General features: G+C 47.0%; 4 protein-coding genes and 1 long non-coding RNA gene across 14 annotated transcripts; 3 read left to right on the forward strand and 2 right to left on the reverse strand.

The window, feature by feature from the left end:
- Positions 1 to 11,755: 11,755 nt before the first annotated feature.
- On the forward strand, positions 11,756 to 16,135 carry LOC122749673. Its single transcript, XR_006355693.1, has 3 exons — positions 11,756 to 11,813; positions 14,970 to 15,021; positions 16,028 to 16,135. It is a non-coding gene; the product is annotated as an uncharacterized LOC122749673 (long non-coding RNA).
- A 4,213-nt stretch (positions 16,136 to 20,348) lies between these two features.
- ATP13A2 (ATPase cation transporting 13A2) lies at positions 20,349 to 71,865 on the forward strand. The gene is made up of 29 exons (XM_043997265.1): positions 20,349 to 20,530; positions 46,424 to 46,490; positions 46,725 to 46,892; positions 47,519 to 47,577; positions 47,829 to 47,955; positions 48,119 to 48,198; positions 48,719 to 48,796; positions 49,314 to 49,383; positions 52,316 to 52,450; positions 52,542 to 52,608; positions 52,977 to 53,108; positions 53,857 to 54,012; positions 54,213 to 54,323; positions 54,419 to 54,465; positions 54,860 to 55,048; positions 56,004 to 56,210; positions 57,154 to 57,237; positions 57,324 to 57,480; positions 58,053 to 58,173; positions 60,168 to 60,292; positions 60,544 to 60,704; positions 60,923 to 61,027; positions 61,563 to 61,642; positions 65,076 to 65,228; positions 66,987 to 67,083; positions 69,012 to 69,235; positions 69,762 to 69,913; positions 70,250 to 70,422; positions 70,706 to 71,865. Exons 1-29 carry the CDS (start codon positions 20,496 to 20,498, stop codon positions 70,874 to 70,876), a joined length of 3,531 nt encoding a protein of 1,176 aa, XP_043853200.1. The 5' UTR covers positions 20,349 to 20,495; the 3' UTR covers positions 70,877 to 71,865.
- Positions 71,866 to 77,001: 5,136 nt separating this feature from the next.
- On the forward strand, positions 77,002 to 89,204 carry MFAP2 (microfibril associated protein 2). Its single transcript, XM_043996810.1, has 9 exons — positions 77,002 to 77,077; positions 84,311 to 84,393; positions 85,743 to 85,817; positions 86,591 to 86,617; positions 86,731 to 86,817; positions 87,279 to 87,317; positions 87,467 to 87,554; positions 87,749 to 87,822; positions 88,136 to 89,204. The coding sequence occupies exons 2-9, from the start codon at positions 84,357 to 84,359 to the stop codon at positions 88,237 to 88,239; spliced, it is 531 nt and encodes a 176-aa protein (XP_043852745.1). The 5' UTR covers positions 77,002 to 77,077; positions 84,311 to 84,356; the 3' UTR covers positions 88,240 to 89,204.
- A 1,066-nt stretch (positions 89,205 to 90,270) lies between these two features.
- Positions 90,271 to 170,241, reverse strand: CROCC (ciliary rootlet coiled-coil, rootletin). Of its 10 annotated transcripts, none has more exons than XM_043996765.1 (37): positions 170,173 to 170,241; positions 159,004 to 159,151; positions 158,393 to 158,547; positions 136,676 to 136,861; positions 135,033 to 135,116; positions 134,513 to 134,577; positions 134,018 to 134,183; positions 131,096 to 131,202; positions 129,447 to 129,674; positions 128,773 to 128,869; positions 127,930 to 128,034; positions 127,237 to 127,467; positions 125,806 to 126,005; positions 124,566 to 124,748; positions 122,426 to 122,570; positions 119,961 to 120,107; positions 118,792 to 119,022; positions 118,166 to 118,359; positions 114,885 to 115,012; positions 113,288 to 113,457; positions 111,094 to 111,273; positions 109,483 to 109,617; positions 108,954 to 109,097; positions 108,302 to 108,540; positions 107,576 to 107,735; positions 106,123 to 106,290; positions 104,883 to 105,258; positions 101,441 to 101,628; positions 101,017 to 101,137; positions 100,672 to 100,835; positions 98,103 to 98,318; positions 95,396 to 95,620; positions 94,559 to 94,708; positions 94,204 to 94,362; positions 92,518 to 92,649; positions 91,870 to 92,043; positions 90,271 to 91,146 (listed from the first exon to the last, which is right to left on the reverse strand). In XM_043996765.1, exons 3-37 carry the CDS (start codon positions 158,525 to 158,527, stop codon positions 91,051 to 91,053), a joined length of 5,829 nt encoding a protein of 1,942 aa, XP_043852700.1. In that variant the 5' UTR covers positions 158,528 to 158,547; positions 159,004 to 159,151; positions 170,173 to 170,241; the 3' UTR covers positions 90,271 to 91,050. The 10 variants fall into 10 exon arrangements, with proteins under 10 accessions (XP_043852700.1, XP_043852695.1, XP_043852694.1 ...); XM_043996760.1 differs by lacking the exon at positions 170,173 to 170,241 and adding an exon at positions 163,060 to 163,340 and having other exon boundaries at positions 94,204 to 94,353; XM_043996759.1 differs by lacking the exon at positions 170,173 to 170,241 and adding an exon at positions 163,060 to 163,339 and having other exon boundaries at positions 134,513 to 134,574.
- A 7,100-nt stretch (positions 170,242 to 177,341) lies between these two features.
- On the reverse strand, positions 177,342 to 198,865 carry NECAP2 (NECAP endocytosis associated 2). The gene is made up of 8 exons (XM_043997397.1): positions 198,738 to 198,865; positions 192,950 to 193,050; positions 186,682 to 186,786; positions 186,522 to 186,603; positions 184,899 to 185,007; positions 181,975 to 182,152; positions 179,689 to 179,770; positions 177,342 to 178,855 (listed from the first exon to the last, which is right to left on the reverse strand). Exons 1-8 carry the CDS (start codon positions 198,827 to 198,829, stop codon positions 178,807 to 178,809), a joined length of 798 nt encoding a protein of 265 aa, XP_043853332.1. The 5' UTR covers positions 198,830 to 198,865; the 3' UTR covers positions 177,342 to 178,806.
- Positions 198,866 to 258,044: the final 59,179 nt, after the last annotated feature.

Here is a 258,044-nt window from a genome sequence, read left to right on the forward strand (position 1 = left end):
GGGTGGGCATAGTGGGAAAATGCTAGCCTTGGAGCTAAAGGGCTTGGGTTCGCATCCTGGCCTAGGCAGGAGTTATTATAACCTCTCTGAGCCTCAGATTGCTCATCTATGAAATGGGTGCATTTGCATTACACTTCTGAAAGCAGAGGCCTGTCTTTTTTTTAGTTACCTTTTTGTTTGTTTGTTTTTTAGTGAGGCAATTGGGGTTAAGTGACTTGCCCAGGGTCACACAGCTAGTAAGTGTTAAGTGTCTGAGGCTGGATTTGAACTCAGGTACTCCTGACTCCAGGGCCAGTGTTCTATCCACTGTGCCACCTAGCTGCCCCAGCCTGTCTTTTTAATGCCAGAATTCTGCAAGTTCTGCAACATTCTACATTCTGGATAGCAGCAGGGCCCAGACTATTGCTATGTCCAAAGAATTGAAACAGAATATCCCACAAGGCAGTGGAAAAGCTCTTAGTGGAGGTGAGCACATTGCAGCATTTGGCCATCGAGGACCATGAAGAGTAAAGGTGGTAAAAGGTGTGATCCAGGAATTGTAGGATAGGAAGGCAGTACAGGAGAAAGGTAAGGGAGATCAAATGGGTGATAGTCTAAGCCCATCTCACTCTCCCAACTCTTAACTCGTAGATGAGATCACAGAGACCCAAGCATATAGCACATGGCCAGTAAAGTGATGGTCCAGGATTTGAACCCTGGTCCACCAACCCCAAATCCAACTCTCTTCAACTCAGACGCTTACTGGTCATGAGACCTTGGACAAGTCACTTAACCCTCTATTTGCCTCAGTTTGCTCATCTGTAAAATGGGGGTGATAATAATAGCACCTACCTCCCAAGGTTGCTGTGAGGATCAAGGAGACCATTAAAAAGCACTCGGCCCATTGTCCAGCACATAGTAGGTACTCTAGAAATGTTAACTCTTGTTATTATTTCCAATAGTTTGTAGACTTCAGAGTGCTTAAATAAACGTGGCCTATAAGCCTACTCTTTTTAGTTCAACTAGAAATGTTGAGAAATCAACATCTCGGGGGCAGCTAGGTGGCGCATTGGATAGAGCACTGGCCCTGGAGTCAGGAGGACCTGAGTTCAAGTTTGACCTCAGACACTTGACACTTACTAGCTGTGTGACCCTGGGCAAGTCACTTACCCCCCAATTGCCACAACAAAAACAAACAAAAAAAGAAATCAACATCTCTCTAGTCTTAAAAACCCTAATTGCAGCTTTGCCCCTGGTTAGATCAAAGCACCCTTTGTCTGGTTGAGTCCCTAATAAAGGCTTGGGCTGTGACCTTCTTAGAGTCAGGGCCACCTTCTTTCAGAAAGGCTCTAAGATATTAATCTGGAAAAGTGGAGAAGTGCCTTTGATTACCCAGAGAAGGGGCAGGGTCAAGGAAGGAACCCAGTGTTCTGAAATGTTAACCCAAACTACGTTTTAACATACTGAAGACATTCTCCTGGTTCAAGATTTCTACAAATTTTATTTCTAATCATTTTGGGGAAAGCGACAGACAAGGAGAGGCAGAGGAGGAAAGAGGTGGAGGAACATTCTGCCAGTCCCAACATCTCTAAGCTAGAAAAATCTGGGATATTAGAATTAAGTTAAATAACACTGTTTTTGGAAGCTTGCCTAAAACGCAAAGGGGACTTTCTATATTTTTTTTCTTCTCCATGTTCCATGGCCTTGCAAAGCACAGACCTAGGACCTACAGGGGAAAGTTACAGGGTTGGGGGCTAACTGATTTTGTCCAGCTGTCCTGAAAGGTAGAGAGCTCTCTGTCAGTGGGACTGCCCCAACAGAAGTTTAAGAACAGACTACCTAGGGGCAGCTAGGTGGTGCAGTGGATAAAGCACCAGCCCTGGATTCAGGAGTACCTGAGTTCAAATCCGGCCTCTGACACTTGACACTTACTAGCTGTGTGACCCTGGGCAAGTCACTTAACCCTCATTGCCCTGCAAAAAAAAAGAAAGAAAGAAAGGTCATTGCCTCAAAGAACTGACTACCTGTCAAGGATGTGAATGAAGAGAGGCTTAACTTCTACGGTCCCTTTCACCTCTAAAATTCTATAATTCTGTGAGTTGAAGGTTTGGGTTACAGTAGATTACTATGGAGGCCAAAGCCATCCCACTTCTAGATAACCTAGAGAGCTTTGCTAAATCACTCTAAGAAGGTAATCACTTAATTCACTTGAATGAACAAAAAAGCATTTTTTTTTAGTGCTGGACCTGAAGTTAGGAAGATTCATCTCCTTGAGTTCAAATCCTGTCTCAGACATCTGTGTGACCCTGGACAAGTCACTTAACCCTGTTTGCCTCAGTTTCCTAAATGATCTGGAGCAAAAAAAATCGGCAAATCACTCCAGTATCTTTGCCAAGAAAACCCCAACCAAATGGGGTCATGGAGAGTCAAGTATGACTCAAAAACAACTTACTAAGGGTCAATCACCTTAAGGTAGAGCAGTGACGGGGCAGCTAGATGGCGCAGTGGTTAAAGCACCGGCCCTGGATTCAGGAGTACCTGAGTTCAAATCCAGTCTCAGACACTTAACACTTACTAGCTGTGTGACCTTGGGCAAGTCACTTAACCCCCATTGCCCCGCAAAAAAAAAAAAAAAAAGATAAAAAAAAAGGTAGAGCAGTGACTAGATCACCAGACTTGGAGTTAGGAAGACCTGAGTTCAAATTCAACCTCAGACAGTAGCCGTGGGACCCTGGGTAAATCACTGTCACTTCTGTCCGCCTTGGTTTCTTCACCTGTAAAATAGCATACATACACACACACACACACACACACACACACACACACACATACATACCCTTTATCAAATGAGATACTTGTCAAGGGCTTAGGATAGTGCTGGCACAAAGTTCTTTCCTTAGCATGGGCTGGGAATAAAAAGCAAAGATAGTCGGAATAAAAAGCAAAGATAGTCCCCACCCACAAGATGCTCGTGCTCTGAAGGTAAGACAGTTTAGAACAGGTGCTACTAATGGTGGAATTAGTTTGATGATAGCCCATGGTTCAAGGTTGAAGGGGCACACAGGGGAAGGGAAGAAAGGGGAAGAAAATAGCCAGACAGTTAGGAGGGCAGTGAAGTGTGTCTTGGGGCATTTCCTGAAAGTTCCTCTCTTCAGAAGCTCTTACCAGCAGACAGAAGGGGATTTCCCAGGGTGGAGGCTTCTCTAGGGTGTCAAAGGTTGTTGTTGGTGAGGCAGTGGAGTAGGAGGCCTACAGGAAGAAAGGGAAGGACCCAGGGGAGGGAAGCGTCACAAGAGCTTTTCCTAAAATCGCACCATAATTTGTGTTGATGAGACCTTTGTAATTCAGTCACGGCCTTTCAATTTCTGTACTTGCCATGGCTAAAAAAAGCCATCCCCTGCTGGTCAGGGATGGAGGGCGGGTGACTGCCTCTGTGCCTAGGATCCTAGAATCATAGACCAAGAGCCAGAGGGGGCCCAGTCCATGGCTACTCCAGCACTCAAAGCCTGGCTGGACTAGTGGGGAGAACCAGCTGGTACCCTGCTGGCTGGTAGGGGCTCCAAGAACCCAAAGTCAATTCCACTACCACACGGAGGCACCGGAGAAGGATGTTTGTGGCATCACCTGATCTCGCCACAGACAAGTGATTTCTAGAAGTGGGGCACCGTTTGAATTCTCAAATGGTTTACCACTTGGTCCCAGGAGAAGATTTGGTGAATGACTTCCTATCCTCATAAACTTGTAGAATATTTCACTTGTAAGAGATCTTAGAGCATAGATTGTCAGGTCAGGAGTGTCCTTAGAACCCAGAATGTCAGAGCTGGGAGGACCCTTAGAACACAGAATGTCAGAGCTGGGAGGGCCCTTAGAACACAGGATGTCAGAGTTGGGAGGGCCCTTAGAAGTTCCCTTGTATAAACCCCTTATTTTACCGAGAGAAAAGTGAGATTCAGAAAGATTGTCATAAGGTCACCTAGTTAGTCGGTAGCAAAGACAGGACTAAAGGCCAGCTCACCTGACTCCTGGCCACTCTACATCGGAGCTGCTTCCTCTTTCAGGGGGTCTTCTAAGTAAAGGCAAGGTTTACTCCTACCCCCACCCCCACTCTCAAGCTTAGTAAGGCAAGAAAAGTAGACCAGAGTTTCCCTGAAGGAACGGTAGTAGCCAGACCACACTTGAGGAGCCATTTCCCTAAAGAAGCAGTCCTTGGAGAGAGCAAACCAGACCCACATCCTCTTGTGGTTTGGAAAGACATTTCATCTGGAGCCTTGGCCCTTTAAGCTGCTCAGCTATCCACTCAATTGCTAGATGTAGAAGCAGCTAGGTGGTATCATAGTGCACAGAGTACCTGGCCTGGAGTCAGGAAGACCTGAGTTCAAATCCAGTCTCAGATACTTACTAGTTGTGTGACTCTGGATAAATCACTTAACTTCTATTTGCCTCAGTTTCCTCATCTATAAAATGGGTAATATGATAGCAATAAGATCTACCTCCCAAGGTTGTTGTGAGGATCAAATGAGATAATAATTATAAAAGAGCTCAGTGCCTGACACATAGTTAGTACTATATCAATCATAGCTATTATTTCTTTTTTCTTTTCTTTCTTTTTTTGAATTTTTATTTATTTATTTACGTTTTCAACCTTTGTTTAGATAAGATTTCCAATTTCAAATTTTTTCTCCCTCCCTCCCCTCCCTGCCCCCCTCCCCTAGACAGCAGGTAATCTGATATATAACATTAAACATATTTCTGCATTAGTCATGTTTTACAAGAAGAATCAGAGCAAGAAGGAAAAACCTCAAAAAAGGAAAACAGCACCAAAAACAAAAGAGATAGTATGGTCCAATCAGCATCCATATTCCACAGTTTCTTTTTTTTTTTTCTGGCTTTGGAGAGCCTTTTCCATCATGAGTCCTTTGGAACTTTCTTGTACCATTGGATTGGTGAGAAGAATCTAGTCTATCACAGTTGGTCAACACACAATGTTGATACTGTGCACAATGTTCTCCTGGTTCTGCTCATCTCAGTCATCATCAGCCCATGCAAGACCCTCCAGGTTTCTCTGAACTCCTCCTGCTCATCATTTCTTACAGCACAATAGTATTCCATTACATTCATATACCACAACTTGTCCAGCCATTCCCCAATTGATGGGCATCCCCTCAACTTCCAATTCCTTGCCACCACAAAAAGAGCATTAGCTATTATTTCCTATGTGACGATTACAAATTTGAGAGATAGTTTCTGGGTAATTTAATAATTTTATTAATAAGGCCAGCAGGTTATTAATAAAAGGATAAACAGGGGGCAGCTAAGTGGCGCAGTGGATAAAGCACCAGTCCTGGATTCAGGAAGGCCTGAGTTCAAATCCAGCCTCAGACACTTAACACTTACTAGATGTGTAACCCTGGGCAAGTCACTTAACCCCCATTGCCCACAAAAAAAAAAAATAAAGGATGAACAATGGCTGTCACTCAGACCAAAGATAATCATGGCGGTGTAGGGCTCACAGCTTATATGCCCTTGAAATAATAAGTGGTTCATCAAACAGTAATCAAATCTATTTTGGAAATAGGCTAAATTAAAGTGAAGGGCTATAGCAGACCACCACCACCCCCAGCCTTGGGCTATCAATTCAAAGAATTTATACCCTTTTCATGGGTGAGCTGAGTGAGCCTTCCCTGAACAGAGGGAGGCCTTCTTATCTAGAGAAAAAGATTAGTCTCCACCTAACCTTGAGAAGAACACAAGGAGTTTCCATCCTAGATTCCTTGGGAGGGGTCTGACCAAGATAAAGAGATTCAATGCAATCCTATTTCTTTTTTAGGGTTCAGTGACTTGCCCAGGGTCACAGAGCTAGTAAGTGTTAAGTGTCTGAGGCCAAATTTGAATTCAGGACCTCCTGACTCCAGGGCTGGTGCTCTATCCACTGCACCACCTAGCTGCCCCTTGATGCAATCTTATTTCAAGGAGAAACTGGATCTCTCAAAGTCAGGGATTTGAAAGGAGGGGGGAAGGTCTGAACCTCCCCAAGATAATGATTATTAATAATAATTTCTCACACTTACCAAGATAAGACAGTCATTCACTCACTGGTCAACTTGTAGCCTTTTCAAACTAAAGAACTCTTCTAGAGGAGAACCACAGAATGATCAACTAGAAAGAAAAGTGACCTTAAAGATCGTTGTTTTAACAAATGAGAAAACAAATCCCAGGGAGATTAAATGAAATTGCCCAACATCACTTGAATTCCCAACATTGAGGCCGAATTCAAAGCCAGATCTTCTAAGCCATTGCTCTGTCCACTACAGCAAAGCTTCTTAAACTGTGGATCATGATCCCATACAGGGTCCCGTAACTGAATGTGGAGGTTACAAAAAATTTGGCAGTAAATGTTTGACTTGTATACCTATGTTATATACTTATATACCTGGCATCGCATACAAATTTGGTGAAAAGGGGTCGCGAATGGAAAAAGTTTAAAAACCCCTGCACTACATTAGGTTGCCTCATAATAGGAAGGAAGGAAGGAAGGGAGGAAGGAAGGAAGGAAAAAGGGAGGGAGGGAATAAGCATATATATAGTACCTACGACATACCAGGCACTTTTACAAATATTATCTGATTTGATCCTCATAACTACCCAGGGAGGTAAATGTAATTATTATCACCATTTTACAGATAAGGAAACTGAGGCCAAGAGAGATTAAGTGACTTACCTAAGGTCACCCAACTAGTAAGTATCTAAGGCCAGATGTGAACTCAGGTGTTTCTGACTCCAGGTTCATCACTATATACACTAGGCCACTTAGGAGACACTTGGCTGCTATCAAAGGAAAAAAATATTAAAACTACTCAGTTTCAGGCATAAGTCTGCCAGAAAACAATTATTTTAATATTAATTTAATAACTATAGAGAGAGATCCAAACTGGCACAGTTCCCTTATGCTCTCCCACTTGTTTCTACCTGGAGATGATTTGGGGTAATATTTATAAGGAATATTATACAAGGAAAAGATTATAATGTTAAAATACAGTTGGAGATTAAAATTGAAGAACAGTCATTACTTCATCCATTCCTTGAGGAATTCCCCTCAGGGGCGGAATCTAGTCTATCAGTCCCTGAGATCAATATCTTCTCTTTGAATACCAAAGAAGATACTGCCCTTTGGTCTTCAGCCTTCCCATCATTTAAGGCTGGGGCAGGTAAGGCTTTGATCTAATCCAGACACCATCTAAATTTGTTTTATCATTCTTGATACCTTTTCCTAAGAAAGTTCCTCAACCTAACCAACCATGGTAAGGATGTCTTTTTTTTTTCTTTAAAATTTTTTAAACATTTTTAAAAATCAATTTTACTTTCAGTTCCATATTCTCAGCCTTCCTCGACCCCTTCTTTGCCTTGAGAAGGCAAAAATACAAAATCCATTACAAAACAATCATACAAGACAAATGTATACATTAGCCATGTTACAAGAAAAAAAAAGAAAGAAAGAAAATATGCTTCAATCTGTACTCTTGGGTTCATCATTTCTTTATTTGGCATATTTCCTCCAGAATCCTCTGGAATTATGGTTGATTATTCTGTTGATCAGTTACGAAGACTTTCAAAGTTGATATCATTACAATATTGTTGTTACTGTATAAATTGTTCTCCTGGTTCTGCTCATTTTACTTTGTTCATACAAGGCTTCCCAGGTTTTTCTAAAACCATCCCCTTCATCATTTTTACAGCACAATAATATTCCACCATATTCATTTACCATAATTTGTTCATCCAATCCCTAAATGATGTGTAGCCTTTTCATTTCCAATTCTTGGACACCATAAAAAGCTGCTATGAATATACATTATATACATACACACACACACAGAGGTCCTTCCCCTTCTTCTTTGATCTCTTCTCAGTATAAACCTAATAGTAGTATTGCTAGGATTCAATGTTTATACACAGTTTAATAACTTTTTTTTTTTTTAGTGAGGCAATTGGGGTTAAGTGACTTGCCCAGGGTCACACAGCTAGTAAGTGTTAAGTGTCTGAGGTTGGATTTAAACTCAGGTACTCCTGACTCCAGAGCCGGTGCTCTATCCACTGCTCCACCTAGCTGCCCCCACAGTTTAATAACTTTTGGGGAATAATTCTAAAATGTTTTTCAGAATGATTGGACCAGTTCAAATTCCACCAACAATGCACTAGTGCACCTATTTTCCCACATCCTCTCCAGCATTTGTAATTTTTCTTTTCTGCCATTTTAGCCAGTCTGATAGGTATTAGGTGGTTCCTCAGAACTGCTTTCCAGTTTTTCCAGCAATTTTTGTTAAATATTGAGTTCTTGCCCCAATATCTGGGGTCTTTGGGTTCATCAAACACTAAGTGAATATGTTCATTTGCTTCCATTTATTGTGTACTTAATCTGTTCCATTGATCAACCACTCTATTTGTTATCCAATATAAAATTGTTTTGATGATTACAACTTTGGTGTATAGCTTGATATCAGGTAGTATCCCTTTCTTACCATTTTTCCATTGTTTCCCTTGATACTTTTAACCTTTTCTTCCTCTAGATGAATTTTGTTATTATTTCTTTCTAGCTCTATAAAGTAATCCTTTGGTAGTTTGGATGGTATGAACTAAATAAGTCAATTGACTTACATGGTAGTATAATTTTTATTATATTGGCTCAGCTCACACATGAGCAATTAACATTTCTCCAGTTATTTAGATCTGTCTCTATTTGTGTAAAGAGTATCTTGTAATTGTGTTCATACAGTTTCTATATGTCTTGGCAAGTAGATTCCCAAGTACTTTATGCTTTCTTTCAGGGTATATGGGGTGTTCAAGGAGAATTAACACCTCTGGTATGAAGGCTTGCCAAGCCCTTTTCAAGGTTGCTCATCTGCTTTTGGTGCCTACCTGTCACTCAACTCTCACCTGTGCCTCCATGAAGCTGTAGTATGAGCAGTGGCCACACCACAGTAGACTGTCTCAGGAGATGGGCTAAATCAAGTTGAGGGTAACTGACACACTTCAAACCCATCAGTGAGTTAGAGGATAGCTACCCAAGCATGTGAAGACTTGCCCTGATGGAATGGGCAGAGAAGAACATGAAGGCAGCTGAAGTAGGCTCTGTGGAGCTTGGTCAGACAAGGACATCCATTGGATCCTGGGACCATTGCCTGTCATCCTGGCTTTTGTCTTACCACTGGATTTTGATAACTCTGGAATAGAGAATGAGATTGATGAGTTTGTGCAACTGCCTCACTTAAATCCAATTCACGCATGAGTCAAGACACTCCTGTGATGTCACTGATCTTTGAAAATGGACAAACAACATACTGTTCACAGTTATTTTAAATGTAATATCTTTCTCTCTCTCTCTCTCTCTCTCTCTCTCTCTCTCTCTCTCTCTCTCTCTGTGCTAGGTTTGGTTGGCAATATAGAGAAATACTGATATTTATGGGGATTCATTTTTATGTCCTGCAACTTTGCTGAAGTTCATTGTTTAGACTAGTTTTTTAATTGACTCTAGAGGGTTCTCTAAGTTAGCCATTATCTGCAAAAACTGATAGTTTTGTTTCCTTGTTACCTGTATCTATAACTTCAATTTCCTTTTCTTGTCTTATTGTTATAGCTAACAATTCTAGTACAATATTGAATAATAGTGGTGATAATGGACATCCTGCTTCACCCCTGATCTTATTGGGAAGACTTCTAGTTTATTCCCATTATAAATAATGCTTGCTCTTGGTTTTAGATAGATACTACTTATCATTTTAAGAGAGGCTCCACTTATTCTTATGCTTCTTAGTGTCTTAAATAAGAATGGGTGTTGTATTTGGTCAAAAGCTTTTCTTTTTTTTTTTGGAATCTAATGGAATAATATTATTGTTGTTGTTTTTGTCATTGATGTTGTCAATTATTAAGGGTGTCTTTCTAAGGAATCAGGGAAAGCTTCCTGGAAGAGATGGAAGGAAGGAGAAAAATAATATCAATGTATCTGTCTAGATGGGGGTTGAGGGGCAAGGTTTTTTTCTTTGCCTGGAAAAGCAATCAATGGTAGAATCTGCCTTTAATTTTCAATTGTTCACTCCCCTGACTCAGTGTCATTTGGGTTTGAGCAGGGTCCCTGATTCTTGGGGTAGGAAATAAGTGCTATTCATTCATTCATTCATTCATTCATTCATTCATTCATTCACTTACTCAATCAGTCAATATTCAATCACTGTTTCTTATACATTAACTAAACATTGGCCATGGATACATCACACACAGATAACAAAGTGCTACTTGTAAACATAGCCCACTTTCTAGACTAATTCAATTCAACAAGCTAGGCCCTGGGAATACAAAGTCAAAAGTAATACAGACCTTTCCCTCAAGGAAATCACCTTCTACTAAGGAGATACTACGGGTACAGAGTTAAGTAAATACAATGTAATTTTAGAAGGGAGAAAGCACTATCTGGTGTGTGTGTGTGAAAGAAAGGCATCATATAGGAGGTAGCAGCTAAACAGAGCTGCGGTGCAGGAGAGCTCAAAGGGAGCTCTGACAAAGAGAAGCAGTGATACACAGGGATAAAAGTTAGCAAAAACTTATTGCTTCTTACAAGGGGAGGAGAACAGATACCAACAGGGAACAGTCTCCAGGTTGGGCCTCCATTGCCTGCAATGACCAGGTAAGGGGTGGGGGCGGGGGGGGGGGGTGTGGCATCCAAACTCAGATTGAAGGCCCAGAGTCCCTCAGATCTCATATTTCTAGGGAGTTTGTTGTCCATAGGAGCATGACCAGGACCAGTAAAGTAAAGGTATTTTTTTTTGCAGGGCAATGAGGGTTAAGTGACTTGCCCAGGGTCACACAGCTAGTAAGTGTCAAGTGTCTGAGGCCAGATTTGAACTCAGGTACTCCTGAATCCAGGGCTGGTGCTCTATCCACTGCGCCACCTCGCTGCCCCCCCCCCAAGGTATTTTCTACATTGAGGTTGTATGATATGATTATGGATTTGAGTCAGATTAAACTCTGAGGATGGGGTCTGGAAGGTACCCAGCCCTGACCCAATATAGTTGTTTAGAAGTTTATTGCTTGTCAAATTCTCACTGTCTCCTTTAAGTTTAATTGCCAATTATTTCTTTGACTTCCCAACATAGCCGAAGATAAATTTTAACCCTGTCATCCTTATCTTTAGAGACAGGGGCCTGGAGAGGGGAGTCAGTGGGAACTGTGAGATTTGAAACATCTGACTCTCACTCCCCTGTTTCCTTTTCCTTTGGCTTGACCTTGTTCCCCCTCCCCTTTTCCCCCTTGCTCCTGGAACACGTATGCATGTCTCCATACATTGATCACGAGCTGAACACGCACCTTGGATGAGACAGGATTGGATGTTAGATTGTGAGCTCATCCACCCTAGGTGTACGTGGGGACAGTCCTTTTCAAGATTACTATAAAAACCTAGAGGATTGGGCATATCTTTGCAAGACTTCAATGTGTAATTGGGTTTTGCCCGTCCTCATGAGGATGTAATAAATCTGTCTCTGCTTGACTTGGTGGTCTCCTCGAGTTATTTGGGTAAACTGAGGCAGTTTGCTCCATACAGATGGGGGCTCGTCCGGGATCTCTTTGGGGATCTTTGGAGACTCCCAGGAGCCTGTCCTTCTGAACAAGGACGTCCCTGCTGAGTTCAGCAGGTTCAGGGGTCTGGCTCTTGGTGAGGCTTCTCAGCATCCATGCCCGGAAAGAGAGAGAGAGACTTAAAAGTCAACCAGACACAGGGATGCCGGCTAAAGTAATGAGGAGTATCCGGATTGGTTCGGTCACAACGTGTGCACAGACCCAGACTGGTGAGTAACTGGGTGACCATTCAGGGGGATTTCTAGGAAGAAATCGGGGAACCCCTGGTTATCATCCTAAGGTCTGTTGAAGTTTTGCAGGGTTGAACAGGTCACTAGGACTGAATAGACACCCTGATACGAGATACAGAATTAACCTTAGGGTGCCCTCTAGGTCCTATTGAGTTTGCAGGGTTGAAAAGGTCTGGGGACGCCCAACCAACAATAGACACCCCGAACAAAATATAGGAACGCCCCTAGGGGGGGTTTAGTACCTGTTGTTTGCGGGATTGAAAAACCGGCTAGATGGTAGAGACCTTTTAAAGGTGGAGGTCCATGCTGAGCCAGGGTTGAATAGACATCCCGAGCAAAAACAGGAGCCCGGTGAGTTCAGGGTTAAAAAGTCCAGACCAGGCTAGGATCTTGAACAAAACACGGGTAGAACATCTAGAGTAGGGCAAGTTTAAAGAGCCAGAGGAGGCTGGAAAAAAAATCCTGGGTTAGATAATTGGAAGGAGACCTTTTCAATTGAAATTAAAAGTAGAGGTCCAGGAGTAAAAATTCCATCAAAATAACTGTATTGACAAAAGAAGAAGAAAGGGAAATTGATCCCTGCAGTCTGGGTTAGAGAAGGGACTGAGAAGGGGATTGTAGAATTGTAAATTACTCAGAATTTGAATTGAGCCATTGGAATGTGATCCATCTGCAGCCTTAGGTAAAAGGTTGCTGACCACAAAGGAGAAAGAGTGAGTGTGAAGTTTGTTCTTAGGGAACACCTAAAGTTTGTAATAGGAGATTAAAGAAGAGAATCCCCTGGGTCTATCTTAAAATAGATAAATGGGGTTATTTGGTGAGATATTGGCTAAGCTGCCACTTTGCTAGTTTCAGATGGTTTAAGTATGTTGAGAAGGTACGAGGAAGTTTGATTAAGTGAGAAGGAGGAATGAATGGTTAGGAAGTTGTTTGCTAGTCTACATGGTCTGCCCTGTCTGCATTGACTGTGACCAGGGGTATGAGAGTGAATAGTTGGGATTTTTGAGAGAGAGAAAGAAGGAAAGTAGAAGGAAAGAGAGAGAGAGAAAGAAAGAAGAAAGAAAAGAAAGCCACCCCTTCCCCTTTTTCTGCTGTGGGGGAGGAGAGAGCATAAATCTGTGCTTGGAATCTAGAAGGAAAAGTTTTGTTTAATTGAAGAAGCTACCCTTAAAAAGAAAAAAACAACTGGCTAGGTTAAGGAAGTGGGGCAGGAGCAGGGGGAATCTTGCTGCTCTGGCATTGTCTTTCAGACTAATTTGGAGGACTAAATGTGGCATTAAAATATTCCTTTAAACTAGCAAAAGAAAAGTTTGTGTTATTAGGGAATCAAGAAGGGTAATTGAATTTGATTGGGCTATCTATTTAAGAAACTTTGGGAATCATACAAACTATATACTGCCACTTTAAAAATTTTCTTTTGTAATGGAACTGTTTAAGGAGAAACAAAAACAAGAAAATAGGAAGTGTTTAGATTAAGTGATTATGGGATGAATTAATACTAATATGAAATTATCAATGAGGTTCTATATGATACCGTTCAGAAAACAAATTGAGGTTTAATTGAATTAATTCTGATTTAATTCTAAGTGAAATATATACTGTTCTATTTGTGTAACTTTAAGCTGACTACATCAAGGTGATTCGTAATATGTAAAGGAAAAGTGCCCAATAGTTTAATAGTTTATTGTATTAGAGATATGGTCAGATTTGGATTCTCTAAATTACTTTGGGTTATGAATTTAATTGAATGTGATAATGGTTTTCTGTGAAGTGGGCATAGTAAGAATATTCTTAGCTGTATATTAAGGCTTTAAGATCCAACAGATCCTCAGTAAAGTATAGTGATTTGCTTTTTTTCTAAAAGTTAGAAGCTTGATGGGATCTCTTTGTGAAATATAATTTGGTATTAGAGGGGGATGGGACTTGAAATCCTTAGTGCAGTCTCTTACCTTGAAGGACAGGAAGAAACGAAATCTAGAGATTAAAAAAAAAAAAACTGGCAAAAGAAACTGCTGGATTACTTTAAGTTGTATTGTGATCTGGTATACTGTAGTTTGAAAGAACAACTACAACTACAACAAGAGATAATGAGAGGATTTAAAAAGGGGCCTAGTAAAATTTGTTATTATAATTGGAATGGGTTATTTGAATATTTCCTCTTTGATTTGGAAGAAGCTGAAATTCCTCCCCACTGCAAACACTTTAGATGAGAGAGAAGGGGAGCAGAGATAAAGTTAAGCTAATTTGTTGCAATGGCGATTTGATATTGATAACAATCATGTTCAAACTTACTGTGATTTGTGAAATTGTGTTAATTAATGGAAAAAGCTTTTCTGGAATCCTGAATATCTGAATATTTGAGTTTCATTCTTAAGGTTTGGTGTATATTTCTATTATGAGAATGGACAAAGTGGAAATTTGTTATTGTAACATTGAATGAATTGGTTATTGAATTAATACTAGAACATCTAAATAATTTGTAAACTATGAGAAAGATCTTGCTGTTTTGATCTGGATTTATTGGTGCTAAGCAATAGTTAAATTGGTGCCTGAACTTGTCTTGTATGACATGTTAGTGAACAATAAGTAACTTATGAGCTATCTTATATCATCTTAATAGGGAATCTGAAGTTTACTTGTGTTTTTAATTAATTGGAATTAGAACATGTGTAGAAACACATGCAAACTAGTTGTCACTTTAAAGATGTTCCCATTGTTTAGAGGAATTCTGAGGATAGTATCTTATGTTTAACATCTAAACCCATTTTACCATGTGCTACTGTGTGGGGCATTTTCTAGTTTGTTCCCAGTATGCAATTTGGGATTGCTTACACTTATTTCAACCATTGCTTGTTATTGAGCATCTCAAAGCAGATTCATTTGTGTAGTGCTAATCTGGGGATGAAAAACCTATTTAAGCACAAGAATAGTTAATACTTGCTGTCTAGGATATGTGATCCTTGAGAAGTGAATTCACTTTTAGTGCTGATTGTTGGGACTTGCTATTTAAGATGTTATGGGACTATTAATTATTATTGCTCTGAGTTTGACTCCAGTTATTACTATTAAGGAATGGTGAGCCATATGATCCATGATACCAGCAACCCTATAGGGTTTTACATGTGTGCACTGCAGGTGGAGTTCTCTTGGGAAAGGATGGGAGACCGACTGTTTGGCAAAGGCTGAGGTAGGTGTCTCCTGACTCGGTTTCCCCGAATATTACATATGGAATGTAAGCTCTCCCATCTGGCTGATGTTAAGTCTGGCATATTGCACTGGCTGTCTATAAAACTTCTACTGGGAGTTGGGAAAGTACCTTTCCCCCAGAGCTTTGTTCTTTTTCTTTTGTGGCAAGTTCCTATAATCATGTCACTTGATATGCATGAACACAATATTGTCTCTGCATCCCTAGATTAATACTGCAACATCTGGGTGAGATGCAGGTTTAAGATTCAAGCTATTTGGCTTAGAAATCCTAGTCCCTTTCAGAATCTGAACAACTAGAATGTATAAGCATTTAGCCTTGTCATCTGTCTGTTATTAGTTATGCCTGTTAGAAACCGAACCAGAGACATCTCAAGTCTGTTTCAAGAAAATAGAGAAGAGTAAAATATAGAATGTTTTGTTATATAAGTTTATTGTGTAATGTAGGAATAATATCTGTCTATAGAGCATGTCCTGTAATACAAACATGGTTTATTATGGACAACTTATTTGACATGCACTGTTTTGAAATTAATTGGTTAAATGTCATCCTAAGTCTTTTATTAGAATTGAAGTTAACTTGGTAACTCTTATGTAAGTTCATTTGTGGTCATCTTCTTACAATGGATATATATGTAATTTGGAAAGATTTAAGGGTTCTGCCTTCAGTGGCATTTTGAAACATTTAGATTGTATGGCCTGCATGTAGCAAGATAGTGGTAACCCTTTGATTTGTTGTTAATAATGTCTGTCAGATACAGAGCTAGGTAAAGCTTCGAATAGCATGGGGCATTCGTGACACCTCTCACTGGATGAAGGACATTTGTGAAGTTTTTCCGCTCCTGATGCAGGATCCTGGGGTTCCTGGATTCACTCTTTTGGTTTGCCCCTTTTTCCCTATTGTTGTCTTTTAAAATTTTTTGTCTTTGTCTCTTTAACCTCTTGATAGTTTGTTTTATCTAGGCTCAAGGCTTTCAATTTTATGTTAGCAATTCCAGACTATATACCCCCTTCATCATCTGGACCAGGCCTGCAAGGATTTCTGCACCTTCCACTGTCAGCTCTACACACATATTCAGCTGGAAGCAGTTACAGAAGAAGAGATCTTCACCCTCTTTTTCCCTAGCTATTGGAAGGAGGGGTGGGGAAATGTAGTGGTAGCCTGGTGGGCCTGAGTCTAGTTGGGGATACTCAGGCCTAGAAGGGGTCAATTAGAGATTACCCTTTCCTTGGATAAAGTTGGGAAACAGTTGTATTTGCTATTTAAATTTGCTTTGTAAAAGGTTCTAATAGGGGTACCTGAGGTCAAAGATGAAAATTGCTAAGTGAATGGACACTGGGAGCACATCACTGAAATTATAAAGAGGTTTTAAATCATGTTTGTTGTTATAATATTGGTAGTTATTGACATGTATATGGTATATTGGGATAATTAATTAGACCCCAATTTACCTCCTGAAAGATGCCTATGGGACAGGATTAGGTATTCATTTGTAATTTTGGAGTTCTCCTTATACTTGTCCCTGTTTAGTCCCTTGCTTTATAGGTTTGATACAATGTGCAGTTCAACAGATGCAGCTGATGGTGACTCAGCAGTTCACTGAGAAAAGATTAAAGACCCTGATTCTGAAACTTCACGAAGGAGAGACTGGTGATGAGTTGGACTTGGACTGATGGGCTGAAATCCTGCATGGCTGAAGGGCTCAATGACAGTGACTCAAATCCAGAATATGCTCTCTGAGCATAAAAGAAAAACGGAGGATTGTATGATATGATTATGGATTTGAGTCAGATTAAACTCTGAGGATGGGGTCTGGAAGGTACCCAGCCCTGCCTCAGTTTAGTTTGTTTAGAAGTTTATTGCTTGTCAAATTCTCACTGTCTCCTTTAAGTTTAATTGCCAATTATTTCTTTGACTTCCCAACATAGCCGAAGATAAATTTTAACCCTGTCATCCTTATCTTTAGAGACAGGGGCCTGGAGAGGGGAGTCAGTGGGAACTGTGAGATTTGAAACATCTGACTCTCACTCCCCTGTTTCCTTTTCCTTTGGCTTGACCTTGTTCCCCCTCCCCTTTTCCCCCTTGCTCCTGGAACACGTATGCATGTCTCCATACATTGATCACGAGCTGAACACGCACCTTGGATGAGACAGGATTGGATGTTAGATTGTGAGCTCATCCACCCTAGGTGTACGTGGGGACAGTCCTTTTCAAGATTACTATAAAAACCTAGAGGATTGGGCATATCTTTGCAAGACTTCAATGTATAATTGGGTTTTGCCCGTCCTCATGAGGATGTAATAAATCTGTCTCTGCTTGACTTTGTGGTCTCCTCGAGTTATTTGGGTAAACTGAGGCAGTTTGCTCCATACAAGGTGATGCAGTGGATAAAGTGCTGTCCCTGGAGTCAGGAGGACATGAGTTCAAATCTAGCCTCAGACACTTACTAGCTGTGGGACCCTGGGCAATTCACTTCACCCTATTTACCTCAGTTCCTGAGCTGGAGAAGAAAATGGCAAAGCACTCTAGTATATTTGCCAAGGAAACCCCCAAATGGGGTCATGGAGAGTTGGACGCCACTGAAAAATGTTCTACATTGCTTAATAAGGAGTGAGGAATTGGGGCGGGGTGTGGGGTGGGGGGGAATTCTAACTGTGCTATTGGCTTGAGGAGAAGAAGTTTGTTTTGGTTTGGTTTAGTTTGGTTTGGTTTGGTTTTTGGTGAGGCAATTGGGGTTAAGTGACTTGCCTAGGGTCACACAGCTAGTAAGTGTTAAGTGTCTGAGGCCATATTGGAACTCAGGTCCTCCTGACTCCAGGGCCAGTGCTCTATCCACTGTACCACCTAGCTGCCCCTGGGAAGAAGTATTTTAATGCCCAGGCTCTGGGTTATCCATACATCCTGGGGGCTAGACAGTTCAAACCGGTTTTCACTGGCCCAAATGTCTAGAAGGAAGCTAAGAATTCTGTTGTGACCTTTGGAAGCCTGGCCACTCTCGCCCCAGGGCATTAGCAGCAGCTGGATGCATGAAAAAGTCCTACAGCTGTTGTCCTGTCCTAGGCATAAATAAGATTGGTGAAGACAGCTTGGCCCAGACGCCCTGACCTTCCAGATTCCATTGCGTTAGGAATGTTTGTTTGTTGCCTGTCTATGTGATGTGACTTTGTGTTGTATATATTTGAGTCTGAGTGCTGCATTTGTTTGGTGTTTATACATATGTATACAAATCCATGTGATACATTTAGGTGTATCCTGCCTGTAGATTATGTGCCCTCTCTCTGCCCACTCTAGCTCTGATATTTTGTATCTCAGAGGGTTAACTCTGTTGTATCTCTTTGGGGGTGTATCTATGTGTGAAGCGATTCCAGATCCAGGAGTGAGATGTCCTCGGTGTTGTAGCCAACAAGCCAACAAGCATTTACTGAGCACCTATTGTATGTCAGGGACTACACTAAGCGCTAAGGAGACAAAGAAGACAAAGAAAGACAAAAGCCAGTCCCTGCCCTCAGGGAGCTCACAGTTTAATGGGGGAGGGAACACCCTGAAAAAAATTCTGTACTTACAAGAGATATACAGGCTGAATTGGAGCTAATAAAGAGAAGGAAAGCACAAAACTGAAGGGGTTTGGGGGAAAGAAAGCCTTGTGGTAGAAGGTGATATTTTAGCTGGGACTTAGCACTGTGCCTGCCTGGTGCATAGGGGAAGTTTAAGAAATGTTTATTGACTGACTGGAAGGAAGCCAGGAAAGCCAAGACTCAGAGATGAGGAAGAAGAGCATTCCAGGCATAGGGGACATCCAGAGAAAATGCTGAGAGATGGGGAAGGAGGGGTCTTTGTGTGAGGGACATGGAGGAGGCCAGGGCAGCCTTACTGGATCACGGAGTTTGTTGGCAGAAGTAAGGTATAAGAAGACTTGGAAAGATAGAAAGAGCCTGGGTTAAGAAAGGCTTTAGGCGGCAGCTAGGTGGCGCTGCAGTGGAGAAAACCCTGACTCTGGATTCAGGAGGACCTGAGTTCAAATCCAGCCTTAGACACTTGATACTTACTAGCTGTGGGACCCTGGGCAAGTCACCTAACCCTCATTGACCCGCAAAAACAAGAACAGGCAAGGTAGAAAGAGGCTGGGGAAGGAGTGTTGGGGTAGGGGATGTATAATGAGCTGTGTTAGACATATTGAATTTAATCCATCTACTGTACCTCCAGGTTGAGATGTCTGAAAGGCAGTTGGAAGTGCAAGACTAGAGGTTGGTAAAGAGCTTAGGGCTGGAGAAATAGATCTGAAATTCATCAGCATAGAGATGATATTTGAATCCATGGAAGCTAATGAGATCAACAAGCTAATAATATAGAGGGAAAAGAGAAGCTTGTATCTCTAGATGCTGTGGCTCTGCTATGTACAATGTTTTGCATGTCATCTCCCCCCAGTAGAACATGAGTTCTTTGAGAGTGAGGACTGTCTTTTGCCTTTCTTTTTATCTCTAGATCTCGGTCCCATGCTTGGCACACAGTAGGCACTTAAATACTTGTACACTGACTGATGTCTCAGGATCAGGAAATTATCTAGACCAACCCTTTCTTTTTTTTTTTTTGGTAAATGAACTGGGAATCAGGAAGTTCAAATCCTGCCCCCACACACTACCTGTGTGACCTTGGACAATCATTGAACCTCTGACAGTCTTAGTTTCCTCCTTGGTAAAATGGGGTGGGGTGGGAGGGGGTGTATTCCAGGGCCTTTAAACTTCCTTCCAGTTCTAAATCTAGAATCTTTTTTTTTTTTTTAGTGAGGCAATTGGGGTTAAGTGACTTGCCCAGGGTCACACAACTAGTAAGTGTTAAGTGTCTGAGGCCGGATTTGAACTCAGGTACTCCTGATTCCAGGGCCGGTGCTCTATCCACTGCGACACCTAGCTGCCCCTTAAATCTAGAATCTTAAATTCAGTGGCAGAAGCTGGATTGGAACCTAGGTTCTCTGACTGCGAATCCAGCACTCTTTCCCCTGGACCATGTGTGTTGTCTATGGTGTCACGAGTGGTGTGTTGCACCTTTGTGTGCTGCGCTTGTCTTTTGTATCCTTATGCTGTCTATTTCGCCACGTGTGTTGTGTTGAGCTCCTGTTCTTTGTTGTTTTTGCTTTGGGTGTGACCTTTGTTTCTCGGTGATAACCTCTCCGGGCCCTGTTCTGTGGCTGGAGCTGTGCCTGTGTATGTACCGTGCTTGCACCTCCCCGCCTGGCCGAGGCTCGGGGCAGAACTACAACTCCCAGTAGCTCCCGCGGCCGCCCGCCGGGGAAGACGTGGAGGATCCTTGGGACCAGACCGGACTATACATACCTCCGCCGGTAGAGCGCTGGGGCTGCAGATGCAGTGGCGGCCGCAGAAGCCGGGTTAGCCGCGGCCGCAGCCGCAGCATCGCCCCGGGCCTCTGCACGGCTTGGCGGCGGCTGGGGCTCAGGGGCGATGGGCAGTGGCTGGAGCCGCCGGGACGCGCGCAGGTGAGCAGGGGCGATCCGCTCCTCATCCCCCCCTTCCCCTTCTCCTTCCCCTTCCCCTTTCCCGGAGGAGGGGGGCTCAGTGCATCCTCCCTGACACCCTGGGGTGGGGTGGGGGGGACACCTCGGGGCGGGGCCTAATGAGGAGAGGAGGACCGTCCTAGAAAAGCCGAGGATTTCTAAGCGCGGGGCCGGGGACAGAGCCAGAGTCGTCCTGGGGAGCTCGTTCACGTTAAGTTGAAACGTCCACCTTTGGGAGCCAAGCTTTGAATTTGGAGGAGGGGGTGGGAGACTTGTGTCCCAAAGGAGGATCCCAAGGCACTCCGAGAAGGGAATGTCCTCTTGGCCCCTATTCTTAGGGTAAGGAAGTTGGCATGGGAAAGGGCTGTCACTCAATAAACACTTAATCCCTTGCTATATACTAGAGATACAAAGGAAAAAGACAGTCCCGTCCTCAAGGAATTCTGTTTAATAGGGGAGACGATATTCAAACAAATGCCCACGCAAACCTATGGATGATAATATTGGAGATAATAAAGATAAATCCCTTATCCAGACTAGAGGCTAGATCTCCTGGGTTCTGCCCACAAGGGACAGACCTGAAGAGGTTTGGGCAAGTCATCCTAAGCCTCAGTCTCTTCACCTTCCCCAGAGAGTCTCTGTGATATCCCAGGTCTGCCCCCTTTGGCCTGAAAGGGTGTCCAGAGGGGTCATGCACTGAAATCCAGGCACCCTCAGCACCAGAGGCTTGTCAGCTTTCTTCTCTCCCTCCCCACCCCCCACCCTCTCCGCCCAGTATCTCCCACAGGGATTTTTGTTTTTGTGTTTTGAGGGGGTTTTTTGTGGGGCAGTGAGGGTTAAGTGACTTGCTCAGGGTCACACAGCTAAAGTGTCTGAGGCCGGATTTGAACTCAGGTTCTCCTGAATACGGGGCTGGTGCTGTATCCACTAGCTGCCCCCCAAACACACATACAGGAATGTTTGGTCAGGCATTGGAGTTGACATCTGGAGGAGACTGCAGTTTAACCTCCTACATCTCTGTCCTACCAATGTAGGCAGCACCAGATATGAGAGCCCAATTGGGGGTGAGCTCCCCCAGTGACTCCCTTGGAAAATCAGAGCCATTTTCTTCTCCTCATCCTTTTCTTAGCTTTGCGGACTGGGAATGGGTGACCAGGTGATTCCCAGATGCTGGGCCCCTGGGGGCCAGAGAGAGAGAAAGACCACTGTGTATATCCCGGCAGGTCTCTTCTGTGAAGTCTCTTAGACACAGAAAAAAATGACCCAGAGTCAGAATCCACACCTCCCACCAGCTTCCTGTTCCAGAATTAAAGCCCCTTCCTGTCCATTGTACTTTCCTTGGGTCTAACTGAAATCCCACCTGTTGTGAAAGAGGTCCACTGCTGTTAATTACACAGCACTGGTTTGCCAGTCTCCATTCACTGACTTGGAGCAATTTGTCCTGAATTTCCCCAGCTGCTCTCATCTTCTCATCTCCCCTCCTGTGGACTGAGATGTGAGACTTCTCTTTGCAGCTAGGAGAACAGAGGGCTATGTCCCATTCCCCCAACCAGCTCCATCGCAGTATGTATGTAGAGACCTTTCCTGCCAAGGTCCCAGTGCTGTGTCCTGGAGGCTCAGTCTTATGCCCTATGGACAGATTCTCCAGGAGGCTGGACCATGAGGCCTTGTGTGAGGACCCAGGCTCCCCAGGCCAGGGTGTGCCCTCCCACCCCACCAGGTTCTCCCTGGCCATGGCCTCCACGGACCCCCAGGGTCCTGCCTGATGCTAGGCTTTGCAGGATCCTGGATGGAAGGTGAAAGGGGAAGAGTGAGTAGAGCCTGGGCCTGAGCCAGCTCAACCAGAAAAGGGGAGGGGGGGGGGAGGGAGGAGGAAATGGAAAGGTTCCTGAATGGCTTTGACTCTGACAGTCTACCCCTTGTTAGAGTCCCCATCTGTCAAATGGGGGTGAAAATAGCCCCTAAAAATGTATAAGATAAGATAGTGCATGTGAACTGTTTAAGGAAGTGTGAGTCATTATTTTTTTGGATGGGACCTGGGATTTCACTGGGGCAGGAAATTCCAGATCAGGAAACACCCTTTACCCAAAGCCTGCTCTGCAGCCTACCACCTTCCCAAGAAGCCTGGGTCATTCTCCTTAGCCTCCCTGAGAGTGTCCTCACTACAGCTCCTGTGGCAGCAGCAGCAGCAGCAGCAGCAGCAGCAGCAGCAGCAGCAGCAGCAGCAGCAGCAGGCAGGACCAATCCCCGCCTCTCAGGCCTTTTCCTTGTGAGCTGATGCCCTGGGCTGGGGCTCCTTGCTTCCAAAGCTCTTCATCTAAGGGATCTTGAAGATCATGAGTTATCTGCGATGGCAACATTGAATCAAAACATTGCTCCTGTGTTTTTCTGAATCAGTTGTGGGCGACAGTTCGATCTGTGGTGATGGGATATTTCCAGGATAGTTTGGTTGAGTTCTCAGAGAGCTTTCAAAGTCCATATTTGTAGTGTGGGGTCTCAATCAGTCCATGAAAGAACCGTGAGCTGCCCAGGTAGAATTCTGGTCAACAGGGAATGACTTGCCTAGGTATTCAGCTAAACTTTTATAACCTCAGTGATGTTGGGTGGGCTTCTTGGGATCAGGAACACTTGGTTTCAAATCCCACCTCAGACACAAGCTGCGGGACCCTGAACAAGTCACATGACCTCTGTTTGCTTCAGTGTTTTTATCTGTAAAAAGGAGATGATGATAATAAGAGGATTAAACGGGATTCCCTATATATACATACACACACACACACACACACACACACACATTAGGGTTTTTTGTTCTTTTTTTGCAGGGCAATGGGTTACATGACGCCCAGTGTCAAATATCTGAGATCAGATTTGAATTCCTGAATCCAGGGCCAGAGCTTTATCCACTGAGCCACCTAGCTGCCCCCAGGATACTATTTGTAATGTGCTTTTCAAATCTTAAAGTGCTAGCTATTGTTACCCATGTACTTCAGTCTCCACAATCTCTTTACATAATCTGGGTCCAGGCTTCCCATAAATCTTTTTTTGTTTTGTTTTGTTTTTGTTTTAGTTTTTTTGTGAGGCAATTGGGGTTAAGTGACTTGCCCAGGGTCACACAGCTAGTAAGTGTTAAGTGTCTGAGGCCGGATTTGAACTCGGGTACTCCTGACTCGAGGGGCTGTGCTCTATCCACTGTGACACATAGGCTTCCCATAAATCTAATCCCTTTTCCAAATGACTTCATCCATTTCAGCTGTCCTCTACCTCCAGACTTCTTAAACTTTTCCCACTCACAAGCCCTTTTCACCTGAGAATTTTTTGCATGGCCCTGGGCATATAGGTATACATAAGCTTTTGCTGTTGCCACAGGGGGACCCAGACTCAGTTAGGTTACCCTATATGGGGCTTCCTCTACCTGAGAGGCCATTTAATCCAATCCTCCCATTTTATTGTAGGGAAAACTGAAACTTTTTTTATTTTTAGTGAAGCAATTGGGGTTAAGTGACTTGCCCAGGGTCACACAGCTAGTAAGTGTCAAGTGTCTGAGGCCGGATTTGAACTCAGGTACTCCTGACTCCAGGGCCAGTGCTCTATCCACTGTGCCACCTAGCTGCCCCGAAAACTGAAACTCTTAAATACTATCTAATCTTTTTATTTTACAATTGAAAGCCTCATCCTTTGAGGCCATCTGATCTAATCTTCCCATTTTATTATAGGAGAAATTGAGCTCCTTTGAGGCCTCAAACTGAAAGGCCATCTGACGTAATCCTCTCATTTTATTGGGGTGGGGCACACTGAAGCCATTCGACTGAATCACTGAGAAATGGGAACTCCACTCCCTGAGGAGAGGGTCAGCCTCCTTCCTCATGCCTGCACTCCCTTATTTCCTTGTGAGGAAGAAGACTTTCCTGGCCACTCCCCACTGTCTTCTAGATGCCAGCCTCAGGGCAGCTAGGTAGCACTGTGGATAAAGCACTGGCCCTGGATTCAGGAGGACCTGAGTTCAAATCTGGCCACAGACACTTGACACTTACTAGCTGTGTGACCCTGGGCAAGTCACTTAACCCCAATTACCCCACAGGGGGAAAAAAAAGATGCCAGCCTCAGTGTCTTGTGCCTCAAGGAGCTTACATTCTATCAAGGAGAGATAACATGTATGCATAAAAGTATATATGCAAAAAATTTTAAAACATAGTTTGAGAGAGAGGCCCTTATCCGTAGAGAATCAGGAATTGGAGCAGAATTTTGAAAGAAGCTAAGGATTCTCAGTTACCTCGAGAAAGGAAGGCATTCCAGGCATAGAAACAGCCCATGTGAAGGTATGGAGGTGGTAGATGTGACATCATATAAGGAACATCGAGGACAGTTTGGCTGTACTGTTGAGTGTGTGAAGAGAAGTGATATATAATAGGCCCAGAAAAGTAGGCTGAAGCCATATTGGGAAAGACTATAAATACCAAAGAGTTTGTCTTTGATCTTGGAGGTGATGGGAGTTTATATATAAATGTCCTAATGTCTAGTTAGAGAATGCGTCCTGGGCAGCATCCAGATAACACTAAATAATTAATGGACAACTAGGTGGTGAAGTGGATAGAGCATTGGCCTTGGAATCAGAAGGACCTGAGTTCAAAGTCAGTCTCAGACATTTACTAGCAGTGTGACCCTGGGCAAGTCACTTAACCCCAATTGCCTCCAAAAAAAATTTAATGTCCATTTGTTAAGTGCTTACTCTGTGTCAGGAACCTGGAATCATCATATTCATATTTTTATTATTCAATCAAAAATCATTTTAAAAGCACTTATTATGTGCCATGCACTTTTATGTGATGGAGATACAAAGAATAAAATAATCCCTATTGGAAAGAAGCTAATGTGGAAGATCACAAATACCTATATAAATACATAGAGCATTTTTAAAAATTCAGTTTTATTTTCAGTTTTTGAATTCTCTCCCTCAACCCACTGAGAAAGCAAGAAAAACAAAACCTGTCACAAATATGTATGGTTGTGCAAAATAAATTGCCATGTTAGCCATGTCCAAAAATAAAGAAAAAAAAAGAGAAGAAAATATGCTTCAATCTACACTCTTGAGTTCATCACTTCTCTATCTTATATGTTTCCTCACGAGTCCTCTGGAATCATATTAACTAGTTACTAAGTCTTTCAACACTGATTATCGTTACAGTATTGTTGATATTGTGTAAATTGTTTTCTTGGTCTGCTCACTTTACTTTGCATCAGTTCATATGAGGCTTCCCAGGTTTTTTGGAAACCATCCCCTACATCCTACAGGATGATAATATTCCATCATATTTATATGCCATAACTTTTCAGTCATTCCCCAGTTGATGGGTACCCCTCAGTTTCCAATTCTTTGCTACCACAGAGCTGCTATAAATATTTTTGCTCATATGGTTCTTTTTCCTCTCTCTCTCTCTTTTTTTTTTTTCTTGCGGGGTGGGGGTGGGGGTCAGGGTCATCCAGCTAGTAAGTGTCAAGTGTCTGAGGCCTGATTTGAACTCAGGTACTCCTGAATCCAGGGCAGGTGCTTTATCTACTGGTCCACCTAGCTGCCCCAGTTCTTTTTCCTCTTTCTTTGATCTCTTTATAGCATAGATCTAGTAACACTAGTGCTAGGTCAAAGTGTATGCACAGTTTAATAGCTTTGGGGCATAGTTCCAAATTGATTTTCAGAATGATTGGATCTAGGGGCAGCTAGATGGCGCAGTGGATAGAGCACCGGCCCTGGAATCAGGAGTACCTGAGTTCAAATCCGGCCTCAGACACTTAACACTTGCTAGCTGTGTGACCCTAGGCAAGTCACTTAACCCCAATTGCCTCACTAAAAAACAAAACAAAACAAAACAAAACCCAGAATGATTGGATCTGTTTACTGCTCCACCAACAATGCATTAAATACCTGTTTTCCCATAGCCCCTCCAGCATTTGTAATTCGCTTTTTTGTCACCTTGAACAATCTGATGAGTGTGAGGTAGTATCTTGTTTTGATTTGCACTTTCCTAATTTTTAGTGATTCAGAGCATTTTTTTTATGTGACTATTGATAGCCTTTATTTCTTCCTCTGAAAACTGACTTCCTATATCCTTTGACCATTTATCAGTTGGGAAATGACTCTTTTTATAAATTTGCCTCTGTTCCCTATATAGTTGAGATATGAGGCTTTTATCAGAGACAATTACTGCAGTTTTCCCCCCTCTTTGTTGTCTACAATTTGTCTTCTAAAATTAAGTTGCATGGTTTTGTTTGTACAAAAAAACAATTGAATTTACTCCGATGAACCTCTCTATTCTTTAATTGGTCCTAAACTCTTCCCTTATCCAAAGATCTGACAGGAAATTTCTTCCAGGCTTCTTTAATTTGCTTATGATGTCACCTTTTGAATCTAAATCACGTTTCTCATTTTGAGCTTATATTCACTGTGAGATGTTGGTCTATACCTAGGTTCTGGAAGACTACTTTCTGGTTTTCCTTACCGCAGTAGCTGGGATCTTTGGGTTTACCAAATATTAGGCAGCTGTGCTCATTTGCTCCTTTATATCGTATATCCCATTTGTTCCACTGATCAGTCTCTCAATTTCTTACTTGGTATCAAATTGGTTTGTTGTTTATGGCTTTGTAGAGTAGTCTGAGTTCTGGTACTAGTACATCCCCTTCCTTTCCAATTTTTGTTTTTATTGATTCCTTTGTTATCCTTGATCTTTTGTTGTTCCAGATGGATTGTTATTATTTTGTTCAACCTCTATAAAGTAATCCTTTGGTAGTTCGGTTGGGATGCACCAAATTAGTAAATTAATTTAGGTAGTATTGTCTTTTTTAATTTTCAGAAGTGTAAAAGAGTCAAAATAAAAATTTCCAAAAAAAAAAAGAAACCATTCCTTATGTTTAAAAACAAAAATCAGAAAAAGAAATCTATCCACAGTATCAGTTTAGAATGAGGTCCAGTGTGGCAATATTTATAACTTCAACTTTAAAAGGGTTTTCTTTTTTTTTTTTAATAATAAAAGTATTGGGGCAGCTAGATGGTGCAGTGGATAGAGCACTGGCCCTGGATTCAGGAGGACCCGAGTTCAAATCTGGCCTCAGACACTTAACAATTACTAGCTGTGTGACCCTAGGCAAGTCACTTAACCCCAATTGCCTCTCACACACACAAAAAAAGAAAAAATAAATAAAAGTTTTATTATTTTCCAGTTATATGTAAAGATAGTTTTCAACATTTGTTTTCATAAGATTATTAGTTGCAAATTTTTCTCCTTCCCTCCCCCCCTCCCCAAGACAGAAAGCAATCTGATATAAGTTATATATGTGCAATCACATTAAACATATTTCTGCATTAGTCATGTTGTGAAAGAAGAATCAGAACAAAAGGGAAAAACTTCAAAAAACAAAAGCAAAAGTAGAAACAGTATGGTTCAATCTGCATTCAGAATCCACAGTTCTTTTTTCTGGATGTGGAGAACATTTTCCATCATGAGTTCTTTGGAACTGTCTTGGATATTGTATTGCTGAGAAGAGCTAAATCTATCACAGTTGACTCACACAATGTTGCTGTTACTGTGTATAATGTTCTCCTGGTTCTGCTCACTTCACTCAGCATCAGTCCATTTAAGTCTCCCCAGGTTTTTCTGAAATCTGCCTGCTCATCATTTCTTACAGCACAATAGTATTCCATTACATTCATATACCACAACTCGGTCAGCCATTCCCCAGTTGATGGGCATTCCCTTGATTTCCAATTCTTTGCCACCACAAAGAGAGCTGCTATTTTTGTACTGTGGGTCCTTTTCCCTTTTTAATGATCTCTTTGGGATACAGTGGTATTATTGGGTCAAAGGGTATGCACAATCCCATAGTCCTTTGGGCATAGTTCCAAATTGCTCTCTACAATGGCTGAATCAGTTCACAACTCTACCAACAATGCATTAGTGTTCCAATTTTTCCACAGCTTCTTCCAACATTTATTATTTTCCTTTCTTGACATAATTGCCAATCTGATAGGTATGAGGTGGTACCTCAGAGTTGTTTTGATTTGCATTTCTCTAATCAATAGTGATTTAGAGCATTTTTTCATATGGTAGTAGATAGCTTTGATTTCTTCATCTGAAAACTGCCTGTTCATATCCTTTGACCATTTCTCAATTGAAGAATGACTTGCATTCTCATAAATTTAATTTAGTTCCCTATATATTTTAGAAATGAAGCTTTTGGGGTGGCTAGGTGGCTCAATGGATAAAGCACCAGCCCTGGATTCAGGAGTACCCGAGTTCAAACCCGGCTTCAGACACTTAACACTTACTAGCTGTGTGACCCTGGGCAAGTCACTTAACTCCAATTTCCTCACTAAAAAAAAAAAAAAAAAAGAAATGAAGCTTTTATCAGAAAGACTGGCTATAAAAATACTTTCCCAGCTTTCTGTTTTCCTTCTCATTTTGGCTACATTGCTTCTGTTTGTACAAAACCTTTTTAATTTAATGTAATCAAAATCATCCGTTTTGCATTTCATAATAGTCTCTGTCTTTTGTTTGGTCATAAATACTTCTATTCTTCATAGATCTGAGATATAAACTATTTCTTCCTCTCCTAATTTACCTATAGTATCACCCTTTATATATAAATCATGTACCCATTTTTACCTTATTTTGGTATATGGTATAAAATGTTGGTCTATGCCTAGTCTCTGCCATACTGTCTTCTAGTTTTCCCAGCATTTTTTGTCAAATAGCAAGTTTTTATCCCAGAACCTGGAGTCTTCAGGTTTATCAAACAGTAGATTACTATAGTCATTTACTACTGTGTCTCCTGTGCCTAACCTATTCCATTGATCCACCACTCTATTTTTTAGCCAATACCAAATAGTTGTTTTTGTGGGGCAATGGGGGTTAAGTGACTTGCCCAGGGTCACACAGCTAGTAAGTGTCAAGTGTTTGAGGCCAAATTTGAACTCAGGTCCTCCTGAATCCAGGGCCGGTGCTTTATCCACTGTGCCACTTAGCTGCCCCCAATACCAAATAGTTTTGATGACTGCCACTTAACTTCAGATTTGGTAGGGCTGGCCCACCTTCCTGTGCATCTTTTTTTCATTAGTTCTCTTGATATTCAAAAAGGGTATTCTTTAAATCTATGCATCCTTATAGATTAAACTTTTAAGGAAAAATCTGTAAATAATATAGGGAAAATGGACATAGTCCTCTACTAAAATTAATTTTGAGATTTTAAAAATGTAGCCAAGTTTGCAACATTTCTGTTAGGCACAACGTGATTTATACATTTCTGTTGGTGCAGTGTACTTACTAGCTGTGTGACCCTGGCCAAATCACTTAACCCTGTTTGCCTCAGTTTCCTCATCTACAGAATAAGCTGGAGAAGTAAAATGGCAAACCACTCTAGTCTCTTTGCCAAGTGTAGAAATATTTTTAAATTGACTAGCCTAATTTGGGGGGCTAATCTGACTGGAGAACTAATCTGGGGACTTTTGACTGTTTGGCTATCTGACTTCATTAATTTAACATGGGCCGTTTATAAAGTTCTACCACACTGCTCCCAAACTGATAGACTAAAGATTAAGAAGCCTCTTAACCAAATAATCAAAGCAGAGTTTATTTATGAGATACTATTGAAAATTAAGAATACAGGGAAATAAAATGTACAACCTGACTGCTTTCCTGAGGTCTCTTTCCACTGCATCTCTTTCCCACCTTCTTGAATACAATAAGGGCCTTAGCCGCCTCAGGGCACGTTACACTTTCCCTGGTTCGTTTTAAGGCCTGTAACCTCGTGTCTGTCTGCTGTCAGTTTGCCCTTCGGCCTCTCTTTTGCCTGCTCCTAGTCCTTCTCGTCTTCTCCTGTGTCCGTCCTCGAAGCCCTGTCTCTAGTCTCCAATCTTTGCCGTCTCCTCAGCCGCCTCTTGACCTCTTCTTGTCCGTCCGAACCCCTGAGTCTTGTCTATCTATCCATCCTCAGCCCGTCCTCTAGTCTGTCCTTGCTCCTTCCTTAGTCCGTCTCCTCCCTCCTGTCTCCCTCCCAGCTCTATATATACCTTTTCTTCTCTCCACTCAAATCTTGGGGCTTCCTTTACCCCCACAGACCAAGCTAATCCGCCAGCCAGAGCTGCAGCTGGGGGGGGGGGTGCTCTCAAGCCTTATGCCTCAGCACAGGCCTTCAGGGATCCTTCAGATAGCTCTGCTCTGGTTGAGGGGCTTCCACCACCCCCCCCCCCCAGCTGTCTGTCCTGGTGTCTTGTATAGCCCACGGGGCTTTTTCCGCTCAGCTGAAGTTGAGGAGGAGGGGGAGAGACCCTGAGGGCCTAAGGCTTTCTAATCTCAGCCTAAAGGTAGGGTCCCCAAATCAAAATAAATTTCCACACAAGAAAACACCAAATGGGGTCATGAAGAATCAGACATGACTGAAACAACTCAACCACAACCACCACAACAAAGTTCCTAGGTGTGTGTCTTAGCAGGCAGATTCCTGAGTATGTTATACTGTCTGTAGTTATTTTCTTTTTTTTTCCTTTTTCCTTTTTTTATTTTTAGTGAAGCAATTGGGGTTAAGTGACTTGCCCAGGGTCACACAGCTAGTGAGTGTTAAGTGTCTGAGGCCGGATTTGAACTCAGGTACTCCTGACTCCAGGGCCAGTGCTCTATCCACTGTGCCACCTAGCTGCCCCTCTGTAGTTATTTTCAATGAACTTTTTCTTTCTATTTCTTCCTGCTGGGTTTTGTGGGTGATATACAGAAGTACAGATGATTTACGTGGGTTTATTTTACATCCTGCTACTTTGCTGAAATTATTATTTCAGTTAATTTTTCAGTTGACTCTCTAGGGTTCTCTAAGTTTAACCATCATATTATCTGCACAAAGTGGTAGTTTTGTTTCCTATTTGCCTATGATTATTCCTTTATAGATCAAACATTTAGTAAGCACTTACTGTGTGCTGGGTACTCTAAGTGCTGGGGATAGAAATAAGCAAGACAGTCCCTGCCCTCGAGCAGGTTACATTGGAACAAGAGAAGGCAGCACAGAAATCAGGAAGTGTAGGAGGAACATAGACAGACCAGAGTATGGGGCTAAGATCTCTGGGGAAGTGGCCTGAACTCTTGGTTCCAAGCAAACTAAGGTAAAAGATTTCACTTATCAGAACCTAGTGTCCCAGGAGTGGGCACTGGGACTGGGTAGAGGAGAGATGGGGCTGCATGTTGGTAGGCCTGGGAGTGAAGATAAAGAGAATAAATAGTTTCTGCCATACTATCTTCCAGTTGTCCCAGCAGTTTTTGTCAGAAACTGAGTTCCTATCCGAGAAGCTGGAGTCTCTGAGTTTATCAAACAGTAGATTACTAGTCATTTACTACTCTGTCTCCTGTGCCTAACCTATTTCACTGATCCACCATTTCTTAGCCAGTACCAAATAGTTTTGATGACTGTCACTTTTTAGTATAGCTTCAGATTTGGTACAGCTAGCCCACCTTCCTGTGCATTTTTTTTCATTAGCTCCCTTGATATTCTTCATCTTTTTCTTCTTCCAGGTGAATTTTATTATTTTTTCTAGCTCTATAAAATAATTTTTAGGTAGTCTATCTGATTGGTATGGCACTGAATAACTTAATTTAGGTAGAATTGTCATTTTTATTATATCAACTCGGCCTAGCCAGCAATTGCTATTTTTCCAATTATTTAGATCTGATCTGATTTGATTTGTATGAAGAGTGTTTTGTAATTGTGTTAATAGAGTTCCTTGGTTAGTCTTGGCAGGTAGACTCCCAAGTATTTTATATTGTCTACAGTTACTTTAAATGGAATTTCTCTTTCTATCTCTTGCTGCTGAACTTTGTTGGTCATATAAAGGAAATGCTGATGATTTATGTGAATTTATATTATATCCTGCAATTTTGCTAAAGTTGTTAATTGTTTCAAGTAGTTTTTTAGTTGATTCTCTTAAGTATACTATCCTATCATCTGCAAAAGAGTGATAGTTTTGTTTCCTCCTTGCCTATTTTAATTTTAATTCCTTTTTCTTCTCTTACTGCTAAAGCTAACATTTCCTTTTTTTTTTTTTTTTTGGTGAGGCAATTGGGATTAAGTGACTTGCCCAGGGTCACACAGCTAGTAAGTGTTAAGTGTCTGAGGCCGGATTTGAACTCAGGTACTCCTGACTCCAGGGCCGGTGCTCTATCCACTGCGCCACCTAGCTGCCCCTAAAGCTAACATTTCTAATACAATATTATACTAAAATAAGGTCAAAATGGGTACGGTTTGTACATAAAGGGTGATACCATAGGTAAATTAGGAGAGGAAGGAATAGTTTACATTTCAGATCTTTGGAGAGTAGAAGAATTTATGACCAAACAAGAGATAGAGAATATTATGAAATGCAAAATGGATGATTTTGATTACATTAAATTAAAAAATTTTTGTACAAACAAGCAATGCAGTCAAAAATTAGAAGGGAAACAGAAAGCTGGAAAAAAAAATTTACAGCTAGTGTTTCTGATAATGGCCTAAATTTTTTTTTTTAAGTGAGGCAATTGGGGTTAAGTGACTTGCCCAGGGTCACACAGCTAGTAAGTGTCAAGTGTCTGAGGACAGATTTGAACTCAGGTACTCCTGACTCCAGGGCCAGTGCTCTATCCACTGTGCCACCTAGCTGCCCCCCGCCCCTAATTTTTTTTAAAAGGCCTAATTTCTAAAATTTATAGGGAACTAAATCAAATTTATGGTGAGGCAATTGGGGTTAAGTGACTTGCCCAGGATCACACAGGTAGTAAGTGTCAGGTATCTGAGGCCAGATTTGAACTCAGGTCCTCCTGACTCCAGGGCCAGTGCTCTATCCATTGAGCCACCTAGCTCTACCTCTAAATCAAATTTTAGAAGGGTGCAAATCATTCCCTAATTGAGAAATGGTCAAAGGATATGAACAGGCATTTTCAGATGAAGAAATCAAAGCTATCTACTACCATATGAAAAAATGCTCTAAATCACTATTGATTAGAGAAATGCAAATCAAAACAACCCTGAGGTACCCCCTCATACCTATCAGATTGGCAATTATGTCAAGAAAGGAAAATAATAAATGTTGGAAGAAGCTGTGGAAAAATTGGAACACTAATGCATTGTTGGTGGAGTTGTGAACTGATTCAGCCATTGTAGAGAGCAATTTGGAACTATGCCCAAAGGACTATGGGATTGTGCATACCCTTTGACCCAATAATACCACTACTTAGTCTGTATCCCAAAGAGATCATTAAAAAGGGAAAAGGACCCACAGTACAAAAATAGCAGCTCTCTTTGTGGTGGCAAAGAATTGGAAATCAAGGGAATGCCCATCAACTGGGGAATGGCTGACCGAGTTGTGGTATATGAATGTAATGGAATACTATTGTGCTGTAAGAAATGATGAGCAGGCAGATTTCAGAAAAACCTGGGGAGACTTAAATGGACTGATGCTGAGTGAAGTGAGCAGAACCAGGAGAACATTATACACAGTAACAGCAACATTGTGTGACAGTCAACTGTAATAGACTTAGCTCTTCTCAGCAATACAATATCCAAGACAATTCCAAAGAACTCATGATGGAAAATGTTCTCCACATCCAGAAAAAAGAACTGTGGATTCTGAATGCAGATTGAACCATACTGTTTCTACTTTTGCTTTTGTTTTTGTTTTTTGAGGGTTTTCCCTTTTGTTCTGATTCTTCTTTCACAACATGACTAATGCAGAAATATGGTGGGGGTTTTTTGGTTTTTTTTCAGGGCAATGAGGGTTAAGTGACTTGCCCAGGGTCACACAGCTAGTAAGCAGAAATATGTTGAATACAATTGCACATTTATAACCTATATCAGATTGCTTTTGAGGAGGGGGGAGGGAAGAGAGGGAGAGAGAAAAATTTGGAACTAAAAATCTTTTTTTTTTTTTTTTTTTTTTGGTGAGGCGATTGGGGTTAAGTGACTTGCCCAGGGTCACACAGCTAGTAAGTGTTAAGTGTCTGAGGCTGGATTTGAACTCAGGTCCTCCTGACTCCAGGGTTGGTACTCTATCCACTGCGCCACCTAGCTGCCCCTGGAACTAAAAATCTTATGAAAACAAATGTTGAAAACTGTCTTTAGATGTAACTGGAAAATAACAAAATACTTTTATGATTTTAAAAAGAGAATAAATACAAAGCAGTTAAATAGAAGGTAATGAGGGGGATGGGGCAGGAAAGATTTCACTTGGAAGCATCTTGAAGGAAGGGAGGGATTCTGAGGCTGAAGTAAAGAGGGAGTGCATTCCAGGCAAGAGAAGAGAATGGAGAGAAAAAGAGAATATCTATACTTTGGCTAGGCTAGTATGGTATGAGAGGGAGAGTAATGTTCAGTGAAGCTGGAAAGGTAGGTTGAGGTTAGGTTGTAAAGGGCTTTAAAAGCTGAACAGAGGAGTTTCTATTTTATCCTTTGGGAACTTAGGAGCCATGGAAGTTTATTGAGTCGGGGAGTGATATGGTCATATTGGTACTTTTGGAAAATCTCTGACAACTGTGTGGAGGATGGATTGGAGAGGGGGAGAAGTGTGACTCAAGAGAGCACTTGGAAGGCTATTACAGTAGTCCTCGCAAGAGGTGGTAAGGGCCACAACCAAGGCAGTGTCTGTATGAGTCAAGAGAAGGGAGTCTGATACAAGAGATGTGAGTATAGGAACATCAGGGTTTGGCAATTGATTGTGTATCTGGGGTGATATGTGGTTACATGGCTGGGTGACTAGACAGATGGCTATGTCTGACTGAAATAGGGAAATTTGACAGAGTCTGGGGGAAATTGTTTATTTAATCACTTAATGTCCTTAATAAATGATAAATCATATCAAACCATCCAGTGAATAATAAGTTATTCAATAACTAAATCAATTTATGTAATCATTCACCAATTTTTAATCAGTATTTATTTATTGTATTTGATAATCGATAATAAATCCTCAAATCATGCAACAAATAATCAATTCATCTATAATTAAATTAAATCACTTTAATCATTAATCAATACTTTGTATTTAATCGGCAGAAACTGTAGTACACTTCAGTGGTACTTTTTGGTTTCCAAAGCTCCACCTTTTTCCTTTTCAGAATCCTTTGTCGACATTTATCACACCATGGATAATGAGAGCCGGAGTGTGTTCTAGGCACTCCACCTCCCCAACACACACAAGGGGCACACACATTCAGGGAAGGAAGAAGAGAGCTGGCAGTACTGGTGGGGATCACAGATGTGGGGGCCTTCATGGATCTTCCATGGCCTTGGAGTCCTGGGCCTCACCTTAGGTGCCAATAGAGACATTTCATCCACTCTATTTCAGTCAAACTGGCCACTTCTGTTCTTCCAAGTTGATGCTCAGTTTCCAGTTTGAGAGGCTAGGGATAAAAATACTAGCGAGTGAGACAGGAATGGTAAGGAGGCTGGATGAGCCATTTCTCCTTTCTGAGCTATATCTCCCTCACAAGCTGGTTGAAAGTACTTTTTATAAATTGTAAAGAGTTTCTCTAAGTGGGGCTTCTCTATTTTTCACAACTACTCGAAACTAGTTGAGTTCTGAATCCTGAGGTAGGTAGCTGACCTCAGGAGATCTGCCTGCAGGGTTGAGTCCATGAGTGTGCCCACAACTGTCCTAATAGTTATTTATTTGTGGGAGGGAGAGGAGGGAGGAGAAAGGGACCTTATCTCCTGAGGGAAATGCTCAGACTGATTGGGGGGGGGGGGGCGGGGAGGGAAGTTCCTGCCCTCAGGAGGATGGGGGAGATACAGCCTCTACCCTTTGAGATCCACAAATCTGATGGCCAGATTGGTGGGGGAGACACTGGCCATGTCATCAGCAAGCCTCCCAGACTGATGGATGAGGGAGATAGTCCCTGCCCTCAGGGAGCCCCCAATTTGATGGGCAAGATAGGATGTTTTCTCAAACAGCTGTTGCTTTATATGCACAGAGCGCAAGTGTCCACTGAATTTCTATAAAGGGGTGAACAGAACCAGGATGGGGATGGGAGGAAGGGGGAAAGTCCACCATGATAACTGACAACAGAAAGAAGGCAGAACTACTTAATTCCATTTTCTCTGTAAAAGAGAATGAATCAGGGCAGCTAGGTGGCACAATGGATAAAGCACCGGCCCTGGATTCAGGAGTACCTGAGTTCAAATCTGGCCTCAGACACTTGACACTTATCAGCTGTGTGACCCTGGGCAAGTCACTTAACCCCATTGCCCCGCAAAATAAAACAAAAGAGAATGAATGACCTTGGCACTGGAAATGACAGATCAGGAATGAGAATCAGGGAGTTGATGCTCCAGATGAGTAAACCCCCCTAGCTGCCTGTGGTGAATTGAAGTCACTGGGCCCAGGCACTACACCCTATGGACTGAATGAACTGGCAGATGAGATTACTGAGCCCATACAAGTGCTGTTTGAGAGCTTATGGAAAACAGGAAGAATAACCCAAAGATTAGAGAAGGGCAAATGTTGCCCCAATTTTTTAAAAAAAGGGGGGGGGGCAGCTAGATGGCACAGTAGATAGAGCACTGGCCCTGGATTCAGGAGGAACTGAGTTCAAATCCAGCCTCAGACACTTGACACTTACTAGCTGTGTGACCCTGGGCAAGTCACTTAACCCCAATAGCCTCACCAAAAAAAAAAAAAAAAGGAAGTGATCAAAAACTGTAAATTATACTTCACTGGGTTAGACTTTGATTCCTAGAAAAATTCTCAAAGCTATCATGAGAGGAGTAGATGGTAAACAGTTAAAAAGACCAGCAAGCAGTGACTCCTCCAAAGAGCCAGCGTGGCTTCACCAAGAAACAACAGGTTGGACCAGACTAACCTCTTTTTTTTTTTTTTTTTGGCCTGGCTTACTAACTTAGTAGTTGGAGAGGGGAATGATGTGGATATAGTTTACCTATATATTAATACATTTGGGGGGGGGGGCAGGGCAATGAGGGTTAAGTGACTTGCCCAGGGTCACACAGCTAGTAAGTGTCAAGTGTCTGAGGCCGGATTTGAACTCAGGTCCTCCTGAATCCAGGCCTGGTGCCTTATCCACTGCGCCACCTAGCTGCCCCCTATATTAATACATTTTTAAAAAAAATAAAGTGGCTCATATAGTTCTTATGGAGAGGATGGAGAGATGTAGATTAGACGGACTTGGAAAGCCTCTGGTGGTCAGATGCAAAAGAAGTTGTTCAACATCAAAGGTCAAAATGCGGCAGAAGGTCTCCATTGGGGTGTGCCAGGGATCTGTTCTTGGCCCCAAGCTGCTTAGCATTTTTTTTTAATCAAAGACTTGAATAAAGGCAAAAATTGCAGGCTCCTCAGATCTAAAGATTACATAGAGCTGGGAAGAATCCAAAAAGTTGACAGGCCTCGAGAGCATTTGACTGGATTTAATAAAGAAGAAAACCAGTAAGGATCAATGTCAAGTCTTCATTTGGGTGCAAATAAAAAGTCCATTAATAGGGAGGCCCAGCTTCCAGAAGCGGCGGTCCCGCTGGACTCTGCCCTCCTCGCGTCCTTTCTGTGGTCCCGTGTTCATTTCTGGGTGCCACAGTCTGTGAAGGGCATTGATAAGCCGACGGCCAGGATGGCGAAGGGCCTTGGGTCCGTGGCCTTTAGGAAGCAGTGGAAGGAACTAGAGGTGTTCAGCCTGGAGATAAGGAGGCAGTGATGGCTGAGTGTAAGGATTTAAAGGTCTTCCAAGTAGAAAGGGAGAAGATTTGTTTAGTCCCAGGTTAATGGGTAGAAGGTGCAAAGAGACAGATTGAGGCTGGATGTCAGAAAAATCTTCCTGATGATGAGAACTGGCCCAAAGTAGAATGGCATTTCTCAAGAGGTGGTGGGCTTGGGGCAGCTAGGTGGCACAGTGGATAAAGCACTGGCCCTGGATTCAGGAGGACCTGAGTTCAAATCCAGCCTCAGACACTTGACACTTACTAGCTGTGTGACCCTGGGTAAGTCAACCCCCATTGCCCCCCCCCCAAAAAAAATAGAGGTGGTGGGCTCCCCTTTCTTGGATGTCTTAAAGATGATCACTTGCTGGCTATGTTAGATCTGGGATTCCTTTCCTGTATGGGTTAGATTAGATGGCAGCTGAGATTCCTGCCAACTCTCAGTCTGGGGGTGGGGAGGAGGAAGCTGTTGGCTCTTTCTCCCCACAAATGCTGAAGGGGGCAGGGAGAGGATCTTAGGGAGTCAGGGCTGGCATCCTCTGCTTCTCCTAGGTGACGTGCCCATCTCCCTGGTTCCCCTGGCACTGTGTGAAAAGGGGCCCTGTTGCCTGGCTCAGTGGGAGAGGGTCCTTGCAGCTTAGCACTGTTGGAGCCCCAGGACTGGGAGGGGTCAAAGCCCAGAGAACCCCACTCAGAATCTTTGCCTATTCACAGGATTGGGTTGGGTTTTGGTTGTAGCCTGACAGTTTGGGAATTAGATCTCAATCAACAGCCATTTATCTTAGGCACCTACTATGTGCTAGAAACTGTGTGAGTTACAAAGAGATACAAAAACGAAGAAAGAAACAATCCCTACTCCCTAGGAGTTTACAATCCAATGGACAAATATAAGTGTGTATATAATAAATACCATTAAAAAGTAGTTAAATAAGGGTAGATCAGGAGGGCCTCAGACACTTGCTAGCTGTGTGATTCTGGGCAAGTCACTTAACCTCTGTTTGCCTCTGTTTCCCCTCCTCTGTAAAATAAAGATAATAATAGCACCTGATGTTTAGGGTTATTGTGAGGGTCCAAAGAGATACTGTTCGTAAATGCGTGTAGCACAGAGCCTGCCTCATAGGAGGTACTTAATAAATGCTTCCCTTCTACTTGGCAGGCCTCTCACCAGGTACTTGAAAGCAGTTTATTTTATTTTTATTCTTTTAAATTTTTTTTCAGGGTAATGGGGGTTAAGTGACTTGCCCAGGGTCACACAGCTGGTAAGTGTCTGAGACTGGGTTTGAACTCAGGTCTTCCTGAATCCAAGGCTGGTGCCTTATCCACTGCGCCACTTAGCTGCCCCTGGAAGCAGAAGTTTAGGGCCACTTGTCCTCCCTTTTGGGGAAGGAAAGCTTCATGCAAAGGCTGGGATTTGTACCGGGCTCAGAAGGATGAATCACCTTGGCCTGGCAGTCCCAGACAATTAAATTACCTGGGCCTGAAGTTTCCTCCTGGAGATGTGGTCTTGACTCTGGTCGGGCACTGATGTGATGAGGCTGGATTTGGAGGCCTGAGAATCCACCTGCCTCAGATGTCACCCCGGAGAAACTTTTTGGCCTCCTAGAGGCTCATGGACATCTGAAAAATGGGCAGCTTAAGACTGGCCAGGCCTATGGCGCTGTTATTGCAACACAATAGGGCTTCTTGCTCCAAAATAATTGCTGTTCACTTGAAAGGACTCCACAAAGAGTGCTAATTCTCAGGTATCAGTAGAAACATCTGGAATCGCCCTAAGGTCTCTGTTCAGCATAAGCTTGTGGCTCTAGCCACAGCAGGAGGGAGTCCTCTAAACAACTCTGGCCTAAGAATCTAGAGACCCTCAACCACCAATCCCCTCAAACAATTTATTCTTTCCTTCCAAGTATCAGTTTCTTCCTTTCACAGACTTTCTTTTTTGTTTGTTTGGGTTTTTTTTGGCGGGGCAATGGGGGTTAAGTGACTTGCCCAGAATCACACAGCTAGTAAGTGTCAAGTGTCTGAAACCGGATTTGAACTCGGGTCCTCCTGAATCCAGGGCCAGTGCTTTATCCACTGAGCCATCTAGCTGCCCCCTTTCACAGACTTTCAATGTTGGATGGGACCCCAGAGACAGTCTAGGCCAACTGATCAGCTTATAAAGAATCCCCCACAAATAGGCATCCAGCCTTTGCCTGAAGTCCTCCTAGGAAGGGGAACTTTGGCATAGTTCTCATCATTAGGAAGTCTTTCTAGGCATGGAGGCCAAATTTCCCTCTCTGCATCTTTCTCGCCTGCTATTTGCTCTGCCCTCTGGGGCGAAGGGAACAAATCTCATCCCTGTTCTTTGTTACAGCCCTGCGAATGCTTGAAGGCAGCTGTTATATCCCCTGGGTCTGCTCCAGATTAAATATTCCCATTTCCTTCCATTGATCCTGAAATACTGTGGATTTGCCCTTTTCTGGAGCTCGTCTGTAAAGTGAGGCGTTGGACCAGATGACCTCAGGAGTCCTTTCTGGCTCCGAATCCATGATCCTGCCCCTTCCTTGGCTCTGTCCCAGCCCTGGGGGAAATTTTCGGAGCCTGAAGCATTGATCTGTACTATGTCCCCTGAGTAAAGAATGCAGGGACTGTCATTAGGCTGGGAGGGGGGTAAGAGGACACCAGAAGCCAATTTGCTCTATATGAAAGCCCGCCTCTTTTGTGCCCTTTGAACTCTGCACCCCTCCCCCACTCCCTATCTCCTGGCTTTGTTTGAAGAAGGGGTGGGGCTGCCCAGGGCCCAGATCCCTCTCTTCCTCCTCCTCCTCCTCCTCCTCCTCTTTCTCCCTGCCAGACAGTGATGATGAGGAGAGGAGGCTGCTGCCCAGGGCGGTGAGTGAGATGCAGGATGAGAGGATGTGTCCACAATCTGTTATTTCATACTTGGAAGGACTCGTAGATATCACCTGGTCCAGGTGTTCTTAACCTGGGGTCCAAAGACTAGATTTCCAGATATCTGTGACCTGGGAGAAGAAAAAAGAGGATGGGGGGGGGGGTGACAGCACTTGTCTTCTCTCTAACCTCTCAGTGAAATTTCTCGTGTCCTTCAATTACAAGATCTAATGAGCTAATATTTGTAACATGCGCGGAACATAGTAGGCACTTTATAAACGTCTGTTCCCTCCCCTCCTTATGAATGGAAGCAACAAGATGTTACTCTGAGGGGGTCCCTAGGGATCTCTCGGGTTAGTCCCACCCTTCATTTTACGGAGGAGGACAGTAGGATTGAAGGAGGGGGAGAGACTTGAGCTTCTCAGGGTCAGAGCCACGTCTCTGGAAGGGTCGATGGCTGCAAATCAGAAGAGGTGATTCCTGGGGCCAGAGAAAGTTGTGAAAGTTTTGTCCTGGTATCCTTGCCCTCACCTTCCCTCTCCACTAAAATCAGTGTGAGAGAGCCTCAGGAGTCATCTACCCCAGCACCAACTTTGAAGACACTGCTGCCCAGAGAGGTTGGTTCATTTGCCCAAGGTCACACAGCCAAAAAGTGGCCGAGATGGGACTGGAACCCAGACCTTCTGACTCCCAGCATTCTTTTTTCACTACATACACTATAGGGCCTTCTGGCCTCAGGGTGGAGGGGGTGGGGTCAGGGCTCAGGTTGGCAGATGGAAAGAAGGTAGCTGGCAGAAAACCAGTGTGCTTACCTCCTGGCATTTGCTTTCAAGGTGGAGGTGTCTGCTGGTGGGAGGGACTTGCCCCAAGGGGCTTCTGGACACTGAGGCTCAGGCTCAGATTCCTAAGATAGGAACCCAGCTCTCCCCACTCACTACCCACACTGAGAGGGTCACTTCCTAACCTTTAATGCCTTGTGACCTTAGGGTAGTCACAGAACTTGAAGGGTCCTCAGGACCAACCAATCAATATTGGAGAAAGAATCCTCATTCAATATGGCACAACAGGCAGTCACCCAGGCTTTGCCTGAAAACCTCCAAAGAGAGGGCACCAGGTGTTCCTTCCTCCTGAGGCAGCCTTTTCCATTTTGTCCTGACATCGGTCTGAAAGTGACCCCTTGATGACTTCCCCACCTTGCTCCTGGCTCTGCCCCTTGGAGTCTTCAGAGAAGGGTCAACAGCTGTCATTGGCATCCTTCATGGTCCTCTTTTCTGGGCTGAACACCCCCAGGTCCTCCAGCTGATCCTCATATGGCTGGGGAAGGGGCGGGGGCAGGCCCTTCACCATACTGGTTGTCCCTCCTCTGAATGTTCTAGCTTCTTAACCCATGGTGCCTGGAACCAAGGGTAATACTGGGCCCTTGCTCCGACCAGGGCACTGAGGGGTGACATAGCGCCTGTGTTCTTACCAGGGCACCCTGAGGTGACAGCACTCATGCTCCTATGTTGAGAGAGACTGTCACCTCCCTGAAACTCAGTTTTCACTATATATATTTTTATAAATATAATTTCTATAAATAATATAACAAAAATATAAATAAATATATATATATATATATATATATATATATATATAAATACCCCCAGCCCAACCTGGATCTCATGTGAGAAGATCTCAACCAGTAAGGATTTATTAAATACCTGCTGTGTGCCAGGCCCCATTCCAGATACTGAGGATACAGAGACAAAAATAAAGCAGTCCCTGAGGTACCTTGGTGGCGCAATGAACAGAGCACTGGCCCTGGAGTCAGGAGGACCTGAGTTCAAATCCTGCCTCAGACACTTGACACTTACTAGCAGTGTGACCCTGGGCAAGTCACTTAACCCTCATTACCCTGCAAAAAGAAAGAAAGAAAGAAAGAAAATAATAAAGCAGTCCCTGTCCCCAAGGAGCTTATATTCTAGAGGGGGAGACAACACGTCTATACACATATAAGTATATACTACATGCTATCTATAAAATAGCTAACGTTTGCATAGCACCTACTGTGCGCCAGGCACTGTAATAACAGCTTCACATTCTTGTCCTCTTTGAGCTTCACAACAACCCTGAGAGGAAGGTGTTGCTATTCTGCCCGTTTCACAGATGAAGAAATGGAGGCAGGCAGAGGTGAGGTGATTTGCCCAAGGTCACACAGCTAGTAAGTGTCTGAGACCAGATTTGAAAACTCAGGTCTCCCTGACTCCTCCAGGCCCAGAGCTCTATTGACTTTGCCACGGTGCTGTATGTTTATTTTATTTTATTTCTTTTTTTATGGGGGCCAGCCCATACAAAGGTGTGGAGACAGGACATGAGAATTGGAGTGTCATGTGTGAGGAAAAGCAGGAAGGTTCATTTGGTTGGACTGTATAAATTGTGTGAAGGGGAGTAATATATGAAATAAAGTTGGAAAGATAAATTGGAGCCTGGTTGTGAGGGGAATTAAATGCCAAACAGTGGGGTTGGCATTTGATCATAAAGGTAGGTAGTTAGGGATCAAAGTAGATTTAGTTTTAGACTCAGAGTCTGGAAGACCTGAATTCAAATCCTGTCTTAGGCACCTCTTGGCTATGTGACCTTGGGTAATTCACTTATTTCAGCCTCAGTTTCCTCATCTGCAAAATGGGCATAATAGTAGCATCTCTCTTCCATGGTAGAGACTGGAGTCAGGGAGACCAGTTAAGAGGCTCTCAAAGTAGTCCTCTTGAGGGATGATGAGCATCTGAACCAAGACGTGAGTGGAGAGTAGGGAGCAGCAGTGAAGGATGTTGCAGAGGGAGAAATGACATGATTTGACAACTGATGGGCTATGTGGGGAGTATAAGGTAAGGAGTCCAGGATGACTCCTGGGCTGTGAAGCCTGGTAACCAGAATATGATGGTGCCCTCCACAGAAATAGGAACGTCCAATAGGAATGGAAGGAGGGGAGAAAGGGTTTGGAAGAGATGCGTCTGTAAACCATAAAGTATTTTACACACTAAGGGATCATTATGGGTGAGTGTAAAACCCAAGTGTGGGACGGGCAAAGGAAGGCATCCCTGAAGGACAGCAGATATTGTCTGAGTTGGTTTGCTGATAGTAGGGCTGGATTCTCTGGAGCCACCCCCCTTCTCTCACATGGCCTCCCTGTGACTAATAGCATAATTCCTGAGGCCTGTGGTACAGTCACCAAGTTCTGCACTTTGAGGAATTGAGACAGGCACACCTACCTCCGATCTAAGAACGAGGCTTATTAGCATTATACAATGCATTGGGGAGCACTCACCCACCAAGAAAATGAAAAAAGGATATAAGGATATCTGTGTCTCCCACATCATTACCACTGCTGGGTCCCAAAGGCATGGGCACAAAACTGCCCCCGGGGAAATCAATCACATCCATGACCACTGCCATCTGAGAGGAGGCAGCAGGACTGCCTGGGGTGGCATCGTAAGGAAGACAGAGGAGAAGCTAGAACCTTTTCCAAATGTGCCAGCCCAGGATCGCAGGCTCTAGACACTCTTGACTATTAAACCCTTGAAGGTTAAACACTGGGGAGGCAGAGTTTCTTTGGCAATGGTGGCTATATTTACAAATCCCTTTCTGTCCACCTTTCCATTCTCCACCTCCCGATGGGAGGGACCCAGTCTAAGCAGTCTGCATCCTGCGGGTGAGGTAGTCGGTATCTGGTCCCAGAACAGAGATGCCTCTTCTTCTTGGGCTCATCTCCTCTAGGTCAAGGGAGAAGCAGTGTCTTGTTTGAGATCTCCCTGCACTGGGAGGCAGAAGAAAGGGATTTTAGTGCTCGTTCTGCTATTTGCTAACAGGGGTGTCTCTGGGCCTCGGTTTTCCCATCTGTCAAATGAGGAAGTTAGATGAAAACTATCTCCCTTTCCTATTAAGCTCTGACCTTCTGGGTCCTAAAGGCCCTTGCCATCACCAACATCCTGTGCTCTGAGGTCTCTCCCAATTCTGACATTATATGTTTTAAGGTCTCTTCAAGTTCTAACACTCTGTGCTCCGAGGGCTCTCCCAGCTCTGACCCTCTGGGGAGGAAAGTGAAGTCCATATAGAATCATGGGGGAGGTCAGCAGCCTCTGAGTCCACGGTGCCATGCCGTGGGCTTGCTCTCAAGGGGCTGTGGAAATCTCTGGCTCCTGGATTCAGTGGTTTTGTGGGGAGGAAGGGATGCCTAAGAATGTGGAGGCAGAGCCCAGAGGAAGCACCTAATGGTGACCCTTCTTTCCCTTCTCCCCACTCTCAGAGGCCTGACTTGGGAACATGCTTTGTACAGAGGGCTGTGTGTGTACATGCACACATATATACATAGATATATGTGTATACATATATATGTATATATATGTGTGTGTGCACACACATATCTTGAAAAGACTTGAGGGGAACAGGAAGCCTTGACTCAGGAAAGCTAGGTCCACAAGCTGTAAGTGGAGGATGGGAGGAGCTGATCAGAGGGGTGGGGGGCATTCAGGAACTGGGCTTTGAGGTTCAAGGTGGCAACCTAGGATGACCCCCACCCCCATTCCTTTTTTTAAAAAAAGTTTCGGGGCAGCTAGGTGGCGCAGTGGATAGAGCACAGGCCCTGGAGTCAGGAGTACCTGAGTTCAAATCCGGCCTCAGACACTTAATACTTACTAGCTGTGTGACCCTGGGCAAGTCACTTAACCCCAATTGCCTCACTAAAAAAAAAAAAAAGTTCCCAGGTGAGGCCAGGGCAGTGTGGGTTAGTAAAAGAGCACTGGGTTTGGTATCGGAAGACCTGGGTTTGAGTCTAGCTCTCATGTCAGGCAGGTTTGTTGATTTCTTGATTCTCAGTTGCCTCTTGTAAAATGAAATGGTCTGAGCTCAATGTGTTCAGCTCCTAATCCTCTGGATTAAGGGAGGAATTTAAATTCCTGAAATATGGCAACTTTGAGGAACCTTTCCATGAGAAATAAGGGAGACAGTTAGCTAGGTGGCACAGTGGATAGAACACCAGCCCTGGAGTCGGGAAGGATTTGAGTTCAAATCCTGCCTCAGACACTTACTAGCTGTGTGACACCCTGCACAAGTCACTTAATCCTGATTGCCTCAAAGAAAAAGAAATAAAGGAGAGAGGCAGGGAAGAGTGCAGCACCCCTCCCTTGGCCACACCCACCAACACACTCATGGTGGGGAGCAGCCTCAGTGAGGGTTAGCAGGAAGAAAAGGGTGCTGTGGAGGAAGGATTGTGGGGATTTGGGGAAAGGAGGGGCCAAGGGTCAGAATGACCGGTGGGTTTCCCTCCTCCATCCACAGACACAGGCTGGAAAGTCTCCTGCCCCACTATGGAACTTTGCCTCGAGGTCCAGCCAAGGCATGTGTGGTAAGTGCTGGAGGGTCTGGGAGGACAAGAGCCTTGGTCGAGGAGAGCCCCCTTCTTAGCCTCCATCTCCTTTCCTGGGCCCCTTCAGGAAGGTTCCTGAGTCAAACTCCTCACCCCAATCCTGCCTTATACATAACCCTCCCCCCAGCTCAGAATAACCAGAGCACCCCCAAGGGATGGGAGCAGAGACACGATGGTTTAAGGGCTTCCTTTTCCCAACTCCCCATCTCCCAGGAGGTGAGCGGCTACCAGCAAAGCCTGTGGCGGACAGGCCTGTGCCACATTGGGGCCCTCCTGACGGCCGGCATCCTACTGTTGATCTTCCACTGGAAGCCCCAGCTCGAGGTGAAGGCCAAGTGCACCCCCTGCCCCTTACAGCAGGCTGACTGGCTGATCATCAAGGTAGGCCTCCTCCTGCTTTACCAGAAGCTGGTGTGGTGGAAAGTGTGAAATCGGGGAGTGGGAGGACAGAGACACGGACCTCGTCACTTCAGTTCTCCAGGTCTCAGTTTCCTCATCTGTAAAGTGAAAGGAGTTGGACTGGATCGATCTCTCAGAGTCCACGTTTCTAGCACTCAGGCTTCATGAACTAATTTTATTCCCCCCCCCCCCAAGCTTTCCCTCTCTAAGCGTCAGTGTCCTCATCCATAAAATGGGGATAATAAGTTTTCCTTTTAAAACCTCACAGAGTGGGTGTGAGAAAAGTGCTTTGTAAACTGTAAAGCTCTTTGAACCTGGGTGCAGGTTTTTTTAAAAAATGAATAATAACGATTAATTATAGAATTATTACACATCTCTGGTATTTTGAGATTTTGGAAAGAAAGCTCTTTTCTTTGTAAAACGAGTAAGCAAACAAACAAAAAGCCCCAGCCCCTTTGCGGTCAGTACAATTGGTATTGGCATTCTTATTAGTAAGTTATGCCCCCTTGGAGGAATCAAGTGGGCTCGGGAGGGGAGATCTGCTGGAGGGAGGGGGCTTTGGAGGGGAGGATATCCCAGTGCTCAACACCAAGGATTTTGTCTTTTAGGATCAGTTTGGGCAACTTTTCACCACCCAGGTGCAAACTGAGGTTGTGAGTGAGGGCAGGTGAGGAGAATGAATATCCCTCCCCCTTTCCCCCAGTGACTCCCCCTCAATGAATCCTCATCCCCCAATCGAGCCTTCTTTCCCTCCCTGCCCCCCCCCCATGGGGCTGTTTTCTTTGATTTGGAATGAGCCAGCAGGGCTCACCCACCTTGTGAAAACCCCAGCCCCTTTGGGCCTCAGCCTGCCTGGTGGTTCCCCACCCCGTCCCCCTCCCAAGGGAAGGAGGTCCCAAAACTTTTCACCCTCTGCAGCCTGGCCCAGTCCCAGGAAGGCCGTTGGGATTGGCGGCTGGAAGAAGATGGAAGGAACCACGTGGCCGTAGGGGTCTCACAGGAGGAAGCCTGGAGAGACACCATCCAACTCTACAGGAAAGAGGAGGTAAGTACTGGCCTCTCTCCTGCCCACGTACCCCTCCCCTCTTTGGCTTAGGCCCATTTGCCTCCTTCCTCCTTTGCCCAGGACCAGGTCCCTCCAGCCCCCTCCCCAGTCCTGTTCTCCTAGGGTCTCTAGAGGGTGGACCTTTTATCCCTCTCTCCTTCAGAAGAACCTCCTGCGGTATTATGTGTTTGAAGGGGTCCGATACATATGGATCGAGGCTCAGCAGGCCTTCCGCCGTGTCAGGTGAGTCCAGGGTTTGGGGCCTGAGCTGATGAAGGGTTAAGGGTATAACGGCTGGTGCAGAGGGGCCTGCAGTATAGTGGGAAAGAGTGTTGGAACAAGAAGACCTGAATTTTTTTTTTTTGGTGGGGCAATGGGGGTTAAGTGACTTGCCCAGGGTCACACAGCTAGTAAGTGTTAAGTGGCTGAGGCCGGATTTGAACTCAGGTACTCCTGAATCCAGGGCCGGTGCTTTATCCACTGCGCCACCTAGCTGCCCCCAAGAAGACCTGAATTTTAAACTCAGTTTCCTAGTTATGTGACCTTAGCTGGGTCTCAACTCCTCTGGGCCTGTTTTCTCATCTGAAAAATGGGCATAATAAACTTAACTCAGAGGTGAGGAAAGTACTTGGTGACCCATGAATGATCCCAGAAACAGGAACTTCTGTTTTTAGTGATGTGCCTGCAGACAGGGGTTGGGGGATCAGTGATGACCTTCAGAGTCTGGCCTTTCACTCTCCCTTCCTCCCACTTCTCCCCTCAGCGTGCTAGATGAGAACAGGACCTGTGAAGACCTTCATCATCTCAGCACTGGACTCAGCCCCCAGGACCAAGACATGAAGTAGGCATCTCTACTCTGACCCACACTGAGCCTTGCTTTCTGTCTTGGTAATATAGGGACTTTTTTTTTTTGGTGAGGCAATTGGGGTTAAGTGACTTGCCCAGGGTCACACAACTAGTAAGTGTCTGAGGCCGGATTTGAACTCAGGTCCTCCTGAATCCAGGGCCGGTGTTCTATCCATTGCGCCACTTAGCTGCCCCGGTAATATAGGGACTTTGTGCCACTGAGATGGTGGCACGGTATGATGGAAAAGACATTGGATTAGGAGTGTGAGAACCTGGATTCAAATCCTACCTTTATAATTTACTAGCTCTCTGACATTAGAGAAAGGCACTTGCCTTCTGTGGGCCTCAGTTTCCTCATCTGTAAAATGATGGGGCTGGAGCAGATGGTCCCTGAGGTCCCTTCCAACTCTAGAGTTATAATCTTATGATCACTTCAAGGTTATTATTATCAAGGGGCCCGGGCAGCATGGAGATGGTCACTTCCTCTTTGACTTTCCTCTTCTTTCCTACAGAAAGACCATATATGGCCTTAATCGGATTGATGTGCCAGTCAAATCATACGGTCGGCTTCTGGTGGATGAGGTAGGAGCCAGCCCTACCCAGTGAGACGCACTACCCTGGTAGGAAGAGCACGGGTTAGGAGCAGGCTAGCTGAGTAATGTGGGGAGAGGTGTTTGTCCTCCATGGGCCTCAGGTTACCACCAGAACATGAGTTTGGTAATAAGCTGAGATGTCCCTGAGAATTCCAAGCAGCCTGAGACTGGATGAGTTTGGGAAAACAGTGACCCATAAAGGCCTAGGAAGTCAAGAATCAGTTCCAGGCTTTGACCTTGAAGATCCCTTCCTGCCAGCATCATTTTCCTCTTCTTCTTTTTTTTTTTTTTTTGCGGGGTAATGGGGGTTAAGTGACTTGCCCAGGGTCACACAGCTAGTAAGTGTCAAGTGTCTGAGGCTGGATTTGAACTCAGGTCCTTCTGAATCCAGGGCCAGTGCTCTATCCACTGTGCCACCTAGCTGCCCCCTATTTTCCTCTTCTAACATAAGGAAGTTGGACTAGCTACCAATCTGGGAGGCCTTTTGTAGTTCCCGTTCCTGTGGTCCTACTTACACTGTATTTATCCCTGTTGAATTTCTACTCCTTCTTTTTTGTTTGTTTGTTTGGGGTTTTTTTGGTGAGGCAATTGGGGGTTAAGTGACTTGCCCAGGGTCACACAGCTAGTAAGTGTTAAGTGTCTGAGGCCAGATTTGAACTCAGGTCCTCCTGAATCCAGGGCTGGTGCTCTATCCACTGCGCCACCTAGCTGCCCCTCTACTCATTCTTTAGAAACCCAAATGCCACTTCCTTCAGGAAGCCTTCCTTGATTACTCCCACTGGTAACAAACTTCCCCCTTAGACCTCACCATAGCCTTGGTTTTGCCCCTTTCTGACATCCTGATCTCATAATATCCTGAATTCGATTTCTCTTTGTCTCTATGTTATTACCCCCCTCCCTGCCCCCTCAACTGAGCTCCCTGAGGGGTAGAGGCCGTCATTCCTTTTTTTCCCTTTTGTTTTTTAACATTAACAAAGATTCTCATTAAATTTTATTTCAATTTCAAGGGTACAGACAAGAAGCAAGTTTCACAGTTAGACACAGTAATAGACAATAGGACAGTTACTGGGTTGGATGACTGTAGTTAGATTGTGGACACAAGGCAGAGTGCCAGGAGCCAGCTAGTTTGCCAGTCTTCTCCACTTTTATATTCCTCCTGCTTGGAACATCACTGCCGTGTCCCGTGTGTAAAAGATATTGAAACCTTCAAAGGCTAGAGAAATTGGGTGGGACAGCACAACGTTTTTCTGACATTTTAAGACGGCTAAGTAAGGATCAGTCAAAAAATGGCTGCCTTGCTGTTTTCCTGCCAAGGTTTATTTACCTGTAGGTAAATTTCACTTTTAAAGGAGATTTAGGGGGGCAGCTAGGTGGCGCAGTGGATAGAGCACCGGCCCTGGAGTCAGGAGTACCTGAGTTCAAATCCGGCCTCAGACACTTAACAGTTACTAGCTGTGTGACCCTGGGCAAGTCACTTAACCCCAATTGCCTCACTAAAAAAAAAAAAAAAAAGGAGATTTAGGGTCTGGCAGCTCCAAAAAAGAAGGGATACAAACTATTTTTGCAATTCACATAAACACCCGCATTGCTTGGCTCCTGGCTAGTTTGCTCAGACACTTGGAAACTGTCCTACTTAACAAGCAAACTGCTTGATTTTAGATAGTGCCCAACTACAGTTAGTCCATCAAGATCACCTTGCCGAGGCACAAACTCACTATATATGTATGTACATGGAGTTTGTGGTATAATCCCAGAATCTGCACTCTTAATCAGTTGTCTGTTAAATCCTTGGGAGGAAAGCCTCTGAGTTTTTTTAGCTGATTGTTCCCACTGGAACCTACACTTTAGTAATGATCTAGCCAGATTCCCAAACTGGAAAAATTGGTCCCAATGTAGTGTTTATTTATTTACTTACTTACTTACTTATCTATCTATCTATCTATCTATCATCTATTTATTTATTCATTCATTCATTCATTCATTCATTCATTTATTTGTTTGTTTGTTTGTTTATTTATTTATTTTTAGTGAGGCAGTTGGGGTTAAGTGACTTGCCCAGGATGACACAGTTAGTAAGTATTAAGTGTCTGAGGCCAGATTTGAACTCAGGTACTCCTGACTCTAGGGTCAATGCTCTATTCACTGCGCCACCTAGCTGCCCCTCAATGTAGTGTTTAAAGCACTACATTAACAGTGAATTCATTGGAAGAAAACCATCTGTACACATTTTGCCAAAAAGGGCTGACCCTTTGGTACAGATAGATAATCTAGGAAAATAGGACAATTAGAAGCATTTAATAAATTGGTGGGGGGTGGCTAGGTGGCGCTGTGGATAAAGCACTGGCCCTGGATTCAGGAAGACCTGAGTTCAAATCCAGCCTCAGACACTTGACACTTACTAGCTGTGTGACCCTGGGCAAGTCACTTAACCCCCATTGCCCTGCCAAAAAAACCAACAACAACAATAAATTGGTGGCTTACTTAGATATAAGTGGTAGGACAAGTGTGCTTTTTATTATTATTATTATTATTATTTGGTGAGGCAATTGGGGTTAAGTGACTTGCCCAGGGTCACACAGCTAGTAAGTGTCAAGTGTCTGAGGCTGGATTTGAACTCAGGTCCTCCTGAATCTAGGGCTGGTGTTTTATCCACTGCGCCATCTAGCTGCCCCTGAGCTATTTATTATTGCAGCTACAAAGTATAATATAAAATAATTAACAGAGGCCATCATTTCCTGTTTAATCTTTTGTATTTCCCCCATCTCCTAGCACAGTGTTTAAAAAATGCTTTTTGAATGATTATTAGAAGGGCGAGAAGCGCTCACATCCCATTGCTGCCCCCTGGTGGCCCAAGATGGAGCTTGTGGCTTGGCTGTTCTGTGGTATCTAACTCACTCTTGGCCACTTCTCTTCCCAACCAGGTACTGAATCCATTCTACGTATTCCAGGCTTTCAGCATCACTCTGTGGCTATGGGATGCCTACTACTACTATGCTGGCTGCATCTTCCTCATCTCCGTCATCTCCATCACCCTGGCCCTCTATGAGACCAGGAAGGTGGGTGTCAGGCCAAGCTTGGAGAGTTGGGAGAGGGGGAGGTGGGCGTTGGAGGGTCCCTGATGTTGACTCTCTCCCTTCTCACCTTCAGCAAAGCCAGACTCTGCAAAACATGGTGAAGATGAGTGTGAGTGTGACAGTGCGCCGAGCTGGCGGAGGTGAGGAGATGGTGGGGAGGGGCTGCTGGTAAGCCCTGGTCCCCAGGATTCAAGTCCACTCAGTGAGCTTTTAGGCAATGCCTAATGCAGGCTAAGCACTGTTCCAGGTGCTGGAGATACAGGCACAAAACAAAACCCTGCCTGCATGGTGTTTACACTCTGCTGGGGCGGGAGGGAGCCAGCCAAGGACGCCCCAGGGAAGAAGCATTCGGGGAGCTTCGAATCTCTCCCTCCATTTGTTTCCTCACCTCATCTCACAGTACTCTGAACACAGGGAATGAGTTTGTTGACTTGATGTCCCATGTGTGGTGGGATAAAAGGGAATGGAGTGGGAGGGGGAAGGCGAACTAAAGTGCCCACCCCTGCAGAAAAAGTGCTGGTCAATTCCATGGAGCTGGTGCCTGGAGACTGCCTGGTACTCCCTGCCAGTGGTATGCTGGTACCCTGTGATGCCGCCCTTCTGTCAGGAGAGTGCATGGTCAACGAGAGCATGCTGACAGGTGAGGAGGGCCCCAACATTGTCCTACCCAGGATGGAGGGGAGGACACCGTCCCCTAAGCTCCCTGCTCTTTCCCTGACAGCTGCTGGGGGAACTGGAAGAGTGTTAGGAGACAAGTTAGAGGATGTCAGAGCCGAGAGGGCCCTTAGAACGCAGGATGTCAGAGCCAGGAGGGCCCTTAGAACACAGAATGTCAGAGCCAGGAGGGCCCTTAGAACACAGAATGTCAGAGCCGGGAGGGCCCTTAGAACACAGGATGTCAGAGCTGAGAGGGCCCTTAGAACACAGCATGTCAGCAGAGAGAGGGGTCTTAGAGATCCTCTAGTCTAAGTCCTGCATTTTATGGACGAGGAGACAAAGACAGAGAAGGCAAGTGACTTAGTCATATAGATTAAATCATATTGGTTAACTTAGTCATATAAGTGGCAGAGCTGGGGCTTGGATCTAGGTCTTGGGATCTCAAATCCATTGTCTATCTTCTATGCCCAGTTCACTTTGGGGGGGAACCAAAGGGATATACTGGAGGGAGGGATGCAATGTGGGCTGAGTTTTCTTTTTCTCTGTCTTCTTTCTGTGTCTCTGTGTTCTTTCCTCTCCTATCTTTCTCTGTCTCTCCTTCCCTCCCTCCCCCTCTCCTGTCTCTCTCCCTCCCTCCCTCCCTCCTTCCCTCTCTTCCTCTCTCATCTCTCCCTCTCTGTCTCTCCCCCTTTTGCCTCCACACACAGTCATCATATGAGTCTCCCCCACAGGGGAGAGCGTCCCAGTGATGAAGACCCCACTGCCTAGTGGTCCCACTCTCTACTCCCCTGAGGAACATCGCCGACATACACTCTTTTGTGGGACACTAGTCTTGCAAGCCAAGGCCTACATGGGAGCTGACATCTTGGCGGTGGTGACCCGGACAGGTATGAGGGGAGAGGGAACCCTCCGTCTATAACACGGACAGTTGTCTGGGTGACCCACCAGCAGCAGAAGATCTTGGGAAAAGCAGTCTCTTCCCTCCTCCCTTGCCTCCCCTTACTCTCCTCTTTGGTCAAGGTGGGGGTGAGGAGGGCGCAGCAGTGTCTGGGCAGGATCAAGGTTGCCATCTCTTCCCCCTGCCCAGGATTTTGTACAGCGAAAGGGGACCTGGTTAGCTCCATCCTCCATCCCAAGCCAATCAACTTCAAATTCTACAGAGATGCCCTGAAGTTTGTGCTCTTCCTCTTTATCCTGGGTAAGTGGCCTGGCCTCTGAGCCTTTCTCTATTTAGCCGTGTCCCCTCCTCTGCTCAATCTCACCACCTCTCTTTGGTTTCTTCCTCTCCCCCAGCTGCCATGGGCACTGTCTATAGCATTGTGATCTTGATCCGCAACAAGGTGAGGTTTTTGGGGCGGAGTGGGACACCCTCCCTTGTTCTAGGGGCCCTATGAAACCCCAGTCATTTTCCCATAGGGAGAGTACTTTGGGGCCCCTATGGGCATGGGGACAGGGATTGGGAATACTGAATCTGGAGTCACAGAACTCCGGGGCTACTGATTACTGGATGTATGACCTTGGGCAAGTAATTTCCCCTCTCTGGGCCTCAATTTTCTCATCTTTAAAGTGAGAGGATTAGGTTAGTCAATATCTAAGGTCCTCTCTAGATCCTGTGTTATGAAGAACCCCAGACTTTGAGATCTGAACCCAGAAGGAAAGAAAGGCAAGGGTGAGGAAGGGGGTATGATCACCCTATGCCAGTGTGCATGCCTGAGCCGCCTACCCATCCTCCAGGTAGCCATACAGGAGATTGTAAAGCGGTCTCTAGATCTGGTGACAGTGGTGGTTCCGCCAGCACTCCCAGCCGCCATGACGGTCGGCATCATCTACGCCCAGAATCGTCTCAAAAAAGACAAAATCTTCTGTATTAGCCCGCCTCGCATCAACCTGGGGGCCAAGCTGCGGCTGGTCTGCTTTGACAAGGTGAGGCTGGAACCCGGGCCTGGGGAGGGGAAGACAGATGTGATCTATTAGACATCCATTAGGCACCTGCTGTGTGCAGAGCACTGGGCAGGGGTCGCATCAGTACTACACAACTGAGGCTGCTTGTACAAGGGCCGAGGGTGAGGGTGAAAGGGATGGGCCTCAGGGAAGTGGCAGATGTTGTAGTTGTCATTATTGTTGTTGTTATTACTGGTGCTGCTGCTACTGTAAGTTTAGATAAGATCCTGTCTCTGCCCTCATTGCTTATCACAGGTTCTACTGGGACTATGACAAAGACATTAACTATACACACAAGATGAACAGGCTGTACTCTGTCTCTGAGGGCCCTCCCAGCTCTGACATCCTATGTTCTAAGGGCCCTCCCAGCTCTGACATCCTATGTTCTAAGGGCCCTCCCAACTCTGAAATCCTGTGTTCTAAGGGCCCTCCCAGCTCTGACATCCTGTGTTCTAAGGGCCCTCCCAGCTCTGACATCCTGTGTTCTAAGGGCCCTCCCAACCCTAACACCCTGTGTTCTAAGGGCCCTCCTAGTTACTACATTCTGTGTTCTAAGGGTCCTGCTAGCTCTGACCTTCTGGGTTCTAAGGTATTCCCTTCCCTACCCAGCTCTGATAGGCTCTGGCCCACATATTCACTCTGAGCAAGGAAGACTCGTTTCTTAGCAGGGTAGTGGGGGCCAGGGCTGAGGGAGGGCTTTTTGGTGGCTGTGGTGTCAGAGCTGGGTCTTGAAGGCTGGTAGAAAGGCTTCAGTAGACCCAGCAGACTGAGAAGGGTCAGGGCATTCAGTCCAGGTAACAGCTGCTCCATCCTGGGCAAGTGACGTCTGTTCACTTTCTTCATCTGTGGAGTGGAGACCATCATTCTCCCACTTTCCACCTCATTCAGTCAGAGGCATGAATTTTTGATCTTGCCTAATCCCCCACCCCCTCTCCAGACAGGCACACTGACGGAGGAAGGCCTGGATGTTTGGGGTGTGCTCCCCGTGAAAGATCGAAATTTCCTGTCCCTGCTCCCAGACCCGCGGCAGCTCCATGGAGGTCCCCTGCTCACTGCTCTGGCCTCCTGCCATTCCATCTCCTTGCTAAATGACCAGCCCATTGGTGACCCCATCGACCTCAAAATGGTGGAGTCTACTGGCTGGGTAAGAGCAGTTTGTTCATCCTCTGTCATCTGTCTCTAAGTAGGCCCATCTCCATTCAGACCAATAAAAAGGAATTGGGTTGAAGGAGAGCCTGGGTCCCTCTTCATCCTAGGAAGCAAGATGTTGCTTTTTTATTTTTTTCCAAATGGAAAAAGCATTTGATTTGTAGTCAAGATGCCTGAATTTGAATCCCAGCTCTCTCCGCTGCTTCCTAGCTGAAGGAAGAGAATGCCCTCTTGAGCCTCAGTTTTCCTCATTTGTAAAATGGACTTGAACTGACTTAGGCTACACATAAAAGTTGTCATCAACCCTTAAACTTGGATCACTGTCAGGTGTACACAAGATAAAAGCACCCTGTCAATGGAGTAGAAGAGTTGAAATTTTGACCTTTTAAAGCAATAGTTGAACTTTTTGAAATTTTTAAAACTTACACTTGTCATTGGTGATGACACGGTTTTTCCAACCATTTTTCCAACTTCTTCTTAGGGTTATTTTCAGTTCTCTGAAGTATCTGAAAAAGAGATAAAAATTCATGAACCCCAAATTAATAACACAAAGACATTTAAAAAAAACAACAGAAACAACTTTTGAGTAGCCAGCTTTGCTAGGCCACTTGTAGGGGAGTTCTCTCTGGTAAACCACCCCCAAGTTATCCAGTTTAACTGCACAGGGACTTTGTCACCATCTCCCTCCAAAAGGATTGTTCTAATGCAGGCCTGGTAAACTTTAGACACCGCAGAAATGGGTGGTGTTATTGTTTGTCTTCATGGTTGGTCACCGACATCAGGGAAATCCCCGGGTCCCACCCCAAGCCTTCCTCACTCAGTTTCCATCGACCAGGGGCCTGGCTGCAGCCCTAGCTCAGTCTCCTGCCTGGCACATTGGCCGTGCCCACCCGGTGACCCCCGTCTGTGCCCTTCTCCCTTCTCTCCCTGTTTCCCAGTTCCTAGAAGAAGAGAGATTGGAGACCACCAAGGTCATGGCTGTGATGAAGCCCCCACCCCTGGAGGAGCAGCTTCAGGGGACAGTAAGCTGGGCAGGCTGGCTGGAGGCCGGAGGGGCAGGGGAGGGATGGAGGGCTACACTCACCTGCCTTTCTCTTGGCCTCTGCAGGAGCCCTTGGGGCCCATTGGCATCCTCTGCCGCTTTCCCTTTGCGTCAGGCTTACAGCGCATGAGCGTGGTGGCCGTGCGGCCTGGGGGAGCCCCTCCCGAGGCTTACATGAAGGGGGCCCCCGAGATGGTGGCTAGTCTCTGTACCCCAGACACAGGTGAAATGGAATGTCACTACCATCTTCCCTCCACCCCCGCTACCCTTCCTGAGCCCTTCCAGGCTCTACTTCCCAAACCCACAGGGTCTGTGGTCCAGAGCCCAGGCCCGGGGAGAGAGTATATGCTCTCGGTGAATTCCCAGGCTCTCCGGTCCCATAGGGAATGGTAGGAAACCAGGCCTTGAGGTTTGCCCAAGTATCCCTAGGGTCTAGGGTCTCAGGCTCTGCTGCTCCCCCAAATCCCTGCCCCCAACCAGAGGGCCTCAAATCCTATCCTTTTTAATCTACCATCACCACCCCCCAGTCTCCCCTTGAAAGAGCATCTAGGGGGGCGGCTAGGTGGCGCAGTGGATAAAGCACCGGCCCTGGATTCAGGAGTACCTGAGTTCAAATGTGGCCTCAGATACTTGACACTTACTAGCTGTGTGACCCTGGGCAAGTCATTTAACCCCCATTGCCCTGGAAAAAAAAAAAAACTTATGAAAAAAAAGAAAGAGCATCTAACTCCCATTTGCCCTGCCAGGCTGTGTAGTCTGTGACCCCTATGATACCCATCACCCCTGTTTCTCCAGTGCCTCCAGATTTCTCCCAAATACTCCAACACTACACGTCGGATGGATTCCGGGTTCTTGCCCTGGCTTTCAAGCCCCTGCACATTGCTCCTACTTTGGAGAAGGCTCAGCAGCTGGCCAGGTGGGGACCCCAAGAAACATTTCTTCCACACACTTTCTTCAAACCTTCCACTGGATTGGTGATCTCCTGAGGGGTGGGCAAGCTCTCCTTCAGTGCAGATCTCAGCCCCCTTTTCAGATTCGACTGTCACCCATGTCTAAATCTATCCATTACCCACGTCCATCTCTACTGGCCACAGCATGTCTCCATCAGCAGTAGCCATCCAACCTAGATATGCTTGAATCAATGCTTTTTCATTCATTCATTCATTCATTCATTCATTCTGTGGTAAAATATGAAAGTTTTTAACAGTCGGTTAGGATAACTGAAAGACGCCAGTTTTTCAAGGACCACCCTTTTGGGGAGGAGATGAACAGTCCGCCTGCTGCGCATGTCAGACTGCCTGCCGGGTACAGTCCGCCTGCTGCGCATGTCAGACTGCCTGCTGGGTACAGTCCGCCTGCTGCGCATGTCAGACTGCCTGCCGGGGTTTTTTTGACTTCCGGGGTGGAGAGAAGGGGAGTAGCCTTTTTTGCCGGCTTGGCGGGACTCCTGGCGGCGCGGGACAGACGGTCTGACTCACTCCAAAGGTGGCCTAAATCGGTTTGGTGAGTTTTTATAAGGAATATAGACTAAGCCTAGATTTAAGACGATTTGTACTGTATTTCTATTTTCCTATCCTTCTAATCAACAACACCTTATATACAATAAAGGCTCTATCTAGAAAACCAGAAGCTTCTTCCATTTACTAGTCTGGGAGATAAATTAAGGGAAGGGTTAAGTAGGGGAGATTTATGATCTAATATCCAATTTTAAATCTCACAATTCATTTCATTCATCCATTTCATTCATCCATCTGTCCATCCATTCATTCATAGAAGCAGATCTGTATAGAAGACAGAGTGAAAGTTTGTGTTCACATCTGGCTCTGTCACTGGCTACTTGTACAACTCTTGACAAGCTACTTCACTCCCCTTGCCTCAGTTTCCTCATCTTGTCAAAGAAGGCAGCTGGGCTAGATGACTCTAGAAGTCCCTTCTGGCTCTAAATCTACGGCCATGGGATCCTAAGCCACTCATCCTAGTCGGGCAGCCAGGTAGCACAGTGGATAGAGTTCTGGGCCCAGGGTCAGGAAAACCTGAGTTCAAATCCTGCCTCTGACTGGCTCTGTGACCCTGGGGAAGTCACATAACCTCTCTGCCTCCGTTTCCTAGACAGCACCTGCCAGGGTTGTTGTGAGGGTCAGATGAGATGATATTTGCTTGGCACATAGAAGTCAATCAATCTCCTCCTCTGCCAAATGAGCAAGTCGTACTAGATGACCTCAACGATCTCTTCCAGTTCTAGATCTGTGTCCCTTGTGCTCTAGCGACTGAGAGACAGTGTGATTGAGCGGAAGCAGCCTTGGAAGCTCCGGGTTCAAATCCTGACTCTGCTAGCTGTTTGACCTCTGCCGAGTCACTTCAATCAATTGGTCAACAAATATTTATTAATCACGTCCTGTGTGCCAAGCACTGTGCTCACCACAAAATTGAAAAGGCCCTTTGCCTCCAGGGACATTACCTGCTCTTGGGGGAGACGGTGGGTGCAGATTAGATTAAGCAGCTAGTTTGGGGAGCGGGGAAGGGGCCACAAAATGCCTCAAAGAAGGCTTGAGCCAAGGCTTCAGTCTCCCCTGTAAAGTCTGGGGTTTGGCCGAAAGCATCTCTGCACAACAACCCCAGGAAGGACTTAGTGTAAGTATTCTTATCCCCGTTTTCCAGATGGAGACTCAGACTCAGGGAGGTTGTATTTCCTTGTATTCTTAGTGCTTAGCGCAGTGCCTAGAACATAGTAGGTGATTAATAAATGCTTGTTTACTGGTTGAGATCCCACGGCTGGCAGGTGTCAGGACCAGGACTTAAGACGGGGGCTCCTGACTTCAGATCCCTCGGCTCCTTCCTCTATGCCACTGGGAGGCCCTGGACCTCCTCTGATCTTTGCCCTTGGGCTGACTGCCCTGTCTGTCCCCTCAGGACAGAAGTGGAGAGCGAGATGACTCTGCTTGGCCTCCTGGTGATGAAGAATGTGCTGAAACCAGAGACGGCGCCCACCATCCACACCCTACGAGGTGCCAACATCCGCACCGTCATGGTCACAGGTGTGTGAAGGCAGGGGCCCCTGAGGGCTGAAAGCCGGGGAAGAGCAGCCCCCATGGGAGGGGGTAGGGGGGCAGGAGGGAAGGGCTCCCACTCAGAGTCTGGGAAGCAGGGATTTTATCTAACTCATCAGTGGCGTGGGTGGGCATTGATGTCACGCTGCTTCTCACCTGGGAGCCAGCCTGAGAGCAGACAGTGGTCCAGTGGAACTTCGGCCGACTCTGGCCAAGCCTGCCCTCTTCCTGCCCTGCAGGTGACAACATGTTGACCGCAGTTAATGTGTCTCGGGCCTGTGGCATGGTGAGGCCCCAAGAGCCCGTGGTGTTCGTCCATGCCTCGGCCCCTGCCCAAGGCAAGCCGGCTTCAATCAAGTTTGTCCCCTGCGAGCACTCCTCAGCCAGGGAGCAAGCCGAAGTAAGCCTCATGGTGGCTCTGGCCTCCTTCCCTTCCCTAGGCTGTTGTGGGAAGAAGCGTGCTCGGAAGCAGGGGGGTGGACTTTATGACCTCCTGAGGCTCCCTAACCCCACCCCACCCCTCCACCATTCCCTGATGAGGCAGGGGCAGAGGGACCCTCAGATCAGGCCGGGAGCTTGGGACACTGAGCTTTGGGGTCTCACAGGGGCTCATTTCAGCCCAAAGGGTATGTCGTGGAGCCAACCAGGGAGCACTGCCACCTGGCTCTGAACGGGAAGGCGTTTGCTGTGGTTTTGGATCATTTCCCTGAACTTTTGCCCAAGGTACTGCCCTCCCCTTCTCCCCTCCCCCATGCAGACATACTCTCCCTCTTTGCTTCCTCTCCAAGCTGGGACCTTCCTCTCTTGGATTATGGACCTGGTCTCTCAGACTTAGAGTTTCCTGGGTTCACATCCCAACTGTCCCAGCTGTGGGACATCGGGCAAGGGACTTAACTTCCCTGAATCTCAGTTTTCTCTTTAAAATGAGAGGTTATGGGGCAGCTAGGTGGTGCAGTGGATAGAGCACCAGCCCTGGAGTCAGGAGGACCTGAGTTCAAGTCTGGCCTCAGACACTTGACACTTACTAGCTGTGTGACCCTGGGCAAGTCAATTAACCCCAATTGCCTCACCCAAAAAAACCCAAAAAAACCAAAAAAAAAAAAAATGAGAGGTTGGAGACCAGGTGATCCCAAAGGTCCCTTCCAGCTCTAAATGCCTTGAACCTTCTGGCCTGCAGCTGTTTCCCCCCCTCCCTACACACATACATACACACCTTTCCTAGCAGCTGCTGTAGCACCCACTCTTCCCCACCCCTTAGATCCTGCTCCAGGGCACCATCTTTGCCCGGATGACACCGGAACAGAAGACTCAGCTGGTGTGTGGCTTTCGAAACCTGAAGTAAGTGACCTCTGGGAAGCCAGTAAATGAAATGAGGGATTCCCTTATGATCCCCCACCCCGCATCCTCCTCCCAAACTGTGGGCAGGTTTCTTCCCATCTCCGGGCCTCTGTTTTCTCATCTGTAGCATGAAGGGGGAATGGAGTAAATATTTCAGGTGATCAGTGACTTTGTTAGGCTATTTTTCCTCCCTGGGACTCAGTTTCCCCTATTGTAAAATAAGCAGATCAGATTAGAGCCCTTCTGGCTCAAACGTTCTTTTGGTCTATCAGCATTCCCTTCCCACATCACTTCATCCATTCCTCATGTTCCCTGCCTGTTCCAATTTTTGCTCTACTTCCAGAAATCCGTAACCCTAAGGCAAATCCCTTTATCACTCTGGACCTCAGTTTTCTCCTTGGGGCAGAAAGAATGTTGGCCTGGGAAATGATAGACTTTGGTCAGAGTCTTGGTTTGACACTCTGACTGCCCATGGCAAGTCCAGAAAAGACCTTTGTAAATATATCTGTAAATGAGGTGTTAAAGGCTAAAATTCTAGCTAGTCTGCCTAAAATATCTAATGAGTGGTCACTAATAAATTATAAGCTTTAGCAAGAGTTAGGCTTTTAAGCATTTATTAAGGAGAATAAGAATTTGGTAAAGAGAGAGAGAAAGGCCTACATTCATCTATCTATTAAAGGGAGAGCACATTTCTAGCTCCACTCTCCACCAGAGTCCACAGGAAACAGCGCCCCGGTCAGAGCACCAGGCTCCCCCTTCTCCCTCCCACAAGCAAACTTCACTTCCTGACACCAAAGAAAAGACGCATGTTCTTGCCCTCAAAGACCTTCACTTCATGGTGGAGCTCTTCTACAGTAAGTCTCCAGCAGGTGGCATCATTCCAATCGTTACAGTCCCCACTTTGTTTCTTTAAGAAACGGGGCGTTTTCTTGATGAAACGGTCAAAAATAACAGAATATAATACCCTATGCTAACTAACAATATATTAATAACAATATAGAAAAGGGAGAGAGGAAAGTTTTGTCCAGAGGGGTGATTTTTTGGTCCTCATGAACTGGCGCTTTGACATTGGTCTTGCAAAGGGAGGGCCTCTGCAGAGAATACATGTTACAGATGGTGTATATAATAACAGAAGGAAAAACAAAAACAAAAACAAAAAAAACCTGTTCATTTAAAGCCTCTGAAAGTTTTTTCTCAGATGTTCTCTGGGTGTAATCATGGAATGGAAGTCTTTTCAGGGGTTGATGTGTGGATGCTGGTAATCAGCCAGGAAAATTTCCTACCAAATTGAGCTTAACACAACTTTAAAATAGCTTTGTCAATAATCAAATCAAACAATGAAAGTTCTCAAAAACATGTCTAAGGAAATTCAGAATCTTAGTTGTTGTTACACATGAAACATATAATAAAACAAAAATTGAAACATTCTCTAAAACTTAATATTACTATAGTCCCCCCTTGTGGAGGGTAAATTGAGAAGACAATTGCTGCAATATTAATTTTTTAAAATAATTTTTATCTTTGTTTTATCACTTTATATCATCTGCCTAATTGTCCTCATACTATTATGAGAAATTTAAAAATCTAATATAATTGGTAACAGGTGTCAAGGCCAAATCCAATGCTGCATTTATCATGACACCTGAGATAATTATGGGGGTTACCATAAAAGAACAGAGAAATGATGAGATATGAGCATTCCCACACTTGAGCAATATATACTGTCCATGCAGTATGCCAGGCTTAAAATAGGTGAATGAAATATATGTCTATGCCACTGAACATAATGGAGGAAACTGAGTCAGACTTAATCAGATGCATGGGATTGAGATGTCCATGGCATCAGGCATATAGGAGGGGGCATAGAAGCCAGGTGAAGAATGAGATGGGTGGGATCAAAACTTCCAGCCATCTGTACAGTATTGTGGGGAAAAAGAAAATAAAATATTAAACCAAGAGAATCCAACCTCAACATTTCTCAAAAGCCATTCCCTCGGCCATACCTTGACTTCATGCATGTCTCCCCTCATGTGACAGTTCAGTGTCTGCTCTTGCATGTATTCCTCTTGTGATTGGATGGCATCTTGGCCAGCTGGCATCTGATAACTCAGAATAAAGGCAATTAATGTCTTAAATGATAAGTTCCCATAATCCAAGTCTCATATGGATTTAAAAATTAAGGATAATAAATGATCGCAAAAAATGTGAATACATCTTAACTCAGAATATAATATATAATTATGCAACAATTTCAAATACCTTTTTTTTTACTAAGTATACAATTACTTTTGTGAAAAATCAGAACATATTTAAATACAAGTTAAAGCACAACACAATCTCAAAGAAAACTTGTTTTTTGAAAAAAGAAAACTTTTATAAATGTTCCTCTCTTTTTTTTTTAATATGCTTATCAAGAATAACACTTCTAGAATCAATTTACACTTGCCATGGCAACCAATTTGCCAGGGAAATGCTTTAAAGAGTTTGATCAAATAATCAGTTGAGAGAAAGAAAATAACAAAAACAACTCAGCACATGGGAGCACAATACTCCTAGAATTAACATTGTATTATGAAATCAAAACCATCTTGCAATGTTTCAAAATTGGATAGATGAATGATAGAAGAAAATACACGTGGAACAATAAAAGACAATGAAATTCAAACTAGGGAAATCTAAATGAATATGAACTTAATAAGACTATTATAAAATATAAACTTGATCACATGACTATAAAAAGCTTTTACAAATATTCTCCTTTTTTTAAAAAAATATTAATTCTAGGAGTATTGTGCTCCCATATTCTGAGTTGTTTGTTTTTGTTATTTTTTTTCTCTCAACTGATTATTTGATCAAACTCTTTAAAGCATTTCCCTGGCAAATTGGTTGCCATGGCAAGTGTAAATTGATTCTAGAAGTATTATTCTTGATAAGCATATTCAGAAAAAAAGAGGGGAACATTTGTAAAAGTTTTCTTTTTCAAAAAAAAAAAGTTTTCTTTGAGATTGTATTGGGCACACCTCCTGCAGTGGGGCAAGCCTTACTGTAACGATTGGAATAACGCCACCTGCTGGATACTTACTGTAGAGGAGTTCTGCCCATGAAGGGAAGGTCTTTGAGGGCAAGACCAGGAGTCAGGAAGTGACGCGGGCTAGTGGGAGGAGGAAGGAAGAGACTGGCGCTCAGTCTCGCGCTCTTTCCTTTGGACTCTGGTGGAGAGCGGAGCTAGAAATGTGCTCTCCCTTTAATAGATAGGAATCTAGGCCTTTTTCTCTCTCTTTACCAAATTCTTATTTTCCTTAATAAATGCTTAAAAGTCTAACTCTTGCTAAAGCTTATAATTTATTGGCGACCACTCATTAGATATTTTAGACAGACTAGCTAGAATTTTAACCCTTAACATTACTGAGAGTCCCCACCCTCTCCTTGGCAGCTACTGTGTGGGCATGTGTGGAGATGGGGCCAATGACTGTGGGGCCCTGAAGGCAGCTGATGTGGGCATCTCCCTGTCAGATGCTGAGGCTTCAGTGGCATCACCTTTCACCTCCCAAATCACCAACATCGAGTGCGTGCCCAAGGTGATCAGGTAAGTGGCACCATGGAGGAGAGACCTTTGGAAGCAGCAGGATAGTGGGGGGCAGGAGGCAAGGGATTGATTATATGAGGTACAAGGACGGGTGAGCCCCAGATGTGGGCACTACTGCCAACCCCCATCCTGTAAGGAAATCTACTCCAAGGAGCCGAGAGACCAGTAAGGTGTGCCCTTCTGTCCCTACTTTTATCCAACAGAGACCAAAAAAAGTTGAAAAGAGAAGCAACATTGGTGAAAGGGAGGAGAACTGAATTCTTGGTCAGGGGCCATATAGGATGAGAAAAAAGGGTCCAATGAGGCATAGTAGATAGAACTTGGGAGACTTGGGTTCAGATGCCATGTCTGACACTTGGTAGTAGCCATAAGATGGTAGACAACTCCCTTAACCAAGTCTAAATTAAGAATTTATTAATTAACTGACTAATTAATTAATCATTAATTAACTAATTAATGATTAATTAAATTAAGACTTTATTAAGTAACTTAACATCTCATAAGCAACTCTCTAAGAATCTCTAGTTATTGATCAGTGACAGTTAGCATCCAGAGAGGGAGTTCTTCCACGGGGACTTCCCATACCAATGAAATGGCAAGTCCTTGATTTATTGATAGCATTATTATCTCGTCTTTTCTTTTTTTTGTGTGTGGGGCAGTGAGGGTTAAGTGACTTGCCCAGGGTCACACAGCTAGTAAGTGTTAAGTGCCTGAGGCTGGATTTGAACTCAGGTCCTCCTGAATCCAGGGCTGGTGCTTTATCCACTGTGCCACCCAGCTGCTCTATCTTGTCTTTTCTTGAGGAGATTCAGATAGAAATGGTTAAGGAACACATCCTGCTATTTATTTTTTTGTATGCAATGCTCTAAGTTCAGCCTCCTTAAGGATGAGTCTTCTGTAATTTCTGGTGGCAGTGACCTGAAATTGTCATCATAAACCCCATCCCTGACCTCTAAGAACAATGAATGGACATTTGTGGCATTTCTTGCCTAGCCAGTTTGCTCAGTGTTTCTTTGGTAGTGTTCTGTCTTTAGTGTAGTTCAGGCAGGGGTTGCTCATGGAGGACCTTTGGATACCGTCCTTGGATTTTAGTCTTAAACTCCATCCAGAGGTAAACTACTAGTTACATTCAACAAATCCAGTGTCGATTTTTATCATTAACACCACCACCATCATCATTATATTATATATAATTAAATTAGATTATCATTCTGCAGTAATGGTAAAAATCATCACTGTTATCTCTTTCTTCTTGTGTTTCTGGATGAGGCTCATAGAAACCATTCAAGAACAAGTCACAGGGGCAGCTAGGTGGCGCAGTGGATAAAGCACCAGCCCTGGATTCAGGAGGATAACAGTTAGTCTGAGTTCAAATCCAGCCTCAGACACTTGACACTTACTAGCTGTGTGACTCTGGGCAAGTCACTTAACCCTCTTTGCCCTGCTCCCCCCCCCCCAAAAAAAAAAAGAACAAGTCTCTAGCCTGCTATTACTCTCTTATAGTTGAGATCCTTCAGACTATGGTGCAGGTGGAGATGATCAATGCTTTTTATACTAGAAGTGTATTGGGATGTGTTATGTGTTACTGCTAAATGCCAGCCCCACCAGGCCCCTGCAGGGGGGAGAGGGAGGTGCGATTTTCTACAGAGAGCCAGGATAGGCTTTCAGTTGCCCCTCGTTTGGCCCCAGTGGGGTCCTTCTCCTCCTCTCAGAGGTCTGATGCCCTTGGATGGTTGTGCTTCTCCCCCTACATCACAGGGAAGGACGTTGCTCCCTGGTCACCTCCTTCTGCATTTTCCAGTACATGGCCCTTTATAGCTTCATCCAGTTCATCTCTGTCCTCCTGCTCTACACTGTGAGTATGAAGGTGGGGCAGAGCTGAGGGGACAGGGGAGAAGGGCCCTCCCTTCCATTCCCTATTAGCCAATTCCCCTTGACTTGTCTTGTGCTGAGACACTCCTTTAGAAGCCTGCTTGACATTCACCTGTTCCAGGAAGCTTCCCAGGACTGTTGACTTTAATGGGCTCTATTCATTCCAGAATTTCCAGAATTGTGGGCTTACTTTCCCTCTTTAGACAGGGGGCTCCCTGAGGGCAGCCTTTGTCTCTCCCCTCCCCCCCCACCCCGACACCCATCAGAAGCTTCTTCATCCATTCAATCTAATTCACTTCAACAAAGATGTCTTAATGACCTACTGTGTGTGAGGCACTATTCAGTGCTGTGCACTGGGTGTTCAAAGACAAAAATGAAAGCCGTTCCTGGCCTAAAGGAGCTTAAATTCTAGTGGAGTACAAAATATAGATGAAGTAGATTGGTGGGGATGGGATTAGGGGAATCAGAGGAGCCTTAAATGAAGTTAGGGATCCTAGGAGGCTAAAAGAATGAATTCCAAGAATGAAAGATACAAGGCATGGAGGTGGGAGATGGATGTGAGATATATAAAACAGCAGGTAGGCCAGTTTGACTATAATTTGGATTACATTGGGGGAATAATATGAATCTGGTCCTGGGGTAGCTAAGTGGCACAGTGGATAATGCACTGGCTCTGGATTCAGGAAGACTTGAGTTCAAGTGTAGCCTCAGACACTTGACACTTACTAGCTGTGTGACCCTGGGCAAGTCACTTAACCATCATTGCCCCACAATAAATAAATAAATAACTGAATGAATAAATAAAATAATAATGAAAAAAATATTAATCTGGTCTGGAAAGGTAGCCTGGAGCCAGATTATGACAGACTTTAAATGTCCTCCCCAAAAAGGAGATTGTATTTTATTCTAGAGGCAAATGAAAGCTGATGGCACTTCTTATATAGTGGGGTCACCATATTGGTGACTGGGTCTCCTAGCTGAGGGAGGTAAGGAAAGGAAATGAACAGTGGCTAATGGCACTGTCCAGAGTTAGTGGGGTTTCTGGGCTCCATATCAATTAATCAGTCAACAAGCCTCTGATACACAGGGTGAGCCCCAAATCATAGTATTGTAATAATTTTTTTTTTTGGGTGGGGCAATTGGGGTTAAGTGACTTGACCAGGGTCACACAGCTAGTAAGTGTTAAGTGTCTGAGGCCGGATTTGAACTCAGGTACTCCTGAATCCAGGACCGATGCTTTATCCACTGCACTACCTAGCTGCCCCTTAATAACTTTTTGAAAACTATTTTTTCTTTATTTTTGCCACTTATGAGATTTCATTGTTCACACATATGTTCTTTTTCATTTCCTGTATACACTGTATATGATGCTATGACATCGTAAATTTTTTTTTTGTTTTGTTTTGTTTTTAGTGAGGCAATTGGGGTTAAGTGACTTGCCCAGGGTCACACAGCTAGTAAGTGTTAAGTGTCTGAGGCCGGATTTGAACTCGGGTCCTCCTGAATCCAGGGCCGGTGCTTTACCACTGCGCCATCTAGCTGCCCCGACATCGTAAATTAAAAACAAAAAATAAGGAAGTTATTAAATAGGGAAACCCCTTTCTGATTTTTGGCCCACCCTCTATATTAAGCCATGACAAATGAAAGCCCCGTGTTCATGCTCCAGATACAAAAACAAAAACAAAATAGCCCTCGCCCTCAGAGAACTTCCTCATTTCCCAGTGTGGGAACTCCCTCTCCCACCAACAGCAATCTACATGAAATGTACCTTAAGGATGGAGACTGTTCCATTTTTATGTGTAAAGATATGGCAGAGTACCTGGAACATAGTAGGAGCTTAATATATTCTCATTGATTGATTGATTGATTGATTGATTGATGGCGTTAACCTCCCACTTACCTCTCCCCCAGATCAATACTAATCTAGGCGACCTACAGTTCCTCTTCATTGACCTGGCCATCACAACGTCAGTGGCAGTGCTAATGAGCTTCACGGGGCCTGCCCTGGAATTGGGGGTCTCCCAACCACCGGGAGCCCTGCTCAGGGTGGCCGTCCTGGGCAGCCTTCTCCTACAGACTGCTCTGGTTGTAGCCATCCAGCTCAGTGGCTACTTCATCACTGTCTCCCAGCCCTGGTAAGGCCTCCCCCCCCACCCCTTCCAGTTCCAGGTTTCCAGGGGTGGGTACCCCTTTGGGGGCTACAGATGGATCCCTGCGTGGGGAATATGGTACCAGTACCTCCTGAATATGGAAGGACATTGACAAGTTGGGGGATGTCCAAAAGAAAGTAACTAGAATGTCAGAGGGCACTGGATCACATTTGCTTCTGACTTTTAGCATCACTGAAGGCACTGGAGGCATGTAGCCTGGGGAAGAGGAAGCTGAGGGGGAGGGGGCACAGAGGTGGGCCATGACGGCTCTCTTCAGGAATTTGGGAGAGGGATTAGGCTCTTTGTCTGGCCCCAGTGGGAAGAATTGGGAACAATGGGCAGAAGTGCATAAAAGCTGATTTAGATCTGCTGGCAGAGACAAGTTCCCAACCAGTCAAGCCAGTCCAAAGGGGCTCCTTTGGGAGGAGGGTGGCTTTGCCCATCCTTGGAGGTTGTCATCCCGAGGTATCTCCCCATCCTTACTTCCTTTTCCTCCTCTCTGCCTCTTCAGGTTTGTCCCTTTAAATAGGACCATATCAGGGGCCCAGAACCTGCCCAACTATGAGAACACAGTCATCTTCTGCCTCTCAGGCTTCCAGTACCTCACGCTGGCCGTGACCATGTCTAAAGGGCCCCCTTTTCGCCGCCCGCTCTACACAAACGGTGAGGCCTGGGCAGGGAAGGATGGGAGAAGGGAGAGATCTTGGGCCATCCCCCACCTGCAGGGAGGAGCAGGAGCCCTTTCCCATCCTCATCATGCTCCCCACCTTCCCCCACCACAGTCATCCCCAAAGTCCTCAGAGTCAGTCAACAGAACCATTCATTAAGCACCTACTGCGTGCTGGGCCCTGTGCCAAGCCCTGAGGATACAAAGAAAGGCCAAAGACAGTCCTTGCCCTCAAGGAGCTTATAGTCTGATGGGGAAGATGGCGGGCAGACAACTTTGTACAAATGGGAGGGTAACGGATCCCATCCTTCCCTTTCTTCCCACCTGTCCAGTGCTTTTCCTCTTGGCCTTGTTCATCCTGGCAGCCATCCTAGCCGTGCTCACCCTGGGCCCGCCGTACTTCCTGCTGAAGTGGCTGACCCTGAAGGATATCAAGGATATGCAGTTCAAGCTGCTACTGCTTGGTTTGGCTGCTGTCAACTTCATGGCTGCGTTCATGCTGGAGGTGCCTGGGGACTCCTTGGGGCATGCTCAGTGTGTTGGGGAGGTGTGGGGGCGAGTATCTTGAGGGGGGAGGCGATTGCCCCACTCGGAGAACCTCAAGAGACCTTAGAGACCATCCCAAAAGAGGATGATTCTGAGGTTCAGAGTGGGCTCAGATCTACTCAGGGTTTCCTAACTGCTGTATAAAAGGGTGGGGAAGGCAGGACCAGTGGCAAAGGGTTGATAGGGAAGGTGGTTTTTTGGTGGTGGGACTCAGAAATCCCTTTCTGCTTCTCTTCCTGCAGTGTATCTTTGACCAGTGGATCCCCAGGTGTCTCCGCCGCCTGCGCCCGAAGAAGGCATCCAAAAAATTCTTCAAGCGGCTTGAAAGGGAGCTGGCCCAGCAGCGAACTCCCTGGCCCCCTCTCCACCAGCCCATCCTGGCCACCCCCAAGACAGCCTCTGTCCTGAGGTAGCCCTGGATCCTGGGGACATTCCTGGGGTGGAGGTCTGAGCCCCCCCCTCCCCATCTCATCTATTTATGCATCTTGGTAGCAACACTGTCCATGGCCTGGGACTGCCAACATACTCCTCAAGCACCTGAGCCCAGAGAAGGATGCCTTCCCAATTTCACGCCCTTCATCCTTGGCTGAGATTTGGGTGGTGGAGCAGGTTGGCTCCACCAGAGCCACCCCCAAAGACATGGAATTCCTTCCTCCTCCCCTGTAATGAGGGACTGCACTCCATGCCCTTTCCCAGACCAGTTTAGTTCCCTTATCTCACCTAGGAAATGGTCTAATTTTTTATCCACGGACATGGGTACGTGGAGGTGTCAGGTAAAGCTGACACTCAATGCCCCTGTTAACAGACTGAATAAATTTGCCTTATTTTCCTGATGTGCTAATGTTATGTGAGACCCTGGCCCTGACCACTAGCCCCTTTCTCAGGATGCCTCCACCTCCACCTCCACCTCTCCTTTGTCCTGAGCATCGGCAGAGCAACAAGGGTGACACCCAGATGTGGTTCACTGAAGAGAACCTTAGACTGAGAGTGAGAACACCTGGGTTCTAGGTTTTGTTCTGCCTCTACTCAACTCTGCCAACCTCAGGCAACTCACTTCCCCTCTACGAGCCTCAGTTTCCTCTTCTGTAAACTATCGGACAATAATATTTGCAGTACGACCTACCTCACAGGGTTGTTGTGAGGAAAGTGCCTTGTGAACTTGAAAGGTCTATTGGAATGGTAGTCATCATCATGGGCCCTGTGTGAACAGGCCAGTGTGAACGGGGACCAATGTGAACAGATGGGTGGAAACAAAAGGGAGACACAGATGACCCCAGCACTAGGAGGGTAAAAGCTAATGCATTGCATGATGGAGGCAGGGTCAGAAAAATTGCTTAACAGAATAGAACATAGGGCCAAATGGAATAAGATGGAACTGAATAGCAATAAATGTCAAGTCTTACATATGGGTTCAAAAAGTCAATGCCTCAGGTACCAAGTAGGTGAGACAGTTAAGCCATAGTTTATCTGAAAAAAAAAAAATGTCTGGAGTTTTTCATGGCTTATGAGGCCTGTATAAATAAGTGGTGTAAAATACCCAGCAAGAAAGGTGAGGAGATCCTGGACTACTTTAAGAGAAGGACCAGAAAGGCCATGGCCCCATTGTGCTCTTTCCTTTCCAGGCCCCCTTACATAATATTATATTTAATTCTGATTCCTACCCTTTAGAAGGAATATTGATGGTCTCTAGCTTGTCCAGTGGCATAATGGAGAGCGCTGGGCTTGGAATCAGGAAGACTCATGAATTCAAATGTGACCTCAAGACACTTTCTAGCTGTGTGACCCTGGGCAAGTCATTTTACCCTGTTTGCCTCAGTTTCCTCATCTGTAAAATGAGCTGGAGAAGTAAATGGCAAATCACTCCAGTGTCTATACCAAGAAAACCCCAAATGGGGTCACCTAGAGTTGGACACAACTGAAATGACACAACAAGGCTTGTCCAGACTGGGTTGTGGAATCCATGTTATAGGACCTTGGGCAAATCCATTTAGCTTCTCTGGGCCCCAGTTGGGCAGGTGGGCTAGACAATTTCCAAGGTATCTGCCAGCCCTAAACTCTGTGATCCTGTGAACTGGAAATGTTTAGTCTGAAAAAGCATGGAATGGGCAGAGACACGTTAGCCATCTTCTGGTATTCAAAGGCCCTTCGGGTAGATGATCCCTTCTGAATGATAGGTGGGAGGGAGAAGGTGACAGTGGAGGCAACCTTCTCCAATTTAGGCTTCCCAGACCCCAGACAGGGACCAGATGAGGACCCTTCTCCCTCCACCCCACCCTGGTCTTCCTGCCAATAACCTCTCCCTCTCCCCCACTTGTGGCAGGACACTGAAATTCACCTCAAGGCCACACTGCTTCCCAGTTTTAGTGGGATTGGCCCCCTTCTGACTCCTGACCCTGAGCAGCAGACATGGCTATTCAAAGCACTTGAATAACCTGGAAGTTATTTTTTGGTTAAGATGGAGAACCACCAAGTCTTCCCATTTGACCTAGCAATATGATCTAGAGGCCTCTAGGCTTGGGTGTTTGCTCTGTGGCTATACCTTCCAGACCACATCCCAGGCACTGCCATCTGGCCTGCAGGTATACCTTGTAGACCTCTGGGTCTTACCTCCCTGTAACTGCGTCCTTAGGACTTCTGGGACCTTCATCTTCTTTGCAGCTAAACTCTTCTACATGTTGTCTTCCTCAATTAGAGTGTGAGCTCCCTGAGAGCAGGGACTGTCTCCTTTTTTTCTAATTGTACTCCACCCCCAGTGCTTGACACAGTAAGTGCTTAATAAATTCTCATTCATTCATTCAAGAGGGATCACGGCATAGTGCCTAGCACACTGGCAGGTGCTGAATGAATGCTTGTTGACCGATTGCCCAGCCAGGTTCAGGTTTAACATACACATACACATCCCTTATAAACCTTTAGAGCTGTCCACAAAATTTGAGAGTTGGGAGAGATCCCTGGGGCCCAGTAGTCCAACCCCTATGTGAGTTTCCTATGAGTTTCAATAAGTTGGACTACTTGCCAGGTCTGAGAAGGGGAGAGTTTCTGCTTAGGTGCTCTCTTGGTGATAAGACTGGCTTGTGGGAGTTGGGGTAAAGACAGGAGGAGGGGCAGCTAGGTGGCACAGTGGATAGAGCACTGGCCCCAGAGTCAGGAGGACTTGAGTGGGTTGCCAAGAAGCCAATTCAGGACAAACTTTCTAACAATGAGTGGAAGTTGTTAAGAGAAAAGAGTTGGGGCAGGGTTCTTTTTGGATATAGATTGGAATACATGGTCCCTGAGGTCCCTTCTTTGTTGTTGTTGGTTTTGGTTTTTTTTAGTGAGGCAATTGGGTTTAAGTGACTTGCCCGGGGTCACACAGCTAGTAAGTGTTAAGTGTCTGAGGCCGGATTTGAACTCAGGTACTCCTGACTCCAGGGCTGGTGCTCTATCCACTGCGCCACCTAGCTGCCCCCTTTGTTGATTTTTAAAAATTATTTGATTTAATAGTATTTTTCCAATTACATGTAAAGATGGGTGGGGGCGGGGCAATGAGGGTTAAGTGACTTGCCCAGGGTCACACAGCTAGTAAGTGTCAAGTGTCTGAGGCTAGATTTGAACTCAGGTCCTCCTGAATCCAAGGCCAGTGCTTTATCCACTGCGCCACCTAGCTGCCCCATAACATTCATTTTTTGAAAGATTTTTAGTTCTAATTTTTCTCCCTCCCTTCCCTCCCCAAGAAGGCGAACAATCTGATGTGTAGTCATGTAAAACATTTCCACATTAGTCATGTTGTGAAGGAAGAAACAACAAAAAGAAAAAAAAAATGAAAATAGTCTGCTTCAATCTGAATCCAGACTCCCATAGTTATTTTTCTGGATGTGGAGAGCATTTTCCATCATGAGCCTTTTGGAATTGTCTTGGATCATTGTATTGCTGAGAAGAGCTAAGTCTATCACAGTTGATCATCACACAATGTTGCTGTTACTGTGTACCATGTTCTCCTGGTTCTGCTCACTTCACTCAGTATCAGCCTTCTTAAGTCTTTCCAGGTTTTTCTGAACTCTTCCTGCTCATCATTTCTTATAGCACAATAGTATTCCATCACATTCATATACCACAACTTGTTCAGCCATTCCCCAATTGATGAGCATCTCCTTGATTTCCAGTTCTTTTCCATGAAGTCCCTTGTAACTCTCAAACTGAGTGGTTCCAGGTTCAATTTAACCCCCAAAGATTAGGAAATTTTAAAAAGGCTGCCTTTTCCCAATCCCACCTGCCATCCCACCAGTGACCACCAGATGGCCCCACCACTTCCGACCAAGCAGAAGTGAAGGCCCCTGCCTCTCATCCAGAGTTTGGCTGGAAACTCAAATCAAGGTTGAAAGAACAGCAGAAGAATAAACTACGGCTCAGAAGAAAACCCAAAGATTCCCTGATTCCCCCAGCCCCAGCCCCTTGGTAGACCCTGAGAATCTGCGCGCTGGGCTCAGCCTCACACTCCTCTTGGGTCCCATCAAAAGCTAGTTCTTCATTCTTTCCATTCTCAGAAGAGCCCAGGGCTAATCCCTCTGTCACTGTCCTTGGCTCTCTGTCTAGGAAGGAAAGGGGGGAGGGGCAGAGGTCAGGACATCTGGATCATGGGTCTGTGGCTGCCACTCTCTAAGGTGGGAAGGCATACTGACCATTTGGGAATTCTTCAGAAGGTATGAGGATCCCCTGTTAAGGAGAGGAAAGGAACACCCAGTGTGAATAGTGCTGGACCTAGGGTCAGGAAGACCTGAGTTCAAATCCAGATTCTGACACTGATAGGCTGTGTGGCCTTGAGCAAGTTACTTTCCACTCAGGGCCTCAGCTTCCTTTCCTGGAAAAGAAAGGGATTGGGGGCAGCTAGGTGGCGCAGTGGTTAAAGCACTGGCCCTGGATTCAGGAGTACCTGGGTTCAAATCCGGCCTCAGACATTTGACACTTACTAGCTGTGTGACCCTGGGCAAGTCACTTAACCCCCATTGCCTAAAAAAAAAAAGAAAGAAAGAAAGGGATTGGGCAGCTAGGTGGTGCAATGGATAGAGCACCGGCCCTGGAGTCAGAAGTACCTGAGTTCAAATCCGGCCTCAGACACTTAACGCTTACTAGCTGTGTGACCCTGGGCAAGTCACTTAACTCCAATTGCCTCACTTAAAAAAAAAAAGAAAAGAAAAGAAAGGAATTGAATTAAATGGCTGTCTAAAGTCCTTCCCAGCTCTAAATCCAGAGATGTATTCATGAACCACCAGGGATGGAGCTGACCCAAGGCATTTATCTGAACATCCAATCAGGGTTTATTACTTGTTGAGGAGGGTGTAATAATTCCCCCACTGAGCAGTGAGGCCTGAGTCATTGAAGACGCAGGGTTTACAGGGGGAGGAGATAACCATGGGTTGAGCTCCTAGACATTGTGAAGGAGCATTTACCTACCAACAGAGGTAATGATGCCCCCTGGGCATCATTTATTGAAGTTGGAAAAGACTGCACATTATCTACTCTAGTCCTGGGGTACTTAACCTGGGGTCCACAGATGCCTTGGGAGGTCTGGAGATAGATTTCAGGGAGTCTGTGAGTTTAGATGGGAAAAACGTCATCTTTCTTTTCACTTAAGCCCTATTTAAACTAGGGCTCTTTTCAATTATTTAAAAACTTCCCTCAGCAAGGACCCATGGTGGAAAATGCTCTCCACATCCTGAGAAAAACCCGAAGGAGTCTGGATACAGATAGAAGAAGACTATTTTCACTTTCTTTTTTATCTTGTTCTGTTTCTTCCTTCACAACATGACTAATATGGAAATAAGTTTTACATGATTGCACCTATATAACCTATGTCAAATTGCTTACCATCTTAGGGAGGGAACGATGAGAAAGGGAGGGGAAAAATTGGAGCTAAATTTTTGTTTTAAATTGTCTTCATACGTAATTGGAAAAATAAAATACTATTTAAACAAAATAAAACAAAAACCCCTCCCTCAGCCTCAGTTTTTTCATCTGGAAAATGGGATTAGCACCTATGTCTCCCAGGATCGGTGTAAGTATAAAATGAGATAATGTTTGTAAAGTGCTTTGTGAACCTTAAATTGCTATATAAATTTTTCATTATTATTATATATGTTAAATATGATTATGATACACCCCGATGCGGTCTACCCTCTCTTTTTATAGAGGGAGGAACTGAAACCTAGAGGAGAAAAGTGACTTGCTCAAGGTCACACAGCTAGTCAATGGCAGAGCCGGCTCCCGGACCCAGGTCTCCTGCCACCGAATCTCTGCCCTCTTCACCACCCATCGGACAGCTCAGAAGTGCTCGGACAACTCTATGCGTTGGGCACTTCGCCGCCAGATCCTTCCAGCACTACCCAACCTCTAGCATCTCAGTCCCTGAGGATCTTCCAGGGCTACCCCAGCCTGGCCCCAGGACCGGACTCCAGCCTGTCCATGCCCCGCCTATGCCCCGCCCCCGCTCCACATCTGGCCAGAGGCCGCCTGGCTCTAGCATTAGGACCCAGCGGAGGGTGAGGCTGGAGGTGGTGGCTTGTCCCGTTCGGGGGTTGGGGAGAAGGGGGAGGCTCTTGGCAGGCAGCTGAGTGGGCAGAGGAGAGAGACCCAGACAGGTAAGAGAGGAGCCGGCCGGCCGGGGCTGGCCTGGATAGGGGGCTGCCTGAAAGGAGGAGGGGAGAGACCTTCCCCCCCCAACCTAGCTGGAGGGGACAGTGCACGAGAGGGGAGGTGGGAAGTTGGGGGAGGGGCCAAGAAGGACCCCAGACCCCGGCCTTCCGTCTGGTGCTCTGAGGTCCCCCTCTCCCAGACTTGGGAAGGGTTAGGAAGGGGGTCGCTGGTCCCAAATATGGGAGTCCTGAAAGCTGGAGGGTGACCTTGCTTGACAAATCTAAATGAGATCTCAAAGCACTTTAAAACTTTTTTCTGTTTGGGAGGTGGAAGTGAGAAGTAGCGGAAAGGGAGTAGGGCTGTCTTGGGACTGCTGTGGATAGTGGATCCTTTAGGTGTTGGGAGACAGGCTGAAGGGGAAGGTACCTAGTGGTGGGGGGCGGTGGAGGGGGTACTTGGAGGCCAGGGTTAGTAGGGTCTGGGTGCTTTATATTATGGCTTTCCCAGGATCTCTGTGTGTGTGTGTGTATGTGTATGTGTGTGTGTGTGTGTGTGTGCGCGCGCGCGCGCGCGCGAGTGTGTCGGGGCGGGGGGGGGCGGTCCGCTTTTGTTCTCTCGGGGCAGTTGGAATGTGGGGGGAGGGGAGGAGAAGGTGGGGTCTGCTGAAGGGGAGAAGGAGAGAGAGTGTGTGTGTGTTTTCTCTCGTTGATTGTTCCCAGATGTGCCAGATGAAACATCTGTTTTTTTCTAGCCTAGACCCCTGCCCTGCTCTGGAAGCGGAGCAGACCGTCTGGTCCCGTCCCCCTTTCTCTCCCTGGGTCAGGCTGAGGTTGCTGGGAAAAAGAGTTGAGAATTAGGACTGGGCTGAGATGGAGGCACTGTTGGGAGTGGGGGAAGGCACTGAGCACTGTGGGGGTGCTCTGAGGAAGCTGGGGGGGGGGAGTGAGGGAATGAGCCAGAGGGACCCTTCGGTGCTGAGTTAGAGAGGAGACAACCCAGCCAGATGGAAAAACTTGGGATTTCTCTTTATCTTCCATGTTGGGAGTGGGGAGTCCCATAAGCTTTGGGGGGGGGGTCTACATGGGTGGGGAGAGAGGAGGAATCTTGAGGATGCTGAGCTCTGTTTTGCGGGCAGGATCCTCTGGGATCGACTACAATAGTGCTCTCAAGACAAAGGAAGCAATTAAGAAATGTTTGCCACATTGAATCAGGGCCAAACTGGAGCCAAATGAGCCCGACCCAACCCTTACCTGCCTTAGCCAAGTGAGTCACCCGCCTTAGCATCCATTATGCCTCTTCATGAGCTCTGAGTTTTGGTCACGCTGACCTTTTCACTATTCTTTACATGAGGAATATTTGTAAAACGTGTGCAAATCTGTTCCTCAAGACCAGAAGGTATTCCTTCATCCCCTCTCCTGCTTCAAATTCCAACTCAGGACACGTCTTTCTTGATGCTCTCCCTGTCCTCCTCCTCCCCCTCAGCCCTTAGTGACTCCCTCACTCCGCCCCCCCCCCTTCCAAATTACCTTGTATTTATTCTGAATGCTTATCTGTGGACATATTGGGTCTGCTGATAGAACGGGAACTCCTTGAGGGCAGGCATTGTTTCATTTCTGCTTTTGTATCCCCAGGACCTAGCACATAGTAGGAGTGACATAAATGTGTTGATTGATTGACAGCCCCCTCCCCGCAGCCCAGTCTGGACCATGTGACCTTAGCTTTGAAAAGGAGGAGGGCACGGGTGTCTCACTAAGGCTTCTCTGGCTAGCTAGGAACAGCAATATCAAAGGTCCCTCAAGGGGAGGAGCAGTGTTTTCTGTGGCGCTAGTGAATGGCTCCTCTTCTTCCTTCTCCTCGGACCTTTTTCTTGGTCCAGCATTAGAGACGGCATGGGGAGTGGATTCAGAGTCAGACATTGTTCGGGCATGTCTGACATCGTGGCCCCATTTGGGGTTTTCTAGGTAAGGATACTGGAGCGGTTTGCCATTTCCTTCCAGCTCCTTTTACAGATGAAGAAACTGAGGCAAACAGGGTTAAGTGACTTGCCCAGGGTCACACAGCTAGTAAGTGTCAGAGGCTGGATTTGAACTCTAGACCCAGTACCTTAGCCCAGCACTGCACCTCCTAGCTGCCCCATCAGTGTCAGAAAACCTGGGTTTGAATACTGGCTCCTGGGCAAGCTCCTTGCCCTTTCTGGGCCCCAGGTTTCTCTTCTGTCAAATGCAGGGACTGGACTAGGTCACCGATAAGGTCCCCTCCAGCTCTATGGCCTAATTCCATGAGCTAGTCCTCACAAAAGAGACCTCCTGGTATAGTGGAAAGATCCCTGGCCTAGGAGCTAGAAGACCTGAGTTCTAATCCATGGTGTGCCACTTAATTAGTGGTGTGACCATGTATAAATCCTTTTTCTTCTCTGGGCCTCAGTTTTCTCATCTATGAAATGGGGCTTAAAGCCCCTGTCCTGCTAACCATATAGTGTCTGAGACATGGGGTGGAGGCAGCTGTTGAGGGGTTCAGAAGGAATACAGGAACTAGGGGTGTGTCCTTCTCAGTCTTGCCCCCTTTCTCCTGCACCACTGTTTCTTTCCAGTGTGAGCCAACCCAGGAAGGATCAGATACTTTTATTTTTTTGTTTTGTTTTGTTTTGTTTGCTGGGCAATGAGGGTTAACTGACTTGCCCAGGGTCACACAGCTAGTAAGTGTCAAGTGCATGAGGTCAAATTTGAACTCAGGTCCTCCTGAATCCAGGGTCTGTGCTTTATCCACTGCGCCACCTAGCTGCCCCAGGATCAAACACTTTTTTTTTTTTAAACATTTTTTTTTTTTGGTGAGGCAATTGGGGTTAAGTGACTTGCCCAGGGTCACACAGCTAGTAAGTGTCAAGTGTCTGAGGCTGGATTTGAACTCAGGTCCTCCTGAATCCAGGGCTGGTACTCTATCCACTGCGCCACCTAGCTGCCCCAGGGTCAAATACTTTTAAACTGATCCCAACATGGGAAGAGAATCTAGGAGTCTGGTACCAGCCCTGCCACTAACTGGCTTGTGTGATCTTGATCCACTATAACCCCCACCCCATTCTCCCAACTCCATGGGGAAGGTGGGAGAATGCTTAGTGTTCTTCTCTGTAAAATGGGGGTGGCAGTGAGGAAGGAACTGGTTCAAGGTCTTTCATCCTTCTGGAATTCTGCATTCTGAAGTTCCTCCATCCCCATCATTCTGTGTTCTAAGGCCCGTTCCAGGTCAGATAGTCTGTACCATCAAGTTCCTTCCTGTCCCAACATTCTATGTTTTTGTTTTGTTTTGTTTTGTTTTGTTTTGTGGGGCAATGAGGGTTAAGTGACTTGCCCAGGGTCACACAGCTAATGTCAAGTGTCTGAGGCCAGATTTCAACTCAGGTCTTCCTGAATTCAGGGCCAGTGCTTTATCCACTGCAGTGCCACCTAGCTGTCCCTCAACATTCTGTTTTAAGGATACCTTTGGTCTCTGGATTCTCTGATCTAAGGTCCCTCCCAGCTCTGACATTCTACATTCTGAGGACCCTTTAATTCTGACATTCTATCAGTCCCGACAAGTTCCTCCTGAAGTCTAGGCTAAACCTCTCACTTCTTGACCATCAGAACCCATTCTCATATGTCTGGAGTAGGTACGGGCCATCTCTCTGATTTCTGTGGGGCCCAGTTTCCTTGGCAAGAGGGGAGGTCTCCTAGCTTCAGTGAGGGTAACCCCCCACCAGCACAGAGGGGGCCCCGTTCAGCCCAGGGTGGGGAGCATGTGGTGTCACTTCAGATGGATGCTTGGTGCCCAGATTCTAATTGGGAACAGGTGGCATTCTGGGCAGAGCTGTGGAGCTGGCACACGGACCTGCTGGGTCTGAGCAAGGCTAGACAGAGGCCGGAGGGGAGAGAATGAAGCACTGCATCCGGGGGTTCCCACTGAGAGATGGCCTGGGTTTGGTGAATGCAAAGTAGGAAAACTCTTCCCTCTTCTGCAAAATAGGTTTTAGATAAGACTCTGCAGAGCAGTTAGGTGGACTTTAGAGGTTCTCTAGTCTAGTCCCTTCATTCTTCAAAGTAGGAAACCAAGGCTCAGAAAGCCTCAGAAAGGTGGACACAGCTCACAGAGAAAGGTGCATTGGGTAAATAAGTGGACTTGGAGTCTGAAAATTCTTTGTTCCAATCCCTCCTTAGACACTTATTGCTTGTGTGACCCTGGGCAAGTCACTTTCACTCTGAGTCTCAGTTTTCCAATCTATATAGAATGGGAATAATGATATTTGTGACTTGAGATGAGTCACTTTTCCTCTCTGGGGCTCAGTGTTCTCCTCTCTAAAATGAAGAGATCAAGGGGCAGCTAGGTGGCGCAGTGGATAGAGCACCGACCCTGGAGTCAGGAGTACCTGAGTTCAAATCAGGCCTCAGACACTTAACACTTACTAGCTGTGTGACCCTGGGCAAGTCACTTAACCCCAATTGCCTCACTAAAAAAAAAAAAAAATGAAGGGATCAAGACATCTAGGTGGTGCTAAGGATAGAACACTGGCCCTAGAGTCAGGAGGACCTGAGTGCAAATCCAACCTCAGACACTTATTAGCTGTGTGACCCTGGGCAAGTCACTTGACCCCAACTGCCTAAAAAAAAAAATGAAGAGATTAGATTAGAAGAATTTCAAGATTCCTTTCAGCTCCCTTAGGTGCTGTGACAGCTGCGTAAGGGGGCATTGGGTCTGTATGATATTTGTCAGGGTTTTGTAGGGCTTAGCAGGGGTAGCTAGGTGTTGCAGTGGAGAAAGCACTGGGCTTGGAGTCAGGAAGACCTGTGGGTAAATCCTGCCTCTGACCCTGGGCACGTCACTTTACCTCTGTCTGCCTCCATTTCCCCATCTGTAAAAAAGGGATAATAATGGGGAGTGGGAATGGAGGGGGGAAGAGAGATTGGAACACAAAGTTTTTTAAAAATTGATGTTAAAATTTTGTTTTTACATATATTTTGGAAAATAAAATTCTATTCAGAAAAAAAAAGGGATAATAATAGGTCCTACCTCCCAAGGTTGTTGTGAGGATCAAATGAGATATTTGCAAAGCTCTTTGCAAACCTTAAAGCACCAGATTGATTTCTGTTGTTGTTGAGTTGTTTCATTTGTGTCAGATTCTCCATGACCCCATTTGGGGTTTTCTTTTTCTTTTTCTTTTTTTTTAGTGAGGCAATTGTGGTTAAGTGACTTGCTCAGGGTCACACAGGTAGTAAGTGTTAAGTGTTAAGTGTCTGAGGCCGGATTTGAACTCAGGTACTCCTGACTCCAGGGCCGGTGCTCTATCCACTGTGCCACCTAGCTGCCCCATCTTTTTCTTTTTCTTTTTTTTGGGCAGGGCAATGAGGGTTAAGTGACTTGCCCAGGGTCACACAGCTAGTAAGTGTCTGAGACTAAATTTGAACTCAGGTCCTTCTGAATCCAGGGCCAGTGCTTTATCCACTGCGCCACCTAGCTGCCCCCAATTTGAGGTTTTCTTGGCAGAGACACTGGCATGGTCTGCCATTTCCTTCTCCAGCTCATTTTACAGATGAGGAAACTGAGGCAAACAAAGTTAAGTGACTTGCCCAGGGACACACAGCTAGGAAGTATCTGAGGCCAGATTTGAACCTTGGTAAATACTAGTTGTTATTAAGTGACAACTATATGTATATGGGGGTGGGGGAGGAAGTCTTAGAGGGAGTCAGGAGCTCAGAGGTCAGCCTATATTGCTCACTACCATACACATACACACATACACATACTAGTCTCTGGGGCTCCCAGCCTTCAAGAGGCAGGGGGAGGGGCAGCTAGGTGGCACAGTGGATAGAGCAACGGCCCTGGAGTCAGGAGGACCTGAGTTCAAATCCATTCTTAGACACTTAACACTTACTAGCTTCGTGACCCTGGGCAAGTCACTTAACCCCAATTGACTCACCAAAAAAAAAAAAAAAAAGAGTCAGGGGGAGACAGGGAGGGAGGGAGGAAGAAGGAGGAGGAGAAGGAGAGAGAGTAAGCAGGGCTTTGAGATCCTTGGAAGAGGAGAGTCAATTCAACAAGCATTTATTAAGCATCCACTGTGTACAGGCACCCTTCTAGGCTCTAGTGAAGATGCAAAGACACAAAAGAAAGTCTCTCCCTTTCAGGGGCTCACATTTCCTGGAGGGAACAACATGCACACAGATGAGGAAAGACAGAAGAGAGGGATTGGGCCTAGACTTGTCCTTTTGTTGATATGAGGGGCTGTCAGATGAGGAAACTCCACCAGAACAAGTTGGCCCCTTTTCTGCTACTTAAGTCTCAGAGGGTTTCCCAGAGCAAAGCTTCTTAAACTCAGTGTGGGGGTTGTGAAAAATCTGGCACCAGTAAAGGGTTAAGCATAGCTATTTTATATACCTACATACCTGGGGGTGTGTAAAAACTCAGTGGGTGAAAAGGGGTAGGGGGTGGAAAAAGTTTAAGAAGCCCTGCTCTAGAACATTAAGAAAGTGAAGTGAGCTGCCCAGGGTCACACATCAAGAGACAGGACTCGAACCCAGGGCCTTCTGCCTCTGAGACTAGCTTTCTATGGTCAGGCCAGCACTGACGTTGTCTCTGAAATCCAAGAATCCACCAAGTGATTTCTAGGGGGGAATGATGGTCACTAAGAGTGGGGAGGTGTGTGTCAGAGGGAAGGAGATCATGGGAGGAAATCAGGAAAAGCATTAGGAGGTCGGTGGGCCTTGGGATGAGCCTTGAAGGCTGGTAAGAGCCAGAGATGGTGAATGGGTGAGTGCACGCCAGGCATGGGGGGCACAGCCCATGGAAAAGCATGGAGATGGGAGAGTTGAATGCGCTGCATAAGAAACATGGCAGTTTAGCTGGACCATCACGTGCATGAAAGAGAGGAATGTGAAAGTAGGAAGGGGCCAGACTGGGAAGGGCTTGAAATGCCCAACGGGGGAATTTGCATTGATCCTAGAGGCAATAGAGAGCCAATGCAGCAGAGCAGTGACTGGGTTGGATGTGTATTGTTGGAATATCCCCTGGTAGCCATGCTTTAGGGAGTGGGGAGAGACCAGTTAGGAAGCTATTGAGAAAGTCCAGGAGAGAGTGATGAGGGCCTGAACTAAGGTAATGACCATGAGGGTGGAGAGGAGAGGATAGATAGAAATGTTAGAGAAATAAGCAAATTAGGAAGATGGGCAGATTTTGGAAGAAAGATAATGAGTCACCTATACTCTTTTCACCAGCTCATCCCTTCAATTTTACCCCCTATTGGCTGCTGTATCTTTTGTCATGAGAGCTGCCTACCTCTTCCTATTGTGCCTGCCTGGTGAGTGTTGAGTGGGATCCACTGAGGCCTCGGGATCATTTTCCTTTATCGGGTTTTCAACCATAGGAAGGGGATGGTGGGTGGGCATTTGTCTTTCCCACATTGATGGCACTGCCCAGCATGGGTGAGATTCTCCTTGACATGACGTCCCAGGGCAGCCACAGACTCCAAAGGCCAGGTTGTTTTTCCAAGCCCAGATGTCAGCTCTGTTCCCCATCCATGGTATCCTATATCCCCATGGATACTGTTGAGGATAGGCACTCACCCTGACACTCAAGAACTTGCCACTTGACACTGAGACCCTCCCAGGAGGTGGTGTAGGGAATGGAAAGAACACTGAGTTAGGAGTCTGGGGTCCTGGGTTCTAGTTCCAGCTTCCCCACTGATTCCCTGGGACTTCCCATTCGGACTCTTAGTTTCCTCCTCTGTAAAAAGGATGGTGACGAAATGGAAACGGTGCTGGGTGTCAAGGGGGATGTAGACCCAAGCCTCCTCAGATTCTATTTTCTAAGTGTCCGATATTCATGGAATTAGGTCTACTCCCTATCCTTATATTGGGCATTTTCTTCTCTGAGCCAGACCCTTGACATCTAGGAACCTCAGTTTCCCCATATGTAAAATAGAGCGATGATAAGTGAGGTCAATCTAATAATGTGAAATGCTTTGCAGACACTCAAACATCGAAATGGCAGGAGTTCTGATGTCGTTATCTGAGATTCCTCCCATCAGAGCAAGCGCTATTTATATTTTTATAGCACTTACTATGCGCTTACTGTAGCTATATTTATATAGCACCTACTATGCACCAAGTGCTGTGCTAAAAGCTTTTCTCATCTGACCCTCACAACCACCCTGGGAGGTAGGTCTTATTATTATCTCCATTTTACAGATGAGGAAACTGAGGCAGATAGTGCTTAAGTGACTTGCCCAGGGTCACACAGCTAGGGAGTGTCTGAAGCTAGATTTGAGTTCAGGTCTTACTTACTCGGGGCCCAGCACTTGTAGCACCACTGAGCTGCCCCATCCCTACAATTCTATGATTCTCTCCAATGATGCCCCTGCCCATCCCTGGGAAATCATTACAGTTCCTGACCAGGGACCTCCTCCTTCCCTCCTCAACTGGAGGGGCCTTCAGGGGCCACCTTTGACAGAAAGAGAAACTGAGGCCCATGAAGGCTAGGGGACTCAGCCAACATCCCAGAGGCGGCAAGCATCAGAGTGAGACAGGGTCCCAATTCCAGCCCTTTGTCTCTAGCGCCCATGATTCCCCCTGTACCATCATTCCCCTTTCCAGGCTCCCCTCTGGACCCCACCTAACATGTCTCTGACCTTTGTCTTCTTCCTTTCAGCCGGGCTGCTGGCCCAGGGTCAATATGACATCGACCCTGACCACATCCAGTACACACATTATGGGGATCAGATTGGTGAGTGGCGGCCACGGGGTGAGGCTGGGGGGCCCCCAAGCCTGGCTGTGGCTCAGGGAACATGGAGGGGGGCATCTCGTCCAGCTCCAAGCTAGACAGAGATTCTCTCTGCAGCACCCCCAGGATGTAGGCATCGGGCCTCCCTCTGGGGCGACAGGCCACCCCTTCCCTCTCAGGGGGGCCCGTTTGGCACTACTTGTTAGGAAACAAAGCTACATCTTCCTCTGCAGCACCCACCACTGTCCATTCCTCTGTCTGGGACCAGGCAGGCTCTTCTTCCTTGGCTCATGTGCCTGGAGACTTGCTCTCCCATCTCCTCTTTTTTAAATGACTTGCCCAGGATCACACAACTAGTACGTGTCAAGTGTCTGAGGCTGGATTTGAATTCAGGTCCTCCTGAATCCAGGGCCGGTGCTCTATCCACTGCGCCACCTAGCTGCCCCACCCCCCACCTTCTCTTTCACTGCCCAAATACCACTAGCTCTCTCCTGGTTTTCTGCCTGCAGAAAGTCCAGCCCCTTCCCCAGCCTCGGCTAGCTCCATCCCAGCCTTCTCCGCTTCCAGCCAGGCACCTTCCTCTCTAGGGCCTCTGCACAAGTCAGACGCCTCAGCCTTCTGCCGCAAAGGGCCCAGAGGGTGGGCAACATTGTTCACTCTGGGTTTTGGCTGGGGGAACCAGAGTTCTGTTTCGGGGGCTTACCAGAGGGACATATCTGCCTCCCTGAGCCCCTCCCCCCCCAGCTCTCTAACCCCACTCCCTCTCTCCCCTCCAGATAATCCCGAGTACTACGATTACCAAGGTATGGAGCTGGCCAGAATGGGGAGACGGCAGGAGGGTGGGGGAGGGGCCCGAGCAGCAGGGGTGGGGGAGGGGAAGAAGCAGGGAGACCACCTGCCCCCTCTTCTTTGGCAGAGTCCACCCATCGCCCCCCAGAGGAACAGCTACAGTACCAGTCCCAGCAGCAGGTGCAGCAGGAGGTGATCCCGGCCCCTACCCATGGTAGGTCCCTGAACGCACCCTGTCCTGGCCCTGATCGGCAACTCGGCCTCCTCCAGGGTTGAGCACTTGGAATGAGGGGCCCTGGCACAAGCCTTCCTGCATGTTCTATGCCTTACCTCCTCCCCTGTCTTCCCTCATTGAGACAGAGTGTTTTGTTCTTTGGTACACAGTAGGTGTTTACTAAGTGCTCATTGATTGATAGGATGGTGCCATACATGTAACTCAATAAATGCTTGCTGAATGAATGAATGAATGCATGAATGAATCAATGAATGAATGAATGAATGAATGCATGCTCTGGCTGCCCATTTCTTGCCTTTGTCCCCTGTCGCCTTGACTCCCCCTTCTCCAGGACTCAAGTTCTGAATCTGGGGAGGGGTTGATCATTTCCCCTTGCTGGTTCAGATGAGTCTGTAAGCATTCTCTCCCTTCATTCCATTCTGTCGTCTCTCCCCTCACAGAAAACCCAGAGACTGAGCCCACGGAGCCTGGACCACTAGGTAAGAATGCAGGCAGTCTCCCTCCACCCACCTTTCCCAAGCTCAGCCTGGGACATCAGAAGGTGATGAGATCCCAAGGGGCCTGTTGGGAGGGGAAAGTGGGAGGCCCCTGAGGCCTGCCTCCCTCCCACTCCGTCTCCCTCCCCCAGACTGTAGGGAAGAGCAGTATCCTTGTACCCGCCTGTACTCGGTCCATAGGCCCTGCAAACAATGCCTCAATGAGGTCTGCTTCTATAGGTGAGTAGTGCGAGGAAGGCCCAGGCTGGGGGGTGGGACCTCAGAGGCCCCCCCCCCCCAAGGCTCGTCAGCTGGCCTCATCCACAAGGGGGTGTGGGTATTGGATGCTCGGCTTTGGGGGAGGGGGGAGTGGGGCTGCTGGGAGAATAGGAATAAGGCCTCCCCAACTCCCTCCCCCATTACTCAATTCCCAGCCTTCGTCGAATGTACATCATCAACAAAGAGATCTGCGTCCGGACTGTCTGTGCCCATGAGGAGCTGCTCCGAGGTAGGTGGGGGCCCGGCGGTCTCAGCCTGAGGCCCTCAAAGACTCCCTGCCCTCCCCTGCCCACCCAGCTCCTGCCAATTCCTTCTTCTTCCCTGTCCCGTCCTGCCCCACGACCCGTGCAGGAATTGGGGGTGGGCAGTGGCTGGGGAGACCCCAGCCAGGCTGGGCACCAGATCTAAGTCAGCTCCTGTTTCATAGTGTCCTCTGGCCTCTCCGTATTCCTGGTAGCAGGGTCAGGGGACTGGCAGCTCAGTGGGATCTCCGCCCCCCCCCCCCGGCCCCAATTTGACCCTCTCCCCTTCACCCTCTCTAGCCGACCTGTGCCGAGACAAGTTCTCCAAGTGCGGTGTGATGGCGACCAGTGGCCTGTGCCAATCTGTGGCTGCCTCCTGTGCCAGGAGCTGTGGGGGCTGCTAGTGGGAAGGGGGCACCGGGAAGGGAGCTTGGCCTAGCTTGTGGCCAGGGGACCTCCAGGTGCATGAATCTGGGCCAGCAGGCTTGAGGGGAGGGGGAGCTGGGTTTGATTCTGTCGTGTGGTTAAAAAAATAACTGGTTTCTAATTCTCTTTCCTTTCTGTGTGTAAGCAGACTAAAGTGTAGGGACTGGGAGAAGAGCCCACAGCTACCCCAGGGTGGGTGAGGCCACAGGGGGACAATGCCCCATCCTGCCCATCTTCCTGCTCCCTGCCTCATTGGCAAATGGAGTCCTCGATGCCAGTGGCATCAAGGGCTCGAAGGGGATGACAGAGGCCATAAAGTGGTTGGAGTGTTTGGCTTGGAGTCAGAAAGACCTGGGTTCTGATCCTGCCTCAGATACTTAGTAGCTGTGTAACCCTAGGCAAGTCACAACCTCTCTGTGCCTCCGTTTCCTTATCTGTGAAATGGGAGTTGGACTTGATATTCTGAGACCCCTTCCAGCTCTGAGACTATGAGACCCTCCCCCCAAGCCTAAACTTAAAATACCTGCTGCAAAGAACGCCATTACCCCCTGGTAGCCTGATCCACTTGTGGCCGGCTCTTGTGGGTAGGAAATTTCTTCTTCCATCAAACTAAAATCTGCCCCTCTTCGACTTGTCATCTCCAGCCTAGTTTTGCCCTCTGAGGCCAAGCAGAGAGAGGCTAATTGCTCGCCCACTTGGCACCCCTCAGATACTTGAAAATAATTGCCCTACCAAGCCTTGTCTCCTGGTGCAACTTCTCCCAGTTCCCTTCACCTGACCCTGGTCTGGCTCGGGTTGCCGTCCCCTTGGTATCCTGGGTACCCTCCCTTAGCACCGCCTGCAGGAGGCATCTCAGCTGGAGCAGAGGAGGGGCCTGGGGTACAATGCCAGCTGCTCCCCCTGGTCAATCCCTATGCCTGGTGCTCACTGGCACCCCACCCGTTTCCACCAAAGTAGACCCTTGGGCAGGTGCCCTCTGCTCTGGGTTGGATGTACTGTAGTGGGGTGTCAGGCCATATATATTTGTTTTGTACAAAATAAAGAATTTTTCAAGAAAAAAAAAATTACCCAAGTTTGGGATTGGTATGTTGCGGGGAGAAGGGTCAGGCTGAGTCTGCCCTTTTCTCCTTCTGGGGGCCGAAAGAAGGGGGAGCGAGGGGAGGGCTGTGCAGGGAACCCGAGGATAATAAAAAATAACGATTCTCCAGGCAGTGGAGTGGAGAGTACTGGCCTGGAGATTGGCAGGGATCAGGTGCCAATCCATCCTGGGGGGCAGAGCTGGGAGGGGAGCTGGGGGGTGGGCCAGTTAATCTATCTGAACCTCAAGCAGCTTAAAGTCATATGAAATGATCTGGACTCACATGTGTATGCACACACACACACACACACACACACACACACACACACACACACACATCAGAGTTCAAGGACTGGCCCAGGCCTGGAAGTAAGCGGTGCTACGTCTGGATCCTGATCCCTCGGGCTCTGGCTTTGGGACCCGAGCTCTTTGCCCTCTGTCCAGTGAGGGCTTCCTGTAGGGATCTGGGAAATGGGTACATTGGCAGCTCTCTCCTTCCAAACATGTTTCTGGCTGTTTCTCATTCTGTCCTCCCGACATCCCGCTAGGAGGCTGGGTAGGCCAGGGATTGTGGCTCCCATTTCATAGACGAGGAAGCAGGCTGAGAGGGCGGGAGTCACCCAAAGTCACACAGGAAGTCAGTGGCCAAGCCAGGGCTAGAACCCAGGGTTCTGGAACCCACAGAGACTTTCTACCACAGGTATCTCCTCCCCACCATTTTCTCCTCTTACTCAGAACTATGCCCATTTCTAAGTCTCACTTAAGCACCACTGAGGAGCCGTATTACATCTTGGGAGCCCAGGTAGCCAGGGAGGGGATCACACCCCCTCCTCTCCCCTTCATTTGGCCCAAGCCCAAAGCAGGGTGAAGGGTGTCAGTGATAGCAGACAAGCCCCACCTCCCCCCAAAACCACACACAATAGAAAACAGGCTTTTTCTCCTCATGTGATGTTTTTTTTTCCCCTCAAAGAAACACAGATGATTTTTTCTTAAAAGGCCTAAGAGCCGCAGAGCTGTGGGACTATGCTTCGATGTTCTCTGAGAGGAAGCCAATGGAAATGACCAACTGAGATTTGGGGAAGAGGCCAGAGTCACTTGGTAAGGGGTGGGGGTAGGGAGCAGGGAGGGGAGTACTGAACCGGTGGGGTCCTCCCCGATCCCAACCAAACAAAGTGATTCGTTGCGCCTGACTCTGGGATGAATGGGCTTGACCCACAGGCAGGGGAAGCTGACCTTGGTACCTTGGCAGGGCTGGAATGCAGCCTTTGCCAACAGCCCAGCTGTGGAGGGTGAACGGTCACAGAATCACATGATCTCAAAGGACCCCAGGGGCCGTCCGGGCCAACCCAGAGCCAAATAAGTCCCTGGTACAATGCCCCCCATGTGTGTCATCTGCTGGGGTACCTCCAGTGATGGGGAGCATCTCTGAAGGCGGCCCAGGCCACTTGGAGTGCATCTGCCTCTCCAATCCCGCTCCCTGTTCTGCCCTCTACAGTTAAGCAGAGCACCGCTAATCCCTCTCCTACCAGGACCATTGCTTCCTGCCCGCCCCCCCCCCCCTGCTCTCCAGTGCTCAGGCCCTGACCCGTGCTCCACTCTGGCCCCTGGAAAGCTCTGGGGCAGCTGGGCCAGGGGCAGGCCTGGCACCGTGACCACGTCCAGGTTGGGGGTGAGGATGGGGGCTCGGCGGCTGCTTGGGCAGGCACGGAGCTCAGTTTCCAGAGGGGGCGGAGGATGAAGAGGATGGAGAGAAGCCCTGGGGGGTCCTGCGAAGCTCCTGCTGCAGCCGTTCCTTCAGGGTGGAGATCTATTCGGGGAGGGGTTGGGAAGTGTTAGGGAATCGGGAACACCAGCTCCCACTTCCAGGGCGCATGCGGGGGTCTTCTTACCCAGTAACATGCCCGCTGCTCCTTGGCCCCCTCCTCCCATTGGTGAATGCCTCTGTTCTGGGGAAGGGCCCAGGATGATCACCCTTCATTCCCCTCCTGGATTGGCTGCTGACTCTCCAGTCTTCCCTCCCCATCCCTTTTCCAGCCTCTTTTCACTTGCTATCTTCTCCCGAGGGTGCCTGGTACACAGCCTCAAAGCACTATTCAAATGTCAACTCCTGTGATCCTCACAAGAGCCCTGGACAATGGCTGCTATGACTATCTCCCTTTTACAGATGAGGAAACTGAGGCAGAGAGCAATTAAAGCATCTTGCCTCAAAGTCACACAGCTAGTTAAGTGTCTGAGACAGAATTCGAACTCAGGTCCTTCCAACTACAAATTCCTCATACTCTGTGCCACCCAGACTGCCTGTGAGTGCTTGATAAATGCTTGTTGTCTGCCTACCCCCAAAAAGCACTTTCCTTATAACCACCCTATAAAGGAAGCAGTGTAGGGATTATTACCCCCACTTTGCAGATGGGGAAACCGAGGCTCTGAATGGTCAAGACCTCAGAGAACCAGGATTTGAAGCTGGGTCTCCTGACTCCGAGTTCAGGGGTATCCTAGGACACGCCACGGCCTCTGGCCCCGCCGCACTCACGTGCTCCTCCAGCCCCCGGATGCGCTGGCGGTGAATGCGCTCCCGGGCCTCCATGGTCCTCTCGGCCTGGGCCTGGGCCCCTCGCAGCCTCTCTAACTCCTGCTGCAGCTCCAGCTGGGTCTGTCCCCCCGTCTCCAGCAGGCACTGACCCTGTTCCATCTCTAGCAGCTGTGCCTAGGGAAAAGGAAGGGAGGGAAGTCAAGGCAGTTCCACAGATAGAAAAGAGACACGGAGGGAGCCAAGCTCAGGGAAAACACAGTGGGAGGAGAGAACATCAACACTTCATGCTGGAGGACCCTAGAACCATGAAGAAGAGTTCCGCCCTTCCTACGGCCTCCTGGTCAGATCTGCTCGGCCGGCTCACCGCCACTTCTTAACTTTCTGTCTTCTGTCTTCTGTGGGCCGGGTTGGCCCACAGCCAAGGGTCCGACAGGCCTAGAGGTTCTGGCCGGGCATGCCCCCGGGACCCCTCCGTGGCCCAGGCCTGGCCTACGTCTTCTCTAGTGGCCTCTGAAGGCACCGGCCACCCCAGCTCAGACCGTGCTCCCTACCAGGAAGAAGAGACTTGGCCTTTGCAGTGGGGAGTACCCGCCCCTGCCTCCCAGGGAAAGGCACGAGTGATGTGGGAAGGCAGGGAGGGCCACCCACCTCCAGCTGATGGATCTGTTTCTGGGCCTCGGTGAGCTCCTGTTCGGCCCCGGTGAGCGAGCGGTCCAGGAGGCCCTTCTCGTGATTCAGCCGGATGGAGTCCTCGTGGCTGCGAAGCTTCTCGCGCTCCACCTGCCGGGAAATCCAGACCTCAGGGCTGGAAAGGCCCCCAGAGGCCCATCCTCCGGCCCCCGGCTGACGCGGGGGAGCCTCTGCTACGGCTCCCTTGGGCTCGGGCACAACCCGGTAAAGAGCCCTGCATCCAAGCCCTGGTGTCCTTTGTCACCGGCTACCCACTGGACATCCAAGCTGGACATCCCAGAGACCTCCAACTCAACAGTTCCAAAACCCAGCTCGCTATCTTTGCTCCCAGATCCTCCCATTTCAGTTGGAGGCAGCCCCGCCATCCTGTCATCCAGTGGTGGCTTGTCACCTCGTCATTGCCCTAAACTCCTCAGCGTCCCTCACCCCACAGTCCGATCAGCAGCCAAACTTTGCCAGTTCTATCTCTCTAACATCTCCCCACTCACACAGCCGCCATCGTAAGCCCAGGCTCTCATTAGCGCCCTGCTAGATTATGGCAACCACCTCCTCCCTAGTCTCCCTGCCTCAGGTGTGTCACTGTTCTAGTCCATCCTGCATGTTGTAGCCAAAGGAATTGTCCTTCACCACTGGCCTGACCATACGACCCCCGACCCAACCAATGTCAATGGCTTCCTATTGCCTCTAGGTTAAAATATAAACTCCTCTGTTTAGCTTTGAACTCAGGTACTCCTGACTCCAGGGCCAGTGCTCTCTCCACTGTGCCACCTAGCTGCCCCCAAATTGTTTCTTTTGTTTGTTTGTTTGTTTGCTTTTTAGTGGGGCAACTGGGGTCAAGTGACTTGACCAGGGTCACACAGCTAATAAGTGTTAAGTGTCTGAGGCTGGATTTGAACTCAGGTACTCCTGACTCCAGGGCTGGTGCTCTATCCACTGCGCCCTTCTGTTTAGCTTTTAAAACCCTAAATGTATTGGCCCCAACTTACCTTTTCAGCCTTAATGGACATTACCCTTCTCTCTGCACTCTGAAATCCAGCCAAACTAGCCTCTCTGTTCCTCATACATAACCCTCCATCTCTCACCTTCAAGCCTTTGCACTGGCCATGGCCCCCTGCCTGGGATGCACTCCTTCCTCCCCATGGCCTCACAGGATCTCTCTTTTAAACACCATCCTGCGCCAGAACCTTTTCAGATTCCCACAAATCCCTCAAAAATAACCCAGTATTTCACCGCTAGATATAACCTGTATGTCCTTGCTGTCTTTTATATTAGAATACAATCTTGGGCAGCTAAGTGGCATAGTCGATAGAGCACTAGCCCTGGAGTCAGGAGGACCTGAGTTCAAATCTAGCTTCAGACACTTGACACTTACTAGCTGTGTGACCCTGGGCAAGTCACTTAACCCCAACTGCCTCACCAAAAAAAAAAAAAAAAAAGAATACAATCTCACTGCAAACAGGGATTGTTCCATTCTTTATGTGCCCAGAGCAGTGCCTGGTACACAGGAGGCCGTTAATAAAGACTTTGGGGCTATTTGTTCCATCACCGATTTCTTTAAGATGTCCAGGGACGGGGAGCTCCCTACCCCCGGAGGCAGAAGAGGGCAGGGGCTCTTTGGTTTGATGGGAGGAGGCAGGGGATCACCTTGTCCAGGGTCCTCTTGAGGGCTGCCCGGTCCTTCTCAAGCCGCAGGGCCGAGCGCTCGGCCTCTCGCTTCTCCCCCTCCAGCTGGCTCAGGGACTTCTGCAGGCTGGCCAGCCGCTCCTGGAGCTGCTGCTTCTCCTCCTTCACCTTCTGCAGCCCCTACAGAGCATTGTGCTTACTCTCCTGCCACTGGGAGAGCATCTAGGACACAGATTGGGGGAAAGAACTGGGCAGAGTTGGGGCCTCGGTCCCCCAGGAGGACCAAGGGAGTGCGGGTGGAAAAGCCCACAAGGCAGGAACTGGGAGAGGGATGGGAGCCCTGGGAAGGCACCTGGAGAGGGAGATGCCGCCTTACCTCCTGCAGCTGCTGCACCTGGCTCTCCAGGTCGGCCTTCTGCAGCTCCATGTCTGCACGCTCGCTGCGCAGGGTCTGCACCTGCTCCCCCAGGGAGCTGCTCTGCTTCTTGGCCTCGGCTGTGGCCTGGCGGGCGGCATCCAGACGCTCCTGGGAGACGATGAGGGATCGATGGGGACCGGACCACAGGGATCCCCCAGATTGGGAGGACCTCCTCCCCCTCAAATCCCCCTTTCACCTCCCAACCAGGCCTTCGATGTCTACCCAACTATCCCTCATTGCACCATCACTTAAGCTACTATTCCCATTTCCAGCTGGAATCCATGGCCAGTTCTCACTGGTCTAGAACCCCTCTCATCCTATTCCCATATTTCATCTCTTACAGAACCCCCCATGCCTATTCCCATGGACTGACTTTCTCACCTAGAACTTCATCACCTCTTCTCATTGGCCATCACTTACTTAGAACCCCCAATTTGTTCCCATTGACTGTCTTATTTAGAACTACATGATCTGTTCCCATTGGTTGTCTCTTTCATCTAGAACCCTATGGCCTACTGTAAGCCACTGGTCAGCTTCCCTACCTTGAACGCCCTAGCTTGTTCCCATCAACTAGATCTCTAGCCTAGAACCCACCTGGTCCCCTGCCCTAGAACTTGTATGTCCTTGTCGTCTTTTCCACTCAACAACATTAGTCTGATGTAAGCCATTGACTGGATTCCTGACCTGGTGGGCCCTTGCCTGTTCCCACCGGCTGGCTCTCTCCCTTCGAGTCTCATGGTCTATTCCCCTTGTCTGGCTCATGAACCCGGAACACCCCAGCCTGGTCCGGCTCACCTGGAGGACCCGGCGGTCATGCTCACTGGCCGTCAGTGACTTCTGTAGATGCAGGTTCTTGTCCTGGGCCGAGGTCACAGTGCGGCTGCTCTCCGCCAGGGATGCCGTCAGGCCCTGCACCTTCTCCTTCAGGGCCACCTCACTCTCCTCTGCCTTGGACAGTGCTATGTTCAGCCTATCCACAGTCAACTGGAGGGCCCCGGCCTTCAGTTCACTATCTGCCAGCTGCAGGGAGGAAGACAGAGACAACAATCTATTTATACAGGCAGCTCTAGGCTTGGAGCCAAGAGAGTTGGGTTCAGGTCCTGCCTCAGACACTGTGAGATCTTGGTCAAGCACTCTGCCACTTGGAGCCTTAGGTTCTTCTCTGTAAAAAGTGGTTAAAAAAAGCTTGTACCACTGACCTCGGAGGCATCATGGCCCACTGGATCAAACTGGCCTTGTGTCTGAAACCCGGTTCTGCCACTAACCACCTGTATGAATTGGGGCAAATCACATAACCTCTTTGGGCCTCAGTTTCCTCATTTGTAAAAATAAGTGAGGCAGCTAGTTGGCACAGTGGATAGAACACCAGTCCTAGAGTCAGGAGTACCTGAGTTCAAATCTGGCCTCAGACGATTGATACTTACTAGCTGTGTGACCCTGGGCAAGTCACTTAACCCCAATTGCCTCACCAAAGGAAAAAAAAAAGTGAACTGGGCTAGATCAGAGGTGTCATACTAGGCCTGTACTTGGGAACCAGATTAAAATGTAATTGGAAAGGGGCGGCTAGGGGGTGCAATGGATAAAGCACTAGCCCTGAATTCAGGAGTACCTGAATTCAAATCTGGCCTCAGACACTTGACACTTACTAGCTTTGCGACCCTGGGCAAGTCACTTAACCCCTCATTGCCTTGCAAAAAAAAAAAAAAATAGCAATTGGAAAATATTTAACATAATGAATTAAAATACAATAAAACACAGACAATGTTCATTTGGGGTTTTCTAAGTCAACATGAAGTCCATAGGCATCCCTTTCTATTTGAGTTTTATCCATCACTGGACTTCATGACCTTTAAGGTCCATTCTAGCTTTAGGATTCTAAGTCACTTAACCTCTCTAGGCCTCAGTTTCCTTATCTGTAAAGTGAAGGGATTGAAAGAGATAGGCTCTGGGGTTCCTTCCAGCTGTAGATTCACAACCACAACTTAAGAGATGAGTTGTTGTTCTGCATTATTGGTTGGAGCTTTCCACACTGGGAGTTCTTTATACCGATAAAACTACAGGTCTGGCCAAAGGGAAACAAAACCCAATCTCATAGGTTGTTGTGTGGAAAGTACTTTGCAAACCCTAAAGTACATGAGAAGAAAATGAATTGGTGTGATTATTCCTACTTTTAAATCTCTGCTTATTCGCTTATTTTTTTAAAGTGGGAATGCTTTCTCAGATCCATACGTACATTCTGCTTATCCTTCTAGGCCCAGCTCCCCCAGAAAGGTCTCCTGGATCTCTCCTTTCTGAGGTTCTCTCTGGTCCTTCACACAGTGAAGCCCTTAACTCTTCTCTGTTTCGTGTGTGTGTGTGTGTGTGTGTGTGTGTGTGTGTGTGTGAGAGAGAGAGACAGACAGAGACAGAGAGAAAGAGAGAAAGAGAGACAGAGAGAAAAAGACAGAGACAGCCAGAGAGCCAGAGACAGAGAAAGAAAGCACATGCCTGCATGCCCCTGATTCCCCAGCCAGACTGAGCTCTCTTGGAGAGCAGGGAGTGTACTCGCATATTACGCCTTTCCTCATTTTCCTTCTAGAGACAGAGCACAAGATGCACAGCACAGTGGGTGTCTGGTCAATACCGGGCAGAGAAGGGCCAGGGATGAGGATGAGGGGGAAGGGACACGGACTGGAGGAGTTTATACTTCATGGATCTTACAGCAATTCCCCCTGGAGGTTTTAGAACGAGAAGAGCCCTTCAAGACTATCAGCTCCAACTTGCTCATTGTGCAAAGGGGAAAACTGTGGCCCAGAGATGAGAACAGACTTGTCTGGCCAAGGTCACACTGGGAAAATGGGATTCTGACCCAGTTAATTCTTCTGATTCCAAATTCCATACTAAGGGAAAGGGAGGGAGTGGGGTGGGGACCAGGACAGTGAGAAGGAGGAGGAGGGAGAGGGGCAGATCTGGAATCCTGGGAAGCCGGGTTCATTCTGGAAATCCCAGAGGAGCCCATTCCTGAAAGAGCCAGGGTTCCCACACTGTCCAAAGTCTCCAGTTCTAGCCCCCTCTTAGGGACCTCAGTCCTGCCTCAGTTGGCTATCAGTCCCCGAATGGGCCCAAACAGGAAGGTAGAGAGTTATGAGAGGAAGGGGAGAGAACAGTTCTAACAGTCTCTGTTCTAAAGACCATTTAGTCTCATTTAGTCTTGGTTACTTAACCTGTTTGCCTCAGTTTCCTCAATTGGAAAAAATAAGGAGAATAGCTCCTATTTGTTGAAGTGAAAATCAAATGAGATCATATTTGTGAACAGCTGAGCACAATGCCCGGCACATAGTAGGTGCAATAGAAATGTTTATTCCCTATGTCCCCTCTTCCCTTTAAGTTCTGACATTCTGTGTTCTAAGGGCCCTCCCAGCTCTGACATCCTGGGTTCTAAGGAGAGGGGGTACTAGAAGGGAGGGAACAATGCTTGGAGGGGCAGGCAGAGGGCAAATGAGAGGAAAGACCAGAGCCTCACCTGTCTCTGCAAGTTCTCTGCCCGATCTCGGAGAGCCTGGGCCTGGGCCTCACGGTCCCCCATGCCCAGCCGGCTCCGCTGAAGTTCGCCCTCCAGTGAATGCCGAAGTAGCTCCAGTTTGGTGGCTCGGCTCTCTGAGGCATCCAGGATCTCCTTTAGCCTCCGCTTGTCGCTCTCCAGTTTGGCCTCGTTAGCCTTCATCTTACTGATCTTCTCCTGCAAGGGGTGTGAGCATCAGGCTCTGGCCACCCTCCCCTTCCCCCCCCCCCCCCCCCCCCCCGCCCCAGCCTGATCATATCCCCACCCAAGGTACAGTGGATAGAATGTTGGGACTGGAGTCAGAAAGACCTGAATTCAAATCCTGACTCATGTTGTGTGACCCTGGGCAAGTCACTTCACCTGTTTGCCTCAGGTTCCTCATCTGTAAAATGGGGATAATAATAGCACAGGATTGTTTGGAGGATTAAATCAAATAATGTTTATAAAGCACTCAGCACAGAGCCTGGTCCACAGTGCACATTTAATGAATTTTTGTTCCTTTTACCATACGAGGTCCCTCTCCAGATCATTCCTGGATTCCCTTTTTGGTAATCACCCTTCAGAAGAGCAACATATGATTTAGGCAAGTCACTTCCTCTCTGTTGGCCTCATTTATAAAGTGAAACAAAGGTGACTAAATGATTTCAGGGATCCCTCCCAGCTCTGACCTCCTGTGTTCTAAGGAACCTCCCAGCTCTGACATCCTGTGTTCTAAGGGCTCTCCCAGCTCTGACCTCCTGTGTTCTAAGGAACCTCCCAGCTCTGACATCCTGTGTTCTAAGGACCCTCCCAGCTCTGACCTCCTGTGTTCTAAGTGTCCTCCCAGCTCTGACATCCTGTGTTCTAAGGGCCCTCCCAGCTCTGACATCCTGTGTTCTAAGGACCTTTCCAGTTCTGAGATCCTGTGGTGTTTCTGCAATGAACGTGGCAGCCACAGAAATTATGGCAAAAAGTCAGCCCAGGGTGGGTGGGGGATGTTAGTTTCCAAGAACGAGGGGTAAGAAGATGGGGTGGGGAGGCCAGCTGCCTTCCTTGGCTTCAGGCATCCAGGCTGAGACAGGAAAACTGGAGCTGGGTTGGGGGCTGGTGGAGGTGCTGGGGGAGGGGAGTGTTGAGTAACTACAGCTCTCCTGGGGAGCCAGGCAGGCTCCTCTCAGACATCCCCCCCCGCCCCACGCCTCTGGAGTCCCTCTCCCTGCTGGGTCTGGGTCTGGGCCCAGAGGCCACCCCTGGCCTGGCCTATTCCCAGCTTTGTTCCTGGCCTTACCCCTCCTTGGCCCCCACACCTGGGCCCAGAGCCAGGCCCAGAGCTGCAGACACAACAGCCAGCCGAGGCCTTCGGCTCTGCCCAGTCAGGCCAGGCCCAGGGCCAGGGGAGGGTGGGGGGAAAGAGGGGAGGCAGGAAAGTACTAAAGGGAGAAGCTGGGGGGAAAGGTAGGGGCAGAGAAGGAGGGTGAGGCAGGAAAAAAGATGGGGGGAGTGAACATCCTTCTGCCCACCTCCCTCCCTCTCCCAACCAACCTGCCTCGTCTTTCTCGCCTACGGAACTCTGAAATACCCCCCTCTTCACCAGGACCCCTCCAGGATCACATGTGAGTATCTACGGACACAGAGAGACCCAAACACACCCACCAAACACCCCAGAAAAGGCACTCATAGAGACACGGACACACGGACGGAGCCTGTATAAGGCCCCAGACTCACAGAGACCAGCACACACACTGAATGCTTGTGTTACACAGATTCTGAGATTGCGTGAGATAATGTCTGCGGAATCCCTTGCTAGACCCCCAAGAGCTCAATGATTAGCCCTGAGCTGGAACCTCAGGCTTGGAAGGGACCTGGAGGCCCCCCGAGTCCAACCCCAACCTGAAGGAGAATCCTCTTCCAACGAGTGGCCCCTCGGCCTTTGCTTCAAGACTCCGGCCAAGGGCCCTCCCCACCTCCATCCCCACCAGAGAGGCCTGTCTACTTCCTGGACATCATGAGGAGGTTTCTCCTGACACCAAACCCAACTTCCACCAAGTTCCTCCTGGTTCTGGTCCTGCCCTCTGGCGTCAACTGGAACAAAGCTAATCCATCCAGAGAGTTGAAAAGCTTCACATATATACATATGCATGCATGTGCACACACATACATGCATGCATGCATACACATACACACACACATGCACGATTCCTCACAACAGCCTTGGGGAGCAGGTGCTGTCATTATCCCCATTTTTTACATTTAAGAAAACTGAGCCAGACAGAGGTGAAGTGACTTGCCCAGAGTCACACAGCTAGGAACTATTTGAAGCTGGATCTGAACTGACGTCTGCCTTAGGCACAGCACTCTACCCACTGTACCACCCAGCTGCTCCTTAAGAAAAGGGCCTATCTTACTTTTTGTCTTCCTATCCCTAGCACCCACTATGTGGCCTGTAGGAAATCACTGATTAATAAATGATTGCTGATTGACTGACACCTGGCAGAACAGGCCCAGAAATATCCCTATGGATACCCAGACCCAGAAGCACCCCTACACCCACCTGGCTGGCCCGACGCTCGCTCTCGGCCGCCTGCAGGCTTCTCTCCAGGGTGGCCACCTGGTCGAGGGCAGCTCGGCGCTCCCGCTCACTCCGCCGGACACTCTCCTCTCGAAGGACCAGGGCTGCCTGGGCCCCACTCAGCCGCCCGTCTGCCCCACGCCGCCCTGTGGGTGAGACCCCAGGCCCAGCTCAGGCCCCTCTCTCCTGGACTTCCCTCCTCAGACTCTTATGCCTAAGCCCATCCCTGGAGCCCTGCAGTTCCTGCTCCCATTAGCACTCCCAGCCCTTCCAGTGCAGAACTGAACGTAAGAGAGGGTCTGGGCTGCCCCTGTATCCCTCACTGACCTTCCTCACACTCAACCACCAGCTTCTGCAGTTGCTCCACATGGGTGTTGGCTGTGTCTCGTGCCCTTTCTGAGTCGGCCAGCTGTCGATTCAGGGTGCTCACTCGAACCCGCAACTCATCCTATACCCAGGCCGAGAAGAGGCTCAGCCTCTTATGGACCACAAAGGCTACCTCCCAGAGACTTCCCAGTCTGGGCCTGGGGATCTGGAGGGGCCCAGACTGGGGACAGGCTTGGGAGAGCCTGCCCAGTCTAGACAGGGCAGCCTCCTCTTCTAAGCACGGAAGCTCACGTCTTGGGCTCAGAGGTTGGGCATGGGGGCCCGTAAGAGCCAAGTCCCAGGTCTTCAGCCTCAAGGCTTGGCCTCGTGAGGACTCTGGGTTTCCCCTGCCACTGTATATACCCACCCACCCTGGGGCTGGTACCCGTTCCCGCTGGGCATCCTGAAGCTCCTTCAGGAATTGCCTCAGGGCAGCCCGCACTGTCTCAGCATCCAGGTCCATGTTGGGAGGTGGGGGGGAAGACATGGGTTCCGGAGAGGTCGCGCAGGAGTGACGGGTGCGTTCTGGGGAGCTAGAGCAACTGGATCCCTCTGGTGGTGACTCCCCATTCCCTGGGGGAGACAAGAGGAAGAGATCTGGGGTCCAAAACTGAGCTGGTGGTCGTCCCTGGGAAACCTGCTCCTTCCAATTCGCTGCTGCTGTCTGGGGCACCTCTATTCACCCAGGCCACCAAACCTTGGTTGGTGGGGGGGGACGCAATACAGTAAAAGGCGCTGGCTCACTTTTGAAGGTTACTCTAGGGGTGGCTAGGTGGTTCAGTGCATAGAACACCAGACCTGGAGTCAGGAGGACCCGAGTTCAAATTCAGCCTTATGCAATTTGCTAGCTATGTGACCCTGGGCAAGTCTGTCTCTATTCTCTCTCTCTCTCTTTTTTTGTTGTTTTTTTTTCTTTTTGCAGGGCAATGAGGGTTAAGTGACTTGCCCAGGGTCACACAGCTAGTTAAGTGTCAAGTGTCTGAGGCTGGATTTGAACTCAGGTCTTCCTGAATCCAAGGCCAGTGCTTTATCCACTGTGCCACCTAGCTGCCCCTATTCTCTCTCTCTTATAACCCATCCTTTACATTCCAGAATCATTTCTCTAACAGCCAGATCTGATCATGGACTGATCTTTTCCTCTGTTCAGAAGTCCTGCCTGGGGCAGCTAGGTGGCGCAGTGGTTAAAGCACCGGCCCTGAATTCAGGAGTACCTGAGTTCAAATCCGGCCTCAGACACTTGACACTTACTAGCTGTGTGACCCTGGGCAAGTCACTTAACCCCCATTGCCTGAAAAACAAACAAACAAACAGAAGTCCTGCCTGACTCCCTAGCATCAACCAAGTAAAGTTCTTGGCATTCAAATCCCTCTGCAATCTGACACCACCCTACCTTTCCATGCTCATCTCTCCACACACTCCAGCAAACCAGGCTTGTCCCACTGATCACCCCCATCCCATGTCTTTGCTCACTGTTGTTCCTCATCCCCCTTTTTCCCAAGTCTTGTTCTGAAATTCCCATGAAGCCGTCTCCTCTAGGAAGCCTCCCCAGTCCTATCTCATCAGGGACAACTGAGAGGTCCCGGGAGGACCCCAAGTGCTAGATGGACTCGGAGTGAGGAAGTCCTGAGCTCAGATCCCATTTCTGACCCTCGACATGTGATCGTGGACAAGTTTCTCCATCAGTAAAATGGGGTGAGATTACAATACCAGCAGCATCCACCTCATGGGCTTGTTCTGAGGCTCAGGGGAGATAACACACAGTGTTTTGCAAACCTTAAAGCACCATACAGATCTGCACTATTAACATTCATCTCTCTTAGGCCTCCCAGGGTACTCTCTTTTGGGCTTCTCTAGAGGAAACTTTTGGACCTGGAGTCAGGAAGACCTGGGCTCAAATCCTGCCTCAGATACTCCTAAACTGTGTGACCCTAGACCAGACATGCCGCTTCTCAGTTAAAAGAAAGTGGTTCCAGCTTCAGTTTGTCATCTGCAAAATGGGTCTAACAACTGCCCCTACCTCCCAGGAGTGCTGTGGGGAGCAAAGAGGTGACATGTATAAAGTGCTTTGTAGACTTCAAGGCTTATGCAAATGTGAGCCATTCTCTAACAAGCTTAGAATGTATCATCGTGCATTAATCTGTGTATTATAATGCATAATTAATGACCTACAGAGGGATGATAGTGCATTCTTTTATATGAATGATCTGTGCATGTGTTATCTCCCTTTTAGACTACAGGCTCTCTGCAGGGAGGGGCTGTCTCACTAACCTATGCATCTCCCCCAGGACAGTGGGTACTTAATAAAAGCTTCATATAAGAAAGAATGAGGGAGAAGGCAGAGGAGAGGGCGACACCTTGTGGTGCACAGCAGCACTGCAAGAGAGGGCTCAGGCTAGCCTCTCCGAGAGCCACAGGGAGAACTAGGATCCGACTCTGACACGGGCACACCTCTGGGCATGGACTCCACACACCCTCTACTGGTCACTTGTCTATTCAGCCAGGAGGTTCACATATGGAAGCAGCTTTGTAGTGGGCAGGGCTCTGGGCTGGGAGTCTAGAACTGAGGGTTCAGTTCGAGAACCTCCGTTATTACTTGGGTGACCGTGGTCAATTCACTCACTAGACCTCCAATTCCTCATCTAGAAAATGAGAGTAGTGAAATAATACCTAAGTGTTCTTCCTTCCAGATCTGACATTCCCTGTTCTAAGAGTCCTTCCAGTTCTGACATCCTGTGTCCTAAGGGCCCTCCCACCTCTCACATTCCATGTTCTCAGGGCCCTCCCAGCTCTCACATCCTGTGTCCTAAGAGCCCTCCCAGCTGACATCCTGTGTCCTAAGGGCCCTCCCAGCTGACATCCTGTGTCCTAAGGGCCCTCCCAGCTGACATCCTGTGTCCTAAGGGCCCTCCCAGCTCTCACATTCCATGTTCTCAGGGCCCTCCCAGTTCTCACATCCTGTGTTCTAAGGGCCCTCCCAGCTGACATCCTGTGTTCTAAGAGCCCTCCCAGCTGACATCCTGTGTCCTAAGGGCCCTCCCAGCTGACATCCTGTGTTCTCAGGACCCTCTCAGCTCTCACATTCCATGTTCTCAGGACCCTCTCAGCTCTCACATCCTGTGTTCTAAGAGCCCTCCCAGCTGACATCCTGTGTCCTAAGGGCCTTCCCAGCTCTCACATTCCATGTTCTCAGGACCCTCTCAGCTCTCACATCCTGTGTACTAAGGGACCTCCCAGCTGACATCCTGTGTCCTAAGGGCCCTCCCAGCTCTCACATTCCATGTTCTCAGGGCCCTCTCTGCTCTCACATCCTATGTTCTAAGGGCCCTCCCAGCTGACATCCTGTGTCCTAAGGGCCCTCCCAGCTCTCACATTCCATGTTCTCAGGGCCCTCCCAGCTCTCACATCCTGTGTCCTAAGGGCCCTCCCAGCTGACATCCTGTGTTCTAAGGGCCCTCCCAGCTGACATCCTGTGTCCTAAGGGCCCTCCCACCTCTCACATTCCATGTTCTCAGGGCCCTCCCAGCTCTCACATCCTGTGTTCTAAGGGCCCTCCCAGCTGACATCCTGTGTTCTAAGGGCCCTCCCAGCTCTGACACCTTGTGTTCTAAGGGCCCTCCCAGCTCTGACATCCTGTGTTCTAAGAGCCCTCCCAGCTGACATCCTGTGTTCTAAGGGCCCTCCCAGCTCTGACATCCTGTGTTCTCAGGGCCCTCCCAGATCTGACATCCTCTGTTCTAAGGCCCCTTCTGATTCTAGTTCAATGCCTCTTTGATTGGCTTGGCTCAGGCATCTCCAGACATGCATGACCTGGGGCCCAAGTCTGTCACCTCTTGCTGGGGAGGGGATCCTCTTAGGCGAATTGGCGTAGGCCCGGAATGCAGGACTAGGGACCCTTCCTATGCCCAGGGTTCGGCGCAGGGCCGAGCGCAGGCTGCTCAGCTGGAATTCAGCCTCTCGCCGCTGCCCTTCCACTCGGGACAGCTCCATCTCGAGGCCCTGGATCCGGCCCTCAGCAGCGCTCAGCCGGAGTCCCAGCTCCCCAGCTTCAGCCTGTGTCCTCTCCAGCTTCAGCTCCAGATTCCGAGCGTTGTCCAGAAGTTTCTTCTCGGAGCCCCGAGACTCCTCCAGGGAGCCCAGGAGGCCTCGCTCTCGGGCCTGGAATCCCTGCTCCACATCCAAGAGTCTCCTCTGAACCGCAAGGAGCTGGGGAGGGCATGGGAGTGGAAATGTGAAGGAGAGGGAGGAGGTGAGGACCTCAGAGGACAGAACTTTGTCCTTCCCCTGCATCTTGCATTCTGTGTTCTAAGGGCTCTCCCAGCCATGACATCCTCTGTTCTAAGGGCCCTCTCAGCTCTGATATTCTGTGTTCTATGTCCCTTTCAGCTTTGCCACCATGCATCCTAAGGGCCCTCCCAGCTCTGACATCCTCTGTTCTAAGGGCCTTCTCAGCTCTGATATTCTGTGTTCTATGTCCCTCTCAGCTTTGCCACCATGCATCCTAAGGGCCCTCCCAGCTCTGACATCCCGTGTTCTAAGGGCTCTCCCAGTTCTGCCATACTGTGTTCTAAGGGCTCTCCCAGTTCCATTAATCTATGCTTCAGAGTGCCTAAGCCCTAAAGTCTGATTCTGGTTAATGGTGGGAGGGAAGGGTAGAGGTGGTCAGTTGCTCAGGCTGCAGCATGCTGAGGGCAGGGGCAGTGCAGTGACGGCCCCATTGTCCCATTCCAAGCACTGCCTCCAGCTGAGTTCTCAAAGTCCCTTAGCTCTCTCCATGCAGCCCTACGGGCTTAGTAGCTAAGCATTCAAGAAGACAGTGAGGGCCAGGGTACATTGTTCAGTGCACAGCTGGGGACAGATGTGTGCTTCCTGTTGACCTCTCTATCCCAGGTGCTTGGTAAGGAAGGGGCAGCCCCGGGGGCCTGAGAGAAGGGAGGAGACATCAGGACCTGGCCTCCCAGGCCCCTAGTTAATGGTGGTGATGGAGGCCTATGAAGGGCAGAGTCACCATTCCTGACCTGGGGCAGGTGGCTTCCCTGGCTCGCCTATTCTGCTCTGGGGGCCACCTACCTCTTGCTTGGTCCCATCCAGGGCGACCTCTCCCTTTAGAACCTTCTGCTTGAGGCTGAAGGCCTCCTTCCGGGCCTCCTTCTCCAGCTGCTGGCTCAGGGCCACGCGGCCCTGCAGTTCCACCAGCTCCTGGGTCTTCTTGGCATTATCACTGTCCAGCAGCTTCATCTGGGGATGACAAAGGAGCACTCGGGCTGGAAAGGAGAGCTGGGACCTGGGCCCCTGCTCCATCCAGGGCCTGGCCCCCACCCTGCTCCATTCAGGGCTGCCCACTTTGTTGCAACTCTGGCTTGCCTCCTAAGCCAGGAAGGCTTCCTGGACTAACTCTACCTAGCTTAGACCCAGGGCCCTCACACAGCCCCTGGTAGCTTAGGGCTGCTCTTGTGTTTACAAAGCAGCTCACAGAGAGTATCTTGTTTGAGGTCTCACAGAAATGATGATTATTCAAACCTTATTCTGGGGGTTACAAAAGACAGGACACTGGGCCTGGAATCAGGAAGACCCGAGTTCAAATCTACCCTTAGGTACTTACTAGCTGTATGACCCTGGGAAAGTCATTAAAAAAAAAATCTGTTTGCCTCAAAAAAAAAAAAATCTGTTTGCCTCAGTGTCCCCATCTGTTAAATGAGGATGATCATAGTACCTATTTCCTTCCAGTTGTGAGGATCAACTGAGATAATAACTGTAAAGCACTTAGCACATAGTAGGTGTTACCCAATTGTTAGCTATCATCACCACTATTTCTACTTAACTACCCCCAAGCTCAGTTTCCTTATCTATATAATGGGAATAATTTGTTCTTGTGAGGATCAGACGAGAGATCCTGTCTGTAAAGCGGGCAGCAAAGCTGAACATGTTCTATAAACATCAGGTATGGTGATTCTTCTCTCCATATCACAGAGGGGAAAGGGGAGGTTCGGAGAGTTTGCCCGCCGAAGGCCTCACAGCTCGTAGGCGGTACGACCTGGACTCCTTCCCCCCAGATCCTCTGCCTCCCCTACCTGGCCTTTTCCCACCATGCCATGTGGTCTTACGAACTCAGTTTGTGGCAGCTAAGTGCCCTGCTTACTAAATGTGAGTCCCTAAACTGCTCCAAGCCTGTTTCATCATCTCTAGAGTGGGGACAATAACAGTGCCGACCTCACAGTGCTGCTGGGAGTCTCCAATGCAATAGTGGATAGCAATATTAAATCTGTGACAGGCTATGTCAACGTCCTGTATTAGCAGTAGCTGCTGCAGGGTGGATATGTGTCCCGCATCCCCCATCAGAGTGCAGACTCCCTGAGGGTATTCAGAGACAGGTTTCTCCCACCAGCTTGGAGCTTAGAAGATCCAACCACCTACATTTTACAGATGCTGAGACTGAGGCCCGGTGAGGGGAGGGAGTTTTGCCCGTGGTTATCCACCAAGCTGGCGGCAAGGCCCAGAGCCCCCCCCTCACAAGGCTCCGCACCTGGCGCCTGAGCTCCTGCAGCTCCCGCCGGGCCTCGAGTCTTGACCGCTCAACCTCCTGCAGCCCAGTCCGCAGCTCTCCAGCCTCCCGGCCCGAGGCCGCCCGGGCCTCCTCCAGCATGGCCAATTTCTGTTCTTTGTCCTCATTGGCGAGCTTCAAGCTGGTGGGTATGGAGAGGGGGAGGGGGCAGATGATTAGGGACCGCAGCCTCTCCCAGGCTCTACTAATGAGGACATGCCCAAAGGAGAGGCGGCGGCTGGTCGGTTCCCATGAGGCTGGGAGGCTAGAGTCCGAGGCACTGACCCCCCCACCAAAGTCTTCTTCATTCACTGAATCACAAGTCACCACCTGGTGCTCTCCTAAGACCTTGGGGGATGGAGCACAGTGCTGAGGGGGTGGTCAGCAGAATTGGGGCTCCAGTCCTTGGGAGGGCTCGGTCAAGGGGATGGAGATTCAGGAGGGGGTGGGGGCTCAGTCAGTCAGTTAACAAACATTAAGCACCCACAATGTTCTGTGTGCCAGGTCCCATGCTGAGCTCTGGAGGCTTGGGGAAAGTGGGGGAAGGAAGAGTGGTGACTCTGTAAAGGGAAGGGCTCTAAGTGACTGAAATGGGGGAGTGAGGGGACCTCAGGGAAGACAGGGAGGACCCCGTGGGAGCCGGAGGTCCCAGGTGAAGAAGGGGGGCCCAGGCAGGGGGAAGCTTTGGGGGGGCTGGCCCGCACGCACCTGATGCGCTCGCTCTCGGCCTTCTTGACCGCAGCTCGCAGCTCCTCATTGGAGCGCCGCAGGGCCTCCCGCTCTTTGGTGCTGTCGCCCAGGCTGCGTCGCAGCTCGAGGGTCTCCTGGCGCTGGGCCTCCCGCCCCTCCTGGCCCTCTCGGACTTTCCGCTGGGCCTCCAGCAGGTCCTTGCGCAGCCCGTCCCGGGAATCCTCCAACAACCGGAGCTGGGTTCTCAGCTCCTCAGCCTAGAGAAGGCCGGCCCGGGGGCAGAAGGGAGAGAAGCGCAGGGTGAGGGTCCTCTAGGTTCCCCTGGGCAGCTGCCGCAGGTGGGGCTGTCAGGGGGGTCCTTTCCGCACTGTTTGTCAAGGAGGCGGTAAGGGGGAGGGGGCTTAGGGAGGGGATTCAGGGAGGAGGGTTGGGGCTGGGTGAGGGGGATGGGGGCTCAATGAGGGAGATTGGGGCTCAGTGAAGGCGGTGGAGAGATGGAGATAAGGCAACAGCAAGCTCAGAGAGGACTGGAGGATTATGGACAGGAATGATGGGGTTAGTAGGGGCCTACAGAACCACACACACACACACACACACACACAGCCCCGGCCCAAGCCCCATCAGCTACCACAGGTGTCTTGTCCCCTCCCTCCCCTCAACGGTCTCTCACCTCTCTGAGGCAGGATTCCCGCTGTCTGCCCAGGTCCCGGGCCTGCTCCTGCAGGGCCTTCACCTCCCGCTCGTGGTTGTTGATGGTCTCCTCAAACTTGGCCCGGAGGTCCCGCAGCTCTGCCGTCAGGGCATTCACGGTGCTCTGTGTGTGCGTGTGTCGGGGGGTGCATATACGTGAGGCCAGCCCTTGTCCTCTGCCCACACCAAAGCTGGACAGTGGTGCCCATGCCTCCACCCCCCTTCTCTGGCTTACTGTGTGGGTGTGCGTGTGCTTTTGTGGGTGTGTGTGTCCCTCATCAAACGAGTGCTTCCCCACTCAAACTGAGAGCTCCCTGAGGACAGGACCTGTAACTTCCCTTCCCACCAGCCTGGGAGACCCGTGTGAGACTTGACCAAGGATATTAACAGGCGTCCCTCCCCAAAGCCTCCCCTGGGCTTATCTTGGGATCTGGAGATTGAGGCCTAACAGGGAGCTAGGAGCCGGGATGCCAAGATACTGGTCGGAGCCCCTGCTCTGTCCCACTTACCCGGTCCTGCTCTTGACGGGTCAGGGCATCTCGTTTCTGCCTCTCCAAGTCCATGGAGATGGTGGCTAGGCTCTGCTGGGTGCCCAAGAGCTTCTCGGACAGAGCTGTCTTCTCTGATTCCTTCAGAGACAGGGCCTGCAAGGACAGGGGAGAGAGGGGTTGGGGGACCGGGTCAGTCGGGGTCACCCCCACATGCAGGGACTGCCAGCAGGCAATCACAACATCATGGTATATATGCAGAGGGATCCTATACCCTCCTCCTGCTGCTGCAACTCAGACAGGAGGGACAGGGAAAGATGGGGTCACACATGGGGTCACAGAAGCACCTTAGAAGTCAACAAGTCCCCTAAGCATGGCGCAGTGGTTAGAGTTCTTGACTTAGATTCAGGAAGACCTGAGTTCAAATCCAATCTCTCATATTTACTAGCTGTGGGAGCCTCAGTTTTCTCCCCTTTAAAATGAAGGGGTTGGGGGGCAGCTAGGTGGCGCAGTGGATAGAGCACCAGCCCTGGATTCAGGAGGACCTGAGTTCAAATCCGGCCTCAGACACTTAACACTTACTAGCTGTGTGACCCTGGGCAAGTCACTTAATCCCAATTGCCTCACTAAAAAACAAAAAACAAAAAAACAAATAAAATGAAGGGGTTGGGGGGCAGCTATGTGGAGCAGTGGATAGAGCACCGGCCCTGGATTCAGGAGGACCTGAGTTCAAATCCGGCCTCAGACACTTAACACTTACTAGCTGTGTGACCCTGGGCAAGTCACTTAACCCTCACTGCCCTGCAAAAATGAAAAAAAAATGAAGGAGTTGGACTGGGTGACCTCTAAGTAATTCTAAAACAGTGCTCTCATGAACTCTAAGGTCCAGGTTCAATGACTTGCGCAAGGTCACCTAGGCAGTAAGTATATGGTAGTGCCAGGATTTGAATCTGAGTCCTCCTGTTCCCAACCTGGCACTCTCTTCAACATCCATAGGGCCTACTTCACTGACTGCCCTGCCTCCTCAGCCTCTTAAGCAGATCTACCCATGGGAGGAAATACTCCCTTTCCTCATAACTGGGTTTTAGGATCATTGATTTGGGGCTAGAAAGAACCTCATTTAGTCCACATCTTTGCACAGAAGAGGAAGCAGAGGTCCAGAGAGAGACTCACTCAGGGTGGAAACGGCAGTCAGGATTTGAACACAAGTCCTCACTCCAAATCAGCACCCATTTTCCTCACAGTTCAATATTAGCATGGCTGTCTATTAAAATCCTCCCTCTGGGGGCAGCTAGGTGGTGCAGTGGATAGAGCAATGGCCCTGGAGTCAGGAGGACCTGAGTTCAAATCCAGCCTCAGACACTTAACACTTACTGGCTATGTGACCCTAGGCAAGTCACTTAACCCCAATTGCCTCACACAAAAAAACCCCAAAAAAACAAAACAAAAAAATCCACCCTTTGCCTCACTGTGACATGGAGGTGACCCCAGATCGACCATGTCTATGCCTAGAGTCTGCGGATGGAGATGGACCAAGTATGGACTAAGTATCCAAGGACTAGCCTGGAGGGTCTTTGACAAATGCTTGCTCATTAAGGGAAGATCCTTGTCAGCTGGCTCCCCTTCTCCTACCTGTTGTTTCTCATTCTCCGCCAGCAAGAGGCTCTCATCCCGGTCCTGCTGCAGGGCCGTGATCTCCTCGCTCAGCTCCTCCTTCTCGGCCTCTAGCCGGGCCAAGAGTTCCTCTCGCTCCTGGCTCAGACGGTGCAGCAGCTCCGTCCGCTCTGCTTCTAGCTCTCGTCGGGCCACCTCCTGCAGAGGGAAAGGTGAGCGAGGTGAGGCACGGGCAGGCATGACCAGGACTAGTGGCTCCAACCACAGCCTGAAAATCAGAATAATGGGGATCCAGTCTTAACTCTGCTGCTAATTTGCTGTGGGACCTTGAGGGAGCCACTTCTTCTCCTTGGGACTTAGTTTCCCCATCTGTAAAATGAAGGAGTTGGAGTCAACTGGATTATTAAAGTCCCTCCCGACCCAGTTCCAATATCCCACATTCTATGTTTTAAAGTCTCTCCCAGCTCTGACACTCCATGTTCTAAGACCAGCTCTGACATTCTCTATTCCAAGGCCCCCTCCGCCTCTAATATTTTATATTCTAGGCTCCCTCACGGTTCTGACATTTTATTTCAAGATCTCTCAAAGCCTTACTATACCATGTCCCAAGTCCCTTTCAGAACTGATACTTTTCCCCCCCTATTTTAAAAGAATTATTATTTTTAAAGTAATAAACCTTTTTATTTATAGTTTTGGGTTTCAATTTTTGTCCTGTTTTCCCTCCCTCCCCATTTCCCTCCCTGAGGCAGTAAGCAACCAGATATAGGTTATACATGTAGGATTGTGTAAAACATTTCCATATTAGTCATTTTGTACAAGAAAACTTGAATAAAAGGAAAAAAATGAAAGAAAGTGAATAAACAGTCTGGGTTCCATTGATATCAGTTCTTTCTTTGGAGGTGGATGGTATGCTTCATCATTAGTCCTTTGAGATCATCTTGGATCATTGTTTGGTGAGAATAGTTAAGTCATTTCACAGCTCTTCATCAAACAGTACTGCTGTCTCTGTGTACAATGCTCTCCTGGTTCTGCTCTCTTCACTATACAAGAACTGATAGTTTTTATTCTAAGGGCCTTTCCAGCTCTGATAGTCTACATTAGAATCTCTCCCATGCTTTCATTTTATTTTCCCAGACCTGTTTCACTGAACTTGGTGACTTTTTCTCCTTGACTGATAGAGAAGAACCCTAGGGGGATATGGGGGGAGCCTAACCACCAGGCCCTGGGGCCTTGCACTCTGACTGAAAAGTGGAGGGCTCACCCCAGAACCTCCATTTAAGGAGGGGTCTCAGGCCAATCGCCTCTTCATATCACACCAGGCTGAACACCTCTAGTCACCCTCATCATCCTGCCCCCTCCTCCTGGTCTTCAGCTGCCTCTTATGTGTTGTCTTTCCCCATTAGAATGCAAGCTTCCTGAGGGCGGGAAATGGGTTGTTTTGTTTCGTTTTTTACTTTTATTTGTATTCTCAAGGCTTAGCATAGTACCTGGTATATAACAAGGGCTTAATAAATGCTTGTTGACTGACTGACTGAGTGACCAGATTGGCTTAGGACATGGACTGCCTAGCTCTGAGATCTAGATATTTGGAGTCAGGGAACCTGGGTCACAAAGGGAGCTCCCTAATACCTGTGGGATCTTGGATTAATTCTGCTCTATGGGGCTCAGTTTCTTCATAATGAAGTGATTGAAATGGACATATGTATGTACATGTGTATGTGTGTATATGTACACAGATCCCCTCTAGAAAAATATAATCTAAAAATTATATATATATATATATATATATACATGTGTGTGTATGGATGTGTATATCTCTCCATCTCTCTCTCTCTCTGAGTCTCTTTGTCTGTCTCTCTGTCTCTGTCTCTCCCTCTCCTCTCTCTCTCCTACAGGGAATGGAAGGTAACACAATCCAGAGGAAGATCACTGTCAGAGCACCGATGGAGTACCAAGTTTTAGAGAGAGACAGAGACCTCACTTTACACCCCAACTCTGCCTCGCACTGCCTTGGGAAAGCTTCCCCCCTGGGTCTCCGTTTCCTCCTCTGGGACATGAGTGGGCGTGAACAGACAATGCCAAAGGCTCGTTGCCGGTCCTAAAGCCTGTGATTCCTCCCTGGGCCCCGAGCTAGGAGGTGCCCCCGCTGCCCCACCCTGTCCACTCCCGCACTGATGCTCAGCCCAGCATCTCCCCTCCCATCCCTTCTGACCTTCTCCTGACGCAGCCGCTCCACATCCTCATCATGGGCCGCCTGTTCTCCTCGAAGGGTGGCCTGAGCCTCCTGCTCCACCTGGACCAGCTGCTGGGCCAGAAGCTCCTTGTCCCGCACGAGTTTCTGTACCTCCGTCTCCATCTGCCGCCGAAGACCCACCAGCTGCCCTGTGGGGCAGAACGAGGAGGGGGACATCGGCACATTTTGTGTTCTAAGGGCCCTCCCAGCCCTGACATTCTCTATTCTAAGGGCCCTCCCAGCTCTGACATTCCATGTTCTAGCTCTGACATACAACTTTATGACCACACTTAGAGCTGGAGGGAAGCCCCAGGGGCCAGCCTCCTGAGAGCCCCGTAGGGGGCATTGGCAGAGCGTATACTCCCAGGTGATTACTGAAAGGAATGATGCCATCCTGTTAAAGAATAAGAATCTGCAGCCATAGAACCCAGCAGTCTGGGTTCTAGTCCCGGGTCCCTCATGGTCATGTGACCAGGGTGTCCTATCACTGAGCTGACATCATTCCCTATTTTAATCACTAAGTCCAATGTCCTCTTCCCCGTGTTCCTTCTTCCTCCTAACTGTAGCTCTTGAAACTAGGCCCCTCTTGCCCTCCCTATTTTCTCCTCCCTGCGTTTTCCTGATCCGTCTCTTCCCCAGTTTTCTGTGTGACCCTGGGCAAGTCACTGAATGTCTCTGGGCCTAAATTTCCTAGGATAGAATCAGACTAAATAAGAACCGCAGCCAGGGGGTGTTCCTATAGTGCTTTAAGGTTTGCAAAGTCTTTAACAAATTTTATCTCATCTGATCCTCATGACAACCCTGAGAGGTAGGTGCTAGTGTTGTCCATATTGTACAGATGAGGAAACTGAGGCAGAGAGGGGTAAGTGACTTGCCCAGGGCTACAAAGCTGGTAAGTGTCTGACGCTGGGTTTGCACTATGGCTCCCCCTGGCTGCCTAGATGGCTTTGAAGGTCCCTTCTGTGTCTAAAGCATTAATCCCATTTCCCTCCTCCATGTCCTTTTTTTTTTTTTTTTATCGAGGCAATTGGGGTTAAGTGACTTGCCCAGAGTCACACAGCTAGTAAGTGTTAAGTGTCTGAGGCCGGATTTGAACTCAGGTCCTCCTGACTCCAGGGCCGGTGCTCTATCCACTGTGCCACCTAGCTGCCCCTCTTCCATGTCCTTTGATGAATGGTCACTGATACTGCTTCCCCTGAGTGTGATGGGTGAACCCAGTTCAGGAGCCCCCTCCCAAAGACGCTGCCAGTGACTGTCTTCGACCTCAGACCTTCCTCTGTGTGTAGCTGTGGGGTTTTCGCATGCACAGATGGGGTTTCTGCTCACAGCACAGAGGATCCCCGAGAGCTCAGTCCACAGTACAGTGCCTGACATTAGCAGGCAGTTCATAAATGCTGGCCAGATCAAGAGAGAAGAGGCAGGCCCAGCCTCAGAGTGGGCAGGCCCAGCCTCTCCAGGAGCCAAGAGGGAGGGCCCGGCATACGCTGGAGCTGTGCCCTCAGCCAGAAGCCAGGCCTTCCCGAGTCCTCCTGGAGGGCCCTCCCAGCCTTGTTCCCCTAAAGCACAGGGGCCGTACCGGTCAGGGTCTCCTTGGCCAGCAGCAGGCCCTGCACATCAGCCTCCAGCTGCTCCCTGCGCGCCTCCATCTGGCTGAGCTGTCGGTGGGCATCGAACAGGCTGGTCTCCAGGGTGTCCTTCTCTGAGCTGGGGAGAAATACAGGTCCAGTGAGAGAGGTGCTCAGGCCAGGCCTTGGAAGGCGTGGACTCAGTGCTCTCCCAGGTGCAGCCACCTCCCTAGGGGTCTTGGAACTTCAGAGTGCAGGATTTTAGTGGGGAAAGAGTGCTTGGAACACAGAATACTTAAGTGTACCTTAGGAGACAGAATGTCAGAGATGGGAGGGCCTTAGAAAAGAGGATGTCAGAGCTGGAGGTTATTAGCTGTGTGACTTTGGGCAAGTCACTTAACCTCTGTATGTCTCAGTTTCCTCATCTGTTAAATGAAGATATGAAAAGTGCCTACTTCCCAGGGTTCTTTTGAGAATAAAATGAGATAATATTTGGCAGCCACTTCGCAAATCTTCTCATTCTCTCTCTTTCTCCATACCAGTTGTTTATTATTATTATTATTATCCTTATTATTACCACCTTAGAAGATAGACTGTCAGAGCTGGGAGGGAGCTTAGAAATCATCCAGCTAATTCACTGTTGGTGGAGTTGTGAAAAGATCCAACCATTCCGGAGAGCAATTTGGAACTATGCCCAAAGGGCTATAGAACTGTGCATACCCTTTGATCCAGCAATACCACTGATGGGTTTATATCCCAAGGCATCCCCAAAAAGAGAAAAAGACCTATTTGTACAAAAATATTTATAGCAGCTCTTTTTGTGATGGCTAAGAACTGAAAATCAAAGGAATGCCCATCAATTAGGGAATGGCTAAAAGCTGTGGTATATGATGGGGATGGAATATTATTGAACTATAAGAAATGACAAGCAGGATGATTTCAGACAGGATTGGAAAGACTTGTATGAACTGCTGTATAGTGCAGTGAGCAGAACCAGGAGAACTGTGCACAGAGACAGCAATACTGTTTGATGAAGAACTGTGAATGCCTTGACTATTCTCAACAATACAATGATCCAAGACAATCCCAAAGGACCATCTATGAAACATACTATTCACCTTCAAAGAAAGAACAGTTACTGATGGAACATAGGCTGAAGCATGCTGTTTTTCACTTTCATTTTTTTCTTTTATTCAAGTTTTCTTATACAAAATGACTAATATGGTAATGTTTTACATAATCGTACATGTATAACCCATATCTGATTGCTTGTCACCTCAGGTAGGGCAGAGGGGAGGGAGGGAAGGAAGGATAAAAATTGGAACCCAAAACTATAAATAAAAATGTTTATTACTTTAAATAGAAAGAAAGAGGGCGGCTAGGTAGCACAGTGGATAGAGCACCGGCCTTGGATTCGGGAGTACCTGAGTTCAAATCCAGCCTCAGACACTTAACACTTACTAGCTGTGTGACCCTGGGCAAGTCACTTAACCCCAACTGCCTCACTACAAAAAGAAAAAAGAAAGAAAGAAAGAAATGATCCAGCCCAAGCATAACCTTTTTTGGGCCAGGACCCTTCTGGCAAGGTCTGACAGGGTCTATGGGCCCTATCTCAGAAGAATGTCTTTAAAGCATAAAATAAAATCCAGAGGATTCCAAAGGAAAGGAAAAAGTAGTGAAAATAATGAACAGTTTTTCTCCACTCAAGTTTTCAGACCTCTTGACATCTACCCATGGACTCTAGATTAAGAAACCCCAAGCTAGCTCAAACCTCTCATTTTACAGAGAAGAAACTGAGGCTTAAGGAAGAGAGTAGAGGGCGTGGCCCAGAGAGGGCAGGCACAGAAAGCTCAGGACAGGGGGTTCAGTCAGTGCCCAGGGGCACCTGCTCTATACTGACAGGGGCCAGCTGTTAGGAACAGTTTTGCCTGCCTATCACTCTGTTCCACACACCTGGGGAGGCACTCACCCCCAGAGGCTTCACACTTCTCAATCCTTCAGGAAAGCCAGGGCAGGTACCAGGCAGGCTCCACCTACACGGCTCTGTGTTGGCAAACAGCTCCTGGGTTACTGTGCCTACAGGCAAAAGCCTGCCTTGTGTCCTATGCCTTGGAAAGGACCTGTTCTATTCTGGGAGTCAGAGCTGGGCTTCAAATCTGTTTTTTCTCTATGAGTTGTCCCCTGAAACAGGTGCCTGTCCCCTCTAAATCTCAGCTCCTTCCCTTGTAAAATGGGAGTGCTAATTAAGAGAACCGTGAGGAAAGTGCTTTGTAATCTTCAATGCTACAGAAACAAGAGCTGTTACTATTAATTATCCACCCTTACTCTCCCCCCAGGATGAGTATCTGACCATATTACTCCCTTGCTCAAGAAACATCAATGGCTCCCTACTGCCTAGGATACGTAAACGCCTCAACCTGGCATTTAAAGACTGCCACGGTGTGGCTCTACCCTACTTTCACAGGGTTATTGATTCTCCCTTTTATATATTCCACCTTCAATCAATCAGTTAATCAAAAAGCATTTATTAAGTGCCTATTATGTGCTTGGCAATGGAAATATAAAAACAAAACCCTTCCTCTCAATAGCTTGGTTCAGTATCAGGGAAGACAAGATGTACATATGGTGTAAAAAATAAATACAAAATGACTACGGGATAGTTTAGGGAGGGAGGACACTAACAATTAGGATGAATAGGAAAGAATTCTTATAGAAGGAGGCACTTGAGGTGAATATTTTCTTTTTTTTTTTTTTTTGGTGAGGAAATTGGGGTTAAATGACTTGCCTAGGGTCACACAGCCAGTAAGTGTTAAGTGTCTGAGGCTGGATTTGAACTCAGGTCCTCCTGACTCCAGGGCTGGTGCTCTATCCACTGTGCCATCTAGCTACCCCCTTGAGCTGAATCTTAAGGGCAGGAAGGATTCTAGGAAGAGGGAGGATGGCCAGGGCAAAGGTTTGGCAGTGGTAGATTCCAGCCCAACTGAGCTTCCCGTTATTCCTCAAACTTGGCTCTCCAGCTCCCACCACCATGCCTCTTGACAGGCAGTATTTCCCACTCACTTTCACCTCCAACTCTTGGATCCCCAGCATCATTTCAGGCTCACTGCCTCCTATGGGAAGCCTTTCCTGATCTCTTAGATTGCCATGCCCTTCCTGATCTCTTAGATCGCCATGCCCTCAATGCCAGATTATCCCTCCAGTGTATGTGCATTCCTGGCCCACCCTCAGCCCCTCACCCCACTGAGGGTTTAGACAAGGTGCACGGAGAGGCCCCATCCCCATATCTCCTTACCGGAGGCCAGCGACCTCCTCGATCAGGGAGCGATTCTCTCGTTCGGAGGCGGTCAGCTGTACTAGCAGGCTGGCCCGCTCCTTGGTCAGTGACTCCATCTCGCGGAAAGCCCGCTCCAGCGCCTCAGAATGCCGCTCCCCATCTCTGTGAGCTCTCTGTAGTTCTTCCTGCTGCGCTCCCAGCTGTCTTGATATCTGCCCCGGAACAGGAGGAGGTAGGTGAGTTCCCAAGTCTTAGCCTGGCCTAAGTCCCTATTCTGAATTGTCTTGAGATGCCCTTCCTGGGCTCTGGCCCTTTTTCCCATGATCCTTCCTGATTCTCTTCCCCTCCCCAACCAGTCCCCACCTGAGTGGTCTCTGCCTACCCAGATGCCTCCTCAATTTTAAAATCCAGGATTTAAAGGCACTTCCTCCAGTAAGTCAGTCTGGATGACTAGCGACTAACTCTAAGCATTGCTTCCATGCCGGAGAAGCATTAAGATTAATCTTCGGGGTATAAAAGTTGGGGGGGGGGTTGTTTTAAAGAAAAAAAATAAATTCTTGCCCCAAGCCAGAGCCAAGGCCCCTCCCAGGCCCCGGTGCCCCTTGGGCGTCTGCCACTCCAGAGCCAGGGGCGCCTCTATCCACCTGTGACAGCTGATCTTGGAGCTGGCCGCGCTCCTTCTGAAAGGCGGGCAGCTGCTGCTCCAGGGCCTCACGGGCCAGCTCCGCGGCCTGCAGGGAGCGCTCCAGAGTCTGCCTCTCTGCCTCCTGCACCAGCTTTTCCTGTTCCAGCTGGGCTATTTGCTCCTGGGCAGCCGCCTTCTCCTGCTCAGCATCTCGCTTCTGCCCAAGGAGGGTTCCCCGTTCCTCTTCAAGCTAGGGGAAGGGAGAGGGGATCATGTCCCTGCCCATGCCCGCGGATCCCATTCCCTCTGGCCCTCCTAGGGAGCCCACCAAGTCAGGAAGCCGGGGGAGGGGAGAGGAAATTCCCAAGGAATGTGAAAGTGGGGAAGAAAAGGAGGTAAGTGGAACAAGGCAGAGAAAAAGAAAACAGGGGCAGCTAGGGGTAGCGCAGTGGATAGAGCACCGGCTCTGGATTCAGGAGGACCTGAGTTCAAATCTGGCCTCAGACACTTAACACTTACTAGCTGTGTGACCCTGGGCAAGTCACTTAACCCCAATTGCCTCACCAAAAAAGAAAAAAAGAAAGCAGAGGGAAAAGGGAGATGGGGGCGGGAAGAGAAGGGAGATAGAAACTGGAGAACCAGAGAAGCAAGAGAAAGGAAGAGAGAATGAGCGTGAGAGAGGAAGGAAGGAGGGAAGGGCAGGGAACGGTGGCCTCCAAGGCCATCTCGTCTACCCCTTCGTGTTCCAGATGAGGACACTGAGGCCCAGGGAAGGGGGTGGTGACTTGCCAGGACACCAACTCAGGTCCCGTGCACCCACGGAAGAAAAAGTATGGAAAGGAGAAGAGAGAGAAAAGATGGAGAGAAAGGACAGAGAGAAAAAAGGAAGGGAGGGAAGAGAAAGGGAAAAGAGAGAAGAAGGAAACAGGCAGAAGAGAGACAGAAAAAAGGAAGAAGCTGAGGAGAGAAAAAGAAAGGAAGAAAAGGGAGAAGGAAAAGGGGGAGAGGAGATGGGGAGAGGGAAGCCAGAGAGGGAGGCCCCCCAGCACCCCTGGCAGCTGGCTGGGTACAGGGTCATCCACCCGCAGGGACCAAGTAGTACCTGAGATAAGGCCCCAGGTGTGTCGGGGGTGGGGGTGGGGCTGTGCCACGGCCCGGCTCCCCCAGGAGGTGGGCAGGCAGGCCTACCTGGGAGACCAGTTGGTTCAGTTCCCTTTTGTCCTGGGCCAAACCCTCATTGAGGGCACTCAGTTTGGACAAGGAATCACGCAGAGATGCTTCCTCCCCCTTCAGCCTGTTCATGGACAGCTCTAGCTCAGCCCGGCTGGCTTCGACCTGCTCCAGGGACATCGGAGACACAAAGACATGGAGGAACATGAAGGAGCAGAGACACATGTGGATACAGAGAGAGGAAGATCAGGGGACAGAGAAGGTGTATAGAGACAGGAAGAGAAAAATAGAAAGACAGAGGGGAGAGATGGGAACACAGAGAGAAAGAGACACAGAGGCAGAGAAAGACACAGAAAGAGATGAGAATCCAGAGAGGGACACAGCAGAGAGAGGAGGAAGAGACCGAAAAGGAGAGAAAGAGGGGAGAGACAGGAACACAGCGAAAGAGAGACAGACACACCGAGGCAGAGACAGATAGGTGGAAGGGGTTATACACAGCCAGAAAGAAGGGACAGACAAGAACTCACACACAGACACACACACACACACACACACACACACAGAGGAGATGGAGAGAGGGAGGAGGGAGTGGATATACAGAAACAGAAAGACAAAGGCAGGCATATAGAGAGAGTCAGGGAGAGAGTGAGAGTGAGAAAGCAAGGGAGGGAAGGAAGGAGGGTGAGAAAGGGAGGGAGAGAGGGAGTATGAGAAAAGAGGAAAAAAAGGAAGAGAGAATGAGAGAAAGAGGAGAAAGAAGAAAGGAGAGGGAGAGGAGAGAGAGAGAGAGAGACCCAGAGCAAGACCAAAATAAAGCACATTCACAGAAAAAGAAATACAGAGACACAGAAAGAGATGTGAGAGACAGGAATACATGGGGAGACAAGAGAGATGAGGATATAGGTTAGACAAAAAGAGAAAAGGGAAAACAATCCCTGCAGACAACGACTTGTATAAAAAGCAAACAGAAGTAAATCAAATCAATATAACTTTGGACAGAACGGATCAGATGGGGCTTGTGTTACAGGGGAAGACAGTGGGCACTGAGGAAGCCCTTCCTAATGGCAGGAGCTGTCCTAATGGTAGCAGTCCAGGCTCAGTGGAGGGACAGCGCCCCTCTTGCCCAGCAGAGCAGCTCTGCCTGGTGACCCCAGGGAAGTCTCTTCCCCTCTGGGGCCCTGAGGCTGTCTAAGATTCTGAGTCATAGACCAAGTACCATTCTGGCCTTGTAGAGGGAGTTTCACCCACGGGAGTTCGCAGTAAAGGACAGGGTTCCTAGGCCAGAGTGCCTTTCTTCCCTGGAGGACTCTGGGAAGGGATAAGACACCCCCCCAGGCAGGGAAGGCTCAAAGAGCCATTGGAAGGCAGCGGGAGGGGCTCGCCAGCCCAAAGACTCAGCTGACCAGCTGTTTGCTGTTGTTTCTTTGAATTGTTCTTTCACTTGGTAGGATGGCTTGCCCTGAACCATCCCCACTGCCCCCCCCCCCCCCCCCCCCCCCCGCATGCACGTAGGAGGTACCTAAGGTTGGGGCCTAGGGCAGGGGTCTTTTTCCTAAACACTCCTACACAAGCCTCAGCTTTATACCTTGTTCTAACCAACCACCTCTGTCAGGTCTCCCTCACAGCTAAGACTACCTTACATTGAGAGCCCTGGGCACTATCAGACATTGAAACCGACACATTCTGACCCATCAGTAGCAGGGTTATGGTATGGGATCAGAGCACCCATTCCTGCCCTTGGACAAGCTGGCCTTGTCCCTTCTCATCTATAGGCAGATGGGATTTGGACTGTATTTTAAGCCTCTCCCAACTCTGACATGCTAGGTTCTAAGGCCCTCCCAGCTCTGACATTCCATGTTCTAAGGCCCTCCCAACTCTAACATTCCATTTTCTGAGGCCCCTCCTAAGCTCTGACATTCTCTGTTCTAAGGCCCCGTTAAGATCTAAGATTCCTTCATCTAAGATTCCTTCCAACTTACATATTCTAGGTTCTGAGGTTCCTTTTAGCTCTGATATACCATATTTTTTTGCTCCTTTCTCTAGCTGGTGTTTCCCTTCCAGGTCACTGCCTAGTTATGGCAGAGGGGCTCACATAGATCAGTGAAACTCTGAGCTATGCTGTGTAGGGTTACTCAAGAAGGGGAGGTCATGATTGGACAGTTCTGACACAAGGTGATCCATTGGAGAAGGAAACGGCCAACCTCTCTAGTATCTTTGTCAAGAAAACCTATGGATAGTACTGATGTGCTATGGTCCATGGAGTCATGAAGAGTCAGCCACAACTGAAGAACAACAATGAGTAATGTTCTAGGATCCTCTAACTCTATGAACAAAGTCACAAGAAATGAAGCCACCCAAGTCATCGGGGACCCTGCAGACCCTCAAGGTCCCTTCTAGTCCTAGGTGTTATGATCCTATAAGGACAGCAAGCTACGGAAGGGGGGGGGGTCTTTGTCAATTCAGGAGCCTAGGGAAGATCCCACCTTGGTCAGTGCCTCCGTCACCTCCGTCTTCTCGGCCTCCATCACTTCCTTTGCCAAAGTGGCCTTGCTTAGGGTCTCCTTAGCCAAAATCAGCTCCTTCATCAGCCCTGACTTCTTCACCTCCAGCTGCTCCAGCTGTTTATGACTATCAATCAACCAATCAATCAACAGACATTAAGCACCGATTATAAGCCTGGTACTCCGTACACAAAGACAAAGATGAAACAGTGCTTGCCCTTAAAGAGCTTACATTCTACTAGGGGACACAACATATACACAGATAGTAATATACAAAATAAGTATATACATAACAGATAGAGGTAACTTCCGGGGGCACTAGGAAGGATCTTGTGGAGAAGGTGGTCCTTGGGCTGACCTCTGATGGAAGTTAGGGATTCTAAGAGACAGCACGTTAGGTATGGGAGGCCAGACACTGCAAAGGCATGGGGACGGGAGATAGAAGACCAGGTGTGAGCAAAGGCAAGAAATCCGATTTGGTCGGAAGCCAGAGCACACGAAGGGAAGTCATGTATAAAATAAGGGTGGAAAAGCAGGCTGGGGCCAGGTTGTGCAGGTCTTTACATGTCAAATCGAGAAGTTTGTATTGGATCTGAAAGGCGATAGGAAGGTACTGGGGTTTATTTGGGGCCTGGGGGTGATAGAGTCAAGACCTGAGCTTTGGGAAAGTCACCTTGGCAGCTGTGTGGAGGATGGATTAGAGAGGGGAGAGATGAGGCAGGGAGACCAATCAGGAGGCGATTGTGATAAGCCAGACGAGAGGTGATGGTGTCCTGGGCTGGTGGCCGTGAGAGTAGAGAGAAGGGGGAGCACACGGGAGAGAGAGAGTGGAGGTGATATTGGCAAGATCTCGGAAGATGGCTAAACACATTGTGGTCCATGGGAGTGATGGAATAGGAGGACTGTGCTGTAAGAGATGATGAATGTGATGAATTCGGAGAAGCCCAGGAAGATCTACAACAACTGATGCAGACCGAAGTCAGCAGAGCCAAGAAAACGATACACGGGATGATTGCAACAATGTAAATGGAAAGATCCCTCACGTACAAATATCAGAAGGGAATGTTACAAAATAATAACGATGACGATAGCTAAGGCTTATGAAGTGCCTACTATGTGCCAGGCACTGCGCTAAACATTTAGTAAATATCATCTCATGTGATCCTGACAACCACCTTGGGAGATAGGCGCTATGGTTATATCCATTTTACAGGTGAGGAAACTGAGGCAGAGGTGAAATGACTTTCCCAGGATAATGCATCTAGTCATGATAATGGCTCAAAAGAAGAGATATGAGAAGAACCGTTTGTAAACGTGGAAGGTCCACAAGTGTTACACACTACATAGATTTCAGATTTATCATGATTTTTCCTCTTCTCTTTTTTTGGAGGGGGGCGATCTTAAAAAAAGATTATTAGGTATATGGGATGGCTCTCTGGGAAGGAAAGGAGGAGGGATACTGGGGGAAATTATGGTGATGCAAAAAACAAATGACATCAATAAAACCATTTATAAATTGACAAGACTTGGCAACTGACTGGCTTAGGGGACGGTAGTGAGGAGTGAGAGGAATCCAGGATGATACACATTGGTAACCTGGGTGACTAGGATGGTGGTGCCCAAAATAAGAACAGGGACTAAAAAAGGGTAACTTTCCTCCTTGCTTCTCCCTGTCCCCCACCCCTACCCCAAGGTCACAAAGGGACTCAGGGGGCTTCTTCCCCACACCTTCAAGGCCGGACTGCCAGATCTAAAGTCCTTGGGCTCCAGGATTTGCAGCACCTCCTGTGTGAGAGGGGATGGCCACTTACAAACCAGGTGGACATAAGTCAAGGACCCCCCCGCTACAGAAACAGAGGGGTGTGTCAGACTGGGTCTACACCTGGTAGAATGACTATGGGGGCCTCCTGTAGTGACCATGGGCTGACAGAAAATGACCTAAACCTAGATTTGACCCCCAGCTCTAGTGCTTCCCCAGAGCTTGGTGACCCTGAGCAAGTCACTTCCCTTCCCTGGGCCTCAGTTTCCTCCTCTGTAAAAAGAGAGGGTTCTAGGTATGGCCAGATATGGCCGGGGCTGGGTGGGGCTGGGGAGTGAGAGCAGGAGGAGTGCCCCCTCTTACCCCCGTTCTATTTCCTTGTGGAATCTCTCTCGGTCCTGGCTGATGTCCTCCTTCTCCTCCTCCAGCTGGTCCCTCTGTCTCTGCAGCTCATCCTGGGCCAGCTGGAGCTTCTCCTTCTCCTGCTGCAGCATCTCCACCTGCATCTGCATGGCTGCCAGGCTCCGTACTAGCCCATCCTTCTCGCTGCCAAGAGCCGGGGGTGAGGGGCAGTGGTTAGGGGAGGAAGGGATGGGAGCCACCTACCCTATGGCAGTCACTACTCGCTGGGGCCACTCAGCCATCCTCTCCCCCATCCATATCCAATCTGTGCTTCTAGGCCTAAAAAAGCCAACTTCCTCCAGGAAGTCTACCGTGCTCTGCCCAGTCCAGCCCACACATTGATCTTTCTCTTCTAGAGCCTCCTATAACACTGACAATCCAAACCTGCAGCCTAGCACTTGGTTAGATATTATTATACATTGTTCTCTATTACTTGTGTATAAGCTTTATGTCCCCAAAAAGACCAGAGAGTCTTTGAGGGCCAAGATCATGCGTGAGGGAGTGGGAGATGACATGCTCTCTAAGGTTCCTTCCACCTCACATTCATTGTTCTAAGGTTAATTCTTGCCCTGACATCCTATGTTCTAAGGCTCTTCCCTGCTGATGCTCTGTATTCTAAGGTTAATTCTTGTTCTGAAATTCTGTGTTCTAAGGGCCCTCCCAACTGACATTCTGGGTTCTAAGAGCCCTCCCAGCTCTGACATTCTGGGTTCTAAGGTTAATTCTTGCTCTGACATTCCAGGTTCTAAGGACTCTGCTAATTCTGACATTCTATGTTCTAAAGCTTCTCCCAGCCCTGACATTCTGTGTTCTGAGGGCCCTCCCAGCTCTCACATTCTTTGTCCTACATTTCTATATTCCAATATTGTTTCCAGCACAAACAGTTTATGAATGTTTTTTTCCCTCCCCCTCCTATGCCCAATGCCTAGCACAGGGCAGGGCACCCATCTGCTGCTCAAGAAACCCCTGCTATTACTAATGTCTTCCTCTCATGTTCTCCCCTCCCTCTTTCAGGTCTGATGGGCCAGAGAGCTGAGTTTTTGTGCTGGCTCCATCAATACCTCACTGTATGGGTCTGGCCAGGCTGGCCTGCCACGCTGGGCCTCTGCCCTGCTTGCCCTCCACACCCGAGGATGCTCCGCCAAGGGCAGGGGGAGGTTCCCGGGTCCCAGTCCTCTTTTCCCTTCCCTCACCCCAGTACCTGCTCAGTAGGTCATGGGCACTGCGCAGCCGCTGGATGTCTCGAAGGGCATCTTCCTTGGCCTGGACAGCACCATCAGCCACATCCCGGAGCTGCAACACCTGCTTGTCCAGGCTCCGGCGCTCAGCCTCTCCGTCTGCCAGCTGCTTCCTCAGGGAGGCCAGAAGGTCCTGGCTGGCCTCGTAGCGTCCTCGCATATCCTGCGGGCAGCCCCAGCCCCAAGGATCATCAGCACCCATCATGCTCTCCCTCAGTGGCTTCCAGTACATTCCCAGGTACCCAGGCCTTGGATCCCATTCACCATCCCGGGGATGGTGGGGACTCCTAAACTCAGGGCTAGAAATGGCATTCCTGACCCCAAGCTCCTACCTCTGACCTTGTACAAGTAACTATACCGGACCCTGAGCCCTCTTCCCTGACCCTGAGCCCTCTTCCCTGACCCTGAGCCCCCATCCCTGACCCTTAGTCCCCATCCCTGACCCTGAGCCCTCTTCCCTGACCCTGAGCCCCCTTCCCTGACCCGGAGCCCCCATCCCTAACCCTGAGCCCTCTTCCCTGACCCTGAGCCCCCTTCCCTGACCATGAGCCCCCATCCCTGACCCTGAGCCTTCTTCCCTGACCATGAGCCCCCTTCCCTGACCCTGAGCCTTCTTCCCTGACCATGAGCCCCCTTCCCTGACCCGGAGCCCCCATCCCTGACCATGAGCCCCCTTCCCTGACCCTGAGCCCCCTTCCCTGACCCGGAGCCCCTCTATCTCTGTCATAGAGTCCCTGTCACTTATATTTAGCCCTATACCCCATCCCTATTACTACACTGAGCTTTCATCCCTGTTGTCCTTTATGATGAATGTCCATGAAGAGCACTTAGCCCCTAGTCCATCCTTGGAGTCCTCATTCTTAGCATTAAACCCAACCCCCCTCTAGAACAGACACCCAGTCTCCATCTCAGACACTGGCCCTTCCTCCTTGGCACCAGACCTCCACCCTTAGCATTTAGCTCCACAAATCCTGGCCACTGAACATGCCCCATTCCTGACCCTGAGGCCAATCCCTTCTCTTTAGCCCCTCATTCCTGTCCCTGAGTGTTCCCCAAATTTCCAGTAATGAATCCTTTCCCCAGGGCTTAGAAATCCCTGTCCCAAGGAAAATGACTTCAAGTGAACACACGGAAGGAAATCTTGTTCATGTTTTTAGATGTCCCAGGCCCGATGGGTCCAACAAATCCCTCCAAGACCTCATCTTTTCCCTCCATGTCACCTTCCTAACTGTGCCCCCACTTCCCAGCGGCCTGCTGTCCATCCTGGTCTCCCAGCTCTGTCCACCATGGCCAGACCGAGCCCTGGAAGGGGAAGCCCCAAGGGAATCCCATCTCCTCCTTCTCCTTCCCCATGGAGACTGGGCAGGGGGACAAAGGAGGCCCAGGCTTCTCACCTGGACTTGCATTTGTCTCTTGTGCAGGGCAGAGTGGACCAGGGCGAGGGTAGAATCAGAGAAGGCTGGGGACAGGCTGGGGCGAGGGGAGCCACTGGGGCGGGGTGACGAGCGCCGGAGCGGGGAGGGGGTCCTCAGGCTAGACAGGCCGCGCAGACTGCCATCTGAGGCCTCAGGGGTACGCTCCATGCCGCCCATCTGTATACCGCTGTCGGTGTCAGACAGGACAGCCTGGTACAGAAGGAGGAAGGGATACGGGGTGAAAAAGGCTGCTTGTTGAGGGTTGTTCCTACCCCCAGACATTAGAACCCTAGGACAGTGTTTTCCTTACCCTGATACCAGTCTGTATACCTCCTTTTATATTCAATGCCTGCTTCCTCCAGGAAGATCTCCCAGATTAGGTCTAGCCAACCCACTTTCCTTATTCTACATACTTTGATGGATGCCCCACTGGGGTGGGGGTGAGGCAGCCTTCCCTAGGCTGGAGCACAGGGCACCAGGGACTGCTCACCCCCTGCCAATGCTGATCCCCAGCCCTGGAGTTTGGGGGGAATTTCAAAGGGACCTCCTATTCAGAGACCTTCTCTGGGTCCCTGTGGCTTGGCCAGAGCCAAACCAGCTGGGTTCCTCCTGTCACACACCACCACTCGGAGGCAGCTCACCAGCCCCACCCTGACCCAACAGCCCCTGCACCTGGGCCAGGTCCCGCAGGGTTTGTTGTAGCACTTCTGACTCATTCCTTAGGGCCTCCACCTCCTCAGCTTCCATGGCCGCCTGCTCTTGTAGTCGCACAGCCTCCTACAGGTGAGAGGGCAAGAAAGGGGGACTCGATTCCTTCTTTCTAGCTTGGCCCCCCTCCCATCTAAGAAGCCTGAACCCACCCCCATCTTCCTCCCCAGAGCCGAGCTCACAATGATGGGCTGGAATTAGTGGGGCTCCCACAGGGTCCTTGCAGAACCCAGAAGGTCAGGGTTACGAGGACCCTTAGAACCCAGACTGTTAGAGCTCAGAGGGTCCTTAGAACATAGAATGTCAGAGCTGGGAGGGCCCTTAGAACACAGGCTGTCAGAGTTGGGAGGGCCCTTAGAGCACAGAATGTCAGAGCTGGAGGGAGGGGCCTTAGAACATAAAATGTCAAGAGTTGGAAGAACCACAGAATAGATCAGGGGAACTGAGGTCCACAGAGGGAAAATTACTTCCCTATGATCACACACTGAATTAGGGGCTGATTTCTAGCCAATGTTCTCTCAGCTGCAAATACTTCTAGGTAATATCAGGGGCAGAGAAAGTAGGGGAGCTAGATGAGGTCGGCCGAGCCCTGCCACCAACCACACAGGCCCTGCTCTGGGGGAATGAGTTCATGCAGGGCTTCATCAGACATGTGGACAGTCTACCGCCCCCCAAATCTGGAGGGCATCACTCTCCAGCCCCTGTATCGCTCCCTCCTGACTTTTAGCCCTAGGGTCAGCCTGTCCCAGGGAGAGATATCCAGGCTTGGGAAGTATCCCCTTCCCCCAGGACCAACAGATTTCTCACCAGTGCTTCCACCTTCTGGGTCAGGGCCTCATTGGCTCGGTCCTTCTCTGAGTTTTGGCTCTGAAGCTGCTCCACCAGCAAGGTCAGCTCGTTCACTCTGATGGGCCAAGGGGAGGAGGTCACTCAGGCACCCCAGTCCTGCTCTTATCTAGCAGCACTATGCATTACAGGGTACCCTCCTCCCCCTTCTCTTTGAATACAAGCCCCGCTGTCTTCCCTTCCACAGTGGCATCAGTGCCTAGTAAATCTTTGCTGAAGTATTAATCATAACTAACGTTTATACAGCACATTGGGGTCGGCCGTGTTTTACACATAGCATGTCACTGGAGTGTGTACTGGGGAGGTAAGTATTGTAAAGGAAATCTACCCCACCCCACGCTTCTTCCCCAGTTCATCTTCATCCATCCTCATTCCCCGTGGTTTCCTAGGGGCCCGAAGCTATGGAGGTTGGATGCCCAGACTCTAGGGCGCTAGAAGCAACGAGCCATCCCTAAGATGCAGCCAGCCAGCCAGGGATGAAGTATGGCTAGAGGGGACCAGGAAGGAAGCCAGTATGTCCAAGCCACTCCACAGGGTTGTGGCCGTGGCTGGCAACTGCATCGCCGGGCCTTAGCCTCGTGTGAGGGACACAGTATGGGATAAATCTGTGCCTGTTGGCAGATGGAGTGACGGACCTGGAGTTGAGTTCAGCCTTCTCCAGGTCAGTCTTCACTTGAAGCTGGATCATATCGCGAACCTTGTCCCTCAGCTGTTCCTCCAGCTGGGCACGGAGTAGGGCTGCCTTCTCTATGGCGGCCTCGCTGCTGCTCTCGGCCAGCCGGAGGCTCCCGCTCAGCCCGAGGCTGGCCGAGTGGATGGTCCTTGAGGTCCGGGCCAGCTCTATGCCCAGCTGGGACAAGTCCCTGCCAAGGGACAGGAGCCAGAGTGGAGGTTCAGAAGGGACTTAGGGATTTCACAACATCTCTTACATTCACCCCCTGCTTCTCCCTCCAACAGCTGCCTCCTCACCTCAAGCCCTCATCTCTTGCCCAGATTATTACAGCAGCCTCCTAACTGGTCTCCCCATCTCTAGTCTCTGCCCACTTCAATCCATCCTACACAATGATTTTTCTAAGATCTAACCTTCAGCCTTCCCTACTCAACCACCTCCAGCGGTTCCCTATTGTTCCAGGATAAAACATAAGCTGCTCTCTTTACCTTTTTTCTTTCCTTTTTTTATGGGCAATCAAGGTTAAGTGACTTGCCCAGGGTGACACAGCTAGTAAGTGTTTGAAGCCAAATTTGAACTCAGGTCCTCCTGACTCCAGGGCCAGTACTCTATGCACTGCACCACCCAGCTGCTCAGCTAGGTGCTCCTGTAGTCTGAGATCCAGTCAAACTGGCCTTCTCTCTGCACCTCATTCACCACACTCCATTTCCCTTCTCCACACCTTTGCCTGGAAAGTACCCCCTCCTTGCTCTGCCTCCCAGAGTCCCTCTCTTCCTGGAAGGGATAGCTGAGGCACCACCTCCTGTCTGAAGGCGGTCCCTCCCTCCCAAAGGACCTTTCATTAATTATACTGTTTGGCGCATTTCTTAACATGACATTTACGCTGTGTAAATTTGTATACGTCCTCATCTCCTCCATCAGAGCATAAGCTCCCTGCAGGTAGGGATGGCTTCATTCTTTGTGGGTGTTTGTACCAGCACCTGGCACGATGTTTGGCACTTAGTAGGTGCTTGAAAGGTGGCTTGATGTGCTCCAACAGCATCTGACCCCCTTTAATGTCAGTTAAGTGCTCCTCCAGCCCGTCCTTGCACACTCCCAGTGAGAAGAAACTCACCAACTCCCAGACAGTCCATTTCACTTTGGGGAAGGTTCTGCTACCCTCAAGCTCTCTGCCCTTCCCTATTGATCCCCGTTCCACCCTCTGGGACCAAACAGAATGAGTCCAATCCCTGTCTCATGTGACTCTTCTTCAGGTACTCAAAAGCAGGGATCATGACCCCCAAGTCCCCAGAATAAGTAGCCCAAGTTCTTTCAGTCAGTCTTCCTATGTCTTGGTTTTCAGTTCCCTCACCATCCTGGCTGGTCTTGCTCCAATCTTTCCCAGTCTCTCCTAAAACAAGGTACCCGGAACTGGGCTGCAACATTCGAGATACGGCCTGGCCAGGTCAGAGGTCAGCAGGATTCCCACCTTCCTTGTCCTGAATACTTGTCTCTCCTTCCTAATCCAGCCTCAACTCAAATAAACATCTTTGGCTTCTACATCTCAAGGCTCAAGGTGGGCGTCAAAGTCAGAGCAGGCAAGACCACAGCCCAAGCCGCCCTCCGGGCCCTCACCTCTCCGTGGAAGTCTTCATCTCACTGACCAGCCTCCTGAAGCCCACTACCTGCCTCCAAAGAAGGAGTAGCCGGCTGTGTTCGTTGCTGAAGTAAGCATTGAAAGACTGGGAGAGAGGATTGAAGGAGTGACCGTGAGTCGTTGAGATAGCTATCACTCGCCCTCACCAGTGGGCACAGCTCACACTTCTCTCCCAGAGCAGTGAGAGGGGAGGGGAGAAGCATCTATGCATACCCCGCCTCTGGACAGACATCCCAGCCCAGAAGACTAAGGGAAAATCCCAGAGGGTTAAGACATCACTATGTCAGGCTCTCTGCCTAGATGCCCAGGAGGCCAGGGAGGGTAGCCTTATTTGTGAGTGTGTTTATTACAGGCATCTTTATGAGGAATAATGTGTCTGCACACAAAATACAGGAGCTGGAATCAAGAAATCGGCCCGGGGGGGCAGGTAAGTGGCACAGTGGATAGAGTGCCAACCCTGGATTCGGGAGTACCTGAGTTCAAATCTAGCCTCAGACACTTGACACTCACTAGCCGTGTGACCCTGGGCAAGTCACTTAACCCCATAGCCCCGCAAAAAAAAAAAAGAAAAAGAAAAAAAAGAAATCAGCCGCAGGGGCAGCTAGGTAGCGCAGTGGATAGAGCACTGGCCTTGGAGTCAGGAATACCTGGGTTCAAATCTGGCCTCAGACACTTAACACTTACTAGCTGTGTGACCCTGGGCAAGTCACTTAACCCCAATTGCCTCACTAAAAAAACAAAAAACAAAAAACAAACAAAAAAAAGAAATCAGCCTGCATCCTAGCCCCATCCCAGGTGCTTAGATTTAGTCAGAAGAGATCTAGTCCAATCACCCCATTATATAGAAGAGAAAACTGAGGTCTAAAGAGGTTGTGACCTGCCCAGAGTTCCAAAGGCAGGGAATGGTAAAGCTGGGACTTCTGACCCCCAAATTAGCCCTCTGTCCACTTCCCCTTCCTGGTCACTTGCTGACTGAGAGACCTGGAGCAGGACACTGAGCCGTAGGAATTAGCAGCAAAGAGGCAGGTTTGGGAGGAAAAACCTCCTAACAATTAAAGCCATCCAAGGATAGAGTGGGCGGCCCCTGGATGTAAAGGGTTCCCCCCTACCCAAAGGTCTTCAAGCTATGCTGAGATGACCACTGGTCCGTGATATTATATTGTGGCTGATTCTCCTTCTCCTAAAGGTTGGACCAGACGACCTCTGAGGACCCTTCCAACTCTTGAGATATGGTGATTCTGTGCATCTAATTCCTTAGATTGTAAACTCCTTGAGGGCAGGTCTTTTTTTTTTTATCTGGAGTGCTTAGCACAGGGCAGGCACTGAATAAATGTTTGTTTATTTTTTTTTTAATTTTTTTGGTGAGGCAATTGGGGTTAAGTGACTTGCCCAGGGTCACACAGCTAGTAAGTGTTAAGTTTCTGAGGTCGGATTTGAACTCGGGTCCTCCTGACTCCAGGGCCGGTGCTCTACCCACTGCACCATCTAGCTGCCCCTCCCATCATATTTTTAACTTTTTTTTTTTTTAGTGAGGCAATTGAGGTTAAGTGACTTGCCCAGGGTCACACAGCTAGTAAGTGTTAAGTGTCTGAGGCCAGATTTGAACCCAGGTAGTCCTGACTCAAGGGCCAGTGCTCTATCCACTGCGCCATCTAGCTGCCCCTCCCATCATATTTTTAAAAAGAGAATTATGTGGGGCAGCTAGGTGGCACAGTAGATAAAGCACTGGCCTTGGATTCGGGAGGACCTGAGTTCAAATCTAGTCTCAGACACTTGACACTTACTAGCTGTGTGACCCTGGGCAAGTCACTTAATCCTCACTGCCTCACAAAACAAACAAACAAAAAACCAAAAGAGAATCATGTGTGTAGGTTTGCTTCCTAAATAGAATGTAAACTCCTCGAAAGAAGAGACTCTGTGTGTATGTGTCTTCATCTCCCCAGAATTGAACACAGAGCCTAGTATACAGTTGGCACTTAATAAATACTTTCTGAATTCACAATCTGGTTTTCAGGCACAAGGTCCCCCTAGGGATCCCAGGATTTAGAAGCAAAAGAGACTTCAGCAGTCACCTCGCTCAAGCCTTGACTTGTACAGAAAAAGGAAACTGAGGCCTTGAGAGGGAAGGAAAGTTGACCATGGTTACACAGGATCCAGGATTTGAACTCAGATCCTTTGAATCCAAAGAGTACTCTGATGGTCTCTCCACCACCGAACAGAGAAAGCTCATCACCAGAGCACTGCCTGGGGCCAACTTAGCAGGAGATGCCAAAGCCTTTACTCAGCAGGCAGAATTTCTGCTGACCCAGAGGCACCATCACACTACACGAGGCATCTGAGGACAGCTGGTGATTATCATCATTCATAGGAATGGGATGGTAATTCACAGTGGGGTGGGCAGGGGTCTGGCTACCCTGGCTCTCTTGGGGCCACGGGACCCTGGGCAAAGTCCCCTGTTCTCGGTTGGAGAGAAGGCCCAGACGAGCACTGGTGGAGGGAGTTTCTCAGTTCCCTTCGCCAGGGCATCACAAGCCCAGTCCTCCTCCCCCATCTCTATGCTAATGGTTCCACCAGGTGGGCCTCTGTGTCCTGGAGGTTCCCAAAGACAAGGGGGAAGCACAGTTTTGAGATTTGCCCAGGAGGCTGGCAGGCCACCCAGGGCCGACTCTTCAGAGTCTGGGGGAGAACCTGAAGTGGATTCTGTGCTGGCTTCTTGGGGGAGGGGAAGCCCTTTGGAGTCCCTAGGTCCGGAGAGCCGGACAAAAGGCAGTCCTTCGGGAAGATGGCGGCCAGGATGAGGACCTGGCGCCCAAAGGGGCAGCGCGTGCACGGAGGATGGAGGTCTGACTCCAGGGAGTTCCTCTCACCCTGCAGGGCCCCGAGACCCTGGTCCCACCTACCTCCTCCTCCCGCCGCCACTCAGCCTCTCGCTGTTCCAGCTCCCCCCGACTCCGGGTCCAGTCATTGGTCACTTTGCGGATGTCATCGGTCAGGGCTTGGTTGGCTGCGCTGGCCTGGTCGAGCTGCTCCCGAAGCATGGCATTCACCTGCACCAGGCTGGCACTCCTGGGGGGGTGGTGAGGGGATGGGGATGGGGCTAGCTTAGGCTCCTGATGCAGGCACGGCCCCGGCCCTCACCCTGAATTCTGGGTGGGCAGTAAATACCCCTGTTCTACCAAGGGGCCACGTCCCAGGATGCCCAGGCAAAAAGCACAAGGATCAGCCAGCACCAGGTAGGCCACCAGGCACCAGCCCGTTAAGGAAATGGGAGGGATAGGAAGCGACAGCAGAGGATGAGTCCTGAGGAGGGCACACACTAAATCAGGGAGCCCTGGAGCACGGCGCACCCTCCCTAGGAAAGGGATACCCTGCTGCCAGCCCGGGTGCCCACCCACCTCTGCTGCTCCTCTTCCAGCCGGCTAAGAGCATTCTCCAGGTCCTGGCTGTGTTCTTCTTCCTGCTAGAGACACAGATATGTCCAGTTTGCTCCACAAGGATGGTACCAGAGTGAGGGATCAGTTGGCAGGGACCAGAGAGCCAGGAGATCATAGGAATCCTCGGGAATCATCTTACCAAGGACCCTCGTTTTACAGAGGGGAAGGGATTTACCCAAAGTTGTACAGCTAGTGAATGTCAGAACAAGGATTTGAACCCAGATGCTCTGGTTCCAAATCCAGGACTCTCACCACTGTACCGAGGTGCCTGCCCTGAGCTGGGCCACCTTCCTGGTTCAATCCCCTGGCCTGGCTTCCCCAGGCCTCTCTCCTGGCACTCATCAGCCTACCCTACCTATGTCCTACCTAGATATGGCAAGCACAGGGAATCCTAAGGAAAGGACAGGTCCAGGGTCAAGGGGGTGGGAGGGTGGTGGTGGGGGTGGTGATGGTAGACAGGGGCGGGAGAAGGGACAGCTACCGCTAACTTCTGACGCTCCAGATCTGCAGATTTTTCCAGAAGCTGCTGCTCCACTTCTCCACACTTCTTCTTGTACTGGAGAACCTGAGGGGATGCGAGGGTTGGGGGAGGGGGCAAGTCAGAGTAGTCCCCAACCTGATCTAACCCCCACCCCCTACTAGTACATAGGCTGGCAGAATTTAGAGCAACAAGGGTCCTTCAAACAGAGAGTGCCAGAGTTAGGAGGGGCCTTAGAACACAGAATGTCAGAGCTGGGAGGGACTTTAGAACATAGAATGTCAAAGCTGAGTGAGGCCTTAGAACACAGAATTCAGAATTGAGAGAGGGGCTTCAGAACAGAGAATGTCAGAGCTGGGAGGGGCTTAGAACAGAGAATGCCAGAGCTGGGAGAACCTTAGAAAAGAGAATGTCAGAGCTGGGAGAACCTTAGAAAAGAGAATGTCAGAGCTGGGAGGGGCATAGAACAGAGAATGCCAGAGCTGGGAGGAGTTAGAACAGAGAATGCCAGAGCTGGGAGGAGTTAGAACAGAGAATGTCAGAGCTGGGAGAACCTTAGAACAGAGAATGTCAGAGCTGGGAGAACCTTAGAACAGAGGATGTCAGAGCTAAGGAATGACCTTAGAACAGAGAGTGCCCGAACTTGGAGGGAGCTTAGAACAGAGAACATCAGAGCTGGGAGGGATCTCAAAGACCACACAGTCCAATCCTTTCATTTTACAGCTGAGGAAAATCAGGCCCAGAGGAAGGGAGTGACTTGCCCAGGAGCATAGAGGCAGTAAGAGACAGGGCTGGGATCTGAGTTCAGATATTCTGCCACCACATCCCAGACCCCTGCCCTCAGGATCTCTCCCGTTTACAAGCAGCTCCACAGTTTACAAAGTGCTTCATTCACAACAACCCTGCAAAGTGGACAGTCTGAGTATCCCGAGTCCCATTTTATAAATAAGGAAACTGAGGCTCAGAGAGGTTAGGCCACTTCACCAAGGTCACACAGGAAGCAACATCCGGTTCTGTTCACTCCCAGTCTAGGCTTCTTTCTACTCCTTCACCCTCACTCCCATCCCCAAATGCCTTTCTCACTTGAGACCTTGAAAAATACCAGTAACTTTCTGAAATAGCAGTCCGGGGTGGGGGGGGGGGAGGCGCCTCGTTTCTACAGAGGCCTCAAGTCACATACAGGTGGGCGTATCAAGCGGGGCCTGGGTACAGATCTTTGCACCAGGGAAACAGCCCTGGGTTTGAATCCTGGCTTTGCTACCGTGTGACTTTTATCCAATCATTTTGGTTGGCTGGGCCTCAGTTTCCTCATGTGTCAAATGAAGATATCGGATTAAATCCAATTAAATCATAAATTTTTTTCTGTCGTGGATCCCTTTGTAGGACCAGGGAAGTTTCTGGGACCCCCTTCTCAGAATCGTGTTCTTTAAATGCATAAAGTAAAATATATATTAGATTACAAAAGTACCAGTTGTATGGAAATGCAGTGACCACAACCATAACAAGACAAGCTCACGGACCCCAAGTGGAGCGCCCCTGGCCGAGCGGATGCGGGTGGTCTGGTGGCTCAGACCCGCCTCAGAAAAGGACTGGTTGTGGCCAGGGCAGCCCCGAGGGGTGGGGGGCACTCCCAGGCGCTCCCTCACCTTGGCCTGTAGTTTCTGCACCAGCTGGGCCTGGCGCTGCTGCCCGTCCTGGTAGGATTGGAGCTTGCGCTTGTAGTTGGCCTGTTCTTCCTCTAGCTGACGTCGCAGCTCCAAGGTCTGCTTGCCCAGCACCCCGTGCCCCAAGGGCTCCCGCTCCCCGGACTCCAGCCGAAGGCTCTGCTCCAGCTAGGGGAGGACAGAAGACCCTCTGAGCTCGGTCCTGGGGACTGGAGCCCTGCAGCACTCTCTCAGGGGCATGGAACACCTTGTGGATTCATTTACAAGGACCGGATGCCCTCTGGGTTCACTCATGGCTACCAGGCACTCTCTGAGTCCAGCCATGGGGATCAGACCCCTTCTAGGTCCTGTAATGGGGCCTGGACCCCCTCCAAGCTCAGCCGGGGACCGGTCGCCCTCTGGGGTCAGTTTAAAGGGACTGCACACCCTCCTGACACAGGCCCAGGGGCAAAACCCTTTCCAGGCTCATCCTTGGGGATTAGATACCCTCTGGGATCAGTTGTGGGGGCCAGACCTCCTCTGGGACCAATCACAGGGGGATCAGACCTCTTCTAGGCCCAGTCACATGACAATCAACAGCACCCCCCCAGCTCAGCCACATGGGGACCAGACACCCACTAGGGCTAAATCACATGATGAGCAGACTCCCCCATATGGTCACCAGACCCCCTCCAGGCTCAATCAGATGGGGACCAGACCTCCTCTGGCCTCAGCCCTTTGGGGACTAAATCCTCTGTGGCCTTAGCCATAGGGGGACCTGACCCTCTCTAAGCTCAGTCACACGGGGACTAGACGCCATTCCAGGCTGTCATATGGTAACCAGATCCCCACTGGCCTCAGCCAAATGCAGACCAGACCCCGCTCCCTGCCCCACTCTGGGCTCAACCCATTGGAGCCTACACTGCTCACCTTCCCCTACATCTGCACCCGAAGACTTCAGCTCCTCTGCCCCTAGCCCAAATGGCAATTATTGCCACGTGACTGGACCAGGGTCAGAGTGCTCACCTGGACAAGGGAAATGATGGAAGATGGTCTAACCAGACAGGACCCTAACAAGTGCAGCTCACAGGCTGGCAGGCCAGGACAAGGTTACCCACCATTCCTTGTAAACACTCCCACCCCACCCCCATACACACATTCACAAAGAGATGGCTACGCACATGTTAACAATGGTTAGCATTTACAGGGGGCTTTCAGGTTTGTGAAGCACTTTACAAACATTATCTATCTGATGCTCACAACAACCCTGGGGGATGGGTGCTCTTTTTATCCCCATTTTATAGATGAGAAAATTGAGGCAAATAGAGGTTAGGTGACTTGCCCAGGGTCACACATCTAGTAAGTGTCTGAGGTCAAATTTGAATTCAGGTCTTCCTGACTCGGAGGCAGCTAGGTAGTGCAGTGGATAGAGTACTGGGCCAGGAATCAGGAAGACTCATCTTCCTGAGTTCAAATCTAGCCTCAGACACTCCCTAGCTGTGTGACTCTGGGCAAGTCACTTTACCTTGTTTGCCTCAGTATCCTCATCTGTAAAATGAGCTGGAGAAGGAAATGGCAAACCACTTTAGTATCCTTGCCAAAAAAACCCCAAAAGGGGTCACAAAGAGTCAGACATGAATGAAAAATGACTAAACAAAGGGGCAGCTAGGTGGCGCAGTGGATAAAGCACGGGCCCTGGATTCAGGAGTACCTGAGTTCAAATCCGGCCTCAGACACTTGACACTTACTAGCTGTGTGACCCTGGGCAAGTCACTTAACCCTCATTGCCCAGCAAAAAAAAAAAAAAAATGACTAAACAAGAAAAAACCTTCCTGACTCCAAACCTAACGTCCAATTCACCATGTTATCATTGCCAAGCCTTATTGATTCTACCTTCACAAAGGCATCTGCCCCTTCTCTACAGCCTCCACTGTAGGGTGGACCTACACGACCTCTTACCCGGATCACGGTAGGAGCCTCCTAATTAGTCTATTTGCTTCCAATATTTGTAAAGTGATTTTGAAGTGGCTTTATAAAAATTCTGAACTTAACTCCCAATTAAGCACATCAGGGCATATACGTAATACTATATATACACATATACACATACAAATATACATACATACATATATATAAAATCCCATATATAAAACCATAATTTTTTTTTTTTAATGAATCTTTATTTTGGTTTGGTTTGGTTTTTGGTTTTTGTGGGGCAATGGGGGTTAAGTGACTTGCCCAGGGTCACACAGCTAGTAAGTGTCAAGTGTCTGAGGCCGGATTTGGACTCAGATCCTCCTGAAGCCAGGGCCAGTGCTTTATCCACTGCACCACCTAGCTGCCCCTTTACTGCTTGCTTTAAAAAAAAAAAGTACATAATAAATTTCACATGTCTATAAATTCCCCTTCCATTCCCATCTTGTGCACAACCATCAAATTAATTTCCCTATGATGTGGGTCAGATCATGTCACTGTCCCGATCAAGAGTGTTCATGGGGGCGGCTAGGTGGCACAGTGGATAAAGCACCGGCCCTGGATTCAGGAGGACCTGAGTTCAAATCTGACCTCAGACACGTGACACTTACTAGCTGTGTGACCCTGGGCAAGTCACTTAACCCCAATTGCCTCACTAAAAAAAAAAAAAAAAAAAGAGTGTTCACGACTCCCCATTTCCTCTGAGATAAAACACCAACTCTTCGGCCTAACCTTCAAGGCCCTCCCTTCCCCATTGGGCTCCAGTCAGCCTGACTCCACAGTAACATCTTGCGGGTGTTTTACAGTCTGCCCATCATCCTCTCTGCCTCCCACCTGCCACTCCATCTTCTACACAAGCCAGGGTGCAGTCTCTTCCTCCCTTCTCTTCTGTCAGATACCAGGATGTCCCCGGCAGTTAGTGTCCTGTCTCTCTCCTCCAAATTTCCTAGAGTCCTCTGTCTGGTGTTGTTGTTTGTCCCACCTAAGTTGTAGCAAACATATCTGGATCGTGTGGTCTCTCCCACATAGAGTATAGTTGTGTTATTTCTTTCTGCCATCTTCTCCCGTTCTCTTCTTCCTGACCTCATCTCTCCAGCTTTGCCCCAGGCTCTGATAACAAAGTGGCCCTTCTCCTTGCCAAGGCCAACCCCTCTACATGCACCTTTGGTCCCACCCTTTGCTGTTCCTCCAGCAGGCTGGCCTATCAATCATCACCCCTTTCTCTCTCATCTTCAACCTCTCCCTGTCTACTGGACACTTCCCTACTGCCTATAAACATACGCTAGTCACCCCATTCTAAAAACAACCCCCCCAAACTTCATGACTACTAACAGCTAGCATTTATGTAGCAATTTTAAGGTTTGCCAAGCACTTTACAAATATTTATCTTACTCGATCCTCACAATAACCCTGGGAGGTTGGTGCTATTATTATTCTCACTTTACATTTGAGGAAACTAAGGCAGGCAGAATTCGAGTGACTAGCCCCAGGTCACACAGTGAGAAAGTGTCTGAGGCTGAATTTGAACTCAGGTCTTCCTGAATGCAAATCCAGAGCCCTAGCCACTGTGCCATCTATCAACTTAGACCCCACCATTCCCTCAATCTTTCATCCTATAACTTTTCTCCCTTTCTCGGCCAGATTCATTGAAACAGTTGTCTCCACTTTTTGCCTCCACTTCCTTTCCTCTCACTCCTCAATGCTTTGTAATCTGGATTCTATCTAAGCTCATTGCTCAGCTAAAACTGCTCTCTCCAAAGTTACCAAGGATGTGATAGAAGACTATTGTGTTATAAGAAATGATGATGGGGATGGTTTTGGAAAAACCTGGGAAGACTTGTATGAACTGACGCAAAGGGAAGTGAGCGGGGCAGCTAGGTGGCGCAGTGGATAGAGCACTGGCCCTGGATTCAGGAGGACCTGGGTTCAAATCTGGCCTCAGACACTTAACACTTACTAGCTGTGTGACCCTGGGCAAGTCATTTAACCCCAACTGCCCCGGAAAAAAAACGAAAAAAAAAAAAAAAAGCAAAGGGAAGTGAGCAGAACCAAGAGAACAACTGATATGACAACAGTATTGTAAAGACAAGCAACTCTGAAAGCCCAAAGAAGGAACTCTGGTCAACACAATGACCAACCACAACTCCAGAGGACTTAAGGAAACATGCCGCCCGACCTCCTGACAGACCCAGATGGACTCAGAGGGTGGGATGACAACAAGGCCAATTCGGGAATTTCATTTGTTCAACTAGCCATGTTTGGAATGGGCTTTGTTTTTCTTGCTTCCTTGATGAAGAAGTTGAGGGAAAGAAATCAAACTTGAAAATAAAATAGAATCTAAAACAAACAAAAAAAACAGTCTCCAAACAGCTCTCAGTTGCCATATCTGATGGTCTTTTTACTCCTTATACTTCATGACTTCTCTGCTGCATTTGACACTATTGACACCTCCTCTGCCTCCTATTCTCTTTCCATTCTGGGTTTTCACGACACCAAACTTTCTTGGTTCTTCTTCTACCCCGAAAAAGAAACCTGACCCTCTGTCTCCTTTGAAAGTCAACACCTTCTAAACATGGGTAGTCCCCAAAGCTCTACCCCAGCTCTTTCCTCTTCTCTCCCTCTTAGGCCTCTCTTCTCCTCTTCCTCTTCCCCTTCTTCTCTTTCCCCTTTCTTCTCTCATCCCCTTCTCTTTCCCTTTCTCTCTTCTTTTTCTCCTCCTTCTCCTTCTCTCTCTCACCTCATTAACACTTGTAGATTTGTCAGCTTTATGAAAATCACTCACACTTCCATATATCTAGCTCTAATAAACTCCAGTCCCTCATCACCAACTGCCTATTGGGCATTTCAAATTGGATTTCCCAAGAACAGTTCAAACTCAACCCATACAAAATAGAGTTTGTTTTCTTTCTGTCCAAACCCTCCCCTCTTCCAAAGCTATCCATTTCCATTGAAGACACCACCATTCTTTCAGTCTTTGGTATTCTTCTTCTTCTTCTTCTTTTTTTTTTTTTTAGTGAGGCAATTGGGGTTAAGTGACTTGCCCAGGGTCACACAGCTAGTAAGTGTTAAGTGTCTGAGGTCGGATTTGAACTCAGGTACTTCTGACTCCAAGGCTGGTGCGCTATCCACTGCACCACCTAGCCGCCCCTTTGGTATTCTTCTTAACCTCTCACTCTCCTCACTCCATGTAGGCAATCATTTGACCTCCTGATTGGTCTCTGTGTCTCAAGTCTCTCTCCATGCCAATCCATCTTTCACAAAGCTTCCTGAGTGTAGGCCTGATTATGTTTTCCCCTCCCCCACCCCCAATGACAGTAGCTCACTATTGCCTCTAGGAATAAAGGTAAACTCTGTTTGGCTTTTAAAGTCCTTCACAATTGTGCCCCTACTTACCTTTCCAGTCTCATTATATATTCCTCCTCTTCTTACACTCTATGGTCCAGAGAAACTAGCACCCCTGTTTGGAATGCACTCCCTCCTCCCCTCTTTCTCACGGAATGCCCTTCCTTTAAGATGCATCTTAGGGGCAGCTAGGTGGCGCAGTGGATAGAGCACTGGCCTTGGATTCAGGAGTACCTGAGTTCAAATCCAGCCTCAGACACTTAACACTTACTAGCTGTGTGACCCTGGGCAAGTCACTTAACCCCAATTGCCTCACTAAAAAAAAAAAAAAGATGCATCTTAGGCGGGGCAGCTAGGTAGTGCAGTGGATAGAGCACCAGCCCTGGAGTCAGGAGGACCTGAGTTCAAATCCGGCCTCAGACACTTAACACTTACTAGCTGTGTGACCCTGGGCAAGTCACTTAACCCCAATTGCCTCACTAAAAAAAAAAAAAAGATGCATCTTAGGCATCATCTTCTACATAAAGCTTTGACTGTCCCAATTACCAGTGCCCACCCTCCCCAAGCTACCTTGTATGTAATCATCTAAGCATTTTACCAATATTTTCATATTTGATACTCTGGGCAGTAGGTACTATCAAAAGTAGTTAATTTTGATAACCCTGGGCAGTAAGTGCTTTGGTTAGCACTATTTTAAAGTTGGGGAAACTGAGGCAGACATCATGTGACTTGCCCCAGGTCATGCAGCAACTAAGTGTCTGAGGTAGAATTTGAACTCAAGGACTAGCTGTCTATCTGCTTTACCATCAAGCTGCCTCACCATCCTTTTAACTTTCCAAACCTTCTATCTTATCTGCCCCCATTAGGATGTAAGTTTGCCCAAGGATGAGGCTGACTTTTGTTTTTGAATCTTCACTTTCAGACCTTAATAGGTACCTGGTACACAGTAAGTGCTTAATAAATTCTTAATGGTACCCAGAATGCCAGGCTTCTAGCCTGAAGATGTGGGCTAAATTTCCACCTCTGCCTTTTACTAGCTAGGAAAGGAAAAGTCATTCCACTACTAAGAACAACAGTTAATAAGAAAATATTTACATGACACTTTAAGGTTTGCAAAGCACTTTATAAATATCATTTCATTTGATCTTCACAACAATCCTGGGAGGTAGGCGCTTTAGGATTCCTATTTTACAGATGAAGAAACTGAGGCAAATGAAGGTCAAGTAACTTTCCCAGGGATACATGGCCAGTAAGTATTTGAATCAGGATTTGAACTCAGGTCTTGCTGACTTCAAGTCTAGCATTCTATCCGCCTAGCTTTTAAATTGCTTCCTCATCTATCAAACAGGAGTGATGGTACTTGGAATAGCTTCCCCAGAGCTGCACTGCAAGATGATAATTTTTTTTTTTTAAGTGAGGCAGTTGGGGTTAAGTGACTTGCCCAGGGTCACACAGCTAGTAAGTGTTAAGTGTCTGAGGCCGGATTTGAACTCAGGTACTCCTGACTCCAGGGCCGGTGCTCTATCCACTGTGCCACCTAGCTGCCCCTGCAAGATGATAATTTTTTTTTTTTGCGGGGCAATGGGGGTTAAGTGACTTGCCCAGGGTCACACAGCTAGTAAGTGTCAAGTGTCTGAGGCCGCATTTGAACTCAGGTCCTCCTGAATCCAGGGCCGGTGCTTTATCCACTGCACCACCTAGCCGCCCCCAAGATGATAATTTTACAAGCTTTCAAGGTCTGGAAAAATGTGAGTCATTATACGAAGCATCATAACGTAAGGAAAAAGAGATCCAGAATCAAAAGGTCTAGGTTCAAATCCTGCAGCAGACACTGGATAAAGGCAGAACTAAGATGGTGAGTGTGAGGAAGCATTAGAGTCTATCTCACACTCCCCTCACCTCCTCGACAGAGATCTAGAGAATGCATGAGACTGAATTCTGATCAGCAAAGCCAAAAAGTCACAGTGAATCATTTTTCCAGAGTGGGGCAGCTAAGGGAGAAGGATGGAGAGATCTCCAGACACTGGGAGCAGAATCAGGCCAGGAGTGACCAGCAGGAAGCATTTTGGCACCCAAGGACTAGGAGAGGGTTAAGACTGGGCACCAGGGCAGAAAGAGATTCCATGAGCAAGTATTAAGTGTAGGAACTTTGGGTGCCATATGGCAGGTCTGTTGCCCACTACCCAGTTCTGTGTCATGAACCCAAGGTGAAGAAAAGTTGTCATGAGCATTGGCACTGAGCATGGAACAAGCTCTGGAAAGCCAGTGGTAGCTGTGAGGATGTCTCTCATGCCTGTAGAAGAGCACAACGTTCCAGACTAAAGGGGAGCAAGCAGTTCAGTCTTTCTGACTTCACAGGACTTCTTAACAGGGCTAAAGCAGCCTAGGCTCACACCGGCAGTAGTCAGCTGAAACTCCCACTCAGAAACAAAGAGACAGACCCAAACCTGAGACAAGAACTTTCAGAGCTCAGATCAGGAGGGGAGTGAAAAGACCTTCCCCTGAATCACACCACTTTGGGAGGGTTGAAAGTTTACAGGCCCAGAGTCTGAAAGATAGCAGAAGGATGTAAGAAGATAGAAGCACAGGCCAAAAAAATGTGTAGAGCTCAGCACTAACATAAAATCCAAAGTCAAGAAGTAGGCTGGAAGAAAAAAAAAAAAAAGAAGTAGGCTGGAAGAATGAGAAAACAAGCAAAAGAATCCAACCATGAAGAGCTATTATGGTGACAGGGCCTCTCAAGAAAAACCAAACAGAAAAAGAGAATGATTTGAACATCTACAGGCAAAGCCTCAAAGAAAAATTCAGATTGGACACATGTTCAATAAGAATTCCTAGAAGTTATTGAAGGAGCTAAAAAATTATTTTAAAAACCAAATGAGGGGGTGCAGCTAGGTGGTGCAGTGGAGAAAGCACCGGCCCTGGATTCAGGAGTACCTGAGTTCAAATCTGGCCTCAGACACTTGACACTTGCTAGCTGTGTGACTCTGAGCAAGTCACTTAACCCTCATTGCTCTGCAAAACAACAACAACAACAACAAAAACCAAAAACAAACAAACAAACAAAATCCAAATGAGAGCAGTAGATAAAAAAATGAGAAAAGAGGAAAGAACTAGGGAAGAAAGATATGAAAAGAGAATTAACATCTTGATAAAAGAGATACAAAACCTCACTATAGAAGATAACTCTAAAAATCAAAATTGGCCAAATGGTAAAAGAGGTTCAAAAATACTGAAGAAATTAAATCCTTAAAAATCAGAATTGGCCATATGGAAGATAATGACTCCACGAGACATCAAGAAATATTTTTTTTAAGTCAAAAGACTGAAAAAATACAAGAAAATGTGAAAATTTCTCTCACTGGAAAAACAACTGACCTGGAAAACAGATTGAGGAGAGATAATTTAAGAATCACTGAACTATGTGAAAGCCATAAACAAAATAAAAGCCTAGGCATATTTTAAGAAATCAAAAATGAAAACCTTCCAAATATCTTAGAATTAGAGGACAAGTAGAAATTGGAAGAATCCACCAGTCACTTCCAGAAAGAGATCCCAAAATGAAAACTCCCAGGAATATTGTAGTCAAAATCCAGAGCTCCCAGGTCAAGGAAAAAGTACTGCAAGCAGCTAGAAAGAAAGAATTCAAGTACCATGGAGCCACATTTAGGATCACATAAAATTTAGCACCCACTACCATAAAGGAGTAGAGAGCTTGGAATAGCATATTCTAGAAGGCAAAGGATCAACGTTTACAACCAAGAATAGCATACCAACAAAACTGAATATAATCTGACAAGGGGGAAAATGAACCTTTAATGAAATGAATACTTCTAAACATTCCTGATTAAAAAAAACCACAGTTGAGTAGAAAATGTGACATACAAACACAGGGGTTGAGAGAAGCAAAAAAAATTAACATGGGTGAGAACTCATAGAGGGCTAAATAAAGTTTAACTGTTTACTAACTTAACTGAATACATGATATAGTAGCCCTTCAGAACTTTATCATCACCAGGAGTCATAAAGAGAGTCTAATTAAACAGAGGATCTGGATGTGATTCTGTTGTGTTTGGATGATCTCAAAAGAAAAACAGAATAAGTGAGGAAGAAGAATGCATCAGGGGAGGGGAAAAGAGAGAAGAAAAATGAGGGAAATTATGTCACATAAATGTTGTGCATGGAGAAGAGTTTATATAATAAGAGGGGACAGTAGAAAGAAGCAGACAGCACTTGAACCTCACTTTTATCTGAACTGGTAAAGAAGAGAATACACATACAGAAATATACCTTACTCAACAGAGAAATAGGAAGGAATGGAGTTAAGGGAAATGGGGAAATAAGAGGGAGGTTAAACTAAAGAAGGCATTAGTCAGAAACAAAGAGGGGGCAGGGGAAAAAAGGAAGGATAAATACAAGAGAAAAGGATGGAGAGAAATAGACAGCTATCATAACTATGATTTTGAATGGGACAAACTTACTCATAAAGCAGTAGAGGATAGCAACAATATTGTAAAGATAACACAGTGACCAACCACAATTCCAAAGAACTCATGAGGAAGCATGCTATCCACTTCCAGAATTAGAACTGATGGACTGAGTGCAGACTGAATCTCTCAATCTCTCTCAATTTCAATCTCTCTCTCTCTCTCTCTTTCTCTCTCTCTCTCTCTCTGCTAATATGGGGATTTCTTTTCCATGACTACATATTTGCTATGGGTTGTTTTTCTCACCTTCTCAATAAGTGGGAGAGGGGAATGAGACAACGTGGAGCTGAAAACAAAGTTTAATTTTACAAAATTCTATATTAGATATAGGAACCTAGAGGGGGCAGCTAGGTGGCGCAGTGGATAAAGCACCGGCCCTGGATTCAGGAGTACCTGAGTTCAAATCCGGCCTCAGACACTTGACACTTACCAGCTGTGTGACCCTGGGCAAGTCACTCAACCCCCATTGCCCGACAAAAAAAAAAAAAGATATAGGAACCTGAGAAAGTAATTTAGCCACTCTGAGCCTCAGTTTCCCAATCTACAAAATGAGGGACCTGATATTTGCATTCTCTATGGCTTGGGGTTACTGGGAAGAAAGCATTCTGTAAACCTCCAAGCACCATAAACAGGAATTATCAGTACCTTAACGACCAATAGTCAATGGAGGCCAAGAACCAGCACCAAATTCAGTGAGCAACTCCAGTTCACTTAGAGGAAACTAACAATGGGAAGAAAGGTATACAGCAACACTGAGGATGGAGAGCTAGTTCTGGCCATTCAGTTCAACCAGCATTTATTAATAACTAAGTATAAAAGATATAGGTCACTTCTGTGCTAATGAACTCTGAAAATCCCTTATCTGATCATAAACTTTAGTCATTCCATCTTTCTTTACACCCCTATTCTTCTTCCTCACTGTGACCTTGAATCCTTGGACCCCTCATTTCTCTCCCAGGCCATCACTGAGAGTACAGCACTGGCTGTACTATCCTCCCTCCCCCATCTTCACCTGGGGTGAACCAGTTCAATTTTACACTCTTCTCTACACTTGGATCCCTTGCCCCCTTATCTTCTTGCTGACCCTAAGCCCCAACCTTGCATTATTCCCAACACCCACTGCTCGTTCTCTTATCCACGTTCTACTGAACAAAGCTGGAGACAAATCACAAAACCATACTGACTGGGTCCACTACAAATTTATGTCATATAATCCCAATTGGGCTTTCACCACGGCAAAGCAATCTCCCTATCACTTACCCCACTCACCACAGTTCCTCTTCCAGATTTTTTCATCCTTCCTGAGACCTTCCATGGCTCTCCCTCTCCCTACCCTTTTACCTTAGAATCTCACCTCAAGTTTCACCAAAATAATTGATGCTATTTTCTTAGAGCTCCCTCTTCTCCCCTCCTCTTCATCTGACGTCATTAAGATATATCTCCCCACTACCTCCTCCTTCACCCCGATCTCGCACAGAGAGGTGGCTCTTCTCCTTGCCAAGGCTAACTTCTTTACATGCCCGAATAGTCCCATTCCATCCCATCTTTTCCAACAGACTGGACTCTCTATCAACCCTACCATCTCTCCCTGTCTACTGGTTGCTTCCCTAAAACCTACAAACATGCCCTTGTCTCCTCCATCCTCAAAAGAACCCTCACTTGACCCATTCACCCCTACTAGGTATCAACCTACATCTTCTTTTGTGGCTAAAGACTTCGAGGTGTCATAACTGGTGCCTCCACTCCCTCTGTGTGAGTGAGACACTCGCATGCCTGTATTGCCTCATTCCTGGAGGATGACTATAATAGCCTTCTGATTGGTTTCCTTGCTTAAATCCCTCTCCTCCTTCTAGTCCGAAGTCCATCCAGCTGCCAAAGTGGGCTTCCCGAAACAAAGGTCTGACCATGTCAACTCCCCTCCCCTCCATAAACTCCAGTTTATCACCTTCCCTTATCACCTTCAGGGTAAGATGTCAAATTTCCCAGGTGACTTTTGGTTTTTTGGTTTTTGGTTTTTTTTCAGTGAGGCAATTGGAGTTAAGTGACTTGCCCGGGGTCACACAGCTAGTAAGTATTAAGTGTCTGAGGCCGGATTTGAACTCAGGTCCTCCTGACTCCAGGGCCGGTGCTCTATCCACTCCCAGGTGACTTTTAAAGCTCTTTATAACCCTGTCCCTTCCTACCTTTCCAGGTTTCTTACCCTTTATTCCCGCCCCCCCCTCCCCAATATTCTACAATGTTGTTTGTCTTTGGTTTTGGAAGAGAACCAATGACATCACAGGTAATGTCTTGACTCAAGGGTGAACTGGACTTAAGTGAGGCAGGGCTATGCAAAATTGTTGACCTCACTCTCACTGCCTGAGCAATAGACACGCAGTGGCAGGACAAAAGTCAGGACACCTGAGATGGCCCAGGGTGCAGACCTGGGCATCTTCGATGTGTGACCAAGCTCTAGGTGTTTGTTCCACAGCACCCCCTTCGGCTGCCTTCATGGAGCAAATTGTTCTCATCTGCCCATTTCACCAAGGGAGTCTTCACACACCGGGGTGGACATCCCCCCTAACTCACTGATGGGTCTGAGGCCTGATTTAGCCCAAGTGCCAAGATGGCTTTATCAGGGCGTGGCCACAGCTCATGCTACAGCTTCTTAGAGCCACGGGTGAGAGCTGCGTGGAGATGGACACCAGAGGTAGATGAGCGGTCCTGAAATGGGCTTGGCAAGCCTTCACACCACAGGCGCTAGTCCTGCTGAACACCCCAGACACCCCTGGAATACAGTATGCTCTACAATATGACACTGACCGCGTTGCTGTTCCCTGACTGGGCATTTTCATTGGCTGCCTCCCAAACTTGGAATATTCTTTCTCTTCACTCTACCTCCTGGCTGCTCTGCTTTTTTTCAAGGGTCAGATAACATATCATTTTGTCCCTTTCCCCCTCAGCGTCAGTCTTTCCTCTGAGACGGCTTCCAATTTACCCTGTATATGTTTCAGATGTACATAGGTGTCTGCATGTTGTCTTCCCCATTAGACTGGGAGCTATGTGAGGGCAGGGCCTCTTTTTACCTTTCTGGTATGCCTAGTGCTTAGTGCAGAGCCTGGCATATTATAAGCACTTAATAAATGTTGTCATATCACTCATTTATCTACTTTAGAACAGAGAATGTCAGAGCTGGGAGGGCCCTTAGAACCCAGAACGTCATAGCTGGGAGGGTCCTTAGAACAGAGAATGTCAGAGCTGGGAGAGCCCTTAGAACACAGAATGTCAGAGCTGGGAAGGTCTTTAAAACCATTCAGACCAGATCTCCTCATCCTCCATTTTATAGATCCAGAGAAAGGAAATGATTTGCCCAAGGTCATATGGCTTGTAACTGTCAGAGATGGGATCTAAACCCAGATGTCCTGACTTCTAATCCAGCTCATTCCATCACAATGGGCTATCATTTGCTTCTCCCCCTACAGCTCTGGAACTTTTCTGAGGGACCAGACCAAGGCTCTGGAGTGTGGAACTGGACATTGTACTCACTGCACAGACACCCACCCCCACAACACTCACAGATTATGTATATCTGTGAATGCCTAACCAGAGTATCCTGATACATGTTTAACAACAGGCCCTCCAGGGAAAAAATGTACACAAGACCTACTTTTAAGCCTAATTTGCCTTACTGACATTTCCCATCGCTTACTTAAGTCTAGACAATTAAAAAACCCAATAGAACAAGGCCTAATTTTTGTGGCCATTGCCAGTTTCCAAGGTGTAAATGCTCACATTGAAAATTTAACAATTGGCTATGGAAGCCGGCTGTGCTCTAGCAGACATCCCTGGACAGGTACAGAAGTAGGGGGAGGGGATGCCCGTGGGTCTGCATGTAGAGTGTGGTGTAGGACTGTGTTTGACTTGCAACTGCCGAGGAGGAACATTTGCCTGTGTTTGTGGGGAGGGTGTCCATTGTTGTGTATCTCTGACAGTGTGTGGAGTGTCCTACATGGGTGCACAGACTGAGGAATTATTTATGTGTGGCTGTGAGGATGTTTAGAAAGTGGCTGCCTTTATGTATCCCTGTGAGAGAGAGCACAACTGAGAGAGAGAAGGAGGGAGGGAGAGGGAGAGGGAGAGAAGAGAAAGAGATGGAGAGGGAGGAAGGGAGATAGAAGAGAGACAGACAGAGAGAGAAAAAGAGGGAAAGGGAGGGGGGAGGGAAGGAGAGGGAGAGAGAGACAGAGGGAGGGAGGGAGAGGGAAAGGGAGGGGGATAAGGAGAGAAAGGAAAGGGGAGGGAGGAAGACAGAAGAGACACAAAGACAGAGACTGAGGCAGAGAGAAAGAGAAAGAAGGAGAGAGAAGGAGAGAGGTGGGGGGAGGGAGGGAGGGAGAGACAGAGAGAGATTAGCTAGAGAGATATTATGTGTGGAGTGGGGTGGGGGGCTTACTACCCAGCTGGGGACTAAGGAATTCATTCCCCTTCCTACTTTTCCAATCACACTCCCTCCCCCTGAATCCTTCTCTCACAAAACCCATTTCTGAATCTTTCATTTAATTCAAGAGGGCAGGGGGGCTCTCACCAAGCCAGGGATAAATGAAGTTTACTGTATCCCATAGCAACTGCTACCTTGGCAACTGCCATTCAATTCATCCAGCCCCCTGTTGCCATGGACACTAGGGAGCCCCAGCAGGGCCTGCTTCAAGTGGGCCTCAAAAGGAAGAGGAAAAAGTGTGTGTGTGTGTGTGTGTGTGTATGTGTGGGGAGGGGAAAGGAGGGGAAGGGAGGGAGGGAGTGCTATGTTCAGTGAGATAGGGGGAGGGGAAGGAATGAACTCAAATCAGAGCTGGCCAACCCACCCCCCACCCCCCAGAGACAGGGCAGCAGTCAGGCATGGACTAGGGGAGCTCCCAGCTCCTGCAGGGGTGACCTTTCTGACCCTAGAGTCTGGAGAATATCTCAAAATGTGTGAGCCTGTACGTGTGTGTGTGTATGTGTGTGTGTGTGTGTCCCTGAGTCTTTCATTGCACATCTGGCTGGTCTCTGTCCATGACAATGAGACGTTCTATGTCTGCCTATGTATTTGTCACTGTGCTGTGTGCGTGTCTGTGTGCCGGGGCGGGGGGGGGGGGGGAAGATGGGGGTCTATACCTCTGACTATATAGGTGCTATACATCCCAGGTGATCCCTGGGGAAGCATAACCAAATTTCCCCCACTCAGGACAATGGAAGGTTTCTTTCTCTCCTTCCTCTCTCCAATGCAGTGTAGTCTCTCATTTCTCCCATCCATCCTCTCCGTGGCTGGCAAAGGGATATTCCTAAGACAAAGGCCTCCCTATACTCCCCTTACCTAAGCTGCTCTAGCGGCTTCCTATAACCATCAGGTGACAATACAAACTATGTATGTAAATACAAACATGTTCAGCATGTTGAGCCCTTACCATCCGGCCCTGACATACCTTTCCTGCCTTAGTATGCATCACTCCCCTTCACTTGTCAGTTCTGCCCAAATCAAACCAGCCTTAACTTGCTATTCCTTACTCCAAATACTTCATCTCCCATTTCAGGGCCCTGGGATTCCTTCCAACCTCACCTCCACCCCTTAGGATTCCCTCAAAGCTATTCCGTACCTGAGGCCCTTCCTAATCTCCTCCCAGCTACTAGTATCATTCGTTCATTCATTCATTCATTCACTCATTCATTCATACATTCATTCACTCACTCATTCGTTCATATACACATTCATACACAAACTTTGTATATATTTCATACCTACTCATATGTATACACATGATGTTTCCATTGAGAGGAAGAAAGGAAACAAGTATTTATTAAGTACCCAGTACATGTCAGATACTGTACTTTAAAAAAAGATTGTTCTCCTTTGATCTTCACAATAACTGTAGGTGCTATTATTATTTTCATTTTACAATTTAGGAAACTAAGGCAGGTAGAGATTAAGTAAGTCCCTCAAGGCCACACAGCTATGTCTGAAGCTGCATTTGAAGCCAGGTCTTCCTGATTCCAAGCCCAGAGCTGCTACTTAGCTGCCTCTGGGTGATAGAAAGTCAGGTCCTTGAGGCTACTGGACTGTTTTATTTTTATCTTTAAATCTCCAGACCCTACCCCTGTGCACACAGTAGGCCCTTAATATGTTCCTATTTGTCTGAGGCATCGCCTCATACCTATCAGTGGCAAATAAAACAAAAAAGGAAAATGTTGGATGTGGGAAAGATAGGATGTTAATCCACTGCTGGAGGAGTTGTGAACTGATTCAATCATTCTGAAGGGCAATTTGGAATTATGCCCAAAGGGCTATAGAACTGTGCATACCCTTTGGTCCAGCAATACCACTGCTAGGTTTATATTCCAAAGACATCCCCACAAAGAGAAAAAGATCTATTTGTACAAAAATATTTATAACACCTCTTTTTGTGGTAGCTAAGAATTAGAAATCAAAGGAATGACCATCAACTGGGGAATGGCTAAACAAGCTGTGGTATATGATGGTAATGGACTATTATTGTGTTATAAGAAATGACAAGCAGGATGATTTCAGAAAGGCCTAGAAAAGACTTGTATGAACTTGTGCATAGTGAAGTGAGCAGAACCAGGAGAACATTGTGCACAGAGACAGCAATATTGTTTGATGAAGAGCTGTGAATGATTTAACTGTTCTCAGCAATACAATAATCCAAAACAATCCCAAAGGACTAATGATGAAGCAGACTATCCACCTCCAAAGAACGAACTGATATTAATGGAACACAGACTGAAGCATGCTATTGTTCACTTTCATTTTTGTCTTTTATTTGAGTCTTCTTATATGGAAATGTTTTATATAATTGCACATGTATAACCCATATCTGATTGCTTACTGCCTCAGGGAAGGAGGGATAGAATTTGGAAGTCAAAACTTTAAATAAAAATATTATTGTTGTTGTTAATAACAATAAAAAATTCCTGTTGGTGGACTGATTGATCAAACAAAGTAAGATAATGAATTTAAAGCTGGGAGAGGAACTTAGAGTCACCAAGTCTACTGAGGAGGAAGAAGGTTCGTGTAGACACACTAGGTCCTACCCTAGTTCCTGGCCTCCAAAGAAAAATAATATATCAATAATAACTGACATTTCTATATTGCTCTCGGCAGGTCTATGGTATAGTACATAGAGTGCCAACCTGGAAACAGGAAGACCTGAGTTCAAACTCACCCTCAGACATTTAACTAGCTGTGACCCTGGGAAAGTCACTTGATCCCAAGTACCTCAGTTTCCTCATCTGTAAAATAAGCTGGAAAAGGAAATGGCAAACCACTCCAGTATCTTTGTCAAGGAAACCCCAAATGGGCTCACAAAGAGTCAGACATGACTGAAACAAATAAACAACAATAACGTATATTGCTGTGAAGTCAAATCTCATTGGAAAATCTATGATCTCATTTCAACAAGAGTATTCTGGTAAGGCAGGTACTACAGGGGTTACTGAATCCAACTCTCCACCCACTATGACAAGCGACTGGACTGACCGTGAAGATGGGACCAAGAGGCCCAGGAGTTTCCTGCCCAACAAAAAAATTATTCACCTATGGTATGTCTGCTAGTAAGAACCTTGGAGGTCCCAATCTCATCTACCCCAACAAGGGCCACACCCAAACCCTCCTGAATCAAAGAAAATCTAAAATACAACCCTCCACAGGTCCCTGATCGATATCTAGTAGTTCATAAAGGCAGCATGATTTAGTGGGGAGAGCAATGAATTTGGCAACTTAAAGTGCCTGGTTTTAGACAAAATCGATTCATCTCAATAGGCCTCAGTTTACTAATCTGTAAAAATTAAAGGGTCTCTAGGGTCCTACTAGCCTGAGATCTTCTTCATCAACATCTGAATTCTTCCCCCTGCTGTGACCTCAGGCTCAGGGGCAGTTATACCTCAGTCCTCAATGGAGTTGCTGGTGGTGGGGTGGGGTGGAGTAGAGAGGGTCAGTGTCAACCAAGGAAGGCCGGCATTCAGCAAGTGCTCTCACCCCCCTTACGTTCAAATGATCTGCTAGGATTTTGTTCATTTGTTGAACATCATCTCCATGGGATTTAGCGTCTAAATGTGAGAAGAGCAGCTCACATTCATATAGAACTTCAGGGATTACAAAGATCTGTCTTCTCAACTTCAGGGTTGGGGGAAGCATTGGTGTTATTATTCCTATTTCATAGCTGAGAAAACTGGGGCTCAGAAGGACTGTGATGTACCCACGGTCATAACATAGTTCAAGGGATTTTAACCTAGAGACAAGATGCCAAGGAGCCCAAGGATAGATTACAGAGGGTGCAAGAACTTCAAGGAGAAACACTATTCCATTTTAATTTCAACATGACTGATTTCTTTTTTAATTCCAAGTATTTCACACATTTGAAAGCATTCTTCTGAGAAGGGACTTTATTGGCCACTACTAATGAGGTGCATGACATAAAGAAAGGGGAAGACCCCTTGGAGGAGGAGAAGAATTCTGGGTTTGGTGTCAAATGGCCAAGGCTTTGATATCAACTCTGCTGCATACAAGGCCCCATCCCCTGCCTGTTCCTCAGTTTTCCTCTCTGGCATTAAAGGAGCTTTAAATGCTATGACTGTGATCCGAGTACATTTCAGAGCTGGGTTCTGAACCCTGGTCCCTTAGTTCCAAATGTGCCCTGCCTATCACGCCATCTGCCTCAATTGGCAGAGAGCTGCCCAGACATTTCTAAGGCTGGCACTTAGATGAGAGAACAGTTGCCAATAGGTACCCGCTCCCTCCCCCCATCCCAAATTCCCAGGCTAGAATCAAAGGCCGGCTTGGGGTCCTCCAATCCTGCTTTCCCCTTTTGTCCCCCTCTTCTAGCAGGCTGATCCTGAAAAAATACAGCTCCACAATAACCCAAGCATCCATCCATTCATTGGTGGGGAGCCCACCCACCCTTATCCATCTCATGGCAAGTCCCAACAAGCCCAGAAGCCAACCCCAGACTCCTCAGCTTGTCCAGGCAGGTCTGGGAGAGAAGAGCAAGTCAGTGCAAAGCTATATGGGCCTGGGGCCATAGGCATGAAGGACAGGCATGTGCACAATGGATGGAGACTTAGAAAACCGAGATCCTGGTCCTGGTGATGCCACTAACTAGGGGGCTATATCTTTGAGGCAAGTCACTTTCAGGGAGTCAGGAGACCTGGGCCTCTCCAGTCCTTCCTCTGCCCATGTGGCTATTTCCATATCTAAAATGTTGGGGCTGAACTAAGACAATCTTGAATAGCCCTTCTATCTCTGACATTCTGTCTTCTAAGGGCCCTCCCTACTCTGAGATTCAGTGTTCTAAGGGCCCTCTCAGCTCTGACATCCTGTGTTCTAAGAGCCCTCCAAGCTCTGACATCCTGTGTTCTAAGGGCCCTCTCAGCTCTGACATCCTGTGTTCTAAGAGCCCTCCAAGCTCTGACATTCTGGGTTCTAAGTGTCCTCCCAGTTCTGACTTTCTATGTTTTAAGGTCCCCTATGTCTGACATTCTAATTAATATGCTCTGATATTCTCTATTCCAAGGTTCCTTCCAGCTCTGATAGTTGAAGTTCTAAGGCTCTTCTAGGGTCTAACATTCTATGCTCTAAGGTCCCTCCCAGCTGATTTTGTTTTTAGACTTTACATCATAGTTCTTAAATACATAGACATATCCATTAACTCCACTAAATACTCCTTAGTGATACAGAAAAACATTTAAACCCAAACGTTAAGAACAGTGACATCATTTCACAGTGTGTAAAATATTCTATACTTGTCATCTGATCCTAGGTTTCATTATCTGTTGTCTGGAAAATCAAGTTTCCCAATGATCTCTCTCTTTCTCTCTCTCTCTTTTTTTGTGAGGCAACTGGGGTTTAAGTGACTTGCCCAGGGTCACACAGCTAGTAACTGTTAAGTGTCTGACGCTGGATTTGAACTCAGGTACTCCTGACTCCAGGGCTGGTGCTCTATCCACTGTGCCACCTAGCTGCCCCTCCAATGATCTCTTAATTGCCATAGTTCACAGCCCTTTCTAAGTCCTCATAATTTCCAATATATCTGCCACGCCTGACACCAATGTCCACACTCTCTCTTCCTGGATCCCATCTCCTTCTCCAGCTCTTCTTGCTGGGTTATTCCATCAGTTATACACAGAAATGCCAATGATTTATGTGGATTTTTTAAAAATATTCTACAACTTTGCTGAATTCATTATTTCAGTTGACTCCTTAGGGTTTTCTAAGTAAATCGTCCCACTACCTGGAAAAAGTGATCGCTTTGCTTCTATATAAGCCTATGCCTATTCCATACATTTCTTTTTCTTTTATTACTGTTCTAGCTAATATTTCTAGGAGAATGTTAAATAGTAGCAGTGATAATGGGTGTGCCTGCTTTAATTCTAGGCCGAGTGTTCTGCCTACTGCACTACTTGGTTGTCTCTGTACACCCCATATATATATTGTTTGTATGCTAACTATTGCAAGCTCCTTGAAAAGCAGGGACTGTATTTTTGCCTTTCTCTGTATCTTAGCACTTGTCGTAGTGCCTGGCACACAACAAGCACTTAATAAATGCTTGTTGACTTGATTTGACTTGACATCTCTCTGACCATTCCTTCTCCATGTCTCAACGCTGAGTGTTCCTCAAGGCTCTGTCTTGGACCCTCTTCTATCTCCACCCTCTTTCTTGGTGACTTAGCTCCCAGGGGTTTCTTTCTCCTTTCTAAGAAGAGGACTCTCTTAATCTACATTTCTAGCCTGAGTCTCCCTCCTGACCTCCGGTCCTACATCACCAACTGGCCACAGGGCATTTCATTTGGAGGTCCTTTAGGTATCTCAAATTCAGCATTTCCACCAAAGGCACCGCTTCCTTCCAGTCATCCACATTTGTAACACGACATCATCATCCTTGATTCTTCACCCTCCCATATGAGTGGTCAAACCTTGTTTCTACCTTCACCTCTTGGCACATAGTAGGAACATGAATAATTGCTTACTGAATGGACCAAGTGGTTCTGAAGGTGTTTCTTTTCTTTTCTTTTTTTTGGTGAGGCAATTGGGGTTAAGTGACTTGCCCAGGGTCACACAGCTAGTAAGTATTAAGTGTCTGAGGCCAGATTTGAACTCAGGTCCTCCTGAATCCAGGGCCAGCACTCTATCCACTGCGCCACCTAGCTGCCCCTGAAGGTATTTCAATGCCAAATAGAGGAGTCTGTATTTGATTCTGGAGGTAATAGGGAACCATTGAAGTTTCTTGAGAGGGGGAATGTCCTGTTTTAGGAACATCACCTTGCCAAATGCCTGGGGGATGGAATGGAGACTGGAGAGACTACACTGGGATGGGGACTGGAGAGCAGAAAGGGATTGGGATCCATTCCTCCATGCTCATGGGAGATGGAGTATGGTGTATGGTGTATGGTGTATGGTGTATGGTGTATGGAAAACAACAGGAAGACCAGTCTGGCTGGACCACAGAGACCATCCAAACTTGCCGTTTCCTTATCTAGAGGACTGGGTAACCTCTAAAGGTCTCTTGTAACTTGAAAGCCAGAATCCTCTGGTTCTAAACTGCTTAATAATAATTGTTATTACACACACATGTACACAAAGACGTGCACACGAGGACACGCACACACTCTGGAAATATATGTCTATATATTGAATACACACATTCCTTCAATTCTGTCTCACAGACTTGGATCTAAATTTCCAGACCATGGATGAGGAATTAATAATAGCAGTGAGTAAAAGGACTTGGAACCATCAGATTATTCTGCCCATACCTTCGCCACCCCCCAACGAGATCATCCCCATGATCGGCACCAGATGAGCAGGTCTGGTTTCCCCAAGTGTCATTCCTCTTCAAAGGCAGCCCCCTCCCAGGATCCCCTCTAGACCCCAGGCTCTCCAGGCACCTACCCGCTCACTGATGGCATTGTATTTTATGGCCAGCTCATCTCGTTCTGCCCGGCTCTGGGCCAATAGGTCCTCGACGCGGGACAGTTCCTGCTGCAGGATGCGGTTTTCTTCTTGGAGTGTCAACAGGGATGCCATCTCTGGGGACCGAGCAGCCTCTGGGGTAGGGGAAGTGAGGGAAGGATAGCTCAGCATTGTTGACTCACCCCTGAGAAGCTTGGGGAGATGAAACCCCACCCACGACCTCCTCCCCTCTCAGACAGCCAACCCAATGGAGGATGCAAAGACTCAAGAATTACTAGGTGGGAGAGATCCTCCAGATGGGGGGAACAGCCACCAGATGGATAAAGAGACACAGATGAGAATAGCACAGAATAGGCTGGTGCCACACCTCCCAGGGCCAGTGCACAGCTGGTTTCTAGGAACCTAAACCATGCAATACGGTCTCGTCCTCAGTGCAGGCATAGAAAACACCAGCCACGTAAGGCTTTCCACCACATCTACACTGGATCCCAGACTTCTAAAAAGCTCCAAGTTTCTCAGCCTCCTGGAGTGTCAGAGGTGACCCCAATATGCCCAGGGATGGAAGTCCTCCCACAAATCAGGGTCCCTACCTGGGTTCTCAGGCTCAGAGAGATTCCGAGTGACAATTTCACGGATGCGGGCGGGCAGGCGAGAGGGCCCTGCGTCCTGGGCTGGGTCCTGTACTGTCAGGCCCTTTTCCTCCTCCTCCTCCGAGGTCAGGAGGCTGCTTTCCAGCTTCTAAGAGGAGAAAGGCAGAGAGATATACTGGGTATCTGGGGTCAGGGAAGAAGGGAGCTAAGTAGGTCTCACAAAAGTTCTAGGATTTTGTTTTAACATGCTGCTTCCCAACAGAGTAGGCACAAAAACAATTAAAATCCTGAGAAGACCCTCTAGGATCCCATAAGAAGGAGGTGGGGGAGATGGCTGAGGCCTGAGAAAAATCAATTCAACTCAACAAGTATTTTTTTTTTTAGTGAGGCAATTGGGGTTAAGTGACTTGCCCAGGGTCACACAGCTAGTAAGTGTTAAGTGTCTGAGGCCAGATTTGAACTCAGGTACTCCTGACTCCAGGACCGGTGCTCCATCCACTGCACCACCTAGCTGCCCCAACAAGCATTTCTTAATCACCTACTGTATGCCAGGTATTATGACAGGTGCTGGAAATACCAACACATAATAAATCCCCTCAAGGACTTTACTTTCTACTCAACCAACAAGCATTTATAAACACCTACTATGTGTTGGGCACTGTGCTGTCACTGTTCTACTAAGGTTTATAGCATTTTTTGTGGTGACAAAGAACTGGAAACTGAGGAAGTGTTCATTAATTGGGGAAGGGTTAGATAAATTATGCTATATGCAGATGATGTAAGAAATGATAAAGGGGATGGCTTCAGAGAAACCTGGGAGGACTTGTATGAACTGATGCAAAGTGAAAAACCTTTTACATAAGGACAGCAGTATAAAGATAATCAACTTTGAAAGACCTAAGAATTCTAATCAATGCAATGACCATCCAGGACTCCAGAGGACTGAGGATAAAGAATGCTATCTACCTCCTAAGAGAGAAGTGATAGACCAAATATGCACAACGAGATATGGATTTTTGGATGTGGCCAGTATGGAAATTTGTTTTGCTTGACTTTGCAAACTTCTGTGTTTTTTTTTCTTTTTTCAGTTGGCAGGGGTGGGAAAGAGGGAGAGAAAATAAATGCTTGGTAAATTTTTTTACAAATCTAATTTTACAAAGAAAAGCATTTTGCAATGATTATCTCATCTGATTCTCATGACAGTTCTGTGAGGTAGGTGGTATTATTATCCTCATTTTACAGAAGAAAAAATTGAAGTTTAGAGCTGGTGTATGACAGAGGCAGGATTTTCATTCATGTCTTTGTGCTCCAGGTCTAATATTCTAACTTCTATGACCCGCTACCTCTAAATGGCTGACATTTCTACAGCTCTCAAAGGTTGTAAAACACTTTATTTATACTAGGTGAGGTGATTTGATCCCTACCACAGTGCTATGAGGAATGTGTATTATTATCCCCATCTGTAAGTTAACTGACTTGCAAGACAACATAGCATCAGTTGTTGAACATGAACCCAGGTCATTCTGAGTGCAAGTATATATATAACAAACTGAGTCAGGGGAATAGCAACTAGGGGTATTTGGAAAGACCTCCCGAGACAGTACCACATGAGCTAACTCTTTAAAGAAGCCAGGGACTCTAAGGTAAGGAAATGAGAGGGAAGAACACGCCAAGCATGGGCAGCCCATCCATAGGGGCAGGAGATAGAACACTGGCTTTGGCAAAGAGCAGAAGGCTAGTCTGGCTAGAACATGCAGTGCGTGAAGGGGAAGTAATATGAAGTCAGCATGGAGACTGTTAAAGGTTTTAAGCACCAAGCTAAGTCTGTATATATTTTATCCTAGAGGTAATAGGGAGCCATTGAAATTTTTTTTTTTTTTTGGTGAGGCAATTGGGGTTAAGTGACTTGCCCAGGGTCACACAGCTAGTAAGTGTCAAGTGTCTGAGGCCAGATTTGAACTCAGGTCCTCCTGAATCCAGGGTCAGTGCTTTATTCACTGCGCCACCTAGTTGCCCCGCCATTGAAATTTCTTGAGCAGGGGAGTGGAGGAATTTGACACGGTCAGACGTATGCTTGCTTTAAGAAAAGTATTTTTGTGGGAATATATGGAGCATATATTAAAGAGGGGAGAGTCTGCAAAAGCAGAGGGTTGGATTGGGAAGCTGTTTCAATAGTCTAGGTGAGTGGTGATGAGGATGGTGGCCTTGTTGAGTAGAGAGGTGACACATGTGAGACTCATCAAACATCACCTCCCATCTCTGTAATGATTTCTTATAAATATTATTATCTTCCTTTTAACGATGAGGAAACTGAGGCTTAGAGGGTAGGGTTAGACTGAGTCAGTAGCAGAAGTCGGATTTGAATTCAGCTCTTCAAACTCCAAATTCAGGCCTAGAGCTCATTCTGCTGCACCAATACTCCCAGGAAGACCACACCTGGGCCCCAGCTACAGGGTCCTTCTGCATCACAAACACTCCTCAGAAATCAGTCAGAGGGGCAGTTAGGTGGCACAGTGGATAGAGCACCGGCCCTGGAGTCAGGAGTACCTGAGTTCAAATCCAGCCTCAGACACTTAATACTTACTAGCTGTGTGACCCTGGGCAAGTCACTTAACCCCAATTGCCTCACTAAAAAAAAAGAAAAAAAAAAAAAAAGAAATCAGTCAGGATGGGATCACCCCAGCTGTGTGCATGTTGGGCAGGGCCCTCCACCCCAGCATCTTGCTCAGCTCTCAGCAGGAGCTTCACTACCCCAACCTTCCCTTCCCTTCCCAGAGCTCACCTTCTGTCTCCAAAAATCCCACAAAGCAAAACACCCAGGTTCTACAGCACATGGAATGTCAGCCAGCCTCAAGAGCTCAGAGACCCAGGCTGGTTTGGGTGGGGAAAAGGAATAAGAAGGAAACTTAAGGCCAACGGTTAAAGGCTGGGGGAGAAAGATGCCCAGGAACCTCTGCCCCATGGCTCACTCCTCTCTCAGGGAGTTATAGCAGGAAGCCCATTAGCATAAACAGCAGTTATTTATTCCCTTAGGACTGCTGTATTTAGACCTGGGAAGAATCTTAGAGGTCACACAGTAAGTATTCAATGCTTTTTCTTTCATTCATTCATTCATTCATTCATTCATTCATTCATTCATTCATTCATATAGATGAACCCCTTCATTTTACAGATGGCAAAACCGAGCTGGGAAATGACTTGCCTAGCGTCCTATAATTAGCTAAAGGGCAACAGAGCTGAGTGGGTGGGGGGTCCTGGGTTCGAATCTTCCTTCTGATACTGGTTGTGTAACTATGAGCAAGTCAGCCTCTCTGAGCAGGGATTTCCTTCTTTATAAAACAGACATAGCAACCTGTAGGGCTCCCCTACCAGCATTCTGGTGAGGCTCAAATGAGGAGATAAATATTTCAAATGCGATAACCCGGGCCAAGCATTCTCGAGCTATCGGTTATTATGATAATTGAGTCAGTTATTATTATATGACAGATGTCAGATATTCTTATTAAAAGATGGTATGGTTATAATGGTTTGAGAGTCAGTTTCAGAGCCAGGAAAATCTGGGTTCAAGCCCACCTCTGACATCCCATTGCTGGGAGACCCTGGGCAGATCATTTGGTCCCTCAGTGCACCAGGTGACTGTCTAGAACCTAAGATGAAGAGCAGGTGCCTGACTGAATGGGGAGAGGGAGTTTCCTCCTTTCCCACAGTTCCTCACACTGATGAAATCATAGGTCTGGTTAAAAAAATTCTCATTAGCAGGAGCGGCAGCGGTAAGTCAGACAGCTGAACGGGGAACCAAAAAACTCATCTCTGAAGCTCGCAGCTTCTTCCCCACCCCACCCCCCTCTGGGGGCACACTCCTAGCTCTAGCCTCATCTCCTCTCACCTGTGCTATTACAATGACCTGCTAAGGGCTTTCCCCTCCCCCAAGTGCTCTTTCTTCCCCCCCCCCCCCCAATCAGGGGCCGTCTTGGATCCATACCCACCACTCACCCACTCTGGGCAGTACTGTCACCCCGATCCTTGCCCAGGCCATGCCCTCCCTTCAGGACCCACCTGGATAACTGTCTCCAACTTCGGTGCAGCCACTGGTGGCCCCTCATCTGTAGAGCTCATGGGGAGAGGCAGAGGGACCCCAGCAGTGCCTGGCATCCAATCCTGCCTCCTCTTCCTGGGCTCAGCCTGGGTATATAGTGCTGGGCACAGAGAGATGCCCTCCTCCTTATTCAGGAGATAGTGACAGCTGCCCCTGCCCCTGCTGGCCTCAGCTGAGACTCTGGGCCAATCCAGATTATAATTAAATCTCTGACTGACGGTTCTCCCCCACCCCCCATGTGACCAGGGAAGGCGGGAGAAGGGGAGGGACCCCAGGATGCCAAGTTCTCCTTCATCCCCCCACCTTCTTCTAGGTCCCTTCATTCATCTGGCTAAAAGGCTTCTGGGTCCTAGAGTCCTCCATATGGTATCGAAGGGTTTTTAAGAGGGAAAGGAAACCTTAGAAATAATCCAGTCTCAGGTAACCTTTTTTGTGTCTTGGGCCCCTTGGGCAAGCGGGGACCCTCTTCAGAAGCATGTCTTTACGCGCTTAAAGATTACAAAGGAAATCAATCATACTGGGGGGGAAAAGAAGCAATTTTTTTCCCCATCAAAATGCCCGGATCCCCTGAGATCTATTCATGGATACTCCGGTTAAGAATTCTTGATTTTATTTAAACCCTTCATTTTTAAGAGGAGGAAACCATTCCCCTCCCTTCCCCCCATCCCCCTCCCGAAGAGGGAACTCAGAGCCAAACTAGGAACACATCTTCTGACTCTCCATCCAGCATTCTTTCATTAGGTCAACAGGGAAAAAGGACAGAGGTGCCCCGCCCTGCTCCCTTCAAATCCCAGCCTTGTCACTTACAGAGCATGCCCTTGGGCAAATCAGTCACCCCCTATGGACATTGGCTTCATCACCAGTAGACTGAGGAAGGCTGATTACAGTAACTCTAAGGTCCCTTCCAACAGGGATGGGCCCTGAGCAGGCAGGAGGGGCCAAGCTCTGGACCCATCAGCGTCCTTGGCTCTATCGGAGTATGGCTCAATCAAATGATCAGTCAATTACCAGCATAAGTGCCTACTATGTGCCAAGGCTATTAGGTGGCAGAGTGGATAGAGCCCAGGAAGACTCATCTTCCTAAATTCAAAGCTGGCCACAGACACTTACTGGTGGTATGACCCTGGACAAATCACTTCACCCCGTTTGCCTCCGTTTCCTTATGATATGGGGAAAGCCGATAGGAGAAAGCACGTGGGTCTGTCAAATGAGCTGGAGAAGGAAATAGCCAACAGCTTCTGTATCTTTGCTAAGAAAACCCCAAATGGGGCCATGAAGAGTCAGATAAAACTGAACAGGGGCAGCTAGGTAGCGCAGAGGTTAGAGCGCCGGCCCTGGGTTCAGGAGGACCTGGGTTCAAATCCGGCCTCAGACACTTTACACTTACTAGCTGTGTGACCCTAGGCAAGTCATTTAACCCCAAATGCCTCGCCAAAAAAAAAAAAAAAAAGGAAAGGAAAAGAAAAGTAACAGATACAACTGAACAACACCATGATATGCCAAGTACTGTGCTAAGGCCAAACAAAAACAGACTCAAGGACCTCTCAGTTTAATAGGGGAGATAACATGCAAACAACTGTGTACATACAAAATACAGAGAGAGTAGGCAGAAGGTAACTTTAGAGAGGAAGGCTCACTTCCTGTCTCCTCACCTCCTCCACTCCACCCAATGAATCCTTCTTCAGCCTTTACACAGTAGGCACCATATATTAATGTTAGCTGTTGTTATTGATACTTTTTCCCCCAGCAAGTCTCTTTACTATGAATCAGTTATTGAAGATGTGCCTTATCCCCATTCTAGACTGGAAGTTTCCTGAGGGCAGGAGCTGTTTTATTTAAATTGTTTTTTCCTTTCACAGAGTACAATACTCTGCAAATAGTAAGCACTTAAAAAATGTCTGCTGTTCTTGAGTATAGTCAAAATATTAATCATAAAAAATCCTTCCCCTTTAAAAGTTATACAAAGAGGGGCAGCTAGGTGGTGCAGTGGATAGAGCACTAGCCCTGGAGTCAGGAGTACCTGAGTTCCAATCCAGTCTCAGACACTTAACACTTACTAGCTGTGTGATCCTGGGCAAGTCACTTAACCCCAATTGCTTCACTATAAAAAAATAAAAAATTAAATTAAATTAAATTAAAAGTTATACAAAGAGGGGCAGCTAAGTGGCACAGTGGATAAAGCACTGGCCCTGGATTCAGGAGGACCTGAGTTCAAAAATGATCTCAAACACTTGACACTTATTAGCTGTGTGACCCTGGGCAAGTCACTTAACCCCAACTGCCTCACCAAAAAAAAAAAAAAAAAGGTCATACAAAGAAAAAGGGTGCTGGCCTGGGAGACAGAAACCCAGGTTCCTCCTCTTTAAGAGAGGTAAGGGGGCAGAGAGTTGAATGAGATAGTTTAATCAGTCTGAGGTCAACTCCAAGGCAGAGAAATTCTCAGGCAGAAAGGAAGCTGGGCAGGAAAGGGTGGTGGATCCCCAGATCTGTGCTCGGAAAGAATCTGAGCAGAAACCAAAGAGTGGCATGAGAATCAAGAGAGTCTTGGACTGGAAGCCAAAGGACCTGGGTTTGAATTCCCTCTCTGTTTAATTGCTAGCCAGATGACATTGGGCAGTTCATTTCCCCTCTCTGGGCCTCAGTTTCCTTGTCTGATAATAAAACTTAAATTTTTTTTTGTTCTAGACCTGTGATTTAATGGACATGGGGAAGGAACAGTGTAGAAACTCCCTCTCCCCAAAACTAGTGTGTTATATATAGCTTTAGTATCTGGGTGACCAAAAGATTAAGCCAATGACTAAACCAAATCCAGTCACACAAGCCAGTGAGTTAGGAGTTGGGACTGAACCCAAGGCTTCCTAACTCCATTAGTTTTTGTTAAGGGATCACCTGAACTTGTCTTTTTGAGTTCTTCTCAGAACAATATTAGCTACACTTGTATAACTCGGGCTTGGAAAATACTTTTCATACATTACAGTGTTGGATCCTTGCAAGAAACCTGTGAGGCGGTTACAGATGGGGAAACTGAGAATCACAGGTGACTATGCCAGGCTAGTCACCTAAGGTATGACTCAAACCATTATTCTAGCCACCACCTGGGAGAGTAAAACCCTACTTAATAGACAGCCAGGACTCGGTTAAAAAGTCTGCCACACATAGCCCACAAAATAAGGAATCATTTGGTGCCTCGCTTCAGCAACCTGCCTCCAGCCAGCAGATCATGGCTTTGTTTCCACTTGGCACATTCTCTAAGTTAAAAGCAAGACGGGCCAGGGCAGTCAGTGGTGAGGGCTGGTTCCTCCAGAGAAACAAGAGGAATTTGGCCAGGATCCCCTATTCTCCACAGTGGGCTCTGGGCACAGCCAAGGCTCAGTACTCCTGGACTCTGTCCCTGCAGGCATACATTAACCCCTGCAGATGAGTACTGGGGTGGGGGAGGACAGTTAATCGGTAGAATGAACAGATAGTGGCAAATGAAGGGAGGAGAGGGCAGTTCTTTGAGTAGAGGCCAAATAGTTTCTGTGAAGTATGCATGAGGTATTTGGGGCAACTTTTACCTTCAGCTCTGAAACCTTTTAGCATTCTACTCCACCCCAAATCAGAACAGACAAAAACCCTAGGCAGCTGGGTAGTTCAGTGGCTAGGGCGCCTGGTGTGGAGTCAGGAAGACCTGAGTTCAAATCTAACTTCACCACACATACTAGCTGTGTGACCCTGGGCAAGTCATTTAACCTTTATCTGCCTTAGTTTTTTCAGCTGTAAAATGGAAATGATAACAGTACCTACCTCCCAGGGTTGCATGAAACGACATAATTTGCAAACCTTAAGGTGTTATATAAAATATTATTATGAAATCCTGGCTCTGGCTCTTCTTATTTCTGAGGCTTGTTCATAAATTGGGGATAATAATACTGTAACCACAGGGTTGTGGTGAAGAAAGCCCTCTTTAAAGTCCAATATAAATGTGAACTGTTATCTTGTGCTAGGCCTGCTGCCAACTAATCTCCCGGATAACATCACTTGACAATTCAAAGACAATTCAATTTACAGGCATTTATTAAGTGTTGTGTGTGTGTGTGTGTGTGTGTGAGAGAGAGAGAGAGAGAGAGAGAGAGAGAGAGAGAGAGAGAGAGAGAGAGAGACAATGAGAATACAAAGGAAAAAAAAGTTGCTCCCTCAAGAAGCTTACCCTCTACTGGGGGATACAATATTGAAAGAAAAAAAATGCAATATAATTGGAGGAAGGGGAGAGTGGTAACAACTGGGAGGAGAGAGAATGCAGCAGCTAGGATTCTGGGTGAGGAGGGAGTGCTCTCTGTGCTCCAGGAGATGGAATACAGAGATGAAGGCACACAAAATAGGACAGTTTAGCCAGAATTCAGTGTGTTGAGGGGAGTAACATAAAAGCCTAGAAAAGGAGTGTAAAGCCTGTCATGGGGAAAATGGGGTAGGGGGTTAGGGATAGGGGTTTGGGAAAGGGTTTAGGGGTCCTTAGGAATTCCTCTTTAAAGAATTACACCCTTTTGCACACAAAAGCAATTAGAATAAGATGGTAGTTTATTAGGGGCAAGGGAAGGGAATGGAAAAGAAACCATGAGAGAAATTCTTGGACTTCTAATGGGGAGAAAGGCATGGCACAGAGCATGGCTCTGAGATACCAATCTCCTCGAGCAGGAGACAGGCAGGTACTTTTATAGAGGACTGATGGGGGTGACCATAGGACTGTGGAAAGTTCCCTTAGTGAGGGAGGACCCTCCCCCACTGGTGGTGGCTGGAGGAGTTGGGTGAGGGGTGGCTGTAGATCTCTCAAGCCATCTCCTCAGGACACAAAGACAGCAGCCACACCTAACCTTATCTCCCCAGGGTTGAGGGAAACTAGAATGAAGGGTGGAGGTCCCTGAGCTAGCTCAGTCCGATCTGGTTCCACTTATCTTTTAGGTGTGTCTGTCCTTTGGTTTAGCTTCTCAAGGAGAAGGTTCCATGATGTACCCCAAAGAACTTCTGGCGTGCCCTGGGCCCATAACAAGCCCAACTGTGAAGAGCTTGAAACTCCACACTGAGGAGTTTGCATTTTATCCTAAAGGCAACAGGAAGTCACTGAAAATTCTTGAACAGGTCAGTGGCATGGTCAGACCAGTATCTTCTGGCTGTGGGGATGGGGTAGGGTGGGGAATGGACTGGATTTCATTAATAAGCATCATATACTACTACTACATACTTCATAGATTTAGAAGGGGGAATCCCAGAAATTACTAGTTCACCCCTTCATTTTACAGATGAAGAATCTGAGGCCCAGAGAGATCAAAGTTCTCACCCAAGGTAACACAGGCAAATAGGGGCAGGGCCAATTTGGTAAACCAGTTCTGATTCCTTGTGGCACTCTTTCCATTTACTGCAATGCCTGACAATAATGATGCTGATGCTGACGATAATGTTTATAATACTTTAAAAGGTTCTTTCCTTACCTTTGTGTTTTGGGGAATTTAGGTATCAGTATTTATAATTTATGGATGTGGAAACCAAAATTGAGGGAGCTTAGTTGGCTCATAAAGTCACAAGCTAGAATCGGGATTTGAACACCCAGTCCCCTGACTACCAGCCTACCAGCCCACCAGCCCTTCTATTACAGCGGGTTGCCTCCCTCAAGGCATTGTCTTTCCCTTTTGTTCGTTGGCCTTTGTATTTTCAGATCTTAGCACGGAGCCTGGCATACAGTAGGCATTTAATAAATGCTTGCTGACTTGCCCTTTTGCATTCCCGGCAAAATCCGGAGACCTCAGAGGTCTTCCAACCCTAGCTCTCCCATTTCCGTGTTTAAAGAGGGCTTTCTTTCCTCACAATCCGGAGCCGGTCTTTTTTCTGCCCCCCTCCCCTGCCTAACCCGGCCTGCTATTTCCATTTTTCTAGCCATTCGTAAAGTGAAAGGCTTGTACGAGGCTCTCCATCACTGTTCCCCATAAATGGCCTCTCCCCGTCTCTGGGCCTTCCTACAGATTGGTTCCCCCCGGCAGGAATGAACCCCTGCCTTCTTTTTCTCTTCCTCTCTCTCTCTGTGTTCCCCCCACCCCCCGACGCTTTCTTCCAGGCTTAGTTCAAACGCGATCTCGCCTTCTACATGTTGCTAGTCTTCTTCCTTCCAGGAAATTACATTGTATATGTTTGGCATTTAGTTAGCGGTGTGATTAGGGGTTTACAGTTGGAGGGAATTCCCGGATCTATGAAATCCCATCGCTAGGAGGGGAGCTGTGGGTTTCTAGTCTCCCTCCACTGCGGTGTAAGCTGCCGGAGGGCAGGGAGCGGTTCACTGCTTTGTCCTGGGGGGCATTTCATAAACGCTTGCAGGATAAAGGATGGAAAGGGTATTACCGTCTAATGGCGGGATTTCAGATACCACACCAGCCTCTTGGGAGACGGGGCGCACTTGGGCGGGGGGGGAAGACCTGGCTGTAGCGCCTGGCTCCCCCAGGCAGCGGAGAGCCGGCAGCACGGGCCTCTGGGGGCCCCTGGCTCCCCCTCCCTCGGCCCCGGCCGCGGGGGGCGGATCCAAAGCAGGAGTCTTGCCCAGGATTTTGCTCAAAGCTCCCCCTGCTCGGCGTGGACACACTCGGTGCTTGTGCAGTGACCGGCCCTCCCCTCCCACCATCTCGGGCACAATCAGGCCATAGTCCCCGGGAGCGCGATGGACGGAGGGGTTGGAGGACCGGCGGAGCCTGGCCAAGGGGGCCCCGCGAGTCCCTCCAGCCCCAGCTCGAGGTGGGCCCCTCCCACGGGGCCGGGGCGGGGCCCGGAGCGGGCAGGGTAGTATCCGCCCCTCTGCCCCCCCCCCCCGTACTTTCAGGGTCCAGCTCCTCCCTCCCCGGCCACCCCGCGGCTTCCTCCCTCGCACCCCGAACGCGCGCGGGTCAGCCCCGGGTTGGGAAGATGGGGATCCCCCGCGCCCCCACCGAAAGCAAGCACGCACACCCCGGTCGGCTGGGGCGAACCCGGCCGCCGCATCCCCCCATACACACACACGCACCACCGCCCGGGCTCCCGCCCTCCCCGGCCATCCTGGCCATGCTCGGCCCTCCTACCTCCGGCCCTGCTGCCCGCGCGGCCCGACCGAGGCCCGGGGCGGGGCTGCCGCGCGCCACAGCCGCCGGGGAAGGGGCGGGGGGCGTCCCGGGGGTGGGGAATAGGAGGAGCCGGCCTCGGGAACCTCCCCAAATGTCCCAGGACCAGGGGCGCCAAGGCGCGAGATCCCGCCGAAGCCACAGCTGCAGTAGACTCACACGTCACGACCCCCGCCCCAATAACACCCCCCCAATCCCAGAAAAACCGGGAGGGTCCACCCAGCCCAGATACTGGGGGATAGACCCTGTGGCAGTGATGTTCCCCTCCCCCACCCCAGTTAAAAGGAGAGCTGACTGATGTCAGAGATCTGGGTTCTAATCCCGCGTGACCTTGGATGGGTTCCTTCCGGTCCCCGGACTTGTTTCTTCACCTGTAAAATGAGGGGGTTGAACTAGGTGGCCTCTGAGGTCTATTCCCCCTCTAAAGCTATGATCCTATAATCTCTGTGCCTCAGCTTCCCTTACCTGTAAAATGAGGGGGGCTGAATTAGAACAGCCTCTGAAGGCCTCGCCCTCTCTGAGTATATGATTCTGTGATCCCTTTTTGGCCTTAGCTTGTTCAGGAAAATGGGTTTGGACGAGATGGTCGCCAAAGTCTCCCCAGCTCTGAATCTCCTGCTACTTACCTTTGGTGGGTCCGAGAGAGGACACACACACACACACACACACACACACACACACACACACACACACACACACACACACACACACACACGAGAGTTCACCCAGCTACCGAGCAGGAACAGGAGTTGGATTCAAATCCAGTTTCTCGAAGCCTGGGGCCCATTCATATTGGTCACCATCCCCAAGGAGCCTTTTTCCAAGAGCAGCCCCAACCCTACCACAATGGGGTTCCTCCCCGCCCCAGGCTGTTAAATCAAGAACTGTTTGTTTAGAATTCTAATTCCCCACTAGGCTCCGGCCCTAACCTCACCACAGCAGGGGGCAGCTCACAGCTGCTCTGTGAGATTGGAGCGCTGCCTGGGTCACGGGCTTGACCAGAGAGCAAGGGCCAGGGTAGGGGCAACCATTTACTGGCTGGGTCACGGAATCAGATTTAAGGCTCAAAGAGATCTTAGAGACCATAGAGTCCAACCCCTTCATTCTACAGATAAGGAAACAGGTTCAGTGTCTTGGGGGGGGCAGAATTTGAACTCAGGTCTTCCTTTATATTGCATTAAACAAACACCATATGGGTCTAGAAAACCTTGTCTGCCAACTTCAGGTTTTCCATCCTGGCCTTACCCAAGGCACCAACGGGATGTAGAAAGAAGAGCAGATTTGGAAAGAGCCAATTTGATTTCTAAGTTTGCCACTGTGGTGCAGTGGTTAGTGCTAGCACCAGCACCCTGGTTAGGAAGAGCTAGGTTCAAATCCCACTTCTGACACCCGCTATTCAGGCAGCTCTCCACGGCTGTTAAGGGGCAGAACAGAAGCCCAATTGCATTGGTTAAAAAAAGGGCAAGGGTACTCTTCTCATTTAGAGTTCCTTATACTGATTAAAACACCAGCCCATCCCCCCTACACCATAGGATTGACAAAACAAAATAAAAACTGTCATACCTGCCTCTTGGCTGTTGAAAAGATAAAATGAAATATATATGTAGAAGTGCTTTGAAAACTCTAAAGTATTATAAAAAGATCCAGTTATAGTTGCGTGACCTTGGGCAAGTCATGTCCTTTCTCTGGGTCTCAGCACAATGAGGGCATTGGACTAGAATTCAGGGCTTCTTAAACTTTTCCATTCTTCACTCCTTTTCACCCAAGAAATTTTTTCTAGACTCTGGGTATATACACGACCTTTTACTGTTCTTCCAGATGAATTTTGTTATTATTTTTTCTAACTCTATAAGATAATTTTTAGGTAGTCTGATTGGTATGGCACTAAATAAATAAATTAATTTAGGTAGAATTGTCATTTTTATTATATTAGCTCAGTCTATCCATAAGCAATTGATATTTTTCCAATTATTTAGATCTGATTTGATTTGTGTGAAAAGTGTTTTGTAATTGTGTTCATAGAGTTCCTGGATTTGTCTTGGCAGGTAGATTCCCAAGTATTTTATATTGTCTACTATTACTTTAAATGGAATTTCTCTTCCTATCTCTTGCTGATGAGCTTTGTTGGTCATATAAAGAAATGCTGATGATTTATATGGGTTTATTTTATATCCTGCAACTTTGCTAAAGTTGTTAATTGTTTTAAGTAGTTTTTTAGTTGATTCTTTAGGATTCTCTAAGTATACCATCATATGCATCTGCAAATAGTGAAAGTTTTGTTTCCTCCTTGCCTATTCTAATTCCTTTAATTCCTTTTTCTTCTCATTGCTAGAGCTAACATTTCTAGTACAATATTAAATAAAAGAGGTGATAATAGATATCCCTGTTTCACCCCCTGATCTTATTGGGAATGCCTCTAACTTACCCCCATTACATATGATGTTTACTGATGGTTTTAGGTAGATACTGCTGCAAAAAAAAAAAATAAATAAGGGGGGCAGCCAGGTGGCGCAGTGGATCGAGCACCGGCCCTGGATTCAGGAGTACCTGAGTTCAAATCTGACCTCAGACACTTGACACTTACTAGCTGTGTGACCTTGGGCAAGTCACTTAACCCCCATTGCCTTGCCAAAAAAAAATTTTTTTTTAAAGCTATAGGTAGATACTGCTTATTATTTTAAGGAAAGCTCCACCTATTCCTATGCTCTCTAGTGGTTTTTTTTTTTTGGGGGGGGGTAAGGCAATGGGGGTTAAGTGACTTGCCCAAGGTCACACAGCTAGTAAGTGTTAAGTGTCTGAGGTCGGATTTGAACTCAGGTACTCCTAAATCCAGGGCCGGTGCTCTATCCACTGCGCCACCTAGCTGCCCCTCTCTCTAGTGTTTTTTTTTTGTTTGTTTTGGTTTTTTTGGTGGGGCAATGGGGGTTAAGTGACTTGCCCAGGGTCACACAGCTAGTAAGTGTCAAGTGTCCGAGGCCAGATTTGAACTCAGGTACTCCTGAATCCAGGGCCGGTGCTTTATCCACTGCGCCACCTAGCCACCCCCTAGTGTTTTTAATAGGAATGAGTGCTGTATTTTGTCAAAGGCTTTCTCTGCATCTATTGAGATAATCATATGATTTTGGTTAGTTTTGTTATTGATGTGGTTAATTATGTTGATAGTTTTCCCAATGTTGAACCAACTTTGCATTCGTGGTATAAATCTCACCTGCTCATTGTGTATTATTCTGGTTGCTCACTTACTATAATCTACTTGCTAGTATTTTATTCAAGATTTTTGCATCGATATTCATTAGGGAAATTGGTCTGTAATTGTCTTTCTCTGTTTTGGCTCTGTCTGGTTTAGGTATCAACAGCATATTTGTGTCATAAAAGGAATTTGGTAGAACTCCTTCTTCATCTGTTTTTCCAAATAGTTTGTATAGTATTGGAATGAATTGTTCTTTAAATGTTTGGTAGAATTCACTTGTAAACCCATCTGGCCCTGGAGCTTTTTTCTTAGGGAGTTCATTGATGGCTTGTTCAATTTCTTTTTCTAAAATGGGCCTATTTAAGGATTTGATTTCCTCTTCAGTTAACCCAGGCAATTTGTATTTTTGTAAATATTTATCCATTTCATTTAGATTGTCAAATTTATTGGCATGAGCATTTTCTGTTGCCAAATTGTTCTCTACCCCCACGTTGTTACATGCCCTATATGGGGTCAAGACCCACAGTTTAAGAAGCCTTGGACTAGATTACTGGACTTAGGACTCAGAAAACATGGGTTTTGGACCCGGCTCTCTGAGAGTGGGTAAATCACCTAACCTTACAGCCACAATGTATTCATCTGTACAATGGTCACATATGAACTTGCATGTCCCGTTTCACAGGGTCATTGTGAGAAGGCCCACTCTGGTAGTTGTAGTTCTGATTCCAGGAGCCTGAAGGAAGTGCCCATGCCCCATATAGATGGTCCTATCTGTTCTCCCCACCCTTCTGTTATCTAACTCTATTTAATTTCCTGGATCCCTATCTGGACGTTCAATAATAATATCCTTCAGGAGGCAGCCTGTTAACAGTGGGAGAAAAGCACTGACCAAAATCAGAGGATCTGGGTTCAAATTCCACATTTGATGCCTTCTGTGTGACGCTTGGGCAAGTTACTTAAACCTCTGCTACCCTGTTTCCTCATCTGTAAAATGAGGATGGACCAGATGACCTCAACTGGTTCCTGCTCTTACTCTGGGATCTTATGGTCATTTCAATGTTCTGAGCCTTGGTTTCCTCATGTCATCAAACTGAATGGCCTCTGAGGCCCCTGGGCAGAGTCGATCAGATGAGGCTACCCTGTGTGGGGCTGATAACTCCCCCGACTTCAGCATTATCTTCACATGCTGATCTCTCAACAAGACTCACACCTGCTCAGCACCTTTCTGCCCCGGGCGCCCTCCCTCTGACTGGAGAGGGTGAAGGACCAACACCGAAGAGACCCTCCCAGATCCTCCACTTAGGAAGGGGCCCAGCCCACCCCCAGCTGCAGAACTGCAACATGCCGCTGCAAGGGTACTTTCCCCTTACTTTTTTTTTCTTGAAGGCATTGGGGTTAAGTGACTTGCCCAGGACCACACAGTTCATAAGTGTCTGAGGCTGGATTTGAACTCAGGTCCTCTATCTACTGTGCCACCTAGCTGCCCCATCTTTCTAATGTCTTCCCCTTTTAGAATTTGAGAGCTCCTCAAGAGCAGGGCCTGTCTTTTTCTTTTTATTCCCAGTGCTTAGCACAATGCCTGGCAGATAGGAGGTACTTAATGTTTATTGACTGTGTAACCTTAGACGTGTTGGGGCCAGAAATCCAGTGCAGCTAGGTGGCAGAGTGGATGGAGCAGAAAGGTCCCAGTTCAAATCTTGCCTCAGAGGCTTACTAGTTGTGTGATCCTGGACAATTCACTTCCCCTCTATCTTACTTGGTTTCCTCAGCTGTAAAAGAGGCCTAACAAAGGTACCTACCTACTGCCCAGGGTTGTGGAGAACACCAAATGAGATAGAGATTTTGAAGCCTGACATACACAGCAGACACTAAAGAAAAGGCCCGTTTCCCACTTTGCTACTATGCTGGTGCTACCTGTGCTTGGGCTCAGGAGATGGCCGACACCAGCTGCTACTCCCCAAGAGCCGCCGGCTGAGGAAATCCTGCTACCATCGCGCTGCACTGGGATCACAAAGGGGACACTCCCCATCTCCCTCTGGGTCCTCTTCTCTGACTTCTCTCCCTAGTCAGGCTGGTGTGCCCGGGGCTGGGCTGCCGTGCCCCACTGACTGTGGGTTCTGCTCAGCCCGTGGCCGGGCGGGGCCGAGCCCTGGACACACAGAGATCCCCAGAACCTGTCAGAACTACGACTCACTCCTCATTCTGCCTGTCATCCGCTCCAGGGGGGCAAGCTGGAGGCCTTTGAAGAGAAACTTTGCAGGAGGGGTGGTGAAGTTAATGACCTGACGGGAATATCACTTGTAAAGCCCCAGCTCAGGTGCCTGGTAAGCAAATGGGATGGGAAAGCCGACAGGCTGGTTGCTGTTGCTAAGGGGATGTGCTAGCCAATGAAAACGGGCAAAAAAGATTTACTGGCCAAAGGGCACTGGGGATGGCGTGTAGGCCAGAATCCCAGAACGCGAGAGCTGGAAAGGGCCTTAGGATTCATCCTGTCCAGCTTCTTCTTCATGGAATCACCGTTAACAGCCAGCATTTAGGCAGCATTTTACACGCATTATCTCATTTGGTGCTTACAACCCTAGAAGGGAGGGGGTGGTATTATTTCCACTTTACAGTTGGGGAAACAAAGGCAGATAGCTGTGAAGTGACCCAGAATAACACAGCTGATAAGCACCAGAGGCTGGATTTGAATTCAGGTCTTTGTGAGCAGATTGAGAACTAGAGGAAACTTTACAATCATCTGGGGTCATCTGGATCCACCCTCCTTCTCCAATACCCGTCCTGAGATTCTTAGATTTAGAACAGGAAGCGTCACTAGACAGTGTCTGTTCTAAGTCCCTCATTCACAGCTGCAAAGGTGAAGCCATAAAGGGTCGAGTTCAGTCCCTCGTAACTCCAGAATCCACGCATGGCCTCCATCGAGGACCAGCTGTCTTACAAACTCTGGAGCAACCAGATTATCATCCTACAGCAGACAATTCTGGTCTCTGGCCTTCAAATCAATCAGTGTCCCAAGCTGCCGTAAGCTTAACCTCCTCTCTGTCATTAATAATCAGTCTCTGGTTACAGCGCTACAGCGTCTGGCTACTAGAACTGGTCTTCTCTTAAGCAGCGGCCAGAGGAGACTCAGTATTGTGGACAGGACACTAGACCCGGCGGGCAGGAGCAGCCTGGGTTTAAATCACACCCCTGACACTTCCTGGCTAGATGAGGTGGGGCAAATCACTTCCCTCCCAGGCCTCAGTTTCTTCATCTGAAAAATGAGGCATCATGAGGTCCGAATGATGGGAGGCTCAAATGGCAATGTACGTGAGGTCTTTTACAAACATGAAGGTGCTAAATAAACAACCACCACGATTGTTACTGGGGCACATGAAAAGGGTTCCAGGAGAGGCAAGGTAATATAACTGAGAACAACATGACACCTATGGAGTCAGAGGACCTGGGCTTGAATCCCAACTCTGCTTCTTAGAACCCCAGTGACCCTGGGCAAGTCACTTTCCCCTTTCCCTGAGCTTGACCCTCTTGATCCCAGAGCTGAATGCCTGGCACACAGTAGGTGCTTAATAAATGCTTGCTGGCCGAGTGAGGGCAGTGAGTGCTGGTCAGATCTGCGTTTGAATCCTACCTTGGATCTTTAACAATTTCCCAAGTGGGGGTGAGTGCCCACTGTTCAGGGCCCAGGCTTCCTTGTCCACAAGGTGCACTGCCTGACTCCCAGGGTCGTAACAAAGGAAGAAGTTGCTCTGCCAACCTTCGAGGCGTGTACGGATAGGAGTTATTACCTCAAAGCCCATTCCAGCTCTATATGCCTCATGGGGAACATCTGGCTAGGCATGATCACATCAGGGGAAGAACACACCTTCAACCACAGTTTGGCCAATACCCGATTGATTCACTTTATGGACGTTTGAGTAAATAGCTGCTTAATGAACAGTACTGAGTCAGAAGCATGTCCAGGTATCCTTTATTCTCACCCTGCTTGTTCCATCAGGGCCTGGATGGCCTGAGGCACTTGAATACTGGTTTCCAGCTAACACACACTTGCACGTTTTGCTTCAGAAACGCCGCAGACGTCTGCGTGGCAGGCAGAGCGCATAAGCTGAAGGCACTTAACAACCACATAGTAAGGATGTGCGTGGTCAAGAACATTCTCACCCTCAACGGGAATGAGGAGAGACCGATGCTTTCACTCTAATCCTATACAGAGAGTTCTTCATGATTTCGATCCTTTAGCCAAGACTGCCACGCAAGACATCCAATCCCCTCAAGAATGAGAGACGACGTACAAGAAGTACAAGATGTGAACAGGAATTTCAGAGGCTCACAGATAGAGAATTACTTTAAAGACAGTGGTCCAGGTAACACCTGCCTCTGTTCCCTCCAAGGGGCTCCTTGTTTTCATTCACAGTGCACGGAGGAGAAGGGAAAAGGAAGTGGGTTCTCCTTGGACAACAAGGAACTTAGAAAGTCCCTGGAGCAGGCCCAGGGGAAAAAGGCCTCCCGAGTGGGCATATGCTGGGCTTGGCTGAGAGCAGTTTCACCTGCCCACCCAACCCGTCCTGCTTCTGCTTGGCATAGCTATCATCACACCTTGGGGTGCCGGGAACTTTGCAACATGGAGGGAGGTGACGACTGCCCCTGGCGCACTGGAGAATGGGCAAGGGGGGTCCAAAGAGCAGGTGTGCACTGTGGCTACCGGAGGTGGATCCCTCCTGGGGTCCTGGAAGGGGCAGTTCCCCATGGTTAGTGTGAATGATGCAGATCAGCAAAGCAAATATTAAAAAAGAAAGGCTTAATACAAATGGGTGTTCTCTGATCTCCTGCCAGGGGGCCTTCTCACCCCTTAGGCTACTGGGGAACCTGGACAGGTGCCTCTATTCCTATGGAGTGCAAAGGGCCCCAACTTTAGTAACTACGATGGATGGAGGTGGGGAGGCAGAGAAACACCCACTGAGCTCTGGCTTTAGACATGTAAACACTGTGGTTAGGAGGCTTCGGCCAAGGGGGCAAACTAGGCCAAGGAGGCAAACTAGGCCGTGTCTTGGGTCTGTCTTAGATAATGGAGAGTCACAAGGAAGGCAGGAAGCCAGCGTGCCAGCCCCCATGCAGCCCTGGAGGAAGCAAGCAGGACTTGGCCTTGGTGACTCGGGTCCCACCTGTGGGCCCTCTGCCCCTTGCTCTGTTTTCAGTGTGGAATTCTGAAGTCTTCTACAATGCCCAGTCAGACAAGCGATGCCACAGAGAAAGAGGGGCGGGACCTGGGGGAGGCGGAGGAGGAAGAGGGAAAGGAGGCACGTTCCAAATGGAGAGGCCAAGGAGATCTGGGTCCTCCACCCTTTGGTCCACAGTAAAGATGCTTCTTCCCCAGGTGTCATGGTAGGAAAGCAAAAGGTGGGCTCAGCTTAGAACTGGACCCAGTTTGAGCTCTGCTGAGTCTGGCCTGACGCGGACCTGGGAAGGGGAAATGGCTCTTAGTGCTTTGAAAACAAATGGGTGGGGTGGCTAGGTGGCACAGTGGATAAAGCACCGGCCCTGGATTCAGGAGTACCTGAGTTCAAGTCCGGCCTCAGACACTTGACCCCCCATTGCCCCGCAAAAAAAAAAAAAGAAAGAAAACAAATGGGTGAAGCACAAGAGGCATCAGCCAATGAGCTGCTTCACACCCCTGGAAAGAACGCTGCAATAACAACAAACTGACACCTTTCTAGGAGGAACTGAAAGCAGAGACAAAGAATTGTATGAGACACAGAGCAGGCAAAAGACAACAGAGGATTCACAACAAGGCCCCACCCACCTATGACACTCCATGTCCTAAGGGCCCTCCCAGCTGACTTTTTTTTTTTTGCAGGGCAATGAGGGTTAAGTGACTCGCCCAGGGTCACACAGCTAATAAGTGTCAAGTGTCTGAGGCCAGATTTGAACTCAGGTCCTCCTGAATCCAGGGCCGGTGCTCTATCCACTGCGCCCCCTAGCTGCCCCTCTGATATTGTTTTTACAGATAGTACCAACTCCCAGTACTAATACCAGCTGAAATGTCTAATGTTCTTAGCCTCAAATACTGGTGCAGGAATTAGCTCACTACGTGTGTCCTTTCCTACCTAGAAAGGGGTCTCAAAAAGAGAAGAGAGATAAGGAGCCCCATCCCCTTGCCCCTCTTTGCCTTCTGAGACTTGGGCAAGCTTCTGTTCTTCGCTTGGCAGAAGCAAAGCACATTACCAGCGCCAGGCTGAGACACTGCCCACCCCAAGGGCATCTGGGTAGAGTATGAGCAATGTAATCCTTACCCTGAGGCTTTGGCAAAGTCACCCCAGACGTCGGCTGTTGCAGCAGTAGTGAGGTTGAGCTGTGGCCAGGGTAACGTGGCATCTGCCAAGGATTCCACAGTCCAGCAAAGGAGAAAAGAGAAAGGTATGAGGATGTGCCTGCTATAGTCAAACACTAACCACCCCCTGGAGCACTGCCTTACAAAGCAGGTGCTTAATGTTTGATGAACGAACCGAATGAATTGTTTCTGTGCAAAAAAACCACCTTGTGCCCAGGAGGTCCTGGAGCGAGAGCCAGAGAAGCTTGTCTCTCCCCAGAACTTCTCAGGCTTCTTGGGCCCTTAGCACAGCCCCTCTCTTCAGTAACAACCGCCAGACTGCTCAGCCTCCTGGTCCTACCTCCCTCCTGGCACTCTTGTAAAGCAGCACACAAAGACAGGTCCCCAAAGGAAACCCAGCGATGCCTCGTCTATCAAGGACGGGGGCATTTCCTGCAGCAAGTCAGTTTTCTAGCTAAATGCCAGTTTGTCCCCACCCGCTTCAGGTTCTCAAGCTGACCTTGTGGTGATCCAATCACCAGCTCGCTTGTTTGCTGGCCTCCTCCGCCAGTCGGGCTGTCGGCTGCCCCTCCAGCCATGCTGCCCACTTCTAGTGGCCTCCACTGGAGGCTGAGAAACCAGCTCACCAAATGTGGTACGAACTGTACCACTGCCTGAGAGCTCTCAGCTCTGGCCAAGCACCGAGGGCAGAAAAGACGCCCTGGGAGGCTTTCTCGGCCCTCTGAGGCCTTCTCTCCCATCTGACTTTCTGATATGGGGATTTGGTTCAATTCCCTTCCATCCAACAAACGTTCAGTTAGTATTGATTTGTGTGCCCAAAGCACTGTGTGAGATACTAGAAACCCAAAGACAAAATTATGAAAAAGCAGCCACTGCCCTGGGGGCCAGGTGACCGGGGGAGAGAGCAAGAGGGGACACTATGAGGAGGGAAGAGCAGAGGAACCCCTAGAGGGGAACTAAAGGGGCAAAGGTGCCAAAAACACTGAGCACATGACTATGAAAAGCCAATGACGTCAGCTCCTCTGGGAAACAAAGAGGAAGAGGTGGCCCTCTGTGGCCCTTCACCTCTGCTGAACTGGTGGGGCCTGCCTAGCAGAGCCCCGGCCTACGGGGAGAGCTCACATCAAAGGCAAGTCAACAGCCAATGATGCCAGGCCTGCCATGTGCCAGGGACGAGGGGCACCTGGGGACACAAGGAAAGGCCAGAGCTCCACTGAATGGGAAGAGAAGGGTGGACACCTAAGTCCATATAAGTTACCTATGGTGTAGAGGGACGGTGGGACTGACCCTGGGGGAGCAGCAGGGGGAGGGGGCCTCCTGAAGAAGGAGCCACATGAGCGGAATGCTGACAGACGCCAGGGCATTCACCAGCGCAAGGACACAGGGATGAGGGGACACGGGTTTGAGGAGCCCCTGTGGAGTGCCGTCACCGAGCCTGTAGAGACGATACAATACAAGGAGGCTGCTCGGGTGGGAAGGGACCGGGGAAGGAGAGCTCTACAAGCTCTAGGACCCCAGAGGTGATAGGGAGACCCCCTGGAACACCACTTCCTGCAGCAGAACAGGCGAGAGCTGGGCGGGTTTGTGGCTGTGCGAGTGGAAAGGAGAGGACACACAGGAATGATGTTGTGGAGGTAGGAACAGCAGGATCTGGCAACAGAAGAGCCATGGGGGTGAGCGCAGGGGAGGGGGAGGACACCCCCCTGGGCTGGCTGACTGGGAGGACATGGTGACCCAACAGTAATGGAGACATCCACAAGTCAGGAGGGTTTGGGGGAAAGATAAAGAGTCCTGTTTGGGATCTGCTGAGTGTGAGACGTCTAGGACACCCAGTCTGAGATGCCCATAAGGCAGCTGCGTAAGACGAAGGACTACAGAGCGTGACAGACAGAGCTGAGAATCAAGTGCACAGAGATGATCATTAAACCCAGAAAGTAGAAAAGAGGAAGGTCCAGGCCAGATCCTCAGAAGACAATCACAGTGAGTGGACAAACAAGTTGGGCAGGGAAGGGAGGAACAGGTGCCACGTGGGACTCCTGGTACCACCAATAGACTCCCAAACTCACTGGAGCCATCACTGACCCTGTGACTCCAAAGAATTGGCTCTTGGCTCGCCTGGCTCGTCCTACCCATAAGGCACCCAGTCCCAAGGTTATCTGCACAGAGAAAACTCTGCCCCTTCTCCAAGAGAAAAACAATGCAGGCTGCTAACAAACAGGCCAAGCCCGCTCCCTGTCTGGGCACTAACCTGTACTTGGAGCAACTGCTGGATGGGCCTGGGCCACTCCTATAGGTAAGTGCTCCCCAGTGGGAGGGGGCTGAGCAGAAACTTTGCCCCCTGGCGGAGGAGGCAGGAGGCTCATTCCTGCACCGCTGGATGGCCGGGATTTGGTATTTCCAGCTGCTCCTTCTTTCTTCTTCATGTTCTAAAGAACAGAATTACATTTAGTGAGTTAGAATGCTACAGCCAGAAGAGAAATTAAAACATCGAATGTTGATGCTTTAGAAAATAACTAGAAAGGAACCTAGACTTGACCTAGTCTATTTGGCAAGGTCCCTCTGGGCTTGGATAGTCTAGTCTCAAGGGTGCTCCCAGTTCCAACATTCTATATTCTAGAGGATGCTAGTTTGCATTCTAATGGGAACTGACCTCAAGCTAACTCACTCCACCACCATGACACTTTCTACTAGGCCACAGCTGCTTTGTCACACACTGCAGGAGTCTGATGGGTGGCAGGGATGGCTGAAGAGACCACAGCAAGAGGCCATCCACCCTGCCCAACAAGGCTCTCCTCTCCAGCACGCCCCAAAGGACACACGGCCTTTGCTTGGGCCACTTTGTGACTGGCCATGATCGATCTTGTTGGAGCCCAGAGCTCTAGAACGCATTCTGTCAGAAGAGACACCAGCATGCTAAGGACAATGTGATCAGCGATCGGGAGCCACTGAGTGCAACCCTTTCGTTTTACAGTTAAGGAAGCCGGGGCCCAGGGAGATGGAGTCGTCAGGGCCAGAATCTGCACTGAGGTCCTGTGGCTCCAGAGCCCATGTTCTTTCCCTCATGCCACGGGGAGGGGATGGTTAAGATCTCTGTACATTATAACAAACGAAGGTAAGGTTTTGGACAACGACACATTTATCTCAAGCCAACATGATTCCTGTACAGCCAAATAACTTCTCCAGCACGCTGCGTTTTGCTATGACAAAGATCTGACCCATAAGTCCTCTGATGGCCAGCCTGAAGGGGCCCAAAGTCATCAGCCACATCACCAGAGAAAAAGGGAGGCAAGTAGAAAGGAAGAGATGGTTCTGGGGACACAGACAAGGCTAGGATTAATGGCATGTGCCCTGAGAGCCAATCACAAAGGACAAGTGGCTTACGGTGTCCTTCCACTGAGCATGGTATTCAAGACAGGGAATGCAATCCCAGGCTGCATTCGGAGGCAGGAGCACTACCACACTGCCACCTGGAGGGCTGGGTTCAGTTTGGATGCCACAGGCCAGGCAGGACAGTGGCAAGCTGGCTGGCAGGCAGAGAAGGCATGCCAGGATGGAGAAGACCAAAGGAAAGGCTAAAGGGGCATGCTTAGACTTCGGGAGAAAAGCCTCAGGGAGCACTGGAGAGCTGCCTCTTAGGTACTGGAAGGGCTGGGACGAGGAAAGGGGATTAGCCCCAAAGGGCAGAACTAGGAGAAATTGCAAAGAAGAAAATCTAGGCTTCACATAAGGAAGAAACGATACACAAACAGAGCCCTTCAGAAGTGCAGAGAGCCACCTTTCTAAGTGGTCTTCAAGCGGAGACTGGATGGCCACTGGGCTGCAGAAGAGACTCGTGGGGGATGGCTCGGACTGGGTAACTTCGAGCTCTTCCAGCTCCGACGTCCTGGTTAGCAAAGTCCTCTCCCTTGCCGGCCCTTCTGCCCGCCCCTCTCTGCTTTCCTCTGTCCTTCCTTCTGTCTTTTCTGAGCCTGGGCTTTCTATCTCTCCAAGGCCCAAAGTCCCATGGCTGCTCTCAGACAGGAGGACTCCGACATGAATTATCCCAAAAGCTCTGACTGGGCCTAGTTCCATCCTCTGCTGCTGGGGCTCCCCCTAGTGGTGCTGGACGGTGCCCACACTCAAGTGGCTCTGGGCCTCCTGCAGCTCAAACCTCTGGTGTTCAGGCGACTGGCTAGCCTCAGTGTCCCCAGAGGCAGGGACCAACGCGTGCCCTGCCACGTCTGGCTCCACCTCCTGCCTCCAAAGGGCCATGTCCAATTCAACGTGGATGAAAGCAACCGTGTCTACCGCCAAGTGTCCTGGAGCTGGGGCCGGACGGGCTGGGATGGAGCGCCCATTCCACTGCAGGAGCCACTGACACTAACCTGGAGATGTTTTACAAGACTGCACATGGACAACCTCTATCTGACCTCCTGCCGCAGGGGTCGGGTAGGGAGAGAATCTGGAACTCAAAACTCAAAAAAGAATGTTCAAATTTGTTTTTACTTACAATTGGGGGAAAAATAAACGATTATTTACAACTAAATAAATCGAGGTTTAAACAAAGAAAGAATTATGTGCCACTGGGCTCTCTGTGAGCTTTAGTGCGTGTCCTCCTTTGAAAAGCCAGGACAGACACCCTGTCTGCTCTCCTGCTCAGTGTTCCAGGGTCACTTCTGCCTTTGACATTCCAGCTGTGCCTTGCAGGAGGGGTCTGTGAGCTTCAAGTGAAATGAGAAAAGGAGCAGGCAGGCAGGGCTATTGTCCACAGGGAAGCTGCTCCGGACCATCGGGCAGGTGCTGGTCTGTCGCCCACAGCAATGTGCTCAAAGGGCACAATCTCATGCTCCAGTTGGCCTGGCCTCCTGGATCATGAATTCCTCCTCACGGGCCCCCTCAAAAACCCACTGGGCAGGAGCAAACCAGAGCCTGAGTGACCGGCCAGCAGGGAGGAAAGGCTCTGACCAAAGGCTCCCTCGGCCTCCCTGCTTGCCTGTTCCTGCATTTCACTAGCTAGTTCAAAGAGGCCGTGTCATTTTGCCACGCTAGACAATTCCAGCATCTGGCTTTCCAAGGCTGTGCCCCTGAGCCTGAGCTTCCAGGAGAGACATGTCAGCTCCCGGGGTCACGGGGAACCCAAAGCACAGGTTCTAGCTGAGCTGTCTGTGGCACAGGGGAAGCGGAGGGCCTCACCGCGATGTTGAGCTTGATGGTCTGGCCTTCCTTGAAGCTCAGGTCTAGTTTGGGGCTGATGGACGGATTCTGGGCTTGTTTGGCAAATTCACACTGCTGCTTCACCCACCTAGGGAGAGGAATGAGACAGGGTGAGGGAAGGGAAGGGAGGACGAGGCCAAGAGCGCCCCCTGCCCCATCACTGGCCATGTGCAGATGAAGTCACTAATTAAGTCCCTCCTGGGTCTCTGCACATCTAAGAAATGGATGCTGCAGAGGATACGAAGGGGGAGGAGATGCAGCTCTTGTTCTTGTGGTGCTCACAACACAGACAAGACCCCACAGTCCTCATCTCACAATTATCCTCAAAAGGCAAACAGCTCAGGGCAGGCATCCCAAGGCAGAGCCCCAGGCCTTAGCCAGTAGCATCCAAGGTTGGGCAGAAGTGTCCCCTTCTTCGAGTTCATTCATTCATTCATTCATCAAATATTTCCTAAGCAATCATTCTATGTGCACAGCACTGCGCTGGAGAAGGGGGATGCACCAATATGAACACCTGGACCTTGGGTTTACTGAGATGTTGGTGGGTTGGCCTGGGAGCAACTCAAGGAGCCGGACTAGGTGGGGCCTGAGGATGAGAAGGGTTTGGATAAACAGAGGGGGGAGGAGGAGCAGCAAAGCTTACAGAGCAGCCTGACTGCCCAAGATGCAATGAGCCACCATCAGTAAGTCTTGTTGATGGAAAACTATATTCCAAACAACTGATTTACAACCAACTTTGGGAATGAACCCATTCACAAGCTGAAGACTAAATGCTAAATGACTGCAGGACCCTGGAATCATAGACTGAGAGCTGGAAGGGTCCTTAGCGACCACATCATTCAAATCCCTCAGCTGACAGATGAGGGGACCGAGACTTCTGTGAGGGAACACAGAAGCAGGATTTGAACCCAGGTCCTCTGCATGTAAATCTAGCATCTCCCCCAATTCTCCATGTATGATGGAAGGTCTAAGTATAATGAACAGCTGGAAAAGCAAGCGATTGCTTGGGCCCAAAGGCAACAGAAAAGGTGGGTCCCGGGGCAGCTAGGTGGCGCAGTGGATAAAGCACTGGCCCTGGATTCAGGAGGACCTGAGTTCAAATCCAGCCTCAGACACTTGACACCAGCTGTGTGACCCTGGGCAAATCACTTAACCCCCATTGCCCCGCAAAAAAATTAAAAATTAAAAAAAAAAATTAAAAGAAAAGGTGGGTCCTGAAGACGAGGAGGACTGGGATAAGTGGAGGAAGGAGGAATAACGAGCAAGAGCAGCAGAGCAGCGTGGTCACTACAGAGGGTGCAACCAAGGGCAGAGATGAAAGCGGCATCTGGACGACAAAAACTTGGCAGGTTTCTCCCCCAGCCGTTAAATGGCTGGCCCCAGGAAAAGCCAAGAGTGCCCGGCCATGTCTCAGGAATGTCAGGGCGGAACACGCTGCCTGGGTCTGCCCCACAGCATAGTTTGTGGGGTCTACTTCTGGCCCAACTGACCTGCTGGCTAATGGCAATGGCAGCCAGTAAGTGTGGGCTTCAACTTCATTACCTGCCACGGGGAGTCTCCCCATCGGAGAAGTGAACTCACTGGGAGCTGCTGCCTACTCACTTGAAATGGTCCTGCAGCGCTACATTGAAATCAAAGGCATCCCCGCGGTCAGCAAAACCAACGCCGATGAATGCTCGCCGCCCTGTGGGGAACACAGAACCCTGAGTCCCACAGTCATTCTGGGGCACAAGGTTTTCCCCAAAGAGGGTGGCTCACTTACCACTTCCATCCTCAATACGGACAACAAAGTATCTGCTGGAGTCTGTCACGTTCTCCACGGCAATGCTGGGAAACTGCTCCACGGGCGCCTGTGCGAAGAGCTCTCCTGGAAATGGGAGTCAGCATGAGGAGGACCTCCCAGGAGTGGCGGGAGACAGGATGACCCTCCCACCACGCTCTGCCAGGACTGTTCTGCAGCCCCCCCACCCCAGGCCTCCTTCCAAAGGGCTAGCCTAGGGAAGGCAGGGTTCATTAACTGTCTGGTGTAGGGAGAACACAGGGCATCCCAGTTAACAAGGGTCACCTACTGACAGGCAAACAAAGACACGGTAAAGTGCAACAGGAGGCGAGAGTCCCAGGTCCAAAATGTGCAAGCTGTGTGACCTCAGGTAAGTCCCTTCCCCTTTCTGACCTGTAAAATGGGGGTGGGAAGGCTCTTCCTGAGCTCCCCAAAGGAGAACCCTCCGTACAACTACAAAGCCCCCCAGAATGCCTCACACTGCCCAATCTGTGTCCAGAAAGCCCTGTCGTAGTTTACAATGCACTCTACAGGCATTCCTCACTGGAGTCTTCTCTAAGGTAAGGAAACAGTGACAGGAAGGTGACTAGGGTTTGGAGCCCAGGTCTTCCTGACTCCACGGGCAGCTTTCCAGCCACACCACACTGCTTTTCAATTCATCTAGGCCTCTCAGGTTTACAAAGCACCCTGTGAGGTACGAGCTACAGGTGCTACTGTTGCCATTTTACAGATGAAAAAAGACTCAGAGAGACAGCTGGGAAGTATGAGCTCAGACTGGGGAAAAATACACTCATACTGAGGCTCTTTGATGCTGGAAGTGCCTACACCAATGAGAAGAAAGAATGAACTGAGGTTACTTTTGACAAGAGAAGGAATGGTGGATGAATCTAGGGGGCTGGGAGATAGGGAGTAAGCCAAACAATTTCCTTCAGTCCTGTGGCCAGGCCAAAAAAGTCGAAGAGGCCCTTTCACAAGGGCCCCCACCTTTGGGGCACCATGGAATGCCTTGTTCCACCCAGATCACCGTGGTCATTATTCAGCATAAGGCTCACCTTCTCGTGGGGCCCTTCCAGCTTAAATAGTTTCAGCAAAGATCTTATTTGGATCCCTGCCTTCCTGAGAATTCCCCCCTTCTTGGCCTCAATTAATTCTCTCTGTAAATGAAAGCCCTCATTTAGATGGTCTCCGTGATTCCTCATAGCTCAGGAAAGCTATGATATCCAAGCCTTTTTGGGGGGGGGGGGCGAGGCAATGAGGATTAAGTGACTTGCCCAAGGTCACACAGCTAGTAAGTGTCAAGTGACTAAGGCCAGATTTGAACTCAGGTCCTCCTGAATCCAGGGTCGGTGATTTATCCACTGTGCCACCTAGCTGCCCCTATCCAAGCCTTTTGCTGTAATGATTTTACCATACTGGTAAGAGGCAGCCCTGACACCCCAAATCCAGAGCTCTGAGCCCAGATGCTGATTAGCTGTACAAGCCTGGAGTAGTCTCCTCATCAGGAAAATGGAGCATAACATACCTCAGAGGGCCATGGGAGGACAGTGATTTGTAAAATGTAAAGCACCAAAGGTATGTAATGAAGTTACCAAAAACAAAGTAAAACCAAGAGCGTTCACCAGAAGCCTGCAGCTCTGGATCTGAAGGCAGAGGGATTGTTGACCTCACAGACCTAACAATCTCTGACCACAAAGCAATCAGAAAGTGGAGAAACCCAAAGGCAGAATATTAAGTGGAAGGGTCCAAAAGTCTCCTTTGAGGAGGTCAGTGGAGTGGCTCCTCTTATAGCCAAAGTCCCCCAGAGGGAAAAGAAGTCATAAGGATTTATAGGTCAGAGAACTGATAGTTGGAATGAAAGCTGTCATTCAGTCCAAGCTTTCCATTTGATGGATGAGAAAACGGAGGCCCACAGAAGTGACTTGTTCTAGGTCACATAATGAACAGGAGGATGAGGCAGGATTAGGCCCTGGTCTTCTGATTCTGAGTCCAGTGCTTCTGCCACTATCTGTAACACCTTCCTGTACTTAGTAGGTCTGTAAAAGCAGCAAGAATAAACATCGACCATGACCTGGAGAACTTATATGGACTCAGGTGTCAGGAAAAGCTGGGTTCAGGTCCTGTCTCTGACACTCACTTAGTGGGGTAACATAGGCAAGTCTTTTATCTTTTTTGAACCTCAATTTCCTCATCTGTAAGATGGGGAGCTCAAATCCTGACTATCTGTGCAAGCCTGGAACAGTCTCTTCATTAGGTCACTATTTTTTTTTTTTTGCAGGGCAAGTGGAGTTAAGTGACTTACCCAGGGTCACACAGCTAGTAAGCGTCAAGTGTCTGAGGCAGGATTTGAACTCAGGTACTCCTGAATCCAGGGCCGGTGCTTTATCCACTGCGCCACCTAGCTGCCCCCCAGTCTCTTCATTAGGAAACTAGAGCCAAAAACACTGGCATAAAGTATCTTGGGGCCCTTGGGACCTCCTAGGTCACAGGACCTCCTTAGGGTACTTAGAGACTCAAATGAGATAAGCTCTACTTTAAAGCATGCTAGAACAGGTACCATTATAATTATAATCCTTATTATTACCCAATGCTTACTGAAGGACTCACTGGGGCCCACCTGGGAGAGCCCCTGGGAACTGTTCCCAATCCACTCTGGCCACACCATCTTTCTTCAAGCAAGCTTTCAACCAGGATCAACTCTCCAGATTCTAAGCCTTTGCCTAAGGTGTCTCACGTCCTTCAGCACCTTGACTAGTAGAAGACTGATCATAGTTTACCTCTGGACAGGGCCTCAATCTAACCCTTGCTATACCCTCACTCCTCACATGTCTGTAGCACTTTAAGATGTTACGAAGCACTTTCCTCACAGTAGCAACCCAGGAAGTAGTCAGTGCTACCTGCCTAGGCTGCTGGGCCTAGAGTCAGGAAAAGTTGAGTTCAAATCTAACCTCAGACACTTCCAAGCTATGTGACCCTAGCCAAGTCACTTCACCTGTCTGCCTCGATTTCCTCATCTACAAAATGGGAATAAAAATAGCACCTGTCTCACATAGTTGTTGGGAGGATCAAATAAGATAATATTTGTCAACTGCTTAGCAGGGTGCCTAGCTCATAGTAAGCATTGCATAAATACTATTAATAGTAGTAGTATTATCATTATTATTATTGTTAGTGTTGCTCCTTCCCACCTTTTACATGTGAAGAAGTTAAATAAAACTCACTGAGATTAAGTGATTTGTCCAAGACCATACAGCTACAAAGTAGAGGAGGCAGGATTTGAATCCTATCAACTCACTCCAAGTTCAAGCTCTCCTATTACTCTGACTGACTGCTAGAGGGAATGGATGTTCAAGCTTGGTCTCTCTCCACAAAAAAGAAAGCTGTGTGATATTGAGGAAAACAGAAGGGCCTGGGGCTTTTCTCTAGAATGGATATTTCTTTTTAATTTTTTTTCCATTTTATTTTATTCTGAACTTAATAAACAGGAAATAAAATGAGCATTTCTATATACCCTGTCAATAGAATAGAGGCATACCTCCTTTTATTGCACTTTGCTTTACTGCTTATTCATGCTGCGGTTTTTTTTTACAAATTGAAGGTTTGAAGCAACCCTGCATCGAACAAGTTGAAAGGCACCATTTTTCTAACATGTGCTCATGTGGTGTCTCTATGTCACATTTTGGTAATTCTCACAGTATTTCAAAGCTTTTCATTACTGTTGTATCTATTATGGTGACCTGTGATCAGTGATCTTTGATGTTACCATTGTATTATTTGGGGGCACCATGAACTGTGCCCATATAAGATGGCAATCTTTTTTTTTTTTTTTGGTGAGGCAATTGGGGTTAAGTGACTTGCCCAGGGTCACACAGGTCAGGTCCTCCTGACTCCAGGGCCGGTGCTCTATCCACTGCGCCACCTAGCTGCCCCATGGCAATCTTAATAGAGAAATATTGTGTATATTCTGACTGCTTCACCTACCGGCCCTTCCCTCTTCTCTCTCCCTTCCTCTCCTCTGGCCTCCCTAACCCCAAAGACACAATGATGGAGGGCAGCTAGGTGGCGCAGTGGATAGAACACTGGCCCATAAGTTGGGAGGGCCTGAGCTCAAATCTCACCTCAGACACTTACTAGCTGGGTGACCCTAGGCAAGTCACTTAACCCTTAATTGACTTCAACACCTGGGGCCATCTCCAGCTGTCCTGATATATGTATTGCTCTGGAGATGCCTCTGGAGGAGAAAGTGAGGCTGGTGACCTTGCACAGGCATCCCTCCCTCACTTAAATCCAATTCACTGCAAGACATGACATCACCCTGATGTCACAGTCCTCTTGGAGAATCAAGTTTTGACAAACGATGACAACACGATATTGAAATCAGGACTTCTAAGTATTCAAGTGAAAGGAAGACTCAATCACTGTGGCAAACTTCATTGTTGTCCTTTTTGGGGGGCGGGGCGGGGCAATGGGGGTTAAGTGACTTGCCCAAGGTCACACAGCTAGTAAGTGTCAAGTGTCTGAGGCAGAATTTGAACTCAGGTCCTCCTGAATCCGGGGCCGGTGCTTTATCCACTGCGCCACCTAGCCGCCCCCATTGTTGTCCTTTTTGAAGAAACTGCCAGTCACCCCAACCTTCAGCATCCACCACCCTGATCAGTCTGCAGTCATCAACATCAAGGCAAGACCCTCTACCAGTAAAAAGATGATTCACTGAAGGCTCAGATGATGGTTATCATTTTTTAGTAATAAAGTATTTTTAAGTAAGGTATGTACATTGGTTTTTTAGACATAATACTATTGCACACTTAATAGACTACAGTATAGTGTAAACACACTTTTTTTGAGGGGGGGGGGGGTTGCGGGGCAATGAGGGTTAAATGACTTGCCCAGGGCCACACAGCTAGTAAGTGTCAAGTGTCTGAGGCCAGATTTGAACTCAGGTCCTCCCAAATCCAGGGCCGGTGCTCTATCTATTGTGCCACCTAGCTGCCCCCTAAACACCTATTCTATGCACTGGGAAACCAAAAAATTCATGTGATCTGTTTTAATGCTGTACCCACTTTATTGCAGTGGTCTGGAGCTGAGTCTGCTAAACGCCTCCAAGGTGTGTGCCTGTACTGTATGTGAAACGGGGACTCTCCACTACCTAGAGGCTGCTTTGCTCTTAAGTCTATTCTGTTTGTGAATCTGAAGAGCCCTTCTCCACATGATACCACTTCTCAGTCTGAGAGTAGGAAATAACAGTAGGCTTAAGGTGGGACAAATCTACGGGTGAATCCTAGCTCTGCCCCTTCTCAGGCGATTTTGGGAATGACAACTCCTCTCTCTGGGCCTGGGTCTAGACTAAGTGATCTCTATCCAGTCCCTTCCAGAACTAGGACCATAAACCAGGGGTTACTCAACACAGCACAGTATAAATGCAGTATGGAAATGGCACTGAAGTTGGAGTCAGAACGACCAAAGTTAAAGGAATTCCTGGCTGTGTGACCTTGGGCAAGTCACTTCTGCCTTCTAGACCCCAGTTTCCTCATTTCTAAAATGAGAACAATAACAGTGCTTACCATACAAAGTTTGGAGGGTTCTTAAAAAACCTTCAGGCACTATATAAATATGAGCCCTCAGGGGCAGCTAGGTGGTGCAGTGGACAGAGCACTGGCCCTGAATTCAGGAGGACCTGAGTTCAAAACTGACCTGACACTTGACATTTATTAGCTGTGTGACCCTGGGCAAGTCACTTAACCCTCATTGCCCTGCCCCCCCCCCTAAAAAGTGAGCCCTCATCATCACTGTTCTGCAAGCTGACCAGGTAGCACAAGGAAGGATTTATGCCCCTTTGGTTAATGGGTATTTTTCACTGTGAGGAACTACTTAACTATGGAAGTCAAATTCTGAAGCAAACTCATTACATACCAGGAGTGGAGACCAGCACAGGAGTCACACCTAACCTGATGCTTTTGCAATGGGGCTATCTACAGGAAAGCCACTCTAGACCAATTGGGAGGCCTCCTCTTGGTCTCCTTTAGTGTTTTCCTTCAACACTTGGACCCTAAAGAACCCCAAAGGAGCTACTCCCTTGAACAGAAATATTTTCTACAGGCTGGGGACATGACTTCAATCTTGGGATGGGAGTGCACTGTTTCCTAATGAGGCGTCTTTGGCCACTGCTATGAAAGCTTGGACAATCTCTGAGAGCAAGAGTGAGCTTTCTATGGGAGGAAGCAAGAATGATGCTCAGGCCTCCCCTCTTCTTTACCTGAAGTTCTGTCCTCCAGTTTGATGTAAGCCATCTGCCCCTTTGCTGTTATCCGCAGCCGCCCACTCCATGATGGCTGGTCCAGCTGCCAGTCTGCAGCCCTATGAGGGACAAAAACCCACTGAGATGCCAGAGCATGGCCACATCCACTCTGCGATGGAGGGCAGTGCATGCCCTTCACCCCAGAGCATGGGGCTGGTTTTCATAAGTCTTTCAGGAATGACCTTTCCAAAGAAGGAGCCAGTTGCTAGCCAGAATATATCCCTTACGCTGCCAAGTGCTAACAGGCTGAAGATTTGGGCTCAGAGAGAAACAAGTCAGAGTGAGAAGAATTGTAGGAGAGCAACAGAAGCTGCTAACACTAAGAGGCAGTTCAGCTCTGAATAATGATGGGTGATCCTGGATTACAGATGATGAAACCCACTTCCTTCTTCTCAACTGACAGGTGGGTGACCAGAGGAGCACAATAGTACATACAGCATCAGATGTGGTCATTCTGTTAATCAGCTTTGCTTAACTATATTTTTGTGGCAAAGGAGGGTACAGTGGGGGAGGGGAGCATATCAAGAAATGGTTGTTATAACAAAATAATATTCCTCAATAAGGCTTTAAAAAATCAAAGAATCCTGGTCTGGGAGTCACGAGACTTGGGTTCTAGTCAATCACCATTTATTAAATGCCTGTGCCTTGTGCTGGGGATACAAAGGCAGGGCTAATATAACTCCTGCTCTCAAAGAGCTTACACTCTATTGAGGGGGTAGAAGAGGGATATATACAAGGCACTTCAATACATACAACGTCTAGGAGAAGCGCTGGCAGCACTGACGAGGAAGAGATCACCCTTGGAATCTCACACTATGTGTGGGGAGCAGTGGTCAGATCAGGGAGGCCTTCATGGAGGAGTCACGAAAGGAAGAATGTCCATGAACAGCACAGGGGAGAGCGGGGACTGACCCACAAATGGTAGAGAACCATGAAAGTGTGTGGAGGTGGCAGCCAAAAAGGAGAATGCTATTTCTGCCTGCATTCAGGGTGTAGAACTTCTAGGGAAAAGCATGCCAGTTCCCTTGGACTCTGCTGTGCTCAGACCTCACCTGGAGTCCTGGGAAGACTTGGTATAGGAAGGAATGGAGAGTGTCCTGAGAACAGAACAATGAAGGCCCTCCGATTCATGCTAATGAGGAGTTAAAGCAGTGATTCTCAGATGTTTTGGTCTCAGAATCCCCTTATACTATTTGGGGGGGGGGGGCAGGGCAATGAGGGTTAAGTGACTTGTCCAGGGTCACACAGCTAGTAAGTGTCAAGTGTCTGAGGCTGGATTTGAACTCAGGTCTTCCTGAGTCCAGGGCCAGTGCTTTATCCACTGTGCCACCTAGCTGCCCCCCCATACTCTTAAAAATTATCTAGGCCTCACACACACACACAATGAGCTTTTATGTTGGTTATATCTGCTGATATTTGTTGTCTTCGAAATTAAAATGTCTTATTGTTATCATGAAAATAGTTTTGACCTTACTGACCCCCTTAAAAGGTCTCAGGGGACTATACTTTAAGAATCTCTGGCTTAAAGGAACCCACTGTTTGCAGTAGAGATGAAAAAACTTGGGGGAAAGGGATGGGGCACTTGATATCTACCTTGAAGTACCTGAAGGCCTACAGAAGAGGGATCAGAGAGTGCTGTTTGGCCCCCAAGGGAAAAGACTGGAACAATGGGTGGCAGCAGCCAACAACGACAACCGAGGCTTGATGTAAGAGCTCTGGCCACATGGAATAGGCTGTCTCAGGAGTGGGGAACCAAGTGTCAGGTTAAGGAATGGGGTGATCTTTATTTAGATATGGGTTGGACTGGATGGCCCTTGAGGTCCCTCCCAACTCTGCAATTCTATGAGATTTCAAAATGAAGAGTTTGTAAAATGGACTTGGTAACCAACAAAGAAGCTCTGAAAATCTCAATGACATCAAACAAGTGTTTATTAGATGCCTACTGTGTCAAAAGCACAGGAGACATTTTAGGTGGGGCATACCCCTTTGGGGTGACAGGGAGATGCTTCTGAGCAGTTTGGGGAGGAATGGTTGCAAAGGTGGGAAGCCCCATCAGCGGGTTGTTGGTGCTACCCTTTTCTGGGGGCTGCTCTAGGGGTCCTCTGGGTGACTCTGAAGGGCTACAACCTATGAATACCTAGAGGAAAGGAACAGAAGGGAGGGAGTCTTGAGAGGAAGAAAAAGGAAAGATCATAAATCTGCATCAGAAGTAAAAAAAGGAGGGGGCAGCTAGGTGGCACAGTGGATAAAGCCTTGGATTCAGGAGGACCTGAGTTCAAATCCAGCCTCAGACACTTGACTCAGACACACAGACTTACTAGCTGTGTGACCCTGGCCAAGTCACTTAATCCTTATTGCCCTTCAGGAAAAAAAAAAGGGAAGTAAAAAAGGATCAAGGAATTTACCACTGGAGGGTATTACCAGAAGAAAGGAGTTGGGGAACCAATGGCTCAGAGTAAGTGAGAACTCCTTTAGCCCATTGGTAGATACTAACTTCCAGTTTGCTTTGAGGAAGCAGCTCAGGAAGCCCGAGTCACAAGAGCCCTGGTTTTTCCAGGAAAACGTTAGCATGCGCTTGTATACATTTCAGCCCAGGCTCATGAGACGGCCTTGTGAAAGCAAGTCTTTGCAAGAACCTCAAGACGCTAGATTTATTTCAAGGGCCACAAAGATGCAGGAACTCAATCTACATTTGAACAGTCTGAGTTTTCAGTTACCTTTCCTTGGGAGCCTACATTTAGGATGAAGGCCAACAGAGCTTTGTGGGCAAATGGGGCTAAATGAGTCAACTTGCATCTGTAGCACTTCCTCTTTCTGCCCCTCGGTGTCCGCATCTGTAAAACACCGAGAATATCTGTGCTGCCCACTTCACAGTACAACTATTAACCAAATCAATTTCACTCAAGTCCTATTGGAGGGCAAAACCAAGAGACAAAGGCAAATTCCTTGGTTTAGCCATAACTCTGAGGAAAGCAGGATAATACATCCAAAAAAAGTAATCTAATGGAGACCGAGAACCTGGGTTCAAATCTCACCTCCAAAGCTTCCTGCCTTTCTGGCCTAAGACAATAGGTACCCTTTGCATGTCATCTTAAGGTTTGCAAAGGACTTTACAAATATTATCTCATCTGATCCTCAAAATTACCCTGGGAGGTGGGTGTTATTATCCCATTTTACAGATGAGAAAACTGAGGTAGTTAAATTGCTTGTCCAGGATCAGACAGACAGAATGTAGCTGAAGTTGGATTTGAACTCAAGTCCTGAAGTTCATTTCCTGACTCCAGGTCCATTGCTCTATCCACTGCACCATCCACCTGCCTAACTTAAAATGTCTCACTAGATGACCTCTTTTTTTTTCTTTTTCTTTTTTTTTTTTGGTGAGGCAATTGGGGTTAAGTGACTTGCCCAGGATCACACAGCTACTAAGTGTCAAGTGTCTGAGGCCGAATTTGAACTCAGGTCCTCCTGAATCCAGGGCCGGTGCTTTATCCACTGTGCCACCTAGCTGCCCCTAGATGACCTCTTAAGATCTAGCTTTAGGTCTGATTCTATGATCCTAGTGTCTATAACTGTCTCTAGGGAGAAGTGTGGGAAAATCTTAGAGACTCAATTAACTTTCATTAACTTGAATTTGTTAAAAAAACATGTGCCCACAGCACTTTGTGGGGGCGGGATTAGGGGAGCAGTAGGAAGAATGTCATGAAAATGTCCCAAATCTGAAAAAGTTAAGGACAGCTCAACCAAAGGCTCATAAACTGCCAAGAGAGAAACGAGAACTCAGAAATCTGCACTCACTTGGGGGCAAGGCAAACCAGCAGCCAGCCACCTCAGACAAAACCTCAAAGCAAAAGAAAATTTCCAAAGGGCTTTTATTTCCCAAGTCCTGATGAAGCAATCGATCAGTCTGTCAGAGCCCACAGCAGAAAATCTCTGGGCCAATGCCCAGGAAAGCTAATACAACAGGTTATGCGACAGGTGTAGATTTTTCTGGAGGGAGGGGGCGAGGGAAGTGACTCCCTTCCCTAACCAGCTCACCCTCTTGCCTTGTCCTCCCAAATACAGGCTAGCTGGCTGGGACTGAAATTACATTTTGGGGAGAAAGGGGGAAGCTTGGAAAATAGGAGTGGCATTCAAAGCCATTTTCCACTATATAACGGACCACCTAAGGGGCATGAGATAACAGTTTACAGAACTGAATGGGACTTTGTACAACCTCAAGTCCAACTTTCTCATTTTACAAGTGAAGAAAGGGAAGCCCCGAGAGAGTAAGGCCATTTCCCCAAATCACACTGAATTTGCTCCCCAGGTTCCCCAACTCCAAAGCTGCTCTGCCCAGCTAGCTTGGTGATTTTGGAGGGGCCTGGGTCCCTTCCCTTAGCATGCTGGGATAGTTTATTGGTGACTGGGTAGCTAAGTCCTGAGATTCGGAAGCTCTGTACTGTGCTGGGAGGAGCCCTGGGCTGAGAGTCAAGGGTACCATCAATGCCTCACAGCTCACTTACTCTCTCTAGGCCTCAGTATTCCCACTTTAAAATAAGGGGCACAGACAAGCTGACTTAGGATAAGGACCAACACCTTGGGTCTGAAACTGAGAATGAGAGAGCAGCCCTGAGTGCTTAGCACAATGCCTGGCATAGAGTAGGTGCTTAATAAATGCTGACTGATTTCTAAAGCTCCCTTCCAGCTGTCACCCCACAGCTATGACTAGTCTGTCTGTCAAAGGCTATTTTGCAGTGAGGTAATCTGATGAAAGGATGTCTTACCATTTGGAAGGGGGGGCTGTGGCTACCTGGTCAAGAAGGAGAGCAGAGAATGGGAGAAGGGCCCCAGATTAATCCCCTATGATCATATCGATGTGTTGGGTGGATTATTCTGGGTAGTGGAAGAGGGCATGGACTGGAAATGGGGCTCCCTCAGGCTATGGGGTGCTTTTCTTCAGCACCCCCATCGACCTCCTGATGAAGATCTCCGACAATGGGAAAGTCTCCTTAGCTCTGATGCTTTGGAAGGGTCCCAGTATTGCCTAGACCAAAAACCCCGACAGCCCCCACTCCGTCCCCGCTTCCTGCCCTGGGAAGGAGTGGGGCTCTATCCACAGCCCTGGGGGAAAGGACGGAAAAGCTGGGGGGAAGAGGGAAGAGGCCCCTAGGTTGTCGTGACTGAGGCGGGGTGCTCAGGGCTCAGCCCTCCCCCAAGGAGGCAAAGATAGGGCCGGGAGACTGAGGGCAGCCTGGGGTGGGGGAGGGGCATCCTGGACTCGGAGGGCACCCCACCTCCCCCGCGAGTCTCTCGTCAGTTTCCCCTGTGGTCAGTTTCGCAGGACCACAGACCCGAGGCTGGAAGGGGTCCGAGAGACAGTCGAGTCCAAACCCCGCTCCTCGTTTTCTTACACAGGGGGAAACTGGGGCTCAGACTGGGGAAGTGTCTCCCCCAGGGTGTCACGGTGGTTTAGGGGTCTGAGGCCGAATTCGAACTCAGGTCTTCTCGACTGCCTGCGCCAACCAAGATGGTCTAGTATCTGTAATATTCCTGACAGGGCCATGGGATTCTGGTGAGGTGGCATCGTTCCGGAAAACCGAGGGGGGGAGGGTGATTCTGGAAAACCGGGGTTAGGGAATTACCCCCTCCCGGAGGAGGGCAGTTATCCCGGAAAGGTGAGGCTGCGGAACAACCTCGAAGAAGTGGAAAGAGGTATCCCCTGAAAGCCGAGGGGGGTGGCAGAGAGAAGCAGGCGAGCGGCGGTCACCTGTAGCCGCGGTTGGTGGCCCGCGGCGGGATGCGGTAGACGTGCACCTCCGGCTTGACGCAGAGAACCGACTCGTACTCAGTGTCCTCCATCTTAGCAGCCGATCCCGGATATCCGGCTCCTCCCCGGAAGGGATGAGCAGCCGGGCTCTATGACCGGGAGAAGCGGGCTAGAGCGGCGCGCGCGCGCACATACGCGTGCGCGGAGGCTTCTCCTCGTTCCCACGTTCCTCCCACAAGCCCCCGCGGCCCCTGAGCGTGCGCACTCCCTGCTAGACGGCGAGCACTAAGAAGTTCGAGGGAGAATGCGGCCTCAGCCCCAGAGGGACACGGCTTCTGCTGTTTGGGTCTCAACTGTTTGAGGCTTGTGACTCGGGCGAAGCCGCTTGCCCTCTCCGTGCCTCACTTTCCCTTTCTGTAATATGAGGGTGTCTATAACAGCATCTCCTATCTCTGAGGTTTCCTGCTCTAAGGCCCTCCCCCTTTACATTCCCTAGTGGGAGGCCCCTCCCCCTCAGACATTCCCTCTTTCTTTTTTCTTTTTCTTTCTTTCTTTCTTTCTTTCTTTCTTTCTTTCTTTCTTTCTTTCTTTCTTTCTTTCTTTCTTTCTTTCTTTCTTTCTTTCTTTCTTTCTTTCTTTCTTTCTTTCTTTTTTTGCAGGCAATGGGGGTTAAGTAACTTGCCCAGGGTCACACAGCTAGTAAGTGTCAAATGTCTGCTGTCGGATTTGAACTCAGGTCCTCCTGAATCCAGGGCCGGTGCTTTAACCACTGCACCATCTAGCTGCCCCTCATTCCCTCTTTTAAGACCCCTTCCAGCTCTGTCGCGCCCTGTTCTTTTTTTCCCCCTCTTTATCATTTTAACATTCTTTTTTTTGTTGTTTCATGAGCATTTATTAGTGAATGGATTTTTTTAAATTAATAAAGTATTTTATTTTTTTTCCGTTACATGTAAAGATAGTTCTCAACTTTTGTTTATACAGGCTTTCCAATTTCAGATTTTTCTCCCTCCCTCCTCTCCCTCCCCCCTCCCCTAGACAGCAGGTAATCTGATATAGGTTATATATATATATATATATACACACACACACATAATAACATTAATCCTATTTCTGCATTAGTCATGTTATAAGAGAAAAATCAGAGCAATGATGAAAAACCTCAAAATAGAAAAAACAACAGCACCAAAAACAAAAGAAATAGTATGGTTCATTCAGCATTTATATTCCACAGTTTTGTTTTGTTTTTTCTTGAATTTGGAGATCCTCTTCTATCATGAGTTCCCTCATACTCTTCTGTACCATTGCATTGGTGAGAAGAATATAGTCCATCACAGTAGATCAACACTCAATAACATTCATTTTTAAGAATTTGAGTTTTTATGTCCAAAGGGCTATGAAACTGCATACCCTTTTGATTCTATGATACCACTGTCTGTATCACAAAGAGATTTTTTAAAAAAAGGATAAGGAAAAAGACTCATACAAAACTATTTCTAAAAACAAACAAAAAAACTGTTTTTAGCAGCTCTTTTTCTGGTGTCAAAAACTTGGAAATTGAGGGATGCCCATCAATGGCTGAACAAGTTGTGGTATATGATTATAATTTAATATTACTGTGTTATAAGAAATGCTGATGTTTGGGACACACTGCCTCAGTTTACCCAAATAACTTGAGGAGACCACCAAGTCAAGCAGAGACAGATTTATTACATTCTCGCAAGAACGGGCAAACTAAATGACTAAGTCACAATGATAGGCCCAAACTTAGGGGTTTTTATAATAATTGTAGGGAGGAAAGTCCCCATGTCCACTAGGGTGAGCTCACAATCTAACATCCAATCCTGTCTCACCCAGAGTGTATGCTTAGCTCATGATCAATGTATGGAGATATGTAAACGTGTTCCAGGAACAAGGGGGGAAAGGGGAGGGGGAACAAGGTCAAACCAAAGGAAGAGGGAAGGGGGGGGAGGTAACGAGTCTGAGGAATGTCAAAGAAAAGGAGGCATTCCCCTATCTGATTACAGTTAATCCATGACAGGGACTGGGGTCTGACATGTAGGAGGAGGAGGCAGACTGGCCAGAGACATAATTTTTATTACAGGCAGTAAAACTAAGATGTAGCTGATAAGTAAGGACACAAAGCAGAGGGTAAGTGGTGCTAATTGGTAGAACTGACAAGTGATAAAACTTTAAGCAAAGACAGAGAAACTAACTATGGGGGGGGGGGGTGCTGGGTATCTTCCAGACCCCATCCTCAGAGTTTAATCTGACTCAAATCCATAATCATCTCATACACTGAGCAGGATGGTTTCAGAAAAACCTGGGAAGACTTATATGAAGTGAAGCAAAGTGAAGTGAGCAGAACCAGAACTTTGTACATAGTAACAGCAATATTGTAAGGATGGTCAACTGTGAATGATGTAACTATTCTCAGCAATATGATGAGGACTTATGAAAAATGCCATCCACCTCCAAAGAAAAACTGGAGTCTAAATGCAGATCAAAACATACTTTAAAATTTTTCTTATTTTTATTTTTTTTGTGTGGTTTTTTTTCATAACATGGCTAACAGGGAAATATGTTTCACGTGACTGAACAAGTATAATAGATATCAAATTGTCTTCTCAAGGTGGGGGGTGGAGAAACAGAATGAGGAACAGACTTTGGAACTCAAAATGCAAAAGAACATTAAGGTTTTTTTCACATATTATTGGAAAAAATATAAGGCAAGGAAAAATTGTAGTTCTAAATTATCTCCTTCCGTTTTGCCTCTCTTCCACCCACTGAGAAAGCAAGTACTATATCAATTATATATTTGAAGTCATGCAAACCATTTCCATATTAGCCATGTTGCAAAAAAACTAAAATTAAAGAAAAAGAAAAAATATGCTTCAATCTGCACTCAGAGTTAATCAGTTCTTTCTCTGGAAGTCAGTAGCATTTTTCATTGTGGGTCCTTTGACATTATCTTGGATCATTGTCTTTATCAGTGTAACTAAGTCACAGTTGATCATCCTTACAATATCATTGTTACTGTGTAGAAAGTCCTCTTGGTTCTGCTGACCTCATTTTGCATAATTCATATGTCTTCCCAGGTTTTTCTGAAACCACTCCCCTTGTCATTTCTTATAGCACAATAATAATATTCCATCACTATCATATAGCACAACTTATTTAGCCATTCCCCAATTAATGGTCATCTCTCAATTTCCAATTCTTTAACACCATGAAAAGAGCAGCTAGAAATAGTTTTGTACATATAGGTCTCTTTGCTTTTTCTTTGCTCTCTTTGGGATACAGCCCTCATAGTTGTATTGCTAAGTCAAAGAGTATGTGCACTTTTATTGCCCTTTGGGCACAGTTCCAAATTGTTCTCCCAAATGATTAGACCCATCCAACATGTCATTTTCCTTTTCTGTCATGGTAGCCAATCTGACAGGTGTGAGGTGGTACCTCAGAATTGTATCAATTTGCATTTCTCTAAAAAAAGAGTTATTTAGAGAATTTTTATGTGACTATCAATAGTTTTTATTTTTTTCTTCTGAAAACTACATGTTTACATCCTTTGACCATTTATCAATTGGAGTATGGCTCTGATTTTTATAAATTTGGTTCTGTTCCCTACATATTTGAAAAAAGAGGCCTTTATCAGAGAAACTTGTTGTAGATTCCCCCACTCCAGTTTCCTGCTTTCCTTCTAATTTTGACTGCATTGGGTTTTTTGTGCAAAACCTTTTTCATTTCATGTAATGAAAATTATCCATTTTATATCCTATAATGTACTCCATCTCTTCTTTGGTCATAAACTCTTCCCTTATCTGACAGATAAAAATTTCCAAGTTCCCCTAATTTGTTTATGATATCACCCTTTATGTCTAAATCATGTACCTATTTTGACCTTATCTTGGTATACAGTGTAAGATGTTGGTCTATGCCTACTTTCTGCCAAACTGCTTTCCAGTTTTCCCAGCAATTTTTGTCAAATAGTTCTTATTCCAAAAGCTCAGATCTTTGGGTTTATCAAATACCAGATTACTACGATCATTTATTACTGCTATTCTACTGATCCATCGCTCTATTTTTTAGCCAGTACTAGATTACTTTTCATGATTATCACTTTGCAGCATAGTTTGAAATCTAGGCCACCTTCCTTCATGTATTTTTCATTGATTTCCTTGATACTCTTGACCTTTTGTTCTACCAGGTGAATTTTGTTATTGTTTTTCTAGCTTTATAAAATGATTTTAGTAGTTTGGTAGGGCACTAAATAAGTAAATTAATTTATATAGAATGGTCATTTTAAAAAAAAATTTATTTTACATATAAGGTATTTTATTTTTTCCATTACATGTAAAGATAGTTCTCAACTTTTGTTTATATAAACTTTACAATTTCAGATTTTTCTCCCTCCCTCCCTCCCTCCCCCCTCCCCTAGACAGCAGGTAATCTGATATAGGTTATATCTATATATCTATATACATATAGATATAGACATAGATATATCTATACACACACACATATATATATACACATAATAACATTAATCCTATTTCTGCATTAGTTCTGTTATAAGAGAAAAATCAGAGGAATGATGAAAAACCTCAAAATAGAAAAAAAAAACAACAGCACCAAAAACAAAAGAAATAGTATGGTTCATTCAGCATCTATACTCCACAGTTCTTTTTTTTTTTTCTTGGATTTGGAGATCCTCTTCTATCATGAGTTCGCTGGAACTCTTCTGTACCATTGCATTGGTGAGAAGAATATAGTCCATCACAGTAGATCAACACTCAATGTTGATGATACTGTGTACAATGTTCTTCTAGTTCTGCTCATCTCACTCATCATCAGCTCACGTAAGACCCTCCAGGTTTCTCTGAACTCCTCCTGCTCATCATTTCTTACAGCACAATAGTATTCCATTGTATTCATATACCACAACTTGTCCAGCCATTCCCCAATTGATGGGCACCCCCTCAACTTCCATAGAATTGTCATTTTTATAATATTGGCTCAACCTACCCACAAGCCATCAATATTTCTCCAAATGTTTAGATCTGTCTTTCTTTGTGTGAAAAGTGTTTTGTAATTGTGTTCATATAGTCCCTGGGTTTGTCTTGGCGGGTAAACTCCCAAGTATTTTTAATGTCTGCAGTTATTTTATTTTATTTTTTCATTTTTTGCAGTTATTTTAAATGGAACCACTCTTTCTACCTTTTCTTGCTGGGTTTTGTCGGTCATATATAGAAATGCTGATGATTTATGTGTATTTATTTTATATCCTGAAACTTTACTAATGATGTTAATTTCAACTTATTTTTGGTTGATTCTTTAGGATTCTCTCAGTGTACCATCATATCCTCTGCAAAGAGTGATAGTTTTGGAGAAGGCAAAGCCAAGATGTTAGATTAGCTGAATTCTCTCAACATTTCCCTCCAAACAACTTTAAAATAATGCCTCAAATCAAATTTTGGATCAGTAGAGCCAACAAAAGGTCATAGTGAGAAATTTTTCTGGCCTAAGAAAATTTAAGAGATCCTTCACAGCTCTGATATTCTCTGTTCTAAAGGTTCCTCCCAGCTCTGACATTTTTTTGTGAGGCAATGAGGGTTAAATGACTTGCCCAGGGTCACACAGTAAGTGTCAAGTGTCTGAGGCCAGCTTTGAACTCAGGTCCTTCTAAATCGAGGGCCGGTGCTTTATTCACTGTGCCACCTAGCTGCCCTCTGACATTTTATGTTCTAAGGACCCTCTTAGCTCTGACATTCTGTGTCTAAGGCCCCTCCTAGTTCTGACATTCTGTGTTCTAAAGCCTTTCCCAGCTCTGATATCCTGTATTCTAAGAGCCCTCTCAGCTCTGACATTTTAAGTTTTAAGGTTTCTCCCAGTTCTGTATAGTGATGAAGAAAGGGATTGACCCATTCCCCCCAAAATTTTAGCTCTTAACTTCATGGGGGTTGAGGGTAAAGAAAAGAGTCACCCCAGAAGTTATTATTCTTAAAACTTATTTTAGGAGCAGCTAGGTGGTGCAGTAGGTAGAGCACCGGTCCTGTAGTCAGGAGTACCTGAGTTCAAATCCGGCCTCAGACACTTGACACTAGCTGTGTGACCCTGGGCAAGTCACTTCACCCCAATTGCCTCACTAAAAAAAACAAAAACAAAAAAAACCCCAAAACTTATTTTATCTATTTATGTATCAAAACCCACAAATAGTCAAATGTCAGAACAAAATACAAAAAGAAAGAAAGAAAGAAAGAAAGAAAGAAAGAAAGAAAGAAAGAAAGAAAGAAAGAAGGAAGGAAGGAAGGAAGGAAGGAAGGAAGGAAGGAAGGAAGGAAGGAAGGAAGGAAGGAAGGAAGGAAGGAAGGAAGGAAGGAAGGAAGGAAGGAAGGAAGGAAAGAAAGAAAGAAAGAAAGAAAGAAAGAAAGAAAGAAAGAAAGAAAGAAAGAAAGAAAGAAAGAAAGAAAGAAAGAAAGAAAGAAAGAAAGAGGAAGAAAGTAATGACTAAATCACAGACTGCTATTATTCATGAAGGGGAGAGAGAGAAAGAGAGAGGAGTGAGGGGACAGAGTTTCTGATGGTTTTGGTACATAAGAGGGTTATTTCCTTTATCCACTGGGTGGATCGGCCTAAGTTTTTGTAGACTCTGTGCCCTTTGATGGCCAGAGGAAAGACAGTTGCCTCTTACAAAGATAGGTGGTTTAAAAGTCTCACTTTGGGGGCAGCTAGATGGCACAGTGGATGGAGCACTGGCCCTGGAGTCAGGGGTACCTGAGTTCAGGTCCGGCCTCAGACACTTGACACTTACTAGCTGTGTGACCCTGGGCAAGTCACTTAACCCCAATTGCCTCACTAAAAAAAAAAAAAAAAAAGTCTCACTTTATGGGCAATTCAGGTATTCAGATCTCTTGCTGGATCATTAATACAATAACATTCAGCTTTTCTGTCCAATTTCTTTTTCTAAAATGGGGTTAAGTATTCTATTTCCTCTTCTGTTAATCTGGACAATTTATATATTTGTAAATATTTATTTACTTCACTAAAATTGTCAGATTTATTGGCCTACAATTGGATGAAATAGCTTTTAATTATTGCTTTAATTTCTTCTTTATTGGTGATGAATTCACCCTTTTCATTTTTGATACTGGTAATTTGGTTTTCTTTCTTTTTTAAAGTCAAATTAGCCAATAGTTTATCTATTATATTAGTTTTTTTCATAAAACCAGTTCTTAGTTAATTCATTGATTTTCTTACTTTCAATGTTATTACTCTCTTTGATTTTCAAGATTTCTGATTTGGTATTTAATTGGGGATTTTTAATTTGTTTTTTTTTTCTCTAGCTTTTTTTAGTTGCATGCCCAATTCATTGATTTGCTCTCTCTCTATTTTGTTGATGTAAGTGTTTAGAAGTACAAATTTTATTTTAAAAGTACTGCTTTGGCTGAATCCCATAAATTTGGGTATGTTATCTCAATTGTTTCTATGACTTGTGGTTTGTACCATTCCTTTTTTTTTTTTTTTTTTTGTGAGGCAATTGGGGTTAAGTGACTTACCCAGGGTCACACAGCTAGTAAGTGTCAACTGTCTGAGGCCGGATTTGAACTCAGGTACTCCTGACTCCAGGGCCGGTGCTCTATCAACTACGCCATCTAACTGCCCCCGAACCATTCATTCTTTAGGATTAGTTTATTTAGTTTCCAATTAATTTTTGAATCTATCTTTCCATGGCCCTTTATTAAATGTAATTTTTGTTGCATCATGATCCAAAAAGGATATATTTAATCTTTCTGCATTTGATTGAGGTTTTTGTGTCCTAACACAGTCAATTTTTGTGTAGGTGCCATGTATCACTGAGGAAAAATATATTCCTTTCTATTCCCATTCAATTTTCTCCAGAGATCTATCATTTAACTTTTCTAAAATTCTATTCATCTCCTTAAGTTATTTATTGTTTATTTTGTGGTTAGATTTATCTAGTTCTGAGAGGGGAAAGTTGAGGTCCCTCACTAATGTAGTTTTACTGTCTGTTTCTCCCTATAACTCATTTAACTTATCCTTTAGAAATTTGGAAGCCATACTATTTGGTGCATATATATTTAGTATTGTTATTACTTATTGTCTATGGTACCTTTTAGCAAGATGTAGTTTCCTTCCTTTTATTTTAATTCTTTCTTTTAATTAAATCTATTTTTGCTTTTGCTTTGTCTGAGGTCATTATTTCTACCCCTGCCTTTTTTACTTCATCTGAAGCATAGTATATTCTACTCCAGCCTTTTGCCTTTTGTTAAGGGCTAAAATTCTAGCTAGTCTGTCTAAAATATTTAATGAGTGGTCGCCAATAAATTATAAGCTTTAGCAAGAGTTAGACTTTTAAGCATTTATTAAGGAGAATAAGAATTTGGTAAAGAGAGAGAGAAAGGTCTAGATTCCTATCTATTAAAGGGAGAGCGCATTTCTAGCTCCCTTCTCCGCCAGAGTCCAGAGGAAAGAGCGCCCGAGACTCCGCGCCAGTCTCTTCCTTCCTCCTCCCACTAGTCCGCGTCACTTCCTGATACCAAAGACAAGACTCCTGGTCTTGCCCTCAAAGACCTTCGCTTCATGGGCAGAACTCTTCTACAGTTAGTATCCAGCAGGTGGCGTTATTCCAATCGTTACAGTCCCCCCTGTTGTTCCTCAAGAAGCAAAATGTTTCCTTGACGGAACAGTAAAAAGAATATAATAACTATTGATAACTAATAATATGTGAACAACAATATAGAAAAGGAAGAGAGGAAAGTTTTGTCCAGAGGGGCGATTTTTTTTTTGTCCTCATGAACTGACGCTTTGACATTAGTCTTGCAAAGGGAGGGCCTCTGCAGAGAATACATATTACAGATGGTGTATATTATAACAGAAAGAGAAAAAAAAAAAACAAAAACAAAAACAACAAATCAAAACTGTTCTGAAAGTCTTTTCTTAGATGTCCTCTAGGTGTAGTCGTGGAATGGAAGTCTTTTCAGGGGTTGATGTGTGGATACTGGTAATCAGCCAGGAAATTTCCTACAAAATTGAGCTTAACACAACTTTAAAATAGCTTTGTCAATAATCAAATCAAACAATGAAAGTTCTCAAAAACATGTCTAAGGGAATTCAGAATCTTAGTTGTTACACATGAAACATATAATAAAACAAAAATTGAAACATTCTTTAAAATTATAATATTACTATAGTCCCCCCCTTATGGAGGGTAATTGAGAAGACAATTGCTGCGATATTAATTATTAAAAATAATTTTTTATCTTTGTTTCATCACTTTTTGCATCATCTGCCTAATTATCCTCATGCCATTATGAGAAATTAAAAAATCTAATATAATTGGTAACAGGTGTCAAGGCCAAATTCAACACTGTATTTATCATGACACCTGAGATAATTATGGGGGTTACCATAAAAGAACAGAGAAATGATGGGATATGAGCATTCCCACACTTGAGCAGTATGTACTGCCCATACAGTATGCCAGGCTTAAAAGAGGTGGATGGAATATATGTCCATGCCACCGAACATATTGGAAGAAACTGAGTCAGACTTAATCAGATGCATGGGATTGAGATGTCCATGGCATCAGGCATATAGGAGGGAGCATAGAAGCCAGGTGTAGAAGTGAGATGGGTGGGATCAATACTTCCAGCCATCTGTACAATATTGTGGGGAAAAATAAAATAAAATATTAAACCAAGAGAATCCAACCTCAACATTTGTCAAAAGCCGTTCCCTTGGCCATACCTTGACTTCATGCATGTCTCCCCTCATGTGACAGTTCAGTGTCTGCTCTTGCATGTATTCCTCTTGTGATTGGATGGCATCTTGGCCAACTGGCATCTGATAACTCAGAATAAAGGCAATTAATGTCTTAAATGATAAGTTCCCATAATCCAAGTCTCATATGGATTTAAAAATTGAGGATAATAAATGATTGCAAAAAATGTGAATACATCTTGACTCAGAATATAATATATAATTATGCAACAATTTCAAATAATACCTTTTTTTTTACTTAGTATACAATTACTTTTGTGAAAAATCAGAACATATTTAAATACAAGTTAAAGCACAACAGAATCTCAAAGAAAACTTTTTTTTTAAAAAGAAAACTTTTACAAATGTTCCCCTCTTTTTTTTTTTTTGGAATATGCTTATCAAAAATAATACTTCTAGAATCAATTTACACTTGCCATGGCAACCAATTTACCAGGGAAATGCTTTAAAGAGTTTGATCAAATAATCAGTTGAGAAAAAATAACAAAAACAAATAACTCAGAATATGGGAGCACAATACTCCTAGAATTAACATTGTATAATAAAATCAAAACCATCTTGCAATGTTTCAAAATTAGATAGACAAATGAATAGAAGAAAATACACATGGAACAATAAAAGACAATGAAATTCAAACTAAGGAAGTCTAAATGAATGTGAACTTAATATTAATAAGAGTATTATAAAATATAAACTTGATCACATGACCATAAAAAGCTTTTACAAATATTCTCCTTGTTTTAAAAACTAAATATAAAACACAATCTCAAAAGCATGAAAATCTCTATGAAAATAAACCCATACCATTAATTTCAAAATGTATATGTAATAGCATAGAAATCCTATGTAACCTCTGAACTGATATTAATACTCTGAGTGAATTCAGAACACCTTTGATTCCAATATCTAAAATCCCCAATACTCATATCAATACCTTGCTGCTTACTTCTACATTTCTGTAAAATATATACCCTTCCATGGCAAAAGAGGCAGAGTCTTGAACTATGTTGATTGTCATTCTTATTCAGCTTAAGTTTTTCTTCTTTAACCCCTCTATATTGTCTGTCAGTCTTTTCACCATACAAATGCTTTATAAGATTACTAATTAAAGACAAAAGCAGGTTAGCAAAATTATGAACAAAACGAGCATATCTGGAATTTAAAGAGTTTTCTAAGATTGTCTCAAAAGCACAGCCAGGCCGGGGAAGGGCTGAGCCTGAAGCTGCAAATGCAGGTAGAAAAAGTTGAGCATGCGCATCAGATCTCTGGACTTCCCAGGCAGGGGAAGCAATGGGCTTGGCCATAGGAGGAGTAGAGGGTGGGGTCTGGAGAGGAGGGGAGGGGCCAGAGCAATTTGAATCAGACTTGATTTTGAACTCAGGCCTGGATTCCTCTTCCCCCACTTTGCCTCCAGGTGCTAGGGGATTAAAAGCTTCTAGAGGGTGGGTCATTGCCTCCAGGCATGCAAAATTAGAGCAACAATTAGTGTTAGAACTGGGAAAAGCTGCGGGAATCTCTTCAGGTTTCTCTGAAAAAGCATGGTTGGGAGAGGGAGAGATATTTCCTTGTGTGAGTAAGTTGCTGGCTCTTTTAACAAAAATAAAAAGAAAAATAGAAAATCCACAAAAACAAAGCATTAACATGATCTTATCTCCCATTTGTCTGGTTAAACAGACCAAAATCAAAAATAGGATAATTAGGGAGTTTAAAAGGTCCATTCGAAAAAATTCAAAGGAAAAACACAGCCAGTACACCAGTACTTAGCAGTTAAAGGGAGAGGGAGGGGAAATTTCTTACCCAACCAGCAGATCAGAAGAAGACTGAGGGTTAGCTTTCCTCTTCGTGGTCAGCCATCTGTTAAGGGTTAAAATTCTAGCTAGTCTGTCTAAAATATTTAATGAGTGGTCGCCAATAAATTATAAGCTTTAGCAAGAGTTAGACTTTTAAGCATTTATTAAGGAGAATAAGAATTTGGTAAAGAGAGAGAGAAAGGTCTAGATTCCTATCTATTAAAGGGAGAGCGCATTTCTAGCTCCCTTCTCCGCCAGAGTCCAGAGGAAAGAGCGCCCGAGACTCCGCGCCAGTCTCTTCCTTCCTCCTCCCACTAGTCCGCGTCACTTCCTGATACCAAAGACAAGACTCCTGGTCTTGCCCTCAAAGACCTTCGCTTCATGGGCAGAACTCTTCTACAGTTAGTATCCAGCAGGTGGCGTTATTCCAATCGTTACACTTTATTCTGTGTGGCTCCTTCTACTTCAAATGTGTTTCTTATAAACAACATATTGTAGGATTCTGGTTTTTAATCCACTCTGCTATCTTCTTCCTATTTATGGGTGAATTCATCCCATTCACATTTGTTTTGGTTTTGGTTTTTTTTGGTGAGGCAATCAAGGTTAAGTGACTTGCCCAGGGTCACATAGCTAGTAAGTGTTAAGTGTCTCAGACTGGATTTGAACTCAGGTCCTTCTGACTCCAGAGCCAGTACTCTATCCACTGAGCCACCTAGCTGCCCCTCATCCCATTGACAGTTATGATAACTAACTGTGTATTTCCCTCTATGCTATTTCCCCCCTTATTTATACTCTTCTCTTTCTCCCTTCACCCTGTCCCTCTTTATCAGTGTTTTGTTTCTGCCATTGTGGCCTCCCTCAATCTGCCCTCCCTTCTCTCAGGTCCCCTCCTGGGTCTTGGCTCCCTTCCTACCTACTTCCCTGTAGGGTAAGAAAGATTTCTTACCCAATTGAATGTGTATGTTATTTCCTCTTTGAGCCAAATCCGATGAGAGTAAGGTTCAAGCAATTCTTACCTTCCTCCTTTCTTTCCCTCTTTTGTGCCTCTTCATGTGATATAATTTATCCCATTCGTCCTTTCCCTTCCCTCTTCAGTGTTTCTATTTGCCATCCACTCCTCCTCCATACTTTCACTCACCCTAAATAGCCAATCAGGTGCTAAATCTTATCATTTCTACCTCCACAGCATTTCTCACACCTGTTGCCTCTTTTCCATTTGGCTACCCCAATTCAGGCCCCCATCACTTCTCTGGACTACTTCAGGAGCCTCCTAGTTGTCATCTCTGCCAGCCTCTCCAAACCATTCTCCACACAGTCACCAAAAGTGATCTTCCTAAAGTGCAGGTCATTCAATAAACTCTTGTGCATCTCCATTGGCTCTGGGAACAAATATGATTTGATCTTTATCTCATTCTTTAAAATTGTTTAATGTTATGTAAGTTTTATTAATATACATAATTATTGGCAAAGTAGTGCTAATTTGTGTTTTTGTTTAATTTTCATTATATTTTATGTAAACATCTTATTAATTATAAGTAAGTAAATATACACCTACTGGGGTGTACATGTGCAAAAAGGTTTTAGTGATAGAGATGAATGATCAAAAAAGTTTGGAGGCCACTGGCATAGAGGACAGAAGGCCAGGCTTGGAGTCAAAAAGTCTTGGGTTCAAAACTTGGGTTCAGATTTTGCCTCTGACACATACTGGCTGCATGATTGTTGCCTTTAAGACTACGGAATAGAGAGAAGTTGCTGATTTGCATAGGAGGGAGTTTTCAAACCAGGAGTTCCCCATGCTAATGAAATCACAAGTCAAAAATCCTAGGGGCAGCTAGGTGGCACAGTGGATAGAGCACCAGCCCTGGAGTCAGGAGTACCTGAGTTCAAATCCGGCCTCAGACACTTAACACTTACTAGCTGTGTGATCCTGGGCAAGTCACTTAACCCCAATTGCCTCACTAAAAAAACAAAACAAAACAAAAATCCTAGACGACAGTCCTTTCAGGGCTCTGTGATTTCATCAGCATGGGTACTGTCTCCACCAAGACAGATTGTAGCTCCTCTTTCTCCCGGTAAAAAAAAAAAAGAAGAAGAAGAAAAGGTCTTCAAGAATTTTTGTGGTCAAAAACCCCGAGTCTTTCTGAAGCCAATTTGGCAATGTGCCTCTACAAACTTAACTAGGAGAGTCCTTGGAAAAAAATCAAATTCTTTTCTGCAGATTTTCCTGCTTGGAAGGACACACTGGAGAGTGTGACCTTAGTGGAAGACACAGGTGAGACAGCTGGAAAATATGATGAAGGAATCTTCCATCTCTAATAGGAAGGAAAAAACCATAAGCTACTTAGGCATCCACCTAACTCAAGGCTCAAGCTATTTGTTTTGCTCAAAGAAACTGAAACTTTAATTTGGAGTCAGAGAACATATGCTCAGAAACCTGAGTTTCCCAGGATCACAGCTGGAAGGGGCCTTGAGGTCATCTGCTGCAACTCCTTTGGACAGCTGAAGAAACTGAGGCCCAGAGAAGTGAAGGGTCTTACCGGGCAGTTGAGTTGGAGAGATCATTTTTGTTGTTGTTCAGTCATTTTTGGAAATGTCTGACTCTCCATGACCCCATCTGGGGTTTTCTTGGCAAAGATACTAGAGTATTTTTTCCGTTTCCTTCTCCAGTTCATTTTACAGATGAAGAAACTGAGGCAAACATGGTTAAGTGACTTGCCCAGGGTCACACAGCTAGTAAGTGTCCGAGACTGGATTTAAACTCAAGTCTTCCTGACTCCAGGCCCAGCACTCTATCCACTGAGCCATCTAACAGCAAAGGGATAATAGCATCTTCGATTTAGTTATGGAAAGGAGCTTGGGGTCATCAAGTCTAGCCCCCCCTTTTTTTTACAGATGGTGAAACTGAGGTACAAAATAAATTACTTGGCTGGGGTCACAGGCAGTAAATGAAAGGGTTGGGATTCAAACCTAGGTCCTCTTACTCTAAATCTAGTTTTCTTTTCACTATACCAGGCTACTTCTGTGTTAGATGAAGAATTTGAACTCTATGATTGCAAAGGTCTATTTCAGCTCTAAATCTAGGATCTTACAAGTCTAAGAAGATTCTAATAAGACATTAATGAGTAAATGGAAGAATATATTTTTTACTTTTGGCTAAATTCAGTCATCATGTCTGACTCTTCATGACCCCATTTGGGGTTTTCTTGGCAGAGATACTGGAGTGATTTGCCATTTCCTTCTCCAGCTCATTTGTCAGATGAGGAAACCAAGACAAACATGGCTAAGTGACTTGCCCAGGGTCACACAGCTAGTTCCACTGTGCCAGTAGGTTAAATATAGTGAAGGTGACAAAACTCATTAAGCTAACATATATATTTAATGAAGCATCAATTTAAATGTTCCTGCAGGATATTAAATATAATATTGCATAAATAAATTCAGAATAATTTTTTAATTAATACTTTAATTTTTTTCCCCTCAACAGCCTTTTTCCCAAATCCTTATTGTGACATGTAATTGGCTGGCAGGACCTACCAGGTTATAAAAGTCTGTATTACAGACCAATCATGGATTATAAGCTTGTCACCACAGCTTCCCCAGACCATCTACTTATTATCTGCTCCAAAGGAGAGGCTGATTCCGTCTGTCCCTTTAAAAATCAGCCCCTAGAATGTCAGGGCCTGAAAGTTCTGAGGAAGAGACAACGTACAACAATTGGAGGAGTAAGCCAAGAGAAGCCTATGGGGGGGAAGGAGATAAGAGAACCTTCTCAAGCCCAAATGGGAGAAGGGAGGACCACCAGGGGAAGAGGGAAAAACTTGAGGGCCCGACTGGCCTGGTGTGAAGTAAGAGTTCAGGGGTCCTTTGGGACACTACTTGGGAATGTGGGGCGGAAGTAGGGAGGGGATGGTTGACAAGTCCAAGGGGGAAATGGAGGGTTATAGGGCAAACAGGACTACACAGGGGCCTCAAGGCCATTTCCCATGGCCCTGAGGCCACCAGGAGGCAAGCAAAAGTGTGGGTGTTGTGTGTCAAAGCCCTGCCTCTGTCACTGATAAGCAAGTTCCCTTTTGCCTCCCCAGATTTTGGCTTCCCCACCTGTAAATCAAGAGATTTGGATTAGGTCATCTCATATCTAGTTTTAGTGTTACGACACAATTGACAAAGAAAATACTCAGCCAGGTACTCGAGGTGGAGAGTGAGAGAGAGAGAGAGAGTTTATTATGTACGAACTCAAGGGGAGGATTTCATCCCTCCAACAATGAGCAATGAGTCTTGTAGCCCACCTGGTTATATACAAAAAGAGTGGGCGTGGTATAGTGGCAAGTTTATCAAACTAAGATGAGGCCAGTTATTCACCAAACAAAGGATGCATAGTGGTACCTAGTGGTTAGGGGAGGCTTGGCGTTGCAGCTGGGGTACCTCAAGGCCAGAGTCTATCTGAGACAGACAAGGTTGGAAAGCAGAGATTGTGCAGCTGCATTGTGGAACACAACCAGGCCAGGGTCTGTTTGAGATAGACAAGATCAGAGGCTATGTGATTTTCTATATCACTAGCATCCTATGTTCTGGGGTGCATATGACCAATACAAAATACACAAATACATATTCCTGTAACATACCCACATATATCCAATCATACATATCCCTATGACATACCCACGTATATCCAATCACCACTTGTATGTACATCCTGGAACATGTACACACACAAATGAATGAACATCTCAACATATAACACATTTACTCTAATCCACACACTCATAAACTTAAATCTGCAAAGTCATCTAGCCCAACACCCTCATTTTACAGGTGAGGAAATTGAGGCCCAGAGAGTTGAAGTGACTTGTCCAAAGGCACACAGGTAGTGGGTAGTAGACCCAGGATTTGACCCGCAACCTTCAGACCCCAATCCCAGGTCTCACTGTAACCACACAGCCTTATTCTATTCAATTTTCTTTTTAAGGTAATCAGGGTTAAGTGACTTAATGAGGATCACACAGCTAGTAAGTGCCTGAGTCCAGATTTGAACTCAGATCCTCCTGACTCCAGGGCCAGTGCTCTATCCACTGCACCACCTAGCTGCCCCCTTATTCTATTTTCTAAGGCCCCTTTCTAGCTTTCTAACACTCTTAGATTCTGTGATTCTGGGACTACCCATAGCTTGGAGTTCCAGAAACTCCAGCCCTCATAAAGCAGGACAATTTTCCAGGATCCAGATGGGTTGCTCCAAGGGTTATTGGGGTGATGGAATGGATAACATCTTTTTGGGACTGTTTCCAAGGGAGGCCAGGTACAGCGGCTGGTGCCTTCTCAGACCCCTATCTCAGCTCAAGGACAGCAGCTGGCAGAGCTCAATGGTGTTCTGGAGCCCCCCGTAGCAACAGGCAGGAGGAATGTCAACTACAGCCGAGAGAGAGTTCCAAAAATCACCCCAGGAGTCGGTCAGGTAATGCTAAGTGGGCATCCAAATTGGGAAGCACCTGGGAATGGCCCATCATCTCCCTGCTGGTGCTCACTAGTTCCACCCATTCTCAAGCTCACTAACTGTGTCCTTGAGCTTTCTCTGAGTTTGGGGAAGGAGTCATCCACAGGACCAGCAGAAGCTCAATAGTGAAGATAGTCCAGCCCCCTTCAACCTCCCCCTTTTGTCCTAGTCTACCCTCCCTTCATCCTCCATCCCAACATTGACTCCCACTGTCCCTATCAAGTCTGGCCCTGAAGGTAAAGAACTTCATCTAATTCACACTCAGGTATTAATTAATGATTAATGTTCTCTTACCATTCAATGACTCAGGGAGTATTTCATTCTCTATAGGGCAAGGAATAATGCCTTAGCCCCAGTGCATTGGGCTTTAGCAGTAAAATTTCAGGTATCAGGGACAGATCCAGGGAGAAGAAGCAGGGAGACATGGCAGCCAAGGGCCTGGCTTAGGATGTCTGAGAAGCCATGGAGGTGGGCCAGAGTCCCCTGGGATGAGCAAGCCTGGATGAGTAGCAATCTCCACCGTTGGAGGGAGGGGCCAGCTGGATGAAATTTCAGGGTTCTTATCAAAGGGAGGAGCCATTGTCTTCAATGTATGTCACAGGATTTAGAACCAGAAGGGGCCTTACAGATGAGGAAACTGAGTAATTTGCCCAGGCTCACAATGGGTAGTAAGTGACAGGGCTGGGATTTGAACTCAGGTCTTCTGACTCTCCATTCAGTTCCCTTACCATTACGCACGGCCTCTGTGTGACACATAACAGAAACTGGCTCAGAGTAGGGCAAAGCAACCCTAGCCTGCTTGTCTTCCCAGGGAAAACCTCTCTCATCCCTCCCCGCCCCCCTTTCTTGGCTTCTCCTGAACTCCAGCTCCTTCTTTCCTCAGATGGTGTTACACATTCTTAGCCTGATCTCAGAACAAGACAGAGCTCATTTGAAGGTATTCTGATTGCTGTGGACCCCAGAGCCCTCCCAAGACATTTTCTCCCCTCTATCAAACACACCTACTAACTCCACTCTGGGTCTCCCTGCCTCTGTCCTGCCCGCCCTTCCCAACCCTGCCTCTGCTGGTCTCCTTCCCCCTACCCTTGCACCAGAAGGGATTTCCACTGGCCCTTGGACTGGGAGGCTCCATGCTGGTGGTGGTTGGTCAGTTTCCCCTCAAGGGACCAGGAATGGAGGCCAATATGTTTTGGGGATGTGGGTGTCTCTCCTCCAGGGGCGGTATCCGTGGCTGGATTCCATTGGTGGCAGTGGTACCACCAGGGAGCCACCTGGGGTGAAGTCTCAGACTGGGAAACACTCCGATCTGTTCCAAGTCAGGGAACAAGAGGCAGGAGCAGGAGGACCAAGAGGGAAGCTGACTACATTGGTTCCTGGGGGGTCAGAGCCGACCCTAGGACGGGGAGAAGCAGCAGAGAAAGGGCCTTTGAATGACAGGGCCAAGGGAAGGAGACCCCGCTCTGGGGCCGGGGCCGGGTGAGCTGAGAGGACTGTCCTCAAGAATTCTTCACCTCTAGGGCCCAACCTTCTCTTCCCAAGGGTGACTGGAATGTCCTCTCCCCCGGGGAAGAGGGACAGAAAAGTTTATGTATATTTTTGTATGTCCGTATCTGTGAATATGTGTTTGGGAGTATAAGTGTAGGTGGGGGAAGGTGTATGTTACACATTCAGTTATCCCTTCCACATCATGACTTTCCCCATCATGATTTCACTTTATCATGGCTTGGTGTAAGGAGTTAAATGGGAATTTGTGGGGGGTTTACAGAAGCTGCAGATGACACATGAAGGCCAGGAGACAACACAGAAAAAGTTTAGAAACTCAGAAATGCATAAAATATATGTATAGCATTGTAGAATATCAACATATTTTATCCTTTAATACTATAAAAATTCAGACTTCTTCTCTGATATGAAGGGAGGGCCAAAAAATTTTACGTGGATTTTTCCAGATCATGGGGCCGCCTCGCCCCTAAGCCCCATGATGTGAAAGGGATAGCTGTATACGGGTGTCTGTATGTGTTGTATGTATGATGTAGATGTGTGTTACATGGATGTCTTATTTGTGTATGCTTTGTATGTGCATGTGTGTTTGTGTGTGGAGTTTCTTGGGATGGAATAGCAGGTTGTGCGTGTATTGTGTGTGTATTTCATGAAAGGCACAGTAGTGTAATAGATAACGACTGACCTCAGAGCTACAAAAGACTGCATCCAAGACTCCGGAAGAGAAAAGCATCCAGTTGTGTAAATCATCTGCAGACCAGCCCTTGGGGACAACTCATGCCTTAGTACATTGGGAGCACAGAGCACTTACTTAATAAGCATCGGTTGGATTGGAAATTATCAATACTCCTTTGAAGTGGACCTGGGACTAAGCTCAAGGGCCCTTCAAGCCACTTGCTTTGTGGACTAGGTAGAACATGCCCTCAGGGGAAGGCCTTCAGACCATGTACTTTTATGTGTCTTACTCAGCTTTTTCTGGATGTGCTTCAGGAAAAACTGGTTTTGGACAGGTTCCTCCAGTGATCAAGAAATGGAGACTACCAGGCTGTTGATCTTGGGCAAGCTATTTGCCTTTAATGGCCCTAATCTGTAAAACAGGAGGGCCAAATTCTCAGTCACCTTTCAACTCTGATGTTCTGTGTTCTAAGGACCTGTTCAGTTCTGACACTCCATGTTCTAAGGCCCCTTCCAGCTCTGATATCCTATGTTCTTAGGTTCCTCCCTGCTCTGACATTTCTAAGGCCCCTCCCATCTCTAACATGTTCTGTTCTGAGGTCCCTTCCAGCTCTGACATTCCATGTTCTAAGACCCTCCTAACTCTCATATCCTGTGTTCCAGGGTCCCTCCCAGCTATGACATTCTATGTTCTAAGGTCCCTCCCAGCTCTGACATTCTCTGTTCTAACCTCCCCACTCTGACATTCAAGCTCTGACATTTTATGCTCTTAGTTCTACCCCCTAGTTCCAATATTTTCTGTTCTAAAGTCCTTCCCATCTCTGACATCCTGTGTTCTAAGGTCCCCTCTATCTCTAAAATTCTATGTTCTAATAACAGTTCACATTACATAGCAACTGTCTATTGAATACCCTCTATGTGCAGAAAACACTGTGCTAGGAGAGGCGACATGAGACACAGAGATAAGACAGGACTCCTGCCTTAATGGAACTTAATGGAATCTAATAGGGAAGACAATCCACATACACAGATAAATATAATAGAAATCAGAATACTATAAGGACAAAAGAGGAAGGGATTGTTATTCTCAGGTGGGAGATTGGGAAGATTCCTAGAGGAGGGGACATCTGAGCTGGGTTGAGTGGAAAGTCAGCAGGAAGAGATGGAGGGGAGAACACTACAGTTGGAGTCTCTCCCCCTTTGAGGTTCATGTCATAGGAGACCACTCTCATCTTGCCCGTGTGCTCTGGAGGGGCAGAGAAAGAATCTCGGGTTCAAAGAATCATAGAACTGACAGACCCTGGGAGGACGGGGTGGTATGGAGAAGAGGCTGCAGATAGCAATACACAGGTGATTCTTTCCTCCAGGAAAGACTCTCTCCGCTTAGAAAAGGACAGGACGGAGTACATTTCACCCTCAGCATTAGCATCCACCACCATGAGCATTCAGGGGTGTGAGGTTAAAGCCCAGCCTCGATCTGAGAGGTCAGCAAAAGGATATCATGAGAACCAGGTGAGTTTGCCCATCCCAGATCTACAAGCTTCAGGGAACATACAGGTAATTCTGGAACATTATGGGGGAGGGGTGTAAATCGGAAGGATAGCCCACCTTTTAGGAAGGCTTCCTTTATTTTAAGCCAAAGTTGATCAAACTACTATGACACGCACCACTGCTTTTAGATATGCCCTGTGGGGCTACCCAGAGTTAACTCTGCTCCCTCTTCTCTGTGACCATCCTTCCAATGCTTCAAGACAGCCATCACTCAGTCCCTCCCCTGAGTCTTCTCCAGGCTCACTAGTACTTATTCCCTTCCTTCCTCCGGTCAGCGGGTTTGCAGATGCCTCTTCATCCCAGGAGTACTCTTCTGCACATTCTCCTGCTTGTCAATGTTCTTCCTAAAATGTGACGTCCTGAAGTGACCCAAAGAGAGGACATCTAGACTATCACCTCTTTGGTGCTACACATCGCAATTTAAGGAGTTAGATTTCTTTTGGTTGCCATGACACACTTGACTCATATGCAATTCCCCTTGAATGGAAGCCCTCTACGTCGGTCATCATTGTGTCAAAAATTTCTCCAAAAAAAAAATCATCCATCCACAGAGCCAAGAAGACCTTAGTTTGAATCCTACTTCCAATACTTACTGGTTGTGTGACTATGGGCAAGTCTAAGCCTTGCCTTCCTTGTCTGGAAAATTTGGCTTCCTAATACTTGCAGTGCCTAACACACAGGGTTGTTGGGAAGCTAAAATTAGATAATGTCTCTAGAGTGAATTACAGGGGCAATGGGTAAAGCCCCGGCCCTGGATTCAGAAGGACCTGAGTTCAAATTTGACCTCAGACACTTGACACTTACTAGCTATGTGACCTTGGGCAAGCCACTTAACACTCATTGCCCCACGAAAGAAAGAAAGAAAGAAAGAAAGAAAGAAAGAAAGAAAGAAAGAAAGAAAGAAAGAAAGAAAGAAAGAAAGAAAGAAAGAAAGAAAGAAAGAAAGAAAATAAAGTGAATTACAAACCTTAGAAAGTGATATACATGTCAGTTATCAATTATCAATTCTATTATGGTGAAGATTATTATTATTATTTTATCTTTTTTTTTTGATGGGGTTCAAGATAGAAATGGTTCTGGGACAACTTGCTAGCCTGTTAGGATTCTTTTATGTTTAATGTTCTATGGAGTTTTGTTCTCCTGCTTCTTGTTCCACAAGGCTTGAAAATTATAAGTATTTGGCATGGCTACATCAATTAAAAATAAGTTTTTATGGATCAGTATTGCATCCAAGTAATTGTAGGCAAAATTTTGGTTTGTGATAATGTGTTAGTTCCAGTACAGTCTACTGGTTGAGTTTTCTAGGTACTTGGAGGTCTGTACTAGTAGGCAGGTGATGGGTGTCTAACCAGGGTGGTGACTGTGTGAGTGAAGAGAATACAAGAGATGCTGTGGAAGGAGAATAATAATTAATATTTTGGTAATAGATTGGATATATAAGTATAGAGGAGGGGTCAAGGAAGACACTGAGTTTGTGAGGCTAGGTGACTGGGAGGCAGGTGGTGATGAAAATAAAAGGGACAGGGGCAGCTAGGTGGTGCAGTGGATAGAGCACTGGCCTTGAATTCAGGAGGACCTGAGTTCAAATCTGGCCTCAAACACTTGACACTTACTAGCTGTGTGATTCTTGGCAAGTCACTTAACCCTCATTGCCCTGTAAAAAAAAAAAAGAAAGAAAGAAAAGAAAAGGGACATTTGGAAGGGGCAAATTTAAGGGACAAAATAATGAATTCTGTTTTTGTTATTGTTCAATCATTTCAGTCATGTTCAACTCTTCATGACCCCCTTTGGGGTTTTCTTGGCAAAGATACCAGAGTGCAAAGAAACTGAGGCAAACAACATTAAATGACTTGCCCAGGGTCACACAGCTAATGTGTCTGAGACTGGATTTGAACTCAGGAAAATGAGTTTTCCCACCTCCAAGCTCAGCACTCTATCCACTGCTCCACATAGCTGTTTTGTAAATATTGAATTTGAGATAACTATGGGATTTTGAATTTAAAATGTGTAATAGGCAGTTATCGATGTGGGGACCAAAGCTCAAATGATTAGAGCTGGATATAAAAAATCTTGGAGCCCCCCAAATTTGCCCCTTCCGAATGTCCCTTTTATGGTCATCACCAACAAGTATCCCTTCTGTTCTCTAATCATCAATTTCTCCCATCACCTGGTTCCTTCCTTACTGCCTACAGACACCCTCAAGTCTTACTCATCCTTAGAAAACTCACTAAATTTTATCATAGCTCTCATAAGTCTCACTCTTCTCAGACTCCCTAAAAAAGTCATCTATGTAAGTCCAATGTCTCTATTTCCTCTCCTTCCTTTCTTCTCAACCTCTGTGGAGTGAATGTGGAAATTCCCTCTAGCAATGGAGCTCAGCAAATTCCTCTGTAATTTACAATTTTAGAGAATTGCCCCGGGGTGGGAGAGAGGCACCATATTCTGAGGACTTTGGTAAACTGGAGAGTTTCCAGAGGGCAGCCTCACAACTCTGTGAGGTGGGTACTATTATTATCCCCATTGTACAGATGAGAAAAATGAGGCTAAGAAAGCTTAAGTGACTTGCCCAGGATCACATGGCTAACAGGTTTTCTTGGCTCCAAGTCCAACTCTCTACCCACTATGCCAACTAGACAAAAGAGGTGGCAGAGAAGAGAAGTCTCACAGGGACATAATAGCTGTGTTCAAATATCTGAAGGGCTGTTACAAGGAAAAGGAATTAGATTTGTTCTGTTTGGCCCAAAGGACAAAACTAGGAGCAGTGGGTAGTAATTACCAAGAGGCAAATTTGAGATCGATAACAGGAAAAACTTCCTAACAGAGCTGTCCAAAAGTGGCATGAGCTGCCTCAAAAGTTCAGCCTTCGAGGAGAAGTTGGATGATCACTTGGAGGGTATAGGACACTGCAATTCATTTCAGATATTGGTTGGACCAGATGGCTGCTGAGGTGCCTTCCAACTCTCCCAATTCGGTGATTCTGTGATTCTGCGATTCTGCACGAACACAGGAGTCAAAGAGCCCAATGACCAGGGAGATTAGCATGTTTGAAGGGTCATCAGCATGAATCTTAAAATTGACAAAGATCCGGGACAGCTAGGTGGCTCAGTGGAGAGAGCACCGGCCCTGGATTCAGGAGAACCTGAATTCAAATCTGGCCTCAGACACTTAGCAATTACTAGCTGTGTGACCCTGGGCAAGTCACTTAACCCCAATTGCCTAAAAAAAAATTGACAAAGATAAGGATGAGTTGAAGCAGAGATACATAAGGCATTGAAGAAAGAAGGAAAGTAACCAGGATTCTGGTAGAAAGTGGCGATGAGAATTTGGACCAGATGATATAGATGGATGGAGTGCAATTCAGAAGAGGAGATACTGATGAGTGGTGGTTATAAAGAAGTGACACAGTATGTTCCTACTCCTTCTAACCCACTGATGAGTATGAGAGGATAATCAGCTTGTACTGGGGAGGGTAGCCAGGGATTTGATATTATCAATAGAAAGTCGGGTTTCTGAAAGTGTCCAGAGATGGAAGGGATGTGAAAGTAAGAGGTCCGGGATGAAGGAGAGTTTCTTAAGAATAGAGTGGGAGGGGCAGCTAGGTGGTACAGTAGATAGAGCACTGGCCCTGGATTCAGGAGGACCTGAGTTCAAATCTGGCCTCAGACACTTAACACTTACTAGCTATGTGACCCTGAGCAAGTCACTTAACCCCAATTTCCTCACCAAAAAAAAAAAAAAAAAAAGAATAGAGTGGGAGACACAGTAGATAAGCACCGGCCCTGGATTCCGGAGGACGTGAGTTCAAATCTGGGCTCAGACACTTGACACTGACTAGCTGTGTAACCCTGAACAAGTCACTTAATTCTCATTGCCCCACAAAAAAAAAGAATAGAATGGGAGACCACTAGGTCTGTATCCCAAAGAGACCATATAAAAGACCCACATGTACAAAAAATATTTATAGCTGCTCTTTTGTAGTGGCAAAGAATTGGAAATTATGGGTTGCCCATCAATTAGGGAATGGCTGAACAAATTACGGTTGTGATGGAATATTATTGTGAGGTAAGAAAAGATGAGCAGGTGGATTTCAGAAAACCCCGAAAAGACTTACATGCATTGATGCTGAGTGAAGTGAGCAGAACCAGGAGAACATTGTACATAGTAATAGCAATTCTGTGTAATGATCAGTTATGATGGACTCTCAGCAATACAGTGATCCATGACAATCCCAAAGGATTCATGATGGGAAATTATATCCACATCCAGGGAAAAAACTATGGAGTCTGAATACAGATTAAAGTATATTTTTGGGGGGGGGGCAGGGCAATGAGGGTTAAGTGACTTGCCCAGGGTCACACAGCTAGTAAGTGTCAGGTGTCTGAGGCCGGATTTGAACTCAGGTCCTCCTGACTCCAGGGCTGGTGCTCTATCCACTGCACCACCTAGCTGCCCCCTAAAGTATATTATTTTAACTTTTTTTTCTGGTGGTTTTTCCCTTTTGTTCTGATTTTTCTTTCCCAATATGACTAGTGTGGAAATAGGTTTAACATGACTGTACTGTATAACATATACAGTACTACTAGCTGTCTTGGGGAGGGGGAAGGGGGAAAGAAGGGAGGAAGGGAGAAAAAATTTGGAACTCAAAATCTTACTAAAGTGAATGCTAAAAACTATCTTTACATGTAATTGGGAAAAAATAAAATACTTTTAAGTGGGGAGAAAGAAAGAAAAAAAGAATAGAGAAGGAAAAGAAGGAAAGAACATAGGAGGTAGAGTAGAAAGAGCACTGACTTTGAAGTCAGACAAACTGAGTTCAAACCTCACCTCAGATACTTCCCATTTGGGAGACCTCAGGTGAATCATTTAGTCTCCCTAGGCCTCACTTTCATCATATGTCAAATGAGGGTGTTGGAATCAATTCCCTTCCCATTTTAGACCTGTGATCCTGTGATTTATGACTGGGAAGAGGGAGGACTAAGTTGCCTAGATATGAGAATGTAGGGAGAGCAAGCAGGGAAGTGGGGTTTTTAACCTCACCAGAGAAAGGTCAGAATGCCAGCATTTTGGGAGTATGGAAGTAGGAAGTAGAAACTTCTGCCGGTGGTAGGGTTGAATACTGTTGGGGGCAAGTGCCAGCGGTGATGATAGTTCATCAAGGTCCCAGGTGATGAAGAAATCCATAGCATTTTCATTTTGTTTTGTTTTCCTTTCCAAATGGAACACTCCAAACTCTAGTGCTCACTACCCTCAGATGATGGGAGCAGAGACCAGAGTGGGTTCTCAAGGGTCAGAGGACAGTTTCTTGATTGAGGATGCTTGGATCTTGGGGATTTTTTAAGGCTGAATGGCTGGACAATGGGGTATTAGGGAAGTTTGGTGTGGTGTCTAGGGAGAGCCAATAGTTATATTGGGCTAAGTGGCCTAAATTGTACCCACTGGGTCTCCAATCAACTGCCTTAGGGCAGCAGCTCCAAAGATATGTATTTCAACTTTCCCAGGTTCTAGGGTATGGATTCAAAAAGCCCAGAAGTGGAGGTCCAGGTCTCAAGTCTGGTGTGGGGAGCACTGGTCCCAGTGGGGAGGAGCAGGTGAGTTGATGACAGGTGGGATAATCTGGGTGCATATTTGGATGGTGGGAAGTTTAGTAGAAGCATGGCCTGGTTCCAGGGCCAGCCAATGGTTATATTGGGCTAAGTGAGCTAGGGTGTCCACTTTCACTCTGTAATCAACTGGGCCGGACCCTAGATTGGGACCTCCAAAAATGTATGGCTTAATTTTCTCTAGGCGTCAGGGCATGGACTCAAGAAGACCAGAGGTGGAGGTTCAGGTATCAAGTCTGCTGTGGAGAGTGTTGGGGAAGAGCAGGTCAGTGGTGCCAGGTAGATTGTGAGATGGTCTGGGTGGTTAGATGGAGGTGGGAGGTGAAGGAGAAGCATGGTTCAGTGTCCAAAGCCAGCCAATGGTTTCATGGTGCTAAGTAGGCTAGGGTACACACACTCAGTCTCCAATCAGCTGGGTTGGGCCCTAGGGTAGGAACTCTAAAGATATATGAATTAATTTCTCCAGGGCCTGGGGCCTGGATACAAGAAGAACAGAGGTGGAGTTTCAGGTATCAAGTCTTCTGTGGACAGTGTTGGGGAAGAGCAGGTCAGTGGTGACAAGTAAATGGTGAAATTGTCCAGGTGGGTGGTGGGAGGTGAGAGATTTAGTAGAAACATGGTCCAGGGTCCAGGGCCAGCCAATAGTTATATTAGGCTAAGTGGTTCAAGTTGTACCCACTCAGTCTTCAATCAGTTGGTTTGGGCCCTAGGGTGGGACCTCCAAAGATGGATTAATTTCCCCAGGGACTGGGGCCTGGATACAAGAAGACCAAGTGTTGGGGTACAAGTCTCAGGTCTGGTGTGGAGGGTGCTGGTCCCAGTGGGGAAGAACCGGTGAGTATGACAGGTAGATGGTCAGATGGCTTTAGGTGAGTGGTAGGAGGTTGAAAAGAAATGTGCTGGGCCCAACCAATGGTTATACTGGGCTCAGTGGGCACAATTGCAACTCAATTTCCAATCACCTGGGTTGGGCCTTAGGGTGGGATCTCCAAAGATGTATGGATTGACTTCCCCAGGGACTGGGGCATAGGTTCAAGAAGACCAGAAGTGGAGGTTCAGGTGTCAAGTCTGCTGCGGAAAGAGCTGGTCCTAGTGGGGAAGAGCAGGTGAGTTGGTGACGAGGAGATAGTGAGAAGGTGGGTGGTGGATGGTGGGAGGTTTAATGGAAGCATGGTCTGCTGTCCAGGGACAGACAATAGTTATATTGGGCTAAATGGACTCAGTCTGCAATCAGCTGGGCTAGGCCCTAGGGTGGGAGCCTCCCAAGATGTGTGGATTAACCTTCCCAGGGACTGGGGCCTGGATATAGGAAAACCAAAAGTGGAGAACCAAAAGGCGTCAAGCCTGCTGTGGAGAACACTGGTCCCAGTGGGGAGGAGCAGGTGAGTTGGTGACAGGGAGATGGTGGCTTGATCTAGGTGGTTGTCTGCATGGTGGGAGGTTTAGTGAAAGCATGGTCTGGCGTTCAGGGCCAGCCAATAGTCATGTGGGGCTAAGGGGGCTAAGTTGTATACACTCAGTCTCCAATCAACTGGGCTTTGCTCTTAGGTGGGATCTCCAAAGATGTATCCATTTTTAAAAATTAATTAATTATTTTTTTAAAAAGATGTATCCATTAACTTCCTCAGGGACCAGGGCCTGGATACAAAAAGACCAGAGCCGGAGGTTCAGGGATCAAGTCGGTTGTGGAGAGTGTTGGGGAAGAGCAGGTCAGTGGTGACAGGTAGATGGTGAAATTGTCCAGGTGGGTGGTGGGAGGTGAGAGATTTAGTAGAAGCATGGTCCAGGGTCCAGGGCTAGCCAATAGTTATATTGGGCTAAGTTTCACCCACTCAGTCTCCAGTCAACTGTGTTGGGCCCTAGGGTGGGATCTCCAAAGATGTATGAATTGACCTCCCCAGGGACTGAGGCCTGGATATAAGAAGACCAGAGGTGGAGGTGTGGGTGTCAAGTCTGCTGTAGAGAGTGCTGGTCCCACTGGGGAGGAGCAGGTGAGTCATGTCAGGTAAATGGTGAGATGGTCTGGGTGGGTGGTGGGAGGTTAAGTAAGGCACTGACCAGTGTCCAGGCCCAACCAATGGTTATGTTGGGCTAAATAGGCTAGGGTATACACATTCAATCTCCAATCAACAGGGTTGGGCCCTCAGATAGGGCCTCCAATGATGTGTGGATTAACTTCCTCAGGGACTGGGGTCTGGATACAAGAAGCCCAGAGGTGGAGGTCTGGCTCTCAAGTCTGCTGTGGAGAGTGCTGGTCCTACTGGAGAGGAACAGGTGAGCACAGCAGGTAGCTGGCGAGACGGTCTGGGTGAATGTCTGCATGGTGGGAGGCTGGGCGGTGTCTAGGTCCATCTCATAGTTATAGTAGGCTTTGTAAGCTAGTTTGCACAGCCAATCACCAAACAGCTCACCTGAGCACTCCAGAAATAAGCATCTCACCTTCCCCAGGGACTAGGGCCTGTATTCTGGAAGACCAAGCGTGAAGTCCCGGGTCTCAGTGTGGAGAGTCCTGTTTCCAGTGGGGAAGAGCAAGTCAGTGACAGCAGACAGATGGTGAGATGCCCTGAATGGGTGGCTGGGTGGCCTAAGGGAATATGAGGTGGATTCCCCATGGGATTCCAGAAGAGCAGGACTGGGCCCAGCCTTGACCTTGCACGAGCTGTCAGGAGCCCCACAAGGATGGTAGTGGGTCTCATGGACAGATCCCTGACTTTCTTATGAATAGCAGCAGCCAAAGAATCAGCCCTTTCCAGAGGCCCAGACTGAAGACAAAGGTGAATCAATGGAGAAGGAGTGGGCAGGCCCAGACAACATGGGGCAATCAGGAGCACAAAGCCCCCAGGAAGTCCAAGGCCCTCAGATCATCTGGATGTCCCCACAGAAAGCACAGGAGGATTCTGAGCAGCTGGAGAACAATACCCCAGACCGAAGCTTCCGGCTGAGGTCAGAAGATGAGGAGGGATCCCCTTTGCTACCCACAGCGATCTCCATGGAGAGTGCCTCATCTGACAGCTGCTATAACCAGCCCAGCCCAACACCCACACAGCCTGAAGTGGGGTAAGGGAGTCTTCAACCACCCTCTTTGCCAGCTCTCTGTCCTTGTTCACAGCCACCAGCATCACCCAAGGGACCCTGGGTCTGCAGAAGGGGAGAATTACTCAGAAAAGAAACCACCCAGGGGCAGCTTGGTGGTGCAGTGGATAGAGCACCAGCCCTGGAGTCAGGAGGACATGAGTTCAAATCCAGCCTCAGACACTTAACACTCACTAGCTGTGTGACCCTGGGCAAGTCACTTAACCCCAATTGCCTCACCAAAAAAAAAGAAAAGAAACCACCCAACCTGGCTCAGGAAGACCTACGTCTCTCTGAAAGGGGGTTAGAGGGCCTACGGCAACCACAGTAGTTCCCATTAATTTTTGTTTTGTTTTTTGTTTTTGTTTTTACGGACAATGAGGGTTAAGTGATTTGCCCAGGGTCACACAGCTAGTTAAGTGTCAAGTGTCTGAGGCCAGATTTGAACTCAGATCCTCCTGACTCCAGGGCCAGTGCTCTATCCACTGCGCCACCTAGCTGCCCAGTTCCCATTAATTTGTCAAAACATTCTATTGCTACCTTTTTAAAAATATCAGCTTCATTCCTCAATTCATCCCTCCTGCCCCACTTCTACGTCCCTTAGAATTAATATAAAAATGAAAGAGAAAAAAGGCAGTTTAGTAAAACTAACCAATACATCGACCAAGTATAACAATACCTACACTATTCCCCACCCATAGTCCCCCACTTCTGCAAAGAGGAGGAAGTAGTACATTCTCATTCCTAAAAGCTCTCATTTATGGAGGATATTCCTTGAATAAGGTGAGGATTACAGGGAAGGAAAAGGAGACAAAACAAGGCGATAACATCCCCTAGGTAACACAGCTTGTAAATGATGAAAACAAGACGCCTACCTGGGACTTCTTAAATACAATTCTCCAGTCCACTGTACTGTCTAACAAGAGGCATTTTGGAAGCAGGCAGGGGAGGAAGAGGGAAAGGGAGAATCATAGATCCTAGATCTGGGTGGGACCTTGGCTACCATCTAGCCCAGCCACGGCCTGAAAATCCAGATTCAACATGGAGTAGATTAGAGAGCACTAGAATAAGTAGTCAGAGGCCTTAGTTTTGTTTTATTTATTTGTTTGTTTGTTTGTTTATTGTGGGGCAGTGAGGGTTAAGTGACTTGCCCAGGGTCACACAGCTAGTAAGTGTCAAGTGTTTGAGGTCAGATTTGAACTGGGGTCCTCCTGAATCCAGCGCCAGTGCTCTATCCACTGTACCACCTAGCTGCCCCCGAGGCCTTAGTTTTGAATTCAAATTCTGCTCCTTCATAGCTGTGTGACCTTAATCAAATCCCTGGAGCTCTCTGGGCTTTCATTGTCCACTTCTGTGAACTGAGAGTGGTTACCAGAGGAGCAATATGAGAAGGCACCCGTCCCCTTCTTTGCAGAAAGAAGGTCTGTGGGTGGGGAGAACAGGATAGAGCATAAGATATTTTTCGATTTCTAGGCTGGTTTTGCTGACATTTCCACCCCTCTTCTTTTAAATCCTTTGTTCTAGCGTACAGCTCTCTGGGAGAGGAAGTGAAGAAGGGGTACATTGGAAAATATATGTGATACAAAAACAAATGACACCAATAACATTTATTTATTTATTTATTTATTTATTTATTTATTTATTTGTTTATTTGTTTGTTTGTTTGTTTGTTTGTTTGTTTATTTATTTATTTATTTATTTTGGTGAGGCAATTGGGGTTAAGTGACTTGCCCAGGGTCACACAGCTAGTAAGTGTCAAGGGTCTGAGGCCGAATTTGAACGCAGGTACTCCTGAATCCAGGGCCGGTGCTCTATCCACTGCGCTACCTAGCTGCCCCTACATTTATTTTTATAATAAGTCAAATGAATTATAAAAATTCAGAAGGGTTGGATGAGGTGACATCTAAGGCTTCTGCAGCTCTAAATACTGTGATGTTAATCTTACTTACAAGCCTCAAACTGTAACCACCCGAAGTGGTGAACTCATTTCCTACCACCAAGGCACATCCCAGTTTGGAATTCCCTCCTCCTCCTGAGCTTAGAAGGAAGAGAGGCCAAGTTGACAGGGACCCTTTGACCCCTCCTCACTTAGGGAAGAGGCTCCTCAGGCCCAGCTGGTGGTACAAAGGCCAGAAGTGCCCCCTGATCCCTGTCCAGCTAAAACAGTCCCGCTAGAGAAAGAGGGGGAGGAAGAAACTGATGAAGAATGGAAGGTAAAGGGGCGATCCTGACGGTGGAAGGCTGGGGAAGAGTGGGGGATGAAATTTGGGAGGTGGGGACAGGCCAAGAGACAGGCAAGGGAACCCTGAGAAGCCACAGGCTTCATGCAGTTAAACCCTGGAAGAGGCAACACCGATTTCCAGGTTTTTAAAAGAGCCACATGAATCTCCTCTGAACCCTCCTCCCAGACGAGTGTGGACGAAAGATCTGGATGGGGAATCCAGAGCCCTGGCGGGAATCCTGACTGGTATATTTACTGTCTGTGTGGCCCAGAGCAAGTCTTTTGATCCATTTGGGCCAACATTCTATATACTAAGACTTCTTTCAGCCATAATATTCTCTGTTTTAAGGTGCTTTTTCGTCTTAAACATTGTGTTCCTAAGGATCTTCCAGCTCCAATCTATGTTATAAGCACCCTTTTAACCTTGACATTCTACATTCTAAGAGCCCTCTCAGCTCTAACAATTTATGTTCTAAGGGCCCTCTTGGTTCTGACATTCTGTGTGTGTGTGTGTGTGTATTTTTAAATTATCACATTTAGGGGGCATCTAGGTGGTGCAGTGGATAAAGCACTGGCCCTGGATTCAGGAGGACCTGAGTTCAAATCTGGCCTCAGACACTTGACACTTACTAGCTCTGTGACCTTGGGCAAGTCACTTAACCCTCATTGCCCCGCCCTGAAAAAAATACACCATTTAGACCTACTCCTCAAAAAAGATTTTAAAAAAAGAGGAAAAGGGTCTACATGTACAAAAAAAATTATCTCATTAAAAAAATTTTAATAAACATTTTTATATAAAGTTTTGAGTTCCAAATTCTATCCCTCCCTCACCTATCCCTTCTCTGATATGGCAAGCAATCAGATATAGGCTATACATTTGCAATTATGTAAAATATTTCCACATAAGAAGACTCAAATACAAGAAAAAATGAAAGAAATAAAGTGAAAAATAGCATGCTTCAGTCTATGTTCAATCAATATCAGTTCTTTCCCTGGAGGTGGATAGTATGCTTCATCATTAGTCTTTTGGGATTGTCTTGGATCATTGTATTACTGAGAATAGTTAAGTCACTCACAGTTCTTCATCAAACAATATTGCTTTCACTGTGTACAACATTCTCCTTGTTCTACTCACTTCACTATACATCAGTTCATGTAAGTCTTTCCAGGTTTTTTTGAATTCTTCCTGTTTGTAATTTCTTATACCACATTAATATCCCATTACAATCACATACCACAGCTTGTTTAGCCATTCCCCAATTGAGAGGCATTCCTTTGATTTCCAATTCTTAGCTACCACAAAAAGAGCTGCTATAAACATTTTTGTACAAATAGGTTCTTTTTCCTTTTTTTGATGTCTTTGGGATATAAGCCTAGTAGTGGTATTAATGGTGCTTTGAGCATAGTTCCAAATTGTTCTCCAGGACATTTTGTGTTCTAAGGCCCCTCTCAGCTCTGACATTTTTCTTCTAAGGGCCCTCCCAGCTCTGATATTCTGTGTTCTAAGGACCCTCCTAGATCTGAAATCTTGGGTTCTAAGGGCTTTCCCAGCTCTGACATCCTGTATTCTAAGGGCCCTCCCAGCTCTGACATCCTGTGTTCTAAGGGCCCTCCCAGCTCTGACATACTCATCCAAATATTCCCTAAACTGATGAAATCAAGAGTCTAGTTCTTATCCAAGGTTCACAGAGGGGAAGTGTGATGTGCCCAATGAACAGAGCCAGAATTTCAGCCCAGGTCCTCTGACTCAGGATCCATTTGTCCTGCTTGGATACTCCAGCTCAGTCCTTGGTCTGGGGAGAATGGGGATAGGTGAGGAGGGGAAATGGCCGAAAGAGTAGAGCCTGGTTTGGAGGGGACTGAGGGGTTAAGGAGCTCAAGTAGAAAGGAAATTGCCACCACTATTGATAAATGTCCTTCTGACCTCTGGAAGTCAGATTCCTTGGAGAAGAGGGAGCCCAGGGGAACAGCCCAGGGGCCTCACCTCTCTTGCAACCTGCCCAGCCGGGCTTTCATGAAGTGCTTTCTGTAGGAAGAAGACAAACCCTTCTTAACATGGAAGTTGCAGGCCTGGGGCTCCACGTCCTGGAGGTCAGCTGTGTCCCTGAACCTCTCGTCCAACTCTGCCCAGGCTTCACCCTCGGCACTGAGTCCAAGTGGCCCAGAAAAGAACTGGAAGAAGACAGAGATGAATCGGAACTTGGACAGACCAAACAGCAAGCCTCGGTAAGAAGTCCTAGCTTGGAGCATCTCATACCTGTTCCACTTCCTGCCCCTCTAGCCTTGGTGATGCTGGGCCCACAGAACTGACCTTAGCCCCTACCCCACCTTAAGGGTTTGCCCTTGGTACCATGATGGGGTTTGGGTTTCTTCTTCCTCAGTCAGCCCATAGCGAGGGCAGACGAACTATCAAGTCTTGGAGCCTCCTTCTCTCTGTGTTTCTAGCTCTGTTCCCTCTCTCTTATCTGTATACTTTTACCTTCTCTTTCTCTAAACAATGTGTATCTTCTGTTTCCCCTCTTTCTCTTTCATTCACTCCATTTCCTCTCTTTCCTTGCCCCTGTTTCTCTCCCCCTTTCTTTGTTTTTTCCCCTCTCTCTACTTTCCCTCTGGTTCCTCTTGCCTCTGTCTCTCCTTATCTATCTCTTTCTTATTCTATCTCTCTCCCCTTTCTCTGTCTTTCTGCTCCATTTCTCTCTGTTTCCATCTCACTTTTGTCTCAAATTTCCTGTTTCTTTCTCTCTCTCTCCACCTTTCTCCCCTCTCCTTTGTCTTTCTCTCCATCTCCTTCTTCTTTGTGTTTTTTCTTCTCATTTCCCCTTCTCTTTCTTCCTTTCTCCCCTTTTTCTCTCTCCTTTTCTGTCTTCCGATCTTTCCCCCTTCTCTTATCTCTTCTATTCTATTCTATATTTTTTATTTTTCTCTCCTTCTTTAAAAAAACCAACTTCCTCCCCTTCTTTGTTTCTGGCTTTCTCTCCTTTCTCTCCTCTCTTCTATCTCTCTCCTTTATCTCTGTTTTTCCATCTTTTCTTCTCTACCATTTTCTCTTTCTTCTCAATCTCTTTTCTTTTTTTCTCTGTCCTCCTTCTCTGTCTCTTTCTCTCTGATCACTCAGGAAGCTGAATCCTGGATTCTTGGTAACCCTATTGCCCCAAGGGCAATGAGCCTGACTGAGTGGTCTGGAGGGGAATCTGGACTTGTTTTTCTTCCTTTTTTCCTCTCCCATGATTTCAGTCCTTTCCCTTCTCCTCCCTCTAGGCCCATGACTGCCTCAGCAATAAGAAGGCTGGAGACTGCAGCCCGGCCCCTCAGCTCCCACATCTACAGAAAGGACAGTGACTCGCCCCCCACGGCCTCCACTTTTAAGGAGTGGAAGGATGATAGTCTCACTCAGAAGCAAGAAGAAGGTGATGGATTGGGGCGGGGGAGGAGTGGTGGGATTGAGTAGAAAAAGGATTTGATTTAGAATCAAAGCTGGAGCTGGACTTGGGCTTTGCCCATGTCACCCAAGAAAAGTAACTTCTGGAATCATGTGGACCAGGTCCAGCCTTGGTGGCTTATCAGTCATGATCATTATTATAAAAATCTCAGTCACTAGTGTTTGCCCTCCTGGACACCCAGAGATCTCTCTAAGATGTTTAGAATTTGGTTTATTTCTAGTTCTCCTCTAGTAATATTCATTCCCCCTGTAATTATCAAAATAGCAAGGTAAAGGGGCAGCTAGGGTGGCGCAGTGGATAATAGCACTGGCCCTAGAGTCAGGAGTACCTGAGTTCAAATTTGGACCCAGACACACACTATCTGCGACCCTGGGCAAGTCACTTGACTTGATTGCCTCCCCCAAAAATATCAAGGTAAGGAACAAAGAATAGATTTATTAAGAGGAATGAAAAGGACAGGAAAGGAGACTTGTTCCTGAGCCTGAGTAACAAGGGAAGAATACTATTTCTTCCCTGCCCTCAAGGGTCTATCTCGGTCACCATCAGCTTGAAGAATCAGTTAGAAATGGGATCATAAATCTTGAGCCTGTCTCTCCAGCATCTGTTTTCTGAAGATCTGCTTCCTCTCTTGATTCGAGGTCTACTGCTGCCTCTGTCACAGCTCCTGGCCATCACTGATGTTGTTGTTGGCCACAGCCACAGCCACTTTGCAACAAGGTCCTGTAGCTCCTGGAATTCCTTGACTCTCACCCAGCAGGGGCTGCTTCCATCTGCTGCTTCCTGCTCATGTTCACATTACCACCATTCAGAAGTTCCTTCTTCCATCTTCCTCATGGCTCTTTTTCTTACAAGCAACCTTTGCCCTCAGGGCTTTGTATACACATGCATCTCAGACCCACATCCTTATGAGAAAGCAAATTGTTTCCTAGTAGTACAGGCTTCCTTCATGCTCCCCTAGTAAACAAACTGGCAGTCCCTGCAAATGGCAGTAGACATTTATGCACGATTTATGGACACCCATCATATAACATCCATATGGACACAGCAGAGGTAGATGATATGCAAGGTATGATACAAGATTACATAATAGAATTACATGAAAAGTATGCCTAGCATTTTGGGTGCTTTCCTTCCCTAATGGGACCCTATGCCAGCATAGAGTGCTGAGTTTCTTCAATGATATCCTGACCTATCTCCCGTAAGGTATTATGGATCAATTTTGCTACTGGCCAAGTAATCTGGGTACTTCTGTGGTGAACCATTGACTTGTCTTCAGTACTAATCTTTTCTTAATCTGTATGTGATCTGGTGTCCTCAGATTCCTTGTCTGAGAGTTACAATTCTGAACCCATGAGCAGGCTAGGCCAAGTCAAGTCAGTAAGTATTTGTTAAGCACCTACTATGTGCCAGGTACTATGCTAAGTGCTGGGGACACAAAGAAAGGCAAAAGGCAAAAGACAGTCCCCCTTCTCGACTTCTCACAGTCATTAGCCTCCATTAGCATTAATCCTGATTCTTAAGCAATGGTTTCTTTCAGAGAGCTTTTGTATCTCCTTTTCTGTTTGGCCAATTTGGCTTTTCATGCTTGTTGACTTTTTTCATAACTTTCCTGCATCACACTCATTTCTCTTTCCCTTTTTTCCTCTACCTCTCTTACTTTATCTTCAAAGTCCTTTTTGAGTGCTTCTATGGCCCGAGACCAATTCATATTTTTCTTGGATGTAGAAGCCCTGACCTTGCTATCCTCTTCTCTTTGGGGGGGGGGGGGAATGGGGATTAAGTGACTTGCCCAGGGTCACACAGCTAGTAAGTGTCAAGTGTCTGAGGCCAGATTTGAACTCGGGTCATCCTGAATCCAGGGCTGGTGCTTTATCCACTGTGTCACCTAGTTGCCCCCCCCTTTTTTTTGGCAGGGCAATGGGGATTAAGTGACTTGCCCAGGGTCACACAGCTAGTATGTGTCAAGTGTCTGAGGTCAGATTTGAACTCAGATCTTCCTGAATCCAGGGCCAGTGCTTTATCCACTGCGCCACCTAGCTATCCTTTTCTAAGGGTGCACCTTGATCTTCCTTGTAACTAAAGAAACTTTCTATGGTCTGCATTTTTTTCTGTCTGTTCAATATTCCTGGCTTGTTTCTTGACTTTTAAGTACTTCTTAAAGTGAGGCATTGCTTCCAGGATGCACTGTCCCAAGCTCTGGGATCCCACATGGTACAATTTAAAGAAAGTCACATTCTCCACTCACCTGGCCTGTGCTTTGGTCTGTAAGTTATCTCAGGCCTGCTTGCTCTTTCAGTTCTTTTTTTTGCAAGGCAATGGGGATTAAGTGACTTGCCCAGGGTCACACAGCTAGTGTCAAGTGTCTGAGGCTGGATTAGAACTCAGGTCCTCCTGAATTCAGGGCCAGTGCTCTATCCACTGCGCCACCTAGCTGCCCCCAAGCCCTGCTTGCTCTTTAACCCAGGAACAGAAACTTGGTTCACTGTGATTGCAAGCTTGGACATGCCTGTGCCCCTCCCCCACCTGGGTCACCACCACTCAAGACTGCTTCCTGGTTCTGAGCACAGGGAACACAACAGAGTTCTACCTCAACACCAGCAGAGATCCCTGCAATCTCCCCCCAAACCCCGCCAATGACTCGACCCCCCTCAATGGTTCACCAGCCGAGTTCCAGAAGTGGCCGCCACTGCCTTTAGCGCTGCCTGCCAGGAGCTGGATCTGCATGATATGACTACAGGGCTAGGCTCTGACAACAGACCTTTCCTGCCGTCCTTCTAATCCATCTTTGGTTTGGCTGGAAAATGATCTCACCCCATCCTTTTATGGGTTCTGCTGCTCCAGGAATTGTCCATGGTATTATTTGGATCTTTTTGGAGGAGATTGTGTGGAGAGCTCTGTGAAGTTACTGCCTTTCCTCTGCCATCTTGGCTCTGTGTCCCTGACAGTCCCCATTCTCAAGGAGTTCACAGTCTAATGGGGGAGATAACATGCAAATAAATAACTATGATATAGACAGGATGAATTAGAAATAATAGAGGGAAGGCACTAGAATTAAGAGGAATTGGAAAAGGTTTCTTTTTGAAGGTGAGATTTTAGCTAGGCTAATAAGAGCTGTTTCTTGCCCTCAAGATCTTTATAGGTGGCACTTATTCCCTTAATACAGGAGTGGAAGGCAGTGTAAAATTTTATTTAACTGTTTGATCTGAGAAATTACAACTGGCTTTCTAATCCGTAACGTTGTCTTTCCCACTAATTTAATATTTAATTTAATATGGGAAGAGCCCATTGGGAGGCTCCCCCTCCCCCACTGCCTCTCCCAGCCTGATAAGAAAAAAAAGATTACAATGCCTCTTTTAATTAAAGCAAATACCAGGGTTTATTGAGGTGAATAAGATAAGGATAACAAAAGTAAAATATGACCTGACTGCATTTTAACTTTCTCCATAGCTTCCCCTCTTCTTTCACTGTTGTGCTCCTCCATCTGTCTCTGTAGCATCCTCCTTCACACTTCCTCCTACTGCACCCACTTTCACTATGGACCGACCTCTCTTCCTACGTCTTCAATACATCCTTTCACTCTTCCTCCACTGTCAGCTGCCCCCCAATAACTCTCAGTCCTCAGTCCTCTGCATTTTCAGCCCCGCCCACTCTCCATAGCTTCCTCTTTCTCAGTCTCCCCTGTGGTAAAAATTATTTGTGGTAAAAAAATATTGGAGTTTTAGCTGACTCATTTGGGAGGGGCCATACCTGGCCCACCCTGAAGTTACATATGCTACTGAGGTCAGAAGGAGAACTCTCCATAGGCAGTTTTTGTTTTTTTGTTTTGTTTTTTGGCGGGGCAATGGGGGTTAAGTGACTTTCCCAGGGTCACACAGCTAGTAAGTGTCAAGTGTCTGAGGCCGGATTTGAACTCAGGTCCTCCTGAATCCAGGGCTGGTGCTTTATCTACTGTGCCACCTAGCTGCCCCCATAGGCAGTTTTTGAAGGACCTCCCCTTTTGGGAGAGGAAGATTGAACGCTCCCTGAGGGGAGGCTGAGGCACTTCCAGAATGCTAGCTCTCTCTCTCTTGCTTCTGCCTTTCCGGGGACTCGAGCAACTGTAGACTTTCCAGGTTTTGGTGAGTGAATGCAGAAAACCCTGCATTCCTTTGAATTAGCTCAATTGGAAATGATCTGGGTATTGTATATAGATTTTAGGTTAGAGTTAAGAGGATTTATCTGTATTTCTTTTTCCTATTTCCTTATCTTAGATTTTTATTAATTTCACCTTTGTTGTTTTATTAATTCCCAAGTAATAAAATCTGATCCTTTTGTGGAAAAGAAGCTGTAAGGCTCCTTTCTTATTGGCCTGGGAGAAATATCTAAAAGGACAGTTAAGAGGGGAGGGAGCTTCTGAACCTAAGTCCCTCAGTATTTCCGGGACCCCAATATTTTGGCAAGTCACCCAATTAACATTCCATATATTAAATTTCAGCCACACACACCAAGATAATTCATTGGTGCCCCCAGGGCAGGCAGAGCCTCGTGCTTTGCTCCCAAGCTGGGGGCTGGGTGGAGGAAGCTGGCATGTACCTGAGGCCCTTTGTGCTCATTCCCACTGAGCAGGGCTTGGGCTGGGCATGGCGATCGAGGCTTACATGTCTGGGGCAGTTTTAGGAGAGTAGTTGTGCTAAGGGAGAGGCGGCCCATTTGGGGTGCCAGAGGCTAATTTTAGCTGCTCACAGCAGAAAAGATATGGTCTCTGAATTCAAGTCCTTGCCCCTTGGCAACGATTTTCCCTTAGGCAAGGGAAGACTCAGTATTACTGCCCAGTGCCCAAAGTAATACCAAAGATCTTCCACTTTGAGGGTGGTCATCTGGGAATACTTGTCCATCTGCAACTGATGGATAGGCTCGTCTTGGGAAGCCCAATTCCTTGACTCTTCTAAGTTCTCTTTGTCAAAGAGTCTGAAAAACTCTCTTATAAGAGACAAAGGGTTATGAGATATCATCTTTTGGGGGCCACATCCAACCCTCTGGAACTATTCAGTAACCAGGCACATGGTTTGGTCTTGCTCCTACTTGCCTCATGGTGGGTCTACTAGTCTGCTAGCATGTATTTCCCTGGCATAGCAAAGTTTGGTACCAGGATTTTGTGCCTTAGTTAGAGTTCTTGATCATACATTAAAGCATTGTACTATTGCTTGTTCCTTCTGGATTCTTTTGTTTTGATTTGTTTTTTGTTTTTTTTGCAGGGCAATTGGGGTTAAGTGGCTTGCCCAGGGTCACACAGCTAGTAAGTGTCAAGTGTCTGAGGCCAGATTTGAACTCAGGTCTTCCTGAATCCAAGGCTGGTGCTTTATCCACTGCGCCACCTAGCTGCCCCCCTTCTGGACTCTTTTGAAAGAAGGCCATAGCTAGAGTGTATGTCGCTTTCCTGCAATTGGTCTCTCAGTCCAATGACACATTGTTGGTTTCTCTAGCACCTTCCCATCCTCTTAGATGATGAAGTACAAATCAGTGGAAGTCATGACTTTCATCCTCTCTGTAATAGGATCATCTGTTTCAAGTTGGAAGGGCCCTTGGAGGCCATGAGTTTCAATTCCTTAATTTTAAAGATAAGGGAATAGTACAAGAAAAGTTACCTGACTTGCCCTGGTTCACACAGCTGGTAAATGTCTGAGATGGATTTCCTTTTTTTTTTTTTTTTGAGGTGGATTTCAACCCAGATCTTTCTAATTCCAAGCCCAGTATCCTATCCATTATATCAAAAAAACAGGCATGGCTGACATAACTGGTGACAACATATGTGCATACTGGTCTAAATCTTTTGCTCGGGTCTCAGTGTCCCTGGAATGTTCAGCAAGTCTAAATTGGCCTCAGATTTCCTATGATAGTTCAGATGACATTTGAAATACTGTATTAGGGGCAGCTAGGTGGCGCAGTGGATAGAGCACCAGCCCTGCAGTCAGGAGGATCTGAGTTCAAATCTGGCCTCAGACACTTAACACTTACTAGCTGTGTGACCCTGGGCAAGTCACTTAACCCCCATTGCCTCACTAAAAAAAAAAAAAAAAGAAATACTAATTAATTTATAATTTATAAAGTATAATTAATAATTAATTTATAATTTATAAAGTATAATTAATAATTATAAAGTATAATTAATAATTAATTTATAATTTATAAAGTATAATTTAATACTAAATTAATTTCTGGGTGCCAAGTTTTAGGAAGGACATTGATAATCTGGGCCTTGTCCAATGGAGGGCAACTGGGATGCTGAAGGGCTTTGAGTGCATGCTATATAAGGATGAGTTGCAGAAAGTAGCCGTGTTTAGCCTCAGGAAGAGATAACTCAGTGAGGACATGATAGCTGCCTTCAAGTATGTAAGAAAAAGGCTATCATAGAAAAAAAGGATTAGACTCGTTAAGTGGAAAGTTGCAGAAGAAATTTATGTTCAATGACAAGGAAAACTTCCTAATTGTTATCATTTTTTTTTTGGTGAGGCAACTGGGGTTAAGTGACTTGCCCAGGGTCACACAGCTAGTCAGTGTTAAGTGTCTGAGGCCAGATTTGAACTCAGGTCCTCCTGACTCCAGGGCCGGTGCTCCATCCACTGCGCCACCTAGCCGCCCCATTGTTATAACTTTTATGTCCCAAAGTAGAGTGGGCTGTCTCAAGAGGAGGAGAGCTCCCCCTCAGTGGTGGTGTTCAAGCTGAGGTTGGATGATGGTTTGTTAAGTGTCTTTTCACTCTGAGTAGGACATGATGTCTGCTAAAGTCTCTTTAGCTCACGGATTCTGGGATGAAATGAGCTACAAGAATAGCAACTACAGGGGGCGGCTAGGTGGCGCAGTGGATAAAGCACCAGCCCTGGATTCAGAAGGATCTGAGTTCAAATCTGGCCTCAGACACTTGACACTTACTAGCTGTGTGACCCTGGGCAAGTCACTTAACCCTCATTGCCCCCCCCCAAAAAAAGATTCAAGAATAGCATTTATAATTCACTACCCTTCTCCCATATGCCTGGGGTGCATTCTCCCACAACAGGAAACAGTTGGGTTCCTAAGTTGTTACTTGCTCCTTAAGCTCTGTATTTTCATAGAGTGGGCAGGGGAGCAGGATTTCTTAAGGAGGGAGTGATTTTTCCAATGGAGCAAATGGCTCTGCTATGAGATACTATGGCCAATGGCAAAGGCAGAGGAAAGGGGAAGGAACTCCTCTCCTAAGGGGTGAGGAACAATTCTTTCCCAAGAACTGGACTCTTCTTGACTGCCAGAGCCCATACTCCTCAGGGCTGTCTCCTGCCTCAACTAACTCCCTAGAGACTATGTATGTCCTTCTTTTAAAGGCCACACCAGGTGTGGCTGATCCTTGGGTCATCCTGTGATTCCACCATGTTCAATGAAATAGCTTCTTTACCCTTCTGAAAGGACTAACTAAATATTAACACTTGTTTACATTTCACTTAAGAGCTGAATACTTTGTTTTAGCTGTCACCCACCCCTTGCAATGTATGATTTTGTCAACGTTTCATTGTCCCTGTTAATCAATTAACATTTATTAAGCACTGGGTCATACAAAAAAAAAAGGCACACAAAAAAAACCCAGTCCCTGCCCTCAAGAAGTTGATAATCTAATGGGGAAAGACAACATGGTAACAAATATGTATAGAGCAAGCTATCTATGGGATAAATAGGAAATAATTAACAAAGGGAAGGTGCTGGAATTAAGAGGTATAGGGAAAGGCTTCCAGTAAAGGATGGCATTTTATTTGGGACTTAAAGGAAGCCAGAGAGGTCAATTTGGGAATACTATTACTTGTTCCTTAAGGTTCTATATTTTCATCAAATGGGCTAGGGGGCATTCAATTGACCAGAGCTTCCTGATCAACTTTGCTCCTCCCTAAATCCTACCCCCCCTCAAAAAAATACATAGTATTTCACCTGACTTCCCCGGCTTTGGAGCTAGAGACCCTGGGTTTGAATCTCTGCCCAGGTCCTACCTGTGTAACCACGGGCAAGACATTTTCCCTCTCTAGACCTCCTCTTCATCTATAAAATGAGACGATTAGACTAGATGATCTCTAAGATTCCTTCTACTTCTGAATCTCTGGTCCCATGATCCTAGGTCACTTTGATTCTCTGGGTCTCTGTTTTTCCATTTGTAAAATAGGGAAAATAAAACTTAGAATACTTTCATCAGAGGACCTTATGAGGAAAGTGCTTTAAAAAGTGTTAAAGACATATGTTACTATGATTCCAATCCTAAACTGTATGAACTCATAATCCTTTCTATACCATAATCACTATCCTCACTTTTCACTTCCACCTTACTACCCCTCCTCATGGTCACAAGGTGACAAGTACTGAAAGGCATCAAGGACATCGTCTTGTAGCATTTTCCTTGCATCTTCTCTCATAAAGTTAGCTATAAGACACACATTATCTATCATATCATATCATAATATACTACATTATAATATGATATAAACATTCAGCACCCAGGTTCCCCCTTATGTGTGCCTCTCCAAAAAGAACACCTCTCTATTTGTTGAAGCTCTTTGTGGGTCAGCATCTGCTCAAAAGTATAGTTCATGAGCCCCCACTGATGTATTTTCATTTACTAGCCCAACCAGAGTACATATTAATCCAAAGTGAAAGATGTGTAATTTAACAGTATAGTAAGGGCAGCTAGGTGGCACAGTGGATAAAGCACTGGCCCTGGATTCAGGAGGACCTGAGTTCAAATGCGGCCTCAGACACTTGACACTTACTAGCTGTGTGACCCTGGGCAAGTCACTTAACCCCCATTGCCCCACAAAAACAAACAAACAAACAAAAAAACAAAAAAACCAGCATAGTAAAATAAGGGTAAAGAAAAATTGCCCAACATCATCATACACATAGAAAAACACTCTTCTTTTAATTACTTGATCATCAGTGAAGGGGAGGGAATATATGTGGCCAGGGAACATACAGAGAGGAGCATATATATAAAGATTATATTTGGCCAGGGAACATATGTGAAGGGAAACACAAATAGCAGAAAGACTTCACCCCTATAATGCTGTGGAGCTGCCAACAACCTTCTAGTGATGTCATTGTACAATTCTTTAGAGGGTACCTCCACTCTCTGCTGGGCATCTATTTTGAGCTGTTGTTATTCTCTAATGCCACCTGCTGGTCTTTAGCTGCAAAGCATCTTTTTCCCCTTAGAGGGAGGGGATCTACCAACTCTTTAGTGTATAGCCCCAATTTTAGTTCTTTTGTTATGCAGATCCCAGACAGCTAGTTGTAGAGAAGTACAGATGCTTTTTAAGCAAGTCTTTTTAAATCCTTTTCTCCTGCTGCCCCCTTTCAGGCTGTTTCTAGTCTAAACTTTTATTTGACTTGAGTGAGAAAATTCCTTTTGACTCCCATAATGAGAATTGCAGTCCATGCATATCACAGGGGCTGAGTGAAGAAAACACTAAGGTATTACTAACAGTTGTCTTATTTTCCTTCAGCAATCAATTAAAAAAAAATTTTTTTTTGCAGGGCAGTGAGCGTTAAGTAACTTGCCCAGGGTCACACAGCTAGTAAGTGTCAAGTGTCTGAAGCTGGATTTGAACTCAGGTCCTCCTGACTCCAAGGCCAGTGCTTTATCTACTGCATCACCTAGCTGCCCCCAACAACAAATTCTCTTCACTATCTATGCATGATACTTGTGTTTGTGTCTTCTAGACTGTAAGCTTTAACAGAGCAGAAATTGTGGGTTTCATTTAAACTTTTTCTTTCTTAGTAACAAGCACTGTGCTTTTGATTGTTGAATTAAGTTAAAGAGTGTTCCTCCTGGGGGCGGCTAGGTGGTGCAGTGATAGAGCACCGGCCCTGGAGTCAGGAATACCTGAGTTCAAATCCGGCCTCAGACACTTAACACTTACTAGCTGTGTGACCCTGGGCAAGTCACTTCACCCCAATTGCCTCGCTAAAAAAAAAAAAAAAAGAGTGTTCCTCCTGAAGAAGTGGATGAGTGGGTGGAGAGGGAAAGAAAGAATGAGGGAAACATCATTCTTCTCTATTTTTTGTTCACTCAGAATTTATTTATCCATAATTAATCTGTCTTTACCACTAAGCACCTCTGCCCAATTGAGCAAACTAAAAACAAACAAACAAAAAACCTTCTAAAAATTAAGTCCTTAATCCAGGAAAACAATTTCCTATATTGAACATGTCTGAAAATGTATGTCTCCCTCTGTAGTTTAAGTTTATCAAATCTCTGAGGCAGTTGGAGGTGCAATCAAATGAGCTAATATTTGTAAAAAGCATTTAGCACAGTGCCTGGCACTAGTAAGCACTATATAAAGCTTCTTCCTTTCTCTTTGCCTCTCTGTCAGAAGGAGAGGGGTGTGCTTTATCTTCATTTCTTTGGGACTCATAGTTCATCATTGCATTGGTCAAAGTTCTAAAGTCTTTCCAAGTTGTTTTTCTCTACACTGTTGTTATCATTGTATACATTGTCATAATTTTTCTTACTTTATATCAAGTGGTCTTAGTGTCTTCTGAAATTGTCCATTTAATCATCTCTTATGGCACAATAATATCCCATTACATTCAAATATCATATTTTGGGGGCAGCTAGGTGGCGCAGTGGATAAAGCACTGGCCTTGGATTCAGGAGGACCTGAGTTCAAATTCAACCTCGGACACTTGACACTAGCTGTGTGACCCTGGGCAAGTCACTTAACCCTCATTGCCCTGCAAAAAAAAAAAATCATATTTTGTTTAGACATTCCCCAATAGAAGGATATCTCCTTAATTTCCAATTTGAGGGCTACCTTAAAAAGGTCTGCTATAACTATTTTTGTACTTATAGGCTCCTTTTCATCTTTCTTTTTTCAGCTCTAGGCTGTGTGTGTGTGTGTGATATACAGGTTGGGCCAATAGTCATGAAGAAGTCTGATGCTTTAATAATTTTTTGAAAATTATCTTCAAATAATGTACACCATGTACAAGATTTTATTTCTCACAAGTAATATAAATTCATTTCCTATATATGCTGTGTATGGTATGGTATTGTATTGTAAATTAAAAACAAAAAAATAAAGGAGTTATTAAAACCCTTTGTGGGGCAGCTAGGTGGCGCAGTGGATAAAGCACCGGCCCTGGAGTCAGGAGTACCTGAGTTCAAAATCCGGCCTTAGACACTTAATACTAGCTGTGTGACTCTGGGCAAGTCACTTAACCCCAATTGCCTCACAAAAACAAAAACAAAAAACAAACAAAAAAACCCTTTGTGACTTTTGGCCCACCCCGTATGTACACATACACACATACACACATACATACATAGAGAGTGTGTGTTAGAGTTCTGTGACAAAGGGTATGCTGAGTTTAGTAACTTTCTGGGCATAGTTTCAAAGCATTTTCCTGAATGGCTGGACCAACAGTAAATAAATGTATCTGTTTTCTTGCAGCCCCTCTGACATTTTTCTTTTTCCTCTTTTGTCATCTTTGTCGGTGTGATTGATGGGTGTGAGGCAGAACTTTTAAGCTGCTTTCATTTGCATATCTATAATTATTAGTGGTTTAGGTTATTTTTTCATTTTGTTATTGATAGCTTAGATTACTCCCTTTGTCCTTTGAAATCTGTCTGTTCATATCCTTTTGACCTTTGTTCATTTCCATTGTAGGGAGTGGCTCTCATTATTTCGTTAGTCAGCTCCCTCCATCAATTTACCCTGTCTTCCCCATAGCTTTTAGAGAATACTTCAAGTTTTTCTGTGGTCCTGGAGAAATTGACATTCCCAGCCTGAAGAACATCCTATCAATAGTGGGGATCTCCAGGAGCCAGGCTGAGATGACTGATGCCCTGATGAGTGCTGATATGAATGGTAAGCAAACCCATCACCCTTTGCCAAGGATCCCAGCTTCCTCTCCATCCCCCTGACAACTCCCTCCCCAAGCCTCTGTCTGTACTTAGGGTTGACACTGTGAGAGGGGCCCTTCACTGGAAGTCATGAGGCCTGCGGTTTAGATCTGGCCCTGGCACTACATCACTTAGGATAAATTAGTGTGGGGCCTTAAACAATTCATCTCGGGGCAGCTAGGTGGCGCAGTGGATAGAGCACCGGCCCAACCAGAGTACATATTAATCCAAAGTGAAAGATGTATAATTTAACAGTATAGTAAGGGCAGCTAGGTGGCATAGTGGATAAAGCACTGGCCCTGGATTCAGGGGGACCTGAGTTCAAATCCAACCTCAGACACTTAACACTTACTGGCTGTGTGACCCTGAGCAAGTCACTTAACCCCCATGGCCTCACCAAAAAAAAAAAAAAAGGAATTGCAGCCCTGCAGAAAGAAAGGGAAGCAAAGGAAAGGGAGGCATTGGGGGTAAGAAACAGAGACTGTTTTTAGGTAAGACATGATCTTTCCCTTTATGGAGCTAGGAGGGGAAATGGACAGGACTTACACATACTTTGAAAATAGCCCGTTTCTAGGGGGCAGCTAGGTGGCACAGTAGAGAAAGCACTGGCCCTGGATTCAGGAGGATCTGAATTCAAATCCTGCCTCAGACACTTGACACTAGTTGTGTGACTCTGGGCAAGTTATTTAACCCTCTTTGCCCCACAAACAAACAAATAAACAAGAAGCAAATAGCCCATTTCTGAGATGATTAAATGGCTGAGTGGAAAGAGGCCCTGGGGTGGGAGCTGGGAAAGGCTTTTGTGTGAGCTTTTGGATATTTCTGCAGGTGATGGACATGTGGATTTCAAGGACTTCCTGTCTGTCATGACAGATACTTATAGGTTCTGTCGGTCTGTAGGTAAGAAGGGGCCCCTGCGGGCAAGGTAGGGGTTGGGGGTAAGTTGAGTGAGCAGAAGGTAAGGGTGCTGTACGGAAGACCCAAGGCCTGCAGGGATGGTGACCTAACAGGGCCCTCCTCTGATCAAAGATAGAAAGTTTAGATAAAATAGAGTCCCGGACCTCAAAGAATTTGTAGTTCAGGGTATGGGTGGGATAAGACTCAAAGCCTGTAGTTAAGGATAATACACATTACATGTAAAAACTAAGAAAATTGTAGCTAGTATGCTGATGATGCCTTCTACTCTTCCCCCAGAACAGAACAACAGCCCTTCATCAAATATTCGAAATCCCCATACTCTTCTCTTTGAAATCCTGTCCCAGTTGGTAGAGATGCTAGCTTTGCCTGAAACCTCCTTGGAAGAGATCACCAAGTGAGCCTTGGGGGCAGGGGGAAGAGGGCAGGGGAGGGAACTATATATATATATATATATATATATATATATATAATCTCTCTATTTCTGTGTCTATCTCTTTATATATATTATATATATTTATCTAGCTCTAGCTATCTCTATCTCTTTCTGTCTCTATATAGCTATCTCTCTAGCTTTATATTTCTCTCTACATATATATATATATATGTATATAAATATACATATACATCTTAAATCACAGGAGCATACAGACTTGTATTTGCTATGCCAAAATAACTCTCAGTATATAGTGTGGAATATGGGCAGCATGGTACAGTGGACAGAGGGCTGGCTTCAGAGTCACTAAGATTTGAGTTCAAATCCTGACTGTGAGCCTGAACACATGACTTAACCCCTCAGTGGCCCCAGGGAACCTACACATCTAAGATGATACGTTACAGATAACTTGCAGACCTGCCCAGGGAAGGAAGTTCTTGTACCAGGAGTCCCCTACACCAGTGAAACTTGGAACAGAACAGTAGAGTGGAGGCAGCCAGGTGGTGGTATAACTAGAGCACTGGCTTGGTATCAGAAAGATCTGAGTTCAAGTCTTGTCTGTAACACATACTAGCTGTGTGATCCTGGGCAAGTCACTTCATCTCTGTCTGCCTCAATTCCTTCATTTGTAAAATGGGGAGGTTAGACTTGGTCACTAAGGTCCCATCCATCTCTAAATAGATGTGGATCTAAATCTATCCTCTTCTAAGAATCCTAAGTCTCAAGCCCAAGACTTGGACAGCTCTGGGATGCTGGCAAGATTCGAGACAGTTTCTTCTTCTGGAAAATGGCTGTTGTGAGCAAAGTGTTTTCTCTATAAACCTTAAAGCTCTATAGAAATGACAATAGACTCACGCTCACTGATTCCTGAACCCAAAGGCACGGGCCCATCCCCTGCACAAGCCAGTGGGCCCCCATGAATGCCCAGAATTCACATCATAGAAATTGACCAGGTCCCTTGGGTCCCAGGGCTAAGTGAGGGTCTCTGATTCCCCAGTTATTATCAAAGGAAGATGAAATGTATGTCAAAGTATAAGGAACATGCTGTTAACGGTGCCCGACAACCTCATTCCCACAAGAGAGCCTTCTCCCGAACTTCAGAAATTAGTTCCCAAGAACAAAAGGTCTTGAGCATCGTGGACCGGATCAAGCGGCAAAACCACTGTGAGCCCCCTTGCCCCCCTTCCTTCCTCACCAGGGTGGGGATGCCAGGCCCTGGAAGAGGGAAGCTCTCGCTCTGCTCCTAGGGCTGGGGCCCCAGGCTATTCCATTCTCCCCCAAGCAGAGCCAACAGTCCTCCATCTTTTGTGGGATGGGGCTGCGGGGGACAGGGGAAGCCTTCACCAGGGAATCCTTCCTATCTCCTGAACTAGGAGTCAGGACATATGGCTTCTATTTCAGGTTCTGATGCCAACTAGCTGTGTGACTGTAGGAGAATCATCCCATCCTGTGTCCCCCCCCCTTACACCCCCACACCTGATAGGCTTCAGCTTCCTCATCTGTAAAATGAGTTATACCAGATGATCAATGAGGTCCTTCCCAGCCCTGACATCCTATGTTCTAAGGGCCCTCCCAGCTCCGACATCCTGTGTTCTAAGGCCCTCCCAGCTCCAACATCCTGTGTTCTAAGGCCCTCCCAGCTCCGACATTCTGTGCTCTAAGGCCCTCCCAGCTCCAACATCCTGTGTTCTAAGGGCCCTCTCAGCTCCGACATCCTGGGTTCTAAGGCCCTCCCAGCTCCGACATCCTGGGTTCTAAGGCCCTCCCAGCTCCGACATCCTGTGTCCTAAGGGCCCTCCCAGCTCCGACATCCTGTGTCCTAAGGGCCCTCCCAGCTCTGACATCCTGGGTTCTAAGGGCCCTCCCAGCTCTGACATCCTGGGTTCTAAGGCCCTCCCAGCTCTGACATCCTGTGTCCTAAGGGGCCTCCCAGCTCTGACATCCTGTGTTCTAAGGGCCCTCTCAGCTCTGACATCCTGGGTTCTAAGGCCCTCCCAGCTCTGACATCCTGGCTTCTAAGGGCCCTCCCAGCTCTGACATCCTGGCTTCTAAGGGCCCTCTCAGCTCTGACATCCTGTGTTCTAAGGTCCTCCCAGCTCTGACATCCTGTGTTCTAAGGGCCCTCCCAGCTCTGACATTCTGTGTTCTAAGGGCCCTTCCACCTCTGACATCTTGTGCTCTAAGGGTCCCCCCAGCTCTGACCTTCCCTATTCTAAGGATTCTCCCAGCCCTGACATCCTGTGTTCTAACAGCCCTCCCAGCTCTGACATTCTGTGTTCTAGAGCCCTCCCAGCTCTTACATTCTGTGTTCTAGGGCCCTCCAAGCTCTGTCATTCTATGTCCTGTGGCCCCTCCCAGTTCTGACATTCTGTGTTCTAGGGCCCTCCCAGCTCTGATATTCTCTGTTCTTAGGCCTCCTTCCAGAGCTAATATTTATTGTATGATCTAAGGTCCATTCTACTTCTTTCTCTGCTCTAAGTTTCTTTCCATTTTAATTAAATCAAATCCAGGAAATTCAGGAATCCAGTGCCTACTCTGTGTGGAATACTGTGGTAGGTGCTGGGCACACAAAGACAAAAATGAGACCATTTCTATTCTCAAGGAGCTTATGTTCTAAAGAAATTTTGACAAAGGTATAGAGGAAGAGAAAGAGGGAGGGGAAGGGGAGCCAGAGGAAAAGAGAGGGAGAGAAAGATAAAGAAATTGGGGGTTTGGGCGGACAGAGGGGACATGCATTGTATGCTGCTGCACCAGGGCACCCTAGACGAAGTGGTGATTGAGCTGAGCCTGAAGGAAGATAAGAATTGTGGGAGGCAGTGGGAAGTTGCAGTGATTCCAGGCCCCAGGAGAGGTTTGTACAGAGGTAGCATGTTGAGTTTTCCAGTTTGGCTGGACATTGGAACCAGGTGCTGGGGAGCCTGAAACACCAGGCTAGGTTGTTTGTACTTTGTCCTAGAAGCAATAGGGAACCCCTGAAGGCTTCTGGGTAGAGTTAGGCCACGTGGAGGATAGACTGAAGAGGAAAAAAGACAGGAGACAAGGAGACTGATCTGTGCAGCAGCCCAGGCAAGAGGTGATGCAGGGAGGAAAAGCAGCACCTGGCCCACAGAAGGGCCTGAATCAATGCTTGTTGAACCATCGATGACTGTGTAAATGCAAGAGATAGTGTCCCCTGTGGGGAGCAAGGAAAAAGCTGGTGTCCAGAATGACTCAAAGTTACACAGCTGCATGACTGAGAGGAGGGTGGTGCCCTCAGCAGAAGTTGGGCAGCTAGGGCAAAGGGGAGTTGAGTGAAAAGACATTGAGTTCCATCTTGGACCTGTGGATCATCCTGCTGGAGCTGTCCAACATGCAGCAAGAGTTAGGGTGGGAGTTCTATGTATCTAGACCTTCACTGAACCTATGGGAACTGACAAGATTCCCCAAGAGAGAGCATGCAAAGAAAGGAAAGAAGGGGACCGGGACAGAACCTAAGGGAACCCCCACAGTCAGCAGGACAGGAAAGAGGTGATGGAGGATCCAACAAAGTTGCTGAAGACCCTGAAGCTTACTGCTCTTCTAAGTACTAAGATGACTAAGATTGCTGCTACCTGTGTGACCCTAAGCAACTCATCACTATCTCTGAGCCTGTTTCCTCCTCTGTAAAATGACTAGATTCTCTAAATCCATGTTCCTGTGAAGAGCCAGGCCAGGGGAGAGCAATAGAAAGTCTCCAGGAGGGAAATCTAGATAATGCGAAAATAAAAGATATGAACACATTAAAAAAACAAATACCTGGGGGCAGGTAGGTGGCCCAGTGGATAAAGCACCAGCCCTGGATTCAGGAGGACATGAGTTCAAATCCAGCCTCAGACACTTGACACTTACTAGCTGTGTGACCCTGGGCAAGTCACTTAAACCTCATTGCCCTGCAAAACAAAACAAAACAAAACAAAAAACCAAAGTAAAACCAAACACAAAAAAACCAAACACCCCCCCCGCCCCCATCCCCCACCCCGACAATCTTCACTTGATTCCACATTCCTCTCAAGCAATCAGTCCAGAGGAGGGGATGGTTGACAGTGTCAGAAGCAGCAGAAGGGTCAACAAAGATGAAGTCTGACAACAGGGTACTGGACTTGTCAGGTGAGATTACACTGGCCTTGGAGAGAACAATTTCAGTTGAGGGGTGTGAAGTGGGAAGCCGGGTTACAAGGGGGCAAATGGTCAATGAGAAAGTAATGGTAGTGAATGTAAATTACTCTAGGAACTTGGCAATAAAAGATAGGGAATAAACTGGAAGAGACATGTGACTGACAGCTTGAGAGGAATGTGGAGTCAAGTGAAGGTTTATTTCTTTAAAAACGGGTTCATATCTTTTGTTTTCACATTGTGGCAATTTCTCTGTCTCCCCTTCTTCCCTCCTAAAGAGTAATCTCTTATAACAATTTTTTTTTTTTTTTTGCGGGGCAATGGGGGTTGTGACTTGCCCAGGGTCACACAGCTAGTAAGTGTCAAGTGTCTAAGGCCAGATTTGAACTCAGGTCCTCCTGAATCCAGGGCCAGTGCTTTATCCACTGCGCCACATAGTTGACCCCCAACAAATAATTTTTAAAAGAAAGAAAAGCTCAAAAACTTGGTTTTTGTTGTTGTTGTTGTGTTGTTTTTGTTTTTGCTTTTAAGGATAAAGGAGACTCAGTAGGTAGGGAGAGATTAAAGCTAAAAGAGAAAGGAGAGATCTGGGAAATAAACTTTCAGCAGAAACTCACCTTAAGTAAAGGGATTGGTCTTGGCAGGAGGGGGCCACTTCTCTTCCTCTGAGAGAAGAGCAGAAGAGTCAGGAGCAGGGAAGATGTGGAGATTTCCAGTGTGTGCATGAGTTAGTGGGGCAGGGGGATCATAAACTCATAGGTCCAGACCTGGAAGGGTCTTCAGAGACTACTTGTCCAACCTCATTTTCAAGATAAGGAATTTTGACTAAGATGAGACAGTCAACAAGGGTTTATTAAATGGGAAAACCTTGGAAAAGGTGCCTAGTGATGTCTTGCCCTCTTGAGAGAATCTAGTATCTCTAAAGTGTCCAATGATGGAAAGAGAATGAGATGAAGATATTTAGGGTGAGGGAGGCTTTGCTCATGGAAGAAGAGGGAGGGTTCTGGGGAACCAAGTGGAGGTTTCAGCTCTGACTTTCTATAGTCTAGGATCCCTCCTGGCTTTGACAGTCCATGTTGTAAGGGCCCTTCCAGTTCTAAGGTTGCTCCCAGCTGTGACATTCCACGTTCCAAGTCCATTTTCTAAGGCCCCCCTCCTCAGCCCTGATATGCTATGCATTTAGGTCTATCTCAACTCTGACACTCCACATTCTCAGGACCCTTCCAACTTTGACAAATTTTGAGCTGCCTTATTTGTGGCTCAGGGTTTCCTCTTGCCCAGGGTAGAGGTGTGAGGCCAGCTGGGTCTCTGTGGCTCTGAGCATGAGGAAAAGTTCCCAGGCACTCTCTGCATTGGGTACCCCGCTTGCCTCAAGAGAAGGGAGTGGCATTTCCTAGGGGTTTAGCACGAGGGACATCTCGGGTTCAGGGCCAGATAACCAAGAAGTAGAGGTTCAACTACCAGCAGCCTCTACAGTGGCTCTTTCTCCCTCTCCACCAGCAGCCTTCCTGCAGAGCCCCTATGCGCCCCAGGCAACCACCTACCCGCTGTGCCCCCGGCTAGACAAGAAGGAGATCCGCAGGAGGCAGGGGTCTCACGTCGTTTTGGAAGAGTATAAGCCCATTGACCTGACCACTGACTTCAGGACCTTCTTTCATATGGGACCCAAGGGAGGCAGGTGGGCCTAAATGTCAGGTGCTCCTCATCTCCTCCTGGCCCTGGAAGATTAGGATCTGGGCCCTAGCTTCTCAGGAAGGGGGCCCAGTGATGGGGAAGTTGGCTCACCCTGGATAGTTAACTCTCTTCAAGTCCTTTCCCTTGCCTCCCAACCCTGCATCTGAGACTGAATTAACTCTTCTCCAAGTGACTAATTCTGCTTCTTCCTGTCCTTTTTCGACCCTCCCTTCTGGGAATCCCTTCCCGACCCATTCGCTCTTCTTTGCAGGGAGCTCAGTCCCACTCTCCCTGAGTGGCTCACCTCAATGTGCACACACTAAGAGCCGCTGGGAGCCTCCGACAGCCTTCCACCCCTTTGGCTGAGGCTCTTCCCGGGCCCAGGGACCTGAGTATCAAGTGTGGCTGGACCTGGGCTAGGAGGCAACCTTTGGTGGCAGTCTACCCAGCCAAGAAACAGAAACATCTCCTGGTTCCAAGTGGGCAGGGCCTCTGTGTCAGCCATCAGACAGGGGGCTCCCCAAGGACAGTGAACACCTCCGCTCTGGGACAGCAATGTCCCTGAGGGCAGGAAGTGACTCCATTAGACTGAAGGCCCCTAATGGTTCGGGTTCAACAAAAGCTTCCTCTGCCTCCTGAGAAAGCTCAGTCCAAGCAGCTAGTTCAGTAATAGGGCCTTTGATGCCTCCAGTCCTCCCCTCAGTAGCCTCCGGTTTCCCTTCTTCCTGGACTGATGCATCCCTCCTGTCTAGCCCTCTGCCGACACTCACCCCTAATTAGGTTCTGCATTATTCCTGAAGAAGGTCTGGGCAAAGAATGGCTCCCCTGGTAGCCCAAGTCTTGGAAGCTAGCTTTCTACAGTCTTCTCCCAGAATCCCAAGGGAGGCTCTCCCTGCAGACCACCTTTGTCTCTCCTAAACATGCCACCATCACATCTACCACCTTGGCTTTGGAGTTACTCAACGCTTTGGTTGGATTTTGGTTTTGTTCTGGAGGGGAGGGGGCAGTTAGTGATAATTAATGATAATTATTACTAATAACAGGTTCCATTTCTATAGATCTCGAAGCTGGTGAAAAGACTTGAGTTCAAGCCTTATGAGGATCGTCTAGAGGAACAGGGTGGGAGGGGGGAGGTTTACCTGGTTGGTGGGGGTGTGTGGGGTGTAATATGAGAGACCTATCTTCAGGGAGGGTTGACTTATGGAAGAAGGAAGAGCCTTGTTTTGCTGGGCAGCTGGAGACTCAGTGGATAGAGAGGAATGGGCTTGGAGTCAGGAAAACCTGAGGTCAAATTTGGCCTCAGGCATTTGCCATGTGACCCTGGGCAAGTCACTTCACTTGTCAGCCTCTGGTTCCCAACTGTAGAATGGGGATAATAGCTCCTCCCTCCCAGGACTGTTGTGCAGATCAACTGAGATAATAATTGTAAAGTGCTTAGCATTTTACCTGGAACACAGTAAGTACTTAATAAATGCTCATTCCCAGGGGCAGCTAGGTGGTGCAGTGGATAAAGCACCAACCCTGGAGTCAGGAGGACTGAGTTCAAATTTGACCTCTGACACTTGACACTTACTAGCTGTGTGACCTCAGGCAAGTCACTTAACCCTCATTGCTCTACCTCAAAAAAAAAAATGCTCATTCCCTTCCCCTTCTCCTGCTGTGCCCTAGAGGTGAGAAGCAGATTAAGGCCTGATGTAAGGAAGAACTCTTACCTAAAAATACTCCCCTTCTCAATGAGTAGTGGGTTCTGCCAGATTAGTTTTGAACTCAGGTCTTCCAACCCTAAATCCAGTTTTCTTTCCACCACATCAGTGTCTCCTGAGTCATGGCAAGTTGGAGTCATTTACATTCCAAGCCACAGCTAGAGCCACCCTGCAGCTCAGCAGCCACTGTGAGTCTAATCTACACGGGAATGAGTCACCTCTATGGCATACCAGTGAGCTGGCCAACTGTCCTTTGCTTATGAAGACTGTCCATGGGGAGGGACTCACTCCCCACCCCCCTTCAGGCCACTCCACTGACTAGTGACTCTAACTGTTAAATTGATCTTTCTATAACTTGCATTCATCTCTGCCCTTGTAGGCAAAACTAAACAAATCCAACCTTTCTTACTCACATCAGCTCCAAATACTAAAAGATAAGTCTCTAGTGCTCTCATCAACATATCTTCTCTTTTGGGGAGACTAAACTGCTCTATTTTTTCCCATCAGTAGTCACATATGATGTGGACTTAGGGTTATCATTATGCTGGCGAGGGGTAAAGGGAACATTTATTAAGCGCCTACTATGACCACCATGCTAGGCAATTTCTCATCTGATCCTTACAACCCTGGGAGGAAGGTGCTATTATTGTTGTTGTTGTTATTGCTAGTATTATCTCCATTTTACAGTTGAGGAAACTAAGGCAAGTAGTGGGGAAGTGACCTTTACTAAGCATTTGAGACTGGATCTGAATCCAGGTCTTCCTGACTCTGGGCCTGGCATTCTATCAGCTGAGCCACCTAGCTGCCTAGACTGGTTGTCTGCTGAACATTCTGTCCCAAGCTGTGATGCCCATAACTGATGAATTCCACATTGCTCATGGCAGAATAAGTTCCTAATGTCTGAAAGTTAGGTCTTTCTTTTTCTTTTTAAGGCAATCAGGGTTTAGTGACTTACCCAGGATCACAAAGCTAGTAAATATTTGAGGTAGGATTTGAACTCAGTTCCTTCTGACTCCAGGGCCAATGCTTTATCCACCATACACTGCTGCCCTCAAGTTAGGTCTTTTTTTTTTTTTTTTTTTTAGTGAGGCAATTGGGGTTAAGTGACTTGCCTAGGGTCACACAGCTAGTAAGTGTTAAGTGTCTGAGGCCGGATTTGAACTCAGGTACTCCTGACTGCAGGGCCTGTGCTCTATCCACTGCGCCATCTAGCTGCCCCAAGTTAGGTCTTTCTTAATGCAGCTCCAATACAACCTAAGCATTTTAGGGCTGCTATATCAGCCTTGACTCATGTTGAAACCACCCTCCCCTGTAACGTCCAGCATTTTTGGTTTAATTTTTAGGGATAAATAATTATTATATTACCTACATTTCCCAACACATCCCCCCCCCACCTTCTCCCCAATCCAGGGAGACCTCCCTTATAACAAAGCACTTTAAAGAGGAAAAATAAAGAACTCGAGTAACATTACCCACTACATCAACCAACTCTGACATACTCAGCATTCTTTCCCCCGAGGGGAGGTATTTCTTCTTCTTCTTTTTTTGTGAGGCAATTGGGGTTAAGTGACTTGCCCAGGGTCACACAGCTAGTAAGTGTAAAGTGTCTGAGGCCGGATTTGAACTCAGGTCCTCCTGACTCCAGGGCCAGTGCTCTCTCCACTGTGCCATCTAGCTGCCCCCTAGAGGTATTTCTTCTTTAGAGCCAGGCTTGGTTATTATAATCTCTCAACATTGTTCTTTTCTCCCCACCCCCACCCCCCAACCTGTTCTTCTCATTTACATTATTGTTGTCACTGTGTGTATCATCTTCCTGGTTCTACCCACTTCACTTTGCATCAATTCCTATCTTTCATGATTCTCTGTATTCATCACGGTCATTGTTTCTTACAACACAATATTGTCCAGTCATGTCTGACTCTCCGTGACCCCATTTCGGGTTTTCTTGGCGAAGATACTGGAGTGATTTGCTCAGGGTCACACAGCTAGTGTCTGAGGTCAGATTTGAATTTATCTTCCTGACCAAAGACCTGACACTCTACTGGGGAACGTAGCTGCCCTACAACACAGTATAATTCTATTGTACTTATATGCTTGCCTGTTTTCCAACCTGCTTTATTATTTTTAGCTTTTGGCAACTTAAAAGTATTGCTATGAATATTTTGCTAAATGAGGGGCCTTTTTGAGGCAGCTAGGTGGCACAGTATTTAAAGCACAGGAGGCCCTGAGTTCAAATGCGGCCTCAGACACTTGACACTTACTAGCTGTGTGACCCTGGGCAAGTCACTTAACCCCAATCACCCCACAAAAACAAAGATATTGATAAATGAGGGGCCTTTCTTTCCCCCTCATAATGGGATATATATGTGTGAAATGGGTATGTGAATTTTCACTTCCTTATTCCAAACTGTTACAGAATCCTGGCTCTGTCTTGTATCTGTAAACTTGGGCAAGGCATTTCTTTGGTTCTTAGTTTCTTCAGCTTCTTTGGCTCCTTCGAGCTCCAAAATGTATGGTCAATTAATCCAGGGCTTCTTAAACTTTTTCTATTCTTGACCCCTTTTCACCAGAGAAATTTTTTTGCGACCCTGGGTATACAGGTATATAGGTATACATAACCTCTTGCTGTTGCCAAAATTTTCTCAACCCCCACATTCAGTTATGTGACCCCATATGGGGTTGTGACCCAGTTTAAGAAGCTTTGCTCTAATTTAGATCAGTTCACAACTCCACTAATGTATTGGTGAGCCCATTTTCCCATAATTCCTTGAACACTATCCGCATCCTTTATTATCTTTGCCCATTTGAGAGGAGGCAAAATGTTTGTTTTGATGTGCAATTCTCTAATTCGGAGCACTGTTGCAGTTAATAGTTTGGAATTTTTTTGAGAACCATCTGTTCATATACTTTTTTTTTTGTTCATATACTTTTACAATTTATTCATTGGAGAGTGGCTTTTGGCTTTATATATTTGGTTTCCAATATAGCTTGGATATCAGGCCCTTATCAGAGATATTTAATGATAAAAATGTTGTGTGTGTGTGTGTGTGTGTGTGTGAGAGAGAGAGAGAGAGAGAGAGAGAGAGAGAGAGAGAGAGAGAGAGAGAGAGAGAGAGAGAGAGAGAGAGAGAGAGAGAGAGAGAGAGAGAGAGAGAGAGAGAGAGAGAGAGAGAGAGAGAGAGAGAGAGAGAGATATGGCTTATAACCCTTATTTTGGTTAGCTACTCTATCTTCTTCCCAACTTGTGCCATAGTTATGAAATTTAACATTTATGGTAGTGGGCTTTTAAAAAAAATGGTTTGACTTTTAATATTCTGGTCACCTACACATTTTTAGTTTATTACAGCATATGGTAAAGATGTTGGTATAAGCCTATTATCAGCCAAACTACTTTCATTTTCCTAACAATTTTGTCAAGTA

Source organism: Dromiciops gliroides, chromosome 3, assembly GCF_019393635.1.
Source record: "Dromiciops gliroides isolate mDroGli1 chromosome 3, mDroGli1.pri, whole genome shotgun sequence".
Taxonomy (NCBI): domain Eukaryota; kingdom Metazoa; phylum Chordata; class Mammalia; order Microbiotheria; family Microbiotheriidae; genus Dromiciops; species Dromiciops gliroides.

Excerpts from the sequence above, each read along its gene's own strand:
- ATP13A2 (XM_043997265.1), top strand. The coding sequence starts at position 20,496 with ATGGGCAGTGGCTGGAGCCGCCGGGACGCGCGCAG. Across the intron at positions 49,384-52,315 it reads GTCGGCTTCTGGTGGATGAG|GTACTGAATCCATTCTACGT; the intron begins GTAGGAGCCAGC and ends CTTCCCAACCAG. Across the intron at positions 65,229-66,986 it reads TGCGTGCCCAAGGTGATCAG|GGAAGGACGTTGCTCCCTGG; the intron begins GTAAGTGGCACC and ends CCTACATCACAG.
- MFAP2 (XM_043996810.1), top strand. The coding sequence starts at position 84,357 with ATGAGAGCTGCCTACCTCTTCCTATTGTGCCTGCCTG. Across the intron at positions 86,818-87,278 it reads GATCCCGGCCCCTACCCATG|AAAACCCAGAGACTGAGCCC; the intron begins GTAGGTCCCTGA and ends CTCCCCTCACAG. Across the intron at positions 87,318-87,466 it reads CACGGAGCCTGGACCACTAG|ACTGTAGGGAAGAGCAGTAT; the intron begins GTAAGAATGCAG and ends TCCCTCCCCCAG.
- CROCC (XM_043996758.1), bottom strand. The coding sequence starts at position 163,155 with ATGCCAGGCACTGCTGGGGTCCCTCTGCCTCTCCCCATGAGCTCTACA. Across the intron at positions 118,360-118,791 it reads TCCAAGATCAGCTGTCACAG|ATATCAAGACAGCTGGGAGC; the intron begins GTGGATAGAGGC and ends GTTCCGGGGCAG. Across the intron at positions 105,259-106,122 it reads TGGATGGGACCAAGCAAGAG|CTCCTTGCGGTTCAGAGGAG; the intron begins GTAGGTGGCCCC and ends TGCCCTCCCCAG.
- NECAP2 (XM_043997397.1), bottom strand. The coding sequence starts at position 198,829 with ATGGAGGACACTGAGTACGAGTCGGTTCTCTGCGTCAAGCCGGAGGTG. Across the intron at positions 193,051-198,737 it reads GCCACCAACCGCGGCTACAG|GGCTGCAGACTGGCAGCTGG; the intron begins GTGACCGCCGCT and ends TGTCCCTCATAG. Across the intron at positions 179,771-181,974 it reads AGCAGTTGCTCCAAGTACAG|ATGCCACGTTACCCTGGCCA; the intron begins GTTAGTGCCCAG and ends AATCCTTGGCAG.